General features: G+C 43.3%; 1 protein-coding gene and 1 non-coding gene across 8 annotated transcripts; one reads left to right on the top strand and one right to left on the bottom strand.

The window, feature by feature from the left end:
- Window positions 1-57,642: 57,642 nt before the first annotated feature.
- PRDM2 (PR/SET domain 2) lies at window positions 57,643-187,385 on the bottom strand. 7 transcript variants are annotated; one of them, XM_034955757.4, is made up of 9 exons: window positions 182,572-182,649; window positions 167,205-167,278; window positions 151,696-151,813; window positions 149,916-150,019; window positions 140,614-140,766; window positions 133,272-133,398; window positions 109,533-109,643; window positions 99,855-104,271; window positions 66,150-66,293 (listed from the first exon to the last, which is right to left on the bottom strand). In XM_034955757.4, exons 2-9 carry the CDS (start codon window positions 167,211-167,213, stop codon window positions 66,173-66,175), a joined length of 5,160 nt encoding a protein of 1,719 aa, XP_034811648.3. In that variant the 5' UTR covers window positions 167,214-167,278; window positions 182,572-182,649; the 3' UTR covers window positions 66,150-66,172. The 7 variants fall into 7 exon arrangements, with proteins under 7 accessions (XP_034811682.3, XP_034811648.3, XP_063450755.1 ...); XM_063594685.1 differs by lacking the exon at window positions 182,572-182,649 and adding an exon at window positions 182,363-182,379; XM_057299795.2 differs by lacking the exon at window positions 66,150-66,293 and adding an exon at window positions 94,616-96,177 and having other exon boundaries at window positions 182,572-182,650.
- Window positions 186,680-186,809, top strand: LOC112438489 (small Cajal body-specific RNA 11). The gene has a single exon (XR_003026908.1). It is a non-coding gene; the product is annotated as a small Cajal body-specific RNA 11 (non-coding RNA).
- Window positions 187,386-261,207: the final 73,822 nt, after the last annotated feature.

Below are 261,207 nucleotides of genomic sequence, written 5' to 3' on the forward strand. Positions count from 1 at the left end.
TAAAAATAATCAATCCAAAAGATATCAGGAAAGGAGAGAAAAAAGAATTGTAAAGAAAGCTAGTATACTATGTTGCTATCAGACAAAGTAGACTTAAAAATTTTTTTAAAAACCCAGTTCTAGCAACCAAAAACATCCTTCATAATAACAAAATGATCAATTTAACAAGCCTCCAAACATGAGCAAAAAATTGACAAACTGCAAAAAACTAAACCCAGAAGTGAAAAACTAAACTAAACAAAAAGCAAGCAATACAGAAAAATTGAACATAATTAACATATTGACCAACAGACATATATAATGGATCAGTTGTGCCTGACAAGTACAGCGTATACATTCTCTTCAGAAAAAAAAAAAAACACAGAGAACATTACAAAAATTGTCCCTTTGCCAAACCTTAATTCACATCTCAAAAAGTGTCATAAGAATAAAGATAATTTTTTTAATCTGATAAATAATTTGTATTAAAAAGCCTACAGAAAACATCCTTCACAACATTCATGAAATATTGAAAGCTTCCTCTTAAGATCAGGAATGAGACAAGAATGGCCACTATCATCATTTCTATACAACATTATACTGGAAGTAAAAGAGATAAGATTTGAGGTTTGAAATAGAAAAATAGAATTGTCACTATTTGCAGTTGGCATGATTGTGGTAGAAAATCCCAAAAGAAAAGTATACAGATAAATTATTAGAATAAACTTAGCAATGTTGCTACATAAGCATAAGGTACATGTTAAAATGTAAATTATATTTCTGTACGTGAAACAAAATAAACTTTAAGAAAATATAACATTAACATCAAAATATATCAAATAACAAGGAATAAGTCTAACAAAAAGCCCTTAAGACCACTCTACAGAAATCTATGAGACGGGCAGAAAGGAAAGGAACCTAAACAAATGAAGACATGCACCACTGAGTCATAGTTTGATGACTCAATGTTGTAAAAACTTCAATTCTCCCAAATTAATCTACACATTTAATCAGATCAAAATTTAAGCAGATTTTCTGTAAACATTGACAAGATGATTCTAGAATTTAACTGGAAAGGCAAAGGGCCGAAAGCTCTTGGTGAAGGCCACCAGAAATGAAGACTTGTTCCACCAGATGCTCCAGACAGATAATTAAGCTTCAGTAGTTAGGAGAGCATGGTATTGGGCTAAGAATACACAGAGAGATCAATAATGAGAATAAAGTGTCCAGAAGCTGACTCACTATTGCATTGGGACAACACCATCACTGCAGGGCAGCGGAGATGCTTAATGGCGGTCAATCAAGTGGAAATTCATATGGAGAAAAAAAAGTGAAAGTTGACCTCCACTTTACACCATAGATGAAAGTGAGTTACATGCAGATTGTAGATTTCAATGTGAAATCAAAACAAAACTTTTTTTTTTTTCTCCCAGACGGAGTCTTGCTCTGTCACCCAGGCTTGGAGTGCAGTGGTGCAATCTCGGCTCACTGCAAACTCCGCCTCCTGGGTTCAAGTGATTCTCCTGCCTCAGCCTCCCGAGTAGCTGGGATTACAGGCGCCCGCCACCACGCCCAGCTAATTTTGTATTTTTAGTAGAGATGGAGTTTCACTGTGTTGGCCAGGCTGGTCTTGAACTCCGGATCTCAAGTGATCCGCCCACCTCAGCCTCCCAAAGTGCTGGGATTACAGGTGTGAGCCACCACACCCAGCCAAAACAAAACTTCTTGACAGTGATAGAGAATACCTCTATGGCTCTGGTAACGGTGGGCGGGCAATACTTCTTAAACAAGACACAAAAAGCACCAACCATTAGGGAAAAGATTGATAAATTAGATATCAAAGTTAAGAACTTCTCCCATTTCTGTGACTAGTCTTTCTACTCTCTTATTATTGTGTCTTGATGAAAGAAAGAAATTTGTAACACCTATAACCAAGAAAAGATTCATATTCTCATTATAGAAAGAATTCCCCCAAATCAATAAGGCAAAAAACTCAGTTAAAACATAGACAGGACTGGATGCAGTGGCTCACACCTGTAATCCTAGCACTTTGGGAGGCCGAGGCAGGAGGATTGCTTGAGTCCAGGAGTTCGAGACCAGCCTACACAACATGGTGAAACCCTGTCTCTATAAAAAATACAAAAATTTGCCAGGCATATTGGTGCGCGCCTGTGGTCCCAGCTACTCAGGAGGCTGAAGTGGGCGGATGGCTTGAGCTCAGGAGGCTAAAGTTGCAGTGAGCCGAGATTGCACCACTGCACTCCATCCTAAGCAACAGAGCCAGACCCTGTCTTAAAAAACAAAAAACAAACAAACAAACAAAAAAACAAAAGTAGACAGGAAACTTGGACAAGCATTTCACAGATGAGGGTATTTAAATGGGCAATATGAAAAGATGTTCACCCCCCATTATTCATCGGGAAAAGCAAATGAAAACCGCAATGAAATTCAAACACATACCCAACATAATAGCCAATATTGGATGGACAATTCCAAGTGTTGAAAAAGCTGTGGAGCAATAGGAACTCTCAGACCCTATTGGTGTAAGCATCAAGTCCTGCAAACACTTTGGAAAACTGTCTGCTATTATATTTTAAAGTTGAGCATCCATCTGCTCTATGACCTAGCAGTTCTGCTCCCAGGTACGGACCTGGAAGAATGCATTCACAGGTGCACCAACATATTACCAGAATGCTCACAGATGCATTCATTATTCACAGTGGCCCCCAAATGCAAATAATCCAAGTTTTCATCAACAGCAGAACAAAATGAAAGGGTATATTCATACAATGGAACCCACCCAGGAATAAAAGTGAGCAAAATACATATAACATGGATGATTCTCAAGGTTGGAGGAAAAAGCCAAACATTAAATACATGTATAACTACATTTAGTTTAGTGTTTTTTTTTGTTTTTGTTTTTGTTTTTTGAGACGGAGTCTCGCTCTGTCGCCCAGGCTGGAGCGCGGTGGCGCGATCTCGGCTCACTGCAAGCTCCGCCTCCCAGGTTCACGCCATTCTCCTGCCTCAGCCTCCCGAGTAGCTGGGACTACAGGCGCCTGCCACCACACCCAGCTAATTTTTTGTATTTTTCAGTAGAGACAGGGTTTCACCATGTTAGCCAGGATGGTCTCGATCTCCTGACCTCGTGATCCGCCCACCTCGGCCTCCAAAAATGCTGGGATTACAGGCGTGAGCCACCGCGCCCGGCCTATATTTAGTTTTATCTTTTTGGACTTCATAGACTCTTTAGCCTGAGGGCTCAGGGTGGTAGTCCCCTTTAAGGATGGTGGCTGGTAATCGGGAGGACCCCCCAGTGAGTCTCCTGGGGCTTGCAATGTTCTCTGGACACAGCAGCTCCATCTTACCATCTGTGTTCTTGCTGTTGTTACGCTTCAATAAAATTTACTTTTAAAAGTCTGGGTGGATTCAAATCAAACTTAATAACTCTCACCCTAAAGCAGTAGGACAACTGAGAGCGTTGCCATTATTCCTTTGAATTGTCCAAAACAAACTTGTACGGTTGTAATTTTTTAAACAATTAAACACTGAATTGGAGCAATATATTCGCTTTCACCGGAAGGTTTTCTATTCCCCAACCACTGTCACTGGAAAAGCCTTCACATTTAAGGAGTGACCTATTAAATAAAAGTGAGTGCTACTTTATCTTACTGATGTCTTTGTTTCCCCTTGTTCTACTTAAGCATTTTCCTGAGTACAATGAAAAGTCTGATATCAGATCCTAGGAAGTCTTTTTTGCCTGGATTTTAGAGCGATACCTAGCACGGACATGGCCTCAAACATTAATGGGTGAAGGGGCACAGTCTGAGATTTGGTGAATTCTTTTTTTGCTAGGGATGGATTTCTCTAAGGAGCTGGTGGGGAGCTGCTCCATCAAGCATGGACTTAGCGTTCTCAGTTTTGTGTCACTAAGGCGATCGTGTCATTTATTGCCCAAACTGGGACACTAGAAGGTGAAAGGGGGTGCTATTAATAAATATGAGGTATAAACCAGGAGTGTTTTAGGCAAACTGGCATATAAGGCTACACGCTAGCTTGGTACTAAGAACTCGCTTGCTACAGAAACCTCAAAATGTAAACCCAGAATCCCCCAGGATTAGAGTTGTGCTGTCAACCATGTTATTAAAACAGAGTAATTGTGCTTTCTTACTTTCTACAAAACAGCTAATGCCATTAGCTCTGAAATAGAAACCTGTGCTAAATGCATCTTTTATGAGATGCAGGGCCTTTTGTACTTTCCCCGGCTGATTTGCTAGGTGCCAAACACCATTTCTGGGCGGAAGAGTACCTGGGGCATCCTTTGCCAACGTGACCGAGGCACGCCGAGACCTAACCTTTGTTCCGATTGCCTCTCTTAGGCTCTTCCAAGTCAATGTGTGGGGGGAATTCTGGGTTGTTAAAGGCCAGAAGACCCCAGGGCTCACAATAGGAGCTCAATAAATATTTGTTAAAGGAATCACACACACAGTGTTCTTCCCAGGCCCTCTCTTTGCTGCATTCCCTCCAAACATCCAGCTTTTGCCTCTACGTCTCTCTCTGCCTGGGATGCCCCTACTTTTTTTTCACCAGGTTAATTCCTTCCAGCCTTCAGTTCTCAGTCCTGACGTCATGTCCACGTAGAAGGCATCTGTGATTGCCCGAGTAGGTCAAGGTCTGTGTCACACACGACACGGACCTCCTGGGGGAACCCAGGTTTTGATCGGAGATTCAGTGACCTTTGTTTTCTAGAGTAAGGCAATCAAGGCATTCCCCCAGGTGCAAAAGGGAAGGAGAAACCAAAAAATCTCAATAGTCAAGACAAGTAGTATCTTAATTCCAAATATTTCAAATTGAATGCAAAAATCAAAATTTTAAATAAAAGCAGGATCATGAGGCAGGGCTTCAAGTACAGATGGCTAAGCCACATCCCCAGGGTTTCTGATTCTGAGGTCTGGGGCGGGCGGAGCTGGAGGACCTGCATGCCTAACAGGCTCCCAGGAGACACTGGTGCTGCTGGTACTACTGGTACAGGGCCACACTTTGAGAAGCACTGCCTTAGAGTTTATTCACTGCACCTCCCACCCTCTGACCCTGCATCAAGGTATAGGAAAGTAATTACTTCAACACCAGGAGCAGAAATGGGCAGGAAAGCATCCACTTCCAAGCAGCCATTGCACTACGAGATAAATCAATACATGTGACAGTCTAATTCCCTGTAGTAGGTTAAATAACGCCCCCTTCAAAGATGTTCATGTCCTAATACCCAGAACCTGGGAATATGTTACCTTATGTGGCAAAAGGGACTTTGCAGATGGGACTGTGTGAAGGAGCTCGAGGTGGGGAGATGATCCTGTGTACCCAGGCAGGCCTGGTTCTTCACCACAGTCTTTGTAAGAGGAAAGGTGATGTGACGATGGAAGCAGAAATCAGAGTAATATGCTTGGAAGACAGAAGACAGGGCCACCAGCCAGGCAGTGCAGGTGGCTACCAGAAGAGGCAAGGACATCAGCGCCATTTCATTTCTGTGGTTTCTTCAAACACCCTGAGCTCTTTCCTCCCTCAGGGCCTTTGCATGTGCTGATCTCTAGCTGGAATGTCTGTGCAGGGCTTTGGTTCATGGACCTGCCCATGAACATCTCCAACAGCAAGAAAATGAGATAGTACAATTCCTAGTAGGGGGCTGGGCATGGAGGCTCATGCTTGTAATCCCAGAACTCTGGGAGGCCGAGGTGGGCGGATCACTTGAGCCTAGGAGTTCAAGATCAGCCTGGGCAACTGGACCAAACCCTGTCTCTACAAAAACAACATAAAACTGGCTGGGCGTGGTGGCTCACACCTGTAATCCCAGCACTTTGGGAGGCTGAGGCAGGTGGATCACCTGAGGTCAGGAGTTCAAGTCCAGCCTGGCCAATATGATGAAACCCCATCTCTACTAGAAATACAAAAAATTAGCTGGGCATGGTGACAGGCGCCTACAATTCCAGCTACTCAAGAGGCTGTGGCAGGAGAATCACTTGAACCAGGAGGTGGAGGTTGCAGTGAGCCAAGATCGTGCCATTGCACTTCAGCCTGGGCAACAAGAGTAAAACTCCATCTCAAAAACAAACAAACAAAAAAACCCATAAAACTTAGCCAGGTGTGCTGGCATGTGCCTGTAAGTCCCAGCTATTTGGGAGGCTGAGGTGGGAGGATTGCATGAGCCTAGGAGGCCAAGGCTGCGGTGAGCCAAGATCACGCCACTGCACGCCAGCCTGGGCGACAGAGTAAGACCCCGTCTCAAAAACAAAAACAAAAACAGTTCCTAGTAGGGCCTGAGGATGAGAAGGGAAACCCATGATGCCAGAGGCTAGAGCAGAGCAGCCCTACTGAGATCTCTTTCAGCAATTCGGGCGTCAGGCAGATGACAGGTAACAAAAACCCAACTCAAAAGGCTTGAGCAATAACTCGTCTAAAAACATTAGCCAGGCATGGTGGAGCACACCTGTAGTCCCAGCTACTCAGAAGGCTGAAGCAAGAGGATCGCTTGAGCCCAGGAGTTGGAGGCTGCAGCGAGCTATGATCACACCACTGCACTCCAGCCTGAGAGACAGAGAGAGACCTTGTCTCTAAAAAAATAAAAATAAAAATCAAAAATAAGGGGATTTGTCACCCCAAAACCAGTCTCCAGGTAGGTGTTATGGACTGCACTGTGTCCCCAAAAGTTTCTATGTAGAAGTCCTACCCCCAAGAACCTCATAATGCAGCCTTGGAGATGAGGTCCCCACAGAGATCATCAAGTTAAAATGAGGGCATTAGAGTGGCCCTGAGCCAATATGACTGATGTCCTTATTTAAAAAGGGAGATTTGGATACAGGCACACACAGAGGGAAAAAGCCATGTAGAGATGAAGACCGAGATAGGGGGATGCTTTTGTTTTTGTTTTTTGTTTTTTGTTTTTTTGTTTTTGAGGCGGAGTCTCGCTCTGTCGCGCAGGCTGGAGTGCAGTGGCGCTATCTCATCTCACTGCAAGCTCCGCCTCCCGGGTTCACGCCATTCTCCTGCCTCAGCCTCCTGAGTAGCTGGGACTACAGGTGCCCGCCACCACACCTGGCTAATTTTTTGTATTTTTAGTAGAGACGGGTTTTCACCATGTTAGCCAGGATGGTCTCCATCTCCTGACCTCGTAATCCGCCCGCCTTGGCCTCCCAAAATGCTGGGATTACAGGCGTGAGCCACCATGCCCGGCCGGGGGGATGCTTTTACAGGTAAAGTGAGGCTAATGATTGCCAGAAAAACCCCCAGAAGTTAGAGAGGCATGGAACAGATTCTTCCTCACAGCCTTCAGAAAGAACCCACCCTGCCGGCACCTTGATCTCAGACATCCAGCCTCCAGAATTGAGATTCAGTAAATGTCTGTAGTTTAAGCTATCTCTTTTGTGGTACTTCGTTACCATCACAGCAGCCCTAGCAGAGACCAAGACAGTCCCATGACGGTTAATGCCATGGCTCCACAGCATCATCTGGGACTGAGGTACCCTCCACCCTTTGTGTGCTGCCCCCGCCACCCCCCGTGAGTTAGCATTGCCTCATCATCTCCAAATAGCTGCCACACACAGGCATGAGAGGGCCCAGGAAAAGAAGGGCTATTTCTCCCTCATGCATCTCATTAAGGGAAAAGAAACCCTTTTTAGGAGTTCTCTGGGAAACTGTCCCTCCCATCTCACTGGCCAGATAGCATTCCCTGGCTAGGCCCAGGTCAGCAGCTGCGGGAATGGTTTTCCCCACTCTCAATATCCCCATGTGGCTGGTGGAAGGTCATCCTTCCCTACAGAAGGCGGGGAAGGGTGGACCCCAGTTTGACTTACCCGTGGAGCAGAGTAGGCACCAGGGCCTAGAGCCAACGACACCTTTAGGAGTCCACAGAAATGGTTTACTTCTCACAATAAGTGAGGTGTCTACTTCAAACATCACTTATATAATTTTTAAATGTTTTTTGTAGAGGAATGGAGCCCCCAAGGGCAAAAGTACCCAGGACCCATAAAAGTCATCATGGGGACCCTTTAGCTAACAAAGGAGAGGGGGTAAATGGCTTTTGGGTGGGCAACCAGTGGAGTTTGCTACAACTCAACACAGGGATGGGAAAACACAGCCACCAGTGATAGCAGCTCATCATGGCATCAGTGAGACTAGCTCAGCATGGCAGGGGTTTCTCAAGTAGGAATGGGGTGAGGGATGATTGTATAGCTGGAAAAAGTCCTCTCCAATCACCCAACAATTGATTCTTCGTATGGAAATGTCAACAACTTCCCTTACTTTTTTGGAGAGCAAGTTTTCTCATTGTTATGGACTGAATTGTTTTTTTCATGTTGAAGCCCTAAACCCCAATGTGACTGTGTTTGGAGAAGGGATCTACAAGAAGGTAATGAGGGTTACATGAGATCATAAGGGTGGGGCCCTAACCCAATAGGACTGGTGTCCTCCTGAGACGTGGGAGAGGCATGGGGTTGAGCAAGCACAGAGAGAGGCTGAGGGAGGGCACGGAGGCAACCACCTGCCCACCAGGAAAAGAGGCCTCGCCAGAAGGCAACCCTGCCTGCACCTCAGTCTTGGACTTCAGCCTCTAGACCTGTGAGAAAATAAATTTCTGTCGTTTAAGCCCCCTCCCTGTCTGTGGCATTCTGTTATGGCAGCCTGGGCAGACTAACACATGTAACTAGTTCAATCCCCTCATTTTACAGGGGGCAGCTATATCACAGAGAGCCAGTGAGTTGTCCCAGTTAAAGCAGAGCTTGGCCAGAATCTGATCAAACCTGGCCAGCTCCAGTCAAGCCATCTGGGGGAAGTGGTGGAGGGGGTCTGCCTCCCTCCCACGTGGCACTGAAGAGCACACCCACTGTTGGTCAAGGCGCCATTCAACTCTTCAACTGCAGGCACTAACTTGGCTTCTTTCCATTCAAGGGTTGGCGCTACTGTGGGTTTTGTTTTTTCACCTCTGGGCTCACTCCATCGGAAGAATCTTGGACTATAATTGCTTGACCAAGCGCTCTCTGAATGGAAAGGAGGCCCAGACTCCTCCCCACAGCTCCCACCGTCATTAGCATGGAAGGAACAACCTCCTAATGACCGAGGGGAAGGAGGAAGCAAACTCATCGGCTTAATCAGAGAAATATAGTTTTCAGGAGAGGCGCCAAGTCATCAAAGCACAGCCAGCACAGTGACAGTGTCTCCACTTTCATTAGCCCCATGAACACAGAACAGAAGCAACTGAGCCCAGCCCGCAAAGAACAATGAATCCTTCCAAGGAGCCCCCCGGGTGATTGTGGATTTTTCACATGAATAAAGAGGAACTGATTAATCAAAGACGGTGAATAAAAGCCACTGGCTATCTCCCGAGACACAAACAAGATCTAAACTGGGGATAGAGCTTTCTCTCCCTTTCCCAGTTTGAGCCCCCTCTTCCGTAAGGTGAAATGTGACAAGAGGAGATGTTTAAGGAGGCAGCTGCTCGGCCATCTCTTCATTTCTTTTTCTAAATAATCGATACACGTGGATTGTGGCTGCTATAAATGTCAAGCCACAATTTGTGACTGAGGCCAGTGCGAATCAGTTCAGGCAGCTCACAACTGGAGGCGTCCCCCACTGAAGCCAGACAGGAGCAATAAAAATGCTCAAGGCTGCAGCAGCATTTTTTTTTTTTCCTATCAAATCTCAGTGCTGGAGGTTCAAGATTTCATTGAAGCCTGCAGACTCGCTGGGAGGGAGGGGGTCACAGCCTGAGGTTTTTCATGACCTTGGGAAGCTCAAGGACTCTAGGGGGATGGAGAGAGCATGGACTCTGATCTTTAAAAGTACAAGTCTTTGGGCAAAGTGACCCATCACTCCTACAGACCACAGGGAAGAGCTTTTATTCTGCAGACAACGGTAACGCCCTTGGCCTCCAGGCCTTTGCACCTGTAATTCTCTTGGCCTGTAATGTTTCATTTCCTTCTTGCCCCTTGCCTTGGTTAACTTGACTTTTCATTCTGGTTTCAGCTTGGTTGTTTCCTACTCCAGGAAGTCTTCCCTGACCTACCAGGCTGGGTTGGGCATCTTCCTCTATGCTTCCATAGTGCGGAACCTGGTTTTCCTTGCCCAACAGCACTTACTCCTTTTTCCAACAACAGAACCTCATGTCCTTTGGGAAGTCCCCTGCACCCCTGCAACAGCCTTGGCACACTGTCAATCATGAGTCTTGTTCTCTTCTAGGCAAAGAAGTGGACACAGAACTGAAGTCAAGCCAGATTCTCATGCTGAGGCAACCTGATGTTGATAAAGTTGAGAAAAATGGTGAGAACAAATTTGTCCCAATGGCATAGACTCCAGAAGAGACTGACTGTATTTCCTCTCTTTAGGTCCCCAGAGCTATGTATCCCTGTCCTTTGTGAGCCTGGCTGCTCAGCTTCTCCTGTGAATTATTCCATAGCCTCCCTATGCACAGTCTTTGGCTGAGATTAGCCAGAATCTTCTTCTGTTGCTTACAACCAAAGAATCCTAAGATCCTCTGACATCTCACCCATCACTCTATGTAGTGACGGCCTAAGAACAGTGGCTGTCACTCACCTTCATGCCCTCAGCACCTAGTGCAGGGCTTGGTACATGGCAGCTTTTCACTGGTTTATTGAGTAGAAACTCCTCGTGCTAATCACTAAGTAATGCTTCTTTGATCTGCTGTGGCAAGAGCTGTCAAATTGACAAGCATCCTGTACTGACAAAGCTGCTCAGGGGTGCCAGCACTTGGAGAAGAACATGACATAATAGAAACACATCAGGCTTCAAGGCAAGAGCTTGCAGGAAAAGCACTAATTCATCAGAGCACAGCCACCACAGAGACATTCGCTCAAGATCTATTGAAAAACAAGTCCCTGGTTACTGCAAAGAATGTTCCAGAACAATGCATATAAACATATATATAATTCAATTAATCCGACTTTGTATCCAGCTGCCCTTTGGATCTGCCCCCTGAAAAGTGTCCCATCTCCTCCCACCTCCCAGAAGAGCTTAGAAAGTCATTCTTATCTGAGAGATCAAACATCATTCTTCATCTTAGATCAGGAGTCAACAAAATTTTTGTGCAAAGGGCCAGATAGCAAATATTTTGCAAGCCATCCAGTCTCTGTTGCAAGTACTCCATTTTGCTGTCATAGCACAAAAGCAGCCATGGATGGCATGTAAACAAATCAGCATGGGTGTGTACCAATAAAACTTTATTTATGGACACTGAAAGTTCAATGTCATGTAATTTTCATGTGTTACAAAGTAGTCTTCTTTTGATTTTTTTCTCAGCCATTTAAAAATGTAAAAACCCAGGAGCTGAATGATAAGAACTTAGGAACACAAAGAAGGGAAGAACAGACACTGAAGTCTACTTGATGGGGGAGCGTGGGAGGAGGGAAAGGAACAGAAAAGATAACTATTAGGTACTGGGCTTAATACCTGGGTGATGAAATAATATGTACAATATGTAATATGTACAACCCGTGTTTGCCTATGTAACAAACCTTCACATGTACCCCAAATCTAAAATAAAAGTTAAAAATAAATAAATTAATCAAAATATAAAAACCATTTGAGAGCCATGGACCATATTTGGCCAATGTGTGCTGGTTCTAGTCTAGTTGGTGGCTTACTTGCTCACCCATGAGACACAATGACCACAATGCTCACTCGCTTTCCCAGCCAACTCCCCCACAGGAAGGAAACTGTACATGGTCAGGAGCATGCAGAGGAAGCACAGACAGGAATCCTGCTCTAACAGGAGGTATAGGGAGCAAGGTTAACAGCTGTAGAATCAGACCCAGGACAGAATTCTATTATTTCCTGCTCTCTATTTGTGTAGCTCCCAGCAATCTGGTGAACTTTTCTAAACCTTGGTTTTTATCTTATGAAAAATGGGTGCATCCTGTCTCATGGGGTTGTGAGGATTCCATCAAATACCCTGTGCACTGTAAGAAACTTAAACAAATTTACAAGAAAAAAACAACTATAAAAAAGTGGGCAAAGGACATGAACAGATATTTTTCAGAACAACACATACATGTGTCCAAACAAGCATATGAAAAAAAGCTCAACATCACTGATCATCAGAGAAATGCAAATCAAAACCACACTATGATACCATCTAACACCAGTCAAAATGGTGATTATTAAAAAGTCAAAAAATAACAGACGCTGGCAAGGTTGTGGAGAAAAAGGAACACTTATACACTGTTGGTGGGAGTGTAAATTAGTTCAGCCATTGTGGAAGACAGTGTGGTGATTCGTCAAAGACCTAAAGACAGAAATACCATTTGACCCAGCAATCCCATTACTGAGTATATACCCAAAGGAATATAAATAGTTCTGTTATAAAGACACATGCACATGTATGTTCATTGCAGCACTATTCACAATAGCAAAGACGTGGAATCAACCTAAATGCCCATCAGTGATAGACTGGATAAGGAAACTGTGGTACATATACACCATGAAATACTATACAGCCACAAAAAAGAACAAGATCATGTCCTTTGCAGGACACAGGAGGCCATTATTCTTAGTAAACTAACACAGGAACAGAAAACCAAATACCGCATGTTCTCGCTTACAAGTGGGAGCTAAACGATTAGAACCCATGGACACATAGAGGGGAACGACACACACTGAGGCCTTTTTGAAGGGTAGAGGGTAGGAGGCGGAGAGAATCAGGAAAAGTAACTAATGGATACTAGGCTTAATACCTGGGTGAAGAAATAATCTGTACAACAAATCCCCATGACACAAGTTTACCTATGTAACAAACCTGTACTTGTACTCCTAAACTTAAAAGTTAAAAAGAAAGAAAGAGAGAAAGAAAGAAAGAAAGAAAGAAAGAAAGAAAGAAAGAAAGAAAGAAAGAAAGAAAAAGACGCTATTCAAAGCACTTATTCAGAGCCTGGCACATAGCAATAGCTTAATGGTGCTGGCTGGTCACACAGAGAAGGAACAGGACAGTTTCATTTTTTTAATGTCAATTTAGATATAACTGTGAAGAATATACGTATGTTCTATAAATGTACATTTACAGAATGTACATACAGAACAATATACGTACAAAACAAGTTTGCCGTTCCCTGATATAGATGAAGAATTACGTTTGATTTCCCAGATAAGAATGACTTCTCAGCTCTTCCAGGAGGTGGGAGAAGACAGGACAAGTTTCCTGTGGCAGATCACCAGGTCAGCTAGAATGCATGGGGTGGCCCCCTGCTGACTTTTTACTTAGCAGAAACTCAGCTGGGTTTTTCTCTTCATGCTCCTTTTCCATTCATTCTGCTTAACTACTAATTTAGCTCTGCGTTCAGACTAAGGGGCTCCTACATTGCAAACAATCTCCTTTAAGTTACTCCTTATCAAGAGTCTTGGTTTGCCACCATTCCACAGCCCTCTCTGACACACTGAGCAGATGGCCCTTGGCTTTGACAGATAAAAAAGTCTAAAAGCTTTGGGATGATACAGTTGGTTGGGCCAGATTATCCTTGAAATGACCACTAGCAATTTTTAAAGGATATTTCACTTTCAAGAACTGCAACAATTATTTAAGGTGAGAAAAACTCCACTTACAGATAAGTGGTGGAAAGTTCTAGAATTATCCACAAAAAGTGAGTAGGAGGAAAGAGTGTAGCAGATGAGATCCTAGATCCCTCCTTCCAGAAAGGGCTGGCTGCTGGGCTGCTATTGGTGCTAAAGTTCCTGCAGGATGGCCTCAGCTGCAGAGAGGCCCAAGGGCACATCCCTCCTGCTCCCACCCTCCTCCCCCTGCCCCCACGAACCCTCCACTCCTCATATCTAAAGATGGCCTGGCCATTCTGGCTCTACGTGGGGCACTCCAACAAGTCATTTCAGCTTCCAGGAAACCTGTGGGGTCAGCCAGGCTGTGGGTCCTTCATGGTAATGAACTTCTCCCTCTGTCCAGTCCTGACTCTACCTCCTCCCTAAGGTAGGCCCCAAGAGCACTTCCCTAAAACCTCCCTTAGTATTAATTCTGGCCTGAAGTCTACATCCCGGAGAACCCAGATGGTGACAGTGGGGCAGCTAAGAGCGTCATCTCCAGAGTCAAACTCCCTGGCCAGGAGGGGCTGGGCCACACAGTGTGAAACTCCGACCTTTTGCAGGCCTCAATCCCTCACCTAGAAAATTATCAGCACCTTTTAATGGTAGGGCATAAATAAAATCCAGGTGCTAGGTCTCTAGGATAGTGCCCACCCTGAGAAGAGTAACTCAGTCATGCCAGGATTCCAGAAGGAGATTCCTGGGGCCACAGCCCGCTCCTCCTGGATTAGTCCCTGAGAGCTGAGAAGTCTCATAGGCACACTAGGGGCCAAGGAGGAAGGAACCTAAAACAGCACAGAAAAGTAGGCCACAGGGGCCTGTAGCTGCAAGACGCATGTCCAATGCATGTGTTTTTGTGCAGCGTGAGGCCTGCTCCAACCAGCCACAGGACACTGTGTAAAAAAGGAAGAGTCCCAGTACAACACAGAAAGGAGATTGAGTGCCACACATCTATCTTCCCTAGTGCTGCACAAGGTCAAGCATGGAATGGGCACTTGAATATCTAATGAGCGAAGAAATAACTGGGGAGACGGGGAAGTGATGGCTAAGATTAATTCCTGCAAATATCTGTGCCAGATGTTCTTCCAGGTACAAGGGATACAGCTGTGAACAAGATGACCCATGCCTTCATGGAGCTAATAGTGTAACAGGGTGGACATAGATTAAACAGGCAATCACAGAAGCATAATTGCAAGGGACAAGTGCGTCGTCCCCACAAAGGGCATAATGAGATTGATGGGGGTACCCCTGTAGACTCAGGGGTCAGAGAAGTGTTTAAATCAAGAAAGTGGCATTGAAGCGAATACCTGCATGATTGGTTAATTAGCTGGTAAAGGGGTAGGCTTTGGGGGTTGCAGGAGGACAGGCAGGACACGTGCTAAGGAAAGGACATGCAAATATGTTCTGGGAACCGAAAGGTGTCACTGTGGCTGGAGCATAGCCAGAGGTAGAGTGGCCGGAAGTGATGCTGGGACAGGAGGCAGCAGCTGGACCACATAGAGCCTCACAAGCCATAAGTCTTTCGGGTTTTCTGTAATGCACAATGGGCAGGCTTTGGAAGGGTCAATCCAAGTAGCATCCTGATTTAAGTTTCAAACAGATATCCCCGGCTGCAGAAGAGAGGATGGGCGATAGTAAGGCAACAGGAGGAGCAAAGAAAGTCATTCTGATGATCGTAGCCCCAGCCAGGGTGGTCAGGAAGAAATGGAAAGACAGACAAAGGTGATCAATGTGGGATCTGTTTCAGAGACAGAATAAAGAGGGGGAAGAAAGAATATTACGAGTGACTTCCAGGCTTTTAAAGCTGGCAAATGAGAGGATGCATGAACTATTTAGTGAAGGGGAAACATATGAAGGAGGAACTTATAAACTGGGTTGAACGGTAACCCACCAAAAAATCCATGTCTGCCCGGAAACTGTGAATGTGACCTTATTTGGAAATGAGGTCTTTGCAGATGTAATCAGGTTAAGATGAGGTCATACTGGATTACGGTGGGCCACATCCCCCCTACATCAAATTAGGATGTGATGCTAACTCAGTAGCTAGTGCCTTTATAAGAGGAAGGCAATCTGGACACAGCGACACACAGGAGAAAGGCCACGTGCAGATGGAGGCAGAGATTGGAGTTACATAAGGGAAGGAGCACCAAGGATTGCTGGCCATCACCAGCAGCTGGAAGGGTCAAAGGATGACCCCCCTTTAGAGCTTTTGGAGGGAGCATGGCCCTGCTGATACCTTGACTTAGGACTTTTGACCTCCAGAAATGTGAGAGAATAAGTTTCTGCTGTTTTAAGCTCCCCAGTTTATGAAAATTTGTCGTGGCAGCCCTAGGAAACTAACATAGCCCTTGAATTCCAGAATATGGAGCCAGCTGTTCTCTAGAGGACAAGTCTCAGTGGGGCCTCCTCTACCCCATCTCCAGGCAGACTTGGCTCTCACTGACCTCTTCAATGAGGGTAGCTACAAGAGTAGCTACTGCCCAGGGAGAGAGCAGTTGCAGGATTTTTGTGTATAAGTAACTTAGGGCACTACAGCTTCAAAAAGCCTCCTGCCCACACAAGCGCACATGGGTGTAAGGAAGTGGCATTACAAATGGCACAGGGTGGTAAAGGAAGTGATGGTAAGAAGCTGGGAGTAGGATACCTAAGCACTCTGCAGGGCCATGGAGGACTCTTGGAAGAGACAATAGCAGGCAAACTTTTACAGAGTGGAAAAGAAGAGGAGCTGGCTAGGAGGAAGGGAGTGATCCTAAGGAGCATAAACAAAGCTTCAAAGACGAAAAAAGAGCATGGTGGGCTAGGAGGGGCATGTGGCATGGAGCAGGTGGAACAGAGCAATGGGCCAAGGTGACAGGGCCACCCAGGCCATGGTCACATGCTCAGACTCTGTGCAGCTGTGATGGAAGCCACCCAAGAATTAGCCATGAACAGGATATGGGCACGCTTGCATTTTTATGGCTACACACAAGATAGATTCGACTTATTTTTACTTAATGCTCGCTATGTTGACCCCCTAATTGCCTGATGTGTTCTGCAGGATCCCAGGAGGGTCCAACATTAATTTTTCCTGATTTTTGTTTCAGTTTGAGTGCAATAGTCCCCAATATCACTACATAGCAGTTCCCCCCAAATAATACAAAATATCTTGAGTCCTGATCACTTAACAGGGTGACAAGTACCAGCTGGAGGGAACTGAGGCTCATTAAAGTGAAGGATTTTGGCTAAACTTTCAGTGCACTCATATCTTCACCCATTACCAGAACTACAACCATTTTTAGGGCAGCAAATGAAATAAGCTTTTGCTTCTACTCATCATGGGATTAGATATGGTCCTCGGTCCAGGACTGAAAGCCAATAACTCACTTAGAAGCACCACCAAATGACTGTATTTGGGTATCAGGCAATGACATACCAAGAAGCTCAATAATACCCAAATTCACTGAGGACCAAAGATGAGCCCATCGTTCAGGCAATCCCCAGCTCAAAAATAGGTTAGTACTAAAGGGTTACTTTTTACTTTTTATTTCTATTTATTTATTTTTTTTGAGACGGAGTCTCGCTCTGTTGCCAGGCTGGAGTGCAGTGGTGCAATCTTGGCTCACTGAAACCTCCGCCTCCCAAGTTCAAGCGATTCTCCTGCCTCAGCCTCCTGAGTAGCTGGGACTATAGGCATGCACCACCACGCCCAGCTAATTTTTGTATTTTTAATAGAGACGGGGTTTCACCATGTTGGCCAGGTTGCTCTCTAACTCTTGACCTTGTGATCTGCCGGCCTTGGCCTCCCAAAGTGCTGGGATTACAGGCATGAGCCACCGCACCCAGCCCAAGTGTTAGTTTTTAAAAGCTTTCTTGAGCTATCATTCACATATGTGCAAGTTACCCATTTAAACATACAATTCAATAGTTTTTAGTAAATTCAGAGTTTTGTGGCTATCACCACTTCTTCATTTTTAAGAAGCTCAGAATTCACAACACAATTCAATGGGTATTTTTGGATATTGTAGACCCCTATTGGTTCCTAAAAACCAGGGACCCTCTCCTCCAAAAAGTTAGCATGCGTGCCTACACACAAGCACATTTTACACACAGATTCCCAGGGAGTTCTGGTTCCCCAGAACTAGTTAAATCTCCTTAACCAAATTCTAGTAGCGGGCAAAGTGGTTTCTCGTTCATGTTTACATGAAACTGCCTGAAACTGCCTCCCTACCCCCACAGTAATGAGCTCCTCAGAGAAAAGTACTCAAGCTTGAATGTGCCCAGTGAGAATGGATTGACCACACTGACTCATTTTACAGTCCCATCTCCAAGTGCTGGTGACTTTGCTCACTGCTGACACTTCAATGCGAACTGCCAGCTCCAGGGCCAAGAAAGTAGAAAATGCTCTTCGTGGCCAGTCCTCGATAAACTGCTATAAGCAAAAGACATACAAATTGTTTTCTCCCCTAAACATTATAATCAAGCTGATGGGTCAAGAACAAATACGCAGTCTAGAATTCAAGATTTCCAAAGTTCTAAGATGCACCAATAAACAGAGTTCAGTGGGAAGAATGATACCTACCTGATTGTAGAGGGATCTTTATATATAAGACACAGGCTTCTGGCTAGTGAACAAAGAGAAGTTATTGGAAGGAAACTGGGAATTTGCAGAACCCACATGAAGTTAGGGAAACCTGGAGTGGAAATCAGCAGTTTGGTGGGCCTGCCCACTTCTGGCTGCGTGGAATCCAAAATCAGTGGGCGGGTACGTGACCCAGTCTTGGCACACCCTCCATCCCACTTGACACTTTGAATCTGCAGAGAGTGGTAGAGACAAAAGGACAATTAAGAATAATCCCACCCCGTCTCTACTAAAAATACAAAAAATTAGCCCGTCATGGTGGTGGGTGCTTGTAGTCCCAGCTACTTGGGAGGCTGAGGCAAGAGAATGGCATGAACCCAGGAGGCAGAGCTTGCAGTGAGCTGAGATCGCACCACTGCACTCCAGCCTGGGCAACAGAGCAAGACTCCATCTCAAAAAAAAAAAAAAGAATAATCCCAAAGTAGCTATGGGGGTGGCTTAATGACATAGCAGCATGTGTCAGCAGCTGCAAATTTGTTCTGGTGGACCGTTTCTATTAAAATCTGATTTTCATGCTTCCTACTTCTTAACACTCTAGAGCATGTTTGGTTCATGCCCAGGTTCTAAGTCTGGTCCTTCAGCCTCCCACCAATTTCTAGTTTCCATGTCCTTCCAATACATTCCTTGCTCTTACTTGAGAAAGCCACAGTCAGTACTGTAGCTTGCAGCCAGAACCCTAATTGGTACAAGAACATCTAAGATATCTCTAGGGACTTGGAAGCAGAGACTGCAGAAGCCAACTATACTTATAAGGCATAAGTATCTGATCAGTGAACAGCAGCTGAGATGCATGACTGCCAACCATTTTTTCTGGTGTTGCATCACTCTCAGAATTCAAAGTCTCAGACAAGGGCATCTGACTGACAGAGTTTGGGTCTCCTGCCTACTCCCAGGCTGTATTAGGATGGCATGAGGAAGGAAATGCCCTCTCAGCAACTAAACAGGATGGGAAGAACTGACCTGACTTGTCCTAGCTAAAGCACCCACACAGGGAAAGAAGTAATCCCTGAAAATATCAAGAAATTGTTAGGAAGAGAATATGAGTGCTGTGCTAGCACCATTTCCAGAGTCTATTACACATAATGAAAGTTCATCGTTTGAAAGACTATGAAGCAATTATTCTCCCTATAGTATCCAAGCAAAGACAGGTGCTATATCCTCCAGGTAACTCTGGGCTGAAAACGTATTTCAATAGCTGCAACACATAAAGACTGACCTCACATGCAGAGAGGACTCCAGACATTGATTATATCCTATGCCAGAAACAGGTTCCCAGGGGGCTAGGCTGGAAAATGGAAAAGCTACAAGAAGTAGAATTCCCTAATCCAAGCTTGTCTTATTTTTTATTTCTCCCAGATCAGAGTCATTTCTTATCTTTCTTTTACCCTTTTCTAATGTGAAGTGACACCTTCTTCATATAGATGACAAATGACTTGCTATCACATAACGGGTACTGCACAAAGCCATCATTCCCAAATGCCTTGCCCTTCTATTGTGCCTTCTTTCTCAAGAGGTCTTCACCTACAGGCTCAGGTCTGGATCATTGTAAGGATAAAGTGCTTCCCTCTTTTAAAAGTAGTTTTTCAGGCTGGGCATGGTGGCTCATGCCTGTAATCCCAGTACTTTGAGAGGCTGAGGTGGGAGGATTGCTTGAGCATAGGAGTTTGAGACCAGCCTGGGCAACACAGTGAGACCTCATCTCTGCAAAAAAAAATTTTTTAATTAGCCGGGCACGTTGGCACACACCTGTAGCTACTTGGGAGGCTGAGGTGGGAGGATCGCTTGAGCCTGGGAGGTCGAGGCTGCAGTGAGCCATGATTGCTCCATTGCACTCCAGCCTAGATGACAGAGCAAGACCCTGTCTCAAAAATAAATAAATAAATAGTTTAAATGTGATAGATTAAACATGCATTTATAATAATCTCTTCCCATAACTCCAATAGAATATTTTTTTTCTTTGAGACAGAGTCTCACTTTGTCACCCAGGCTGGAGTGCAATGGCGTGATCTCGGTTCATTGCGACCTCCGCCTCCTGGGTTCAAGCGATTCTCCTGTCTCATCCTCCCAAGTAGCTGGGATTAGAGGCACCCGCCATCATGCCTAGCTAATTTTTGTATTTTTGCAGAGACAGGGTTTTACCATGTTGGCCAGGCTGATCTTGAACTCCTGACCTCAGGTGATCCACCTGCCTCGGCCTCCCAAAGTGCTGGGATTACAGGCATGAGCCACCACGCCTGGGCAGAATGATAATTTTTTTAATAAAAAAGTAGAAACCCACTAAGGCAACAAGAAGAAGGGAGATGGGAGAAGATAAATTGTCAACAAACATTGAGAGCTGGAAGGGAGATGTCTGAAGGATGATCATCGTAAGGCAGAGAAAGCTGAAAGTGGAGTGGCAAGGAGTGGAGGGCAGTCAACAGAAAGCTGCAACACACATCGTAGAAATCCAGAAAGGCTCAGAACTAGAGGCAGAGGGCATTTCTGAAGGTAGGTATTGGAAGAGGGCTGAAAAATAGGAAAATGAATTGAAAATTTGTAAGGAACACTTAGATTGCCCATCCCCCTTCCTGCAATGTGATTTTTTAAAATGGTAAGGACACTGCAGAGAGTAGCTGAGCCAGAAAGTCCCAGGACTCATGAATGCCAAGCACAGCTAAAGGCAAGAGCAAGGCTGTAATAAAAACAGGGAAATTAAGAAAAAGCCTATATATTGTATTTCTCCATGCAGCAATCAGAATGCTAAAGCCAGTTCTTTATCACCCCGATACATCTCCTTTCAGGATACCCCTGAGATACTGACACTTAGGAGTCCCTGCTGAATGTCTAGGTCTTTATCCAAACACCCTGTGAGAGACTCACCAGTAGACAAGCATCACCCATGCATACAAGGCTTCCTGCCAGCATTTGTGTCTCTCGAAGTATGACAAAACAGCCCACTCTGACATGACTGACCCCTGAGGGAAGCATGTAGCTCCTAGTTATTGTAGCTAAGAGCATGGGCTCTAGAGCCAAACGCCTGGGTTCAAATCCCTGCTCTGCCATTTGCAATCTGTGGGACTTTAACAAATGACTTTGGATCACTTCATGATACCGTCCTCATAAGTGGTAGATTATCAAATAATACTTGTAAAACCACCTAGAATAGTTACTGGAATACAAAAGAACTATATAATTTAAATAAAAGCTAAAAAAAATAAGCTCTCTAGAAATAGTCAATGTATTATATATCAGATGACTGCAAAAAGAAGATGAGTTAGAGATGATTTTGTACCCATGAAATTGTGAGATGTTAATACAGAGAAATAACAAAATAGACATCTTAAAAAATAAAAATGAGGCTAGGCATGGTGGCTCATGCCTGTAATCTCAGCACTTTGGGAGGCCGAGGTGAGTGAATCACTTGAGGTCAGGAGTTCGAGGCCAGCCCAGCCAACATGGTGAAACCCCATCTCTACTAAAAATACAAAAATTAGCCAGGCATGGTGGCAGGTGCCTGTAATTCCAGCTTACTGGGGAGGCTGAGGCAGGAAAATCGCTTGAACCCGGAAGGTAGAGGTTGCAGTGAGCCGAGATTGTGCCACTGAGCTCCAGCCTGGGCGACAAGAGTGAAACTCTGTCTCAAAAAAAAAAAGATTTAATTTCTAAGAGATGACTTGAAGTCTAATACTGAGAAAGTCTCGCCAAAAAAAAATATATATATAGAACAAATGAATCAAGAGCAAAACAGATAGATCATTCCAGGAGCTAAATATCTAAATAATAAATGTTCCAGAAAGAGAAAAGAAACACTTCTTTCTTAATATTCAAAAATTATAACAACATTTCAGAGTCCCAGCAGTGTACCCAGCAAGTACTACAAATGTAAAGGGACTCATACCTAGCCACATTGTGAAGTTTCTGTCTGAACATCAGAGATCAGGAGAAGATCCTAAAAGCTTCTAAAGAAAAACAGGTATGGCATCCAGCATACTGGATTTCTCGACAGCAAGAACATTGGAGGCTGAAAAAGGATGAAACAAAGCCCTTAGAAATGTAATTTTCAACCTAGAATTCTGCTGGGTTAAGTTATAAAAGAAGCTTGAAAGTACAAAAAAAAAACATTTTTAGATTAGTAGAGACTCAAATTTCATTCCCATGCACGATTTTCAGGAAGCTACTAAAAGGTAGAATCCAATAAAGAAAGGGAATAAACCAAGAAAGGTGGTCCCATGGAACTCCTGCTTCTGAGATCCTAACACAAGAGGATATGACATGAATCCTTGAAATGATAGTAAAAGGAAGACCAAGGAGAGTGGCAGCTGTTGAGTCACCTAGGGAGCGCCCAGTCTAGTTGATAACAAAAGGATTAGGACTTTAGGGGAATATCTCAGAGTGAGAGAGAGAGAGAGCAAGAACAAGAAAGCAAGAGAACCAGTTTGACCATACGGAGGTGTTTTACAGCTCTGGCAAAGACTCTGGGGATGGGCACAGAAAATAAGGCAAATAAATAACTAAGCAAATAAAACAAAATGCAGGGGTGGAGAAGTTAAAAAAAAAAGCAATCACAATTTATTACTGGCTCAGCACAGAACATGTTTGCATCATCACGACAGAGACTGACTACTGACTATTAATTCAATGCAAAATTGTTAATTTATGGGTCATAGTGGGAGAGGTTGGTATGGAAGCCTAATCCTCATTTTCTCTTATAGATGTGTATAGTCAGCCCTCTGTATCCACGATGGATTGGTTCCAGGATTCTCTGTGGATACCAAATTCTGGGGATGCTCCAGTCCCTTATATAAAATGGTGTAGTATAGTCAACCTTCATATCTGCAGGTTTTTATCTACGGTTGGTTAAATCTACAGATATAAAACCCATGTATATGCACGGCCAACTATAATGGATAATATTCATTGATTTTTTTCAATTTTAGGTGACATTAGCATACCATATATAAATGGGTAATACCAGAAGCAACTAAAAATATTAAAAGTAGTTTCTTCTGGAAATGAAAATTTGGGGTAAAAAGGTTGGCAAGAGTTCTGCTATTTTGTTATCAGACATGATAATTTAACTTTTAAACTATGAATGCATATTACTTTATTTTTAAAAAATGAAGTTTCACAATGGCAGGTTATGTAATAAGAAACAAAGTTTTTTTTAAGTTTCAAAAAACATAGGTAGAAATTTCTGCCAAGAGGAAATAGTAGAGTTACTAAGCATTGAGCATTACTATGTTCTAGAAAATAGGCTAGAAGCTTTACATGCATTCTCCATTATTCCTTAAAATAATCCCACAAAATAATATGCAATCATCATCTCCAGTTCAAATACGGAAAGAGACAATATATAACTCATTCAGGGAAACAGAACTAGGTAGCAGAGGAATCAAGATTCAAACATAGATCTGACTTCAAACATTGTGTTTGTCCCTACCACTTTCAGTTCTGATTCAATACATTTTCTAAACACTAATTTGATGTCTAATTGATTAGACCAGGCTGCAAATGGGGTTCTCATACTGTGAGGTACATTACTACCATTCAAATATTTTCCATTTTTGCTTCCAAGATTCATGATAGGAGTGCATTTCTTGGGCCCCTTATGATTGGATAAGGCCAGGCAACTAGTCCTGGCCAATGAGTTAGGAATGGAAGTAACATGCATCACTCTATGACAGAGCATTTAGTTGCAGATGTAAAACCCTCCAGAGTTCCCTTTTTCTCTGCATTGGTGATTAGCAAAATTCAAGATTGTAGCTACATGCCCCATTGAAAACACTGGTTATATTCTGTTTAACATAGTATTAGAAGTCCTAGCCAGAGTAATCAGGCAATCAGAGAAAGAAATAAAGAAAGTGCAAATAGGAAGAGAGGAAGTCAAACTATCTCTGTTTTGCAGACGACATGATTCTGTATCTAGAAAACCTCACAGTCTTAGCCCAAAAGCCCCTTCAGCTGATAAACAACTTCAGCAAAATTGCAGGATACAAAATCAATGTACAAAAATCATTACCATTCCTATACAGTCAAACCAAGAGCCAAATCAGAAAGGCAATCTCATTTATAATTGCCACACACAAAAAATACCTAGAAATATAGCTAACCAGGGAAGTAAAAGATCTCTACAATAAGAATTACAAAACACTGCTCAAAAAAATCAGAGATGACACAAATAAAAAAAATTCCAGGCTCATGGATAGGAAAAATCAGTATCATTAAAATGGCTATACTGCCCAAAGTGATTTACAGGTTCAATGCTAGTCCTGTCAAACTACCAATAACATTCTTCACAGAACTAGAAAAAATATTTTTAAATGTATATGGAACCAAAAAAAGAGCATGAATAGCCAAGGCAATCCTAAGCAAAAAGAACAAAGCTGTAGGCATCACGTTACCTGACTTCAAACTATACCACAAGGATACAGTAACCAAAACAGCATGGCAATGGTACAAAAACAGGCACATAGACCAATGGAAAAGAATAGAGAGCCCAGAAATAAGGTTGCACATCTATGACCATTTGATCTTTGACAAAGCTGACAAAAACAAACAATGGGAAAAAGACGCTCTATTCAATAAATGGTGCTGGGATAACTGGTTAACCATATGCAGAAAATTGAAGCTAGACCCTTTCCTTACACCATATACAAAAGTCAACTCACAATGGATTAAATACTTAAATGTAAAACCCAAAACTATAAAAACCTTGGAAGGCAACCTAGACAATACCATCCTGGACATAGGATTTGGCAAAGATTTCATGACAAGAACACCAAAAGCAATTGTAACAGAAGCAAAAATTGACAAGTAGAATCTAAACAAACTTAATCACTTCTGCACAGCAAAAGAAACTATCAACAGAGTAAATAGAAAACCTACAGAATGGGAGAAAATATTTGCAAACTATGTATCTGACAAAGGTCTAATATCCAACATCTATAAGGAACTTAAACAAATTTACAAGAGAAAAAGTCTCAGTCTCATCTGAGACAAGGCAAGTCCCCATTAAAATGTGGCAAAGGCATGAACAGACATTTCTCAAAAGAAGACATACATGCAGTAAACAAGCATATGAAAAAAATCTCAATATCACTGATCATTAGAGAAATGCAAATCAAAACCACAGTGAAATATCATCTCACACCAATCAGAATGGCTGTTACTGAAATGTCAAAAAATAACAGATGTTGATGAAGTTGTGGAGAAAAGGGAACACTTATACACTGTTAGTGGGAATGTAAATTAGTTCAACCATTGGGGAAAGCGGTATGGCAAGTCCTCAAAGAGCTAAAAGCAGAACTACCATTTAACCCAGCCAATTCCATTACTGGATATTTACCGAGAGGAGTATAAAGCATTCTAGCATAAAGACACATGCAAACGAATGTTCATTGCAGCACTATTTACAGTAGCAAAGACATGGAATAACCTAAATGCCCATCAATGACAGACTGGATAAAGAAAATGTGGTATATATACACCATGGAATATCATGCAGCCATAAAAAAGAATGAGATTGTGTCTTTTGTGGGAACATTGATGAAGCAGGAGGCTATCATCTTTAGCAAAGTAACTGTATTAGTCCATACACTGCTATAATGATACTGTCTGAGACTGGGTAAAGAGGCTTAATAGGCTCACAGTTCTGCATAGCTGGGAAGACCTCAGGAAACTTACAATTATGGCAGGAGGCAAAAGAGAAGCAAGCACCTTCTTGCATGGTGGCAGAAGAGAGAGAGAGAGTAGAGGGAAAACTGCCACTTTTAAACAATCAGATCTCATAAGAACACCTCACTATCACAAGAACAGCATGGGGAAAACCACCCCCATGATCAAATCACCTCCCAGCAGGTCCCTCCCTCAACATGTGGACATCACAATTTGAGATGAGATTTGAGTGGAAACACAAAGCCAAACCATATCATTCCACCACAGCCCCTCCCAAATCTTATGTCCTTTTCACATTTCAAAACCAATCTTTCCTTCCTAACAGTTCCCCAAAGTCTTAACTCATTCCAGCATTAACTCAAAAGTCCAAGTCCCAAGTCTCATCTGAGACAAGGAATGTCCCTTCTGCCTATAAGCCTATTAAATCACAAACAAGTTAGTTACTTCCAAGATACAATGGGAGTACACGTGTTGGGCAAATGTTCCCATTGCAAATGGGAGAAATTGGCCAAAACAAAGGGCCCCAGGCCCCATGCAAGTCCAAAACCCAGCAGGACATTCACTAAATCTTAGAGCTACAAAATAATCTCATTTGACTCCATGTCTCACATCCAGGGCACACCGATGCAAGGGGTGGGCTCCCAAGGCCTAGGACAGCTCTGCCTCTGTGGCTCTGCATGGCATAGCTCCTGAGGCTGTTTTCATGGGCTGGCGTTGAGTGCCTGCAGCTTTTTCAGGTGCACAGTGCAAGATATCAGTGGATCTACCATTCTGCAGACTGAAGAACGGTGGCCCTCTTCTCACAGCTCCACTAGGCCGTCCCCCAGTGGAGACCCTGTGTGGGAGCTCCAACTCCACATTTCCCCTCTGCATTATCCTAGTAGAGGTTCTCCATGAGGACTCTACCCCTGCAGCAGACTTCTGCCTTGACATCCAGGCATTTCCATAAATCCTCTGAAATCTAGGCAGAGGTTCTCAAACCTCACCTCTTGTCTTCTGCACACTCACAGGCCCAACACCACATGGAAGCCACCTAGCTTGGGGCTTGCACCATCTGAAGCAATGGCCTGAGCTGTACGTTGGCCCCTTTTAGCTGTGGCTGGAGCCAGAGTGGCTGGGACACAGGGCACCAAGTTCCCAGGATGCACAGAGAAGCAGGGCCCTGGGACCAGCCCACAAAACCAGTTTCTCCTCCTAGGCCTTTGGGCCTGTGATGGGAGGGGCTGCCATGAAGATCTTGGAAATGCCCTGGAGACATTTTCCCCACTGTCTTGGGGATTAACATTCTGTTCCTCTTACTTTTGTAAATTTCTGCAGGTGGCTTGAATTTCCCCCCAGAAAATGGGTTTTTCTTTTCTATTTCACGGACAGGCTGCAAATTTTCCAAACTTTTATGCTCTGCTTCTCTTTTAAATAAAAGTTCCAGTTTCAGATAATCTCTTTGTGAGCACATATGACTGAAAGTTTTCAGAATTAGCCAGGTTACCTCTTGAATGCTTCTCTGCTTAGAAATTTCTTCCACCAGATACCCTAAATCATCTCTCTTATGTTCAAAGTTCCACAGATCTCTAGGGCAGGGGCAAAATGCCACCAGCTAAAGCATAGCAAGAGTGACATTTGCTCCAGTTCCTAAAAAGTTCCTCATCTCCATCTGAGACCACCTAAGCCTGGCACTGTCCATATTACTATCAGCATTTTGATCAAAACCATTCAACAAGTTTCTAGGAACTTTCAAACTTTCACACATCTTTCTGTCTTCTTCTGAGCCCTCCAAATTGTTCCAACCTCTGCCCATTACTCAGTTCCACAGTCAATTCCATATTTTCAGGTTATCTTTAGAGCGTACCCCTCTCCTGGTACCAATTTTCTGCATTAGTCTGTTTTCATACTGCTATAAAGATACTACTTGAGACTGTATAATTTATAAAGAAAAGTGGCTTAACTGACTCACAGTTCCACATGGCTGTGGAGGCCACAGGAAACTTACAATCATGATGGAAGGCTAAGGAGAAGCAAGCACCTTCATACATGGCAGTGGGAGAAAAAGAGCAGGCAGGGGAAATTGACACTTTTAAAATATGAGATCTCACGAGAACTCCCTCACTATCACAAGAACAGCACGGGAGAAACCTCCCCCGTGATCCAGTCACCTCCCACCAAGTCCCTCAATACATGGGGTTACAATTAAAGATGAGATTTCAGTGGAGAAACAAAGCCAAACCATCTCACTCATGCAGGAGCAGAAAACCAAATACTGCATGTTCTCACTTATAAGTGGGAGCTAAATGATAAGGACCTGTAAACACAAAGTAAAAAACAACAGATACTGGGGTTTACTTGAAGGGGAAGGGTGGGAGGAAGAAGAGGAACAAAAAAGACAACTATTGGGTACTGGGCTTAATACCTGGGTAATGAAATAATATGTATAACAAACCTGTGACATGTGTTTACCTATGTAAAAAACCTTCACGTGTACCCCAAAACCTAAAATAAATTTTTTTTAAAAAATGAACAAAAAAAGAGAGAAAATGTTGGTTGTATTCCAGGCCCAGTGGCAAGGAGCATTCCCTAGCACCCAATTGTCACTGTGAAGCAACATTCCTCATTAGAAGAAACCAGGGTTTCTTGGAGAAATAGCTGATTCCAGGTGTGTCTGGGGCAGGAAATGTACAAAAAGTGCCTGGGCACATAAGATAGTAAGGAAACTATACCCTATGGCGGAAAAGCAACTTCTATGACAGAGAGTTTTTCATTCAGAAACCATGGATGCCAGAAAGGAGTGACAAAGTTTTCAACCACTGAAAGAAAAGAACTGTCAACTTAGAATCCTACAGCCAGTGAAAATATCCTTGAGGAATAAAGGGCAAACCAAGACATTCTCAGATGAAGGAAAAGTAGGAGAATTTGTCACCCTAGAAAGAGTAATCTACCCTTTCTCTGCTAAAAGTTCTCTAAACAGAAAGGCAATGAAAAAAAGATTACACTTGGAATATCATTGTGGTAAAAAGAATAATGGCCTCCCAAAGATGTCTGCATCCTAATCCTAGGAACCTGTGAACATGTTACTTTACATAATGAAAAGAACTTTTCAGATGTAATTGAATTAAGGATATTGAGATGAGATTATCCTGGATTGCCCAGATGGGCTTAATATAATTATAGAGGTCCCTTTAGGAGGGAGGCAGGAGACAGAGAATAGAAAAAACTGTGACAATGGAAGCAGAAAGAAAGAGGAGGATTTAAAGATGCTACACTGATGGCTTTCAGGTGGAAGAAGGGATCATAGGCTGTGGAATACAGGTGGCCTCTAAAAGCTAGAAAAGGCAAGAGAACAGATTCGCCCCATTACAACAATCAGCAAAGGAGCAGGTACTCTGTTAAATTCTTCAAAAGAAATGTAGCCCTGTCAACCCATTCTAGACTTCTGACCTCCAGAACTATAAGATAATAAAAAATTGCTTTGTCTTAAGCCATCAAGTTTGGGGTAATCTGTTACAGCAGCAACTAATACAACCAGAAATAAAGAAAAAAAGGGGTAAACAAAATTATAGGTAAATGTAATAGGCTTTCCTTCTTTTGAGTTTTCTAAACTATATTTGATCGATAAAGCAAACATTACACTGTTGGATCTGGTTCTGAATGTGTATAAAGGAAATATTTAATGTAATTATGTTATAAATAGGGGAAGGTAAAAGAGCATAAGGTAGGTAAAATTTTGACACTTCACTTGAAGTGGTAAAATGATACCAGTAGACTCTGATAGTCGTGTATGTATAATATAATGCCTAGAGCAACCACTCAAAAACCTGTGAAAAGATACAAAGAGATACACTCAAAAACACTACTAATAGATTAAAATTGAATTTTTAATGGTCAATTAACTGAAAGGTAAATACAACAAATGAAAGATAGAAAGAAAAAACAAAATTTATAGACTTAACCTCCAACATATCAACAATTGCATTAAATGTAAATAATCTAATTATATGAATTAAAAGGCATAAATTGGCAAAGTATTTTTTACATGGCCCATAGAAATCCTAAGCATGTATATACCAAACAACAGAACTCCAAATATGTGAAATACTACTGATACAACTGGATAGAATAACAGACAAATCCATAAGAATAGTTGGAAACTTTAACACCCTTCTTTCAACAATTGATAAAATAACCAGAAAGAAATCAGCTAAGATATGAAACATCAAAACACTACTGTATTAGTCCGTTCTCATATTGCTATAAAGAACTGCCTGAGACTGGGTAATTTATAAAGAAAAGAGGTTTAATTGACTCACAGTTCCACATTGCTGGGGAGGCTTCAGGAAACTTACAATCATGGTGGAAGGCAAAGGAGAAGCAGGAACCTTCTTCACAGGGTGTCAGGACAGGGTGAGTGCAAGCAGGGGAAATGCCAGACACTTATAAAACCATCAGATCTCATGAGACTCACTCATTATCATGAGAACAGCATGAGGGAAACTGCCCCCATGATTCAATTACCTCCACCTGGTCCTGCCCTTAACAAGTAGAAATTAGGGGAATGTATTAGTCCCCTTTCAGGCTGCTGATAAAGACATACCCGAGATTGGACAATTTACAAAAGAAAGAGGTTTAATTGGACTCACAGTTCCACATGGCTGGGGAGGCCTCACAATCACAGCAAAAGGCAAGGAGGAGCAAGTCACATCTTATGTGGATGGTGGCAGGCAAAGAGAGAGCTTGTGCAGAGAAACTTCCATTTTTAAAACCACCAGATCTCATGAGAGTCATTCACTATCATGAGAACAGTGCAGGAAATACCCGCCCTCATAATTCAATCACCTCCCACCAGGTTCCTCCCACATTGTGGAAGTTACAATGAAGAAGAGATTTGGGTGGGGACAGAGCCAAACCATATCATTCCACCCCGGCCCCAACCAAATCTCATATCTTCACATTTCGAAACTAATCATGCCTTCCCAACAGTCCCCCAAAGTCTCAACTCATTTCAGCATTAACTCAAAAGTCCACAGTCCAAAGTCTCATCCAAGACAAGGCAACTCCCTTCTACCTATGAGCCTGTAAAATCAAAAGCAAATTAGCTACTTCTTAGATACAATGGGGGTACAGGCATTGAATGAATGCTCCTCTTACAAATGGGAGAAACTGGCCAAAACAAAGAGGCTACAGGCCCCATGCAAGTCCCAAATCCAAAGGGACAGTCAAATCTTTTTTTTTTTAACAGATGTTTCATTTTATTTTATGTTGGAGTAATTTAAAGTTAATTTAGTAATAATAAACCCTTTTACTTTTATGAAAAACATTGTAAGTATTCATATGTTTAAACATAGCAATATTATTGAATGTGCTTCATTATATTTGAAATGTTGGTTTAGTACTTTGTGACACAGTGATTCATAGTCTTAATTTTAAGGGCATGATATACAAGTACTTGGATTTAATGGCTATGACAGCAAAAAAAGATCCCTCCTAAAATTCACAGATCCAGATGGAAAAAAAGTACATCTTTGGCTGTGCTTAATACATTTTATACTTATTGTTTTAGTTTAGTCCAAAAGTCATACAAACATATTTGTAGCAGTCAGCTATTTATATGTCTCTTTTGATGACCATCATTTGCTTTTGATAATTTATTAAATATTCTTTACCATTTTGATAACACATTCAAAACCTGCTGTACAATAAGTTCTCAGTTAATGTTGTCGATAGGTTCGTGGAAACTGAGGCTTTTAAGTGAAACAACACACTATCTGCCATAAGAACTTAACTCTTGTTTATATCAACTAACCTATGGTAAATTGATTTCTTTATAGGGTATACAATTTCACTTAAAGCTGCAGCCTCCAAGAACCTAGGGACAGTCAAATCTTAAAGCTCCAAAATGATCTCCTTTGACTCCACGTCTCACATCCAGGTCTTACTGATGTAAGAGGTGGGTTCCCATGGTCTTGGGCAGCTCTGCCCCTGTGGCTTTGCAGGCAGGCAGCCTCCCTCCTGACTGTCTTCATGGACTGGCATTGAATGTCTGTGGTTTTTTCCAGAAGCATGGTGCAAGCTGTCAGTGGATCTACCATTCTGGGGTCTGGAGGATAGTGGCCCTCTTCTCACAGCTCCATTAGGTGGTGCCCCAGTACAGACCCTGTGTGGGGGCTCCCATCCCACATTTCCTTTCTGCACTGCTCTAGCAGAGGTTCTCCATGAGAACCCCACCCCTATAGCAAACTTCTGCCTGAGCATCCAGGTATTTCCATACATCTTCTGAAATCTATGCAGAGGTTTCCAAACCTCAATTCTTGACTTCCGTGCACTCGCAGGCTCAACACCACATGGAAGCTACCAAGGCTTGAGAGTTGCACCCTCTGAAGCCACAGTCCAAGCTCCACATTGGCCCCTTTCAGCCATGGCTGCAGTGGCAGGGACACAGGGCACCAAATCTCTAGGCTGCACACAGCATGGAGATCCTGGGCCTGGCCCACAAAACCAGCTTTTCCTCCTAGGCCTCCAGGCCTGTAACTGGGCAGGGCTGCTGCAAAGGTCTCTGACATGCTCTGCAGACATTTTCCCCATTGTCTTGGGGATTAACATTTGGCTCCTCGTTACTTATGCAAATTTCTGCAGCTAGCTTGAATTTCTCCTCAGAGAATAGAATTTTCCTTTCTATTGCATTGTCAGGCCATGCATTTTCCAAATTCTTATGCTCTGTTTCCCTTTTGAAACTGAATGCCTTTAACAGCACCCAAGTCACATCTTGAATGCTTTGCTGCTTAGAAATTTCTTCTGCTAGATACCCTAAATCATCTCCCTCAAGTACCTAGTTTCATAAATCTCTAGGGTGGGGCAAAATGCCACCAGTCTCTTCACTAAAATATAACAAGAGTCATCTTAGCTCCAGTTCTCAACAAGTTCCTCATTTCCATCTGATACCACCTCAGCCTGGGCTTTATCGTCCATATCACTATCAGCATTTTGGGCAAAGCCATTCAACAGGTCTCTATGAAGTTCCAAACTTTCCACATTTTCCTGTCTTCTTCTGAGCCCTCCAAACTGTTTCAACCTCTGCCTGTTACCCAGCTTCAAAATCACTTCCACATTTTCAGGCATCTTTTCACCAACATCTTACTCTACTGGCCAATTTACTGTACTAGTCCGTTTTCACACTGCTGATAATGACATACCCAAGATTGGGCAATTTATAAAAGAAAGAGGTTTATTGGACTTACAGTTCCACGTGGCTGGGGAGGCCTAACGATCATGGTGGAAGGTGAAAGTCATGTCTCACATGGTGGCAGACAAGAGAGAGCTTATGCAGAGAAACTCCTGTTTTTAAAACCATCAGATCTCATGAGACTCATTTGCTATCATAAGAACACCACAGGAAAGACCTGCCCCCATAATTCAATCACCTCCCACCAGGTTCCTCCCATGACATTTGAGAATTGTGGGAGTTACAATTCAAGATGAGATTTGGGTAGGGACACAGCCAAACCATATCAGGAGATTACAATTCAAGGTGATATTTGGGTGGGGATACAGAGCCAAACCATGTCATTCCCCTCCTGGCCCTTCCCAAATCTCATGTCTTTTCACATTTCAAAACCAACTATGCCTTCCCAACAGTTACCCAAAGTCTTAACTCATTTCAGCATTAACTCAAAAGTCCACAGTCCAAAGTCTCATCTGAGACAAGGCATGTCCCTTCGGCCTATGGGCTTGTAAAATTAACCAAGCTAATTACTTCCTAGATACAATGGAGGTATAGGCATTGGATAAATGTTCCTGTTCCAAATGGGAGAAATTGGCCAAAACAAAGGGGCTACAGGCCCCATGCAAGTCCAAAATTCAATAGGGCAGTCATTAAAGCTTAAAGTTCCAAAATGATCTCCTTTGACTCCATGTCTCACATCCATGTCAAGCTGATGCAAGGGGTGGGCTCCCATGGTCTTGGGCCAGCTCTGCCCCTGTGGCTTTACAGGATACAGCCCCCATCCCAGGTACTTTCATGAGCTTGTGTTGAGTGTCTGTGGCTTTTTCAGGAGTACAGTGCAAACTGTCGGTGGATCTGCCATTCTGGGGTCTGGAGGATGGTGGCCCTCTTCCCACAGCTCCACTAGGCAGGGCCCTTGTGGGGTCTCTGTGTGAGGGCCCTGACCCCATATTTCCCTTCTGCACTGCCCTAACAGATGTTCTCCCTGAGAGCTCTGCCCCTGGAGCAAACTTTTGCCTGGACATCCAGGCATTTCCATATACACTCTGAAATATAGGCAGAGGTTCCCAAACCTGAATTCTTGACTTCTGTGTACCTGGAGGACCAACAACACACATAGGCTGCCAAGACTTAGGGCTTGCACCCTCTAAGGCAATGGCCTGAGCTGTACGTCAGCCCTTTTTAGCCACAGCTGGAATGCAGGGCATCAAGTCCCCAAATGCACAAAGCATCAAGGCCCTGGGCCTGGCCCACGAAATGATTTTTCTCTTCTAGACCTCTGGGTCTGTGATGGAAGGGGCTCCCTGAAGACCTCTGACATGCCCTGGAGACATTTTCCCCATTGTCTTGATGACTAACATTTGGCTTCTCATTACTTATGCAAATTTCTGCAGCTGGCTGGAATTTCTCCCCAGAAAACAGGTTTTTATTTTCTACATCACGGCCAGGCTGCAAATTTTCCAAACTTTTATGCTTTGCTCCCTCTTGAACGCTTTGCTTCTTAGAAATTTCATCCACCAGATACCCTAAATCATCTCTGTCAGGTTCAAAGTTCCACAGATCTCTAGGGCAGGGGCTAAATGTCACCAGTCTCTTTGTTAAAGCATAGAAAGAGTCACCTTTATCCCAGTTCCCAACAAGTTTCTCCTCTCCATCTGAGACCACCTCCGCCTGGACCTCATTGTCCATATCACTATCAGCATTTTGGTCAAAGCCATTCAACAATTCTCTAGGATGTTCCAAACTTTCCTGCATATTTCTGTCTTTTATTGAGCCCTCCAAACTGTTCCAACCTCTGCCTATTACCCAGTTACAAGGTCACTTCCACATTTTCAGATATCTTTGTAGCAGCACCCAACTCTCTGAAGTACCAATTTACTGTATTAGTCTGTTTTCACACTTCTATAAAGAACTGCCCATGACTGGATAATTTATAAAGGAAAGAGGTTTAATTGACTCACAGTTCCACATTGCTGGGGAGGCCTGAGGAAACTTACAATCATGGTGGAAGGCAAAGGAGAAACTGGCACCTTCTTCACAGATGGCAGGACACAGTGAATGCAAGCAGGGAAAATGCCAGATGCTTATAAAACCATCAGATCTCATGAGACTCACTCATTATCACGAGAACAGCATGGGCAAAACCACCCCCGTGATTTAATTACCTTTATCTGGTCATGCCCTTGACAAGTGGGGATTATGGGCATTACAATTGAAGGTGAGATTTGGGTGGGGACACAGAGCCAAATCATATCAACTACAAACAAATAAGTTCTAACTGACATTTTTAGAACACTCACCCCAACAACAGAATACACATTCTCTGTAAGTGCCCACCAAACATACACCAAGATATGCTATGTCCTATGCCATAAAACAAACCTCAACAGTTTTTAAAAAATAAAATCATACAGAATATGTATGTGGTCAGAGAACCAAAAGCAGAAGATGAGAGGAAAACTTCCAAATACTTAGAAACTAAGCAATATACATCTAAATAATCCATAAATCAAAAAAGGAAGTCTCAAGAAAAATTAAAAATACATTAAACTGAATGAAAGTGAAAATCCAACATAACAAAATGTCTGGGACACAGCTAAAACTGAAAAGGAAACTTACAGCACTAAATGCATACATCTGAAGAAAGAAAAACTCTCGAATAAATAATCTAACATTTTACCTCAAGAACCTAGAAAAGGAAGAAGAAACCCAGAGCAAAAGAAGGAGTGAAATAATAAAGATAAGATTTTAAAAATCGGTGAAATTTAAAACAGAAAATAATATACACAGAAAATAATAAACTCTTTTTAATGAAAAAAGAGTTGGTTTTTGACAAGATCAGAAAATAGATAAACACAACTAGACTAGCAGAACTAGAAACATCAGGAATAATATAGGGGATTGAAAGGAGAATAACAGAATACTGTGAATATACGCATACATTTGATGACTTTGAGGAAGTGATCTATTTCATCTAAAAACATATATTACCACAACTCATCCAATATGAAATAGATTACTTCAATAGCCCTATAACTATTAAATAAATGAAATTCATAATGTTAAAAAAAACTCCCAAAAAGGATATCTCCTGGCCCAAATAAATTTACTTGAGGATTCTACCAAACATTTAAAGAAGAATTAACACTAATTCCACACAATCTCTTCCAAAAAACAGAAAAGGAGAGCATACTCCCAATTGAATGTATAAAGCTAGTTCTACCTTGATACCAAAGCCAAACAGATAGTACAAAAAAAGACAACTATAGGTCAATATTCCTTTGGAATATAGACAAAAAAATTTAACAATCAAAATGTTCGAAAATATATTAAAAGAATTATACAACATAACCAAGTGGGGTTTATCCCAAGAATGCAAGGCAGATTTCTGATTCAAAAATTATTAAAAGTGATATGCCATATTAACAGGCTAAAAAGTAAGTCACATGATGATATCAATTGATGTAGGAAAAGACATTTGACAAAAGTCAACATCTACTTATGACAAAAAACTCTCAGAAAGTAGGAAGAACAGGAACTTCCTCAACTTGATAAAGAACATTTACAAAAGACCTACAGCTAACATTATACTTAATAGCAAAAGACCGAATGCTTTTCCCCTAAGGTGGGAAACAAGGCAAGAATAAATGCTCTCACAGCTCTTATTCAGCATAGTTCTGGAAGTTCTAGACAGTGCAATAAAGCCAAAAAAAAAAAGAAAAAGAAAAGAAAAGTGTATATGTAAGAAGAAAAAGAAAGAAAGAAGGAAGGAAGGAAGGTAGGAAGGAAGGAAGGAAGGAAGGAAGGAAGGGAGTTTCTATTTGCAGATAACACGATTTCCTATAATATATAGAAAATCCCAAAAAATCTACCAAAAACTCTTAGAACTACAAAGTGAGTTTATCAAAGTCACAACATGCAAGATCTGGCCAGGCGTGGTGGCTCATGCCTGTAATCCCAACACTTTGGGAGGCCAAGGCGGGCAAATCACAAGGTCAGGAGTTCGAGACCAGCCTGGCCAACATGGTGAAACTCCGTCTCTACTAAAAAAATACAAAAAATTAGCTGGGCGTGGTGGCAGATGACTGTAATCCCAGCTACTAGGGAGGCTGAGGCAGGAGAATCGCTTGAACCTGGGAGGCAGAGGTTGCAGTGAGCTGAGATTGTGCCACTGCACTCTAGCCCAGTCAACAGTGTGAGACTCTGTCTCAAAAAAATTTAAAAAAGATACAAGATCTACACCCAAAAAATCAATTGCATTTTCTATACTCACTAGGAATGCATGGATATCCACATTTAAAATATAATACCATTTACAATCATTCAGAAAACGTAATACTCAGATGTAAGTCTAACTAAGTCTATATTGGACTTTTATTCTGAAAACTACATAAAACTCATGAAAGAAATAAAAGAATAACTAGATAAATGAAGAGATACCATGTTCACAGATTGGAAAACTCGACATAGTAAAAATGACAATTCTTCCTAAACTGATAGGAACTTCCTAAACTGTGTATAGGTTTTACACAATTCGTATCCAAATCCCAGCAAGAGTTTTTATAGATATAAACAAGACTATTCCAAAGTTTTATAGTAATACAAAGGAACTGTAGTAGTTAAAATAATCCTCGGAAAAAAAGAATAAAGCCTGAGGAATTAAGACTTAATGTAGGGCAGGGCCAAGATGGTGGGCTAGAAGCAGCTCTTGTGTATTGCTGTCATGGAGTGTAAAGAAAAGAACTAATGAACACTGACCCTACAGGCAGATCATCTGAGAAACCATGGTGGGTTCCATCCTGGCAGCAAGGGAACACAGAGAGCAGAGAAGAGCAAAGCTGGGCACCAGCCTCTCTGGGCTCAGCACAGAGCCAGGAGAACCTATCCATACAGGAAAGGGTGAGTGAGTGAGACACCCCCCTCGAGAGTCCATGTAGGGGATCAATCAGTGTGGTTGGAAAAAATTATAGATATAGTTATAGGGAATAGACACAAACTTTCTTGGAAGGCCAGGGGGTTTGCATGGCTTCAGTAACAGATTTGGCTGAAGGCAGCCTAATCCTCTTTACCTTTAGTTGATAGCAAAAAAAGCAAATAACAAGGGAATGTGGGGCGTTTATCTAAATAGCTTATTCCTGTGGTCCTAAGACCAATCTTTGATCAACCATGGGTGCATAATTGCTCTCTACTTGGTGGGGGGGGTCGGCAATGTTAATTACCCTCTAATGGTGTTTACTTGAGACTTTTGTCATTTAGTCTGTGCTAAATAAATGTGAACTTCACCAGCTTATTGAGGCAATGCTCCAGACTCAGAGCAGAGCCTCTTAGCCAGACTGAGAGGGAAAATATCTGTGTCAGTGTACGTCTTTCATCCATCACTGGGTCAGGGTCTGTGGGTTGGACCCCCACAGGTCCAAATGAAAGAAAAAATGTTAAAGGCACCTAGAGAGAAGGGGCAGGTCACTTACAAAGGGATCCCCATCAAGCTAACAGTGGACCTTTCAGCAGAAATCCTATAAGCCAACAGAATATACATTCTTTTCATTGCCACGTGGCACATACTCCAAAATCAACCACACAATTGGACATAAAACAGTACTTAGCAAATTCAAAAAAATGAAGTCAGACCAACCACACTATCGGACCACAGCACAATAAAAGTAGAAATCAATACTAAGAAAATCACTCAAAACGATACAGTTAAGTGAAAATTAAACAACTTGCTCCTGAGTGACTTTGGGGTAAGCAATGAAATCAAGGAAGAAATCAAGAAATTCTTTGAAACTAATGAGCAAAAGATACAACATACTAATATCTCTGGGACACAACTAAGGCAGTATTAAGTGGGAGTTTATAGATCTAAATCCCTATTTCAAAAAGTTAGAAAGATCTCAAATTAACAACCTAACATCACAACTAGAAGAACTAGAGAAGCAAGAGCAAACTAACTCCAAAGCTAGCAGAAGACAAGAAATAACCAAAATCAGAGCTGAGCCAAAGGAAATTGAGACATAAAAAACCATACAAAAGATCAATGAATACAGAAGGTGGTTCTTTGAAAAAGATTAATTAGATAGACTGCTAGCTAGACTAATAAAGAAAAAAGAGAGAGAATATCCAAATAAACACAATTAGAAGTGACAAAGAGGGCATTACCACTGATCCCACAGGAAAAAATATCAGAGACTATTATGAACACCTCTATGCACACAAACTAAAAAATCTAGAAGAAATGGATAATTTCCTAGACACATACAACCTCCCAAGACTGAACCAGGAGGAAACTGAATCCCTGAACAAACCAATAACGAGTTCCAAAATTGAATCAGTAATAAAAAGCTTACCAACCAAAACAAAGTCTGGGACCAGACGAATTCATAGCTGAATTCTACCAGATGTACAAAGAAAAGCTGATACCATTCCTACTGAAACTGTTCTAAAAAATTGAGAAGGAGTGATATGGTTTATCTCTGTGACCTCAACCAAATCTCATCTCAAACTGTAATCCCCATAATCCCCACAAGATGCTAGCCTTATAGAATGAGGTGGGAGGAGTCCCTTCTTGTATTAGTCCATTGTCACACTGCTATAGACATGCACGAAGCTAGGTAATTTATAAAGGAAGGGGTTTAATTTACTCACAGTTCTGCATGGCTTGGGAGGCTCAGGAAACTTACAGTCATGGCAGGAGGGGAAGCAGTCACCTTCTTCACAAGGCTGCAGGAGAGAGAGAAAGTGTGTGAAGGAGGAATTGTCAAACACTTCTACAACCCTCAGATCTCGTGAGAACTCACTCACTATCATGAGAACAGTATGCAGAAACTGCCCGCATGATCCAATCATCTCCCATCAGGAGTGAGTTCCTTTATAAATTACCTAGCATCATCCCAATACCAATCCCTGGCAGAGACACAACAAAAAAAGAAACCTTTAGGCCAATGTCCTTGAGGAACATAGATGCAAAAGTCCTCAACAAAACACTGGAAACTGAATCCAGCAGCACATGAAAAAGCTTATCCACCACAGTCAAGTAGGCTTTATCTTTGAGATACAAAGTTGGCTTAACATGTGCAAATCAGTAAATGTAATTCATTTACATTTAGAGAAGTAAAAACAAAAACCACACAATTATCTCAACAGATGCAGAAAAGGCTTTTGATAAAACTCAACATCCCTTTGTGCTAAAAACCCTCAATAAACTAGGCACTGAAGGAACATACTTTAAAATATTAAGAACCACCTATGACAAACCGACAGCCAGCATCACACTAAATGGGCAAAAGCCAGAAGTACAAGCACCCCTTGAAAACCAACACAAGACAAGGATGCCCTCTCTCACCACTCCAATTCGAAACAGTATTAGAAGTCCTGGCCAGAGAAATTAAGAGAAAGAAATAAAAGGTATCCAAATAGGAATAGAGGAAGTTAAACTATCTCTGTTTGTAAATAAATGATTCCATATCTAGGGAACCCCATAGTCTCTACCCAAAAGCTCCTGGAGCTGAAAACAACTTCAGCAAGTTTCAGGATACAAAATCAGTGTATAAAAATCAGTAGCCTTCCTATACACCAACAACATCCCTGCTAAGAGCCAAATCAAGAACGTAATCCCATTCATAATTGTCACAAAAAGAATAAAATACATAGGAATATAGCTAACCAGGGAGATGAAAACTCTCCAAAACAATTACAAAACACTTGTCAAATAAATCAGAGATGACACAAACAAATGAAAAAGCATTCCGTGCTCATAGATAGGAAGAATCAATATAATAAAAATGGCCATACTCCCCAAAGCAATTTACAGGTTCAATGCTATTCCTATCAAAGTACCAATGACATTCTTCACAGAATTAGAAAAAAAAAAACATTTAAAAATTCATATGGAATCAAAAAAGAGCCTGAATAACCAATGCAATTCTAAGCAAAAAGAACAAAGCTAGAGGCATCATGTTACCTGACTTCAAATTATACTACAGGGCTACAGTAACCAAAACAGTATGGTACTGGTACAAAAACAGACACATAGACCATTGGAAGAGAATATAAAGCCCAGAAATAATGTTGTACACCTACAACCATCTGTTCTTCAACAAAGCTGACAGAAACAGGACTCCCCCATCAATAAATGGTGCAGGGATAACTGGCTAGCCATATGCAGAATATTGAAGGTGGACACCTACCTAACACCACATACAAAAATCCACTCAAGATGGGTTAAAAACTTAAATATAAAACTTAAAACTATAAGAACCTTGGCAGATAATCTAGGAAATACTATTCTGGACACAGGACTTGGCAAAGATTTCACAATAAAAATGCCAAAAGCAATTGCAAGAAAAACAAAAGTTGACAAATGGAATCTAATTAAGCTGAAGACCTTCTACACAGCAAAAGAAACTGTCAACAGAGTAAACAGACATCCTACAGAATGGGAGAAAATATTTGCAAACTATGCATCTGACAAAGATCTAATATCCAGAATCTATAAGGAACTTAAACAAATTTACAACAACCCCATTAAAAAGTGGGAAAAGGACATGAACAGACATTTTTCAAAAGAAGATGTACATGTAGCCAATAAGCATATTAAAAAAATGCTTGACATCACTAATCATTAGAGAAATGCAAATCAAAACCACAATGAGATACCATCTCACACAAGCCAGAATGGCTATTACTAAAACATCAAAAAATAACAGATGCTGGCGAAATTGTGAAGAAAAGGGAACACTTTTTTTTTTCTTTTTTTAATATATATTATTACTATTATTATTATTATACTTTAAGTTTTAGGGTACATGTGCACAATGTGCAGGTTAGTTACATATGTATACATGTGCCATGCTGGTGTGCTGCACCCATTAACTCGTCATTTAGCATTAGGTATATCTCCTAATGCTATCCCTGCCCCCTACCCCCACCCCGCAACAGGCCCTGGTGTGTGATGTTCCCCTTCCTGTGTCCATGTGTTCTCATTGTTCAGTTCCCATCTATGAGTGAGAATATATGGTGTTTGGTTTTCTGTTCTTGCGATAGTTTACTGAGAATGATGATTTCCAATTTCATCCATGTCCCTACAAAGGACATGAACTCATCATTTTTTATGGCTGCATAGTATTCCATGGTGTATATGTGCCACATTTTCTTAATCCAGTCTATCATTGTTGGACATTTGGGTTGGTTCCAAGTCAAAAAAAAGGAACAAGTATTCTGCGGCTGCCCACTGAGCCTGGGGTTCCTAGTTACACATAAGCCCTTGCGAATATGGGCCACCCCATGAGTGAGGGAGTGAGGAAATGCTACCCGCTGTCACCTCCCCTTATGCAGGCAAGGGTGATTGCCTATGGAGGAGTCTCTCAATCTCCTTGAAGAAAGAAGCTCTTTCTTTCATAATACTTAGTAGAAAGGTCAGATGGCATATAGATTCCCTGTGCCATGTATTTGCTGAGTCTATTGCACAAAGTACTAAACCATATTGAAACTGTTTCCTCATCTCTAAAATGGGAATAGACTTACATATGTCATATGGTCTTTGTAAAGATTCACAAGAATAAGGTTCATTAGGAGCACTGCAAGGTCTTCAATATATTTTAGCCAATAAAAATGATAGTTATTATAAATGTTTCTTGGACTAAATTGTTAAAAGTATCTTTTAAAGTGTTAACTAGCTTCAAAAGTTCTATTTTTACCTGGATTGATAGAGTCACAAGATAATGTGTGTGTAAATAAATGTGACAATTTTCTCATCAAAAAAAGAAAAAGAAAAGGGAACACTTATACATGGCTGATAAGAGTGTAAATTAGTTCAGCTATTGTGAAAAAGCAGTGTGGCAATTCCTCAAAAAACTTAAAACAGAATTACCATTTAAGCCAGCAATCCCATCATTGGGTATATACCCAAAGAAATATAAATCATTCTACCATAAAGATTCATGCACCTGTGTGTTCATTGCAGTACTATTCACAATATCAAAGACATGAAATTAACCTAGATGCCCATTAACAGTAGACTGGATAAAGAAAATGTGGTACATATACACCATGGAATTCTATGCAGCCATAGAAAAGAACAACATCATGTTCTTTGCAGCAACATAGACAGAGCTGGAGGCCATTGTCCTTAGTGAACTAACACAGGAACAGAAAATCAATACTGCATTTTCTCACTTATAAGTGGGAGCTAAACAATGAGACCACATGGATACTAGGAGGGGAACAACAGATGCTGGGGCCTAGTTGAGGGTAGAAGGTGGTAGGAGGGAGAGGATCAGAAAAAATACCCGTCCAGTGCTATGCTTATTACCCAGATGATGAAACTATCTGTTTCACCAGACCCTTGTGATAAACAGTTTACCTGTATAACAAACTTGCACATGTACCCCTGAACCTAAAAGAAAAGTTTTTTTGTTTGTTTGTTTGTTTTTTGAGACAGGGTCTCGCTCTGTCACCCAGGCTGGAGTGCAGTGGCGCGATCTCGGCTCACTGCAAGCTCTGCCTCCCGGGTTCACGCCATTCTCCTGCCTCAGCCTCCCGAGTAGCTGGGACTACAGCCACCAGCCACCGCGCCCGGCTAATTTTTTGTATTTTTAGTAGAGACGGGGTTTCACCCTGTTAGCCAGGATGATCTCGATCTCCTGACCTCATGATCCACCCACCTCGGCCTCCCAAAGTACTGGGATTACAGGCGTGAGCCACCGTGCCCGGCCCCAAAATAAAAGTTCCTTTAAGAAAGATTTATTGTAAGGCTGGCCGCAGTGGCTCACACCTGTAATCCTAGCACTTTGGGAGGCCAAGGTGGGTGGATCTCCTGAGGTCAGGAGTTCAAGACCAGCCTCACCAACATGATGAAACCCCATCTCTACTAAAAATACAAAAAATTAGCCAGATATGGTGGCAGACACCTAATCCCAGTTATTCAGGAGGCTGAGGCAGGAGAATCGCTTGAACCCGGGAGGCAGAGGTTGCAGTGAGCTAAGATCATGCCACTTCACTCCAGCCTAGACAATAGAGTGAGATTTCAGAAAGAAAAGAAAGAAGGAAGGAAGGAAGGAAAAAGGAAAGGAAAGGAAAGGAAAGGACAAGACTTATTTTATAGCCACGGTAATTAAGACTGCATGATATTGGCATACAGTCAATTTCCAAGTGCCATAAGAAGGCAAAAGAAAAGACAATCTATGAAACAGGATAGGGAATACAGAAATAGACCCACCCACATATATATGCCCAACTGATTTTTGACAAGATGCAAAAGCATTTCAATGAAGGAAACATAGCCTTTTTGACAAATGATGCTGGAGTAAGTGGATATTTATAGGTTTAAAAAAAAAAACAACCTTGACCTAAGTCTTACACATTGCACAAAATTAATTCAACATGGATCATAGGCTTAAATGTAAAACTATAAATCATGTAGAAAAAAATAGGAAAACCCTAGGGCTGGGGGAATTGATAGGCAACACCAAACACATGATCCATAAAAGCATAAATTGATAAATCAGATTTCATCAAAATTCAAAATGTTTGTTTTATGAAAAACCCTGCTAAAAAGATAAAAAGACAGGCTGTAGACTAGAAACCTATATATATACAAACCACATAGCCAACAAACAACTGATATGCAGACTATATAAAGAATTCTCAAAACTCAATAGTGAGAAAACAATTCAATCAAAACGTGGGCAAAAACATGAGCAGACATTTTACTGAGAAGGAGATACAGATGACAAATAATCACATGAAAAGATGTGTACCCTTAGCCATGAAGGAACTGCAAATTAAAACCACAATGGCAAAAAAAAAAAAAAAAAAAATTACTGCCAACACCAAGTACTGTCAAGAGTGCAGAGAAACTGAATCACTTGCACGATGCTGACGGGAGCATTAAATGGTACAACCACTCTGGAACAGTTTGGCAATTTCTATAAAGGAAGGAAGGAAGGAAGGGAGGAAGGGAGGAAGGGAGGGAGGGAGAGAAAAAAGAGAAAGGAGAGAAAGGAGGGAGGGAGGGGGCGTTATCCAGTCTACCGTTGATGGGCATCTAGGTTAATTTCATGTCTTTACTATTGTGAATAGTGCTGCAATACTGATCATAGCCAAAAACTGGAAATAAATGCCTTTCAACAGGTAAATGGCTAAACAAACTGTGCAACATCTGTAACATGAAACACTACTCAGCAATAAAAAGGAACAAACCATTGATACACACCACAACCTGGAAGAATCCTCAGAGAATGATGCTGAGTTAAAAAGCCACCCCCAGCTGGGCGCAGTGGCTTATACCTATAATCTCAACACTTTGGGAGGCTGAGGTGGGAGGATCACTTGAACCCAGGAGTTCAAGACCAGCCTGAGCAACATAGGGAGACACCACCTCTACAAAAAAAAAAAAATTTTTTTTTAAGTAACCAACTGTGGTGGCAGGCACCTGTAGCCCCAGCTACTCAGGAGGCTGAGGTAAGGGGATCAGTTGAGCCCAGGAGGGTGAGGCTGCAGTGAGCCATGATCCTGCCACTGCACTCCAGCCTGGGTGACAGAGTAAGACCCTGTCTCAAAAAAAAAAAAAAAACCCAAACCCCAAAAGGATACATACTGTATGATTCCACTTATATGACATTCTTGAAGTGACAAAATTATAGAAATGAGGAATTGATTAGTGGTTGTCAGGGGTTCAGGGGAAGGTGGGGTGGGAGGGAAGTTAGTGTGGCCATAAAGGGGCAATATGAGGGATCCTTGTGGTGATGGGAATGTCATGTATCTTGACTTACCACTGTCAATATCCTGGTTGTAATGTTGGATTATGGCTACCACTGGGGGAAGCTGGACAAAGGTACACAGAATCTCTGTATTATTTCTTAAATTAGATGTGAACAATCCAATTAGCATATGGGCAAAGAAATGTAAGACACTTCCTACAACTACATGCAAATCTACAATTATCCTAAAATAAAAAAAGTTTAATTAAACAAATACAACGAAGTGATCCCCATGAAAGTTAGGACAGCAATTACTTCTGGAGGGAAAGTGGGAGCTGTGATTGGGAATGAGTAGCTGGTAACATTCCCTTCCTGATCTGGAGGTAGTTATAAGAGAGTTTCTATAATTTACCAAACTAGACATTTGTTTTGTGTGGTTTTCTGTACCTGTGTTTGTTTTTACAATACGTTAAAAAAAAAAAAAAAAAACAGCTACTTTGTCTGTCTAGATCCTGGAGTTAGCAAGTAGGAAAAAGTATTCCTAGTCAGTCCACAATTGACATGTATTATGAGCAAGAACTAAGCGTTTATCATCAGCAACTAAGATTCTGTTGTTTGTTACAGCAGCGTAATCAGCACATCCTGACTGATACTTATGCAGTAGGACAGTTTATAGATAAGTCGCCTGAATTCCAGGGCCCATTGGTTCACTTAGAACCAGTGAACCTAGCAAGGAATGGCAGTGTGCCCTTGGCAGTGGGGGTAGAGAGGACTGTTTGATGATGTTAAGTAAGCAACGACTAAGACAAATTCCCTGCCTAGGTTTCAGACTAAATCGTGCCCCACTCCTCCAAATTTATCTGTTGAAATCCCAACTCCCAAATACACCTCAGAATATGATCATATTTGGAGATAGGGCCTCTAAAGAAGTAACTAAGGTTAAATGAGATTATATAGATGGGTCTTAATCCAATAGGATGGGTTCCCCACACAAGAAGAGGGAGAGACACCAGGATGTGTCTTCACACAGAAGAAAAACCATGTCAGGACGCAGTGAGAAGGCAACCATCTGCAAGCCAAAGAGAGAGGACTCAGGAGAGACCATGCCTTCTGACACTTTCATTTTAGGCTTCCAGAACTCCAAGGTATTTCACTATGGTGATCAGAGCAGACTAGTACACCCCAGGACACAAGTTGTCCACTAAAACATCAGATGATCTTCTTGTACCAATAGAACAGATGTTTCATTCAGCTGCGCCGACCATCCATTGCAGGTCGCTGCCTACCTATGCCCAGCACATTACAGAATGCAGCAGGAGACAAACAGGAAGCCTGGAACCAGCACTGAGCATAAGCACTGTTTCAGTAGGGGCAGGACTGGGGATTACGGTGTGGCGGCAGCTCCATCAGCAGAGAACACACCTCTGCCATCACTGTCTAATCTCCCTGAACATCTACCCTCACCTGCAAGGGATACAGCTGCTTCCAACAGGGGTGATGAGCAGGTGCAAGCACAAATCAGTCACTTTGGTCCACATGGGCAGTGTCAGAGGGTGGCTGGCTTCGTGTGTCTCTTGTCCAACAGCCTATGTGGTGTTACCACCTTCCAAACAGATGAGATTGCAGGAGAGCGCTCTTCTAGAGTGGGGGTCACCCAGCTTGCTCTGGCAAGTTTCAAGGGTTCTTAAATCTACAGGGGACTCTTCAGGTCTACCAAGGTCTGGGGAGGATGGTCCAGGACACAGTCTCCTGCTGTGAACATGGGAAGAACAGTTTTCCCAGTCCGCAAGTGTCCTCCTGGATTCAGAAGGGACTCTCTCACGTCCCTGTCCTAACCCCCAAAGCAATCATCCAGCTCTTGTCATTTGTCTGTATGGAGAATGCAAGCACACCTTTACAAAGAGGTCCTTTCACTTTTCATAGGGTTGAATGCACCCCAGATATAAAATATTTGCAACAAACTGCAAAAGAAAAATAAATCTTGGGGCCCCCAAATCACCAATGTAAAGGGAAAAGTCAAGCTGGGAATTGCTTAGGGCAAACCTGCCTCTCATTCTGTTCAAAGTCATCTCTCTGCTAGCTGAGATAAATGCATATCTGATTGCCTCCTTTGGAACCGCTAATCAGAAACTTAAAAGAATACAACCATTTTTCTCTTATCTACCTATGACCTGGAAGCCCACTCCCCACTTCAAGTTGTCCTGCTTTTGCTTCCAGTTGTCTCGCCTTTCTGGACAAAACCAATTTCATCTTACATATATTGATTGATGTCTCATGTCTCCCTAAAATGTACAAAACCAAGCTGTGCCCAGACTACCTTGGGCGTGTGTCATCAGGACCTCCTGAGATTGTGTCACAGGTGCACGTCCTTAACTTTGGCGAAATAAACTTCCTAAATTGACTGAGACCTGTTACAGACTTTTGAAGTTCACAAAACATTATGCTAAATGAGCCCAATTTAGGAAAAATTGGCAAAACATGAAAGGCTGAAAAGAAATGCAAAGCTGCTGTTTGAGCCCTCCTCACTGCTGCAGACAGACCCAAGGACCCTGCATTCAGCCCCCACTTCCACCCAGCATCCTGCAGCCAGCAAGGGACTGGCTCTGAACCTTTGTCCTCCCACGTCACAGGTGGGCCGTACAATAGTGCTGACCTCAGTGTGACACGGAAAGGATGGAAAAGCTCAATGGGGCCATCATAAAGACTCTATCCCTGAAATGTTCTTAAATTGAGAAGCAATCAAAAGCTGGGTGTGGTGGCTCACGCCTATAATCCTAGCACTTTGGGAGGCCGAGGCGGGCGGATCACCTGAGGTCAGGAGTTTGACACCAGCCTGGCCAACATGGTGAAACCCCATCTCTACAAAAAAAGATACAAAAATTAGCCGGGCATGGTGGTGGGTACCTGTCATCCCAGCTACTGGGGCGGTTGAGACAAGAGAATCGCTTGAGCCTGGGAGGTGGAGGTTGCAGTGAGCAGAGATCGTGCCATTGCCCTCCAGCCTGGGCAATAGAGCAAGAATCTGTCTCAAAAAAAAAAAAAAAGTAAAAAGTAATCAAGCCTTCACTTAGGCTAATCTGTTCCCTTGTATCTTCTATGCCACAGGTCATAGCTCTGTCCCGAGGCCACACATTGGGTCCTGTATTGGGGGAAAACATGGTAAGCATTTGGGGACAATGACACCCTCATATTGCCCTTCCCATCCCCTCTCTTCCTGTTCGCACAACCTCACACTCTCCAGGTTAAAAAGATCTTCCTCCTTTTAAGGAAAAGGGCTGCGCACTGGGGCCACTCCTGCATGGACCAACAGCATCCACTGGGGACCCAGGGAGGGATGGTGTTCAGAAGAGACAGAGACATACCAGAGAATAGGCCTCATGTCAAGAAGAGGGGATGGAGCCCCCAAGGAGCTGTACCCAGCCCAGGCCCCATCTAGTTGGCAGGAAATATCAAACTAGAGTCCCCTCCCAACCACTGGCTCAGCAGGTGCAGCATGGAGCACATACCTGTTCCCAACTTGCACACGCACAGAAAAGATCCCACCAGAAGCAGTGAGTAGGTGTATGATTTTGGAAAGGGCAGGGTAGGGGGAAGCTGGAATAAGCAAACAAGACTGACCCTGGCCATCGAAGGTACAGCTTTTCAGCAGCACTGATGGCACCTTCTGCTACTCCCTCTCTTCTTCACATCCCTCCTGCCTGAGGATCCTGCTCCCTGCAGGTGCCTTCACAGGGATGCTGTGCCGCAAGATTTAGGTTTGACCTTCAGGAGCAGCAGGGTCTCTGCAGAACAGATGTACACGGAGCTGGTGCCAGATAAGCCCACCTAGAATGCCTGGCTCGGGAGGCCCATGTTAAGAAATGATTGGCCCTTTCCCAGCACAATGAATGGGGAATGGTGGGCACAGCCCCCAGTTGAGTCACCCAGCATCATCTCTACCTCTGTTCTGCTTGGACAACAGCCTCTCCCTCAAGTCCACGGCTTCAGGATGGCACAGTGGGCAGCACTTTGTCATAGAAATCAGGCTCTTTGGTTTCATATTAGGTGTGCACCGTTAAAGATCTAAATACAACACAAACAAACAACCCAGAAGGGAAAAGATTGCCCATGCTTGCTCTCTGCATACAAATCCTCCCCATGCCTCTCTTCCACGTGGCTGTACCCAGAAGATAAAGGGCACGTTGGTAAAAACGTAATTTCCGCAAGACAGTGGAACCCAGCCGAGCAGGCCTCAGGGTAGCTGGTTTGCACCTGGATCCCTACCTGTGCCAGGAGGGCCTTGCTCTTGGACACTCTCCAAGTTTCTCCTACCCTCCTCTCCCAGCAGGAGCCTTGCAGTGTCCCCTAATTTAGAGGAGATGAAACTGGAGTGTTATCAGGCAAACCACAGAGCCTTAGGCGGCCCGGGAAGAGCCTTGGATCACAGACAGCTGCAGCCATTGGCGGATGCTCCACTGGGATTTGAGCATGGGGCATCTTCCACCTTCAAGAACCAGACCAGTGGCTCGCTCCACCATTTGTGACCTCAGGGGAGGTCAACCCCTTTAAGCCTGTTTCCTCCTCCATAAATATAGGAGCACCAATGGAGCCCACCTCCAAGAGGGTTCCCTAAGGTAAACACTTCCAGTGCAAGGCACATGGTGTGTATCCAATAAGACTGATCTATCATTGCCTCTCGACACGGTCATGCCACTCCCTCAGCAAATAATCATAGTGTGAGCAAATATGTACCAAACTGTCAGTGTCTGTGTGAAAACAGAAGTAACCTAAATTCTGCCTATATTATGAACCCCCACAAACATCATCATTAAAGGTAATGTAGAAGTAATAATCATCTTGAAGTTTAAAAGCCCAGCGTGATTAACATCATAACTAACACTTACAGTTCACATCCAAAGCCAGGCACTAAGTGTTTTGATGTAACGAACAATTTTCTTGATAACCCTGTGAGGAAGGAACTGTGATCATGCCCACTTTATAGATGAGAAAACTGAGGCACGAGGAGGTTCAACAACTTCTTGAGGTCACACAGCAGGTTGATGTCACAGCCAGTTGCTAATATTTATATCATAAAAACCTAAGGGATTAGGCACTAAAGGACCCATCAGCCTGGGCCTGGTGGCTTATGCCTATAATCCCAGCCCTTTGGGAGGCCAAGGTGGGTGGATCACCTGAGGTCAGGAGTTCGAGACCAGCCTCGCCAACATGGTGACACCTCGTCTCTACTAAAAATACAAAATTAGCTGGTCGTGGTAGCACATGCCTGTAATCCCAGCTACTTGGGAAGCTGAGGCAGGAGAATTGCTTGAACCTGGGAGGAGGAGGCTGCAGTGAGCCGAGATTGCACCATTGCACTCCAGCCTGGGCAACAAGAGGGAAACTCCGTCCCAAAAAAAAAAAAAAAAAAAGGCCATCAGTGGGAGGATTTCTTTGGATTTTCTCTATTTTTATGGGGTTAATAACCATGTATATTTTCTAATTAGAAAATAGAAAGTTTTGTGTTTAAGCAATCACATGCAAGAATTTCCCCCATGCCTCAGTGCTAAGGTAGGACACACATGCTATGAGCTCCTTAGGGCACACCCCAGGCCTAAGAGGTCACGGAGGGAGAGATGGCTCATAGTGGAGGCCTCCTTGTCTTGGGCTTCAAGGTGGGCATTGGTGTGTGCCAGGCCCCTGCCTTCCCTCCACTCTCAGCCTCAGCCTTCTGCTGGTAGAACCTAATAGCACTTGGGTAAGACAGACATATATGGACCACACCAGTGCCCAAATTTCCACAACATCTGGTTTGGAAGTGCTCACCCAGCATGGCCCTGGGAAGGGGCAGGGGACCTACAGCTGCAGATGCCCAAGAATGATGTTAGTTTGAAAATCCTACCAGTCGATGCCAAAATCAGTCTACTTGTTTGCCTTTCTGTCATGCAATCTTTCACATCTGATGGCAAGAAAGGGAGTTTGCTTATTTAAACATTTTTTTTTATTTTATGCATCAAATAAAGATCAGAGCCACAATCCCAAGATGTAGGCAGGAGTCGAGAGCCACTTGAACACTCTTTAGAGTCCTCAGGACCCCACTTGACATTTGGCGACCTTCGCATCCAAGGCATGAGCTGCTGTTAAGAGCAGAGGAAGCCGCTTCCTGGCTGCCGGGCGGAGGGCCAGAGCTGGCTGAGAGCTTTCAGAGTGACCAGCTGGAACCCCTCAAGATGACCAAGAAGAGAAGGGCATCTTAGAGAGGCCTGGCCTTCTGAATAGGGTTGCCATATTTAGCAAATAACAGAATAGAATTCTCAGTTCCATTTGAATTTCAAATAAACAACTTTTTTTTTTAGCATACATATGTACCATACAATATTGGGGACATATTTGTACTTTAAAATCTGTTTGTTATCTGAAATTCAAATGGAAATGGGCATCCCGTACCCTACCTGTGAAGTAGTGATGTTTAAAACAAAATTTTCCTCATTTTTCCCCCTGGTCCTGAAGGTGGACAAGAGAGACCCACACAGAGAAGCAGGCCATGCTTGAGAATTGAGCAAAGTGCTCTGCCCAGCCTGGAAGCTGCAAATCAGCTACTTTCACGTAACTGCACTGGATCCCTGAGTCAGCAAGGTCTCCTCCGAGGTCGATTTCTCTGACGGAAGACTCCCAATGTGCCCCATAATGAATCCCGAGGACCTACTGACAGGTAGGTCCCCACTGACAGGTGCTGGGTGCTGTCATTGGCACCGGATACAGCATTGAACAAGACAGATGTGGTCCCTCTGCTCTCATAGGAATGACATTCAGGAGAAGCTGGGAGACTAGAAATTCTCAGGTAATGATAAGTGAGAAGAATAAACCAACAGGCCCAAATGAGAGATGATGAGCTACTTTGGACTGAGTGTTCAGGGAAGGACGCTGAGAAGAGAGCCACGTGACTAAGCAGAGAAAGTCATTGCAGGCAGAGGAATTAGTTTGTGTAAAGGCCCTGTGGCAGAAGAGAGCTTATGTAGCCCAGGAGCAGAAAGACGACTACTGTGGCTGCAATGAAGAGGGCAATGGGCTTGTGGGGAAGGGTGCAGGGTGAGGCTAGGGGGGCATCTAAACCAGAAAGGGGAGTTGAATTCTATTCTAAGTGCATGGGAAGACTTCGGAGCATTTTTAGAATGACTTGATTGGATTCAGAGATGTGCACACAGTCCAAAGACACACACAGCATCCTAAGCTGCCAGGACCAGAACTAGGGGCAGACAAGTAAGGTGGTCAGGGTGTGAAACGCAAGGAGATCCTCAATCTCAGATCTGTCTACATGCTGACTCTTACTGGCCCTCAGTCCCCTCTCCCAAACCCTGCATAGAAGCCACCTGATGACTGAGTCACATGACCAGCCTCACCCTCTCAGCAAACCCACCCTCCCTGTCTGACCTGCTCTGGACTAGGAAGAAGGATAGGAGGGCATGGGAGAGCTTTACTCTGCACTCTGCCCATCGGGGACCAGCTGAAGGTTTCGTTTGCTATGGGTTGGCCCCCTGCCCCCTCCCCACCAGCCTATTGTAATGAGGGGGAAACTCCAGGCCAGGCTCTCGTCTTGGGCACGGGCTTCCTAGAGCTGGGGGTCGGCAGTTCTGTCTTCTCAGCTGAGCCATGGCCAGCAAAACTGTCAGGACGGTTTGAGTTTCTGGTCCTCCAGCCCAGCGGACTCTTACCCTCAGCTGGACACCCCACCTCACATCACTGCATCTCTCCCCTTACCTCACGCCAGAGTGGGACCTCAAGCCTGCCTCTTTGGAGTAGGGAGCTCAGGCACTGCTTTCCAACCCCTCAGCTGAGCAGCTCTGTGGCTCCCAGGGCTCCTTGTAACTTCAGCCTTAACCAGGAGCACTCGGCTCACCTACTTGACCTACCCCGGCCTGGGCAAAAGCCGGATGTCCTGGAGCCTGGACTTGAGGGAGGACCCCATCTGCTGGCGGGAGGTGGCATCACAGCCCCAGGTGAGCTGCCGGGTCCCTCCTCTGCCCCGCTCCTACCTGCGGTACCCAAGAAGACTCTGTCCCAGCCACGGCTGATGTGTTTGGTGAGCTGTATGTGTGGCCTCCTCACGTTCCCTTGGTGGACACACGTACAGTCCTGGTCACTCAGCAGGTTGCTAAATCCCAGACCTTACTGAAGTGCTGGATCCTCCATTGCAGTCCCCACTGGGTTCCCTCTAACCTGCCCCAAGGAAGTCGAGACTGTCCACATTCTGCGTGCTGCAGCCACAGAGGTCTATGGGGGCTCCCTGTTTCCCGATCCCTGCCTCAGTACCGCTGTCCTGTTTCTCCACTGAAGACAGGTGATCAGGTTCAGCAGGCTCTGTGAGGCACCTGGAAGGTGGGCGTTGCCGGAGCCAGTCTCCCCTTTCCTAGGAGCGGCCCAGTGCAATGTTCTAAAGAGTCACCAGAGACGCTGCTGAATGCAAACTCCAGAGCCTCTGGCAACCTCGATTTGTTGTTCTGGTGGAGTCTGGAATGCTATTTTCAATCATTGCCATGGCCAGAATCCTCAAACAGCGGGCATTCAACTTGGTGGGACATGCCGAGCTTGTTGACAATACAACAACCTGAACCCCATTCTGATTCAACACCTGCTGCAGTGGAAACCAAGAATCTCTCTTTTAACAATAGGACCAGGTGATCCCAGAAACAGGTAAGTTTACTTACCCTAAAGAAACCCAGTAGTAGGTAATTTTTATCCTCACTGAAACATAGGAAGGTGGAAGTGACTACCATCCCCTTGTACAAACAAGGAACCAAGCTGAGGCCAGTGACCAGCCCAAGGTCACAGCCAGTATGGAGCAGAGCTGAGATTAACCTGGGGCTGGTGCTCCAACACCTTTTAAACTTGTGTGTCTTGTATGGGTACAAATCTGGGCAAAGCAAAAGCTCAGGAGCTGACTGCTGTACCCTGGGAGTCAGGGACTGACCTCTGTTATAACGTTTCCACCTGCAAGGTGGCCTGAGATCATCAGGAATTGCTAAAACAGTGGTAAAGGGTGCAGCGAGGGGCAAGGATGGGTGAGTAGGACATCTTGGCCTTGGGCCCCTGAAAGTCTTGCGTCCAATACCTGGCCCACATCTACCAGCTATGTGACCCTGGCCAAATCATCGAATGTCTCTGAGCCTCACATTTTTCATCTATGAAACAGCTATTGAGATACTCATACTGCTGGGTTGTGAGATGAGAGGGGATGTGGAGAAAATACCTGGCACATCACAATGCTCAGTAAAGGGTGCCTGTATGGTCTTGGAGGCAAGGGCTGGCTTGGGTCCAGGTTGATGCTGAGTAGGTGTGACCTGGAAGAGTCACCCAGTTCACTGAGCTACATCAGTGCAGAACAGACATTAGACCCGCCCTGCCCACCTTAAAGCCCGTTGGAAGAATGGGATGGAATTTTGTGTGGGAATATCTGATGAAGCTGAAAAGTAGTCCGTTGATGGATGTCGTCATTTTCATTTTAATTCCAGGCTACTTACAATACTAAGAAAACCTCTCTTCCCTTCATGAATCTTTCTAAAGCCTAATGTGGAGGTTAGGTGGGGAGACCTCATTGGGATCTGCAAGAGTCCCCTGTGTCCCCTCCTCCTCCAGGAAGCTTTCCCGGATGCCCCAGGCTGGATTTGAGGTCCCACTGCTATGCTGTCAATGCACCCAGGATTGGCCTCCACACTCTTCATTCCCTGAAATTGTTCACTTTCTCCTCCATCTACTCTCCCCACCTCCCCCAGCCATCACCACCCCCTGTGAGTCCCCCATTAGCAAGGCCTGTGTGAAATTCATCTCTGTCTGCCCAGACTAGGGGACCAGCCAATGTTGATGAGTTGAATGCATGGATTTCACCTCACTGGGAGTCTACTTTGTTTACTTTCTAGATAACTGTCCTCCAAAGAGCGGATGGTTAATTGTATGTGTCAACTTGAGTTGAACCCAGGATACCCAGATTAAATGTTATTTCTGGGTGTATCTGTGAGGGTGTTTCCAGATGAGATTCACATTTGAGTCTGCGGACTCAGTAGATGGCCCTCCTCACTATGGGTGGCATCGTCCAATCCATTAAGGACCTGGATAGAGCAAAAGGTGGAAGGAGTAATTTGCCCCTTTTCCCGTCCCTGACTGTTGAGCTGGGACGTCTCATATCTTCTCCTGCTCTCAGACTGGGATTTATGTCAACACCCCTGGCTCTCAGACCTTTGGACTTGGACTCAATCAAACCACTGGCTTTCCTGGGTCTCCAGCTTACAGACAGCAGATCTTGGGATTTCTCAGCCTTCACAATCATGTGAGCCAATTCATCATAATAAATCATATATCTACATATATATGTATATATATATATCCTTCTGGTTCTGTTTCTCTGGAGAACTCTAACACATCACTGCTTCTCCTTTTTAGAGGAAGTGTTTAAGTGAAAAGCTAGAACTTTGGGTTCTTCCTCCTACTTTTCTGCAATATTTGGATGTGGACAAAGACCGTTTTGGGGTCTCCTTCCACCCAAACCCAAGAATACACGTCTTTCACTTCCCATCAGAATCCCCCTGTGCCCATCCCCATCCTCTTGGGACTCTGACACCTAACTCTGCCAGGATTTGTGATCAGAGGAATGGTTGTTCCTTCAAAGAATTCATTTACATTCACACCCAGTAGAGTGGCTAAAATTTAAAAAGACAGTGCCAAGTGCCGACAAGGATGTGGGGAAACTGGAATCCTTATGTGTGGCTGGTGGGGATGTGAAATCATGCAGCTACTTTGGAAAATAGTTTGGCAGTTCCTAAAAATGTGAACTCTTGAGTTATCATATGACCCAGTTCCCTCCTAGCTATATATCCAAGAAGATCTATGTCCACAGAAAAACTGTCACATGAATGTTCACTGCAGCAACATTCTTAATAGCCAAAAAGCAGAACCAACCCCAAAGTAAATCACCTGAAGAATGAGTGAGTGAAATATGGTCTATTCCTACAATGGAACATTTGGCCATAAAAAGGAATGAAGTACTAACACGTGCTGCAACCTTGGCGAACCTTGAAAACATTATGCTAAGTAAAAGAAGTCAGTCACAGAAGACCATATATTATCTGGTTAGACTTCTATGAAATGTCCAGAATAGATAAATCCATAGGAACAGAAAGTAGATCTGTGGTTGCCTAAGGGTAGGGGCTTTGGGAGAAATGGGGAGTAACTGCTAATGGGCATGCGGTTTCTTTTTAGGGGTGATTAAAATGTTCTAAAATTGATTGTGGAGGCCGGGTGCGGTGGCTCACGCCTGTAATCTCAGCACTTTGGGAGGCCGAGGCGAGAGGATCACGAGGTAAGGAGATCGAGACCATCCTGGCTAACACGGTGAAACCCCATCTCTACTAAAAATACAAAAAATTAGCCGGGCGTGGTGGCGGGTGCCTGTAGTCCCAGCTACTCAGGAGACTGAGGCAGGAGAATGGCGTGAATCCGGGAGGCGGAGTTTGCAGTGAGCCGAGATCATGCCACTGCACTCCAGCCTGGGCGACAGAGCGAGACTCCTTCTCAAAAAAAAAAAGATTGATTGTGGAGGTGGCTGCATGACACTGAATATACTAAAAGCCACTAATGTGTAGGCTTAAGTGGGTAAGTGGTATGATCTGTGGATTAGCTCTTAATAAGTCTGTTTAAAGACGAGAATATATTTGCAATCAAAAGAGGTCTTTGTGGTCTTTGTGATGTGGTTCAACTCACTGGCTGGCAGGTGGCAGAGTAGCCTTACTTACCAGGTGGGACGTTTCCAGAGTGAGCTTCCTTGAGCCCTTGGTTCCTCCCGTTGCTGGGAGGGAGCATTCAGGGACCCCCACCCCACTCCCACCGAAACCACCAACACAGAAGACAGAGCACAGAAACCAGAATGATCACTCCCAGGCTTGTTCCTCACAATCGCTCTTCACACTTTTATTGTTAATTCTCTTCACATGGCAGATACAGAGCTGTCGTCTTGAAGATCACCACTGACCAGGAAACGCCACTTTTACAAAATCATCCCCCCTTTTCACGATTGGAACAGTTTTCCTGACCGTCTGGGAGCGTTGAAGGGTGACCAGCACATTTGCACATGCAAAAAAGGAGTGACCCCAAGGCCTCAACCACACTTCCCAGAGCTCACCGTGGGCTGCAGGTGACTTGCCAGGTTTGGGGTTCGTGAGCTTTCCTTGCTGCTGCAGGGGGAGGCTCTCAAGAACTGAGAGGCTGGGGTATGCTTCATGAGTGTTAACATTTACGGGACAAAAGCGCATCATTAGGATAAGGAACAGCCACAGCACTTCATGCTTGTGAGGGTTAGCTGTAGGAGCGGGTGAAAGGATTCCAGTTTATGAAAATTTAAAACAAACAACGGTTTTTAGCTGGGTGGGAAACAGGAAAACTGCGATGTCGGCCAATGACCACCATTTATCTGCCCATGTGAGGGTCCGCATGAGACCCTTCTCCTAGATCCTTATCAGATCCCATACTGCAGCCGATTGACTGACTCATTAAATAACACAAGTTATAAAACTTTAAAAATGGAGCATTTACAGTCAGGGACATAAATACGTGCTTTTAAAAGTGTCTACATACATATTTACAGAGTTGCAAGATCAACCGTAGTAGCCCTGAAAAAAAAATCCCTTTATCGTGTGACAAATCGTGCTCATCAGAGCTCCCTCCTTCCGCTCTGGGTTTGATAGCTCACTATTGAAATTGGAGCTGAGAAAACAGCGCCCAAGTGGTCTCAGACATCCTTGTCTGGGGTCTGCCCCAAAGGCACAAAACCCAAGAACCTCACTGAACTGGGTCCAAACGCCAAGCTCAGCTCACCCGTTTCTCCGAGACATGGACTGACCGTCCTCCAGAGAGCAGGAGTCAGCCCCGTCCGCCCCTGGCAGGATGGCCTCCAAAATCTCTTCTTCCCCCTGTGCTTTTTAATCTTCCCATTTTTTTTTCATTTCCCAATTTGTTTTTTTCCTATTGCAGCTAATTTGAGAAGCTCAGACACTAAAGATGTTCGTGGTCCCACCAAGTGCGGCAATGAAGGGCGCAGGAGATCCCTCCCCTCCATACACCGTCCCCATTCCCTGCCCTTCCCAGGGGAGGAGACAGATCTGTAAGTGGGGACAAAGTCTTTCTCCCAGGTGCACCTGATCTGAGGTTCTCTGCAAAGACTCAAGAGCAATGGACTGATGAGAATTTCAAGTCTGGAAATGACTCAAGAGCCAGAAACTCAGACACCTTAGGCAAGGAAGGGGGTTTTCCATGTGCTGGGGCCGAGGGGCATGTTCAGGCTCGGTTCCAACGTGTCAATATGCTGTTGATTCCCAGAGATGTTTCCGGGAGAGGGAAGGTGGGGAGAGAGGGGTGGTACTGAAGGGGAACTCGGCCTCCTCCTGAAGGCCTTCCTAAGGCTGACCCCTGTGTCAAACCAAAGTCCCCGTAATGGCAAAAGACAACTCAAGAAGCAAAAAGCAGGGTCAAGGAGCTCTTGAAAAATTGCATAGTAGGAGAGGCCCCACCCCAACAGGAAGGCTGGGCTGCAGAACACGGTCCCAAGAGCTGCATCCAAGTATCATCCCAAAGGACAGCGTGGAGTCGGCCCCCTTCCTGCCGCCCCGGGGTTCGGGACCCTCGTTTGAAGACCACTCACGCGCCCGCACGAGAACACGTGAACACACACGCACGCACACATGCACGCGCGCACATGCACTCCCTTTCTCTCGCAGCCTCACACAACTGGGATAGGTCAGTACTCCCTGCAGGGCAGACTGCCAGTCCCTTTGGCTTCACTGATTCCAGGTCACTTCAGGTGCTGAGGAGAAAAAGAAAATAAAAATAATAACGGTAAGCACACATTCAGTGCCGACCATGGTGGTCCATGCGTTATTGCACTTAATTTTGTAACTAAACTGTTTATTGAAACATACCATACATAGAGCAAAAAGCACAGCTTGATGAATTTTCACAGTGAATACACCTGCAGAGCTGGCACCCAGATGAAGAATCAGAATGTGACAGCCACCCATCAGCCCCCGACCCATGACCCCTTTAAGGATACATGAACCCTCCTGCCCTCGGGAAGAACCGCTGTCCTCACCTCTAACAGCATAGACTGATTTCACCCATTTTTTAAGTTAAATAAATAGGGTCAACCAGTAATCTCCTCCTGCGTCTGGCTTTTTCCACCGAGTGTTTGTGAGAGCCACCCATTCTGTACGTGTGGTTGATGTTTTCAACCTTGTTGTTATGTAGTGTGCTATTATAGAAACACACCACCTCGGCCAGGCGCGGTGGCTCACGCCTGTAATCCCAGCACTTTGGGAGGCCGAGGCGAGCAGATCACCAGGTCAGGAGATTGAGACCATCCTGGCTAGGGTGAAACCCCGTCTCTACTAAAAATACAAAAAATTAGCCAGGCATGGTGGCAGGTGCCTGTAGTCCCAGCTACTCAGGAGGCTGAGGCAGGAGAATGGCGTGAACCCGGGAGGCGGAGCTTGCAGTGATCCCAGATCATGCCACTGCACTCCAGCCTGGGAGACAGAGCGAGACTCCGTCTCAAAAAAAAAAAAAGAAAGAAAGAAAAAGAAATACACCACCTCTATCCATCTATTCCTCTGCTGATCCACAACTGGGAACTTCCAGTTTGGTGCCAAGTGAGTCATGCTGCTGGAACATTCTCGTATGTGTCTAGAGGACACGTATGGTGCATATAGGTATGCATTTGTGCTGAGCGGAAATGCTGGGTCGCAGGATGTCCATAGAATACACATCAGCATTCTCATAGGTGTTTCCTGGTGCACGTGGGTACATATCTGCTGAGTGTGTCCCCTGCAGTGGGACTGCTGGGTCCTGAGGTACCCACATGTTCAGCATCAGTCGACACTGCCAAACAGTTTTCCAAAGTGATTGTACTCCTACTTAATTTCCTTTGGATGTTCACAACAACCCTCATGGCAGGCAGCACAGATCCCCATTCTATATGAAAGAAATGGAGGCTCAGAGAGGAGAAATTTTTACAAGTCTGCCGATGATGAGCAGCAGAGGTGAGACTTGAACCCAGTTCAGGCTCACTCACTCCAGCATCTGTGCGCTCTTCCAGTCGGGATGGGATGGCTGTTCCCGCATGCTTCCTCCGCAGAAACCACATTCACAGTGCTTAGTCCAGAGCTGAGCACATGGGTGAATCCTTAATAATGTTCACTGCAGGCTGGGCATGGTGGCTGACGCCTGTAATCACAGCATTTTGGGAGGCTGAGGTGGGCAGATCACTTGAGGTCAGGAGTTCGAGACCAGCCTGGCCAACATGATGAAACCCAGTCTCTACTAAAAATACAAAAATTAGCCAGGTGTGATGGTGGGTGCCTGTAATCCCAGCTACTCAGGAGGCTAAGGAGGAGAATCCCTTGAACCTGGGAGACAGAGGTTGCAGCGAGCTGAGATTGCGCCACTGCACTCCAGCCTGGGCGACAGAGTGAAACCCTGTCTCAAAATAAATAAATAAATAAATAAATAAATAAATAAATAAATAAATAAATGTTCACTGCATTGGGTTGAATTGGGCTGGGCCAAGTTCAGGGATACAGTTCTCTTGCCCAGTGGACCTGGTCACCATTACTATTACTAAAAATAACTACTGCTATTATTATTACTACCACTAATAATGTAATATTTCAATAATAATAATAATAATACCAGTTGTTTATGGAAGGCTAATTGCACACCAGGCACTTTGCTAAGGGTTTTTCATTCACTAACCTATGCAATCTTCTCAACAAACCCATGAGAGAGGTATTATTATTATTATTATTAACCCATTTCGCAGATGCGTGAATTGAAACACAGAGGCGTGAAGTAGCCGCTGAAGGGATAGCTCCAGACACTGTGCACCTAACCACTACGCATGTTCATTTCAATTCCCTGAAATGTCTCGATGGGGCTGGAAAGGGCTGTTTGCGGGGGAGTGGGATGTCTTCAGGAGAGGAGGCGTCCCTTCCCAGAGGACACCTGCTTATGCAGCAGACTGGCCTGTGTGCCCGTGCCCATGAGCCAGGGCAGGGGGAAGAAAAGGAAGCAGAGGCGGGGCCGGCTATGGAGTGGCTGTATTCCCTTGGCCTGGCGTGGCCAGCAAGTGTGGGTCTCCCCTGGGTCACGTGGGATCCATTAAAGGAGCCATCTTGCCAGTCCCCCACCGAGAGGGCAGCCCTCTGGGGAGGCCACAGCAGCAGGAGCTGGGGGCTGGACCTGAGGTGGAGGGGAGCTCTCATACAAGGGAGACGGGCCGGGATGGGCGACCTCTACACCCCCCACTCCCAGGACCCCAGGAGGGAGCGCATGTCAGAAATCCTGCCCACAGAGGGCCCTGAGGCCGCTGGTCTTAGCCAAAGGAGCAGCAACAGCTGAGAGAAGGATCACAATGGTGGCCAAACAGGTGAGAGGCTGTCCCTTCCCTGGGCCTCCCGCTGAACCCCCGGGGTAGGAAAGACACGGGGTGAAGACAGGATGTGCAAAGGAAGCCTCCCTATAGACTAGGCAGTGTGGCACTTTACTGCACTTAAAAGTGAACAGAAACCTCTGGGCTTTGTGTGAGTCACAGTAAAGAGGGTGCCACAGAGGCTGGTGAAAGGCAGGGCTTGCCAGAAACCAAGCTCCTCTGTGTTCATTCTCGCTGCACTCAAACTGTCCGGGAGACGGGTGAGGAAGCCTTGAATCCGGAATGGGCAAGAGCAGGCTAAGCAGCCAAAGCCATGGGTCCTTCGAGAAGGCCATCCTTTTTTCTGAACAAAACCCACATGCACACACAGTTTTGCAAGGAGGCACGGCCCAATTAGAAGTCAAAGATCCGTCCCAGGAATCAGAAGACCAGAGTGTTGATGTCAGTTCTGCCACACGCCCCTCCGTGTCAGTTTCCGTCTCTGTAAAATGAGGGCTTTGACCTGCACACACCTTCCTGAACTAAAATACTTTGCTGTGGCATTTTCATAAATCTGGAGCTATGTTAAACAGTGCTATGGACTGAACTGTGTCTCCCTAAAACCCTATGCTGAAGCCCTAACCCCTCCCTGTGATGGTATTTGGAGGTGGGGCCTTTGGGAGGTGATTAGGCTTAGATGAGATCACGAAGCAGGGCTCACGATGAGATGAGTGGACTTCTAAGAAGAGACACCAGAGAGCTTGCTCTCCCCCAGGCCCCCGCCACGTGAGGACACAGCAATAAGGTGGCCGTCTGCAAGCCAGGAAGTGGGCCCTCACCAGAACCTGGCTATGGTGGCACCCTGATCTGGTACTTGCAGCCTCAAGAACCATCAGGAAATAAATTTCTGTTCAATATTTAAGCCACACAGTCAGTGGTATTTTGTGATAGCAGCCTGAGCTAACTAAGGCAAACAGTATAAAGAGATTTTTTTTTTAATTATTTTAAAAATAATATAAGTAGCACATGCTTGGTGTAAGTACCAATTTAAAAAATGGAAAAAAAGCTACAGAAGATTTTAAGGAGCAAGTTACACGAAACTGCTGAGTTTGGAGCCTTCGTTGTTGGTGAGCAAACAGAGACCACAAGATGCAGAGGCAAACGACGTTAGGCCTCTCTTCATTTGATCGCTTCGCTTGGGAAACTGTATGTTTTTAAAGAAGGAAAAAGAAGGCCACCACCTAGGACAGTGCTTGGTGCTGGGGCAGAGCCTAAATTCATAAGGCTTGGCAAATGCTACATACATTTCATCTTCGTCATGGCCAAGCCTGCAGTGGCCAACAGAAACGGCCCAGTCTGTTTAGGAAGCCAGCCCAGCTGCACCTGGCTCTCCCTCCGGCTGCAGAGAACACCTGCTCTGGGGTGGAAGCAAGTCCCGGGTGCCCATCAACACAGAAGGTTCACGTAGCAGCCTTGGCCGCAAGGAGGATGCTGGACACAAATGGTTCCCAGAGTCGGAATTGTTCATCCTGGCATGGCCTCTCATTTTCCAGAAGACTCTAGCCACGTCCTATGTCTCTTCTCTTGGGGCCTCAATTTTTCCATCTGTAAAATGGGAGGTACCTCTCCCAGGGCCTCCCAGCTCTGTACTAACTTACAGTCCATTTCAACATTGTTCCATGAGACTCCAGCTCAGGGTCAAGTCTCCAGGTTCCCCTCTCAGGGAGCAGCTGGCCCCAGAGAGCCAGGTTCAGTTCCAGCAGCAGACCACAGACTCTCTGGGCAAGAGTGGATTTTATTTTTGCTCCCCTCCCCAAACCCCAAAGGAATAAAGCCAAGCCAGAAACTCCAACTGCTTAAGAAAGAGAGAAGTAAACAACCGGGAGCGGTGGCTCGTGCCTGTAATCCCAGCACTTTGGGAGGCAGAGGCAGGCAGATCATGAGGTCAGGAGATCAAGACCATCCTGGCCAACATGGTGAAACCCCGTCTCTACTAAAATACAAAAAAAAAAAAAAAAATTAGCCAGGAGTAGTGGCGGGTGCCTGTAGTCCCAGCTACTCAGGAGGCTGAGGCAGGGGAATCGCTTGAACCTGGGAGGTGGAGGATGCAGTGAGCCAAGATCGTGCCACTGCACTCCAGCCTGGCGACAGAGCGAGACTGTCTCAAAAAAAAAAAAAAAAAAAAGGAAAGAGAGAAGTGAGGTCTTGGGGTTGGAGGGCAGGCAGAAGGAAGAAAGGGTCTTCTCTTCCTGGCATAATACAAAAGACCTCAGAGTTTCAGAATTCAGCCCATTCTTGCCTTGAACTATACTCTCATTCCAAATGACCCTGGCTTGTGTTTTAACCACTGCCTCATGTTAAGCACACATTCCCAAACCTACATGTGTCCCAGAACCAGGGGGCCAGCTGCTAATGCAGGTTCCCTGGTCACACCCACCAGGATGGGCCTGTGCCATCAATACCCACCCACCAATACAAGCAGGGCTGTGGGGGGTGGTGGCCAGTCCCCTCCCTCCCATTAACCCCGTATTCAACATCTGTCCTGTGCCAACCACTTCCATGCTGGGTATCTCATAGGGGTGATGTGACTTCCCACAGAGATGTAAACTCAGGATTTGCTCACTGCAAGCTCCACCTCCTGGATTCACGCCATTCTCCTGCCTCAGCCTCCTGAGTAGCTGGGACTACAGGCGCCCACCACCATGCCCGGCTAATTTTTTTGTATTTTTAGTAGAGACAGGGCTTCACTGTGTTGGCCAGGATGGTCTTGATCTCCTGATCTCGTGATCCGCCCGCCTCAGCCTCCCAAAGTGCTGGGATTACAGGTGTGAGCGACCGCGCCCGGCTGAACTCGGGATTTTTTAATGGGGTTTGGCCCTATTCGTACTATAGTCCAGTAAATGGGATTTGAGCCTTTTTGGCCATTTTGTACATTTGGAACTGGACTCTGAGGTCTGTATTTATAAAAGCATCCTAGATCTTCTGATGTATGAGGTCCTCTGATCACTTTGAGATGCCGGCCTTGGGGACACAATGAATGCAGTTGTGTGGTGTCACCAACAGGGAGGGCCAAGCCTGCTTGTGGGTCACCAGCAGAACCCAGGTACTCCAAAAATGAAAAGTCTGCTTTCCATGTTTTTATCCAACAGAAATCTTAGAGTAATTCCAGGTTTTTACCATCAGAAAACCTAGGAAGAGGCTGTTTTAGTCCAAAATAAATCTGAGTTTTATATTTTATGGATTAGGACAGATTACATATCCCTTATCTGAAATGCTTGAGACCCGAAATGTTTTGATTTTGGATTTTTTTGGATTTTGGAATATTTGCACTACATACTTGCTGGGTCAGCATCCCTAATCCAAAAATCTGAAATCTGAAACGCTCCAATGAGCATTTCCTTCGAGTGTATTTCCTTTGAATGTCCTCACTCAAGTTCAGATGTTGGGGCATTTCAGATTTTGGATTTTTGGATTAGGGTTACTCCACCTGTATTATTTTTACTTTCAAATACATTGTGAGAATAGGAACTCGGTCGTCTTTTCTGGGCTTAACGCCTCCGAGGCAATTAAGAACTGAGTATAATTACTAGTTTTATCATTATTACTCCAATAATGACTTACCTAGTGCTTACTATGTGACAGACACTCTTCTAGGTGCTTCGCACATTTGACACTCGTAATTGTCACAATCACCCTATAAAGTAGGTCCTATTGTAGTGCCCACTGTACAAATGTGGAAACTGAGGCTCAGAAAGACTAAGTAACTTGCTTGAAGTTCGTAGCCAGCAAGTGGCAGAGCTGGGATGTGAAACAGGTGGTCCGGAGTCTGCACTCAGCTAAGTGCCCTCCTGGAGGGAGGCCCTGCACCGTGCCTGGTACACACAAGCAATCACACCCACTGCTTTCTCTCCTTCCCTCCCCACCCAAGACCCAAGCCCACACCCCCTTGACCCACCCAAACAGTGCCAGAAGCTGTTCCATCCTGCCTCGTACCTGTCAGGGAGCAGCCAGAGTGTCTACTCTTTGAAGAATGGTCCCTGGAACTGGGCTGCAGCCGGAGCTTTGACCTTCCTATACTGCCTGGTGATGTACGGGGCCGCTGGTGGACAGCATCGGGACGCCAAGCGGAGGCTGTAGCTGTGCAGGAAGAGGAACAACACACATTGTCACAGGAGCCCAGCCCGGTGCCCTAGACATTGCTGGGGGGGCTTCCTTAGTGCTGGTCACCACTTCCCAGGCCAGGACAGGATTGCACTTCCTGGACACCTTGAGGCCAGGTGCCTGGCGTCAGCTAATAGGACATGAGCTTTAACCACCAATGTGCACTTCTCCGTGTCCCATCCACCAATTCTCTCCCCTCGGAGGCAATCACAGAAGCACGGGCAAGAGGAGCGTCCATTGGGCTGGTTCTGAGACACCATGATGGGCAGTGCCATCTGGTGACCCCCAGTGGACACGCAGGTGAGCCAGAATGACTCCGATTGCATCAAAACAGCGGCTGTGCCCTTCTCTGATTCCATTTCCCCACCTGCCTCCCTGCTCTCCCCTCCTGCCAGGCCCCGACACCCATAAGGAAAAAAGCATCTGGGGAGGTTACTATTATCAAAGTACAAACACACCTGCACATGGGCTGGGTTGTGGGGAATGGAGGCAGCTCCATTGCCCTTAACCCCACACTCCACATCTATCCTGTGCCAAGCACTTCCATGCTGAGTATCTCACAGGGGTGACGTGGCTTCCCAAAGAGGTGAATCTAGGAATTTCGGGGGCATGGTTTTGTACTATTTGTACAGAAAAGCACCCCCAACCACCGCCCCCAGTAAATGGGATTTGATTTTTTCAGAAGGGCTTTTAAAAATTTTATTTAAAAGATAGATAACTCACACCATTAGTCCTCTCCTTTCGTCACTCAGCTAACTCGTACTTCTCTTTCATAGCCCAGCTGGGATGCTACCTCCTCCAGGAAGCTTTCCTTCTTTAACTCCTGGGTGGGGTGTTCCTCCAACAGGCCCCTTAGGTGTCCCCATCCCACCTGAATTAAAAGCCCAGAATAAGGTGTCTGCCTTTCTCATGAGCTCTGAGATCCCAAGGTCAGGATCTTTGTCCTGTTCATTGTTGCATCCCCAGCTTGGCACAATAAAAATAAACATCCGGCCAGGTGCGGTGGCTCACGCCTGTAATCCCAGCACTTTGGGAGGCTGAGGCGGGTGGATCACCTGAGGTCAGGAGTTCAAGACCAGCCTGGCGAACATGGTGAAACCCTGTCTCTACTAAAAATACAAAAAAAAATTGTCCAGGCGTGGTGGTGGATGCCTGTAATCACAGCTACTCAGGAGGCTGAGGCAGGAGAATCGCTTGAACCCGGGAGGCAGAGGTTGCAGTGAGCCGAGATTGTTCCATTGTACTCCAGCCTGGGCAACAGAGCAAGACTCCATCTCAAATAAATAAATAAACAAACAAACAAACATCCACTGAGTAAGAGTGATACATACAGGCTCACTGCATGTCCAGAACTTTGCTAGGTATTTTCCATAGACAAACAATCTAACTCTTCACAAAACCTACCCAGGTGGATACTGTTATTATCCCTAATTTACAGATGAGGAAACTGAGGCACAAAGAGCCTGTCACCTGTCTACCTCTCTAGATGGAAGAATGGAAAGTGAGGGGGGCCTCTGGACAAGGCGGCCCAGGTCAGAGGAGGTGGGAGGCCAGGCAGGTAGGAAAGCAGGAGGGACAAACACACCGGGAACCCTACCTGCTCCAGGTGTTTGCAGAGCCAGCTCTGCCTGCGGGAACAGGAGGCGGGAATGGAGTCCAGCTCAAAGCTGGCACACGGTAGAGCTCACATCAGTGGTTCTCAATCAGGGTACACACTTGGTAATGTGTGGAGACATCGTTGGCTTTCATACCTGAGGGAAGGGTGCTGCTACCGGCATCTGGAGGGTAAAGCCAGGGGTGCTGCTAAACCTACAGTGCCCAGGACAGGCCCCCACAACAAAGATTTAACCAGCCCCAAATGCTGACAGTGTCAATGTTGGCAAGGGAGCCCTCAATCAATATTAAAATAAGCAAATGCATCAACAGACGAGCAAATGTAGAAGGTGCTGGAGAAAAGCCTTAGACAAGACTAAGAGACCTGCTGTTGTCACGAGTGAGCCTCCCCCAAGGGCCTGGCTCTCTGTCAAGGTCAGGGCTGCCCCTGTTTGAATTCCTCCCCCGTGCTGTGCAGCCAAGGCCCACGGTCAGCTCAGTCTACTCGCCTGTGCAAGAGTTAAGGAGGAAACGGAGGACCCATGCTTCATACAACTGTGCTCCTGACGGGCCACCAAAGCAGCTAGTGGCCACCCCCGCCAACCCCATTCTAGCTGGCTGGTGCCCCAGGAGACCCAACCTGGGAGGAGACAGCCAGCTGGGAGGCTGCTGGAGACATGGACTCCTGTGTCCTGTTGGGCAATAAGAAACAGAGCTGGCAAAGAGCAGGTCCCCTCCCTACGATGTCCCCCTTCCCAGGGAAATGTCTACAGTGGTGTAGCAAGACCAGCAGAAGCTTTGGAGACAGACAAGCCCTGCATCATCAGTATCCAGCTTCTCCCTCTCTCTGCTATTAAATATCCAAAAGCCAGATCGATCACACAAAAATAACACCTCGACCTCCCAGGCCTCTCTAGCCAGCCAGTGTGTCTCCGCTCCCTTTAGCATCTGTTCCGCCTGGGCTCCTGCGGATGCAGCAACCATAGCGTCTCCACCAGGGGGCGCGCCTCCTCCCCGGCTCAGGGCGTCCATCTGGGTGGAACGAGTAGGTCCGGGGCAAAACCCCTGAAGGCAGAGGCCCCTCTGCTACCCCTCATCCACTGCCTGGCCTAATGGAGGACCACAGCAGCCAACATGAACATGGCCTCCATGACTCCCAAGGACTTTCTCAGTTTTCTCTCTGAACCCTCCCAGCAGCCCAGGAGGTAGGAAGAACAAGTGCTTTTATACCCCTTTCACGGATGAGAAAACTGAGGCTCAGATGGATATGGAGACTTTCCCAGGCGAGCAGAGCCCTGGGCTTTCAGCTCCTTAGGCCACCATTTTGAAGAAACACCAGGTCACTAATTGGGTGTTTCCTGTTAGGACGGGGACAGGATGTCGTGGGGGACTGTCCTTCCTGATCAAGAAGTGCTTCACTGTCAAAGAACTCATGAGAGCACAGTGCCCCCAGCCCCGAGATGTTAAATACCGAGGACCAAGGCTCCGGAATTGGGTGCTTCTCCAGGGCACAGTAGCAGTTAGCGCAGAGCCTCATGATTCTTGGTTCCCACCCACTAGCTGTGTGACCTCAGTGAGTCATGGACCTGTCTGAGTTCCAGGTTGATCTTCTGCAAAGCGGGAAGACCAGTTTGGGGTTACAGTAATGATTAACTTTGGAGAAAGGTCTCTGTGCAGGGCATCCTGGCACTCCAGTAGGTATCAGCACAGTGTCGTGACTGCAGCAGTTGCGGTTGGTGGACTCATATGGAGAAGTCATCACCCCAGGAGGATGCAGTATGGCTGCTGGAGACCTGGGGGTGGCCTCTAATAATCCTCATTCTCATTGACTGTATGGCCCAGGGTAAGCCACTCCCTGTCGCTCGGCCTCGGAGCCTCGGTTTCCTCCTCTGTAAAATGGAGACAGTCCCTGCCAGCCTGCCAACAGAGAGCAGGGCTGGAAGCATTTTGGTGACCAGGATTGAGAGCACTTTGCTTTCTGGGAAGAATCCAGCACATGTGAGATGCTCCTAGTGGGTGTGACCCCAGGAAGCATCGGAGCAGGAGGTGAGCCAGGGTCCTGACTGGTCCTTAAAGATTGAATGTCAAGTAAGACTTCTGTGTCAACACTTCGGTCAGACTTTTGGCTCAAACTCCTGGGCAGGGCTCCAGACCCGCACACCCACTGTCTGCCGGGCCCCTCCACTTGGATGTCTAATGAGCATCTCACTTTAACACGGCAAAGTGGGACATGCTAGGGTCCCACCTTGCTCCCGCCCCTACCAGGCTCCAGCCACACTGGACTCTCGTCACTCTTCTCAGGAAATGGCACTGCCAAACGTGTTGTTGTTACAACTAAAGCCCAATAGCCCTTTTCTTCCTCTTCTATTCATTTTGCTGCTTCGGATTGGCCATAGACCTAGAAACCACACACATTTGAAGCAGGCACACCATTGAGCAGTGTGCTGTGATCATGGGGCCTGTGAGACCCCCGCTGTGCTTACCCTCAAGCTGATCCATCTCCGGGTCTCTTAATTCTGCCTCCAGGTCCACACACCTCTCTCCACTCCCATTGCCACCACCCAGCACAACCTGTGGCATCAACACCTTCCACGGGGACTGTGGCAATTGCCACTGCACTGTCCCCACTTCGATGCTGCACCCTCCCCCCCACCACCAATCCATTCTCCACTAAGCAAAAAGAGAGGCCTTTATAAGGACCACCGGACATGACCACGACACTGGACCACATCACTGCCCAGTGCAAAAGTGGCCCAAGCCTTCCCACACAGAGTGCTGTGCGCCTGCTTGCGACCCTCCCAGTCCCCTCACGCACTCTGTGTTCACCCTGTGCACTTGTCTCTCAGCCAGGCCAAGCTCTTCCTACCTGGTTGCTCCCCGCCTGGCTTTCCCCTGCCCTGCCCTCCTCTGCCCACAGCTCTCTCCCTCCCACCTTGTGGGTCTCAGCTTAAGTGTCTCCTGAAAGAGGCCTTCTCTGACCTCCCCACCTTAGTGGCAACCCCAGCCCTGTTCCCATAGCCTTTGGAGTTCCCTTCTGTCTTCCTTCTGTCCTTCTGTGACTTTCTGGGCCTTTTGCTCACAGCTTTTCCCACAGCAATCACCTTGCCTGTCGAGTTGCTTACTCCTTCAACACTGGAAGAGGATGTCTTTGAGGGCAGGGACTGGGTCTTGCTGACAGTGGAATCCCCTGTGTCCCCAGGCACAGGACCTGGCACAGGAAATGTTGGGTGGGTGGGTGGAGGCAGCCATGAGGGATGCCCCTGGTTTGCAGGTGGAGGAAACATGGTCTCAGGACCACACACCCTCCCCAGGCCCGGCCCCTGTCCAGGGACGGCAGAGCCCAGAGTCTCTGGCACAAGGACAGCCTGCACGCTCCCAGCACTGCCTCCAGTTACAAGGGGATGCCCCATCAGTCAGCAGGGGGCGAGCACAGTGTCACAGGATGCTTCCTGTGGGTTATGGTGATGGCATGGTCACTGTGCAAGTAAGCATTAACGAGCCAGTGCCTCACTTACCCAGAGGCCCCTTAACCTTCACAATCCAGAGAACAGCCTAGAACGTTGTGGAAAGTCTGAGCCATCCACAACCAGTGCCCACTGATCTGTAAACTCTTTTTTTTTTCTTTTGAGACAGAATCTCACTCTGTCGCTCAGGCTGGAGTGCAGTCGTGCTTTCTTGGCTCACTGCAATCTCCACCTCCCAGGTTCAAGCGATTCTCCCGCCTCAGCCTCCTGAGTACCTGGGACTACAGGCACCTGCCATCATGCCCGGCTAATTTTTGTATTTTTAGTAGAGACGGGGTTTCACCATGTTGGCCAGGCTGGTCTCAACTCCTCACCTCAGGTGATCCACCCACCTCGGCCTCCCAAAGTGCTGGGATTATAAGCATGAGCCACCACGCCTGGCCCAGATCTGTAAACTCTGACAGAAGCTCACTGCATGCAGGCACTAAAATTCATGCCTGGGCCTGCAGCCTGTCCCTAAGGAGCACAAAGTCACACAGAACTCAAGCTTTCAGCCAGGTGCGGTGGCTCACGCCTGTAATCCCAGCGCTTTGGGAGGCCGAGGCGGGTGGATCACGAGGTCAAGAGATCGAGACCATCCTTGCTAACACGGTGAAACCCCGTCTCTACTAAAAATACAAAAAATTAGCCAGGTGTGGTGGCAGGCGCCTGTAGTCCTAGCTGCTTGGGAGGCTGAGGCAGGAGAATGGTGTGAACTCCAGAGGCAGAGCTTTCAGTGAGCCGAGATCGTGCCACTGCACTCCAGCCTGGGTGACAGAGTGAGACTCCATCTCAAAACAAAAAAAAAAGAAAATAAAAAAGAACTCAAGCTTTCACGTTCAGTGCACGCTGTTCTTACTGTACACACAATTCAAACGAATACGGCCGATGGCTTACAAGTCCACAGCCAATCAGAAGCAGCAAAATGAATAGAAGGGGAAGAAAAGAGCTGTTAGATTGAGGCAAATACAGAGTCTGTAGCAGACAGCAGACACTTCCCTGGAAGCGGGAAAGGAGGGCAAGTTCAAGGGTAGGGAAATACTATTTCCCGGCCATGTATGTGCCGTGATGTCCCGGGTTCCATGCATGCTTAATTTTGTCCTTGGGGAACCTGAGAGGTCGACAAACTTGAGAGAGGTTAACTAATGTTATAGATGGAACCTTTGTGTCCCCTGCACCCCATTCATATGCTGAAGCCCTAACCCCCAACGTGATCGTATTTAGAAGTGGGACCTTCAGGAAGTGACTGGGTTTAATGAGGTCATGAGGATGGGACATTCATGACGGGATTAGTGCTTGTGCCTTGTAAGAAGATGTGTGTGCTCGAAAAAGGTCATGTGAGGACACAGACAGAAGGTGGCAGTCTGTGAACCAGGAAGAGAGCCTCGACCAGAACCAAACCATGCTGGTACCCTAATCTTGAACTTTCAGTCTCCAGAACTGTGAAAAAAAAATTTCTGTCATTTAAGCCACCTAGTCCATGGTATTCTGTTATGGCAGCCCAAATTTTGTTAAGACAACTTGCCCAGAGTCATGCTTGGTGAGATTAGGATCTGAACACGGGGTCTGGACCACAGCCTGTCATCTCTGCACGTGACTCCCTCCCTAGGCGATGCATCCGTGGCTTTGGCGTCCACGGCCAGCCTCACACAGATGACTCACCGGCGCCAACGCCCAGCCCACATCTGGCCTTTGAACTCCATTCACGCACTGACATGACATCTCTTGGACATCTAGAAGGCCCCTTAAATCAGTTCCTGAACTTAAATTATGACCCCACCTCACGCCTGCCACTCCACCCTGCTCCTGTTCTTGGTGAACAGCACTGCATTTGTGCCCTGAAAGCCAGAGACCTGAAAGTCAACATGGTCCCTCCGTCACCCTCTCCTGCTACACGTCACCTGCCACTGGCTCCATTGAGTCCGCCTTCCTTCCTCTTCTACCACTGTCGGGGACCACCTCTCACCTGGAGTCCTGCAAGGCGCCTTCCTCCCTGGACTTCTCACTTCCACACTGGCTCCCCTCCCATCTGTTCCACAGAAGTGTGACGGTCTTCCCAAAAGGCAAAACGGACCACGACATGCCCCTGCTGCAACCTATCAAAACCCCATGGCTCCCAGGACGCAGTCCAAGTTCCTTGATACATCAAGTCCAGCCTGCACTGCCCTCCCAGCCCATCTCTCCCCTTCCGTTCTTGTTTACTCCAGCTAATCTGGGTAGACCCCATTTCCCAGTGGCCTGTAGCCTCGGCTCCTCACTAGATTCACCTAGAGAGGCCTGGGCTGCACGCCAGGACATGACATCAGGATCTCTGGGGCAGGATTGGGCAATGGTATTTTTAAGCTCTTCAGTGATTCCGACATGCAGCTGGGTTGAGAACCACTGCTCTGGAGATGCTTCTGTGGTCGCCCTCTTGAGGCAACATGGCCCTGGTCAGGTTCCCACACCGGCCCCCACACGGGCAGTTTCTCATGCATCTGTGACTGTCTGATAAAGGCAGGTCTCCCCAGGGGGCCGTAAGGTCTCTGATGGCAGAGCGTGGTTGAGTTTTGTTCATCATTGTATTCTTAGTACCTAATTGTGCGTGAGTGAATAATAGACCCTCAACATGTAAGGAAGGAAGAAATGAGCAATTCAGGACTCTGTGGTATTCCCACTGCACAGCTGTTCTCAGACACCAAGAAATCTGTTCAGTGCAGGGGAGGGAAAATGGACTTTCTAAGCTCCCAAAGATGTTCCTCCATAAAATCCCGGCAAAATGAATGAGATACGTAGTCCTAAATCCTAGACATCAAGAAAGGGTTGGACAAGTTCAGCATCAACTGTTCTTTTTTTTTTTTTTTTTGAGACAGAGTCTCACTCTGTCGCCCAGGCTGGAGTGCAGTGGTGCGATCTCCACTCACTGCAAGCTCCGCCTCCCGGGTTCACGCCATTCTCCTGCCTCAGCCCGCCACCACGCCCGGCTAATTTTTTGTATTTTTAGTAGAGATGGGGTTTCACCATGTTAGCCAGGATGGTCTCGATCTCCTGACCTCGTGATCCGCCCGCCTCGGCCTCCCAAAGTGTGGGGATTACAGGCGTAAGCCACCGCGCCCGGCCCAGCATCAACTGTTTTTAGAAAGCAGGGGAGTGTAGCATTACCTTGGTAAGATTTTCATACACAGTGGTTGAACATTTTAAACATAGTAGCAGGGTTGGGAGGAACCTGCTGTGTGCCCCACACAGACTTTGCCCAGAAGTGTCTGGCCTCTGGCAAAGTGTGCTCTACTGCCTACTCTAGGAGGGAAATTTCTGGACATTTTACTTAGAACAAAAACTAATGGACTTTGAAAGCACAGGGGGATGTCATACACCATCCAATCTGTACGGACGGGGAAGGATTGGGCAGAGGGCAAACCTCAAACACCTGGTCCACTCCCGGCTCATAGGAAAGCTCAGAAATGGTGCCTCAGAGCATCGTCTCCTGGGGATCCTAATTTCTTACTTGTCAGAATTCCTTGCTAGTCTGAAGACAATGCAAGGGCATTATCTATACAATAGAACGTCTAATAGAACATGTCTAGAAATAGAACATCTGCTCTATTCCTGGCCTCAAGGATGCATTCATTCTTTCATTCAGTCATTCAGATTTCCAGTGGCCCATTCTTGCATCAGGGACTCGGCACAGGCTGTTCCTGGAACGCTTTTCCCCCAGGTGGTCTTGTGGCTCACTCCCAGGCCCCCTTTCAAGTTTCTGTTCAAATGTCTCATTCCCAGTGAGCCTCGCTTAACCACTTTATTTGAAATCACAAATCCCCCTGACACTCCCCATCTCGACTCCCTTTTACTTTCTGAGTTGTGCTTATCCCCATCAATGAGCTGCGTTTACTGGTTATTGTTTACTGTCTGTCTAGCAGGCTCCATGAGGGGGCGCATTGGAGGCTGGTTTGTCACGGAGGCACCTCCAGCACCCCAGCCGCTGACTGGCATACAGTAGGCAGTCATCTACTATTTGTCAGGTGAACGGTGTGTCTATTCTGTGCCAGATGCTTTGCCAACAGGAGTTTTGGTGAATAAAACAAGTCAAGTTCTCTACATATAGCATAGTTTTACATGTCACTTAGTGTAGCCTAGAGAGGAAAGATACTCATTTCAGAAGGAGTTTGATGCCCGTACGAGGCCAAGACTCAGGCCTCCTGGCTCCCAAATGACCACATTCTTATTCAGCCCCCAGTGGTTTTGGATAAGGGAGAAATCCAGACACACTGAAATATACAAGAGAAAATGAAACTGAAGAAACAGGAGTGAAGGTCAGAGTGGAGGATAAGACAGGGAAAGGTGACATGGGAAACAGCAGTGCGTGGGCTACGACCTGGGGTGGGGGGATCAATCGGTCCGGATACTAGGCCTTGTGCGTTCCAGGAAGTGGGGACAGGAAGTGCAAAGGCCCTGAGGTGAGACCCACCAGGAATGTCTGAGGTGATGTGGGCAGAGGGGAGGGTCTCATAGGCCTTCAAGTGAGGTGGCAGTCAGTTGTCCTTCTGGGCAGAGGAACATCATGACCCAAAGTGGCTGCTGTGCTGGGCACAGACCGTGGGTTGACAGGGAAGGAACTGGGGACACCAGCAAGGAGGTGACTGCCACCATCCAGGGAGATGATGGTGGCCTGGACCTCAGGGCAGCTGAGGAGGCTGAGCTGAGAGAAGCTGTGGATTCCGGGTGCGTTTGGGGATCTGCTGATGAGCTGGATGTGGGGATGGAGGAAGAGGTTGGAGTCTAGCTGGTAGCTGGACTCCAAGCAGGACCGTTTCCATTCATCCCACATAGGGAGGACAGCAGGAGAGGGAGGCTTCATGGAGAGACAGTTTCATTTTGGAAAGATTAAATTTGAATCTAGACACCCAAGGGAGATGTCAGGTGGGCGGCTGAATGGAGATTCTGATGAGGGTGGAAACCCGGGATTGGTCAGCATCCAGGTGGTATTTAACGCATGTGACTGGATGAGATCACCAAGGGGGAGCGGAGACGGAGCGAGGGGACAGAGCCCAGGGATGGAGGCGGGATGCGGGGGAGCAGCTGCTAATGTGCGGAGACTGGGAGAGGGCGGTGTCCAGGTGGAGAGTATTTCAAGAAAGAGAAGGATTAACAGCGTCCACTGCCGCAGATGGGCCAAGGGAGATGGGACTGGAAACCAACCACTGCACTGAGCATCCTGGGGGCTGCTGATAACCTTGGTTTGATGGCTCCTGAAGAAGAGCCAAAACCCTGAAAGTGAGTTCAAGAGAGAAGGGGAGAAGAGACACTGGAGGCAGGAACCCAGAGGACGCTTCAAGAAGGGTGGAGGGAAAGGAGTTTGGGAGGGAAGGAGCTGCCGGCTTTCAGAGGACATGGGCTCTCCAGGGCTCCAGGGTCCCCACCTGGCCACGGTGCTCTTCCAAGCTCCCTGCCAGACCGTCATGGGCATCCTGGGCTGGGATCTCTGCCTGCCCTGGTCCCTCCTTGCACCTTTTTCTCACAGTCTTCAGGAGGGATCTCCTGGGACAGCCATACAGAAAGCTGGTTAGGCCACATCGCTGGCCGCAGAAGTCTTACACAACTCTCTAAATTCTCAGAGTGCAATTCATTTGAAGTCAGTGTCTGATATTCTGCACTTTTGCTGAAGGTAGGGGAAAGGCAGAGGGTGGGGAGATGGTGCAAAGGTAAGACAAGCCTGTGATGATGCTGATATTCCCTGGGGGCTGGGTGAGGGCCCACAGGTGGGAGCTGTAGGAGCCATCGGCCCTCAGCCACCTCCAGGAACAGTCGACATCCACTGCAGGACCCACCTTCCCCAAGTGGGAAGGCCCACGTGCTTCAGGAAGCCCCTGCCCATTCAAATGAAGTCCCCAGCCTGGGGGAAGGGCTGAGAAGACAGAGAAGAAAGAAGCAGGGCAGGAACCCAAAGGAGGATGGGGTGGGGATTCCAGAGCCCAGAGCTGGAATCCTAGCTCCATTACGGACTTGCTGTGTGGCCGCTGGAAAATGCCTCTACCTCGCTGAGCCATAGAAGTCTTGCCTGTAAAATGAGGATGTCAGGCAAGGGGGAAAAAAAACATCATCGCATCATCCACTGAGCACTTTCTATACACCAGGAGCCACTTTGGGTAGTTTTCGGAGCTCCTCAAATTCCCAGCGGTCCTGTAAGGCCGGGCCTGTGATGGTCCTGGTTTTACAGAGGAGGGTTCTGAGGCTCAGAGAAATAAAGAAGCTGGACACTCAAGTTCCCTCGGCCAAGTAGAGAAGCAGCCAAGATTTGAATCCAGAACCATTTGACACCAAAGCCCATGCCCCACTCCCTGACACAGTCCCCACAGTAGTGAGGATTGAAGAGTTGTTTCCAATATCCCAAAGCCAGGTGGGGGTGAGCCTTTGCCCATAGAGCAGCTGCACTGACCACTCAAGACTCTGGCAGTCTGTTTTGGGCTGGACCCACCTTTGCTCAGAGGCCACTGGAACAGAGAATCTCAAACTCGGGCGTTCACTGCAATCCCCTGGGGATACTAAACCGATCCTGATGCCTGCTTTCTATCCCAACAAGTTCTGATTTCGTTGGTTTCAGGTACAGCCCAGGCATTGGGAATTTTAAAAGGTGTCTTTGCAGGCCACTGGTCTAGATCCTTGTACTCAAAATGTGGTCCCCAGACCAGCGGCATCATTTCCACCCCCGCCGGAGCTTGTTGGTAATGCAGACTCTCAGCTCCCACCCACTCCAAGTCAGAATTTGCAGTTTAAGAAGATCCCTGGGAGAGGCATCTGCATGCGGACGCCGCAAGAGCACGGGGCTGGGGGACACCTTTAGCGGCGTCTCAAGTGTGGGCAGCATGCTAGGCTGCAGTGGCCAGCAGGGGCCCGTTCTGAAGCCTGGAGAGGAGCTGCTGCTTGATGAAGTTCTGTAGACAGTCTCCAAATGAGGGGGCCGAAGGGGAGAGAATGAACGTGGGCCTTGGGGGGCAGGGGTAAAGGTTTGACACCACCGGCCCAAGGAGTCGCTGCGGTGCCTTCAGGTGAGACAGAGCCCTTGAGTACAGCCGGTGGGGACAGTGGGGACAACACAGTTGACCATGAGGAATTAGTACACGCTGGCCCATGTGCTGTCTTCATGTCCTCCTCCCTTTAGCCCCAGGAGATGGGCTGTTATACCCTTTTTATGGCAGAGGGGACAGCAACACAGAGAGGTTAAGTAACTGGTGTACTTAAGAGGTGTGAATAGAAGGACAAAGGGAGGGAAGATTCACACCCAGATCTGATTTCAGGGCTGAAGTCGGCCTCAGCAGACACATTTTTCTTCCTTCTCATCAGCCCTGAGGGAGGCCATGGGCCCACTGCTGAGCCCCCAATGTGGCCTCCATGCTCCCAAAAGATCAATCACGCTCCTGCTTTGTGGAGCTTCTAAGCCAGGTTCTGAGGTCCTCAGAGGCCATGAATTCCCCAAACCTGTTTGGGTTGAACTGTAAATACCCAGCATGTGAGAAGCTCGTAACACCTGACCCAGTTGATAGGGAGGCTGGCCCGGCCTGGCCTGCGGTGACCTCGGCCCGGAGAACCTGCCCGTAGGGAAAGCCCCCGGCTGTGGCTGCCTCTTTTGCTGCCAAGACCCGAGAAGTGCAGGGGACCCCAGAGGCCACAGGGATCAGCCCTTCCCTTACAGACGAGGAAACCGAGGAGAGCGAGCAAGGCACTCGCTCACAGTCATACTCCAGGTTGTTCTTGGGAGCAGTGAGGAGACAGGACTAGGCTCACTGCTTATTTGAGGACATTGATGATGGGAAGAAGGGTAGTTGAAGCCCCCGAGGACTCGCTGAGGGCACTCAGATCTCTGTAACTGGCTCTATCCGCCTGGCTCCCCCACTGGACTGGGAGCACCAGGAGAGCACAGTTGGAGTCTATTCACTTCTCACCCATCGAACCTGCCACGGGGCCTAGCAAAGGCTGGTGCTCAGAGAACGTTTCCTGAACAAATGGATGGCAAAGCCAGGCTCCTGGTGCGGTTCAACCCTGAAATGTGCGGGTCCATGCTGCTCAAGAACCAAATCTTCCCAGCATGGCTTCCCATAAGGTTTCTCTCATTGCCAAGGTCCCGCCCAAACCAGGGGACAAGGTCCCCATTTTTACGACAGTTCTGGGAACCTAACCCTACAGCCCTCAGGCCTCCCCAGCCCACCTTCCCCACTCCATTCAGCACAGGGGCTCAAGTCTGGAGAATGTCACCTCGGCTGGAAACACCGTCACTGCCCATGACACGACCAGCCTGGGTGAGAGAAGCCCAGCAGGGTGGAGGAGCGGTTCCTCCAGCTTCACAGCTTCCTCCCTCCTCTGCCTTCACACCTCCCATCACACGCTCCCCTGCAGCCACCTGGTTCTAGGCTGCCCCAAATCCTGTCCCTTCTTTCCTCTCCTGTGGAGCTGAAACAGATTGCTTTCTTCAAAAGGCAACTTCTAAGAGTAGGAGGGAAGCCAAAAAGAAAACACGAACACAAAGTGTGTGAAGACTGATGAACATATAAAAAGCAGATTCCCAACTTGGGAAGCAAGAGATGATGGTCCCTTATGAGATCCAGCAGAAGAGCCCTTTTTAGATGGTAAGATTCTGTAAGGACACTAAAGCTTCATTACTGCCACTGTTCCATCTTTTAAAGATGATCTAGGTCAAAGAAGTCAAAGGGATTACATAAACCCCAAGGACCAAGAAAAGAAGAGTTCACCCCGTGTGTGGTTTGGAGTTGCTGGGACTGGGAGTCTCAGAAGCCTCATGTGGCATCTGCCCTGGACCCAGAATTTCTAGAACATGATGCCTGATGCCCACACTGGACGACCCGGAACCGGTCCAGGGATGCTAACAATGAGAGGCAGCTGCTCCCTGTGGCGCCCTCTGCTCCTGCCTCGATGCTCAAGAAGCCTGTGGGAGCTTGGGGTTCTTTGCTACCCAAGAGGTCAAAACCAGCTTGTCTCGGGAGGCCTGGGTGTGCCTGGCTGACAGGGCGTCCCAGACGCAGGGCTGGCACTGTCATGGGAAAGGCACGCTCACTTGGTGCCTGAACGTGTGTTGTTCAACACGGGGATGACGCTGCCCAAAGGCCAAGGGCACCACGGCCTGTGGGGCTGGAGGTCTCATCCTCAGAATGTGCCCAGGGTCCGGGGTTGAATAGTAAAGTCTGCTCTCGTGCCTTCTACCTTTCTGCTCGTGATCCCCAAAGTCCTCAAACAGGCTGTGAGGTGGCCAGGACGGGACAGCTCAATCTACCTTACACACGAGGAGCCTACGGAGGCCTGCAGGTGTCAGATGACTCTGATCCTGGCCGTCTGGCCCCACCCTGGGCTGCTCAGACCTTCCCAGGATCCTGCACTCCATTTAGTGTGAGAACTGCTCAAACAGACACCCAGCCCAGCCAGGCACTATTTGGGGAGACCCCAGAATGACGGCCAGGTGGCGCATGTGGAATGAAAACTCTCCCAGTGTTTCTTCCATGTTACCAGCATTTCCCGAAACCAGGTTCAGTGGAACTGGTTCCCGCAGACGCTGTATTTGTCCTCATAATCATTTGCATAATTGCAGCTAACATTTCCTGCTTACTGTGTTCCAAGCACTGTGCCAAGTGTTTCTTACGGAATAATGAATTTAATCTTCCCAAGAACTTTAGGAGACGGGCACTACTGCATTTTACAGATGAGGAACTAAGGCACAGAGAAGTTAGGCAACTTGCCCAAGAACACACAGCTGGCAGGCGGCAGAACTGGGATGGAAGCCCGAGCCATTTACCTCCAGTGCACAGGCTTGTGAAACCAAACGGGCGTGTCTCTGCACAATTTCTGGGCCTTTCATGTGCTGACAGGCAGTGTAAATTCCTAAGAAGAGGAGACAGGTTGTCATCTACCCCAAACATATTTCCCTTAGTTATCTGATAGCCACTGACCGCTCACTCTGCCAGTTACTGTGGGTTACAGTGCTGAGCCAAGCAAACATACGCTGTGAACGCACAAGGGGAATTCTGCAAGGGATGGCTTTGTCAAAGCCTATCCCTACTTAGTTCCAGGAGAGTGGCCTCCCGCACAGAAGGGCCCTGGCCTGAACCCTCCCCTCCATAGGATGTCACTTCAGTCCTCGCTCACGTCGATGCCCCTGCCTGCAGTGCCCTCCCCACCACGGCCTCCTCTCCAGCCCCAGGGGGCACTACTGGAACACTAGGTACGTGGAGGCTTTTGACCCATCTGGTTTGACCTGGTGCTCCTGGAGAGGCAGAGAGCATGAGGTCTAGAGTCTGACAGTCTTATCTCCACCAGCAGCAGCCTGAGCGGGTCACCTGCCCCCTTAGTACAGTTTCCTTTATGAAACGGGCCTAACGCCAACTTTGTATAGCTGGGGAAGCATTCCCAACTCTGCCTGCATGGTGCCTGGAATAGAGCAGGAGCTCAATGGAGTTCAATCCAGAGAGGCTCTTATGAGAGGAGACCCCCGCCAACCCTCCTTCAGTGAGAGCCGGCCCAGCAGCTGGTCACTCAAAGCAGAAAATCAGTATGGGTACATTTAAGCATTTCTTAATTAGAAATAGAGGGATGTGTGTGTGTTCATCAACCTTTTTGATGGAGAAAAACACACAAACATGCTGCCTGACCGCATTTTAAATTCATGACCCCAAAACTCCGGTGGGCTCCCAGCGCATATGCCTCCTGGCAGCCCTTCTCTGTTCCCTGGTGCCGTTCCCTTGATTACCCACATGGCTGCTGCTCACCGTCTCCCCTCTTCCTCCACATCTCCCCATCCTCACCCACCTCCAATGATTTCGCTCCCTATGGCACACAATGATGGTGGAACAAGACTTCCACAGCTTGCGCCCTGCCTCCCTTCCCAGCTGTCTTCTTCTTTGTAAGGCGGGATGCCCCCTCCTGAGCCCCACTCCTCCCATGGGTGCCAGGCCCCATCTTCTTTCATGTAATCAAGGCACTCCCCATTTCCACTCCAGAAGTCTCTATTCCCGCATCTGTGTTTTATTTCTCTCCCTAGCATTTATCATCTGACGTGCCATCTATTTACTTACTTTCCTGTCTCCACCAACTAGAACATAAATTCCGTGGAGTAGGACATTGTGATAGTTTTGTTCACTGCTATATCCCCTGGCACCTAGAACAGTGCCAGGCATGTAACAGCAGGCGTAGGCCCCGCATTTATGAATGAATGAATGAATGAATGAATGGCCAAGATCTGCACTGCCTTTCTGGACTAAATCACACCCACATTACATCATCTGTTAACTTCCAGTTTTTGTTAAAAGTGCAGAGAGAAACTAAGACACTTATAAAGGGAATCTGAGTACAAAATCCTCCTATGCCTTTACCATCTCTGCCCTGGTCCCTGCAAATTTTTAATTTTCTCACCCACACCTTGTTGGACTGCAATTTTTAAGCGAATTACTATGTGCCTTTCTAAGTATTCAACTTGTTTTTCATAAATAGCTCTATGCTATTCATTGGCTTGTATAATATTTAATTAGATTGTGCAAGTGTGATAATAAATACAAGTGGCATAAACAGGTTTGGGAACAAATGCAACTGACCTTTGGCATGCATTTAACTTGGTTGCTGGGAATGGAAGCACACGGACTCTCCCTATGAGCAGTGGTCAGGATTTCCAGAGGCAATGAAGAACATGCATTAATATTGGTGGGTTGCTCAAACTAAAGTCAGTTGGGTTTCAACTGTATGTTTTATCCACAGTTGGCGTTCCAGCAAAAAAGTTCAGAAGGATTTCTGGTCCTATTCCACTTTCCAAGGCCTTGTGCTTTGCAAAATGTTCTCACTTTTTTTTTTTTTTTTTTTTTTTTTTGAGATGGAGTTTCGCTCTTGTTGCCCAGGTTGGAGTGCAATGGCGTGATCTCAGCTCATGGCAGCCTCCGCCTCCCGGGTTCAAGCGATTCTCCTGTCTCAGTCTCCTGAGTAGCTGGGATTACAGACGCCCGTCACTATGCCCAGCTAATTTTTGGTATTTTTAGTAAAGAAGGAGTTTCACCATGTTGGCCAGGCTGGTCTCGAACTCCTGACCTCAGGTGATCCACCTGCCTTGGCCTCCCAAAGTGCTAGGATTACAGGCGTGAGCCACCACGCCCGGCCTCACAATTCTTAATTCTCTGTTCTTCCTTAGGCAATGGTGAACATGCCGGACTTAGCGACGAAGTAAGTGGCGGAGACCTCTGTGTTTGCCTGGAGTGCTTGGGTTTGTTACCCTTTGATCCAGCTGACTAAGTCACATTACCCAGCAGCTCTGACTCACGACGGTGAAGGAGAAATCTCCAAGGCAAGCGATGCTGTGTTGCAGATCCGGTTTTTGGAAGAGCTTTGTTAACACAGCCCATTCAAGTGCACATGGCACCAGGAAACCCATCAGTGTTTAAACCCTAAGAAGATGATTCATTATTTTGAGCAAAAGTCAGAAAATGTGCAAGGAAAGTCATCCATTGCTATGTATTTTGGGAGGCTCTACTAGGGAAGGATCGATCCCCCCATTCCCACCCCTTAAGAGATGTCAGGTGTCAGGAGATGGAATTCAAGCTTGGTACCACAGAAAGGGTGACCCTATTTTCAGGTCCAAAAATAGGGAAAAAAGAACCTAGAAATCTGAAGGAATAGTTGAATAGTTCTACCCCCATGATGTTCAGTTATAGTCAAAGACAGCCTGTAAGGACTCGAATCTTTGGTGTGTGTACCAGTGTAGACTGGGAGGGGAGACTATAATTCCACCAGTACCTTTGAATTAATACACTGTGCTGTAGTGGGTTTCTAGCACAGTTTTGTACTGGTCTCTATGGGTTACTGATTGGCTTTCATTATGCATTCTTAACCTTAAGGACGATGCCCAGAGGCAGTAACACTAATTTTAATTAGCTATCACCAGCCTTTTCTTTCGGCTTGATTTTAATGGATCATTTACCTATGAACGGACATTCTCTGTTCAATCACCAGCAGTTAATTGCCCCAACATTCACATTTTAAACCAAGAGGTCATGAGTTAGGGTCACATAAGTAGGTCACTGAGGCGGAGCGGTAGCTTTGGCTCTATTATCCTTGAGGATTTCTTTTTCTTTTTCTTCCACAAATACTGAGTTCCTACCACATGCTCAGGCCTACGGTGAGTGCAGGTGAACACACACATGCAGGGCGCTGTGTTGGCAAATCCCCAATTCCCTCTTACCTATGACACTCAGAAATGTCCCCAGCTCCTGAGCTGCCCCTGACTCATCTATCACCGGGTTGTTACAAGAATTAAGGAAAAACATAATTGAAAGTGCTCTGAGAGTTGAAATCTTGCTTTAAGTATATCAAAGAGATGGTAAACAAGCAAAGGAAAAGAATTTAAAGTCAAAATCAGAAGAAATTAAGTGATGAGATGAGTGATACCATGTCATTAAAAAAAATAATAATACTTTAAAACCCCTCTGAAGTGTGGGTAAGACTCATGTGACAAGCTGATAAAAATGAAGATTTCAAAGTCCCACCCCAGAGATTATGGTTTAGTAGGTCTGAAACTTTTAATCACCCAGGTGATTTTTTAATGTAGGTGGTCCACTGAGCAAACATCCTGGGGAGATGATCCAAACTAGGGCCCCATCACACACCCAGGAACACAGACAGGAAATGGCATTTAAAGCTGTAATTAACAATGCAAACGAAACCGCAAAATGCTCTTACCTCGCCATGTGCCACACACAACTCGGAACAACACTTTAATAAAACACCTGCTGTTAGCTGGCACTCACGAGCTGTGTCTGTAATTTTTAAAAATGCTTTCAAAGGATATAAACCTATCATTAATTACAATGTTGAAATAATCTGGCACGGCGTATATTTCAACTACAATATCTGATACCAGTTCATTGAGGCCTATCAAACGGTTGGCTCCTACGTGAAGGTAAAGTTAACACAGATTTGTTTTCACTAAACTCACTCGTAAAATTAAATCACAGGAGCCTAACATAAGAATGAAGACAGTAAGAGTATAAAACTCACACCTGTAAACATAAACATTGGCTATTAGAGAAATTCCAAAACAATTCCAGAGTAACATCCTGAATCCATAAGAGAAATCCATTTCATGGGCAGGTCATCAATCTCTGCTAAAGGTAGTGAACTACCAGTACTTCCATGGGTTTGTAAGGACCAGCTCTCTAAAAGTATCAAGATTAAACCACTTGGCACCAAATAGATGATTTATTCTAAACATAAATTAAAGGACATAGGATGGTAAAGAGAAGGAAACTCTTGTTTCAGAACTAAGGAACTTCACCTGGCAACAAATATTTGCTGAGAAAGGAATTGATTGCACTTTTACCCAAACTTTTGTTCCCTCCACAAATCATTTCTTTAACTCATGTGTTTTGGGAGCTTAAAAGAAAACAAGCAGTCCATTATATGGTGTGTTATACTTAATACTCTCCTATCTAGGTCACTTGTCCCAGCAACATCACTTACCAGCACAGAACCAAGAGCCAAAGTCTATTGTGTTTTGGTTTTTGGCTTTCTTGGAGACAGGGTCTCACTCTGCTGCCCAGGTGGGAACACAGTGGTGCAATCATAGCTCACTGCAGCCTTGGCTTCCTGGGCTTAAACAATCCTCCCACCTCAGCCTCCTGAGTAGCTGGGACTACAGGTTGTGTGCCACTGTACCTGGCTTTTTTATTTCTTGTAGAGATGGGTCTCACTATGTTGCCCAGGCTGGTCTTGAACTCCTGAGTTCAAATGATCCTCCCGCCTCAGCCTCCCAAAGTGCTGGGATTACAGGTGTGAGCCACCGCATCTGGTCAAGACCTATTGTTAATGAGTGAGCAAACCATGTCTACAAATCCATGTCCTGGAATTAATGCACTTTGCTTATAAGGGAGGTCCTTGGGAGATCTCTCAGGGCCAACCATCTCTTTGTTTACATATGATATTAACAGGACCACAATCTAGCTTCCCAGCCCACAATTAACAGAAGCATATCTGAAGGATGCCAGGAAGTACAGACAATATCCATGAGTGACAGATGGAAAAGGAGATCTTGAGGAGTACGCTCTTCTCAAAAGTCACATCTCAAGCTTCTGGATCCTCTAGTGTGGGGTCAGGATCTCCTATATGCCAGAATCATCTTTTCTACAACAAAGTATTAATTGATGGTTACCTTGAACCCTCAAAGAAGGGTGAAATTGAGTCCAGTGTAGTTTTAAAAAGCAGAAAAGTAGCAGACACAATGACATCACAGGCAGCAAGTACCTGGCACTCCAGAACCACTCGCCTTCCTGCATACAAGGCAGACATGGGTCACTTAGCCAGCCCTCTTTCCCTGAGTGTGAACCCAGCTTCAGAATCCAGTTCTATGCGGCACCCTGGGCAACTGCTCCCCCTACACAAATGGAAACCTGCTTGTCAACCCTGGCTTGGAAAGACTTCTGTGAAAATAGAAGGGGGAGAAGTTGACCCTAGAGAGTAGGTTCATCCATCCTCTGGGCTGTTCTCTAGATCTGCTCCTTCTCTAACAAAGCTGGAGGGATGAGGCTCCAACCTTGGTAAAAACGAGGCCTGGCCGAAACCTCAGACATGCTGGTTTCCCAAGAAGATACAAAATGGGTTCATCCCGGGAAGAACTAAGACATCCATTCACCCGCAACACAGTTTTCAGCTCCTTCAAATCTGCTGGTGCTTCTTGTCCAGCAAACAAGGTGCTTACAAGTCACATTCTTTGCTGCTTAAAGGCCATGCCACTAGAAGAAGGCACAGGGGCGTGACCAGGGGCTCCCTTCTACCTCCTCACGCCTAGATCCACAGACGAGAGGTAGAACAAACTCATGATTAAGAGATGAGACAGACTGCCTGGACTTGACTCCTGGCTCCACCTCCTACCATCTGTGACTTCAGGCAAATTGCTTGACTTCCCTGTGCCTCGGTTTCCCCACTTGTAAAATGGGAGAACATGAAATTATTCATAGGGCTCTTTTGAAGATTAAATGAGGTAATACATGGAAAGCCCTTTACATCGTGGCCAGCAAGCATTATCGGTGATCATCCTTACATTATTATTGTTTCAGCAAAGCGAGGTTATTTGGTTTTCATGGTTTTACAGAGCTAATGAAATGCTTTCTTCTTAACTTACCTTTTAAAAATTGACATTGAAATTCAAAACCAAAAGAAATAGAAAGTTACAGGGAGGGGGTGATAGAATAAGAATGAATCATCTTTTTTCTCACTTTGAATTGGAAAATGATTTCCTGTCTTACAGCTCACTTCTCTTTAGTTCTGATGGGTGGGAGTATCTGCTATAAAAAGGAGGCAGCTCTGGTCCACAGAGGAACAGCTCTGGCCTGGCAAAGACACAGCAAAGGTCCTCGGTGTCACTGGTGGCCAAACCAGGAGTTACAGGCCACTTGAGAGCTTTCTCTCTGGGCAGAGGCAGGAGATAATGAGGGAATGTTGTGGCTACTACAACTCACGCTGTCATGAAATCTTATACATGGCATGCCAGGCTCAACTTTTCATCAGATTCAAACTGAGACTAGAGAGGACATCATTCAGTCATAATAGTGATGCTGACAGCAGCTGACGGTGACAGCACTCACTGGGGTGAACAGCATCTGTGGTCTTTCCAGGCTGCTCTAAAGTTGTCTTCGTGGCAATTCTTTGTGGTCAGATTGATTACTGCCCTTCCACAGAAAGGAAAACTGGGGCTCGGAGAGGCTGAGTAACTTGCATAGATTACGCTTACAGAACTACACATGATAAAGCCAGAATTCAAATATTTTATTCAACAAATATTTATTGAGCAGCTACTACATGCCAGGCTCCGTTCTATCAATAGATGCTGGGAACGCAGCAGTGAAGAAATCAAAGTTCCTGCCTGGGTAGAACTCTCATCTAAGAAGGGGGAGACATAGAGTAAACAAACATAATGAGTCCATAACAGAATGTACAGAAGGCTTAAGGGTCTTGAACAGTAAAGCACAGCAAGTAGAGGGATGAGGGACCAGGCAGTGTGACAGATCGATGGTCAGGAAAGGCTTCTTGGAGGAGGTGCCAGCTGATCAGCCTTCCAGGTCCAGAGCCAATGCCCGTACCTACATTCTGCTGCCTGTCATGAAAACAGTAGAACCTCAACCCCGGCTAGTGCTGGCCTGCAACTCACCATCTCTTCTGTGGAATGCAAGTGGCCTTCAGGAAATTCTGAACTTGGAATTTCCATTTCTATGTAATCATGGCAGACCAGGCTGAACTGAAGCTCTGTCTCAACTTGCATTGCTCCCATGAGGGGCCCTGGTCTCAGACTGAGAAAGGCTCCAGGGATCCCAGGAGAATTGAATGTCGAGAGCTCCCCAGGTACCAAGCTTGTCCGACCTGCAGCCCACAAGCCGCATGCAGCCCAACACAAATTCATAGACTTTCTTAAAACACTAACTTTTTTTTGCGATGTTTTTCTTTTGTTTTAGCTCATCAGCTTTCATGTTACTATATTTTATGTGTGACCTAAGACAATTCTTCCAACGTGGGCCAGGGAAGCCAAAAGATTGGACATCCCTGCTCTATGCTCTCCATGAGCCGGGACTCAATTGCTCTGCACTTACCTAGATAGAAAAGAATACATCATTCTAGAAGCCTTTAGGAGTGTTTTAAAAATTCTGACAAAGCTCTAGCCTCACCAAAGGATAGAACCACCCACTCATGAAATTAATAGAAACTTATGTTTCTCAGTTCCCACAAAGGGCTTTTTTCTCTTTCAGGGCTTTTGAAAAGTGAGTCGTTTCTGTAACAGCCTCTTCCCCAAGTTCTTTAGTGATCACCATCATCCAAGTTCCCCACATGCTGCCCCTTTCCACCCGGGGCCGGCTACTAAGACCTGGCAATTTCCTTAGCGGTGCCTCCCTAGGTCTGTTTTTGTGAGGACTTGAGCACCTGACGCGGATTAAGCGTCCACTGTCATCACCAGCGCCACCACAGCCATCAGCCATTGGATCCTCACTGGGAACACATGCTGCCTCTGTAACGCGCACGGCATGTGGCAGGTGGGGGGCACAGAGCTCCCCTGCAGGCCAGGAAGCTGGTCACTCTGCGGGCAGCATGCCCTGCCTCTCAGTAACTAACAGCACCCAGGTAAGGAACACCTAGATGGGAAGGCATTCAATGCCCATGTTCTTCCCATGATCCTACACACACTCTCTGCAGTAAAACTGCTCTCTGGCCATCAGCATCTCATTTGGGGGACACAACAGTTATGTACATGCAAGTCTCTCTAAAACCCAAGGGCACAGTGATTAGGTGGTTTCAAATTGTAGTTGAACTTGGCTCTGGAACCAGATGGCTGGGTTTGGGGTCTCCACTTGTAGCCATGGGACATAATTCAAGTGATGTTGCCTCTCTCAGACTCGGTTAATCTGTCTGTAAATAAGAATACCATCTCCGTCAGATGTGGGAGAGCTCAAAATGTAAAGCACTCAGAAAAGTGCCCCACGCGTTGGAAAGGCCAGTGACACTCCAGGCGCATCCTCAACTCCCTCCATGGTGGTTAGCTACACCCCGAGAGTCCTCTAAGAGTCCCAGGACAAAGTCCTTCAGATCTACAGCCTGACACTTTGATGATTCAGATTGGCTGTTGAAAGATGTTTTCTGAATGGCTGGCTGACTGAATCACAACAGGAGAATGTGCCTGAATTCACAAGTCCAATAATAGCCTGGAAATAGAAGCCATCTGAAAATGTTCTAAACTCTAGCTGGGTTGGCAAGGATTGGATGCTATTATAAAAAGCAAGTGAGAAGAGAATGTTACTGCAAGGAAAATTGAATCCATGAGTTTTAAATAACTTCATTCCAATAAAAAAATATTAAAATATATTTTGGGCCAATGATTAAATGCTACGACAAATTCAACTGCTGTACACTGAAATTGTTTTTAAGTTAAAAAATTAAAATACCCATAACTGTCTCCTAAGGCCTAAATGCCCTTTTGTTAACTTACCTGTGCAACAAATTCCAGGTTTTTTAAAGTGAGTCCTATTTTAAATGTACATTTAGATTTAATGCTAAGACTCAGTAGATGCAGGATTCCAGATTGTATCATAGGCTCCTGTTTAAACATGAATAAGGAAATATTCTTAGCTTAAGTATGTTCTGAATCAGAACACAAACCTGGGCTTTAAAATTCACCTGTAGCTTTCTGTGGTTGCTGAAATGACACTCCAGTTCTTTCTCCCCTCACTGAGTAACTCAGGTGGCACCTATGAAAGGGTGTTCAGAAACATGGCTTGTTCTGTTGACTTCCTGCCATGGTTTATTAGCTGGACATGGGAAGGCACATTTAGGCACCAGTCTTCCGTAAAATGTTTATGGTCTCCAGAATGTCCACCTGAATTTCTATTTTAAAAAAGAGTTGAAAAGAAATCCAGCTGACATAAGGCAGGCAGAAATGCAGGCATGTGCAAATCCTATTACCCGCAACAGGTCGACAAGTTTATTCTAATACAAGTATTTCTGGGTACCTTTTAATGACTCACAATTGAATGCAATTTTTGCAACTGCAAGTAATTTAATGTAGAGTGATGACGGTTTTCTCACTTCTTCATCTAGAAAACTAAATGAAACCTACACACCCCCTCCAGGTTCTAATCCTATACTTTAAAAATAACGTATCGGCAGAACGTAAATACCTGTTTGTTTTGCATGTAACAAACACACTATTTGCTGAAGTCGGGAGGCAGCCTAGACCAACTTTCTTTTTGGGTTAATGCCCAGCAGCTCAAGGTTCTCCGCCGGTATCTGAGGAGATGCTTGAGGATCCCAGGGCCTTTAGAATCATCTCCAAAATCAAAGGGTATTACTATAATGAGCTTGGCTTCTGTTAAACAGTCACGTTGCCGTTGATGAACCAGATGGCTCTATAAAAGCCAGCTTGATTGACCTGAACTAATTGGTCTGTGATGGGGGTAGAAGTTTATTCCACAGTGAGAGGGAAACTAAAAGCAAACGGGTCCAGGAGCAACTCCTGACTAATAAAGGCTCGCTGCACCAGGAAGATTTCCTTACCCACAAATGACTGTTCCACTTGTTCACTAATGCTTGGAAAAGCTTTTATGGAGAAGGTACTGCGTCCTGTTTTCTACATTTAGAAGAAATAAAATTCCTTAAAAAAAAAAAAAACCCTACCTATAAAAATGATGGACTGCACAGTGTAGCTTGGAGTTCAAATCCCAACTTGCCACCTTAGAGTTGTGTGCCCTTGGAACAAAATCACTTTCCCCAAATCTGTTTCTCCATCGGTAAATGACACCAACCTCAGGCTGTCATTGCCAAGACTTGTAGATGCTCAGCAGAGTACCCAGCACACAGCAGGCGTTGGAAAGCCAGACTGAATCCACCCTAAAGCTTCTCAGATCATTTCCACCACCACTCAGAGGAAGCGGCACAAGGGCAGAAGGGGGGGAGGGAGGAAGTGACATGACCCTGTGTAGGTGGCAGCAAGGATCGGGCCTAGGGGCCTGGGGCTGCAGCACAGACATCCATGGCACCACCAAGGAACAGTTTTGCACTTTTTTCCCTACATGCCACCCACTCAAACCTCAAACCGTACTCAACTTCTATTTTGACATTAGATGTTTTGTCTAAAATCTTAACGGTCACATGTCATCATTCCCACCAATCTGGACCTTTATTTTTCTTATCCCATAATACTGTGTATTCAAGGTTCTGCTTGTGAGGCAAACCCTTCAGGAAAGGTCAAGCCACCAGAAGGGCAAGGCCCAAGGGGGCTTGGGCCTTGGAATCAACATAAGCCAGAGAGAAACTACACATTAGGCCCGTGGTTCCTTCACCCTCAAGGCCCACCACCTCCTCTTTCCACCAAGTGGACACGGCTCAGGATTGGCTTCAGAATAACCCTGATGCCCCAACGCCAGATGCACGGCCCCGCCAGCCTTAGAAAGAATGGGAAAACAATAGTGCCCACTTTGCAGGATGATTATAAGGATGCCATGCGGCACTGCAAGGCCTAAAGCACACACAATCCTCTAGCAATTGAGAGCTACACTCATCTGTTATTTTTCCCATATTAAATTCAGAAATTCTCCTGTGTCCTGAATTTACCTGGGGTCTTTAAAGTACATATTACCCAGGCAGGTCCCAGCCCTAAATGGACTCATTGTAGGGCCTTGGAACTAGTGGTTTTGACAAGCTCCCCAGGTGAAGTGTGGAACCCACGGTGTTGAAGGGCAGGGCTTGTGGCTCCCCGTTTTGTTAAGTCTAGCAGAATGGCCCATCCACACCTCCAAGGCCCTCGAACATAAGCTCAACAGCAGTGCTTCACCAGAACCTTCGCTGAGGCTGCCTGAAGCGGCAGCTGCAGGAGTGGTGCCATCAGGCAGGAAAGAGGCCACGACAGCTGGGCCTGTAAAGGCTGATGGGGAATGACAAACCATTTTCTGTAACTATCAGCCTGGTCTTTCAAACACTTTAAATGTGGCCTTTATATCCGAGTCAACCCTTTTCTCATCCGCCTGTGCTCTAATCCACTTTCAAGGTAAATTGCCCTTTATGATTTTTTTTATGGATTCAAGTCAATATATTCAAAGCGAGGTTCAATATCAAATCAAAACCCACATGAATAAAATATCAAATGCATTAAGTGAGCTATAATTTTAGTAGAGTCATTTTAACCTAAGTATTAAAAGCCGGCAGTCATCTAGATTATTGGCATTCAGATATTAAGCTAGAAGCATCTCCTTGACCACCTAGCCTTTGGGGAATTGTGACAGCGAGGAGGTTTGGAATATGAAGTATAAAGTGGGGAAAAAAGCCACTAGGAAAATACAAGCCCCACGGAGGTCAGGATTTTTGTCCATTTTTGTTCAGAGATGTATCCTAAGCACCTACAACACAGCCAGGCATACATTAAGTACTCAATACATTAAGTTGGTTTTGTAAAATATCTTGCTGGAAAGTACTTGTAACAACGAGGACAAGACAGCCAGCCTAGCAAGGCATTTACCAGAAACACTGTGAAATGTTTCAATGGTAACAGGGACGGAAGGCTCTAATTAGCTTTTGATTTTTTAAAAACGTTTAACTATATCAAAGAAGAGCCAAAGCAACCCAAACAGGGCAGCTTCTCCCTTGGTGAGATGGATGTGATGTGGTTCCTTGGTGGCTCCTCCAGTAAACATCTGAGTCCCTGTCATGCTCCAGGCAGAGCCAGGGACACTGTGGAGACCGAGCCATCATCCCACTCTTTCAGTCCAGTGCTTGTGTCTGACAGCGTCTTGATCCAGGAGAAAAGATCTCCTCCTAGAAGGCACACTCAGAAACCAGCCAGTCTACTCCCCACTTTTTGCAGACTGGGAACTATGATCCAGAATGTAAAGGAACTTGCCCAAGGCTAAAACACAGAAGACGCAGCCATGGAGGGCGCTTGTTGGAGGCCCGTTTACTGAAGGCACAGGGAAGGGATGAACGGCCAGCAGATGGGTTAGGACGGAAATCCAGTTCTCATCCAAGACCGTGCTCTTTCTCACAACATTCAACTCCTCACAGGGCACTGCTGTGTGTTCAAGCCTCATTTGTTTAAAACTACTAATATCGAAGACCAATTCCAGATTCCCACCAACCTCTCTCCTCCGTGTTTTTCTAAGGGAGGAATATCGTATGCCAGAACATCTGGCCAAGGGAAGCTGGCTATCCCTTCACCACCTTTCCCTGAGGAGTGACAGACAGATGTGGTTAGCAAAGTGCTATGATGATGAACTATAGGAAACCGCTTATAGTCAGCCATTTTTAATCTTAAAAAACCCCGGCAATTTCACATAAACTGAGTATGTCACAACTTTTTGGTTTCATTCTTTGGAAGCCCATAGAAATAAACATCAATCCACAAACTAGAGTAAACTTTTAGGAAGCACAGAGACCCCACAGATGAAATTATTTTGTATTTTACTCTTACCCGAGTGAGTTCACAAGGTACTTCTCGGCACCGCTGTCTGACTACACGTCCACCCTCTACATAGAATTCCAACTGGAATGAGCACATATTCAGTTACTGTCAAATAGAAACAAGTGAACAGACGCCAGGTGGGCTGAGTAGATGCCGCACTTTTAAATTAGAGTGCGGGCTCTGAACAATCCTTCACACACACCTTGTTTTACCCCCTAACTGCTCCCAATTATGTACAAAATGCAGTCCTTTCACAGATGTTTAGAAAGTTTTTTATTGGTTACAATAATATAAAATGCATTGTTTAAATTCTCCTCTAGTTATTAAGTGTTTGCAGCAATAGCACAAAAAATCTTTTTTTGATACATCTGACAAGCCCCAATGATTTCAATGCTGGGAGGGGAAAAACAACAAACACCACTCTTGTCTATCTATAATTAACCTCTCTCTCTCTCTCTCAGTGCTACATTGGTTAAAATCAATGGACAACCCCTTTTTGTATGTCAAATTGTAAATTTTAATGTTTTCATTAGAATAGTCATTTTATAGCACTCTCCAAAAAGAAGCAATAAAATAACTAACAGCAAAGTTCAATACAGGAGCACTCTCCAGGTTAACAACGCCAACAAAAAAAGTGAAATGTAAATCACATATAATACAATTGAAGCGTCCAAAACAATTTAAATAATTTTAAATATTTTATTTTTAAATTGCTACAAATGCTTTATACAATATTTCAACATAAAGTCCCCATAACAGAAATGTAACAAAATGGGAATGATAGTGGAAGGATTAAAGTGGCACAAATTCACCAAACAAATATTAAACTACAAATTTTTAAGAGGTAGATTACTTTTGAAGTTGAGAACAAAAAACAGTATGAATAAAACCTAGCCGCTTTCCACCAACTCAGTCATTAATTTAGGGGGAGGCATAAAATGTAAGGATAAATGATATTAATATACTTAGGAAGAGGCCAATTTGTTGTTTTTAATCTCTATTAGAGATGCAAGTGTAAAACCTGGTATGCAAATTCATTTATACTTACGTGTAGACATACATCTGTACAGGCCTGGGATGCGCCTGTGCATTGATATATTGCTACATAGTCTCTGATAATATAATAGTTATAAATTAGTGCCAGATAAGAATCTGAGAGGATAATGTCCATTTGGATATACAAACGCAACACCAGAAAGGCATAAAAAAGAGTCCATATCCAATCTGGTTTCCTCTCCATTACGCTGGCAATCTACTTGTGATTTAAAAAAACGAAAACAAAAAAAGAAATACCAGGGTAAGAGATCAGCTAAATGCCTCTCTCTGTCTATAATTAATTTAAAAGAAAGGCATCAAGAGCTGATATGTGACCAAAACGTTTTAAATGAGTGCATCCAAATCTGTCATCCCTGAAACCTACAACAAACTACTGCTAAAACAGAGAACTTGCTTTGCAAGGTTAAGTTCAAATCAATCCTTTCTCTGCTACGTGCCAAAAACAAGGGCCATGCTCAGATCTGAGGTACCAGTCCCATGACGAGGAGCCAGTTCATCTGGCCTGTCTTACAGTGCCCTTCTCTTTGGATCTCAATCACCCGGGCGCCCAGCATGCGCGTCGGGCCCCCACCGAAGCAGCAGATGCCTGACTCTAAGCCTGCCGGCAATCAGCTGAATGTTAGGATTTTTGAGTCAGCTTCAACTGGTCTTGCAAGCTTGGTAGATTTCGTATCCTTTGCCGTAGTGCTTATCCTAAGTTGAGCATGCAATACCTTTTAGTCAATTAAGGTTTGTTTTGTTTTGGGGGCTTTTCTACAGGAAGTTCCTAGAAAATAAGAAAACTGAAGATAAATGACAACAGAACATAACCTTACATGATTGACCATGTTAAAGAAAAAGGTGAATAGACCGTAAGACAAATGTTATTAAGACGACAACACATACATGACTGAAGGCATTTAGGAACGAGTGTCCTACCCAGAAGATACACCCTGCAAGGAACTACACGCATTTATTTCCAAGGGATGTAGCAGAGATGGAGGCATGAGAAATTAGCACTTTATTTTTTTAATCAATTCCTGGTAAATGGAAAAACTTGGTCTAGAATTTCATTTTGCTGCTCTACCTTTAAGTTTTCTTGACTGCAATGGGAACTCGGTTTGAAAAGAAAAATGTGGCTCTAAAAGAAGCATTAAAGAACCCAAAAACACCAGGCACGGTGGCTCACACCTGTAATCCCAGCACTTCAGGAGGCCGAGACGGGCAGATCATAAGGTCAGGAGATCGAGACCAACCTGGCTCGGTGAAACCCCGTCTCTACTAAAAATACAAAAAATTAGCCGGGCGTGGTGGCGGGCGCCTGTAGTCCCAGCCACTCGGCAGGCTGAGACAGGAGAATGGCGTGAACCCGGGAGGCAGAGCTTGCAGTGAGCCGAGATCGTGCCACTGCACTCCAGCCTGGGCAACAGAGCGAGACTCCGTCTCATTTAAAAAAAAGAACCCAAAAACACCGTGGGGTTTACAAAGGTGAAAGATGAGTAGGAGGTGGGTAGAGAATACACCTCTTTCCTTCCCTTTCTGCTTTATTGGAGCCCATGGAAATGAACCCTTAGCAACAGATTTAAACTCAGCACTCCAGAAAGCCATGGCGAGGGGTAGGGGGTGGGTCACTGTAGTAAGAGCTGCAGCAGGAGAACCTGAATGACTGTGGCATGCCTGCTTTCCTGTGTTTTCTCCTAAGAAAAATATTTGGAGCACATGGCTTTTTGACACCTTGTCTGGCACCATGGCTTGTGTTCCAGGAAATGACCCTCAGTGTTAAGTAGAAAACTCATGGAAAAATCACATGGCTGATTGCAAGCATGTACTTGAAAAACTGTGGAATCCGAAAGTGGCATTCACATGTAAAATATCTGAGTATCGAAAACTAGCTCTTAATCACAGCTTGTTGTAAAGAAATAACACAGGACAAGGATGTGCTGCCTGTTCTGTAAGAAATCCCTGTGTACCCAACAGGGTAAGTAAAGCAAGCTGCAAACAGAGTGAAAGTGAGTATTCCTCGACATGTAATAGATGTGATGATTCCTTGTGTCAGGAATCATCCCTACACAAAATTTACAAGTAGAACTATACTTAAACAGAAAGACGACTGTAGTTCAAACAACTCCTTATTAGTGTAATGCAACAAATATGCACTGAGGCTGAGGCCTCCTCTCTACGAGCCCTGGGCGACACGTTAATGACAATCATATTACCCAGGTCTAAGTTTAGGAATCCCAGTTTTGTGCTAAACTCACTACAAAGTACTAAGACCAAAACAAACACTTTAAAAAGAAATGCCCACTTTTGTGTCCAGATAGTCAAAATCTATCTTGATCAACATCTGTTTTCTAATTCCCAAGAACACATCACAGGTTTATGGTGACTTGGTAAGTGGACCCCTGGATCACATTCCTGACCTACAGATGTGTCCACAGCACAGTTCCAGCACCTCACACAGAGGAGGAAGAGCTGCCACCAATGCCTGTCATTACCGTCTACGGTTAAGACAATACCAATGTTTTCTTATCTGATTCTTCTGTGCTTCCTTTTAGGCCAAATTTCACTCCAGCAAGGTAACCCTCTGTTAACTATCAAACAAAGCAAAATAATGAAAATTAACTGGAGCAAAGAAGAGACATGATTTTTAAGGCCCTTTAGTCCTTTGTAGCCTTAAAGGTTACTCAAAAGACACTGGGTAGAGGCTATTTGAATAGGCCTCATAAATTTATAGTCACTCTGACAGCTTTTCTTTGCAGAACTTAATTTTTCCAAATCAACTTTAACCTTGAACTGTGTAAGTAGGGCCCAGTACAAAACAAGCATTTCTTTTAGATAATACTGAAGACAAAAGGGATAGAAACAGTACATTCTAAAGCATCAACCACCTGGGAGGTGTTTTATAGTACAATCTGTGAAAATGAAGGCACACTCTGCTTGTTGAAGACACAAGCAACTTGAAAAGGACTCAATTTGATCATGTCCTGTTGGTGTGGCACCACCAGAACACAGACTGAGCACAAACAGGTGCACAATTCAATTACTAAAGGCAAGCAGCTTTGACAGCTGATAACACAGGTGCTTATTTTCAGCAGAGCTAACCTCCAAGATGCTACCTATGTATGTGCCGCGGCCAGAGACCGAGCATTGGTCAGACCTATGGCAACTAAATATTTAACACATTTATGAAGTAGCTTTTTAAAAATCTGATCCATTAATCCTACAGTAAATCATTCAAATCAGCCTTAGCTAATGATTCTTCTCTATCTTTAGCTGTGATTTAAGGCACACCAGCATTAAAAATTCTACCTGATCAATTATGCAGGGCTAATGGCACCTCTGTGTCCTCGTGACCTCTACAAAATGGCAGTCGCGTCCACACTTAGGATCCCTAATTCTGCTTGCTTAAAACACCAAAGAATTTTCAGACACCAAAAGCTATAGCATGAAAGCCTAGAGTCAGGTGGCATACTGTGAAAAGACAAGACTTAAAAGTATTTTGCAGAAATGCTATCTGATGAGTAATTTTCACGAGACTGAACTATTCAGAAACAGCAGGAATTCCAATACACATCCACTTCGGACAAAGGACTTAGAAAGTTTGAGAATCCAATGTAACAAATTTAACCACTGCCCTCTCTCTTCATCTATCACTGAGAACAGTTCTTAATATAGGAAGCACAGGGAATAACGCAGTAAAGTCACTTCAAATCTAAGACAAATCCTTCTATCATTACTGGGGAAACAAAGGCACTGACAAATGAGGCTGACATGCCCTGGGTATCACACAGGCCTGAAAGAGCCGCAAGGGTCCTGCCTGGAGTTCCAAGCATGTCTCTCCTGCTCTGCTTCCCATCCAGATCCTGACTTGTTTACCGTCCTACGGCTGAGTTCAGGAGGTGGGGGACAGTGCATTAAGACCTTTTTAAAGGACTATGTTTTGTTTTGACCAATGCAATCAATTATTAAAATTTAAGCATTGGCAATTCTGAAAGAAAGTCTCAGGTACTAGATCTATGCTGAAGTCACAGAAATATTAAACAAGATTGTAACATGGTTTACTAATGAACTTAGTGACCCGTCTTAACCTAAGAAATGTTGTATGATCGGAAAATAAGACACGTGACACTGAGCTATTACCCAAGACATAAAGGAAGTTTGAGAGGATTTCATCTTTTTTTAGAGTACTTCTGAGAGCTTTTCTATAGTTTTAAACTCAATTTACATCTGGCCACATTAAAGAAGTGGCACTGCTTTGTGAGTCCTAAGTCTGAAATTAGAACTATTTATTGATCTCTAAAAGCAGCCAAAGCAATGACCCTTCATGCCTTTAACTTATGCAACAGCTATTTCCTTTAAGTGGGGGAAAAAAAAAAAAAAAAGCAACAAGAAACCAAAAAACACCCGTAGGCAAGGATACTGTCGCCTTCCCGGTCTTTCCCTCCCACCAGCTCCTGAGCTTACCTGAAGTCCTTCAGCTCCTGCTTGGCGCTGCCGTCCTCTCTCTTGTTCTCACTCAAGTCAGCAGCAGCTGCCAGCTGAAGGCTTCGGGTGACTGGCCCCCCGCTCCGCTCTCTAGATTTTATATTGAACCGGTCTGTTCTTTTCTTACTCGCCAAGGTGGATTTGCTTTGTAAAACAGCTTTGCTTTTCTGTACCCTCACGTGCAGGCTCCGCGATGTTTTGCTGGAAAGCTGAGCAGAATGATTCTTGGCCACAGCTTTAGGTTTTTTCCCCTCAACATGAGTTATTTTGGCCATTCTTATCGGGCTGGAGTTCCTTAAAGAGGAGGAGCTTGGTTTTTTGGATTTCACCGAAGCTGCAAACTTGACGTTCTGCTTGGACCTGAAGGATGAGGAGGGAAGTGGGACTTGGGTGGGGCCTGAGCTGCGGGCTCTGGTCTTGCCCAACGGAGTCTGCATGCTTTGCATTTTAATCTCCGCATCCGCTGTCCGTCTGCGGTGGTTGCTGTTACTGTTTTTGTCACTACTTGCAGGTGATGAGTGTCCACCTTTCTTAGATGAATGAGAAACTTTTTTTTTGGGAGGAGAAAGGGGTTTTTTGGGACAGCTGAAGGCGGCGTGTTTATTCAGGCTTCCAATGTAAGTGAACTCTCGATTACAGTAAGGGCAGATGTGAGAGGATGACTCACAAGCATTTTTCAAGTCGGCCTTCTGCTTTGCAGATTTGTTTTTCTGAAGAATTGCTTTCTGTACTAGCTGATTTTTTTTCTTCAATGCATTTAATTTGAGCTTATTCGACGACATTTTGCTGAGCTCAACACTAAAGTTAAGCCTTTTGGGCTGTCCCATTCGTCGGAAGGCATTTTTCCCAGAGTTATCTAAAACCACCACGCCATTTTTGGGTTGCACAGTTTGTTTTAACGGTACTGGGTTTTTCTTAGGCGTGTACCTCTTCTTGTCACTTGCAGAAGCACAAGCCAGGATATGTTTGTGCAACTCCGGCATGTTGTCGACACCTTTTCCACACTTTGTGCAGCGAATGGCGGTAGTGAAAGTCTGTGGAATATTGTGTGTAGTGAAATTTGTGGCTGTCACACCAATCCCCATGGGGTTACGGTGATGGTACTGAAATGGAGGTGGTTTAAAGCTTGGGTAATGCTGATTGAGGCCCAATCGAACATCTGGATCTTTTGTCTTTATTCCAGAAGCCATTATTTTTATAGTCGTGTAAAGCTCTTCAGAGGAATCGTTTAACTCCTCTTCTTCTTTAGAAGTTTCTAAAGGATCTTCTGGCAAGCTCTGCATATGCTCTACATGGGCCTTGCTGGGATCTGTAAAGTTCTGGGGCCTCAGAGTCCCGCTTTCAAACTCGTGATGTGTGCACACCTTATCTGGGTGGAGATCTCGCTGGTGCTGCTGCAAATTGCACAAAAAAGCAAATTCTTTTTTACAAACAGAACACACAAAGATATTCCCAACTCCATGAAGCAAAAAGCGATGTTCTGACAAGTCCGTTTTATCCTTAAAAAGCTGCACACAAAATTCACATTTGAAGGGCCATTCTTCAGCATGAATAGATAAATGTTTGGTTAGATCTTTAATGGAAAGAAAAGGTGATTCACAGACGTTGCAAACAAAGTTTTTGTTGAATGTTTCCTGAACAACAACATCCTGTTCAGCAGCAGACTGGGGCTCTTCCCTGGGTTTCAGACCTTCATTCTCTAATTCCTCCTGTTTGAAAGATATCATGGGGAGAGAAGCCTCCAGATTATCACCAGAGGAAACAACAGATGATATTGCGGAGAGAGGAGGTGGAGAAGGAGAAGAGGAGGAAGATGAAGAAGAAAACGAAGAGGAGGAGGAAGATGAAGAGGAGGAGGAGGAAAGCGTTGGAGGCCCGGGTGAGGCGGCAGACATCAGGGGCTCCACGGGAGGAATGGGAGAGGGAGAGGGGGACACTGTTGGGGACAGAATTGGAAGTGGGGACTGTGCGGTGGCATTTGAGAGTGGAGAGGGGCATGGGTGTGGAGATGCACTGGAAGAGGGGGCTGGAAGAGGTACGGTAGGAAGGAGGGGAGGGGGCGGAGTGGCAACAGTTAATACCGGGGGACAGGGTGGAGGGGAAGAGGGATCTGTGGGGATCAAGAGAGGAGGCAGCTGACCGGATGAAAGGGAGGGTGTCTGCAGGGCAGGTGATGAAGGACAAACATCAGGTGTGGACTCAACAGTAGGGGCAGGGAAACCAGAGCCCGGACCGAGGTCAGGATCTGGCTGAGCTTCTAGGGATTTACAAGGACTTGGGCTCCTGGTCCCATCTGCAGGGTTTTCTACAGGTAAATCGATGCCATTATATTCATTGAGAAGAACCTTCTGCAGCATGCAGGTGGTTGGTTTCCTTTTCTTTACAGCACTACACGTAGGCTGCACTGAATGACTTTCTTTGAATTCCTTGCCTTCAGAGTCACTACAATGCTTTTTATGCACACTGAGATCTAAGACAGATTCCCACTGGACCGGAGTCTTGCCTGTACCCTCAGCCTTCTGTTTGACACCGCTGGATAAATCCAGTGGCTGCTGGTTGCACACACTGCTAAAAGCAGAACTGGCTGTCCACTCTTTAGACATTTTATATTCATCAAAGCATGGAGGGCTCACAGTTTCTCTCTCATCTCTCCCAGACAAACTCCATGCTGGTGAGTCGCTGTGACTTTCTAATTTGGATTTTTTGGAAGTCAGCCCAGCATCGGTCCATGCTGCTTTCCCATCACTTGGCTTTCCAAAGTCTCGAAGGGCAGGACTGTGCTGTGGAGAACTGGGAGGAGAGCTGGTCCGCCTCTTAAACCTACTTGAGGTCACAGGCAACATTGATGCAGGAGCAGACACACAAACAGGACCTAATTTAGCTATTTCAGCTGCTGAAATCCCCGCAGGAGGAGTTAGTTTATCTTGGGTTTGAAGAAGTTGTTTGAGCTTTGATGACAAATAAACACTTTTCTCTTTATGGAAAGACACTGCCTCTGTTGTTGATATGCTAAGAGGAAGACTTAAAGAGCAAGAGGGGACCATGGGGTCAGAGTCTGTTTCGGCCTTAATTTTGGGCAGTGCAGGTGGGCTCGCAGTTCTCCGCTTCTTGGCCTCACTATTTGTGCTGCCCGAAGGCTCTTTAGGAAGATCTTCTGTTACAGGGACCTGTGTGGTCTTTATATTTTGAGTAATTTCCACTGTAACTGGAGTGAGCAGACAATTTATACCATACAAATCTGCCGAAGCAGACTCCATCTCAATCACATCACAGTTACTAGTGTTGTTATTAGTTTGAATTTTACCATCAATATAGTAATTTAAGTTTTCAGAGATATTGCTAGAAATGTCCATGATGTACACGTCATCTGCTTCCCCTTCCTCCTCCGGCTCTGTGCTTGGTACATATACGTTCTGGGTGGCCTGGGCCTGTTCTGCTGGAGGCTGGGGCTCTTCAAGGCCTCCTTTTCGCCGTACACCTTTGGGAATCAGATGACGTTCGTGAACTCTACGCTGATGCCGTCTCATATTAGTATGAGTTCCAAAAACCTTTTTACAATATTTGCACGGATGAAGTTCTTTAACTTCCCCATTCTCTTCTACGACAGAAGAATTTATTGTGTCTTGGGAAGCCTTCTCTGAATTCATGATCAGACAGTCTGGCCCAAGATTGGGAGGACTCGAATCATCTTTTGAAGCAACGTTTTCTCCAGATGCTTTGCCATCAGCCAGATCCTCTGACGGCTGTAGTGTTTGGCTGGGTTTCCGCTTTAACCCTGCTTCATGGCGCCGCTCATGTCGCCGCCGGTTAATCTGTGTGCCAAAGGCTTTCCCACAGTACTTGCATTTGAAAGCATGATTGACGGTGGATATATGGATATGCATGTGACGCTCAAGCCCCTGTTTGGTTGTAAACTTCCTTTCACAATGTTGACACGGAAACATAAACGTTTCAAATACATCACCATTGGCCTCTTCTTTAGCTCTGGGGATCTGCATGGCAGGTGTTACCTCTGAGGAGTCTTCAAGAGTTTCTTCTGAAGTTGTTTTTGGTTCCTCTAATAAATCTTCTGGCTTCTCATCACACCGTATTTCTGGCTCTTTCACAGAATTTTCATTTGGCATGCTGGCTGCTTCTTCCCCCTCATCTTCCAACTCATCATCATCTTCTTCTTCTTCTTCTTCTTCATCCTCCTCCTCTTCCTCCTCCTCCTCTTCCCCCAAATCATTCACCTCACAAGCTGCCGCTTCTAATCGCTCGTCTGGTTCTGGCTGTGGCTCCCAGGCAGGGGCAGGGGTTGCTAGTTCTGGAGGCACCTCCTGACTGGCCACCTCCTGGAGGGTGGCCGGCTGCTCAAGTGCTGAGGCTGAAGGCTTCTCTTCGTCTTCTTTAGGACCTAGAAAGCACATGGAAGCAGAAGCATGGAAGTGAAGCATGGGAAACCAGCTACTTGGTGAACAATCTGAATGATTCAAGTTATTTCTCTTACCACCTAAAACATAAGGGAGATGATGATGAACAATAAATTACTTCTACTTTATATACTTAACTGACAAAGTTGTATTGGATATGAATCCATTTCATTCATCCATTCATTCAACAAGTATTTCGAGTTCCAGCTACGTACCAGGCAATATTCCCGGCAGTGAGGACACACACGAGCGCAACAGACAAGGATGTCCGTGTGGAGCTGGGGTTGTGTGTTTAGTTGCACATAGATACAACTCTGTTGACAGAAACTGTAGTGTTTAAAATCGTGTTGGAGTAGTCACTACTACATTTTAGGAGTAGTTGTAAATTCTAATTTCTCATGATTCCAAACTGGAAACAGTTCTTTACCAGATATATCACCAGGTTAGATCCTTGGAAGTCTGTCTGGAGTAAATGATCCTCTCTCCCTCTTAATTAAAACATTATACTCAGAAGCTAGAACATTTTCCAGAATCATGTAATCACAAGTTTTTCAAGCTAGACAATCTTTGCAGATCATCTCTTCTAAGCCTAGCCAAGTTATTAAGAACTCAGGAGCATCTCACTGAAGGGAACAGAAATCTGCAGTCACTTCGGAGTCCCTAGGCCTAGCCCACCTGAGGTGGGTGGTAGAAGGTGGTCAGGGAAGGACTTGCTTAGAAGGTGACAGTGGAGGAGAGACCTAAGGAAAATGAGGCATGCAAATATTGGGGGGGGGGGAGGTGGTGGGAGGAGGAGCCCTACTGGATAGAGGAACCCTCAAAATGCATAAGCGCTGAGTCAAGAACATACTAGATGCGTTCAAAGAACAGCAAAGACGTCAGTGAGGTGAGGTGGGGAAGCTGGGCAAAGTGAGGGCAGGAGGTAAGACTAGAGATGCAAACAGGAGCCTACTTACACAAGCCCCTGCAGGCTGCTGGCTTTTACTCTTGAGTGGAAACAGGGAGCTACCAGAAAGATCTAACGGAAATATATAATCTGACTTGTATTCAAGAGAATCACTCTGGTTACTACAAGGAAGATAGTGAACCCTAGGTGACAAGGGTGGAGGCAGATGGAAAGATGGGGCCCAATGCATCCTCCAGGAGAGGCCGGATGGTGGCACAGGGGTGGCAGCAGGGCGGGACTACAAGTGCTCTGGATATATTTTGGCGATGAAGTTGACAACATGCCTGCTGACTGGCTGTGGTGAGAGAGAAGAGGAGATTCCACGCAACTGCAATAATCCTGGCTAATAAAATGTTGGAAGACCACAAGAGAAGCAACTGTGGTCTGTGTGCATGTGCGTGTTGTGGGGGAAATCAAGAGCTTACTTCAGACGTGCTAAAGTTTAAGGTACCTGATTATAGACATCCAAGTAAATATATTAAGTAGACAGCTTTATATGAATCTGGAATTCAACAAAGAGGCTGGCCTAGAAATTTCAAAGTCCTAGAGAAGGCCAGAGAAGGTATTTAGAGCACTGGACTGGATGAGGTCACCTGGCAAGTGAACGCAGGCAGAAGAGGGATGAGAGGATTGTGTCCCAGATGACTCCACGACTGAGGCTGGGGGAAAGGCCAGTGAGGTATCCAGAGAACCAAGAGAGTGGTGGTCCTTCGGCAAAGTAAAGAAACTGCTTCAAGGAGGGCATGATCAGCTGTGTCCAGAACTCCTGATGGGTTGGATAAAATGAGGACTGAGAATGGAACATTCCATCTGCCAAGGCAGAGGTCTTATGATTGTGACAGCAAGTGGAGTAGTGGGGACAAATGTCTAACAGAGTTCCTAAGAGAATGGAAGGAGATGGAGAGACAGGGAGACTATTAGCAACTCTTTCAAGTTTACCTGTAAAGAAAAAGAAATGGAGAAGAGACTGGAAGAAAACACAGGGACAACAGGGGATTCTTAAAGACGGAAGCTGTAATCGCGGTTTCGTGCTAGTAGGAATGGTCCCCAATGCTGCTGTCGCGACAGTCCCACTTGCTGCACTGCAGAAGCGGACCCCTCTACTGCAGGCACTAGGAGAGTTAAGAAAGGTTCCACGGAGGAGGCAGAGCTATTCTGACTTCTTCTCCAGGCTACATTACCTGGCTGTTCCCCCAATCACTTGCAAATACTGACTTAGCACCCACTATCTGCCAGTACTAGGTAAACAAGACTGTCAAGATCCTTACCCATAGAGAGCTTCACTTTAATACAAGCCACACACAAGCAGGAAGGCAATGAAACTGTAGAACATTAATGGCTGTGTTTATGGAAGTGAGTGTGGTACGGAAGCATCTCATATGGGCTTGATTAATCAGGAAAGGCTTCTTAGAGACAGGACTAAGCAGACCGAACCTGAAGAATACAAGAATTAAGGACAGAAGAGGAAAAGCAAGCAGAAAAGAGTCAAAACATAGAGAACACTGTAAATTAATGTGGACTTATCTGGGGACAGTGGGGAGCCACTGAAGGTATTTGAAAGCAGGAGACTGCCATCTGGGAGATTCGGCTGCAGGGTGGGTGAAGGGATGGGGGAAGGTCATCACTGGAGGCCGAGGAGCAAGCCTGGCAGAGCAGAATGAGAATGGAGATGCTGGCTGCTGTGCTAAGAAGGAAAGGGGAAGAGGCAGTGGAGGCAGAAAAGAGCAGCCAGACCCTCACGATCTGAGAGCTGCTACTGGACATGGGGACTGCGTGGATACAGTGGGGAAGAGGTCAATGCCAAGTATTACTCATACGAGCTCACTTATTCAGTCCTAGCCCCCTTGCTGTTTCCCAGGAATATCGGGAATTACTGTTTCCCATCTGCTACTACATTTACTAGCAATGAGGTTTCTGTTTCCAAAGAGAAACAGCCTTCTCTCCCCCTAGACTAATTTCATAAATTCCATGAGCTTTCCACAAAGTGGGAAACCAGTCATTCGACGGTAGTAACGTATTTCAAATTAGGAGCTACCTCTCTTTTCAAAGACATTTTCAATAGAGACCCCGAATACTGCCAAAAGAGTTGAAATGAGACAACAGAAAACGCCAACTCTAAGGCTCAGAAATTTCCTAACAGACTTTATTTTCAGTCAAAATCTGTGGCTTCTTTTGATGGGGAAAAAATGTCTTTCCCCATGACTGGTAAACAATCCCAGATATAAAACTGTCCAAAGTAACATAAACCGAAGTCTGCACAGCTCCATTAACAAGCATGGCCCATGCCAGAGTGGGTCCACGCACTTTATGTGGTCTCTGGAGTTTTGAACATAAAGGGAGGTTTGGGAGCACAAAGAAGAGTCTGAACTGTTTGCTCATGGTATAGACCATTTGCTGAGGACAATGCAGAACATTCAGGGGAAGCCTACGACACCACTTTGACCAGCTGTGCCACATACTGGGGGGTAAAGAGCAAGTGTCATTTTTCCTTTTTTTTTTTTTTGAGACGGAGTCTCACTCTGTCGCCCAGGCTGGAGTGCAGTGGCACGATCTCGGCTCACTGCAAGCTCCGCCTCCTGGGTTCACACCATTTTCCTGCCTCAGCTTCCCAGACTACAGGCGCCCACCACCATGCCTGGCTAATTTTTTTGTATTTTTAGTAGAGATAGGGTTTCACCGTGTTAGCCAGGATGGTCTCAATCTCCTGACCTTGTGATCTACCCGCCTCGGCCTCCCAAAGTGCTGGGATTACAGGCGTGAGCCACCGCGCCAGGCCAGCAAGTGTCATTTTTCATGGGACCTGATGTTGTGTCAGGAGAAAAATAATTGTCTTGAATTACTGAAGGGGAGTAGGTGACTGCTGAATCTGTTTTCTAATTCTACCACCAAAGGTAGTGAGGTTCCTTAGTAATTTTTGTTGTTCAAAAAAACTCTCGGCACACCTGCAATGAGGAGGCAGAACTTAGTCTTAAGACTCTGGGAAATGAACTTGACTATTCTTGTTTCATAAAACGGCACAGAAAATTATAATCTTTTATGAATGTTATCATCACAAACAGTGCTTAAAAATGGTTATGAAAGGCATCCAAAATATTTTGGTTATTTTCCTCTACAAATATTTCTTAAAAGAGTCACAAACCTGTCTTCTGAAATTTGCCTACTTGGCTCACTATAAACAACTCAAGTAAGCTGCAATCTGCAAAAATTTGCCCATGGCAAATTAAGACACACCTCCTTCCCTTCTGTATCAATAGTCTCAATATGGTGGCCCAACTGCAATGAGCACAGGGCAAGCTGTCTTTCTGATTAACTTTCAATCCATGCCTCTTGGTTGGATTCTTATGTCGTGGCAGGCCTAGAATATTATCACCAGAGGGACTATAAAGGATAAAATTTTAAGGGGAGAAACACGAAGAGAGAAAACAAGAATTTAAATTCCAACAAAAAACAGAAACACACTTCATTCTGTACACTTTTTGTTCTGTTATACAAAAATCAAAGTCTCTGACATTGTGAGTAGATGCTTAATTTGAAGTATAAAACATACATGTATTAAAGTGTACAAATAGTTGAGTATATAGCAAGATAAAATTTTCACTAAATATATATACCCATGTGACCATTCCACAGATGAATAATAGAAAACAGCGAGCACCCCAGGTGCCTCCTCATGTCCTTGCTATCACTATTTTTTGATGGTTTTGAACTTTGTGCTATTTTTAAATGCAATCATATGTTTCATTTTATTATCATTATTTTTATTTTTTTAGAGACAGAGTCTCGCCCTGTCACCCAGGCTGGAGTACAGTGGGGGGATCACAGCTCAATGTAGCCTCTAACTCCTGGGCACCAGTGATCCTCCCACCTCAGCCTGTCAAGTAGCTAGGACTACAGGCACATGCCATCATCTTAGTGAATTTTCTTATTTTATTTTCTTTTGTAGAAACAGGGTCTCACTATGTTGCCCGGGCTGGCCTCAAACTCCTGGCCTCGAGAGATCCTTCTGGCTCAGCCTCCCAAAGTGCTGGGATTACAGGTGTGAGCCACCACACCTGGTCTCATTTTATTTTAACAAGGGAACAAGTTCATTTTAAAGAAAAAAAGTCTTTCACAATTGTTTGAAGGGAAGGTAGCATATAGAAGGCTCAGCTTACCACATTAAATTTAGGCAGCTTTTTTGCTGTTTAACCTCGTAAAGATCCTAAATGATTCTCAGAAGGACAATATAAAGAGATACAAAGTTAAATTCACTGGGTACATACACACCCAATTCACACCAAGCCAGTATCACAAGCTTACCTTCTGCAGAATCTCTCATATTTGCAGAGGTGAAATCTGGCTCACTTATCTTCAGTTGTATGTCTTGGATTTTGTTTCCTTTGTTTTTATTTTCCTGGGATTTTTTCTTCCCTGAAACACAATTTTTTTTAAATTTATTCATTCATTTTTTTTTATTTATTCATTCATTCTTTCATTCCCTCATGTGTTATTCTGAATTACTGAAGAAGACAATTATTAATCCAATCAAGAACACTGTATATTCCTGGGCAATTACCACTTTGGATTCCTAAAGAAAGGAATGAATGATGACTGTAAATACTCTGTTATATAGGTAAATTATGATAGAGGGGAAAAGAAAGAAACCCATCAATCTTGCATTTTTGAGAATCTTGGGCATTAGTTCCCTTCATAGCTATAATGACTATCAAATTATGAGGTAACATTACTATTGATGTCAAAGGAAAATTAGTAATAGCATTGAATTTCAATGCCACACAGCTAATAGGGATTGGCTATTTGTAAGAAGCATATTAGAGAAAAACAGTATGTTATAACTTGGGGCCCTTTTAGCTAAGACATGATTATCCATAATTGTTGGAAGCAAAACAAGAGAAGCAGAGATTCTGCGGAATTTCAAAAGATACACATTCACAATGGCTCAAATACCAAATGCAGAGTAATTATGAATAATTCACTGTCCACCAGCATGGCACTCTGAGAGCCCTAAGGGATCTGACTGTAGGTCCAGTCCAGGTCAATATTTCATTAACAATTCAGAGGATGGAATTCAGAAACACTGACTGCATTCCAAGTGATACCATACGTTTACAAGGTAAGATTAAATTGCAACATCGTTCTCATAAGCTGGAACAACGGAACTAAAGTCATGAAAATAAGAAACAATTATCTATAGGAGTAATAATACTGAAGAAGTCAGAAGCCCAGTTTCTTTAGGATTTAACCAGAATTTGCAACCTTTCTTTTACATTTTTTAATTACCAGATTTCCATTTTTCTGGAAGCTGGTGTTTCAGTCTTCAGATCCAGACAGATCCCCATTCTTCCATAACAATCCTTCTTTTTCTCCGCTGCTCTCCCCCAGACAAACCTCCACCAGCTTCCAGAACTACAAGCCTCTGACACCTTTTATCTCTGCATTAGTAAAATCAAACTAAAAACGACTTAAAGCTGCTATACACACGTAAAGTTATATACTCCATAACAGAGAATCACTACCGGGAAGCATAATTAGCTAAAAATGTAAACAGACAAAAATGAGGTCAGAGACATAAAATAGCATCATTGAAAACATCTAGATTAAAAGTAGAAACATCAAGTACAATACAAAGCAAAAACAAATCCTAAAAAACACCACCAGATTTTGACAAAAATTTGAGACATAACCTTAACAGTCATTTTGCTTGTTAGTCTTAAAACGCAAATTCTAAAATATCATTTTAAACACTTTTTTTTCTTTTTTTTTTGAGATGGAGTCTCACTCTGTCGCCCAGGCTGGAGCGCAGTGGCACAATCTCGGCTCACTGCCAGCTCCGCCTCCCGGGTTCATGCCATTCTCCTGCCTCAGCCTCCCGAGTAGCTGGGACCACAGGTGCCCGCCAACACGCCCGGCTAATTTTTCGTATTTTAGTAGAGACGGGGTTTCACCGTCTTAGCCAGGATGGTCTCGATCTCCTGACCTCGTGATCCGCCTGCCTCGGCCTCCCAAAGTGCTGGGATTACAGGCATGAGCCACCGTGCCCGGCCTACATACCTAATTCTTCAGCCCACAGGAAATCCGATGTTTTTGCCACTACGTTTATCAGGGTTTGAGCAAATAAATTCCTGATAGCCTGTCTATCCATTCATTTCCAAAGGCACTTAAAATGGAACTCAAGAAACGAGCACACACTTCACTGGGACCACACTCTGGTGATAACAAGAGTGAAGGATCTGCATGGAGATGACCAACACACGTCTCCAGGTGAAGAATTATAAGCCAATCCCCTCCATAAGGGGCACAAACATCTAAGCACCTTTCCACAGGCATAACGTCCTCTTGTGACTCTTTCTCCCTTTGTCAACTTAACAGCATTTTGTCTAAATCAGATAATGACAAAGGTTCTTCAGGGATCCAGTTTTGTTTAAGGGAATTTGGATTCTACCTCCTTTCCATCAGTTTTCTTATGCTTATGACATAAGCTAGTTCTGCCTGTGTGTGATGCTCAGCCCGTATTAGATTACTGAGAGCAAACAAAATACTTATCGCCCACCCACATCCATAATGCAAATATAAATGACTACTGACATAACTTCTCTGTGCTGCAACTGATGTGTGAGGAAATTCACGGCTTCTTTTATTACCATGTGAAGAGAGAGTTCCCAGTGTAGCCCACAGATTCAAAAATCATATTCAGAAACTTTTTCTCTGAACCCAAACAATGACATTTTTATAAGACATACCCCTCAGGTACCCCCAAACAGGCCAAGGAATGTGGCCTTTTTTTTACTGATCATTTACTTAGTACTTACTTAGTATGAGCTTTTAAAATAAATTAAAATGGAGAGGTGTAATCTAAACCTTCACTCCTTGCATAAACCTCACACACATTTAAAGAAGGGCCACAGTGTAAAATTTAACAGAAAAACCGATGTCAATTTCTTGTAATACGGTCAATTGCAAAAAAAATGCAAAGATTTTTCTACAACCTCCCAAGTGTTGTACAAACCCAGTCTGTAGGTCATATAAAAAGCGAAGCACACTGTTCTACATGTAAATAGAGTATTAAATAAGTAAAATGTCTAGATTTATATCTTAACAAAAGGAAGTACAATCTTAATACCATTAAGATGCACTCAAAATGAAATCACATAACTGTCTAAAACGTAAAGTGCTATTTGAAGTTTTATTCCCTACCTAAAAGAATGTTAGAGCACCTAGCTGATACTAAATGTCAAATGTCCTTTATTGGACAAACAAAACCTAATCAGCGAGAACTCCCTTTTCTCTCTCCAGGTGTCCTCTTTAAAAGCCATGACCCTGGAAACCCAATCCACTGTGAGGAGAAGCCATTTGCAGTAGGTACATCTCCAGTATCTTATCGGAGGACTAAGGAGGGGATCCCACCACAGACCACTACAGGGTACCAAGGCGCCTCAACCGCAGCATGAACGACATCTGGGCCAGATCATCCTTGGCTGTGGGGTGGGCTGTCTGATGCACTGGAAGATGTTTTACTGCGCCTGTAGCCTCTATTTACTAGATGCTAGTGGCACCCCCCCCCTCTTCTAATTGTGACAATCCAAAGTCTCTAGACATGGCCAGATGTCCCCTGGGGAGATTTCCCCAGGTTAAGAACCACTGGACTAGATCAATGCATTTCTGGATCACTAAAGACATATGAAACTCGACAGTCTATACATGTATTAAAAACTACAAAAAGTACTTGAATAACACTAATAAGCCAATTTTAAAAATGGAGCGATGAAGAACTAAATTTACCACCAAACTAAATTTGGTGAATACCAACACACTTAGTTTATCAAGGAAATGAGTCTATCACAAGTCTATATCATTCATCCATGGAATTGAGATTATCTGACAACTGGAACAATGTTCTCAATCTTCATGAGAACCATCTGTTGAGTTACGTCTCATCGTGAGGGCCTTGGACTAGAGATGAAGGGGCTATTGAAATCACCTGTCCTGCCTTCAATTTTGTGGGAGAAAGTGAAGGCCAGCGCCAGAGGGGAACTAATTAGCCTATGGCAGAACAGAAAGCAGAACCAGGGGTCCTGCCCACACATACGCAGGCTTGGTGTCCCTTACAACTGCCAAATATTGCAGCAACAGGCGGTGGAACCTGCTACATTTCCTTAAACCAGTACTGATTTCTTCTGACACCTGATTTCTGTCCTATATGTCATCAAATTAAAAGAAAAAACCAAACCCATAAGGACATTTACAGAGGGGAGATGGCATTTGTGAGCTTCTCTCTGTGAGGCAGAGGAGCAGGAGCCGCTGGGAGGCCTGGCAAGCACACAAGTGCACTTACCATCGGGTCCTGGGGGTCCTACAGGGCGCTACTGCCAGCTGGCTGCTCCGCTTGGTCTAGACAAGAAAGAGGAATGAAACACAAGGAAAGTGAAATGGAAATGATGACAAGGAACAGCAGAGGGACAGGACAACACTATGTGCATGAGGAAAAGAAATGAATACATCAAGATGAGAAATTGAATACAACAGAAGGAAAACAGCAGTTATCTACTGCATCAAGGTGCTCACATGCCAAAAATAATGTTTAACTGTGTACTTAGTTGCTGAGAATAAGACCAATGTAGTATATTCATTCTTGGGCCTGTACTGTGCCCTTATTGTAAAACTGATGCCCCTGCCACTTAATGGATCAATTTTGCTAGAAGCCCCCAAAGTCCCAACGCATAAATCACTTTACAAGGGAGACACCCAAAGGGCAGAGATGTGAAATAACTTGCCCAATGCCACACGACTACAGTAGCTGTAAAGCCAGAATGAAAACTCAAGGGCCAGGAGCAGTGGGTCACACCTGTAATCCCAGCACTTTGGGAGGCCAAGGCAGGTGGATCACCTGAGGTTAGGAGTTCGAGACCAGCCTGGCCAACATGGTGGGTGAAACCCCATCTCTACTAAAAATAAAAAAATTAGCCAGCCATGGTGGAGGGCACCTGTAATCCCAGCTACTTGGGAGGCTGAGGCAGGAGAATCACTTGAACCCGGGAGGTGGAGACTGCAGTGAGACGAGATCGTGCCACTGCATTCCAGCCTGAATGACAAGGGCAAAACTCCATCTTAAAAAAAAAAAAGAAGGCTGGGCGCGGTGGCTCACGCCTGTAATCCCAGCACTTTGGGAGGCTAAGGTGGGCAGATCACGAGGTCAGGAGATCAAGACCATCCTGGCTAGTGCGGTGAAACCCCGTCTCTGCTAAAAACATAAAAACATTAGCCGGGCGTGGTGGTGGGCGCCTGTAGTATAGTCCCAGCTACTTGGGAGGCTGAGGCAGGAGAATGGCGTGAACCCGGGAGGCGGAGCTTGCAGTGAACCGAGATCGCGCCACTGGACTCCAGCCTGGGCAACAGAGCGAGACTCCGTCTCAAAAAAAAAAAAAAAAAAAAAAACTCAAGGACAAAATGTTAAAAATGTTCTTTCTCTTAATAGTTATTTCTTAATATCAATAATGACTTAATATGCATACTTTTTCTTTTGAGACAGGGTCTTACTCTGTCTCTCACTCTGTCATTCAGGCTAGAGTGCGATGGCATGATCTCGATTCACTGCAGCCTCGACCTCCTGGGCTCAGGTGATCCCTCCTGCCTCAGCCTCCTACGTAGCTGAAACTACAGGCATGTGATACCATGCCTGACTAAATTTTGTTTCTTTTTTGTAGAGACAAGATCTTGCTGTTGTCCAGGCTGGTCTCGAACTCCTGGGCTCAGCAATCCTCTTGCCTTGGCCTCTCAAAAGTGCTGGGATTACACATGTAGTCACGGCATCCAGCAGCATATCTTACTTTACAAAGCACTCTACATCCATTATTTCACTGGTTTCAAGTGCAAGTGAAAAAAGTTGCATAAAGACTTGCATCGGCCAGGCACAGTGGCTCATGCCTGTAATTCTAGCACTTTGGGAGGCCAAGGTAGGCAGATTGCTTAAGCTTAGGGGCTCAAGACCAGCCTTGGCAACATAGTGAGACCCCTGTATCTACCAAAAAAAAAAAAATAATAATAATAATAGAAAAAATTAGCTGTGCGTGGTGGCGTATGCCTGTGGTGCCAGCTACTTGGGAGGCTGAGGTGGGAGGATCACTCGACCTCAGAAGGTCATGGCTGCAGTGAGCCATGATCATGCCACTGCACTCCAGCCTGGGCGACAGACTGTCTCAAAAACAAAACAAAGACTTAAACTGCATTTATAGTTAAAAAAAAAAAAAAAAGCAACAATCAAATTGGAATGCTTTTTTTTATTTCTATTTTATCCTGTGCCAGAAACAAGTCAACAGCACAGAACCCTGATCTGAACAAGTATGATTCACCACTGAGTAATATCAATAAAACTGGATTTTGTAGTGAAATAGTTACCATACAAAGACATTCAACAGCCATAATGACTATTTTCTAAGACTATGTATAGCATTATACCACTGATGCCTGGGATATGAGTTACAAAATTAAAATTGCCTAAAGCATCACATGAAAAATTTAACCTAGGTCTGGACTATGTTCTACCAGCCTAATAAACTGGACAGACACAGTAGGAAATTCTAGAGAATAATGTTTCACCTTAAAATGTTCAGGCAGTAGAGAGAATGCAAAATTCTGGGAGCCTTGCTCAAGTTACATTAAAAATTCATCACAAAAGTGAAGGCTCATGCATTTGGTGATTTAAATGAATTAAATTTAAAACTATATGTAACTCTAGATGTGCTGCCTCCTCACTGGGGAGCTATCCAACTCTGAAGGATAAAATCAGAATTAAATATCTGTGCACAGAAGTTAGGTCCATCCGATCTTCACTTGGGGAGCTTCACAGTTGGTTCCAAATCAGACAAGACTCCAACTGGGAGATTTCCACAGCTGTACCATGAACGGTCATCGAGGACACGGGCTTCCCAACAGGGCTGATACCAACTCACCAAGGTGGGTTGTGCCTGCTGCCTCCAGTTCCTCTGCTCTCCATCAGTCCTTCATCCTTGCAACTGAATTTCCACCCTCTCTACTCTACAGGCATCCAATTCCCATGGCTATCACTAATACCATAATTACAAAACCCAACAGTTCTTCAGGCTTTATTTGCCCCAAGTTTCTCCTTCACATTTGACAACTTGGTATTTCTTTCATTCTTAGAATTCCTCGTCCCAGCCTTAAGACACTACTATCTAGAATCTCACCCTTTTGCAGAGTCTTCCTCTTCTTCCTGCCCCTACATAAGAGGGCCCTTCCTAGGAAACTGAAGACTGGAACCATGCTTTCACACTAGGTTGAAGAAAGGCTTTGACAAAAGCATATGACTAAGCTGAGGGCACAGACCCTAGGGAACAGGGTAGATGCTGAACTCACTATGCTCAAGGCTGAGAGAAGAACCAGAACACTCTGGAGCAAAAAGAGCCTTGAAGGTCATCTCCGTCACCTGCACTTCAGGTAAGAATGAGCAATGCATTATAATATACAGCCTTTCAAATTTTTCAAAGTCAAAGGTGTCTTTTGTGACAGCAGGCCAGCTGTGGCACTAGTATCACTCAGGATACATCTGGTTTGGAGTAAAGTTAGAGTTCTCAAAGCAAGATGAAAAGGCTTAACTGGGAGGAGAAAAGTATAAAGTACATGTTAAATGACTCCTATAAAATTTTTAAAAATTACAACCTGTAATAGATCGTGTTGGTAAGGAAGAAGAATCGATGGATAATGGCAAAGTTGTTATCTTAAGAATGGCCAAGTGTAGGCCAGGTGCGGTGGCTCACGCCTGTAATCCCAACACTTTGGGAGGCCGAGGCAGGCAGAACACGAGGTCAGGAGCGCGAGACCAGACTGACCAACACGGTGAAATCCCATCTCTACTAAAAATACAAAAATTAGCCAGGCGCGGTACCACCACGCCTGTAATTCCAGCTACTCAGGAGGCTGAGACAGGATAATCGCTTGAACCCAGGAGGCGGAGGCTGCAGTGAGCCTAGATCCCGCCACTGCACTCCAGCCTGGGTGACAGAGCGAGACTCCATCTCAAAAAAAAAAACAAAAGAATAGCCAAGTGATGCTATGTGTGAGATGGTGAAGGTCGACTGGAATTAGACCTCAGCTCTGCTGCATATGTGCCTAGTAGTTCAACATTCTGCAGTTGGGTTGATGATAGAGAGGAAGAGAGAAGCTGGAAATGGATACCTAAAATTAAGTTTTCCATAAGGAATTAACAGTTCATTTCAATATTCTTAATGTATGCTTTAATGTAAGAGAATGACTTGGTACTCTGGAAGTCATCAAATGTCATTAACAAAAGAACTGGGAGACTTGGGCAGAAGGACTGATGGGGGCACCAGTGTGCCTCAACCAGAAATGCTTTCAGAAAGGTTCGCAGCGGGGTGGGTGTGGTTATCAGAGGATCACAAGTGGCTGTTACAACTGGTCAAGGCGCAATCAGTGGCAAAGCAAGCCCCATAGATCTGAAGTAGTAAGACACTGCAACAGTTAGTTTTTATAAAAGTTAACATGCCATGCATTTTCTATAGTTTCCTTTTTCACTTAAAATAACTTTGAAACTTATCTGACAGTAAAAAATTCTGTTAAGCTCGTTTGGCATAATTTCAAATCTTTTTCTGCAGTTAAAGTCACCAAGAACTATCTGTAATCATGGAGGCAAATTATAAAAATAAAACCTCTCTGCTTTTAGGTAGCTCATGGTATTAAAACACAACTCTAGGTTTTGCTTCCAACAGAAACAATGGAAAAGTTTTAGATTTTGCAGTTCTGCAGATTGCAGTATAAATTCCTGAAATGCTTGCTTCCCACCAGGGGGGCTGTTGCACAGCCTCTGCAGCTGTGGAGGCTGCAGGCTCCCCTAACTCTTCCAAATGTCAGGCTGATAGGAGAACAGCAAAGATCCATCGGAAGGGAGTCCGAGCTTTTATGCTGTCAGAAAAAGGCTTTCAGTGGTTTTGACTGGATAATTCCACATCTTAAGAAAGGGCTTCCCAAACAAACTTCACCAAATTCAAGATAAGAAAGCATTAAGTTTCCTTACCTTCTTTGGAGCCTCAAAAAGTGTTGTGGCATGAACAAAATGATTTGGGAGAATAATTAAATATAAACAAGATGCTGACCTGTTCTACTTCATAATCAATTTCTAGGTTTCTTTCTCACGTTTTTTTAGTAGCCTGAAAAATGTACCTAAAATCTGAAAACCTTACATATAAATAGTGAAGAGGCAACTACAAAATAAAGAACCTAATTCAACTTATGGACTCAGCCCCCCGTGGCCGAAAAAACCAAAGTGGGAGGTGTTGTAGAGGAGGTGCATTTCCAGTACCTGGCAACCCTGAAAACAGAAGAGACAGCCACGCCCTCGAGAATTGCTTACTCTCAGCTAAGAAGAAAATCATGTTTCCCCCTTTAAAGCCCATGACAAATTTTACAATACTGCATCCTGATGAATTAACTACAACATCGTTTTAAAATATTTTCAAGGAGTAAAAATTTGACATAAATATGAAACAAGATACAATGAAAACACTCAAAATTCATTATTCACATTTGGTTACAGAAATGCCCATATGAACAATGGTCAAGCCACATGACTAATTAATCAAATCAGGCTACGATATATCCACAGAGATAAATTTAAGGAAAATCAAGAGGATATACATTCAGATTTTGGCAGGTGGCTCCCAGTGAGAGAGTATTGATAACGGTATGATATTTCTATCTGATTGTATTTTCTCAGATGAGCACTTGGTTATATTACACACAAAAAAATGAATACATGATTTTTCATAAAGAAGACGCCAACAAAAGTAAAAATAATGAGATAATTGAAAATGTTTTTATTGGTTGAGACAAAATATAACACTTTAAAATTTTGTAAAATACGCAGTTTTACAAGTGCTATTTGGAAAAAGCCTCTACTTTGTACTTGGCCTGGATGGCAAAAAGTACTGCTCAAGTGTTCCTCTCTTGTCTACTGCCTACCCATACAACTCAGGAAAACCGTTCAGGAAAAAACCACAATCCCCAGTAACATCAAACCCACAATGGACACACAGTTATAAAGACTTTAAAGGGATTAAAAATACAAGAGATACCATTAAATAGCCAAAAATGCTTAGCATTCAAATTACCCTGTTAACCTTTTGGTAGACATCTTTCAATTCTATGCTACACATCATCACTTCAAACAAAAAAATCATCTGTTTCCTCTTTCCAAACAGCCACATACCCCATATTCTTTTTCCTGTTCACCGCACTTGGTTATTATACCCATCATTATTTAAATCAAATATCTAATTTAAACAATCATGTTGAATGCCTGCCAGTATTAACCTAAGGGTCGATGTCTTGGCAGTTGGCTGTGATCATCATTCTTTACCTCAGCCTTTATTTTGCTTCTCTTAAAAATGCAAAGACTAAGCAACGGCATTTGAATATGCCACGTTTTAGCAGAGGTTTATAAAAACAAGAGCATTTACAGAGATACTAAGCTACCTAATCACTCGGCCCACCATGAAATGAGGCACTTTTATTCCAGCACAGGTTTTCAGACTCAGCTCCACTGCTGCTGATCAACCAGATCCCACTGCTGTGGAGGATCTCAACTGTGCCCCGGCCACCTCCTGCCTGCAGCTGTGCCTCTATGAGCACTCACGGACCGACACATCATCCACATAATCGCAGGGGAGGATGTAAAGTTCCATCCACCAAGGGAGCCAGGTAAAGCCGGGAAGCCTGAGGAGCGCGCGCTGCGGACCTGGCCTTGCTAACAGGCTCTGGCACTGAGAATGGAGACTTTCAGAAGCACACAATCTTCCTTGGTGCTGGTCTCCAAGGATTATCCCACATTGTCCTTGAGCTGAGGCTTTTCTATTTTTTGCCAATATAGGGGTAAAGTAATGCCCACAGGGAACAAACTGAGCCTGGGAGGAAGGCTCACAGAGGACTAGGGCTTGAAACAGGAGTCCTTCCTAGGCCAGCGTCCAATGGCTGGTGGAAAGGGTCTCTCAACCTATGCACTCATTTCACCTGCTCCCAGCAGGTTCCTGTGTCTCCAAGGTTACTCGTGCTCCCTGCAAACAGCTGACGCTAACTGAGGTGAGACAGTGGGCTAGGCTCTTGTCCCCTTCCCCAGTGTGGTGGTGGCACTCACAATAGTAGGTCCTCAAGGTAAGTTTGGTCCTCAAAAACAGATACCCATAAAAGTGAAATAGCATGAAACACTGCTGCGCAGCCCTTGGGCCATGATTTGATTAACAAGAAATAATCCTATTCGAGGCAGATGGGAACCAGCTCTGATATATACTGGTAATACTGATCGGATACTGTTGTCAAAGAGAAGTAAATGAGGTAATGCACAAAACGAATGCCACACAGTGCCTGGCACAGACTCAATAAATGGAATCGATTGTAAGGAGTATCCACAGATGCTACTAAACAAATTACAGAAAGTGCACGCCTACAAATCTAAATTGTCGGCATATGTTCCTTCATATGAAGACAATGGCGTTCTGCTTCCACTAACAATTCCTAATTCATCCATTTGTTTTGTTCATTTGTTCTCCGCTGATTCACAGGATCCCACCCAGATATTATTATAAAAATGTACAAGTCCAATGAAGACAGAAGTTTGAGAGAATTCTGTCACTCACTCACTCACGTCCACATCAGTATATAACTAATGCTCTAACAGTGTAAGCTGTGAGTGTATTTCATTTTTAAAGTCTGTAACCTACTGATTTTATTGCTTCTAACTGTCTCTGCTTGAGTTTGAAAACTGAACATACTGGTTCACTGTGGTGGTTCTTAATCTTTCGGAGAGGAGACTTCTGAGTATCAGGTAACACCTAAAGCCCTTCTCCCCAGTCACAAACGGACGTAAACACAACATTTGGTAGACAACATTGGGGGTCAGGGACTCCTGTGTTATTACAAAGTTAAGCTGTGAGTTTGTACAAGCATTGTGTATCAACAGAAGGAATGTACCTGTGCGACTGCTGAAAAAGAACTCCAACTCCTCAGAAAGCCCAGTCAAGATGCTGCACAGATCATCGGGACATTTCTTCCCGGAAAACTGGTATCGTCAAATTAATTAGCACCTTCTAAGAAAATTGTCCTTTCGTCCATTTGTTTTTTTTCCTGATTTCACACCCAGAAAGACTGTAAAAAAAAAATCTGTCATATACAGCCCTGAAACTGCTCCCACACAATTACTTTCAGGGCTGTCTGATAATTTAATACCTAAGAAAATGTTAAGAAAAATTCATTCACATAAAATCCTGTTATAACTGTCATGAGTGCTTTGGACCACATAAAGGTAAGACGAGCAAACTGTGAGACGTGTTTGCTTCTGCCCAGGCAAATGGAACAAATCAAATTCCAAGAGTTACCTAATGTACCAACCTATGTCACCACAGGTGTCCTCGTTTGGTTAACAGTGAAACAAGACAGCTTTTAAGAGAGAAGCAGGTTTCTTGCACATGAAGAATTCCTTAGTGCCACGATGTAGCTATTTAGGTGCAGATCCAAAGAGGCCCTTTACTCTTAAATAATTTGAAACTAACTTAATTCACTCCACGATGCAAAAGGAAAATATATGGATTTTAAGAGAACTTGTTACACAAGATGGTGAAACTGTTCTTTTTTTTTTTTTTTTTTTTTAGAAGTGTGCCAACCGGCCAGAGAACGGCAGTTACCACAGAATGTATTTTGCTGGTGCCCACCATTACAATGGGATGAACCAAAGGTTGGTGTGCCAGGAATGTTCCTATAATGTTCTCAATGCTCACAGCAACCCTGTAGGGTAGGTAGCTCATATTCCCATTTTATAGACAGACAAATTAAGGACCAAAACATGGAGAGTAACCCATCCGAAGTCACAATGCAATTAACTGGTGCAGCTGGTATGTGAATCTGGTCTCTTAATTCCAAGGCTATGTTCTGGTGTATCACAATAAATTCTGCATACTGCACATCTCCTAACACTCAAGGTATAGCTGGGTCAGCAACTTTCCCCCTCTCCCCTCCAGCCAACATACACGCACACTCCAGGCTCATTTTAAACAAGCTATCCATTTTCAAAGTACTGATCAATCTGCATCTAATGCAAAAGCAACACTGAAGCCCAAGCAGTATATTCCCACCCACTAAAAAAAATTTTTAGGCAGGTTTTTTTTTTTAATGTGCTTAGCATAGAAACTGAAGGTAGGGGGAAGCACAAGAATCATTTGCTATGAAAACAAAGTTCACCAATTCCATGTACTTTCTGACAATCACCCATGAGATTTATAGGATCCTGTCTTTAAAACTTAAAAGGGTCAGACAGAAATTGAGTAAGTATCACTTTTTCTTGATTTAATATTTTCTGCACTCTACTACAACCCCAAATTTTATCTTGGCATACAAACAGTAATTTACATTATCTTCTATCCTGAATTCCTGGATTTATAATAACTAAAAATAGGTATTAAGCTTACCACTCAAATTTGATCTTATCAAACATGCCCATGACCCACCTAACAAGGGAAGGACACTGTGGATCACACCTTTAGCAATTAACAAAATTCCTAAAATCAAGTAGATTTGGAATCTTAAACCCCTGGTCCAAAAATCCAAGATTGAGACCACTGACAACATATGATATTTATTATTATTATTGATACTTTTTCCTTATTTTCTTGGATATCAGAGGGAAATTATAATTTCAACATTAGTGCTAATCCTACAAAAATTACAGTCCATCGTGTGTAAACAGTCAAGGAGATTGTTCCACATATAAAAGATCAAAACTACAACTATTATCATCATGGTGCTGCCCACAGCGTAAACCTGCTACAGAAGGTTAGAAGACTTGGGACCCAGCTATGACCAACATTAACATCGTCATGGCAAAAGCACCAAGACAAGAGGTGGACAGTAGGAACTCTCATTTCTCACAGGCCCTTAGACATTCTGCTTATGGCCAGTAATCTCTTTATTCCAGAGAAGCAGGCTCTGATAATCCCATACATGAAAGACAAAAATGTAGCCAACAGAACCAGAAAGGCATATCCTACATCTCAAACTGGCACAGAATGAAAACTGAACCTGAGAGGCCAAATGGTAAAAAGAATAACAAAAGGCTCAGAAACTGCATTGTTGCCCATTCTAAACGGCATTGCTGCCCATTCTAAACGACATTGCAACTTCAAACATTGCACATAATTCCATTTTGGGGTTCTAAACATGGGTGAACAAACCAGTTTGCCTTCATTTTTGTGGCATGTGGTGTTTCAGGAAATCTACAAAAGACTGCCCCAAGAGGTAGGATTATAAATACAAGAAAAAAGATTGTTTATCGCTGTAGTTTTCATTTAAAAAAAAAAAAAAAAAGGGTAGGGGAATTTTAGCCTAAGCAATGCTGTATTAGTTTTCTTTTTAACCGGTCAATCCATTGCTACTGTCCATAACTGGTAACAGACAGCTAATTCACTAAGAGTGAAATTAGTTTTTCATCATTCAGACACTGATTAAACTAACAAGAACATATAAAATTGAAAGTCATGAAAAGTATCAAATTAGCAGTATTTTAGATGTTATATTCTTATCTTATAAACTGTTATTTTTATATACCACACACACACAGTATCATTATCTTATTCATTAGAATAAATCTCTTGCCTCTGAAACTATTCAAATAGTCTATTAAAAATAAAAAATGGTATGTACTTTTAATATATAAGCATCTAAAATAACTACACATTGACTAGATTATTAAAACTTTCATCAAAATATTTTTAAATTTCAGGATCATGGCCACAGAAGCAGGAATAGCAAGCAGCTACAATAAATGCTCCAGAACACTGAGAATTTTCTAGTCTCTTACCCAGAATCCCTTAGGATATTTTCTTAATACACGCACCAAGTTTTAACCTTTTAAACAAAGTTACCTTCTCCTGTTTTTCAGAGAACAGGTTAGAACAGAAAGAAAAATGCTAAAGACCTTTGAAAATTGAAAGCATAGATTACAAACTGTAGTTCTGCCTTGCCTACAGTACGTTTGGGTGGTTGGGGCGGGTGTTAACTACTTACTTTTTTTATTTTTATTTTTATTTTTTGAGACAAAGTCTCACTCTGCTGCCCAGGCTGGAGTGCAGTGGTGCGATCTCGGCTCACTGCAACCTCCGCCTCCCGAGTTCAAGCGATTCTTGTGCCTCAGCCTCCCAAGTAGCTAGTATTACAGGCTCCAGCCACCACCACGCCCAGTTAATTTTTGTATTTTTAGTAGAGACGGGGTTTTACCATGTTGTCCAGGCTGTTCTCAAACTCCTGACCTCAGGCAATCCACCCACCTCTGCCTCTCAAAGTGCTGGGATTACAGGTGTGAGCCACCGCGCCTGGCTACAACTTACTAAGTCTTAACAATCAAATAAAGTACTCTGAGTAAAAGTTCCAAGTAGAAAAAGCCACATTACATTTGGCTACAAACTCAAGCAGTTTTAAAAATTTTATATAGACATACATATTCTAAGAATCTATCGTGGGATAAAGACAATGAGGAAATCAACGCGTGCCCCTCCTTAGGAAAATTCAAGAGCACACATGGATAGGTTAGGGTGACTCTTTTCACCTTCTGGTCTTCTTTAATGCTTCTCCTCTGGAATGAGTCAAGCAGCTCTAGGAAAGCTTTATCAGCAAACAAAACCTCTTAGGAAGGTACTGCTTCAAATAGTTCATGTGCATTCCTCTTAAATGAAAGTTAAAAAAAAAAAAAAAAAAAGCTATCCACCTCTGCAAATAAACATTTTGGCAAAACAAATAAAAAACAAAATGTCACCACCTAAAGCTGAAAAGACTAACAAGCATGATGTAACTCAATTATATCCACAAACAAATCAGAATTGCACTTACAGTTTCTGTAATTAATCTTTAGACTACACATTAATTAAAAAGCATGTTCAGAGTCTATATAACATTCAGCTTAAGAAAACTTTAAAATGTGTATTTTTATTGGTGGAACAACCAGACTGTTAACCCAGTCTCAACGCAAGACCAGTGCTGCAGAGCTGACAGCTAAAGCTGCTCATCAATAAGACAAAATGAAAGAGCTCTATAATCCTAAACTCGATCCTCTGCACTGCAGAGGGAGTTAGGCAAAAGCAATGTCTTACTGTGCTCTTTTGGTTTCAAAACTAATGCCAAAATAATATAAAACCTAAGAGAAAGAAAATATTCATTAGAAACTTAAACCAACAAATATGTCATTTAAAAAACACTTGAAAGACAATAGCTAGAAAGGGGTAAAAATGCAATCTGTGTTTTTAGAAACTATTTGGGGTGTTTGAAGGAATACAATATACCTATGCAATCCATAAACCTCCAAAGCAAAAACAGCTGAAGGTGTCACCATGACTGGTCTCTCCTACACCAAACACTTCACTTAATCATAGTCTTGGTATTTAGGATTGAAGTGGGCACTTCTTACAGTGAGCAGTAAAAATTCACCTTGGCTAGTTAGTAAAGCAAATAAAACACTGCAATTTATACAGTATAACTGTCCTACTTAGAAACATTACGCATAAAAACTGGATTTAGACAGACAGAGCCTTTTATTTAGGACCTGTGTGAACTCGGCCAAAGCACATAACCCCTCGGAGCATCAGTTTCCTCTTCTACAAATGAGGATATGGATCTCAACTTTGCAGGATTATTGGGAGGATTAGCTATGGTATACACAGAGCAACCAACATAATGCTAGAAACGAGTGTAACTGCTGTCATTGTCACCATCAACAGAAGTGAGCGATTCATGGCATAATGACATGATGTGCAAATAAGTGTCAAGTCATGACATATGTCCACATCAAAATACATTGTAATAAATGAATTCAGCCAAGAACTCTTGTAATGTATGAAAACTGGTTTAATCTGAGTGGCAAAAAGAAAAACAGCTACTTGCAGTATTTCTCTTTTTCACTTAGAGAATAGCATTTTCAAGTAACTTTTGTTTCTCCATGTCATTCAGCTCCTCTAAACTATTTCAACCAAATTAGGAATACTAATAAAACACTCTGAGCCAGATGGATGGTCAAAATAAAACTTCAGGCCTGTACTTGGCAGCATGTGAAATATAAACAAGCCATCTGAATGCCAACAAAGTACCATGCCAGTCTACCTGAAACTTCAGCTTCAGTTCACCATACAACATTTAACTAAAAGAAAAGTCTAATTTCAACCTCCACAATGGTGTTCTTGGGATGTTTATCCAAGCCCTCAATTCTTTTTTTTTTTTTTTTTTTTGAGAAGGAGTCTCGCTCTGTCGCCCAGGCTGGAGTGCTGTGGCGCAATCTCGGCTCACTACAAGCTCTGCCTCCCGGGTTCACGCCATTCTCCTGCCTCAGCCTCCGGAGTAGCTGGGACTACAGGCGCCCGCCACCACGCCCAGCTAATTTTTTTGTATTTTTTTTTTTTTTTAGAAGAGACAGGGTTTCACCATGTTAGCCAGGATGGTCTCGATCTCCTGACCTTGTGATCCACCCGCCTCGGCCTCCCAAAGCGCTGGGATTACAGGTGTGAGCCATTGCGCCCGGCCTCCAATTCCTCAATTCTTTAGAGGCAACTTTAAATACAAAGCTACACCCTGTACATGCCTGTAATACCAGCTATTAGGGAGGCTAAGGCAGGGAGACAGCTTGAGCTCAGGAGTTCGAGTCCAACCTGGGCAACACAGAAAGACCCTGTCTCTACAAAATAAATAAACTTTAAAAGTTATTTTATTGAAAAATAAAATAACTACACCCTCCTCTCTATAATGCTCCCACGAACATTAGGTTTGAATGTCGTAACAGCTATCTGTAAACTGGAACATGAAATTGTCTAGGGAAAAAAAACACTGAACGAGTTTAAAAAAAAACAATAAAAATTCATCATTTAGAAAAATAACCTAGTGTTCATATTTAAGGAAAACACAGGAAATTAGGTTTTTTACTTTCAAATTATAAGTGGATTTGTAAAAATCAACTAAAGTATTTTGAACTAACTATAAGGATCTTGTTACCTCTTTTATATAGTTTAGAAAATTTAATCATAATCGAACTTTATTTCTGTATTAGGCAAGTCTTACCTTCCAATTCACATATGGACAAGAGAACCAAAATAACCACCTAAAAATAGGGCACAGCATGGTTCCCAATACACTCAATTATGATATTTAAAACTTTTTAATCATGGCATATGTTAGGATTTTTGCAAATCCACCCACTAAAATACAGCTAAAAATTTTGCAAAGTGCTTTGAAAAAGTTACGTTAATCCACATAATTTCCCTGTAAACAAGGATAGACATAAGAATCAAAGGCACAAAACGAAAATACTGACCAACATTTTCATCTAAATTTGGAGCAATTCAGTAGCAGCAGCAGAACTGCAAATTTTTTATAATTCCCGAACTCCTACTGTTGAAAAACTACTAATTAAAACCGTACTGAGCTTTTAAAAATGGACCACCACCATAACAGCAGCAGAGAGTTCATCCTGGCAGGCAACCACCAGAGACGGAACATTCAATGCTCAGCAAAGGCACCCTCAGCTAGGAGGCAGCCAGAAAGCTACAGCAGAGACAGGCCCCTCCAAGACTGACCAACCCAGAAACAGCTCATTTGTGTCTCATGCCACAAGCTTGCCAGCATAAAGCCAGACACAGGAATACTGCCATGTCCAAGCACTCCACATCCTGCTCCAGCACCTGCAAACAGGAACCACAGGCCAGTGCCCTATAAGTCAGTGGGCACAGGACCTGCCCACCAGGCACCCAGTAGGCACAGGGCCCATCTACCATCATCCTCAGACACCACAGCCAGGCCTCTGTCATTCAGCTTAGAGCCTGAAACAGAGCTGCTGGCTGCTACGAAAGGTTAGGAGATCAAACTCCATGGAAGCCCGTCCACTCTCTGCTTTTATTAAATGTATTCTCTAAGTTCAACTTTAAATGGAACCAATGCTGTCACTTCTGTTGTTGTCAACTGCATGTAGGAGTGGACAAAAAGCTCCACATTATGTAGAAGAAAAGGCATGGGAAAACTGGTTCAAATTCTGACTGTGACACTCATTGGTAGGGTGATCTTGGACAAGTTATCCAATTTTGGAAAGTGTCCTTTTCCTTCTCTCCCACATCAACCAGAACACCCACTAAGTCTGACCTGTGCGTGGCTGTCATGAAACGGACTGGAGACTCCGCACTGGAGGAGGATGCTGCCTGCTGTAGTCATCTCTCTCATCTCCCCCACCAACCAACCCAGCCACTTGGTGCAGCGCCTGGCAGAAAAAGGGCCAATATATGTCCATTTGCAGAACTGAGTTTCATAATCCAAAAATACTCATGTAGGTTTCTACATGAGTAGAACTGCTAATAGAACTAGGTCCCTCTTCCTGGAGCCCTCAGCCCCTAGAACTTCCTGTGTCACTTATGTCACAACCTCAGAATGGTCACCCCTGATCTCCCACCTACAGTCAGGCCATACCTCCTCCACCCACCCTGCAAAACACTACTGACATGACAAGGTTTACCTACTTCATCTGTTGGCCTGTACTCCCCACACTCCAGAATGTGATTCCATGTGAACAGGGACCCTTGTCATTTTAGTTCTTTGCTGAAACTCCAGCACCCAGAATAGTGCCTGACACAGATGCAAGGAATACTTAAGTAACAGAGGGGAAGACCATCCACACAGTCACAACTTCTCAGTCCCCAAGGTTCCTCTTGATGTCCTCCTCCTTCCTCTCTCTGTTCTGAAACGTCCCCATCCTGCCACTCTTTCTACATAAAGGCTCCCTGGCCAGCCCAGCCCAGCTCAGCATCCCTTTTTCCTTCTCTTAGGGAGGGTCAATAGTCCTTACTGCCTATACCATCCGTGTTGCACTTTTTTTAGACTACCTTAGACTGAGTTATCTTTGCATGTGGCTGTCTTACCTCCCTATATTTTAAGTTTCTAAAGGCTTGTTATTTAGCACCTTTAGAGAAGAATTTCAAATATGTACAATTTCAAAAAACTTGAGTGTCGTCACAGTACCAAGGTTTTTAATTTAAACAATTCTGATCGCAGAGACAGATAAAATATTACTTTGCTAAGCTGATTATAATTTAACTGTTCTGTGGTGACTAAAAGTCGCTGAGATAAATATTTATAAGCTAGTTGATATTCTCAGGCACTACTGACGGTTTTTAGGAAGGACTATCTGAACCTACTAACTGACCTTAAGGAACTTGTTCTTTATAATTCATTACCGATTTTGTAATAAACTTTCTGTCTTCTTCACTGTCCAGCTTTCAGGTATAAAAACTTCTTGCCGCTATAAACTCTTCTCTCTTAATTTGCTGTGAACAGCGAGGTCAATAGGTTAGAACCTAAAATAAGGGTGAATCAGCACAGAATGAGGCTGTGACGTAGGAGGGAAGAGGGAAAGAAGAGACCCAGTGCTTATTTTGGGCTTACACAGGTGCTCCATAAATCCCCATTGATTAAATGAGTCACCAACTCAGTAGTTCCTCCGCAAGTAGCAGAGAAGTAAACGCCAGCCATGTTCTAAGGAGTGGTACTTACAGTTCCCAAGAGCCCACAGCTTCACAGAGCATGTTTCTATTATCTCACTTGCTCTTGACAACTTTGTGAGGTTAGGTGGCACAAGCATCATCGATATGATGATATTCATTTTTAAGGCTAGGGAAACTTCATCTCAGAAAGGTGACATGAGCTGTCCAAGATCGCACACCTGGTAAACGCCCAGGCATCCCGTCTTTTTCATTCCTTCCACTAAGCCCATTTGTAGAAAGCCACTGTTGTTTCTCCAGGTAAAAGAACTTCAGGTAAGGCTCTTATGTAACTGAGAGAGCAGGGAAAACACTCTGCTATTATAATCTACACTCTGGAAGAGCATTTGCCAACAGTCATTGCTTACTGCTAACAAGCAAATTCAACTTCTCATTTCTCACCAAAACAAACAGGGGACAGAAATCAAGAAGATGAGAAATACTTCTAAATTTGACCGTTTCTATGCTATTTTATAATTATAATTTTTCTGTGGTTCACATTAAAATAGCCTGAAACACCTGACACTAAAAACCCTCCTTGCTCTCTACCTGAAAGATTAATCTATTCCATCTAAGGAACTTATTTTCCACTTTACAGAGGCTGCTCAGATATGTAAAAAGTGAAGCTCAATGACAAATCTGGGAATCCAAATTAAAGTCCAGTTTAAAATGCCTGATGTATATCCATCTTTGGCCCATGGCAAAAATGCACACTCCAAGGTCGCAGACAATATGAACTGTGTTCTCAAAGCACTGCATTCTTTTCCTTCCTAACACATTTGTGTGAGTCATTGCCAATCAATGAATATTTATTGAGGGCCTACTACATGCCAACCGTCTAGGCGCTGATCAGCTATTTACTGATTTAACGTTTGTCGGCGCCATAAGAAGAGTTACCGCTGCTTTTTTGCTCATCACTGTGTGCTACAACCCAGCAGAGTGCCTGGTACACAGCAGGGGCTCAATAAACATTAGATGAATGAATGAATATGGGGAGGGGAGGAGAGAAGAAAGGTGATGAGGGGAGAGAGGAGAAGGGGCACTACTTTGTATGTAAAGAAATCAGGGCTTTGCTCTACCCAAACACGCCTTATGATCCACCAGCGATCTGATGAATTCTGAAAGGCACCACATGCAATGCACAGCTGTAAGTATAGCAGCTGTCATGCAAAGGAGCTGAGGTCCAGAACTATGAAGAATTCAGCCCTTTGTTTTTCTCTCTGTCTCATAACGAAAATGAAGTCAAGCCCACTGTCAATCTACCTGTCGGCTCTATGTATTCAACATGCAGCTTTCAGCAATACTAACACTGCCTCTGAATGACATTTATGTTGATTCACTCTCTGACATCACTGCCTGAAAGATATTATTTAAATGTTTGAGGTCACACATAAGACCTAAACAGAACTGAGTGAATTAAAAAAAAAAAAGACTCCATTTCAGGTCTTTGCAAGCTATAAATTGGTTTTAACTATTTAATTTAAAAGTAAAAAAGGTTTGACTCATTATTTAAACTCTCCAAAGTTTAAGTCTTAGAGAGCAAATAGGTCTCTTTAACCAGTAAGCTGTTAAAAACAGACTGTAAGTTCCAACAGAGAGCTTTGCATAAACATAAGTCTTTTAATTAATTAAAACCTAGGATTCTGGGTTATAGGCTGCCCAGAGTAGTACAAAATAATAGGATAATAAGAAATATGAACTATTTAATACGAAACACCAACAGTCTACGCAGGTATAAAAATGCAGCTATTAAGTTCATATATCACTAATAAAACAAAAAGGATATGTTCAAGTTTTTCCCCAAATCCAACCAAGAGAAAAATAAACAGATAAACAAAAAAGCAAAAGAGTAATGACATATGTTCTAAACATGCACACCAAAGTATGCCAAACAGAGAAAAGCGTTAAAGTAAGGTTGCTATTAAACTACAAATCTATTTAAGTACAAGAGTTAGTTATGATTAGTGGCACAGTAAAGAGGGTCCTGTCCTCCCCATCTCCAGCCCCCTACAAATAACTTACCCGGAAGGCTGGTAACATTAGTTATAAACAAAATGAATACTAAATAAAAAAACAAGTTGAATTACATAAAAAGTTTTCACTGCAAACAGTTAAGCACTAAGCCTAATATCAATAAAATCCCAGAACTCAGTTAAAAGTTAAAAAAAAAAAAAAACTGGGAATTTTCTAGACTCTGATCGTCTGATTCAGGATCAAAAGCATTTAATGCTCTGAAGCAGTGACTACATCACATTCAATAAATAGACAATGCATATTCAGTAATAGGCCTACTAACTGTTTCACGGGGGAATTAATTCTATTTCCATTTTGTGGTGACATACAAAGAATACATACTTGAAAAACCAGAACAGACTTCTTGCCTACATTCCTTAATGCCGATTTTAACATTTTCCCAAATCGAGTTTACGATATGATTTTATTTACAGTATGACTTCCACAACTCACTTTGCAATGTTCTGGATAAAGGATGGACTCGTTCGTTCAGATGACTAAAAAGAAATCTACTTAAGACCTAAGGCGAGCAAAAAACAAAACAAAACAAAACAAAACAAAAAAACAAAAAACACAAACCTGTATTTGTATCAATAAGAAACTAACCATACTGTGCCTTGGCATATTTTCAAACTGGGATCTATGAACTATTCCCGAATTCACATTAAAATTCTTCATTAAAAAAAAAGGCCCCAACGTGTCAGTATGCCCGCTGGAAATATGATACAGCCAACCAAACTATTTTCCTACCCAGAAATTATCCCCTCCCTTTTTAAGTGTGACTACACTTTACCTTTTGTTCGAAATCATCAGAAGTCGTAAAACTATGAGAATTGAGTCAAAACGACAAAACAACACGCTAACTTCCACATCCCCCTGGGCATCCTTTCGGAAGCCCACCGCACCCGCAGTCTCCCTGCCCTCCCCGCCGCCTCCTGTCTCTGTCTCTCACTGTCTCTGCCTCCCCCACTCCCACACCCCGACTCCGCGACCGACGCGGCCCGCGTCCTGCGCGGCGGGCCCGAGTCTGCGGAGCCGGGGCTGTCAAGCCAGCCGCGAGAAAGCTCGGGCGCCCGCCGTGCGCGCGGCTGCGGAGCGCGGCTTGGGGTGCCAGCGGGGGAACGTCCGGACCCGGAACGCCGTCCGCGCACTTTCTGCCGCCCAGGAGCTAAGTCACAAGTTAAGAAACAGCCCGAGCGCGCGGCGGCCGTGATTCAGCAGCGGGGCCGGGCCGGCAGGGCGGGAGGGCAGCGATCGCAGGGCCCGAGCGGGACCGCGGGGCGGGAGCGGGGCCGGGGCCGGGCCGAGTCCGGAAAAGGTCACCGAGACGCCGCGGGCGCCGCCGCCCGAGCCCGCGACCCGCCTCGCGGTCGGGCCAGCAGCAGCGAGGGCGGCAGGGCGGCGTCCTGGGCGGGCGTGGCGCCGGGGCCGGGCGGGCGGGCCGGGGGGCTCCTACCTTTCCGGCTCTTGGGGGAGCTCCGCTTGCTCCGGGCGCTGGCTCGCTCTTCCTCAATCGCAGCTGCTATCTCAGGGTTGTCTTCCCCATTGTACCAGACCAGGAGCTCCTCGCCCGGCGCGATTGGCTGCGGGGAGAGAAGAGACAAGCGCCGGGCCAATCAGAGCGGCGGTTGTTGGCGGGGGCGGGGCGCGCACCGGGACGCGGGCGGGAGCGGCGCCGATGGCAAACAGCTGTCGGCGGCGCCGCGCGCACCCGGCCGGCAGGAAGGGCTCCCGGCCCCGTGCGGGCCGCGCCGGCGCCCGGAACCCTCTGCTGGAGGGAGGACCGCACCCGCGGCGTGGGGCGAGGGGCGCGGAAGGCCCGGTGACGGGTAGCGGAGCCCGGGTGCTGTCCCAGCTTCCTGTTTAAAGCCTCACGACGGCCCACGCACGAGAAAAAATAAAACATGGGACCATTTTGCTCACGAAATCTAAGTCGAGGAGAAATGTAAAGCATAACTGAAAAGCGTGCGGTGTGGAAAGCGGAGTGCTGAAAGACAACGACTAGCGCGCGTTCCAGACCAAGAGCAACTTCAACAGGACAACGAGGAGGAACCACGCGCAAGCACTTACAAATGCGCCGCGGTTTCTATCCCAGAGCAGCCAACGGGAGGCCGCCCGGGGCCACCAACCTGCTCTGGTCCAGGGAGGTCCGTGCCTCGCCCTTCGGACCGGACATCAAACTTCCACATTTTAACTTTTAAATACAGCAGGAAGTATCTTCCATGTATTATGCTCCTAAACCATCACATTCTTAAGCCACGTATGACTGGAAGTAGTGAGGGCCACCATCAAATTGATTCCACCCAGAACAAGATCCCGAAGAAAAGATCCACTGAGTGCAAAGTTCACACCCCTAGAATTTGGGGAAACAGCCTATTGGTTTCTCTCACAACGAATGATCTGTTAAAAAAGTTACAAGGGTATCAATACAAGTAAAATTCTATCTAAAACCCACTGAATAAAATGAGAATCCATGAGTCCAGCCTCATGTGAATGAATGAAGAAAGGAAGGAATGAACAAGTAAATAAAAAGGAAAGCTCTTCCTTAAAGGAGATCCCAACTAATCAGTAAAAAAGAAATGTTGGAATTAGAAAAGCGCCATTTGGCAATCATCACAGTAATGATTAATTCAGGCAAGAATCATAAATGGATGCTAAAAGTAGGTAAAAGTTTGAGGAGTAACAAAACACATAGCCTCAGAATATCTCCCCATAAAATATTTATTAATTACAAAAGAAAAAAAACAACACTTTTGTAATAAGACATACCAACATCATATGTCTCCTGATACGATGCACAGAAAACAGAGCATCACTTCTGGTAGATTTCTGCCCAAAATGCATACGTCGAATCTAAGCATGATGAAACCATAAGAGAAGCTCAAACTTTGGGACATTCTACAAAATAACCAACCAGTTCTCAAAACTGAAAGGTTATAAAAGACAAAGACTAAGGTACCAGCCAAACACATGAGACATAACAACTGAATGTGGAAACGTTTTCTTTTCCTACAAAGACATGATTGGAACAATTGACAGAACCTGAGTAAGGTGTACATATTAGCTAGTAAAATAATGTGTTGCTGTTAGCTTCCTGATTTGGATCATTGCACAATGGTTATCCAAGAGAGTGATCCTTTTTGTTTTTTGTTTCTTTTTTTTTTTTTTTTTTTTTTTTTTTTGCGGGGAGGGAGATTCCACCTACGGTTTAGAAACAAAATAGTTCCTCACTTCAACATACCTTCTAGTCTAGATAAAGCCCCTAAAAGTAAATATTACTTCGTTTAATTCTCTGCAGAACTCTCACTGTCTACACAGTCCAAATTTAAAAATATTCTAAATTCTTTAAATTAAAACAAGGCAGCCGTTTCCTTGGCTCTCACCCAGCCCTAAGAAGGCTAAAATCTGCCTTTTTCTTATTTTTGAACCAATACATGATTTCCCTTCTTGAACCAGTTAAATCTAACCAAAAAACTTACTTTAATATATATTAATGAGTTAAAACAGCCATCAAGAACGCCTTTTGGCATTCTGATGAACTAATCTGTTGAAAGAACAGGCTTATGTTAAAGTAAACTGTTTCTAGATTATGTAAATTCCAAATGTATAGTTTCTCTATTTTTTTGTTATAAGTCACATATTGAAGAAATGGTGGTATCAACTAATATTTGAAATGACTAGAGTTCTCAGAAATATGAAAAGTCTTCAAACCAATGCAAAAAAGAGCATGGGAAGGAGTGAAGACAAATGTATTCCCCATATATTCCCCCACTGAAATGGTATAACCAGAGAACTGGCTAGAAGATACCACCGGACATTTTCAAGATACCTCTAAGAATAAGAGCTTAAGTTTCCCTGCTCACTCCACTGCAGTTGTCAGTGAAGTGCTAACTGAACTAGCAACTTGGTGAAGTTAAATATCCACACAAACTCTACTTGGGAGGGCACTCATGTCCTAAGATATTCTTGTTGCTGCAAAACACACAAAGTAAAAACACAGCAGAATCTGTATCACAAATCAAATATAAAATTTCTAGCACTGGTGAAGTGTTAGATCAAGAGGAACACATTCGTTAGCTGCTAAACAGCCTTCAAAATTATTAGCGGGCATAGTGGCTCATGGCTGCAATCCCAGAACTTTGGGAGGCCAAGGCGGGCGAACTGCTTGAGCGCAGGAGTTTGAGACCAGCCTGGGCAACATGGCGAAACTCTGTCTCTACTGAAAATACAAAACTTATCAAGGCATGGTGGTGTGTGCCTGTAGTCACAGCTATTCAGGAGGCTCAAGTAGGAGAATCACTGGAGCTTGGGAGGTGGAGGCTGCAGTGAGCCAAGATTGTGTCACTGCACTCCAGCCCACAAGACAGAGTGAGACCCTATCTTAAAAAATAAATAAATAAATAAATAAAAACAAACAAGTAGAAAACAAAACAAAAATTATTAGCAACTTGAAATGGTTATATTATGGAGCGATATATGCTTCGCAACTTTATATTAAAACAGCTACACCAATAGACCCTATGAAGAGGAAAAATAATAGTATTTTTTTTAAACCAAGGCTTGTTTTCTTCCATATTATAATATATTGGGTTTTTTTTTTCTGTACTGGTTAGCATTTTTAAGTCAAGTTCAGAAGAAAAGAAAAACTACTCCCTTCAACAAAGGAAATATAAATCCACATTAAAAAAATAAAGTCAAAGGACCAAACAACCTCTTTTTAAATATATTTTAATATTAAAAAAAATTAACAACAACAAAGATTTTAAACTCTTCCCACTTTCTCTTTGGGTTCAAACAGGTATAAAACCAAGAATCTGCTCCATATTCTCTCCTTTAAACATCAGCATATATAAAATAAAACTTGAAATTTTACCAAACAAATCAGGAAGAAGCAAGAGTTCTAATATTCCTTATACTGGGTAAGGAATATTAGAAAAATGTGTCAGAAATATTAGAAAATTAGAGAAGTATTCCAGAATCACTCAAACACACACAGTACATCCACTCATACCCACCTACGATCCAGTCCCCAGCACGGTCTTTTAAAAAATCATAGGTCAGATCTCGGCCTCAACTCTCCAGTGGGTGAACAGCACTTAAGCCTAAAACTCATCCATCCCTGCAGACCTCAACAGCCTCATCTCCTAAGATTCCTTCCTCCTCCCTCCAGCCACATGGGCTTTTGTCCTATTCCTTTAAAATAAAAAACAAACAAAAGGCTGGGCACGGTGGCTCATGCCTGTAAATCCCAGCACTGTGGGAGGCCGAGGTGGGCAGATCACGAGGTCAGGAGTTCGAGACCACCTGACCAATATGGTGAAACCCCGTCTCTACTAAAAATACAAAATTTAGCTGGGCATGGTGGCATGCGCCCATAGTCCCAGCTACTCAAGAGGCTGGGGCAGAAGAATCGCTTGAACCTGGGAGGCGGAGGTTGCAATGAGCCAAGATCACGCCATTGCACTCCAGCCTGGGCGACAGAGCACAACTCCGTCTCAAAAAAAAAAAAAAAAAAACCATTAGCTTATTCCTACTCCAAGGTCTTTGCTCTTTGCTCCTACCACTCCTCTTCCTGGACTGTTCTTCCAGCAGACCTCTTGCATGGCCAGCTCCTTCCTATCCAAGGAGTGGGGTTCGAACGTCTGTCCTCAGGAAGGCCTTCCCTGACTCACTGGAGACAAAGCAGCCCTCTCCTACCTAGCTAGTCTCTATCACATTTCCCTGTCTTAACACACTGATCGCTACCAGAAATTACTTTCTTATTTACTTATTATCTGCCTCTTCCCCTATAACACGGAACATCCTCCAGACCAGAGACCTTGTCTGTCCTGTTCACTACTATAGGAGAGTACTTGGTACACAGTAGACTCTCAATAAATATTCACCAAACTAATGAACAGAGAAATGAATAGATAGCAGATTTAACAGCTAACTTTCAGGAATTTTAAATCATTTCTAATCATATTACAAACAAAACCAGTGTTGAGATTTCCCAATTATCTGGGTATAATAATAAGTTGAGAAGATACAGAGCCCACAGAGCAGCACATGTAATTTCTTCACAAAACCTAACCCACGGGACACTTAATCTAGAAGAATAGAGTTAGATAATCACTAGTAAAAAATCTGAAAGGCTTTGTACATACTTGAGCAGATATCAAAGATAAAGACTGGGGGAGGTCTGCAAAAATCAGAACTATGTTATTTCGGACAAAGGTAAAAATAATAGTACTAGTATAGCTAGTTAACACTTGAGGACTTACACTGAACTAAGAACTGTTCACAGAACCTTATATATATATACATTGGCTTGTTTAACCTTCACAACAAACTATGAAGCAGTTTTATTATTACCTCCACTTTATGGATGAGAAAACTAAGACACAGAGAGATCCTTTGCGTGGTCACATATCTAGAAGCCAAAATTTGCTCACAAGACAGTCTGCTCCAGAGTCCCCACTCCTGACCATGACACCATACCACCTTGTGAAAAATAACAACAATCATTTATAAGCACTTACTAGGTGCTGGAGCTCTATCCGTATTCACCCATGCAATCATCACAACAACCCTGTGAGGTCAATACCATAATTACCTGTATCTTACAATGTGGGAATTGAGGCACACAGAGGGACTTAGCTAAGGTTACAAAGCTAATAAGGTCACACCTACTTGCCTTGGGTCACAGCAAGTCAAGATCTAACCCAGGCAGTCTGGCTTCAGAGTTCACTCTCCCAACCACTATTCTATCTTGATTCTCAGTGTTTCTGTGAATTTGCATCAGAGATGAACACATATTAACTTGAAGTACAATGAAGGAATTACAGTGTCCTAATATCTACATGAGCTTGCATGCCTTCAAAACTTCCTTCCTATTACCTTGATTGTCTCATATTCATCCCCTAGCTAGTATTTCATCTCCACCAGGATTCTACCTCACTGATTCAACCATATGTATTTCTCCTTTAAATACTTCTGAGAAACAATGCATTCTTGAATCCAACTTCACACTCCAATATAAGAAAATTGTAGAGTAATACCTACTAGAAAAGCATGCTACTACGATCCAGCAGAATAAAAATGGAAAACGAGGTTTTTAAAGTCCTAAATAAGAAAGTGTAACAAAAAATCTGCAGGGATTGGATACAAGGACCTGGGTATAAATGTGATAAAAGGCAGTCTAGTTGGCTAACAATGTCAGGAAAGATGCAGCAAAATTAAACAGCTACAGGTTAACTAAACTTCAGAAGGCCTACTGCCACTACACTAACAAAACACAGCACACTGCAAAGCTGGCCACAATTTGAAATGTGTGCTCATCAAAAGTGTTCAACTCCATGGAGATCATTTTTTCCATAGACTATTCTCCAACCTATGACATTTTTAATGGAATAAAGAGAATCAATAAAATAAAGTGAATAAAGAGAAACTTGCCTTATAGCAATTTTGCTATCTATTGCAAAAAGCAACAACCATCCATCTTAACAGGCTGGAAATTCTGCCTTAGAATATCTCCATGTATAATGTGAGGATCTGTCTTTTTTTTTTTTTTTTTTGAGACAGAGTCTTGCTCTGTCACCCAGGCTGGAGTGCAGTGGTGTGATCTTGGCTCACTGCAAACCCTCCCTCCCAGGTTCATGCCCTTCTCCTGCCTCAGCCTCCCGAGTAGCTGGGACTACAGGTGCCCGCCACCATGCCTGGCTTATTTTTTGTATTTTTTAGTAGAGACGGGGTTTCACCATGTTAGCCAGGATGGTCTCAATCTCCTGACCTCGTGATCCACCCGCCTTGGCCTCCCAAAGTGCTGGGATTACAGGCGTGAGCCACTGCGCCCGTCCGGATCTGTCTTCTTAAAGAATGTGACCCATGAAAATGAGGGAGACATGGCCTTTGCTCAACAAGGAAATGCAGCAACACTCCACGCTTCCTCACACTCATGTCCCTGAATGTGCTCCATAACCTCATTACCAATCCTAAAACATGACTTTCTTCTTCTTTTCAACAATTAATATCTCCAAAGAAAAATTTGGCAGAAGGGAAGAAACATGTTCTGTTCAATTTGTATTCTGAGTAAAATTTAGGGAAAAGAAAAGCTAATCCAAGGCTGCATTAATATCAGAGACTAACAGTGTGTATTCAGTTAACACAGACCCACCATACCTACTGATAGTTTCTTACAGTAGGATAAATCTGCCAGACAGTTCCTAATGCCTCTGTGTCATAGGAGAAGGGAAGCAGCTGCCACATGCTTAACTCATCAGTATCTTTCAAGATGCAGTGTGTAATTACTTAACACGATCTTCATGCTTTAGCTCCATGACACACACAGGTAACCATATATTAAAACACAGAACCTGAAGAGTGTGGATAAAGCACTTCCCAATATAATCCCTCCCAGGTCTGCAAAGTCATTGTCAGTCACAACTAAGGACAGCATTAGAAAAATATAAGCAGGCCCAGGCATTGCGGCTTGTGCCGGTAATCCCAGCACTTTGGGAGGCTGAGGCGGGTAGATCGCTTGAGCCCAGCAGTTTGAGACCAGCCTGGGTAACATAGCAAAGCTCTGTCTCTACAAAAAATTCAAAACTCAGCCGGGTGTGGTGGCATGTGCCCATAGTCCTGGCTACTCGGGAGGTTGAGGTCCGAGGATCACCCAAGCCTGGGGAGGCTTAGGCTGCAGTGAGCCGTGATGGAGCCCCTGCACTCCAGCCTGAGAGACAGAATGAGACCGTCTCAAAAAAAGAAAAAGGAAAACATAAGCAGCGTAACTAACAGTAAATTAATTCTAACACTGTTACCTTTAAAGTTTTATAGTAAATGGCTCTGTTGATTTCCAGTGGGAATAAATTTTGCTCTTCTCCTGAGCAAGCCCAATTCACATATCGCAGCCAGTTTCCCTTCTCTGGATCAGTGGCATCAATGCACATCCATCCCAAATTTGGGTAATACACCTTGAAAATGGAGAAAAGTAAAAAACTTTTGTTAAAATAGGAGTATCTTTAAAATGCCTCCATTTTTAACTTTTAAGGATAATTCTTTTTCATTATATGCAAGTACTCTATATAAAGCATTTCATAAAAACAAAACAAGCGACAGAGAAAAGAAAAATACAAGGTGAAAACTGAAATTCGAAACTGTAATTCTCATTATTTTTCTATTTAGGCTTGTTTGCCCCGCGCCCCCCACCCCTACACACACACACACACACACACACACACACACACACACACACAAACTTAAAGAGCTATAGTCAGCATGCTTGGGATCTCCAAATGCTTTACAAATATGTACACAGAGACAAATGACAACTATGCTCTGTAAAGTGTGACTTAGAAAGGAAAACAGCTTGCAGTGGTATTCAGCAGCACCCAAATCCCAAGCTTTCTGGGTTGCTCTGCTAATCGAGTATGGCACCTGGCCCTGCAGGGCTATACAATTCAGCAGGTCCCTTTCTGGCAGGGTTGGCAGGGACTTCAGGAGTGAACACGCATTGTGAACCAGGCACATGGGTGACAGGATATGATGCTTCTGCAAACTCAACTGACCCTTAAAACATACTCCATCCAGAGCATCTGCAAGGATGAAGGGGCGATGGAACAGACTCTGGGAAATATCAGTGGCCTTCAAAAAGAAAAGGACCAAAACCTCAACCCCTTCCAGGAGTCAAATCAAATCTCCTCTTGCAAGAAGCCTTCCCTTCTCACCCACACCAATTCCTCCCACAGATGCTTCCAGCACTTATTTATCATCCTTCATTTTAAAAGAACATCTATTTGGCAACTATTTTTAACTTTAATTTTGTATATACATGCATACATATACACATTTTCCCAAAACCAGTCTACAAAACACTCGAGTAGGCACTGAAACAGAACTGCAGAATCAACTGGCTGACATACGTGCTGGGCAAAAGAAATGAGTCTTTTACTTTATTTTTAGGAAGAAAGGATATAATCTAGATGTTTCCATTTCTTTCTCATTATTCCCACCGCTCATGCCTTCTTCCCTCCCCTACCCACATTAATCACCTTTCTTTACTGCAACTTTCCTTCTGGAACAAAGCTCCCACTCCCCCCGCTGATGGTGAGGATGCTGCTCTTCTGGGCATGCCTGGGTGTCTAGGCCTGTGATTGCCAAGGGGCAGCATCCACCTTACCGGGCCCTAACACTGCCTTCTTCCTCTTGAAAGTCAAACATCAGGCATAATGCTACATGCCTGACATATTATCTCATTTAACCCTATGTAGCAGGCTTATTAGCTCTCCTTTCAACATGTGAAAATTGAGGCTCAAAAGTTAAATAACTTTCCCAAAGTCACCTGTTTAATTGTCATAAAGAAAGGCTTCGACTCAGATCTCCTTGTCTTCTGTGTATCACTGCCTTCCTTGACCATCCTAGTTAACTGAACTACCAACATCTAATGAGCACCTACTGCGTAATAGGTACCATGCTAGAAGGTGCACTGTAGTTACTTTAATCATCATAGGCACCGAGGAGAGTATCTGTACACAGTAACTTACATTATTACCCCATCTGCAACATAAACTGCCCCTGGGCTCAGGGATAATAAGTTTCATTTTAATTTACTGCAGTGATGGCAAAGTCCCACTCACTCCCCACCCAAATACTGGCACAGCTACCGAGACTGATGAGACTACGGAGACAAACACAGAGATAGTTGCCAAGAAAACCACACAGTTCACAAGGTAGCTGGAGTCTATCTACCTGCCTCGGGATAAAAATACAGGTTGTGCCACAACTTCCTGGCTCTCAGGTCAATACAGCCATTTGCAAAAAGCAAAGTGTTACAGTTGAGTACAATTTTTATTCATACACAACTCATTTTGTTTCAAAGGAGACTAAGGCATCTTCTAAGTCATATTGACTGATGTACAAAAAGAGAATACTTGCTTTTGTAGAAAAAGATGACACTTCAATTTTTAAAAATAGGCCAAGAAGTAATTCACAAACGAATACACGTAGCCAAAACCTCATAATACTAAACTTAGTTAATAAAAAATAACTTGAAAGCAAAACAATTTTAACCTTTTAAATGGGCACACAAAAAAAATTTCTTAAACATAGGAAAGGGTGTGAAAAAACAGATATTCCCCCAAACACCTCTGAACAGAAAACAAATTGATTTTGTGAAGAATTTAGCAGTACCTGACCAAAAAAAAAAAAAAATATATATATATATATATATATATATTTAAAATATACACACACTAACCAGCACATACACTTGTAGGAATTCATTCTAATGAGATCATTGGACAATTGTACCCAGATGTATATACAAAAATGTTCACAGAAGTGTGGTTTACTGTAAATTGCTTCCAATTCATGGCTAAATGGAAAACAATATGGAATTAACTCAGTAAATTATGGTCCATCCATATAGCTGAAACCTTAGACACTAAAAAGTACTGTGGTGCAAATGATTAATTAGATTATATGGCACGATTTATTTCCTGTTAGATATACCTATATACTTGAAAATTTTTTCCAATAAACATGCATTATTTCTGTAATTAGAAGACAGCAAAGATAACCAGATGTTGTGGAAATACATTGATCAGCATAAAGGCATTCACAATACGTTGATGATTGAATAAAGCATTTATAGGCCAGGCACGGTGGTTCACGCCTGTAATCCCAGCACTCTGGGAGGCCAAGACGGGAGGAATCACGAGGTCAGGAGATTGAGACCATCCTGGCTAACACGGTGAAACCCCATCTCTACTAAAAATACAAAAAAATTAGCCGGGCGTGGTGGCGGGTGCCAGAAGTCCCAGCTACTGGGGAGGCTGAGGCAGGAGAACGGCGTGAACACGGGAGGCAGAGCTTGCAGTGAGCCAAGATCGCGTCACTGCACTCCAGCCTGGGTGACAGAGCAAGACTCCGTCTCAGGAAAAAAAAAAAAAAAAAAAGGAATAAAGAAAAAAAAGATAATCTCACTTTGGTAAAAAAGTGTTTCAATGAAAGCCTTTTTTTTTTAAATGAAGGATTCTATTGACATTGCTACCTAGAAAATACTATACCTTCTTGGTATGTTCAAATTCCAGTTGTGTTTCAGTTACAGAATTAGATACCTGAAGGGTTTGCTGAAGATTATAAAACTGACATCCTACAGAATTAAATTTCTGGTGACTACAGACAAAAACGGGTCTTCAGTATCAACTACTTCACTCCTCAGATTACTTTAGGAGATCAGAGACTTCTTTTAAGAACTATTCTAATACATCACTGTATTCTAAAATGTTCTGAAAATTCTAGAATAAGGAAATAAAAGAGAATCTAACAGGTGATAGCACATTTTATTTCAATAAGCCCACTTGTCAGAGGACATTTCCCAAAACACAGGTTACTTTTATAGAGATACTAAAATACAAGTTTAAAAAATAAATAGCTTGGCCTCTCGAGCCCTTGAAGCCGCATTAACAGACCCTCTCTTAAAATTAGACTAACTAGATTTTATACTACAACTACACAAATGTTTCTGGAAAATCTCCCAGCAACAAATGCACAACAAATGTTGACTGGTTCACAGTAGACCCCCAGTGAACAGCCACTGGACAAATACTTTATTTTCACTCTTAAATCAGAAATTCTATCTACGAACCACAGATGTTTAAGAATCCCACATAACCGTATAAGTAACATGCAAAATTTTGTGCACATATGTGCATTTGTGTACTTTCGGGGGAGATTCTCAAAAGGGTCCACAACACAAAAAAAGTGTAAGAGTCTCTGGGCTTTGCTAACAGGAAGAAGACTGAATAAGCAACCAAGAAATGGGCTCCTGGCCTGATTCCAGGACTAATATTCTAACAATATTATTTTTAAAAAGGCCCTTATTTTAAAAAGGCTTTCACTGAAAACACTTTTTTACCAAAGTGAGATCATCTTTTTTTTTCTTTATTCCTACTTTTAAATGAGGGTAAGTTCCTAACAGATTTGTTAGGAACTTCATGAAGCCACATATAACTCAGATTTCTTGCCTGTGGAAAGATCTAGGTCACTTCTAGTATATCTTTATTCCACAAATAAAAATTTCCATGAGGTATTACCAGTAGTTTATAACACCACAAACATTTTATGCCAAGCATGGTGTTCAAGAACTTAAGACAGTGCCTGGTACGTGCTAAAAGCTTAATAGGGGTTAAATGAATGAATAAATAAACTCCCAAAGAGAGTTTTTTTTTTTTACACCAGACCAAGCTGCCAATCTGAGTACAAGTTAACCTGTTCAAAAAGATCACTTAATTCTCTGTACTTCAACGTCCTTGTCTGTCCTACAGTTCCTGAGAGAAGAGGAATGTAATTGGCTCATCTGTTTCTATGACAACCAATTCTACAGCCATCCCACACCTTTAATTACTTCATTCAAAACCTATGCACTGCTATTAACCACTCAGCTTCTCAGCAAACCTGAAACCAGACATCACCACATTCACTCCTACTGCTACTCTTCCCTACACATCAAGACCAGGGCTCAGCAAACTTTCTGTAAAGGGCCACACACAAATATTTGCAGCTTTGCAGGCCATATGGTCTCCATCACCACTGCTCAACTCTGTGATTATAGGGCAAAAGAAGCCATAGATAATATTTAAATGAATGACCAGAGCTGTGTTCCAGTAAAACTTTACTCATGAACTGAAATTCGCATTTCATATGCTTTGCATATGTCACAAAACATTTTTATTTTTCCAACCCTTTAAAAATGTAAAAACCATTCTTAGCTCCAGCGCTGTAATAAACAGGTGGCAGGTTGGATTTCCCTGGTGATCTAAACCTTTCCCTACTGCTAGAAAGCAGCACTGAGAGCTGAAAAGTACTTTCTGAGAAAAGGTTCTGCAGAATCAGCTGGTTGACTTCTCTTCTTGCCTGCAATTTTAACTTACAAATAATTTGAAATCAGAAGAACTGAGATAGCGAAGACTATAAAACTCACCTGTTAATATTTAATCATAGCAGCGCTGACTGATAAAAAAAGTTTATATATCTTTTAAAAATTACATTAAAGTCTTCTCATTATACAGAGACAATTTCTCTATCAATTTTAACTGACATGCAATTCTACTTCTTCCCTCTATTCTCCTGACCTCAAAATTTGTTGCCTGAATGAATAAAATGTAAATATTAATAGGAGCAGTGACCACTGGTTTTCCTCTACAAAAATAGATATTTTTAACAATTTAATATTAAAAAGATTAACAATACTGGATTTTAAAAGGCTGGCAAGAAACATATACTCTTGGTGGTTGTATAAATAATTAATAGTACAGTCCTTCTGGAGAGAAAATGTTTGGCAAAATTTATAAAAAGTTAAAATGTATATAACTTTTTGACAACATTTATACTTCTAGAAATTCATCTTAAGGAAATAATCAGACAAGTCAACACATATTTATATACAATGAGTTTTATACTTTGAAGAAGTATTTATAATCATAAAAACATTAAAACAATTTAAATGTCCAACATAAGGCTTAGTTAAATAAATCATGAATGGTATACAATGAAATTGTGGGTAGGCATAGGAATAATGATGTAAATAAGCCAGGTGCAGTGGCTCGCACCTGTAACCCCAGCACTTTGGAAGGCTGAGACGGGCAGATCGCTTGAGCCCATGAGCCCCTGAGTTCAAGACCAGCCTGGGCAACATGGTGAAACCCCATCTCTACCAAAAATACAAAAATTAGCTGGACATAGTGGCATAGTGGCACAGGCCTGTCCCAGCTACTCGGGAGGCTGAGGCAGGAAGATCACTTGGGCCCAGGAGGCAGAGGATGAGCTGTGAACATGCCACTGCATTTCAGCCTGGGTGACAGAGCAAGACCTTGTCTCAAAAAAAAAAAAGAAACAAACAAACAATAACGTAAATAAGTAGTAGACATAGATATGTCCACAAGATACTGAAAGAATAAAAAAGCATTAAAAACTGCATGTGCTGTTTGATCTCAATTGAATCAATTTCTACATATAGGTTGTAAATGTACCAGTGGATGTGTGAGGCTGAAAATAGAGAAGCCGCGAAGCAGGGAGTTAAAAGAATGTTCAGGAAGATGTTCACAGTGGTTGCGCCTGGATGGTAGGAGTTTCAATGATTTTTATGTTCTTGTATATATTTTTCTGTGTTGTTTCTATTATGTTGCAGTGAGCATGTATTAATTTTAAATTTTAAAAGATTTATTAGAACATATAACAGAAACAGTGACCGCTAATGTAAACTATGGACTTTGGGTAATAATGATATGTCAGTGCAGGTTCATGGGCTGACCAATGCCCCGCTCTGCTGTAGGATGTTGATAATGGGGAAGGCAGTGCATGTGTGGGGACAGCGAGTATTTGGGAACTATCTGTACTGTCTGCTCAATTTTGCCATGAACCTAAAACTGCTCCAAAAACAACTAAGTGTATTTGAAAGACAAAGAAGAAAAGAAAAAAAAAGCTTACTAAAATAATTCTTACCCAAGCAATTCTAAAGTTCTGTTAATTAGAAGCAATTTGAATCCCATAAAAGTACATCTAAAAGGCTTTTATCAGAGGTGGTTTTAAAATATGGCAGATTACTCAGTGCGGATGGGGAGAGTCAAGAGAACGAAAACACCAAGTCCCGAGCGCCAGCTAGCTAGCGGCTCCCTGCCAGAAACTCATCGAAGAATGCTCTCTTCTTGTGAGAACCTATTTTGTGCATTCACCCTGAGGATACTCTACTGTTTCTCTCCTGTTATTTCTGATTTAACAGAATGTTTTCAGTGAAAGCTTAGAGGACTTAAGACTGGGTTAGATAATCAAGGGCTCAAGGAGAGCAATTTAACACTTTGTCTTAGATTAGCTTTAAAATGGAATTCTGGCTGGGGTCTAAGACCCTGCTGCTAAAAGATAAGCTGGTCTTAGGGGCTTTGATGGAAGAACAAATGCCAAGATGAGATTCTGATGATAAGCCATTTCTGTTACATTAATACAAGGCATTCTGATGCAGGTCTGAGGGTAAGAGCAGAGTTGGAATAACTTAGTAGGAAACTACTAAGTCTTACCTCAATGTCGTTTTCTTCTAAGAAATATTTACATTATAATTGATACTTCCTTTGCCATATACATACTTATACATGTATGTCATAACTATTCACTTTTATTTTAACAGAGCAAAAGGCTTACAGGTTTCTATATCAAATGTATATTTTGTAGTCAGAACTACTTGAATGAGATTTTTTTTAATTGCAGGAAGACAAAAGCCACCCTTGATAAGAACTAGGATTCTTATCAAGGATTTGCAAACTCTAGTAGTACAGTATATAAGAAGTATCTTACATTAATAATGGGATGTTAACAGGTTTATAGAAGAAATTCTAATAAGTCATGGTTCCAAATTTTCAACAACTATCAAGTCATACTATGTATGAATCTCAATGCAAATGAAGCTTAATGTACAAAAAGCACTATTAATAAATTATACAATATGCCCAACAACATCAAGTTGTTACATGGGATAAAATAGGTACTACTAACTTAAGTTTAATATTGATGGCATTTGTTCAAGATTAGTGTTATAAACACAGCACTAGAGAAAGCAGTTTCTGGTTCCTTGACATTATTCTCACTAAACGTAGTGTTAAACCTGGTGAGCCAATTTGTTAGTTTCCCTTGGGAAACATCTAAAATTAAAAATGCAGTTTATTTGGGAGCATAATTTTGTGGTCAAGACATTTTTAATCATGCAGGCATTATCTTTAGTAATTCACATTTTTTGGCCGGGCAGTTTTTCTACAAATACAGAACTCTTACACCTCAAAAGTGGTGAAATAACAGAATGCAATGACTCTTGTGGTAAATCCTCATTTCCTAAGACACCCCCCCGTTAATAGTCAGAAGATACATTATAACAAATTCATAAGAAACAAATAACTCAAAATTATTGGGAGAAACTGTCAGATTTTTCAAGTTGGGAAACAGCTTAGAGCATAAAGAAAAATAGCAGCATACCTCAACCATACAAATGCCACAGAACTTCTTGATGAAAAGTGTCCACACACTTCCTAGCCATACTTTATTTTTAGGCTTTTATATGTTAATGTGTGAAAAAAGAGATGTGATTCAGTTTCAGACAATCTGACAGGAATGCTTTTTCTCATCATCCAAAAACTTAACTTGTTTTGAAAAGGAGTCACACCATGGAGCTCCTTTAAGAACTCAGGGGGGCTTCCAGGGGGCACTGACTTGAACTAAATTCATCACAAATGCTGAATTCCTACGCAATACCCCAGGGAACAACAAAAGCAACAATGACAAATTTTATCTTCACAACTATCCTAGGAGATATCTTCTATCTCTATTTTTTTAATTGAGGGTTTTCTAGCCCAGAGGTTATGTCCCCTGCTCCAAGTCATGAAGCTAGAGGTAGGATTTGAACTCAGGCAATGCAATGAAAACCTTAACTGCCTCCCAGTGAGGCAGGAGAGATGCATTCTAGTTCTGCATCTACAGGCCTCCCGGGTGGAGCCCCCCAGGGAAGGAGAGCTCAGCTCTGTCTCCTGACTGCTTCTCCTCTCAAAGGAGTGTGCAGATGCCCTGCTGTCTTCCAGAATTGCTGGGAAAACATGAAATTAATAGATGAAAAACTCCTGAAAAATTACAAGCTCTATATATGTGCCATATGCTAAATATATCCAACTGAATATCCTAGCAACATAGAAATTACTTTCTAAAATATAGAGAAGAACCTAACAGTGCTTTCTTTGCAGCCACCATAGAGTGTCTTTTATGGGGTTTATGTGGCGGCCTGTGAAGTGACAAACCATCAAACAGGAAGTCACGGTCTTAGTTGCAAAGCAAAACACCCTGGACACGGCAATGTAAAACATGGATTTGACATTTATTGTTGAGGACAGCCAAGCAGTTTCAAAATACAAAAGCATATATAAATAGCAGTCTGTATCCAGGGAAACACATTTTCTCTTTAATAAAAATATTCTTGACTTTAAAGAACACATTAAAATGATTGTTTTAAATTCAAAATGTCAAATTCTGAGAGAACAGAATAATTATTTCATAAAACTCTGAAAAACAAAGAATCAGAATTACTTCTTACCTCCCACATGTATACATTATTCTTAACCTGAGATCTTTTTTTCTTATCACCAACAAATGGCCCAAATTTTTTGCCTTTTAAAATTGGTTTAGTGGCCCAGACACCTAGAAAATAAAATCAGTATTTTTATAATGTATCATAGTTATTTTAAAGATTGAAACCATTAAAATCGATTAAGTTTCACAAAACAGTTAAAAGGCTAGACTGCCTAAATCAAGCTAATGTTAAAATAGCCTAAGACCAAGTTAAATTAAGTCAAGTCCTCAATGGGGATTTTTATTTTTCTTCTTTATACTCTTCTGTTCTATAAAGAACCTATATTGTTTTACAATTAGAAAAAAATGTTTTATATACTTTTAAAATGTTTTACATGTAACACTACCCGTACGGTAGGATCACAAATACTTGAATAACACAGTCACAACAACTGAAGAGAAAAAATATTGGAATGGAGTGAAACTACAACTGATTTTTAAACTCCTCTGTCTGCTTGTTTATAAAGTTCAAATTGTCTCTAATGAACCTGACTTGTTCTTATAAAGGGTTAGAAATATAGTTTTATGAATAAATAGTTTTGAAGTCCATTTGCTTAAAGTAGAAAACCCTTTCCTGCCTAACTAAGCTTCCTGAAAACTTAGCTACTGGAACGGCTCACTTTTCAGAGTTTCTAACAGCCAAAATAGCTGTTCATCCACAGTATTCTTAGGGTTGTTTCTATTTACTATGCACTGACCATAACGGAAAGCGATATAATGAGCAAGCAGACAGTAAAATGGCAGGAGTCTGGCCCAGCAGTCAAGGAACTGGCACACAGCATCACTTTAGATCGGTTCCCTCACCTTTTGGCTTCAGTTTCCTCATATACAGAATGGGGGGTAAAGGCTGGGCCAGTCCTATCCTGCTAGGATGTACAAATTCCACTTCTCTGTAAGTCCGCTATGTAAGTCAACATCAGTTGAGCTATAAAATCAACCACTTTCATTTGAACAATATGTTCAAACTGCTCAATGAATAAGTTTCCAATGAGAATTTTTAAAAGCATGTATTAAAATTTTTTCATACATATGTACATATAAATTGGAATATCGGAAGTACATCTAAAAAAAAGAAACAGGGATATAAATATGATATATTCCAAGACTGTATTTTGACTAAAGTTTTACAATTTACTTCCTTAGCTTCTGTCTAAAGATTAGGCCACATAAAAACCAAACACACACGCGCCTGGTTTGTATTCAAGGAGAAATCCCAGCCAGAAGAATTTAGATACACTCACAGCATGTCATTCATTCAAGTATCTACTGAGGGTCCACAAAGTATCTGGTACTGGAGGCACAAAGATACATAAGAAATAAAGGCACTCACAAGCAATAACAGGGCCAAGTGTAAAAATATTACAAAACAATGAAGTGAATATAATGGTACAATCATGCTCCTCATGGTGAAATCAGAGAGAAGGGAACAACACGTTCTGTGGGGTGAGGCTCAGCAGGAGACTCAGAGGAGGAGGACACTCGGGCAAGAGGGATGGGACCTACGTGTGTGTGTGTGTGTGTGTGTTTGTGTGTGTGTCTGTTTGTGTGTTCCTGGTTTTATTTTTACAACCCATGTCCAACCTGGATTCTTGACTAGAAAATGCATCAACACCATATAATCTTCTAAGTCAAGGGTAAACTGCTGCTTTTATGGTGCGCTCCCTACCTGACATGCCCCTGCAGGAAGCCTCACTGCCACCTGCTCTTTACTGCCTGACTTGCTCCGTGACAGGAGGAGCACTCACCAATCCGGGTCTTGTCAACAGCAGAAGGGAAAAGCCTCACTTCCTCCGGAAGTCCTCGCAGCACATGTTCGGGTACCTCAGCCAGGGTCTCGGTGGCCGCCACAGGCTCAGTAGTGTTCTGCAAGTCAAGAAATAGAAGGATCACAGCAAAAGAAAGAAAACTCAAATCATGGGGTTTTTTTTTTTTTTCTGGTTCAATAAGCAAGTATGCAAAAATGTAACCGAAACCTGAAGCTGGCAAGACAGACCAAAACGATGATGTCAAGCATTTGAGGAGCTGCTCTGATGCTTGTTTGTAACTGTCCAAAGGAAACCACTGCAACCTTCAAGCATGTCTGTGTTACTCTATTTTGTTCCAGCCACCTGTGGCCATTTCCAAAATATGATCATCTCTGCCACCACACTGCTTTAAACACAAATAGAATCTGGCAGCAAAATATAGCATAAGCTTACTTCTAAATCAAAGGCTACCATCAGTACCTTAGCACATTTAAAAAATAAAAACCAACACTGCCCACTTCAATGAATGCTTTCAGCACACACCACAAAGGCTACTGGGGCCCTCCAACCCTGCCCCACCCATGTTGCCCTCCAGCAACAACCCCTAACTGGATGGGGCTTGAATATTCCACCCCAAAACACGACAACTTATTGTGGTCCCTTACTGCAAGTGCCACCTTTCCAGGAAACAGTAATTTACCACTGTTTACCAAGTCACTAAACAGCAAAGTCACCAGGATATCACAGAGTTGCTAAGAAACAGAGAATTTTTTTTAATTATTTATCAAAGTTTAGGCTGGAATTCATCATAATCTTAAGAAAAGATTACTATTAGATATGTATGTAAGGAACGGAGAGATTTGAGCCAACTGGGAGAATATGACTGTTATTTTCTCATTAACTTTCAAATCAAAGGAACACCAAGGGTCTAGTAACCAGTACACCATATATCCTACGGAGCTGATGTGCATATCATGGCACTGCTAAGAATGATAGGCTTTGTAGTCTGAGTGTGTTTCATTTCACTGCACAGGGAAACACTTCTCCAGGACTTTTAAATGAACCAACACAGGCAAAAGTAAACCCCAAACAAAAAAGATTAATTTTTCCCACAACCAGGAAGCTCTTGTCGTCTTCAAGAATATATGTACCAAGAAAAGAATATCATCCAAACTGGCATACTCTCAGCATTTCAATTTTTGGCTTATTAATTATCAACAGTCTACTTCAAGAGAAATAAATCTCACAGTCATTATAAACATGGTCATCTACTCTCTGGCCTGCTTCAAGCTCGAGAGCCCAAGAGAGGGCATCTAGAGACAGGTTTGTCTCTCGTGCAGAGCCGAGCCAACTGAGCCTCCATTTCAGACACACAAATGCTTTGTTCCTGCTTGATTTACACCTTTGTCCCAACAATATCCCTGAAACATTTTCCAAAACATAAGATAGCCAATTAGCCCCAGAAAATGGTCTTATGGTACTTTTAATTAGCTAAAGTGTGAATAAATTAACCATAGACATTTTTCACTTCTAAATATAGTGTCCCCATTTTTAAATTCTTAATCTATAAGCTGGATTTTTGGAAATGTGAACAATTTATTTCCAAAGAGGGAAAAGGTATTACACTGATAGTTGGCATTGGCATCCTAAGCTACATAATGATTATTTCATAACACTGATAAAGTAAGTGACATTAACAAATATTAGCCAGAGTGATGTCCTATCAGCACTGGCCATTTAGTAAAGTAAAAGGGGATTTTCTTCTTCCGTCTCAGCTGGGACCCTAGGCAAACACTCAGCACCATTTATCCTCCCCAGGAGCACAGCCGCTTTGAAAAGTCACCGTGTCTGCTAACCTAAACGGATACTTCCAGGCACTTTCACAGTAATTCTAATGACAACTTCATATTTACTGAGAACTTCCTCGCTCAAGGCACTGTGCTGTCTTACATGCTGGGTAGAATGTACTCCAAATAGTCCAAGAGACAGGTATTATCAGCGTCTCCCCCTCTCCACACAGAGCAGGGAATTAGAGCTTAGAGACATTGCTTAAAGGGCTCAAAGCCTGGATCTGAATATCTGTCTGATTCAAGTGCCTACAGTCAGTCCTAATCATCAAGGAGTTTTCACTTAAGATTCTGCTTGGAATATCATCTAAGAACCTCTGACCTAAAACTTCCAGATTTCCATGGAAATGTCAGCAGGAGATGGTGCTTAAGGCAGGAATGGTCACTCCCACAAGAAATGTGTAACTTGAGTACAAGTTAGAGATCACATGTATTAAAATTTCTGAAGCGCCCGAGAACATGAAGGACCTCAGCAGAGATGCCATGGGAAAAAGAAATACCAAAAAATCCTATGCATTTGTTTATCTGTTTTAAGTCAACCCATTATTTTTTGTTTTTTTTTTTTCTTTTAAATTACTCCTTTATTCCACATCTTGTCCCACTAGACCCATTGGTTTTCCTTTTGGACTCATACACCCAGCAGAGGATAGCTTTTTCTGTTATTGTCGTATCCTTCACATTACAAAAAGACCGAACTACAACAGGAGCACCTCAGTTCACAGCAGCACAACCCAGACGCTGGGCAGCCCCAGGGCCCTCCCTCCCTTCTTCCCCATAGCCCCGCTGGACTCTCCATGGCCGTGGCTATGGCTGCAAACTGCCTAGAACATTTCTAGAAAATCAATGATTTGAGAAGTAGAAGGTAGACTCATGGGCTGGACTTCCGAAATAGAACCACCCTCTTTTCTTCCTTGGTTCTCCTTCACAGCTCTTACCACAATTTTAAATGCTTATTTGTATAGCTGTGTGTTTACTGTGTGCCTCCTCTGTGAGACTGCAGTGAAGACAGATGGTGTCTATCTTATTCAGTGTTGTGTTCCCCCAGCTTAGCAGTAGATTTCAAATGTTTGTTGTCACTTAAATACTTGAATGAGTACATGGCTCTTTGTCAGCTAACTTAAAGCTTTTTTTAAAAAGGAGGGATAGAAATAAATGAAAGAGCTGGGTCATGTATCAGGAAGTATCTCCTCCACATGTGCCTGAATTTCTTGAAATTGAGGTAGGTATTCTTCTGGATCAATATAAGAATCCTTTTTTAGAAAATGTGGTATGCCATTAATTCCAAGCAACCAATGTACAAGTGAACCTTAGGAACAAAGGAATGTTTTCAAAAAATTCTCTCCCCCACATACTCATAAACTGGGATCTCTTCTTGGTACATATCCTGACAGAATAAGATGTAATATCCTATCTAAACAGGTTCATCTTGATTCTTACACTAAAGAATCACAATTTGATCCTGGCACTATTTCCCAGATTGATCTTGTCTAAAATAAGTTGCACCATCTACTCTATTTATTTATTTCTATATTTCCAAATCCCTGCTACAGGCCAGGCAAAGTTCTAGGCAGCACGCTTGCCTCAACAAGGCATCACTCTGGTAAGAAATAGAGACAAAATTAAACACATACATACAATGGCTGATGCCCTGTAGAAAACTCAAGCACAAAAAAGGGGACACATGCCTTCTGATCAGTGGCGAATGAAAAAAAAGAGGGGAACGCCGGGCGTGGTGGCTCACGCCTGTAATCCCAGCACTTTGGAAGGTCAAGGCGGGCAGATTACCTGAGGTCAGGAGTTCGAGACCAGCCTGGCCAAGATGGTGAAACCCCGTCTCTACTAAAAATACAAAAATTAGCTGAGCGTGGTGGCTCATGCCTGTAATCCCAGCTACTCAGGAGGCTGAAGCAAGAGAATTGCTTGAGCCCGGAAGGTGGAGGTTGCAATGAGCCGAGATCGTGCCACTGCACTCCAGCCTGGCTGACAGACCGTCTCAAAAAAAAAAGGAACACAGTCATGGAGTAGGGATGGGGATGCCTCTTCAGACAGAATGCTGAGGCCTCTCTAGAAGTAGAAAGGGAATCTGTGACAATATTGGGGAAACATGTCAGGAAAAGAAAACAGCCAGGACCAAATCACAAATTAAGAGGAAACGCAGTATCCAGGCAAAAAGACCCATGTGTCCAGAGCAGAGAAGGTAGGAGAAGCAGCTAGAACTGAGGCCGGAGGGGCAGGCAGGGGTAAGGCTTCTGAGAAACACTCATCGCCATTCACTTGTCTACCCAGAATAAGCAGAGTAGAAGTCATCAAGCAGAGAGCAGAGAGCAGATCGCAAGCTCCGCAAGGCACCCCAGCTGCTGGCGTCTCCCAGTATGCCCCGTCCTTGCTGCCCCTGAATAGAAGTATGTTCCTGTCTCATGGGTTTTTAACACTGATCACTGTGATATGAAAGAAGCTAAAGAACTTCTCTGCTTCCCTATTAGCTGACCTCAATGAGGACTCATTATTTGACTGCTTAATGAAGTACAGTCTTTAAACATGTATCAATGAACAGATCTGGAACAGTATGTATTAAATTTAACGTGTTAAATTTAAGTCAATTTAATGTCATTTAGTTATTAACTATTAATTGATCTCATTAATCCGATGTTTCCAACTTCCTACCTCAAACTCAAAGAAAGTCACTACTCGCTTCTCTTCCCCCAATTAATCGCCAAAGCCTCTCTCCTTCATTCAGCCCATCCATCAGTCATTAACACATACTCCCTGAGTGTCTGCTCAGAGCTAGCACCATGCTAGGTGGTAAGGATCAAGGACCCCCTCCTCATGAAGCCCACTGGCTAGAGGAAGAACTTCTCTGTTCCTGCTCCCTGAGACAAGAAACCTTGGAGAGATTTTGATTCACGAGTTTTGACCTTGCTGGGGAGCCTCTGAAGGGCCCTTCTACTGCTTTCCTGATACATTTTCTCTGACCCAGGATGACCTTTCCATGCTGGACGGGGTGAGAAGCTTAGGGAATATAACATTTATTCCATCCTCTGGGCCAAGATCTGTGCTAAGCACTTTACATGCATTACCTCATTTAATCATCACAACAGTAACAATCACAACTAACACAGATGGAGCGTTCGAGATGTGTCAGATACAATTGTAAGCACTTATCACCTCATTTAATCTGCACACTACCAATTGCTATAGGCACTTCTATGATCTCCATGTTACAGATGAAACTAAACTTTGCCCATAGTCACAGCCAGCAGGTGGCAGAGCTAGGTAATTTCAATCCAGACAATCTCGCTTCAGGGTCTGGATTCTCAAATACTATGCCACAGAGCAGCCCTGCTGAGTAACTTTCCCAAGCTACACAGTTTTGAAGTAGTGGAGCCAAGATAAAATCCAGACAGATTCCAGAGTCTACATTCTAACCACCAACCCAGTGGGGTCTCAAACCTGACACCTGAGAATTCCCTTTCTGGGGCCCACAAGGTCAGAGCTATTGCTATAACAACACTAAGATGTTGTCTGCCTTTTTCACTCTCAGATGTGTAGAGTGGAGTTTTCTGGAGGCTATCATGTGTGAAAATGTCATCATTCTGGTGGCTTATGAAATGTGTGATTGTTTAATCTTATGTTTTAAATTTTTCTGATTTATGAATAAGGCCTGTAGTCTAACTAGCATTATTATACCAAATCAATTTCCTAGCTTTCATATTGTACTAAAGCTTTGTAAGATGTTACTGCTAGAAAAGGCTGGGTAAAGAGTACACAGGACTTGGGCCGGGCGCAGTGGCTCATGCCTGTAATCCCAGCACTTTGGGAGGCCGAGGCAGGCAGATCACTTGAGGTCAGGAGTTCAAGACCAACCTGGCCAACATGGTAAAAACCTATCTCTACTAAAAAAACAAAAACTAGCCGGGCGTGGTGGCGCACGCCTGTAATCCCAGCTACTCAGGAGGCTGAGGCAGGTGAATCACTTGAACCCGGGAGGCGGAAGTTGCAGTGAGCCGAGGTTATGCCACTGCACTCCAGCCCGGGGGATAGAGCAAGACTCCTTCTCAAAAATAAATAGAGTACATAGGACTCTCTACACTATTCTTATAACTTCACGTGGATCTATAACTATTTCAAAATACTTTGTTATAATTTCCAATATGGTAAACATCCATAGATACAACAAACATCATCAAAAAGCTCAAGCTGCTGCTGCACTAAGACCGCCTCCAGTCTTCCATCGTACCTCCCCTCTCAGGGCTAAGAAGACAGGACCGACTCCTAGAGACCAAACCTACAAGAGTGGAGGGAGGCAGGGGGGCTTAATCCAAACATTCATGTCCTACGTTCTCCCCTTCCTGGGCACCTCCCCCACTTCCTGAGTACAACTGTTAACATTAAAAACTACAAGCGTTACAACTATAAGCTTTCTCCCCTCTTCCTCCTCCTTCCTTTTTCTCCCTTTATGCCCTGCAATATCTTTTTCTTCCATACTTTGTTTTATACATTTTCCCTTAAAAATAAGCCATGAACTTTGGGAGGTTGAGATGGGTGGATCGCGAGGTCAGGAGATCGAGACCATCCTGGCCAACATGGTGAAACCCCGTCTCTACTAAAAATACAAAAATTAGCTGAGTATGGTGGTGCCTGCCTGTAGTCTCAGCTACTCGGGAGGCTGAGGCAGGAGAATCGCTTGAACCTGGGAGGCGGAGGTTGCAGTGAGCCGAGATCGTGCCACTGCACTCCAGCCTGGGGACAGAGTGAGCCTGTCTCAAAAAAAAAAAAAAAAAAAGCCATGAAAAGGAATTTCTATAACTTTCTACATCAATGTACATGTGAAAAGAGTGTGAGCAGTGTCAAGTATGCAAAGTTAGGGACAAAACATGGCTGTGACATTTGCTTTCCCCAAACAGGCACAAGAGTCTTTATCATTTGAAGGGTTTCACTGCTAATCTCTAAAGGAGAAAAAGCAAAATATACCAGAATAAACTGAGATAAGTTGCAATGGCTTCAGAGTATTAATAAACACAACAACTTACTGTCAATGCCCGTTTAGGCTCCTGCAGGAAATGGAGAAAAAAGCAGAAGAAAGTTCCCAATACTTTAAACCCCAGGGTGGTGAAGCTGAGACCCCAGCAAGGTGAGGTTACCAAAAGGGGCCAATTTGCATTTGTATTCCAGGCCTGGGCTCTACCCAGAGAACACTTTAGCCTCCTAGAAGCTAGTCCCCACTATCCTAACCTAGTAGGATTTCCCCTATGGCTCTGTTACAACACTCTCCACAACTTGCAACAGTGTGCCCTGTGTATTGTGAAAGCCCTTCCTGGTTGGCTTGGTTAATCACCTCTCCAGAGAGGCAAGTTTAGGGCTGTAGACAGGCAGGCTGTGCTTACTCGCCTCGATACAGCCTGGCACAGAGTGCCCAGCTCAGAGCAGTGGTCACTGCGAACGGGCAAACAAATGCCTGGCAATCAACTGCCCAGAGGTCTGGGCACAGAGAGATGGCTGTAAGAGCAGTACAGCCCCAGCTGGCCATGGAGTCCATGGAAGTGGATGAGAGTCCTCGATGGAAAGCAGAGGAGAGAACAGCCGAAAACAAAGCCCTCAGAATGCCCTTATCAAAGAATGAAACGGAAGAAGAAGCACAGCAAATGAGTCCCAGTCCTAGAAGTCATCGCAGAGCCAAAGAGGCACCAAGCACATGGCATCACCAAAGCTGGGGAAGACTCCAGGAAGTGAGGGTGGTCAACAGAGCCAAACCCTGCTGCTGATCCTTCAAAATCTGTCACGTCCAATTCCTTTCTCCAGTTCCCATTGCCACTGACATCTTCCAACCTGAAGTTATTCAGGAATCTCCAATCATCCTGCACATATTAGCAGCAAGTGTCCGTGTGCTGGAGCAGCGCTACCTGGGGAACGCAGCAACCAAGAGAAGGGGCAGGTCCTGCCCACCTGCACCCCAAGCTAATGTGGCAGACTAGGGGTGTTCAACGTCTCAGTGACCTAAAGAGTGATGTAGGAGAGATAAGGAGGGGACAGTGCAGTGCTTTAGTTAGGATGGCAGGGGGAGGCCTCTCAGAGAAGATGTCACACAGGGACTTGGACTTGAGAGATGAAAATGAGTCATGTATTAAGAACTGAGCAGTCCAGGCAAACATGTCAAGGAGAGAAGGGGCCTGGGCTGTTCAGGAATAAAAAGAGGCCACCACGGCTGCACCAGAATAGAGCCGGGAAGAAAGCAGAGGCAGCCACCACTGGAACATGCAAAACCAAGGCAGGGCAAAGAGCTGGACTCAATTCAGAGAGCGGTGGGATGACACAAGAGGGTTTGGGCAGGAGAGTGACGAGATGGGGTGAGGCTTTCTGGCATCTAGGCTACTCTACATTCAACTTCTCTGAACCTTTTGTCTTCTTGAATAAGCAGTCTACAAAGTATCTGATTCAAAACGCTTTTTAAACTTTCTAAATAAAATCTAGTCGTTGGTCTGCTGGCTTTAGAGACTGTCAACGTTCAAGAGAAGCAAAGAAAATAAGTCACCTGAGGGCTCATCCCCTCCTCTTGTCCAGAAGATTCTAATACAGAATGGGAACGGTTGAGGATGGGGACAGGGGGTTGGTAAGCAGGAGAAGGAGCTTTCTACTGCCTCCCACTGAGGCTGTTACTGGTGAGACTGAGTTTTAACTTCTCAAACTATCTTCATCCAAAGCAACAAACTGTGGGCTACAGCCTTTCATCTCAGATGGGGTTTGTTCGGTCTACCCATGGATTTAAAAAAAAAAAATTATATTGGAAGAAATCACAGAAAAATCCCCATTTTACTGTTACAGGTCATCCCTGGCCCCTACAGGCATCTGGGTTCCTGGCACACCCTCTGGCCCCTCCTACCCTCACCACATTAGGTCCCCTTGCTACTCTGGGCCTTTCTCAATTTAGGCTTTCACCTGGCCCTCAATTCTTCTGACGATCAATATCCTCCACATCCTTCCAGGTCAAGTTCAAATCCCAGCTCCTCCACGAAAACATTCCCAACAACTTGCAACGACCGCTGGCTTTTCTGATTTCCCAGATGGTGAGCTGCATGTTCTGTAAGGCCTATGGAGAATGGTCCCATAGGGAGGAAAACTGTTGGCGAGGAAATCAATCAGGAGCTTTCTGTAATAGCCCAGAGAAGGGATGTTTGGGTCTGAATTCAAGCAGTAATAGTAATTAAATTATTTTACAGGACAGAATCAGGACATGGTTACCGGCTGAAAAATAACAGTAATAAATAATAATTTACGGTGTTTCCTATGTCAGGCACTAGCCTAAGGGCTTTACATCTAGAAACTCATTTACTATTGACTGCAACCACACGGGGTGGGCACCATTACTGTCCCCATTTAACAGATAAGAAAGTGAACACGAATAAGCCGAGGACTTGCCCAAGGTCACACAGCTGGAATGACATTGCCAGAACTGACTAAGGAGAGTGAGTTAGAGGGCATCAAAGGAGAGGCAGAGAAAAACAGTCCCACAGCTTTTTTCTCTGCCGAAGTGTTACTATCCTAACATAAGAGGAAAGGCTTCTTGCCACAAGCTCATTCCAGTGACTTAAGGAAATGCTATTCAGGTTGTTAATTTTTTTTTGAATTTCACAAATAATATTTTCATTCAGAAAGACAAGGTCCCAGATTTTCTAAAATTTGCTAATTTATCTAGTAGAATACATGATTCAAAATGAGATTTCAAGTGCTACCACTATTCATTCAACATGCTAATTTCCTAAACTACACATTTATTAATTGAGGTTTAAGTCAAAACAGATAGCAACCACCTTACTTAGAAGTCTTTTTTTAAAGTGAAAAAATCAGATTCATATTTATAATTATCTATAAAAAATATACTTCTATATTAAGAATATGATAAAACAGTGAAAGTGGTTTCAACTTTTTATATCATATATATTTTTAGAATTAGAAAAAAGGGGGAGAGATAACTAAGATGAAAGATAGAAAGCCATCCCAGGGTTTCGCTAACTCTTTGGAGTTAAGATTATGAATAGACATATCTACATGGTCAGATGGTCTCCCATAAAACAGCTCCTGTAAAGAAATGAACTACTGATACATGCAACGATATGGCTGAATCTCAGAAACAGTATAAAGACCAAAATGAGACAAACACCAAAGGGCAAGGACTATATGTATTCCACTCCTATGAAACCCCAGAATAGGAAAAACCAATGTGTAGGAACAGAAAGCCGATCAGTAGTGACCTTGGGCAGGGAAAGACTAACTTCAGAGCAGTAGAAAAGAACTTTTTGGGGTGACAGACATGTCCTATGACTCGACAGCGGTGATAGTTACACGGGTGTGAAACCTGTACTATACAGTTAAAACAGTTACCTTTTACTGTATGCAGATTATACCTCAAAGTTGAGTTTTAAAGTCAAATAACAGGTCAATAAATCCTAAATTCTCATCTTTAAATCATGTTAAAATGAAACTTTAATGCACAAGAAAATATTTCCGATTGTATTCACTTTCTTATCTGTTAAATAGGGATAGTAATGGTGCCCAGCCCATGTGGTTGCAGTCAATAGTAAAAGACTTACTGAACGGAAAGCACTTAGGCTAGTGCCTGACATATACGAAACACGGTAAGTTACTATTTTTTATTATTATTATTTTCAACCAGTAACCAAGTCCTGATTCTGCCCTGTAGAATAGTTTCATTATTTGTATTTATTAAGAATTTTTTAACTCAACTCTAACAGCCCTCTCCTCAAAACCCTCCAAAGGTTCCCCACCTCACTGGCAAAGTCTCCTCTGTCCTTCTGGCGACCCCAGAGCTGAGCCCACACTTCTTTGACCATTTACTCCACCCTCCTCAGGTCTGCTCCAGGTACGTGAACCACAGAACCAACCTCCTCCACTCTCCCTACCCAGCCCTTCTCTCCATACTCTTTAGACAAACGTTGACTGTAATCAGCAAGGTAACTCTGCTCTACAGCATAACATTGGCATTGGCTGCTGTTACATAAAGCTGCATGTACCATCTTACATGGTCAACACATACTCATGTTTTTATTTTTAAAAGTATATAAGAATAAGCAAATTTTATTAGTGTCTCATTTAAATTTATATAAGTAACTCCTTTTACATGCTTTGCCCAGAGAATTATCAGCAAGTATTATATCAGTTTAATCTATTTAATTAAAGCACCTAGTTTCAAATATTGACTTGATCAAAACTAACTGGAAAGTGGCAGCAATACATGACGGAATAGATTAGACCCATTTTCCTTAATATTAAGAACAATTTATAGTATATTCATACTAAAATATATATTATTGCTACAATAGACTAATAATAATCACCAAAGTAACTGTTACAAGCAAAAAACAGCTTAGAATCATACCATATTAAAATCGCTAAAATTCTACGAACCCATCTTTGTATAGATTTTTGCAAACAAGAATCTAAGCTACTACGCTGGAACAAACGATGGGAAAAAAAATCAAACAAGCTTCAGTTTACTGAAACGGCATTAAATTATACTTGGTTAAGAAATGAGCAGGACTGCTGTAACAATAAACAGATGAAAACACAAACCAAGAAATGCTTATACACCATTTTTAAAAAGAACAGGAGTCAAATTAGTTCTGAAATACAAAAAAGTACCCTCTTTCAAAAAGCTGTCAGGTCCACCAAGTCGTCCAACTGAAGAAACTGTCCTAAAGCATGGTGTTAATCTCAGTAGTGAGCACACGTTATCACCACACTCTTGCTCCCTTACAATCCAGTCTCCACAGCACAGTGGGGAGGACATCTTAAACATGAAAATCAGCCTGTGTCACTGTCCCGTAGCCCTAAAGGCCCTATAAACCTTGCCTCTCACACCAATGTCCTCTTATCCCAGAGCCCCTGATAGGGCCAAGCTCCAGACCATAGCTTGCTCTCCGTTTCATGAACTACCAAGCTCATTTCCACTCCCGGGTCTTTGGACTACTGTGTGTTCACTCTGCCTGGAATTTTCTTTTTCCAGATCTTCATGTGTCTATCTGGTTCCCGGTTATTACCTAAGTTTCAGTTCTACTAGCAATCACCTCCACAGAGTAGCCTTCTCTGACCATGTAATCCAAAGACCTTCTTTCACCTCTACCCAACATCCTTTATGACAAGATCTTGTTTAATTGTCTTCACAGCACTTTTCACTATCTGAAATTACCTTGCTTGTCTTCCTGCTTTTTAACAGTCTCCCTCTTGGAGTATGTTACTGGCAGAGCCCTTGCCCACCTAGTTCACTGCAGAACCCACAACATGCTGGGATACAGTCTGTGCACGATGAATGAGGGAAGGAATGAATGAATTTTAGGGACAACTGAGATAATGGAACCATTCCTGAGATAAAGCCATTCCTAGATAAGTCTAGGAAAATAAGAAGGAAAACAGTAGAACATCTCAAAAGTTAAGTATCAGGATGGGTGTGGAACGTTAATGAAGCAAGTAGGATACCTACGATCTGAGAATGGAGAGAAGGGAGCATGGAGAGCCAGGGGAGGAGGCACAATGACTACTGCTCTCGCTGCCACCCAGGCATGGGCTCAAGTGGAAGGATCGAAGACTCACATGCAAAGCAAGCTGGGCTCTAATTGAGAGGTTAAGAGATATTAAGAAAGGGGTGAGTTTTGAGTGAAGAACAGAAGGGAAGAGAAAGAAAGCAAAGAATATGTAGGTCGGGGAGCTTTGTGAGAGCTGGGCTCAGAGGGAGCTATCACACTAGGACCGACTTGGAACACACTGATACAACTGAGCGCAACAGTCCAGAATGCCGCCTCAATAGTCAGTGCTGAAAGTACTGGCAGGCTGTGGACTCTATTGCTTCTTCTAAAGGAATCAATAACAAACAATATGATATGCCCATGACGAGGATCCTGCAGTCCCTGAAACTCAACTGTCAGGCATATATCAACAAATTATTCTATGCTATTGTCTTTGAGACCATACCCATCATAAGAAACAGAACTGACAACTAAAACCCATCAAAGCAATGCTGATCCGTTCCCGGGGAGAATAACCTAACCCTAAAATAACCATCAGGATTTTATTTATAAGTCAATCTTCTTCAAGTTCAAACTTTTTTATATCTGAATTTTGTTGTGTGGTTATTTTTCAGTTTTTCAAGCATTTACTGCTCATTTTCACTGTCTGAAAATGACAGCAATAAATACGAGAAGGGAAAACTGTAAATTATCCTGAAATAAGTCTTAACCCTGAAGAATGACTGGGGTGATTGTTGAAAAACACTGATAGATTTTATGCCATAACAATTGGGCCTAAACAGCATATAACTAATATTCTTCTAGTAATGAAAATATAACAAAAGATGCTAAAAATTTTACTCATAAAAAGTGGGCAATTTTTATAATCCAAATAAAAGCTTCATTACTACCAGACCATTTAAATTACACCCAAATCAGAAATGTGTTAACCATTAGAAACATAAGAGGACACTCTTCCACTGATACTTGGCATTTGGGATCAAAGGCGGTCTTCTGCAGATCTGATATTAAAACTTGTCAAAAGCAAAATGAAATTGTAAAAGAGCCAAAAAAAAAAAAAAGTAGTAGTTATTGCTGCCACTTTTTGACTGGCAAGCAGACTTTTTTAAACACAAGTTTGATATAATTGAAATATAAAGCAAAAGTTTGAAGTGTCAAGTCTAATTCACTAGAAATATTACAAGTCTAATACTATACAAGAATTAAGGCATAATTAATCCTAAGGTTAAAGATGCAGACATATCAAATAAATGATTTCTGAACAGCGATGCAACAAGAACAATATTAACACTTAGATTCCACTTTGGAAGAACTCACAACCATTCTAACGCAGGATCAAGACTCCTCCAACAAAACAGTTCCTAGACTGCAGAGAACTGAGCTCCTTTGGGTGACCAGGTTCGTATTAAGAATCAATCTTAAAATAGGAAAATAAATGAAATCTATGAAATATATATGAGTATAACTTTGATGGACGATGACTGTGAAAATCCACTCTGTTCTCTTTTCCCTCCCCCATCTCACCATTTCAAAAATAATTTGCCTTCAAAAGCATGTCAATAAATCTGCAAGTTTTAAAATAATAGAAAGCATGTGCCCCATGTGTTCGCCAGATTCGTTTTTTATGATATATGTCCTCTGCATTAAAATAAACATTTCTGATAAAGAAAGTAATGAAATCAAAAGAATCCAAAAATTTCACATCTCTCAATGCAGCACAGGACTGAATGTATTAAACTTGGCCCAGCTAATTAAATTGAACTTGTGATCTCTAGGTAGAGTCACCTGTACATGAAAAAAAGGTGTCTAAAGTTTCAGTTGATGAGGGATACAAAATGTTTTCAAGTCTGAGAGTTTTAAACTAAGGACTAAAAAAAAAATTACATACTTCATATTTTGGGTTTTGTCCTTCATATTTTAAAAGTAAGTGCTTATGAACATTTTAAAAAGAAAACATTTCTGACACCCACGTATTTCTGTAACTACAAGAGAGATGATATTGAAACCAGAAAATAAGAATCCTACTCTAGAATATATTATTAGATCCACATAACTGGCTCTACTTATCAGAACACCCTTGAAGCTATGAAAATATCCATAGCAGAATAATTTAATCACCAGGTAATCCCACATCTCCTGTAAAGAGAAACACAACTTACATTTCAATATTTGCCCTCTTGTTTTTATTCTGAGAACAGGTTTTTCAAGGACAAATGCTTAAAGTTTCTTCTTTGATCATTTGCAGTCTCTATAAATAACTTTTAATCCTCTCTTTTTTTTATTTTTTTATTATTATACTTTAAGTTTTAGGGTACATGTGCACATTGTGCAGGTTAGTTACATACGTATACATGTGCCATGCTGGTGTGCTGCACCCACTAACTCGTCATCTAGCATTAGGTATATCTCCCAATGCTATCCCTCCCCCCTCCCTCCACCCCACAACAGTCCCCAGAGCGTGATGTTCCCCTTCCTGTGTCCATGTGATCTCATTGTTCAATTCCCACCTATGAGTGAGAATATGCGGTGTTTGGTTTTTTGTTCTTGCGATAGTTTACTGAGAATGATGATTTCCGATTTCATCCATGTCCCTACAAAGGACATGAACTCATCATTTTTTATGGCTGCACAGTATTCCATGGTGTATATGTGCCACATTTGCTTAATCCAGTCTATCATTGTTGGACATTTGGGTTGGTTCCAAGTCTTTGCTATTGTGAATAATGCCGCAATAAACATAGGTGTGCATGTGTCTTTTAACGAACAAATAATCACAAAATAAAAAACGCTAAAAATGAAAGCTTAATAAGCTTCAAAACAAACACACACAAAAAAACTCACACTAGAGTGTGGCAAGGGAGAGGTCAAAAAGAAAGTCTTAATGAAAATCCCTAAGAATGAGTCCTCTCCTCAGGGAACCACAGAAACGCCAACCCACGCCCAAACAATGCACATTCCACTGCACGAACAAATGCACGGTATGAACGCAATGAACTAATTAATGGTATTAAGAAACAAAAATGAGAATCCAGGAGAAATGAATGTGTGTGCTACTATCTTGTAAAAATCAAGAGCTGGTCTAACATCTAGGTCATGTATTTGTATAAATTCTGATTTTTAAACTCACCTGATTCATTTTCAATTCCTGTTGTGTTCTGTAAAGATACACACAACAAAGAAACTTCTTTGATTACATGAACCCTAAAAAGAAAAACAGACAATTGTAATATGTACCTGCCTACAAATTTACAGGGATTTAAAACCACATACAGAACTGTAGAGTTTGCTGAAAGGGCTATTTATAAAGCAACTCTATGCCAAATCAACTTCAATCTATGCTGAGAGCTTCCTTGTCAGATTTATTATCTCCAGTAAAATAGATTTCTTACTACTCTTTGCTAGGACTTCACTGTACTCTACAACTGAAAGCGGACTCATTAGGAGGACATCAAATCTTTGCTTTGGAACTGCATCATTCCTAAGAAGAAATAAATTAGCTTTCTTAATAGAAATACAAAGCATTATTGAGTACCTTATTATGCAATATAAGTGTCTTTTTCTTTTACCAATACTGTGTTGTACGTAAACACCATTAGACCCCATTACATTATTCTGTTTTTCAAGTTCCTGAATTAGAAAGTTGAATTTACTAACATTGGCCACCAGGAGTTCTCTCTGAGGAAAAGAACAAAAAACTGGCAGTAAAATACAAATGTTTTAATAAAAGATGTTGGGAAACAGCTACATTGTCCCTTTAAAAACCCATGTTCCATGTATTCATAGTATAGTAAAATAAAAAGACAAAATTATTTCTTGTAAATGCATATGACATACTTGTTTCTAAATAATAATCTCTGAAAATGGTCCTTTCTGCAACGTATGCCTTGAGTCATTTGATGTAATTCATAATATATTAAATCATGACACTTTAAGTAGAACTTCCACTGTAAGGTTCTAAACATTTCCCACGTTTACATACACACACCATTAGGCATAATTCTCCTATTTCTTTATGCACTTGCTTATAACTTATCTTTCCTTCCTTGACCCACAAGCCTCTGCTTACATTGTAACATTATGTTCTAATTGTTAATAACGCAAAGAATACATAATTTAGTGACATTCTTCCTACTGCCTACCCACTGTTTTGACATTTTACCCTTGTTTTTTAATAAGGTAGTTGGATTTTTCTTTCCTTTTCTTGATCTATTTAACCACTCACCTGATCACCCTTAACCACCAAAGGCACTATATTTAAGTTAGGGCCTGGCCGTCTGAACTACTTTTATTCATAATTGGCATAAGGATGTATTCCATGAGATTGCATCTTGTTAGACAGCTCACTGCTAGCCAAACCAATATAAACTCTTGGTAAGCAAGTACTCAGGGAAAAAAAAAAAAAAAAAGCCAGAGAATTGCAAGTTAAACCATGAAGTCCATTCCTTTACATTTTAATACTGAGCATCTTTCTCATCTATATTTACATGTCCTGCCTTAGTAAACATCACATATTGAACATAATCAACCCTCTTCTCTAAGACGTAAGATTGTTATCAAGTTAAAAATGTATATTTTGGGCTGGGCACAGTGGCTCACGCCTGTAATCCCAGCACTTTGGGAGGCCAAGGCAGGTGGATCACGAGGTCAGGAGATCGAGACCATCCTGGCTAACACAGTGAAACCCCGTCTCTACTAAAAAATACAAAAAATTAGCCGGGTGTGGTGGCGGGCGCCTGTAGTCCCAGCTACTCGGGAGGCTGAGGCAGGAGAATGGCATGAACCCGGGAGGCGGAGCTTGCAGTGAGCCGAGATCGTGCCACTGCACTCCAGCCTGGGTGACAGAGCGAGACTCCGTCTCAAAAAAAAAAAAAAAAATGTATATTTTGGTATTAAACAGTGATGAGGTTAGTGATCCCTCAGATGTGCACACCTGACCCTCGACCAGAAACGCCTACTGACTACTATCCAGTTCCACGTGGTGGCCCTGCATGACACCTTATTCCCCCAGGTGAATAAGATGTTAGGGGTTTCACGTGTCCTCTGACAAAGCTTTTATAGGTAGATTTATTAACACTGGCTCAGGGGAGTTCTCTTTGAGGAACAGAACAAAAAACATCTGCGGTAAAATGCAAATGTTGTAATAAAAGATGTTTGGAAAGAGCTATAATGCTTTACCATTTCCCTTTGTTTGCCTTTTCCCTCTCACAAGAATCGTCGGTATCATCATCACTATCATTTATGAAGCTTCTTCCAAGGACTTGCAGGCACTGTGCTGCCTTCAATGAACCAGCTCAGGTCCCCTTCACCAAAATAAGCACAGCACTGGCATCCTCAATTAACAAGAGCTTAAGATAATTCGGTCAAGGTCTCATAATTTTGGTTTCTGCTAATGCATCTTAACTACATTTCACCAATTTTTTACTCCTGCCTCCCCATGAGCACCCACTATGTGTCAAGCACTGCCCTTGAGCAGTGGAAAGGAGGAAGATCACTGCCCTTTTGGGGAAGACAGTCACAGTAAATACATAAGTGAAATATGTGGCATGCCAGAAAATGAAAGCGCTTTAGAAAAAAATAAAGAGTTATGGAGAGGGAGATAGTTACTACAATCTCTGTCTCTACCTCTATGCAAATTCAACAGTGTGGTCAGAGAAGGACTGAGAAGGAGCAGTCTACATAAAAGCCAGGAAAGGGACGAGCTTCAAACCAGGAAAGTATGGGGAGAAATGTTATATGGAGGTGGAGGTGGAGGTGGAAGCAAAAGCGAGAAGCCTCACAAGGCTGCAGCCTGGGGAAGCAGAGAGGGAGCCAGGATGCTGGTGTGGCTGGTGCAGAGTCGGTGAGGGGCACATGAAGAGGCGATGTCGGAGGCTGATGCCCAGTCTAACCAAGAGACAATGGGGGCATGGCTCAGACAGTAGAAGAGATGTGAAAAGTAACTGGATCCTGGACGGACAGACGGACGGATGGATGGATAGATTTTATTTCTTTTTTTTTTTTTTGAGACGGAGTCTCGCTCTGTCACCAGGCTAGAGTGCAGTGGTGTGATCTTGGCTCACTGCAGCCCCCACCTCCTTCCAGGGTTCAAGCAATTCTCCTGCCTCAGCCTCCTGAGTAGCTAGTACTACAGGCACGCGCCACCACGGCCAGCCAATATTTTTGTATTTTTAGTAGAGACGGAGTTTCACCATGTTGGCCATGATGGTCTCGAGCACCCAAAATGTGCTGCAGTTTTAGATCTTAGGCATGAAAGAAAGAAAGGAAGTCAGGGATGGCACTGAGGTTTTGGTCCTGAGGGCATGGGAGGATGGAGCTGCTGTTTTCTGAGATGCTGCCTTCTTCTTACCATCTGCTTTTCATGTTTTCCCTCTTTATTTAACACTTCTTTTCTTTTCCTCACCTTTTGTCATTGCTAGCTTGTAGGCACAATTCAGACAACTGAGATATCCTAACATCTGATATTGAATAATTACAATAGTACTTAAAACATTGCATTATTTGATTATCTCAAGGAATCTCATGTTTTTCTTTTTTTCTGGAGATGGTGTAGTACTCTCTCACCCAGGCTGGACTGCAATGGCACAATCATAGCTCACTGCAGCCTCGAACTCCTGGGCTCGAGTGATCCTCCCACCTCAGCCTCCTAAATAACTAAGACTACAGGCTCGCGCCACCATGCCTGGCTAATTTTTTTTTTTTTTTTTTTTTTTTGGGTAGAGATGGAGTCTCACCTTGTTACCCAGGCTATCATCTTTTTCTCAATAAAAAAAGGTTAGAATATAATTCAGACTGCTACATAATTAATAATCTTCTCTTTCTACACTACCTGTTTCCTCTCTGTCCAAATGAGAATGCACTTATTTCTTTCCAGAGAAAAGAAAGATCATAACATCTTTTTCTTAAAGATTCACTATATATCTGTGTGGGGAGAGCCTCCTCCCTATTACTTCCAAATCCTAATTGCTAAAAACCAGACTCTCATTTTTTCCTCTCTCCCTCTTGGACTCACAAAATTGTCAAGCTATATACATAAAATATTGTACAACAACAAAAACACTGTAAATCTGACAGTGAATTCTCAAATGTTATTTTAAAAACTTAATTCTTTATTCAACTATATCAAAAACAAGGGGTGTTAAAGGAAAAGAAGTAAGACCTGGGCGGAGTCTCTCAACAGAGGAACCCTGCATTTTGGACTGGCCAACTCCTTGAGCAAGACTGTCCCTTTCCTTATGGGCACTTAACATTGCTTTGAGCAATCAACACTGGCAGTGCCTCCAATCATTTTGACAATCGAAAATACGTACACACATTCTCAAATGCCCTTCCAACTGAGAACCTCTGAATGTGGTAACCATGTGACGAGCTGCAATAGGATAATAATGTATTCTAAAGCAACTACAGCATCTAAAAATGTTTGGAATAACTTCCTTAAGATTCCTCCAGCACTGCTCAAAACCCCTGTGGAAGTGCCATGGCAATCCTACATAACCTTCATATTCAGTGTTGACTTCAACAGTCCTGTCTTTACACACCCATTTAACTAATACATGGTATCTCCAGGCCAAGGTTTATCAAACGTGAGAAACGGAATGATCAATCCAGCAGTGCAGAGGCAGAGAAAAATCTTTCCAAGCGTATCACTGAAACCTTAGCAATTCTACCAAATGCTCTTTTTTTTTTTTTTTTGAGACGGAGTCTCACTCTGTCGCCCAGGCTGGAGTGCAGTGGCACGATCTCGGCTCACTGCAAGCTCCACCTCCCGGGTTCAGGCCATTCTCCTGCCTCAGCCTCCCGAGTAGCTGGGACTACAGGCGCTCGTCACCACGCCCGGCTATTTTTTGTATTTTTAATAGAGACGGAGTTTCATTGTGTTAGCCAGGAAGCTCTCGATCTCCTGACCTCGTGATCTGTCCGCCTCAGCCTCCCAAAGTGCTGGGATTACAGGTGTGAGCCACCGCGCCCGGCCAAATGCCCTTTTTTGAAGTGCTAAACAATTAAGTGCCTCTGCTTTGCTAACAGCAGATACTGAAAATCTTTAAATCCCTAGGACTTCTCTGACCTTGGCTTATGCCTTAGTTTCTTTTCTGCATTTCCACGCCTAATCAAACCTTCTTGACTATTTGTACAGCACCCCTTGAATAAGTCTAACATATCCCTTCTATCCCACCTTAATATTTATCAGTCCCAGAAGAGCATGCACTCTTAGAAAATAAGAGCTTGATCTCTATTTTACATATCTAACATTTTTAATAACATGAGTATATGCACTTAACTTTTCAAGATATTGCTTTCAAGTTCTAGACAAATCAGTCTTAGAAACATTTATTAATAGCATAAAGATGATTTGATGATTAATGATCAGTATCAATATAACCACAATAAAATAATTTGAGTCATTACTAAGACACTAGTCCCATAAAGTGTCAACACAACCTCAACAACTGTTAAGCTGCTGTCTTCTGACACGGAAGTCCAGAGACCAGAAAATCTAGAGACATGTGGGACAGCCCTTTCCCTGGGTCATACCAGCCCTGCAGCCCCAGCACCCTCTATTACCAATCCTCTGAAATAAAGCAGGTTTATCTAAACAAAGACACAAACTAGCATTAATGTAATACATGTAACACTTAAACTGTCTTCATATCTGCCCTTTACGGACTTGTAAAAATCTACAAATCTATATGAAAGGCAAAGTAGGAGAACAGATTTTTTTTAAGATTAGTTTACATCTGTGGGGGAAGGGACAGAATTGGGAAAATACATATTTGATTTGTACATTCACCTCTAAATCACTGATATTATTTTTTACAATTTTCTTTAGGATCACTTTAGATCTCTGGCAGGGAGGGAGGAGTAACTGGAAAATAATTAACTTTGCAATAGACACATAGAGGTCACTTATACTATTTTATAATTATTTTAAGTTACAAAAAATTCTACATTGTGACATCAAGAATCAGAAAAAACTTTAACTTTCATGATTCAGGAAGTTTATGGATAAAGAGTAAAACAGAAATAAGTAAGAGAATACGTTTTTATCAAATTTAAAAGACCAGAATGAAAACATGGACTAGACACAAGAAAAAAAGTTGCCATTTTGGGAAAGGAGTCTTAGAAAGTTCATGGCCAACACAAAAAAAATTCTAAAGCTAATCACCACAGAAAGCAGTTCTCAAGGCAAATAAATACTGTAGCAAATACAGAGATGATGCAGCTTTTAGCAGACTAGATTTGTAGTGTCGTCTAACACTGACCTTACTCTGACCAAAAGATTCTTGCAATCCTGAAACTTCTAGAAAAATAATAAAAATGTCTGAAATATGCCAACTTCTCAAAAACAGTTTTTATTGATTTTAAAATGCTATTAAGGTATTCATTGTCATAGAAAACTACCACGCACAATTCCTAAATTACAATCTGTGAACTTTTTTTTCTTCAGAAAGACTCCACGATTAGAATCTGTCGAAATTTGTTGTAGAAAATTCTTTAAACCAAACATTTAAATCTAGGACTTCAATTTAATTTGTTCCTTGAATCTATTTTTATGTGGCCCTTAAAAACATACCCAAAAAACCCATTGCTAATATAGCAATAAAAATACTTTGGGTAAAAAAAAAAAAATCTGTAAACTTCAGATGTCAATATGAAAACATGTAGTATCCACTTGTTAGATTAAACAAAAGCACAGATATTGAATCTGCCCAGGATTTGCTAAATGAAAATTCATCAGTTTTCCTTTTCTAAAATAATACGATTTCACAAGAGTAATCATCTAGCTTCGTACTAAAAAAATACAGCCCCAACCTTGGTATTAAAGTGCAGACTATATTACCAAATTAAATAAAGTGAAAAATCAAACCTGATACTTAAAGAATAAGGAGATTCTATGTGTGTGGAGAGAGACTGCGCAGACAGGAAAGGTGTGGCAAGCTGCTGAACCAGAGGCAATGAATTCCTTCTGCTTGAAACCACTCACGCCTCTCACCCACCGAAGGATTTCTCCCAATACCAAAAGACATTTGTTAACACAGAGTATATCACATACAGCAATTTCCCTACCTACAAATATATAAGAGATACAAGAATAGAATGTTCACAAATAAACCAGTAATTTCTCCCATTTCAATGATCAGTTTCCTCAGTGAGGCCTAGAACACGACAGACAACTATCGCAGGCCCTGACTCCCCGAATGCATAGAGCAGAGAAACCTAAATAGCGAAGTGGAGTGTATCGAGTTTACTCCAGGTGGGACGATCTGATACTAATAACACAGTTTCCATGTAACAGATTAGAAAAACCAAGGGTCTGCTGTTCTCAGTGGCTTTGGAGCTGCAGAGCTCCAGTGAGAAAATGAGACTGATTCAAGCTTTTGTTTGAAATATTTAAGTTTATAGAGCTCTGAGGTCAACAGCCCTCCGGCTCCAATGGGCCTCGAGCAATTAAATGACACCATATCAAAATGTCAAATAAGGGACCTGCTGATATGCCAGGAAAGGACTAGAAATCCGCATTTAGATTGTGGCATTCCAGGGTTCTTTCCCTGTCAGAATAACTCTTCCTTTACTTGGGAAGAAAAAAAAAAAAGATTAAAGGGGAAATTTTCAAAATCTACTGCTCCAAGCATCCATTAATAATGTGCCAGCTCAGAAGTAAACGTATGGCAGTTGCTGATTATTTATTCTTTATTATTGATTGCTGTTATTGACAGCTATTAATATATGCTCTCCCTCGTACTTTTGATTAAATGTATACACCTAAGTCATATTCCACTGAACATGTAATTTATTACATCACAAATCTCAAGCTTTGTTTAGGGTTCCTACAATAATTCCCTGTAACCCCCTTATTAAAACTACCCAGTTTCTCTAAAGAAATTAAAACATATTATCTTAGCTCTCACTATAGGATATTCCTTCCCTCCAATAGTACAAAAAAAAAAAAGAATTATTGTCAATTTTCCTGCATGAAGTAACTCCATCCAATCAAAGGACTCTTGAATTAAAATATTAATTTCCTTTCCTTATTTTTAAGACTAATTGCCAAGAAATACAAATGTAAAAATCTGGGGGCAGGTCAGAATACAAGAGTTTTCCAATCAGTCCTTGCTCTCTGATGAGAACTATGCTTCAGATTCAAGGCCATTATTACCTCCTGCAAAACAGTATTAAAGTAACAGAAGTTTCCATGAAAGATTCTTTTCTGACATTTTCCCTACATTAGATGTATAAAAACTTTAACTTATAAAAGGAAAATTAAATCAATTCTTGACTAAGGCTCAAATGCCAAGCTTCTAACTCAGACAAAATTTCTAAAGCAAGATGCCATATGATAGCTCATTTCACAATTCCCAAAACAAAATGAATCCTCAGTTGACCCCTGTGTACTATTTTTCCACTGGAGTTGCCAATGCAGATGTTACTTTTAAAATTAAGAGATGTCTAGGAATCCTGCAAAAGATTTGTGAATTTCCTGAAAAGCGGAAGAACACTACAGCAGCACGGACAGGGTAGTGGTCCTGGCACCAAAGTCTTCATGTCTCACATGAAGACTCTCTGAGCAACAGAGGCATCTTACAAGGAGCTGCTCGGAGCTCTTTTCATTTTCCATACAACCTGCACATAAATGATGGGGAGGCTTCCTGAATTCACAGGTGAACAACCTAAAGCAAAACTGGAAGTCATAATAGATAAAATGACAACTTAAACTCTTTTGCTACGGTGTCAGGCACACTTATATTACTACAAGATTCTATAGGTCTTCTCCGAAGATTTTATTAAGTTTTTTTTTTTTCAGTTTTGGTAGAAAGTGACTCTTCTATTTTAAATAATTTGAGATTTGGGATTTATTCTCTAAATATGTTACTACTTCTCACAAACATTTAAAAATAATGGCAATGCCTACTGTTTGCAAAGTGTGTACACTATTCTACAGTTTAAGAGGCCCTTAAAACTATATACATGCAAGCTTTTTTTGGAAAAAAAATGTATATTTCCTCAAAATAAATCATTAGTTCTTGTTTCAAGGTAAAGAGAAATGCCTAACCATTTATGATTTTAAAAAAAAAGATGAAAGACTGTCTTTTGATGTTTGTCTGCTTTAGTCTGCAAAACAGTGCAACTCAAGTGAGCCTCAGTGCAGAGCAAGGACAGAACAGATGGGCAGTTCTTAGGGGCTCTTAGTTCCAGGTTAAATCTAAACTTGACCTTGTGGTAGAGTTCTCAGATACTGTGTGAGGAGTTGCTATCCTATTTCACACCCTGTTCCAAAAGGTCTGTGGAGAAAGATGGAAGAAGAATGACTGAGAAGCAGAGCCTATGATCACCTGTAAGAGGAGCCGGGCTTCATAGCAGCCCATAAGGAAGGCAGCTTTAGCACCTGGGATGGACTAAGAAGGCAGTGTTGGCAAGAAAAATTGAATATTTTAGGAAGATTACGTTGACAGAAAAGAATAAGGAAGTAGGTGAGGAGAGGGCAGCCAGAAAGACTGGGGCTGGGCAAGTCAGTTCAGAATCCAAGAGAACAGGCAATTAGGGTTTGAACTGCAGTCAAGAGCTGAAACAAAAAATATGATTGACACTGCAGAGGGAAGGAATGGGCAGAATGTTAGCTAACTGAACAGGAGGTAAAAAAGAAATGGCAAAGATGAGTCCCAAAATTGGAATGTGAGTGACTGCAGGAATGGTGGTTTGAATATATTTTAAAGACAGAGCAGTCAGGAGTAGGGACAATACTTAAGTAAAAGGTGGTGAGCTCCATTTTTTTTTTTTTTTTTTTTTGAGACAGAGTCTCGCTCTGTCTCCCAGGCTGGAGTGCAGTGGCGCGATCTCGACTCACTGCAACCTCCGCCTCCCAGGTTCAAGTGATTCTTCTGCCTCAGCCTCCCAAGTAGCTGGGATTACAGGTGCCCACCATCATACCCGGCTAATTTTTGCATTTTTAGTAGAGATGGGGTTTCACCATGTTGGGCAGGCTGGTCTCGAACTCCTGACCTCGTGATCCACCAGCCTCGGCCTCCCAAAGTGCTGGGATTACAGGCATGAGCCACCACACCTGGCCAGTGAGCTCCATTTTACTGACTCTAAGGAGATGCCCGACCTTCCCGGGAAAAGTACATCAGTCTCAAGTGGAAGAACAGGTCCACGCACAAACAGGCCATCAACATGGAGATGGAGATTCAGATGTCCCAAGTGGGTGCCTCAGGAAAGGAAATTGCCAAGTGGAAAAATATCCACAGAGAAGGGTAGACGGTGCAGGATGTGGCTTTGTGAAAGGCACGGAAGGAGCTAGAAAACATAGTGGCCCCTTCCACCAAGTTCTGTAAGAGTGGAGGGAAGGTCAAGATGCCTAAGGACTCAATAGATAACTGGGAAGGCTTTTCTCTCAACAATAACTGCCATGTTATTTCACAACACTCATTGTATTAGGAGAAATATCTAAGAAAAAATGTTACTAATGTTCTTGAAAAGCCTAAAGTATCTCAAATTGCCTGCCTATTCTTTATTCATCTCAAACCATCCCGATGAAAAAGACTAATCATAGTCTTCACTTTACAAATAGTAAGAGACAACAGGGGACAAGTGACCTACCTACCCCCACCATAGCCGAAAATCACTCGTACTCCATTCTTGATCTGTGATACTGTCATTCTGTACATTGAGGTAGGGCTCCATTAAATTACTCGAGAGTGCATTCATATATTTACCTCCCCAAGCAGGTGAGCTGACCTGCCTTCTAACAAGCGGTAACAGAGCTTCACAATTAAGAATCTAAATTTATCCCAAGAGCCATCCTTCTGAAAACTCCTACTTTCAGATGTACTGTAAAACTAAGTCTTTCAGAATTATAGCAAAGTCCCTAAAAAATAAGCCTCACAGAGTGAGGAACATTTAGAATGTCACTTTTACACTGATACTCCAATTTATATTTAATTTACATTCTCTTAACAAGGTCTTGGGCAATGTACAGGATTCATACTGAAGTATATAAGGGTTTAGTGAATCTTACATGGCAGAATTTAAATTATGTGAAAGTGCCACGGAATTATCCCACCAGAGTTTAACATAGGTCTTAACAGAACTACATATAAGCACATATAAAATGTGTGGGTTTTACCAATTTCCAGACAGACTGCCCCCTATAATCAAACTAACACTTGCACTTAGCTTTACATATTTCAGACAAGCTGTGCCAAGAAGTAATTCAGCTCTTTCAAAGCAAAACCCAGAGTATGATTTATTGCAAGAGCTACAAAATATTCTTTTCACCAAAATGGCTGGAAAATAATAAGTATTCAGTAAAATCTCCTTTATTGCATGTTCCAAAGGACTAATAAATGAAAACACAGTATAGGCATGACATGAACCAAGACTCTAAGAATAAATACTATACAGTACTAAGAAAAATACTGTAAGCATATTTCATTCCAAATGAGCCAGATTTACTACATACAATAACTCTAATTCATGCCTCAGGAAGGTGGGGGTGGGGAATGAAAGGCATTCTCTTTAAGAAAGAATATTTAAACGACACATGCATTCATTCCAGTGAAATTATACAGATGTTCTGTAATTCAGAAAACCACCCCTACCAAATGTAGCTCCAAAAGCACATCTCTTTTCACGTTTTATTTATCAATACATTCCGACTAAAGATTACGTATGCCACAATAAAAATTCAATCAATACTATCTACACTTAGAAAGATTACAAATAAGGATTTGGCAACTTATACTTTTCCCCCTAGAGGAAAGCTGCATTAATGCTGCATGTTTTCCACAAAGATCAATTAACTATCTTTAAATTATAATGTATTAAGTTAAAGTTAGGTAAGCACTTCAAAAGTAAGCCTTATTGCCTCAGGGCAAACTCACCATTTCTGCGCATAACCTCAAATTGGTTGTTTTCAAAAAAACAGGTTTCGGAAAAACTACAGCATAGCCTCTACCATCAATCTTCAAGGGGTTACTGGACCAAGTTGCTTTTCTAGAAGACAGTTGTTTCTGCGCTGTTCAGCATAATGGTCTATATGCTTAAATTATTTACCACGCATCAACTCTATGCAAATTTATTCAAATTTCATAATTTAATCTGCATACTAAGAATGCTGATTCCACGTCATGAAAACTCCTTTATGATCTCCAGGATACCTCACATTGCTTTACTTCATGCCACAAAACTGATGCCGAAGCAAAAGTGCTGAAACTGACCATTCAATAAAGTCGCAAAACCAAAGGTGGAAAGGAACGTGGACAGACCTGAAGTCCACTTCTTGGCTTCAAGGTGTAAACCATCTAGTCTATCCTTACAGTTCTTAAAGAGATTCAATAATCTGTTTCAATAATTCAACCATACAGTTAGATGAGCCTTCCTTCACTGCAGCGGTTCAAGTGCTATTTGGAAATGTCTGGAGATTTTACTGGCTGTCACACTGGAAGGAGGTGCTACTGGCATCTCCCTGATAGAGGACAGGGATGCTGCTAAACATCCTACAGTGTACAGGATCGTCCTCCACAACGGAGAATTCTCTCACCCAAATGTCAATAAGTGCAGAGGTTGAGAAACCCTGCTTTAATGGAAGCTAAGTATTGTTTTCAGTAATGGAGTCCACAGCTTTCAGACACTCCATAAAGGTGGTTTTTATAGCTCTACCTAGAAACTTGTAGCTTCAAAAATAGAGAGATGGACCACCACCCCAGGCCTCTAACCAAATGTTGTAACCATAGGTGACAGCATAGCTGATGCTCAGCGCACAAAGCGTGAAGCCCTAGACACAGGGCGGCAGTTATCTGTGGTAAGGACAGTCAGGTGATGTCCCTCATCATCTGGAAACTCCCTTAGCTACCCATCGTCATGCAAGTTTGACGATTTTCCCCCAACCATCAACCTCCTCCTCTTCCACTCCCCATTATGGAGTTTTCTAGTAGAAGTCCGCTGTTTTGGGTTTTTTTCTGCATGAGTATTAAAAATAACATGAAAAGCTACTCAGAAGACATGAAAATAGTAAATAACCTAAGGTGCTTTCCATCCTGGAAAGTCTATGATTTAACAGGACTTAAAAAGGGTTTGTAAATCAGGTTTGGAACTTGAAAAGAAACAGGCTGCTTAAAGAAACAGTCCCATGAATAAATAAACATCTAACGTAAAATAATCATCAAAAGAATATGTGCAGATATATGTACATAACTGCACAGCCACAGCCAAGAATGGAAGAAAGGAAGCTGAAATTGAGTGTTACTTCTTATGACTGCACCCGCAAGAAAAATGCGTATTTAGATGCTAAAAAGCAGAATTTATATTTTTCACTGTAATCTCAAAAGATTACAGAACTTTAAAACCCACGATTTCAAAAAAACTTTCAAACAAATCTTAATGAAAAGAAAACTCAGGCTTGAGAAACCTTACAGATCAATATGGACTTGATTGATAACTTACGGCCCATCCACATATTAAATAGCCATTAAACGTAATATTGACTAGTTAGTGGCATGGATACATGCTCACCGTATCATAAGGCAAGACAGGTTGCAAACGATATACACACTATATTATCAATCCTGTATAAAATGTAAATAAATATATATATGTGAATGAACTGTAAAATAAGGAAATAAATACGCATATCCACACCAAGAGAGACAGGAAGATCTGCCAAACGTTAACAATGGTTATCTGAAGAGGGGAAGGTTATGCCCAATTTCTGTTTCTTCTTTGTGCTTTTCTCTACTTTCCAATTTTCTACAGTGAGAATCTTTTGTTATGTTTTGTACTTACAAAATTAATACATTCTTACAGATTTAAACTGTACTGTTTCAGGCCCTGTCCACAAAATAAGGAAAAAACAAACCTGAACATACCAACCTTTCAATTAAAGAAACCACCTTCAGAATCAACAAAAGCAAACATTTACTGAGCAGTATTATCATGTTCTGGCACTTTTCTAAGCACTTAAAATGTATTAACTTATTTCAATCAAACCAAAACAGATGTGTTGAGTAAAAAGAGCCCTGGAATCACAGAAAATGTAAATGAGTTTTAGTTCCACTGTGAATTTTGATTTGTTTCCATAGCTCGAAATGAGGGGGTTTAATAAAAATGATCTTTAAAGGTCATCTCAAGGCTAAACTAAGATTCTACATGTAAAAATTTGGCCAATAAGTGTTAGTCCGGAAGCCTCTAGACTGATGGGGCAGTTTGGACCATCTCAAAAACACAGAACCCTACTAAAAAAGAACGTATGACAGTGTGTCTCAGTTCCTCCTCCTTAATATATGTAAATTTCCTATCATGTTTTTTTTTAAAAGGCCTACATTTTTCTAATACTTGGACACAACTGATCAAACCGAGGCGAAGTGTGTACCATTGTAAAAGAAATCATTGAAGAGTTCCATTTGTTGTTAAAAGTTTCGGTCACTTTTAATAAACCTGGAGTAAACAAAAACTTAAACATTTTAGTCGAGTTCTGGGGTAAAAATGATTCTTCTAGTGTCTGGTTAAAGGGATCTAAGGACCTACTGGGATTCAGCAAAAGACGTTCCACGTCTCAAATACACCCAAAATCTCAATACAACACTAAAAGAAAAGTGAGGGGCCAGCACGAAATTTCTGTTAGGGGAAATTTCAGCTGCGTAGTTAAGGAAATCAGGACTTCCCGGTTAACTGTGGGGTCTTTGCCGCAGCTCACAGCCCGACACAAAGCTACAAGCCCGGAGGGTCGGTGGCTCACGCGTGGATCGAAAGAACCACGAAGGTTTGGGGAATGACACTGACCTGTTAGGTTTACTTCATGTCTCACTTACCACCATCAAAAGAGGTTCATTGATAGCTTTATTAGCAAAATTAGTAACATAGAGTTGCACGTCTGTAACACACACACACACACACACACACACACACACACACACACACACACACACACACACACACACACACACCCGTCCGTGGGTCTATGGGAACATTGAGGGAGACAATCTCCAGGTTAAAACCACACAAAAACTATTTGGGAAACACAAAGACGCAAGACACAAAACAAATTTGGAGTGCAAATGTGCAAGACACACTCAGTGGGAACACAAAAGAGAAAAGCACAGCGGCTTGACAATTGGGACGGCGCCCGGCCCCACGTGGGGTCCCAGGTGGCCCCACCGCCGCCTGCACCCGGCCAGTCTCTGCAGCCCGCACGCGTCCCCCGCGGGGCGCGCGGCTCTTCACGGCGACAAACCGAATCCCGAACTTCGCCGCAGGGACCCCACGGCCGACAAGGAGGAGCCCGGCGCCGCCACCCACCCGCGGGGCCACCGACCCGGAGGCCCGCGCCTCGTCCCGGGGCCCCCGGCACGCCCGGGACCTCTGAGGGGGCGCGTCCGCCGACCCGGCCATCCCTGCGGCGCCGGGTCCCCAGCGTGTCGCCGCCGCCGTCGCCGCCGCGCTCCTCGGGGGGAGGGACCAGCGTCCCGGCGCCAGCCCAGAGGCCGCCCACCCGCGCCGCTCCTTACCCGCGCCCGCCGCGCCAGCGCCTCAGAGCACCGAGGGCCGCCGCCGCCGCCGCTGTTCCGCCGGCCCCGGCGCCCGCGGCCGCGCCGCCGCCATCTTGACTCCAGTCGGAAGTGACGTCGGGCGACGAGGCAGTGGCCTGCGGGGCTGCGGGGCTCCGGGACCCCCGGTCTCCCCACGATCCCAGAGCCCGGCCCTTGACCCTGCGCCGTCGCCCAATGGCCACCACCCAGCCGCCCCTCGTAGGTCACCGCGGATCCCATGGCGGCGCCTCGGGAAGGAGCCCCGGCGGCTGGCGTCGCGGCAAGTCCGACCGCACCCTAGGGCTAGGATCCTGCGTGGTTCAAAGGTTCTCAAAGAATCAAAAAGACTGAAGGAGGTGTTGGGGGGGCATGTCTATCGTTGGAGGTCATTAAATATCTGACAAGTACATAAACGTAGACCTTATACTTCTACGTTTGGATCTATACCAAAAAGATCCAACTCCAGGCAGACAGACGCAGCTGCTGGGTTTATTTGCTGCCCTAGTACCCAGGAGCAGTGACCAACGCTGCCCTGTGCCCGCGATGTTCCAGTGCAGCGCCTCTGAGAGCGCGGTAGTAGTCCTGCCCTTAAGGAGCTTGCTGTTCCCAAGCGGGCAAACAAATGGACTGCAGAGACGACGACTCATAGATGTTCTGATGAAGATGAACTGGGTGGAACTGGAGATGGCTCTTCGACATCCAAGGGTGGAGGCCTAGCACGTGGTTGAAAATGAGTTGAGTCGGGGAGAAGCACAGGCTGGAGATGAGCTGGAAAGTTGGGAGTTGTCGTTATAGATGGTGCCTGGAGCCTTCAGCACTTCAAGATAAAGTAATCCTCTGAGAATGAAGTCAGGAAGAATCCGAATGTGATGGCTACGTTGGCCATCTGCAGAAAGCACCCAGTGGAAAAACAGGATACTAAGGGCAGGTGTGCTTCCAAAAATTATGAACGATCATTTATGTAACAGGTTTAATCTTAAGAAAACGTGTTGGCCGGGCGCAGTGGCTCACGCCTGTAATCCCAGCACTTTGGGAGGCCAAGGCAGGTGGATCACGAGGTCAGGAGATCGAGACCATCCTGGCTAACACGGTGAAACCCCGTCTCTACTAAAAATACAAAAATTTAGCCGGCCGAGGTGGCGGGTGCTTGTAGTCCCAGCTACTCGGGAGGCTGAGGCAGGAGAATGGCGTGAACCCAGGAGGCGGAGCTTGCAGTGAGCCAAGATCGCCCCACTGCTCGCCAGCCTGGGCGACAGAGACAGACTCCGTCTCAAAAAAAGAAAGAAAACGTGTTGTATCAACATATATCATGTTATCTTATTGTAAAAGAATGAGGCTAGGCCGGGCGCGGTGGCTCAGCCTGTAATCCCAGCACATTGGGAGGCCGAGGCGGGTGGATCACGAGGTCAGGAGATCGAGACCATCCTGGCTAACACAGTGAAACCCCGTCTCTACTAAAAATACAAAAAATTAGCCAGGCGTGGTGGCGGGCGCCTGTAGTCCCAGCTACTCCGGAGGCTGAGGCAGGAGAATAGCGTGAACCCGGGAGGCGGAGCTGGCAGTGAGCCAAGATGCCCCACTGCTCTCTAGCCTGGGTGACAGAGCGAGACTCAGTATCAAAAAAAAAAAAAAAAAAAAAAGAATGAGGCTATAGCTGATGATCTAGTCAGTTACAGTAAACAAATGAAGATCACCTCATCTGAGTAAATTTTATTAAGGCCTTGAGAAGTGACAGGGCTTAAGAAAATAAGGAAATAAAGGAAATCAAACCTCAAGGGTTTGCTTATTTCTTCCGCAATTCAAGGAAAAGAGACCCTAGATCTGGGAGATACCACGTGCCTGTCATCAAAGTAGTATTCTCTGTTGTGGAGCAAAGTCAAGAGACTTCTGCACCCCTTACCTAGATTAATACCTTCCAACTGGATCCATGCATCGAAATTATCTGGGGTATCTATGAAGAAAATAGGGAGACCCCACTGTTCCATCCACCATCAAAACACTGACATAGAAATCAGCATTTTAAGAGAAAAGCTATGGGCCACCTGGCATTCAATAGAATGCAAAAGGAAAATAAAGGACGTTAAATCAGAAGTGGCACGGTGAACCAGAATGGATACTAGATGGTTGGTTAACAGAGTAGCCAGTAGTTGTCTTTCCGGTTATTAATTCATTAATCCAAAGTGACTGGCTATATTAGTTTCCTGTGGCTGCTGTAACAAATTATCCCAACCCTGACAACAGAAGTTTATTCTGTCACAACTCTAGAGGCTAGAAGTCCAAAATCAGTATCACTAGGCCAAAATTAAGGTGGCAGCAGGGCCGGGCTTCCTCTGGAGTCTCTAGCAGAGAATTGCTCCTTCCCTTTTCCAGCTTCTGGGTGGCTGCCAGCATGCCTTGGCTTGTGACTGCATCACTCTATCTTCAAGGCCAGTATCTTCAAATCTCTGTCTCCATCTTCATGTCATCTTCTCCTGTGTATGTGGTCAAATTCCCTCTGCCTCCCTCTCATAATGATACATGTGATTTAGGACCCACCCGGATAATCTGGCCATCTCAAGATCCTTCACTTAATCACGTCTGCAAGACTACATATGAAGTAGCATTTGCAGATTCTGGACGTTAGGGATGTGGATTTAGGTATGGGGCCATTATTTAGCCTACCACACTGGGTGTCTCCTCAGCGTTTCTGAGGTCCCCCCACCCTTAATCAGCCATTGTGTGGTTTTTATCTGTGTATTTCTTGAACATATGTCTATTTTTCAACCTGTGCTATTTCTCAGGGTAAATAATTAAATATAATTTGTTTAATCCGAAAAAGATCAGAGCCATCAAGAACACAATAATTTAATGAGCACTTATTATCCATGTGATATGTTAAATTCATTCTTTTGCCTCTTTGAAAAGGTAAAATGTATTGTTTAGCCTACCACGCTGGGTGTCTCCCCTGAGGTATCCCCACCCTTAATCAGCCATTATGTGGTTTTCATCTGTGTATTTCTTGAACATATGTCTATTTTTCAACCTGTGCTATTTCTCAGGGTAAATAATTATATATAATTTATGTAATCCAAAAAAGATGTGAGCCATCAAGAATACAATTTAATGAGCACGTATTATCCATGTGATATGTTAAATATCACTCTTTTGCCCCTTTGAAAAGGTGAAATGTATTGCAGGTTGTTTCTGTATGGGGACGGAAGTATAAAAATATACTCTTTGTCCAAGTCGACAACATGAATCAAACTCCACTCTACCCCAGTACACCTGGTACCAGTTCTGGCCGGTTTTGTACCTTGCTGCGGCAGTACCGTGATGGAAGGCATGATCATCATTCACCACAACATCCCACTACCCAGAAGAGTGTCTGGCACATGATAAATGCTAAATAGATATTTTTAATTGGAAAAAAAGGCTTCTCCATGGCCCTCTCAATGTGGATGTATTACAGCAAGTATGTTGCAGACTGCACCTTGTGCAAATAAATGACAGTATATTGTTCATATTATTATAATAGGAACCACAGCACTCCTGCCCTGCATAGCAGCTGGAATGCCTGTAGCACTTCCAAAAAGATTGCAGATCTTACAGCTGAGATCCAAGAGTTTACAGTACATTGCCAATGAGAATAAGTGGACTTCAAATTCCCCGAATGATAACAATACTTATTCTCTGCTGGGCTCTGTTCTAGGTATTTTACATGCACTCCCTCACTCATCCTCATAACCTGTGTGATAAGCACTATCCTCATTTACGGCTGAGGATACTGAAGCTAGGAAGGGTTCAAGGACCTGCCTTGGCCGGGCGCAGTGGCTCATGCCTATAATCTCAGCACGTTGGGGGGCCAAGGTGGGTGGATCACTTGAGGTCAGGAGTTGGAGACTAGCCTGGCCAACATGGTGAAACCCCATCCCTACTAAAAATACAAAAAATTAGCCAGGAGTGGTGGCGCACACCTGTAATCCCAGCTACTCGGGGGCCTGAGATAGGCGAATTGCTGGAACTTGGGAGGTGGAGGTTGCAGTGAGCTGAGATTGTGCCATTGCACTCCAGCCTGGGTGACAGAGCGAGGCTTTTTCTCAAAAAAAAAGGGACTTGACTCATTAGTAATACAACCAAGCTGATAGGGTAGTTTGGCAGGACACACAGCCATTTCCCTCTCAGCTTAGGAAGGCTGTCATAAGACTAGGACTAGCTCTGCAAGGCAAGAGAAGGACAATTTAAGATGGAAAAAAAAATAATGGAACCAGGTTTTGAACCTAGACCATTTAGCTCTAGGTGGGGAGGTTAGTAAGCAACCTCCCCACACCCAGAGCACGCATGCACGCACACAGACATGCACACACACAAACATGAGAGCTAGACCAGGAACTGGTACACACAACCATGCTACTCCATGTGCCTAACTAGTCATTCCTCCATCGACATACTCAGGGTAGGGGCTGGGAAGGATTTTTTTTTACATTTTTTTTTATTCATTGCTAGGATTATTAGAAAACATTGGATGCATAAAGCCACCATTCTAAATCCTGTCCCTGGACTGTCAGGCAAGAACAGCTATTAAAAGATCATAGGCATGGGCAAAGGAAGAGAATCCAGTGCAGCTGAATCAAATGAACTCACCTTTTGTTCAGATAACACATCGCTTACCTTTAACAAAAAAAAAAAAAAAAAAGAGAGACCCTTTTCTTGTGACTGCAAATCATGTTCCATGAGATTCAGCGTCTCTTCTCTGTTACATCACCTCACTCTCCCCACCCGCCATCCCTCTGCCACGTCATTTACCTGAGCAAGGAATGGCATCCAAGCAAGCACGCCAGCCACTAAAAGATCTGAAGCTTGCGCTCTTCATGCATGAAGTCCAGACATAGCAACTCTGGGGGCTAAAGATACATCTTACCACGTCATAGGCACTTTTGGCTGCGTAGTTTCTGTGAGAAAAACCCCGCAGCCTCAAAATGTATAGGCAGATCTTGGCAGTGGTGAAATGTAGTTATGTGAGAAAGGGAAAGGGGGTGACCTTTACTGAGCCCCAAGTCTGGGCTGGCACTTTATACTACGTTGTCTTTTCATCATCTCGACAGCAACAACAGCTGCTAATTTTGCAGATGAAGAAACTGAAGCTCAGATTGTTGAGAGACACAGCTGGCTGGAATAAGGGGCAGGATTGAAGGACTTCTCTGATGTCAAAGTCCATGATGAGTCGCTGTTCATTCTGCTTCGGGTCATCAAGATGCTCTTAGGCACTAGGGGCAAAGACGCAACCCCTCTCCTCCAAGAACTTAGGATCCAGTGGAGGAGACAGGACTTACAAAGCAGGCTAGCCCTAGTGTGAAACCAGAACCGCATTCCTGTGCTCCCAGCGTGCTCCGTGATGGCTCGCTCCCCACACCTTTTTCCTTTTCATTATTACTCTTAAGAAAAAACAAAAAAGGCCGGGCGCGGTGGCTCACGCCTGTAATCCCAGCACTTTGGGAGGCCGAGGTAGGCAGATCATGAGGTCAGGAGATCGAGACCATCCTGGCTAACACGGTGAAACCCCGTCTCTACTAAAAATACAAAAAATTAGCTGGGTGTGGTGGCGGGCGCCTGTAGTCCCCGCTACTCGGGAGGGTGAGGCAGGAGAATGGCGTGAACCCAGGAGGCAGAGCTTGCGGTGAGCCAAGATCACGCCAATGCACTCCAGCCTGGGCGACAGAGCGAGACTCCGTCTCAAAAAGAAAAAAAAGAAAACTGACTTGAAGATGTTAAAATTTCTTTTTTTTTCTTTTTTGAGACAGAGTCTCACTCTGTCATTCTGTCACCCAGGCTAGAGTGCAGGAGTGCAGTAGTGCAATCACAGCTCACTGCAGCCTTGACCTCCTAGGCTCAAGCAGTCCTCCTGCCTACAGAGTAGCTGCGACCACAGGCACATGCCACCATGCCCGGGTAATTTTTGTATTTTTAGTAGAGATGAGTTTTTGCCATGTTGCCCAGGCTGGTCTCAAACTCCTGGGCTCAAGTGATCTGCCTGCCTCGGCCTCCCAAAGTTCTAGAATTACAGGCATGAGCCACCACACCCGGCCCAAGATGCTAAAATTTCTAACCAATTCAAATATGTGGCTCTAGAGATAACTTCACTCCATTCTACAAAAAAAAAAAAACTCCAGGGCACTGTTGCTAGGTTTTCCCATTGTATTTCTTATATCACATTTTCTAGAACCAAACATATTAATAAATTAGGTGAAAAGTTCAGAATTTCCCAAACAGATGTCACTCCTTTCAAAACTTTTAGTGTAACAAGCTCAAAGGCCCATGCAGTTTGTTCCAGAGAATACAAAGGGAAGTTTAAGCCTTCCTTGAAGGCAGAATGAATTCACTAATACGCCACCCTGAGAACATGAATAAAACATATACATTGACATCAAAGACATAAAGTGAAAATATTTTTCAGCTGGAAATAGCAAGCAGCATGAGAAGGAATAGAAAATAAATCAGGTCCAGAGATGAGCAGATTGCACTGAGATAGTAAAACCCTAAGCCTGGATTTGTTTCCCCAGATTCGAAGCTGTAGTGTGTTGCCTTACAGGGGCGTCTGTAGATGAGATGACCCGTCCTACCCACCCAGTCAGTGCTCACTCATCACCAAGGTGAACCATCTCTTACCCTGGATCTGTGCTTCTCACCATCCCCATCTGCATTCTAGAAATGCCGTGCTCTCCATTTTTCTTCACCCCGCTTTCTGTCTAAGATTCACTCCTCACCCCTTCTCTCCTGCGTCCAAATTTTGCCTTTCCTCAGAAGCCAGCTTTTTGATGAAATCTTCCCATAGTTGCATTAGTTTCCTAAGGCTACTGTAACCAAGTGCCACAAAACAAATTCAGTGGTTTAAAACAGGGGTCCTCAACCCCCAGGCCACAGACCGATACCCTGTTAGGAACTGGGCGACACAGCAGGATGTGGGCAGCGGGCGAGTCAGGGAAGCTTAATCTGTATTTATAAAGCCACTCGCCATCACTGGCATTACCGCCTGAGCTCCGCCTCCTGTCAGATCAGTGGCAGCATTAGATTCTCATAGGAGCAAGAACCCTATTGTGAACTGTGCGTGCAAGGGATCTAGGTTGTGAGCTCCTTATGAGAATCTAATGCCTGCTGATCTGTCACTGTCTCCCATCACCCCTTGATGGGACCATCTAGTTGCAGGAAAACAAGCTCAGGGCTCCCACTGATTGTTTTATGTTGGTGCAAAAGTAATTGTGGTTTTTGCTCTCTTTTTAATGGCAAAAACCACAATTACTTTTGCACCAGCCTAATACATTATGGTGAGTTGTATAATTATTTCATTATATATTATAATGTAATAATAATAGAAATAAAGTACACAATAAATATAATGTGCTTGAATCATCCCAAAACCATCCCTCTATCCCTGCCACCTCACCCCTCCCCAGCAGTCGGTGGAAAAATTGTCTTCCATGAATCCGGTCCCTGGTGCCCAAAAGGTTGAGGACCTCTGGTTTAAAACAACAGAAATGTGTTCTCTTACAGCCTCAGAGGTGTCTCAGGGTTGGTTCCTTCTGCAGAGTCTAAGGGAGAATCTGTTTCATGCCTCTCTCTTTGATTCTGGTGGTTGCCTTGACATTCTGTGGCTTGTAGATAAATTATTCCCATCTGTCCCTGTCTTCATCTGGCCATCTTCTCTCTGTGTCTCTCTGTCTTCACACGGCTTTCTGTATAAGAATACCAGTCATTAGATTTAAGGCCCACCCTAGTCTAGTATGACTTCATCTTTTTTTTTTTTTTTTTTTCAATAGAGACAGGGTTTTGCCATGTTGCCCCAGGCTGGTCTCAAACTCCTGGGCTCAGGAGATCTGCCCGCCTCGGCCTCCCAAAGTGCTGGGATTATAGGCGTGAGCCACTGCGACCACAGCTCATTCTCATCTTAACTAATTACATCTCAAAGACAGTATTTCCAAATAAGTTCACATTCTGAGACTCCAGGAGGACATGGATTTTGGGAGGACAGTGTTCAACCCAGTACAGGAGTGGAGCCCACATTCATTCTTTCCTCATTTTATGAATCCAATGATAACCTCCATCAGCAATTGTCCATATACTGTGTTGCCTCGGGGTCTAATTGCTGTATGTGTGTATCTTTTTTTATTTTTCTTCTGTTTTTATTTTTTATTTTTGGACAGGATCTCACTCTGTGGCCCAGGCTGGAGTGCAGTGGTGCAATCTTGGCTCAACCTTCCAGACACAAGTCATTCTCCCACCTCAGCCTCCCAAGTAGCTAGGATTACAAACATGTGCCACCATGCCCACCTAATTTTTGTATTTTTTGTAGAGACGAGGTTTCGCCATGTTGCCCAGGCTGGTCTCGAACTCCTGAGCTCAAGCGATCCACCCACATCAACCTCCCAAAGTGTGGGATTACAGGCGTGAGCCACCAAGCCCTGCCTGTGTGTGTGTATCTTAAGTCCCAACCATATTTTAAGCCCCTGAGAGTGTGAACAGAGTGGTACACATCTCCGTCATCCAAACAGTGGTAAGTACAAGTCTTTCCTCCGTCAATAATGTTGATTGATAACAACCATTTTGTAATTTAAATATGATCTCTGAAATAGAAACACATTAGCCATAGCTAAGTAAGAACTCAGGGCCTGCACTTTGAATTCATTTTTCTTCCAATTTAACTTGACTATATGTTTCCCTCCTCCACCCCTCCCTAAGAATTCAAACTGTATTGTCATTATAAGATGTTTTGGCTAACAGTAGAATAATAATACCTTTCCAAAGCTGCACAAACAGGGTCAAAAACACATGGCATTCCTCTGTCACATTTAAGTCATCATTTAAACAATTTGAGGGAACCATACAGGTGTCACAGCCAAGACGAACACCTGCCAACACCTGCCAGGGCTGAGACACCTGAGCTAGGTTCATAAGCCTGCTAACCAACCTATATGAGCCTCTACATGAAACTCATTCATTGGCCAAGTTATAGTTAACTTTAACTAATTGGAGAGCAGTGGCCCCCAAGGGAACATTCTGAAATATCTAGAGAGAACTTGGCACGGTGGCTCACACGTGTAATCCCAGCACTTTGGGAGGCCAAGGTGGGTGGATCACAAGGTCAGGAGTTTGAGACCAGCCTGGCCAATATGGTGAAACCCAGTATCTACTAAAAATACAAAAATTAGCTGGGCGTGGTGGCAGGCGCCTGTAGTCCCAGCTACTCGGGAGGCTGAGGCTAGAGAATCACTTGAACCCAGGAGGAAGATATCGCAGTTGAGCCGAGATCACACCATTGCACTCCAGCCTGAGTGACAGAGCAAGACTTCGTCTCAAAAAAAAAAAAAAAAAAAAAAAATCTGGAGAGAGTCTGGGTTGTCCTAATTGGGAGGGGGCTGCTACTGGCCTCTGGCAGGTAGAGACCAGAAATGCCACTGAGTATTCTAGAATACACAGGACAGTCCCCTTCCACAACACAGAATTATTCAGCCCCAGATATCGAAAATGTCTTTTTTTTTTTTTTTTTTTTGAGAGAGAATCTCGATCTGTCACCCAGGCTGGAGTACAGTGGCGCGATCTCGGCTCACTGCAAGCTCCGCCTCCCAGGTTCACGCCATTCTCCTGCCTCAGCCTCCTAAGCAGCTGGGACTACAGGCGCCTGCCACCACGCCCAGCTAATTTTTTGTATTTTTAGTAGAGACAGGGTCTCACCGTGTTAGCCAGTATGGTCTCGATCTCCTGACCTCGTGATCCACCTGCCTTGGCCTCCCAAAGTGCTGGGATTACAGGCATGAGTGACCGTGCCAGGCCAAAAATGTCTTTTTTAAAACCCTTCTATAGATTATTCAGTATGTGACTTTCAAGTCTCACCTTTAGACATCTGTGTACTCAGTTGGAGTATGGACTGCAGACTTATCAAGGAAAGGAAGTATATATCCCTTCTTCCCTTACCTTCCCTCCCCAGTGACTTCTTTAGACAGTTTTTCCCTAATTGCTCCTCCTGCTGCCGTGAAATTTGAGTATCATAGATGTACTGTATATCTGTTTATGTACTGTATAAATATCTGATATGATTTGGCTGTGTCCCACCCAAATCTCATCTTGAATTTTAGCTCCCACGATTCCCACATCTTATGGGAGGGAACCTGTGGAAGGTAATTGAATCATGGGGGCGGGTCTTTCCCATGCTATTCTTGTGATAGTGAATAATTCTCATGAGATCTGATGGTTTTATAAAGGGGAGTTTCCCTGCACAAGTTCTCTTCTCTTGTCTGCCACCATGTGAAACGTGCCTTTCACCTTCTGCCACGATTGTGAGGTCTCCCCAGCCACGTAGAACTGTGACCCCATTAAACCTCTTTCTTTTGTAAATTGCCCAGTCTCAGGTATGTCTTTATCAGCAGCATGATAAATGGACTAATAGAATATCTGTGCTTTAGACACTTTGGTGAGGTATAATGGCTACAGTTACTGGAGAGAAAACATATTGTAGCAGGCAATAAGCTAATCTTTTATGTAAGATTATAAAGAGCTTTTTAAAAAAAATTGTGGCACAAATACATGCCAAGTAAAGTTTACAATCTAAGCCATTTTTAAGTGTACAGTTTAGTGGCACTTAAGTACAGCCACATTGTTGGACAACCATCCCACCATCCATCTCTAGAATTCTTTTCATCTTACAAAACCGAACTTTTTTTTGAGACACAGTCTTGCTCTGTCGCCCAAGTTGGAGTGCAGTGGATGATCTCGGCCCACTGCAGCCTCGACCTCCCAGGATCAAGTGATCCTCCCACTTTAGCCTCCCAAGTATCTGGGACTACAGGAGCATCCCACCATGCCCAGCTAATTTTTGTTTATTTTTTATAGAGACAGGGTCTCACTATGTTGCCCAGGCTGGTCTCAAACTCCTGGACTCAAGCAATCCTACTGTGTTGGCCTCCTAAAATGCTGGGATTACAGGCGTGAGCCCCTGTACCCAGCCCAAAACTGAAAATATATACCAATTAAACAATAGTTTCCCATTCCCCCTTCCTTCAATCCCTGCCAACCATCATTCTACTTTCTATTTCCATGAATTTGATGAGTTACCTCATGTAAGTGGAATTATATAGTAGTTGTCTTTTTGGGACTGGCTTATTTCACCTAGCATAGTGTCTTCAAGGTTCATCTATGTTGTAGCATGCGTGAGAATTTTCTTCCTTTTAAAGACTAAATAGTATTACATTGCATGTATATATCATTATTTTATTTATTCATTCATTGGCCCATGGACACTTGGGTTGCTTCCACCTTTTGACTATTGTAAATCATGCTGCTATGCACATGAGTGTACAACTATATCTTCAAGACCCTGCTTTCAATGTTTTGGGGTGTATACCCAGGTGTGGAATTGATTAATCATTTGATAATTATATTTTTAATTTTTTGAGAAACTGCCATACTGTTTTCTGTAGTGACTGCAACTTATTTATTTATTTATTTATTTTAGAGATGGGGGTCTCACTCTGTTTCCTGGGCTGGACTCAAACTACTAGACTGAAGTGATCCCCACACTTCAGCCTTCCAGTAGCTGGGACTATAGGTATGTGCCACCATGCCTGGGTTTGCACCATTTTTACATTCTTACCAGAAGTGCACAAAGGTTCCAGTTTCTCCATATGCTCAATAATGCTTATTTTCTGTTTTTGATAGTGGCCATCCTAATAGGTGTGGGATGCAATTGCATTGTGGTTTTGATTTTCATTTCCCTAATGGTTTGTAATGTTGAGTATCTTTTTATGTGCTTACTGGTCATTTGTATATATTCTTTGAAAAAGGTCTATTCAAATCTGTTGCTCATTTTTTAATTGGGTTGTTTTTGTTATTGTTGGATGGTAGGATTCTTTATTAATCCTTTATCAGATATATGATTTGCAAATATTTTCTCCTGTTCTGTGGGCTGCCTTTTTACTCTGGTGATTGTGTCATTTGATGCACAGAAGATTTTAATTTTGACCAGTGTATCTATAATTTATTTTGTTGCCTGTGATTTTATTCTTATATCCAAGAGATTATTGCCAAATCTAATGTCACGAAGTTTTTAAGAGTTTTGTACTTTTAGCTCTTAATGCTTAGATCTTTGATCCATTTTGAGTTAACTTTGGTTTATCGTGTAAGGTAAGAGTCCAGCTTCATTCCTTTACACGTGGATATCCAGTTTTCCCAACTCCATCCGTTGAAAAAACAGTTTTTCCCCATTGAATGATCCTGATACCCTTGTTGTATATCATTTGACCATATATGGGTGGGTTTACTTCTGGACTTATAAACAGTTTTAAAATGTAAGTTTAGCTCCCGTGCTTCTGGTAAAAATATCTGTTTCAGCCTTTGAGAACTTTTTGGTGTTTGGTTTTTATTATGACAATTTATGGCCAGGAATTTTTTACTGTTTTATGGTTAAGATTTTGTGACCCTCAAGAACCAGTTTTTGCCCCTGTTGAAAGTGCACGAACTCTAATCAATAACATTCTGATTAAGGGAGGAAACAGTTGATTAGTGCAAAGGTTAAGTACATTGGTCAAAATAGGGATGTTGTAGTTTATTTTTCTGTATTATACCATTTTCTCATTATTGTTAATAATGAATGTTCTTCATGCCACCTGGCTCCTCATTATAAAATCCGTGAAGACTGTGCTTAGTAGAGGCAAAGAGGCAGCATGCCCGACAACCAACTAAAACCCCCTTACAATGAGAAAACCAGAGCTTCATTTCCACTTACTGCGGGTACCTGATCTAAAAATATCAACAAACTCATGCTCCATGCAGACTGGAGGGGGACCTTGTCTCCTAGATTGATTTCATGATGCAATGCATAATGATGGCACTATGGAAAGCTAAATATTAATAATATTCTTTTTATGCATGCTACTCTGAGAGCAAATGTCAAAAAAATTTACTAGCAAGACTGAAGCCTCATTAATATTCTCTTATGCCAGTCAGGATTATGTCTACTTTCAGAGAGAGAAACCAATGCCAGAGGAAGCCGCACTCCCTGGACAATGTTGTTAAATTTTCCTTCTTCTGACATGATTAAAATTAGCAATAGGCCTTCTTATGAATTGTTTCTTATATCCCACATGGCTTGACAAATCACAATACCTCAACTGCTTTTTCTAGTTGACCATGGTGAAATGTTACGGCTATAGTTAGATGAGAGCAAACAAATATTTTAGCAGGGAATAAACCCATCTTTGATGTAACCTTATAAATGACTCTTACCTATAAAATTGACTCCTGTGTTTCTTTTTAAAACATTTTTTTCAGCCGCTAAAAACTTTTTTAGTGTTTTTTGTTTCTAAGAATTCGTGGTTTAAGAATTTGTATGATTTTAATTATGATACCTAACATCTCTGGGCCTGATTTTTATATATGTAAAATTAAGAAGCTAGACTAAACCCCTATGATCCCTTCCAGTTCTAAAATCTATTATTCTGGTTGTATTTATATAAATTACCCCAGGACTGTTTTATAATTGAAAACTAAACCAGCAATATTTGACAATGAGAGATATTTTGAGTTAGAAATAGAGTAGTAGTTAGGCTGTCTCTTACATTGTGAGAAACACCCTAAAATACACATTTTATACACATTTTCTAAAAACTTTTGGTATTTTTCAACAAAACTAGTGAAGTAAAAATCACATGCAATTCAGCTTTATCACAGGTGACATATGGGGAACAATGCAAAACAAAGAAAACCACAATTATATAACTTGAGACTTCATGTTGAATCCTCTTAAGATGTCTCTACGAAATTTTAACTACATTTGCAGTTAAATGAGAATGTTCTTTCAATGACAAAAAAAAACTCATTACTTTATATGTATAGGGATATGTAAAAATATACATATAAATATGTATGTAAAATACAAAATAAAAACGTAAATATAATATGAAAGAGGCAAATATATTTATATAACGTAAAATATATATGTTATATATAAAATCACTATTTTGAATCAGAGAACAAAAGTACTGTCACTTATAACATCCTTTTTGATTCAAAAAATTCATATTCTCTCCCGGAGTTGGAAGATTACTAAATAATAGAACAAAAGTTGACTTGAAAACAGAAAAAAAAAAATCTTCTCTAGGTCTGTAATGTATATTTAACAAGCAGTTACAATACAAAAAGCCTGAATATAATTATAAGAGTGGTATGTATGAGGCTAGTCAATATCGTAATGGTGATTCAATTTTGCTAGTTTCGCTGAAAATTTTCTGCTAAGATTTCTGAGCTAAATGTATAAGGAAAAGTCATTAATACATTCATTTGGGTTTTTTTTCCTATTCCATCTAATTCCTAAAATAATCTGGCTGGCTGACACACATACATACAGCATGATAGGGTGAAAATAGGTAAAGAAAGCAAAACAGAAGAAAAAAAGAAGTGAATACAACAGATGTTTCTATACCATTATCTCAGCAGCATCCTTATAGTCTGAATATACTGTGTGTCCTACACCTGATTTTTGTAACCTCCCCAAGCGGGAGCATAACAACAGAGTTAAGATCAGAGAACGCAGTTCTGCCAAGGGCTACCACTAAAATCACATCAACATTGCTACTCAATGATATTGTGGGATGGAGAAGAGCCATTCCTGGTTCTTCCCCATCCCACAGTGTGGAGAAACTACCCCCATCTCTAAACTCTCTGTTCTTCTTAGAGCTCATCAGTCCTCTTTGATCACATTTAGAACTTTCTGCCTTATAATTTCATTACCAATGCTCCCCGACTTATCATGAGGTTACATCCTGCTAAACCCATTTTAAGTTGAAAATATCCTAAATAGAAAATGCATTTAATGCACCTAGCCTACTGAACATTAGAGCTTAGCCTAGCCTACCTTAAACATGTTCAAATAAATAAATAAAAATAAAAAAGATTGTATTAGTCAGGACTTTCCAGAGAGACAGAATCAACGGGATAATATATATGTATATATGCTAATTGCATATAGGCTCATGTGATTGTGGAGGCTGCCAAGTCCAAAATCTGCAGTATGGGCTGGCAGGCTTGAAATCCAGGAAAGCCAACAGTCCAGTTCCAGTCCAAAGGCTGGCAGGCTTGAGACCCAGGAGAGCTGAGGGTGCAGATGAAATCTGAAAACAGTGTGCTGGAGAATTGTCTCTTGCTCGTGGAGGCCATTTTTTGTTTGTTTGTTTGTTCTATTCAGGCCTTCAACTGACTGGATGAGTCCCACACACATTATGGAAGACGATCTGCTTTACCCTAAATTTGTCAATTTAAATGTTGATTTCATGCAGAAACACCCTCCAAGTTGATACATAAAATAAACCCACACAGGCCAGGCACAGTGCCTCACACCTATAATCCCAGCAATTTGAGAGGCTAAGGTGGGCGGATCACCTGAGGTCAGAAGTTTGAGACCAGCCTGGCCAACGTGGTAAACCCCGTCTCTATTAAAAATGCAAAAATTAGCTGGGCGTGGTGGTGCACGCCTGTCATCCCAGCTACTTGGGAGGCTGAGGCAGGAGAATTGCTTGAACCCAGGAGGCGAGGTTGCAGTGAGCCGAGATCACGCCACTGCCCTCCAGCCTGGGCAACAGAAAAAGACTCCGTCTCTAAATAAATAAATAAATAAACCAAAACAATGATACAATGATACACTAATACTATTTCTGTATTGGAGGCCAAGCTTGTAGCTAAAGTTGGTTTTATTGGTTTTTCACATCTACAATATTTCATCTGAAAGGGTAGCACTAAATACCTGCTGCCAAATCTGCATTTGGTTATACTTTGTTCTTTTCCTGTGCATGTAAAATTTCCAGTAAAGATTCTTACTATGAAAGAAAATACATTACAGTAAAGACAAGTGTGATCACGTTTATAGATATTTTAGTATTTTCATGTCTTTAGCTGCAGATTACTGTGTGGCATTCAGATGAGTCATTTTATTTTATTTATTTATTTTTTTTGAGATGGAGTTTTGCTGTTGTTGCCCCAGCTGGTGTGCAATGGCACGATCTCAGCTCGCTGGGATTACAGGCACCCCCCACCATGCCCGGCTAATTTTTGTACTTTTAGTAGAGACGGGGTTTCACCATGTTGACCAGGCTGGTCTCAAACTCTTGATGACAGGTGATTCACCCGCCTCAACCTCCCAAAGTGCTGGAATTACAGGTGTGAACCACCGTGCCCGGCCTCAGATGAGTCTTGACATGAGGTCTAGTGAAATTTTTGTTTCTGCTTCAGTACTATTATATAACATAAAGTATTTATTTTTAATATAAACACCTTTTAAAACATTATCAACCAATAGACAGAAATGTATTTGTATATACAAATACATTTACAAATGTAAATGTAATTACATATATTAATGTAAATATATTTATATATACAAATATGCACATACATTTCTTATTGGTTGATAATGTTTTTAAAGGATATACATATTTGTGTTAGAAATATGTATAAGTATATTTCTCACACAAAATATGCTTATGTTCTAGTGCACACACACGTACGCATGCATGGCATTTATTGGAAAAAATTTATAATGATGTTACTAAGAGCAAAAAGAAGAATGCAAATGTAACATCATCAAGTGTCAAAATTATTATTTCTCTTAAATAACCTTTTTCTCTTGAGGGTTCTGGAAGAACAGAATCTGCTGCTTTCCTTCCACCTTGCATCCTTTACCTATTTTTACCCCACTGTTCAGGTTTAGATGGATTGAGCCAGAGCTGTGAAAAAAATTGTTATGGGTATCACTAAATTAACTAGGTGTCAAAGTGAGATTCAATTATTCCAGCTTCATTCATTCATTCAGTGTAGATTTATTGAGCACCGTGCAAGGTTTGGGAGATTTAGTGTGAGCAAGACAGACCTTGGCCCTGCCTTTATGGGACTGGGATTTACAATCTGCTGATTAAGGCGGTGTATTCCGCCTGGAAGTCAAGGCCTCGCATGCCATCACATTAACTTACCTTCCAGCTTCATCTGCCTTTATTCCCTTCACTCATTCCCGCCCCTGGCATATGGCTTCTCTTCCTAACTCCCCATTTCCAGGGAAGCCCTTCTCCCTGTCTACGAGTTCACATTCCCTTCACTCTTCAAGACCCTGCCCACCTGCCACTTTGTGAGCCATTCCTGGTTCTTCCTCACCCAACAGTGTGGAGAAATGCCCCCCCTCCATTTCTAAACTGTCTATTCTTCCTAGAGCTCATCAGTCCTCTTTGATCCCATTTAGAACTTTCTGTCTTATAATTTCATTATGAATGCTCCTTATCATGGGGTTACAACCTGATAAGCCCATTTTAAGCTGAAAATATGATAAATAGAAAATGCATTTAATGCACCTAACCTACAGAACATCAGAGCTTGGCCTGGCCTAGCTTAAACATGTTCAGAACACACTTTAGTCTGCAGCTGGGCAAAATCATCTAACACAAAGTTTATTTTATAATGAAGTGAATAAAGGGAAACATAGTGATAGCCTGGGAAAAGATCAAAATTCAAAATTTGAAATATGGTTTCTACTAAATGCTTATTGCTTTTGCACCATTGTAAAGTCAAAAATCATAAATCGAACCACTGTAAGTGGGGGACCAGCTGTATTTGCACGCATGACTTACCTCCACCACTAGACTGTTAATTCCCTTAAGACAGGATCCAAGGCTATTTATTCCTGTTACTGTACCTGTCACAGCACCCTGCGTGTGACAGATGCTTGTGGGACAAATACATTAATGAATGGGTATGGGCAAATCACTTAAACTCATTTAGTCTGATGTGAAAAGTGAGTTGGGGTGCAAACATCAACATTCCAGTTCTAGAAATGTTTGCAATGACAACTTTCCATCCTACTTCCCCTTAAATATTGAAGGATATGATTAATATCTCAATCTTATGTAGAAATCTGGATCCATAACCTTGATTTTAAAGGGTGTAGAGAAACCTTTTCTGGCCCTCAGTCCCTGCCTTCTTCAGACCCAACCAATCTTCAGTCAGACAATATCAATCTTGACAGTCATCTTCCTCGGGAGCAGAAATCTATTCCTCCCATTTCCCTTCCCACACATCTCAAATCACCCCTTCTCTGATGCTTTCCTAATCCTTTTGTGATCTTTCCACAGATCTATTTCACCTCCCTGTCCAGACTTGACACCTTACACATCCAGATGCATCAAATTCCAGTTCACACTTTTCCTCTAACCCATCACAGACTTGCATAACTTTGCTCAGAATATGACTGCTCCTCAGAATTCTTTTCCTCTATTTCTGCTTCCTAAATATGTTCTTAGCCTTCACAATTCAATTTACTGCCTTTTTCTTTGAGAAACCTTTCGTGACCTCCCAGGTGGAAGCCCTCCTTCTTGGGTCTCCTGCAATAGACATCTGTTTAAAGCACTTTTTAATTAGTACCTGAGATAGTTTGGCTGTGTCCCCACCCAAATCTCATCCTGAACTGTAGTTCATGTGTCATAGGAGGGACCCGGTGGGCAGTCATTGGATCATGGGGGCAGTTTCCCCCATGCTGGTCTCATGATAGTGAATTAGTTCCCATGAAAGCTGATGGTTTTATAAGGGGCTTTTCCCCCTTTGCTTGGCACTCCTCTCTCCTGCCGCCTTGTGAAGCAGGATGTGTTTGCTTCCCCTTCCACCATGATTGTAAATTTCCTGAGGCCTCCCCAGCCATGCAGAACTGTGAGTCAATTAAACCTCTTTCCTTTATAAATTACCCAGTCTTGGGTATTTCTTCATAGCAGTGTGAAAGTCAGCTTTACGCTCTGCACTTAGTAGTCTTGGGTTTAAATTCTGCCTCCACCACTTACTAGCTGTGTGACCTTGGACAAGTCACTAAACCTTACAAGCTCTCCATGAATAACAATGATAATGCCAAAGGTTTAATAATAATAATACTTGCCTCAGTGGGAGGTTATGAAGTTAGAGACAATGCACATAAAAATAAGCCATTTATGATGGAATCTCTCACATAGTAGGACATGGTGGCATGGTGTTCATCAAAGAGGGATATCTCCTCTACCTCTGCCACAGTGCCTTACCCATAGCGGGTACTCAACATGTTTGTGGATTGAATACGGGAGGGGTGGGATTATGAGTTCAGTGTGCTGTAAAAATTGTATCTCCTTGGCGGGGCATGGTGGCTCATGCCTGTAATCCCAGCACTTTGGGAGGCCGAGGTCGGCGGATCATGAGGTCAGGAGATTGAGACCATCCTAGCTAACACAGTGAAACCCCCGTCTCTACTAAAAATACAAAAAATTAGCCGGGCGTGGTGGCAGGCGCCTATAATCCCAGCTACTCAAGAGGCTGAGGCAGGGGAATCACTTGAACCCAGAAGGTGGAGATTGCAGTGAGCCGAGATTGCACCATTGCACTCCAGCCTGGCAACGAAGTGAGACTCCGTCTCAAAAAAAAAAAAAAAATCAAAATCAAATTGCCAATTATTGTTCCCAATACCATGACTCTCTTTTCCATTTAGAGATCAGGCAGGAAAATTCCATGCAACACTGGCAATTTATGAATGATACTGAAAGTCAGACTAGAAAGTGGAGTTTTGTTTTTCCGAGGATCAAGTTATTTCCAAGAGCTCTGAGGTACTGATGCTGGAAGAGACTGAGATGAGAGGTTAAGCCATCTGTAATTCAAACAAACCCATGGAAAGTATGCAGGAAAATGAAACTGACGCCAACCTTGGCAGAGAAAATGATTTCCGAAGAAACTGTTTTTCCAATTAGAAGAAAATGAGTTTGGTGGCAATAAAGTTGGGAAGAAAGCAGTCAAGTAATATGGCTATGGGGTAGAGAGGAGCCACCCTGTGGGAAGGTATGGTGTCACATGACAGCAGAATGAACTAGAGATGGAGAAGTTGGTTATCAAAGCTAAACTCTGTGCCTAACCTCAGTAAGATCTAGAAAGCAAGCTGTACCTGCCATCAGCTTTTTACTATGGAACCAGGGTCTGTATGAACTTACAGATTAATGTCTTAACTTTAAATCACAGATCCAGTTAGAAACACCAAAAAAAGATACAATGTGAAGACACTTTAGCTCTGGCCCCTTGATTCTATTTTCTTGTCTGCATTAGAAGTTAAATTCCAAATAAACACTGCAGGAAACCTGAGAAAGAAGCTAGGATCTTCAGTTATATGAGATCTGCTTGCTGTCCATGGGAACCCCAAAACTCATCAATGAAGCTTTGTTACCACCAGAGTCAGATGACCTCCACCATCATGAGTTCCATGTTAGCTGCTGGGGATATAAAGATGAATAGAATGAATAACCCTGCTTCTTTAAGTAGAGAAACACCAACAGAAAGAAGTTTGAAATTAGATGGAGCAGACTCTGCTGTTTGTCTGCCCAGGTTGTCTTCACCTTTTTTGCTTACATAACAGAAGCCATATTTTGTTCAGTTGTCCTCCCCAAGAGGATATCGTCTTGGAGGTGGAGCTGGAATAGGCTAATCTAATCATGATAATCCCACTCCTTTCTCTATAATAGGTGGGAAAATCAGAATGCAGCCAATCAGTGTGTGCCTCATATGGCTTTGCTGTGTCCCCACCCAAATCTCATCTTGAATTGTAGCTCCCATAATTCCCACGTGTTGTGGGAGGGACCTGGTGGGATGTAATTGAATCATGGGGTGGGTCTTTCCTGTGCTGTTCTCATGACAGTGAATAAGGCTCAAGAGATCTGATGGTTTTATAAAGGGCAGTTCCCCTACACATGCTCTCTCTTGCCTGCCACCATGTAAGACGTGACTTTGCTCCTCCTTTGCCTTCCACCATGATTGTGAGGCCTCCCCAGTCATTTGGAACTATGAGTCCATTAAACCTTTTCCTTTATAAATTAGCCAGTCTCAGGTAAGTCTTTATTAGCAGCATGAGAACGGACTAATACAGTGCCATTCTCCTGGAAGCTGTTATTGTACTGGGACTGGACATATGATTATTTCTGGAGACAATTCAAGTGAAGGGAAGAGCTAAAATCCCACAGTTGATAGTCTGTTTTTCTCTTTTCCTCTTTCCTGTTAGACATGAACAAAAAAGAATGTCACCCCAATTTTACCTGCAGTCACTTGTGACGTTACATGAAACAGCTTGAGCATAACACTTACACAGAAAAGAGAGAAGGGCCGAGAGAATCACAAAAGATCCCAGCCCAGAACATCCAATCCCAGGAACCTGCCCTACCTCAGATCAGTGCTGTCCAATCAAAATAGAATGTGAGCCATATACATAATCTTAAATTTTCTAGTGGCAATTACTGAAAGAGTAAAAAGAAACAGATGTCATTGTAATCCATGCTGTCTGCATGAAATATTCAAATATCAAATACTGATGTAACAACCTCAAAAAAGAAGAACAAAGGTAGAGGATTCATACTTGGTTACTTGGTTTCAAAAGTTACTACAAAGCTACAGCAATCAAGAGTGCAGTACTGGAAACAACCTAAGTGTCATTTGATGGATGACTGGATGATGATTTGTGGCATATATAGGCAACAGAATATTATTCAGCCATAAAAAGGAGATCCTGCTGTTTGCAAGAACATGGATGAAACTGGAAGACATTATGTTAAGTGAAATAAGCCAGATACAGAAAGAAAAATATTGTATCGTCTCTCACATATGTGGAATCTTTTTTAAAAAAGTCAAATACATAGAAACAGAGAGTAACACAGTGGTTACCAGAGGCAGGATTTGAGGGAAAGAATGAGGAGACACAAGTCAAAGGGCGCACAGTTGCAGTTATGAATATAAGTCTAGGGATCTAATGCACACCATGAGTACTACAGTTAATAATTTTGTATTATATGTACTGAGAATTTGCTAAGAGAGACAATTTTAGGTGCTCTTACCATAAAAAAGAAAGTTAACTATGTGAGATGATGGATATGTTAATTGGCTTGATTGTAGTAATCCTTTCTTGACTATAGTAATCATTTTACTCTGTATATGTATATCAAAACATCATACTGTACACCTTAAATATATACAATTTGAAAATAAAAGCTTGGCACAGTGGTGCACACTTGTAGTCTCAACCACTTAGGAGGCTGAGGTGGGAGAGTTGCTTGAATCCAGGAGTTTGATTCCAGCCTGGGCAATATAGTAAGACCCAATCTCAAAAAAAAAGTGTGATGGTGGCATAGGAACAGACATGCATCAGTGGAATAGAATCCAGAGACTGGAAATAAACCCATACGGTTATGGTCAATTGATTTTTGACATTGCCAAGAAAATTCAATGGGGAAAGAATAATCTTTTCAACAAATGGTGCTGGAACAACTGCATAGCCACATGCAAAAAGTGAGGTTGGACCCCCAACTGATATGGTTTGGATGCTTGTCCCCTCCAAATCTCATGTTGAAATGTAATCCCCAGTGTCGGAGGTGGAGCTGGTGGGAGGTGTTGGATCTTGGGGGTGGATCCCTCATGAATGGCTTGGTGCCATCCTCATGGTAATGAGTGAGTTCTTGCTCTGAGTTCACAGGAGATCTGGCTGTTTAAGAGTATGGTACTATCCTCCAACAAACTCCTTCTCTTACCCTGTGACACACCTGCTCCCTCTTCACCTTCCACCATGAGTGGAAGCTTTCTGAGCTCCTCACCAGAAGCAGATGCTGGTGCCGTGTTTCCTATACAGCCTGCAGAACCATGAGCCAAATAAACCTCTTTTCTTGATAAATTACCCAGCCTCAGGTATTCCTTTATAGTAATGCAAAATGGAACAACACACCTACTTCTCACACTGTACATAAAATTTAACTCAATTGGGACCAGCCTGACAAACACAGAGAAACCTCGTCTCTACTAAAAATACAAAATTAGCCGGGCATGGCGGCGCATGCCTGTAATCCCAGCTGCTCGGGAGGCTGAGGCAGGAGAATTGCTTGAACCCAGGAGGCAGAGGCTGCAGTGAGCCAAGATCACGCCATTGTACTCCACACTCCAGCCTGGGCAACAAAAGCAAAACTTCATCTCAAAAAAAAAAAAAAAATTTAACTCAAAATACTTAAATGTAAGAGATAAAACCATAGAACTTGTAGAAGAAAACAGAGGAGTAAATCTCTATAGCATTTGGTAGGCAATGGTGTCTTAGATGTGATAACAAAAGCAAAAACAACTAAAGAAAAAAACAAATAACTCGAACTTCATCAAAATTAAAAACTCTTGGCTGGGAGCAGTGGCTCATGCCTGTAATCCCAGCAGTTTTGAAGGCTGAGGCAGGTGGATTGCTTGAGCTCAGGAGTTCAAGCCTGGGCAACATGGCGAAACCCAATCTTCACAAAAAATACAAAAATTAGCCGGGCATGGTGGTGGGTGCCTGTAGTCCCAGCTACTCGGGAGGCTGAGATGGGAGGATCACTTGAGCCTGGGAGGCAGAAGTTGAAGTGGGCCGAGATTGCACCACTGCACTTCAGCCTGGGCAACAGAGCAAGACCCTAGTCCAAAAAAAAAAAAAATTAAAACTCCTGTGCATCAAAGGACATTATTAAGAAAGTACAAAGCAACCCAGACAATGGGAGAAAATATTTATAAATCATATATCTGATAAGGGTCCGATCTCCAGAATATATAAAGAACTGTTACAAATCAACAATAAAAAGAATAGCCCCATTTTTAAAGGGGCCAAGGATTTGTATAGACATTTCTCCAAAGAAGATATACAAATGACTAATAAACCCATGAAAAGATGTTCAATTTCATTTGTCTTTAGGGATATGCAAATCAAAACCACTATAAGATACTACTTCACACCACTGACATGGCTATCACCAAAAAGGCAGACAATAGCAAATGTTGACAACGATGTGGGAAATTGGAACCTTCATTCATTGCTGATGGGAATGTAAAATAATGCAGCTGCTTTGGAAAATAGTCTGGCAGGTCCTCAAAAAGTTAAACATAAGAGTTCCTGTGTGACCCAGCAATTCTACTTCTAGATAAATATCCAAGAAAATCGAAAACATATGTTCACACAAAAATTTGCACACAGAGATTCAATACAGCATCATTTCTAATAGCCCAAAAATGCAAATTATTTAGTTGTAAAACAGAATGAAGCACCAATAGTCAGTAAGAATGAACCTTGAAAACATTATACTAGTGAAAGAAACCAGACACAAAAGCCACATATTGTATGATTGCACGTATACAAATTAGCCAAAATACCAAATCAAATCCACAGAGACAGAAAATAGATGTGTGGTTGCCAGGGCTGAGGACAGAAAGAAATGACTGCAAATGGGGTGATGCACGTTTTCTGCAATTCTTTTGGGGTGATGAAAATTTTCTGCAATTTGGTGATTGCTGTCCAACTTCCTGCATATGCTAAAAATCACTGGATTGTGTAGTTTAATGGAGTGATTTTATGGTATGCCAACTCTACCTTCATTTTTAAAATTGCAAAGATAATCAAATCTCTATCACTGAATTACATCCTTTGAGCATGTGGTGCAATAAACTAAGCTGTAAGTACACTTTGAATACATAGGCTGAGAAGGAAAGTACCACAGATGACTGAAGAGAAAACTAAGTGAACACTTTTTTTTTTGGATGCAGGGGTAATTTTTCTGATCTGTGTCAAAATGGCAAACCAGTGCAGGTTGCAGTTTCCTTGCCCCCAAAATCAACCTTGGAGAAATGATTTCTATTTTATTTTATTTTATTTTGTGAGATGGAGTTTCACTCTTGTTGCCCAGGCTGGAGTGCAATGGCATGATCTGAGCTCACCGCAACCTCCTCCTCCCAAGTTCAAGCGATTCTCCTGCCTCAGCCTCCTGTGAGAAACGATTTCTTAAAAAACAGAGAGTATGGTTTCCACAAACAAACAAAAACAGGAACTGAAGTTAGATATCCTAACTGAAGCTGCCCAGGAGGGGCTGTGGGATGTTGGTGATTCCAGCCGGGGCAGAAGCAGCTGGCGGTGGCATGAAGAGCTCAGACTGGGGGAAAGATCTTAAGTCCTGCTCTTGCTTCTTCCCCCAAGTGACCCTGGCACCATTATTAGCTGCCTCTTGACTGCAGAAATCCCAGGTCACTGGTGTCTGAGGGCAGCACGAACCTCCACTGGGCTGAGGACTTGATGAAATAGATGTGGGCCAACTGGCTGCTTTCTGGTCATCTCAACAATACCCTCTGCCTCCAGATTCCCAGGGTTCGTGGATCTCAGCCCAGAGACACTGCCTCCTCTTCATCCTGCTTCTCACTGAGAGTGTACAGTTGTAAGCATACATGCTGCTAACTCTACGGCTCCAACATTTATCAAGCAATGAGTAATGAGTTTTAAAACATAGATGAAACAAGAGGTATCATTAGAGATGTCAACAAACCTTCATAGAAACTCATAGGACAAGGAGATCAAAAATACAGATAAAAGCTGGGCATGGTGGTGCCCACCTCTAGTCCCAGCTACTCTAGAGACTGAGGCAGGAGGATCATTTGAGTCCAGGAGCTTGAGTCCAGCCTGGGCAACACAGCAAGACCCATAGTCTCTTAAAAAGAAAAACAAAAACTTCTCTTTGGGAAAAAAACACAGATAGCAAAGATCTAAAAAATATAATTAATAAATTCAAGCTATATAAATATACATATATAAACATATGTACACATGCATATGTTTATATAGAATACATACTACTTATATTAATATATGTTTGTATAATATGTATGTATACAGTTGTGAGAGGGAGAAGAAACTCTGTATATTAAAGAATAGAATATACCTTTTTTTTTTTTTTTTTTTTTCTGAGACAGAGTCTCACACTGTTGCCCAGGCTGAAGTGCAGTGGTGTGATTTCAGCTCATTGCAACCTCCGCCTCCTAGGCTCAAGCCATCCTCCCACCTCAGCCTTCTGAGTAGCTGGGACCACAGGCACGTGCCACCAAGCCTGGCTAATTTTTTTATAAATACTTTTTGTAGAGATGGGATTTTGCTGTTACCCAGGCTGGTCCCAAACTCCCGAGCTCAAGCCATCCTCCTGCCTTGGCCTCCTGAAGTGCTGGGATTACAGGCATGAGCCACTGTGCCTGGCCAGAATATATCATCTTTTTCTGCACATTTTTGAGTACATATGGAAAAAATATTAATAAAAATAGACCATAAATTAGGCCATAAAAGAAACCTCAATAAATTCCAAGGGAACAGGATCATACATAACATATTGACCAGGTTTTTCAGCTATAATGCAATAACATTAGGATTTAATAACAAAAGATGACCACAGCAATACCATATGTCTGGAAAACTAGATAACTTTAAGAAACAACTTGGCCGGGCGCAATGGCTCATTCCTGTAATCTCAGCACTTTGGGAGGCCGAGGGGGGTGGATCACCTGAGGTCGGGAGTTCGAGACCAGCCTGACCAACATGGAGAAACTCCGTCTCTACTAAAAATACAAAAGGAGCCGGGCATGGTGGCACATGCCTGTAATCCCAGCTACTTGGGAGTCTGAGGCAGGAGAATCACTTGAACCCAGGAGGCGGAGGTTGCAGTGAGCCAAGATCGTGCCATTGCACTCCAGCCTGGGTGACAGAGCGAGACTCCATCTCAAAAAAGAAAAAAAAAAAAGAAGAAAGAAACAACTCATAGATTGTAGAGGAAACAAAAGGGAAACTAAAACATTCTCAACACTGAATGATAATAAAAATATTTCTGCCTTGCTCTGATAATACAATCAGAACGACTTCTATCAAGACTGGTGCTGTGTGTGTTGAGTTTCACAGCCATCCTGAGCCTCCTACTCAAGGGATGACACTGCATGATTTTAGCACTGAAGCTATAAGAGGTTCAGATTTTTAAGATCAAATTGTGATGCACCTGGTCGAATCATAAAGAGTTTGATTTCTTCTTCCTTACAAATCAGTAATTTTCAGGCTGGGTGCAGTGGCTCACACCTGTAATCCCAGCACTTTGGGAGGCTAAGGCAGGCGGATCACCTGAGGTCAGGAGTTTGAGACCAGCCTGGCCAACAGGATGAAACCCTGTCTCTACTAAAAATACAAAAATTAGCCGGGTGTGGTGGTGGGCACCTGTAGTCCCAGCTACCTGGGAGGCTGAGGCAGGAGAATCGCTTGAACCCGGGAGGCGGAGGTTGCAGTGAGCTGAGGTCGCACCACTGCACTCCAGCCTGGGTGACAAAGCGAGACACTGTCTCACAAAAAAAAAAAGAAAGAAAGAAAGAAAGAAAAAAGGCCGGGCGTGGTGGCTCATGCCTGTAATCCCAGCACTTTGGGAGGCTGAGGCGGGCAGATCAGAAGATCGAGACCATCCTGGCTAACACAGTGAAACCCCATCTCCACTAAAAACTACAAAAAAAAATCAGGAATTTTCTGTACACCATGAAGAAGTAACTCAATGAAGTATTATTGGAAATAACCTTAGTAACACATTCAAATGCAACACAGCAAAAAGGAATGCTTACCTGACAATAGCAGCCAAAATGGAGAGAGGAATTCACAGTTGACTACCTCCCAAATGGACACAGAATCTTCCAGCTTCAAATGGACTTGCTGGTTGGGTGAGCCTGGGAAGCAGCCTGGGAAGGAGACTTCCCTGAGAGATCGTTCTGTGATTTCTAGTCCTTGTTCTAGCTGCATCATCAGAGCTGCCTGGGAAAGCCACCAAATGCTTGCTGCCATTCTCAATGTCACAAATTATGAATTAGGAACTTTTAAGTTAGTATATGAAGTGGACAAGTGTTGTTTTTACCTATGAGGCATTATGTCCCACTTTTTTTTTTTTTTTTTTTCAGACGGAGTCTTGCTCGTTGCCCAGGCTGGAGCACAGTGGCACGATCTCGGCTCACTGCAACCTCCACCTCCTGAGTTCAAGTCATTCTCCTGCCTCAACCTCCCGAGTAGCTGGGATTACAGGCGCACATCACCACACCTGGCTAATTTTTGTATTTTTAGTAGAGACAGGGTTTCACCATGTTGGCCAGGCTGGTCTCAAACTCCTGACCTCAGGTGATCCGCCCGCCTCGGCCTCCCAAAGTGAGAGGATTACAGGCGTGAGCCACCACACCCAGACAGGCCCCACTTTTTTTGACAGCAGCATCCTACATTTTTCTTGGGAAATTACCCCTCCCTGCTTCCAGGCTGTGTGGTCCATGTAGACGCCCTCCCGTGCTTGAGGGATGGCTACCTGTCCAATGAGCTCAGCATTTCTAGGGCATGGCGATGGCTTTACATCTGGGAAGACGGATCAGTGATTCATCTGCCCTGTGGGAGATTTTTGCAGGGTTGTTTTTTGTTGTTGTTGTTCTTGTTTTGAGACGGAGTTTCGCTCTTGTTGCACAGGCTGGAGGGCAATGGTGTGACCTCGGCTCACTGCAACCTCCGCCTCCTGGTTCAAGCGATTCTCCTGCCTCAGCCTCCCAAGTAGCTGGGATTACAGGCATGTGCCACCACGCCCGGCTAATTATTTTTTGTATTTTTAGTAGAGACAGGGTTTCTCCATATTGATCGGGCTGGTCTTGAACTCCCTACCTCAGGTGATCTGCCCACCTTGGCCTCCCAAAGTGCTGGGATTACAGGCGTGAGCCACCACACCCGGCCACAGGGTTTTTTGTGAAAGGAGCACTCTCTGTCGTTTTCAAAGCATAGGCAGTAAGGCACGTGAGTCTGGAGCAGCTTGGGGTCATCTTTGCCATCACTGGAACAGAGGCCTAGAATAAAGGCAACACAGAAAACAAAAACAAAAACAGGCAGTCAAGAGATGAAGAGGGACCGTTTCTTGATGACGTCGTGCCTGAAGTTAGATGTATCCCTGAACTTTTTTATTACACAAGTCAATGAATTCCTTTTTTAAAAATTAAGCTAATTTGAGGTTTATCACTTGCAACAGAAAGCAGACTGACCAATATATCAACTAGTAAGAAATACAAGACAAAACCAACTGGATTTGGAACCAGATTTTGGTTCAACCTGTCCATCATCAACGAAAAATGTAGGCCTTCTTGATTATTAAAAAGTCAAGAAACAACAGATGCTGCCGAGGCTGTGGAGAAATAGGAACGCTTTTACACTGTTGGTGGGAGTGTAAATTAGTTCAACCATTGTGGAAGACAGTGTGGCGATTCCTCAAGGATCTACAAACAGAAATACCATTTGACTCAGCAATCCCATTACTGGGTATATACCCAAAGGATTATAAATCATTCTACTATAAAGACACATGCACACATATCTTTATTGCAGCACTATTCACAATAGCAAAGACTTGGAACCAACCCAAATGCCCATCAATGATAGACAGGATAAAGAAAATGTGGCACATATACACCATGGAATACTACACAGTCATAAAAAAGAATGAGTTCATGTCCTTTGCAGGGACATGGATGAAGCTGGAAGCCATCATTCTCAGCAAACTTACCCAGGAACAGAAAACCAAACACCACATGTTCTCACTCATAAGTGGGAGTTGAACAATGAGAACACATGGACACAGAGAGGGGAACATCACACACCAGGACCTGTTGGGTGGTGGGGGGCAAGGGGAGGGAGATCATTAGGACAAATACCTAATGCATGTGGGGCTTAAAACCTAGATGACGGGTTGATGGGTGCAGCAAACCACCATGGCACATGTATACCTATGTAACAAACCTGCATGTTCTGCACATGTATCCCAGAACTTAAAGTAAAATTTATAAATAAATAAAAAAATAAACTTTATGTGTTAACTAGAAAGCAAAAGACAAAAAGATGGACGCCTTCTTAAAAGAGACGAGACAGTATTATCCTGCTCACTAATATAAACGATTATTATTCTTAATTTTAAAATGCCTCTTTGTGCTTAAATATCAAAGTGCTTTTATATATCAAATAGTAAATCAAATATGAAATCAAATATATATTTATATATCAAATATTAAATATCAAAGCACTATTAAATATCAATAGTGCTTAAGTATCAAAGAACTATAATGAAGTTTAAAATATGTTGACCTAAATGCAGATAGCTGCCTGTACAGCAAAGCTCCACTAAATACCCTACAGATGCAGCTAGTCTGAGAAACACTGATTGAGGTTTTCGTATTGCCACCCTTCCGTCCATGGTGGCTCCACAACATTCCCTCCCGCTCTATATGGAAGTGTGTGTTTTGGACATCGGTATATTCAACTCCTTTTTTCACAAGTCTGGTGAAAAAAACTTTAACCAGATAGAAAAACAATGAGATCGTCACTTATATAATCATATTGGCTCTTTCACTGATTTATGGGCAAGTTTTTGGGGTGCTCTTTAGAGTTGCCTTCTTGAAATTAGCCACAATGCACACTCTCTGCCTTCCCAGAAGGGCATTATAAAGAAAACAGGCCAGGAACAGTGGCACGTGCCTGTAATCCCAGTTAATGTGGGAGGTTGAGGCAGGAGGATCACTTGAGCTTGGAAGTTTGAGACCAGCCTGGGCCACAAAGTGAGACCCCATCTCAAAACAGAAAGAAAAGAATACAGGGTCTACCGAGGAAAGGAACTGGAGCATATGTATAAAAACCTGAGCATGAGGCCGGGCGCGGTGGCTCATGCCTGTAATCCCAGCACTTTGGGAGGCTGAGGCAGGCGGATCACGAGGTCAGGAGATCGAGACCATCCTGGCTAACACGGTGAAACCGTGTCTCTACTAAATATACAAAAAATTAGCCGGTGGTGGCACGCGCCTGTAGTCCCAGCTACTTGGGAGGCTGAGGCAGGATGATGGCGTGAACCCTGGAGGCAGAGCTTGCAGTGAGCCGAGATCACGCCACTGCACTCCAGCCTGGGTGACAGAGCAAAACTCTGTCTCAAAAACACAAAACAAAACAAAAAAAACCTGAGCATGTTTGTATGCATGAATGCTTTCTGACAGGGCAAACCCAGATTACATATCAATATTTACATTAAAAAAGCAGAAGTATCCTCCAACCCAATGAGAATTTTAAACCTCTTCTTGCTGTCACTCTCATTTGCACTTGAAAAGAGCTGTCAGTCAAAGAACTTTTTTTTTTTTTCTTACTGGAGAGATGGTTCTCTTGGAAGACTACGTTTTTCTTTTTAGGCTACAACATGCTTCACGACTTAAAAGTGCTCATTTTCTTGAAATCACGTGGGCTTTATTTTTCAAGTCTTGAATTAGACAGATGTTACTCTGGATAAAAATATATCCATGGGGAAAGAATTATTTGCAACTCAGAAATGATAACCTAGTTCGTTTGGTGGCAAGCTAGGGCTGATACAGTAATCTAATGTATAGGGGGTTTTTTGTTGGGTTTTTTTGTTTTTTTTTTGAGACGGAGTCTCACTCTGTTGCTCAGGCTGGAGTGCAGTGGCACGATCTCGGCTCACTGCAACCTCTGCCTCCTGGGTTCAAGCGATTCTCCTGCCTCAGGCTCCCAAGTAGGTGGGACTACAGGCATGCGCCACCACATTCAGCTAATTCTTGTAATTTTAGTAGAGACGGGGTTTCACCATGTTGGCCAGGCTGGTCACCAACTGCTGACCTCAAGCGATCCACCCCCCTTGGCCTCCCAAAGTGCTGGGATTACAGGTGTGAGCCACCACGCTCGGCTGGCCTAATGTATAGTTTTAAAAACCATAGTTGTTTTGGTTAAAGTAATGCAGAAAGGAGTCCTTTTCCTGACAGCTCAGCTGGTCTTCCAAGTGTGATTGTCAAAATGGTAGGGACTGACTAAAAAACAAACAAACAAACAAAAAGAAAAAAACAAAACAAAACTATTCTATGCCATAGTGAAACCTAATGCTGAATTTTTCTCCAAAAAAGAAGAAAGTGAGAACAAGCAAACCCCAGGGCTGCTGGGCCTGGCTGTAAAGGGTGAAAGCAGCAGAGGAGTCTAAATCGAACTGAATTGCAAGATTTCAGTTCTAAGCATGGCACATGTATACATATGTAACTAACCTGCACATTGTGCACATGTACCCTAAAACTTAAAGTATAATAATAATAAATTAAAAAAAAAAAAAAGATTTCGGTTCTAAGAGAAGTTCCCCACGCAACTACCCCAACCCTTTCTAGAATGTTGTGTGTTCTCTGCACTGACTCCAGGGTTAACACATATCATGGCTCATTTGTAGACTTGCCATGTTCTTCCTTTTTCTTTGTTTTAACAACAACTGGTAGATACCCTTTCTTTTTATGGGTACTCTTGGCACTTTTGTTCTTAATTTGGTTTGGTGTGACTCTGTCAGTTTCTTTTGGCAGATGGCAGTCACAGGTGGCCTGGAGCCTGGGGCACACGCAGTCCCACCTGGTTCCCTTAAGGACTCCCTGGTTAGTGCTGAGGCCTAATAGCCTTGAACTCTCTGCCTGCATCCCATCTGCTGCGTGCTCTGAGCTCCCTGAGATGGGGCAGCCATGGTAGCTGCTGCTGTCAGCTGTCTTAGAGTTGGGAATTTACAAGGGCTGGTTGTCCCTGCCTCCCCATTACTCTCTTGCTCCTGTTGGTGTCCACACGGTGAAGCGATGCCCTTGCACGCCCACCCCCATTCCTGCTCTTCATTATGGCTGTTGACCAAATTCCCCTTCAGGCACTGGGTCCACATCCAGCCTCCCTTGTCCACACCCACAGCCCTAAGCCCAGGGCTTGTAACGCTCTCATTTCACTGTTCTTTGAAATAACAAGGTAACTTGGTACAGTGGAAAGACTGCGGTCTTTGAAGTTTGATGGTTTTGTGACCTTAGGCCATTCACCAGCGGTTCCCATTTTGCAAGGTTCCGGTGAGGACCTGGAATAAAGGCTATTCCTGGAACACGAATGGAGAACCCATTTCATAAGCAGTGCTTTCTGTTTGTTCACAGAGGCAGAAATGACATTGACGTAGCCCTCTTCTTTTACTTCTGCTGTGAGGCAGTGACTGTCAGAGCCGTCTTAACTTGATTGCTCCTAGTCCGGAAGGTTCTGTTCCTTTGGGCACAGCAGGGCTGTTTATGTGGAAGAAGGAGCCCTCTGGTGGGCATCAGGAAGAGTTGCAGTTAATTTGCAATTTGCTTGTCTCATTCAAGTGGTTTGCTCTGTTTTTTTAAGACGCACAATCACTGGTTGACCTGGATGCTGCGAGGTTACAAGAGATGAAATATGGAGGAGGCCTTCAGGGAGTTAAGCTCTCCAACCCTTTCGTTTTGCTGGGGACCAAAAGATTGCCCGGGACCTCCTTCAGTGCTAAAATCCACCAAGTCTTGGACCAATCTAGACAAATTGGTCCCTTTAGGACTATCCCATTCACTCTGATGCTGGGCAGAAACCAGCCCTCTAAGGGTTGAAGCTCGGGGCTGACGGTTTAAATGGGAGCAAGGGGCTGGGCATGATGGCTCACGCCTGTAATCCCAGCACTTTGGGAGGCCGAGGCGGGTGGATCACCTGAGATCAGGGAGTTCGAGACCAGCCTGGCCAACATGGCGTAACCCCAACCCTACTAAAAATACAGAAATTATCAGGGTGTGGTGGCAGCTGCCTGTAATCCCAGCTCTCAGGAGGCTGAGGCAGGAGAATCACTTGAACCCGGGAGGTGGAGGTTGCAGTGAGCCAAGATCATACCACTGCACTTCAGCCTGGGTGACAGAGCATGACTCCGTCTCAAAGTAAATAAATAAATTAAATAAATAAATGGGAGCAAGGATTGAGCAAAGGCTGGAAAGAGAATCAATTTCCTGCAAGGATGGGGTGTAAGGGGCCCATCAGATTAGAGACATGTGTGGGAGGGGAAATGGGGAGCACTGGGTTCTTCAACTGTGTCTAAACTCTGTGATCAAGCTTCCTCTCCATTCCTCTAGGAAGTGGCCTTCATCAAAAGAAAGCCCTATGCTTACAAATTTATGAACTATTGGCTAATCCGTTTTTCTCTTTTGGCAAGATAATTTCAAGGAGGTTTCTCTCTCCACCAAGGATTTGACGGGTGCACTGTTACATCCCTTGGGGATGAAAAGGGAAACCCAAGTTGTCCTTTTCTTCCCCTAGTGCTTTGCTGATTTAAAATTAATATTTCCTAACTAATCACTAGAAGAGACTAATGATGGCTTAGTCATCAGGTATGAAATAGGAAGTAAAGAAAAGCACCATGCCCTACAGAAATTGGAGGGAAGACTAAGAACAGCAGACTGCAGTCACCTGGGCTGGAAATTGGCCAGGAACACACAGCTAACTCTTACCACTTAGGTGCAGATGTTTTCATGAGTGGAACACAGCAGCCTTCCAACTTGCTTAGTATCACTTTCCAAATTACTCAAGTGCCACCTTTGTTGCTCCTTGGAAGTTGCCCTTGCAAAGACTTGCCCAGTTCAGTCCCTGCCCAGTGATTCAAAGCTGATCATATTCCATGGTAAAAAGGTCCTACTATTTACTCCAAGACTTTTGACTCTCCTTTCTGTGGTAATGCTGTGCAGAGGAAATTTCTCAGGTTATTATTATAGAACGGTGGTTTTTCAACTGGGGGTGATTTTACTCCCCCTTGCTGCTTCCAGGGATATGTGGCAATGTCTGGAGACATTTTGGTTTTCACAACTTGGTGAGTGCTACTGGCATCACTACCCATAATGGGTAGAGGCCAGGGAGGCTGCTCACCGTCTTACATTGACAGGACAGCCCCACAACAAGGAAGTATCCAGCCCCAAACGTCAATCGTGCCGAGGTTGAGAAATCCCGCAGGAAGCCGTGGATCTTTTGATAGGGTTGTGCAATCATCACTACAGTCTAATTTACAATATTTTTATCCCCCTTAGAGAAACTTTTTACTCATTAGTAGTCAGTCCCTATTTCCATATTCTCATCTCCCCCCAGCGCCATCCCTTGGCCCTAAAAAACCACTAATCCACTTTCCATACATTAAAGGATGATACAGTTTCTTACTTCACAGAGTAGTATCATCCCTATTTACAGATAGGGCAACTGAGACCCAGAGAGGTGAAGGTGAATGTCTTACCGCTATTAAAGAGAGGACTCTATTACTCAATCCAAGGCAAGAACAGAGGTCACAACAAACTTTTTCCGTAAAGAGTCAGATAGCGAATATTTTAAGCTTTATGGGCCGTATAGTCTCCATTGCAACTACTCATTTCTGCTGTTGTAGAGTGAGTGCCGGCATAGACAATATGTAAACAAATTGGTGTGTCTGTGTTCAGATAAAACTTTATCGCCTGTAATCCCAGCACTTTGGGAGGCTGAGGCGGGCAGATCACAAGGTTAGGAGTTCGAGACCAGCCTGACCAAAGAGACCAGCCTGGCCAACATGGTGAAACCCTGTCCCTACTATAAATGCAAAAATTAGCCAGGCATGGTGGTGGGTGCCTGTAACCCCAGCTACTCAGGAGGCTGAGGCAGAATTGCTTGAACCCGGGAGGTGGAAGTTGCAGTGAGGTGAGATTGCACCACTGCACTCCAGCCTGGGCAACAGAGCGAGAATCCAACTCAAACAAAACAAAACAAAAAAACCCACTTTATTTACAAAAACAGTTGAAGGGCCAGATTTGGCCTGCAGGCTCTAGCTTGTCAATCCTGGAATTAAACCATTACAAAAGGCCTCACATTTACTTGGACAACCCCCACCCCGAATTCCTTCTTCTGCTTCCCTAGATCCATCCTCCCAGATGATCGTTACCCTAAAGTTTGTCTTTATCACTCTCTGACTTAAAAAAAAAATCTGCTTACCTAAGCTGTGTGTTGTCAAAACAATGTGTTATCTTCTTTTACTGGGTTTGAGCTTTCAAAATGTCATCATATGGTGTGTGGTCTTTGGCTTTTAAAAATTCAGTCTTATGTTTCTAACATTTATGGCCATCGTGGATTCATTTTCATCACTGTGTGTAAAATACTTCATGGGGTGAGCATACTACAAGTCTTGTAAATACGCTCTCCTTGATGGACATGTAGGACAGTTTATTTGCCATTATAAACAATTATAAAACAATTCCTCTAGAAGCAGAATTGCTAGGTTAGAGGATTAAAAAGCTATTTATTTATTTATCTTGAGACGGGGTTGCCTAGGCTGGTCTCGAACTCCTGGGCTCAAGCAATCCTCCCACTGAGGCCTCCCAAAATGCTGGGATTATAGGCATGAGACACTGTGCCTGTTTTTTTTTTTTTCTTTTAAAGATGCCTGAGACATGTAAATTACACAGAGTCTGGAGTCAGCGTGACTTCCTGGCTAATTTCCACCATTTCTAGCTTTGTCATCTTGGGCAAATTGCTATGCCTGTTGCTGAATCCTCTTTTCTTTGGGGGGGGTGGGGTGCCTATGTGAAATGAAGATAATAATGGTATCCACCTCCTCATGTTGTTGTGAGGATTAAATGAAATAATCCCCGTAAATCTGTTATTAGCACGTTGGTAGCACAGTTTAGGAATTTAAGGAGTTTTTTCCTCACTTTGTATTTGTCACATGACTTCTCCCCACTAGGCTGCGAAGTTAGTAAGGGCAGTGTTAAAAGAAAAACTTCAGCTGAATTAATTTTAAATGAGTTTAATTGAACAATGCATGATTCACCAATCAGGCAGCCCCCAGAATCACAGCAGATTTAGAGAAACTCCAGGGATGCCCCTTTGTCAGAACAAATTTATAGACAAAGAAAGGGAAGTGCCATACAGAAATCGGCAGTGAGGTACAGAAACAGCTGGATTGGTTACAGGTTGGTGTTTGTCTTATTTGAACACAGTTTGAACACTTAGCAGTCTCTGAGTGGTTGAAGTATGGCTGCTGGGATTGGCCAAGACTCAACTATTGTAATTGTTACAGGTGTATACTCCTAAATTAGGTTTTCAACCTTGTCTGCCTATTAAGCTAGGTTACAGTTCGTCCACAGGGACTCGAATATAGAAGTATGGAGTCCTTCTCAGGCCTATTTAGTTTGCATTAACAGCAAACTGGGTACTTTATCTCAGAAACATCAGTATCCACCATATGTCAGTTTTCAAATAAGGGTGTGTGAATGAATGAAATGATGAATGAAGGAATGTGTGAATGTCATCAGAACTGTGGCCCTGCCAGCTGCAGACACAGGTGTCAATGACCTGGGTGTCACGGTTTTGAGCATGGGGGTGAGGAAGGTGGGGAGGCAGCAGCCAGCGTAGGACTCCCTCCGATTGGGTGGAGTGACTGCTTTGGGTCTGACTGCATTAGTCATAAGTAATTCCCTGGACTTCTGCCTTGGAGGAAGCTGTGCAGGTTTGCTGAGGGAGGCCCTGAAAGTCTGACTCTTGGAGATGAAGAGTCTGTGAGCTGCTTCTTTCCGGTTGTGAGTAGCAGGTGAGCTGCAGAAGAACTAACCTGTATTAGTCCGTTCTTACACTTCTATGAAGAAATACCCGAGACTGGTAATTTATACAGGAAAGAGGTTTATACTTATAATCATGGCAGAAGGCAAAGGAGAAGCAGGCACCTTTTTCACAGGGTGACAGGATGGAGTGAGTACCAGATGATTATATAACCATCAGATCTCATGAAAAATCATTATCACGAGAACAGCATGGGGGAACCACCCCCATGATCCAATTACCTCCACCTGGTCCCCTTGACGCATGGTGATTATGAGGATTATGTGGATTACAATTCAAGATGATATTTTGGGTGGGGATACAACCAAACTATATCACTCACTATCACAAAGGAACTCAGCAAGACATGGGACTTTAACATTTGCAGGTCACATAAGCCACTATCATTAAAGTACATTGTCACTAAAGGCCAATTACCATTGAGTCAATTACTTTTCAGAGGCCAGAGCACACCAATAGGAAGTTCATTGTGTGTTGGGATTTTATAAATATATCCATATAGACACACATATATAATTTCTCTTTTTTTTTTTTGAGACGGAGTCTCGCTCTGTCGCCCAGGCTGGAGTGCAGGGGCACGATCTGCAAGTTCACTGCAAGTTCCCCCTTGCAGGTTCACACCATTCTCCTGCCTCAGCCTCCCCAGTAGCTGGGACTACAGGCGCCCACCACCATGCCCAGCTAATTTTTTTTTTAATTTTTTAGTAGAGACGGGGTTTCACTGTGTTAGCCAGAATGGTTTCGATCTCCTGACCTCGTGATCCACCCGCCTCGGCCTCCCAAAGTGCTGGGATTACAGGCATGAGCCACCATGCCCAGCCGACACACATATATAATTTCTTAATACAAACACATTACTCTGTGGGTTTGTATGTCTCTTTTTAAAATATATGCCAGATCTTAGAAACACTATAGAACAAAATGCTCTACCAGTAAAGTTTTAATTTTTTGATAATGACCTTTTAAAATGCAAGTTTTAACTTTAACAAGATAATTCTGTTTCCTGGGATTTTAGTTTTAAAAGTGCAACCAGCGTAGGCGGAAACTGTACACCACAGTCTTCCAGACGGGTGACTGATGGCTTTGTGTAACTGATGCATGCTTTAATATTTGCCTATAGCCCAGCAGCAAGGAAGTCGGGGTGGGGGGACTTTTTTTACCCTGCCACTTACAGCATTATGATTCTTTCTGGGCACTGGCATTTTGTGAAACCCTCAAGGGAAGGTGATGCAGGGGAGAAAATGTGAATTAAATTACATAGACGAGTCTTTTTATGTATTCTACCCCTTTCCTAGAACTAGTACTACTCTTAACTGTGCCAGGCCCCAGTTCACCAGCTTTTGTATCCAGTTGTCATCTCATTCAAGTATGGCTTTACTTGGTGACACTGGCCATAGCTAAGTTACTTGGCATGTTTGACTTTTGACAATAACAAAAATGGTTTTGGATTTTATTTCCAAAAAATGGATACCATGTCAAAACTTCACATTTTATAGACTAGTATCTGGCTATTAGTATTTTACAGGGACCATAGTTCTTGGTGACTATATGTGTGTGTGTGTATATACATACATATATATATATATATATATATATATATAACTTTTTTTGTAAACTAAATGCTGTTTCAATGTTGCAGTTATTTTTAGAGTTATTGTAATCAATGTGAATATCATGTTTTTTCAAATCTGTTATGAGCCTACAGTATTTGCCTTCTGAAACTTAAGTGTATTGTATATATTCTGTATAGTTATATTGTATTAGCTTGTTTGATATAAGGAAAATATGTATTGAGTATCTTTTTGCTAGCCTGATTGTTTAGTTTTTTTAAAAAAAGGTTTAAACTTTTTTATTTTTTAATCTTTAAACTGCCCTTTATTACATGGTCACAAATGAAGTTGCAGCTAGGAAAGGGATGGGCAGAAAAAAAACTAGTTTTGAGTGTCTTTAGATAGAAACACGAGACTAAGGTTTGGTTTTGTTGGGGTGATCAGACCCAACACCAGGTCGTGGGGGCAATGAAATCCTAGGGGGGTCAAAGGAATGAGAAAAAGACAGTTTGAGAGAGAAAGTGGGACCAGGGGGCTATCGCGAGTGTGGATGCTGTGCCAAGGCCCGGAGCTCTGGGAGCCCACGCCATTTATTGATGATCAAACAAAGAAACAGGTGGTGAGGATGTGGGGGTTGAAAGGAAACAGTGTATCAAGTGAATGAGAAACATATGGCTGCTTGAGATAATGGGAGTGCTAGAAGCAAGGAGCCAGCAAGTCTAGCAGACATGCAAGCCCTGCATCAGCTTCTCTCCCAACACTCAGCTTTTCTCATTAAAATATCTTAAACTTTTTGTTTTCTCATTAAAATATCTTAAGCTTTATGGAGTAAAACTTGCTGCTGTTGTTAAAAAATAAAAGAACCTTTTTTGGATAGCAAATGCATTTTCCAATCCTTTTCTTTATAGCCACAAAAAATAGCTATTGATATTGCATCCAGTTTAATCCTACCTCATAATCATCATGAACTAATGCTGGGTGTACTTGTATCAACTCATTAGATATCCTGGGTGTGTAAACAGTAATAATGGCAAAGCAGGTTAGCTGCCAACATAGCCACCAATGTCAAGTGCACCATAGAAGTCCTTAATTTTCTGTCTGTATAGACCCAGCAAGATGTTGTCAGAGCTGGCTCATAGACTGTGATTGGTGAGTCTGTTTGAAATCCCAGCTTTTCCATCATAGTATTAGATGTGATAAATGGGCTGGGGTCTGATGGTTAATAGCAGCCATCAAGGACAGCTAGAGTATCCTTCAGGCTAAATTAGGGTGAAATACCGAGAAGCTGCAATGTGCTAACAAGATGTGTGAAAGCTACACAGATTAAAGGGCAGTTTTTTGTTTGTTTGTTTCCAAACACGAGGACCTTTTATTTCCTTCGTTACCCACCCCATCCTCAACTGTCCTCCCAGGATTCTGACAACCGTGTCACTCTAGTTGCTCATTGGTTTTTCAGGTGAACAGCATCCTTCACCATTTTAAATGAAGATGTCTGTATTATTTAGTCAAGAGGGTAAAAATTATGTACTGTGGAAGGCACCTAAAAAGAGGTTAAGGCATTGAGATACAAGATTTCCCTATGACAAATGTTCTCTTTATTTTTCGTGGCAAATAATGTCTTCATTGATTCTTGCTACTAGCTGGTGCTAGGCTACCATTTAGTAAGCATGCAGTGACATTGAACTGGCCACGATTTGTCAACCTGTGTGGGTCGTTCCTCTTTGTTTGGCATAATGCCCTTAAATCATGTCCACAGTCTGGCTTATCAATAGAGAGGAAGCAGTTCTCACATTCCTGCCCAGGTGTTTGCAGCCTGTAGCTTCACTTACAAACACCGAAGAGAAGTCCTTTTGAATGCGATGCTCTTTAAACTCTCTTTCGACACTAGAATTTTCTGTTTTTCGTATCGTTTCCACTTCGAACACATAAACTTACTTTTTATTAGTCTTGAATTTTATAATATAAATGGTACCTATTTTTGGCTAGAGAGCTTAAAGACAAAGGTATCTGAATAAAAATATCCTCCCCAACAAAACAAAATAAATAAATAAATAAATAACAAAAATACTAATCCCCAAATTTGTGCTGTTAAAAGTCCTCCCTAAGAAAAGTAACAGAACTGGCCTGGCACGGTGGCTCACACCTGTAATCCCAGCACTTTGGGAGGCCAAGGTGGGCCGATCACGAGGTCAGGATATCGAGACCATCCTGGCCAACATGGTGAAATCCTGTCTCTACTAAAAATACAAAACTTAGCTGGGCGTGGCGGCGCATGCCTGTAATCCCAGCTACTCGGGAGGCTGAGGCAGGAGAATCGCTTGAACCCAAGAGGCGGAGTTTGCAGTGAGCCAAGATCGCACCATTGCACTCCAGCCTGGCAACAGAGAGACTCCGTAAAAAAAAAAAAAAAAAAAAGCCAACAGAACTAGCTAGCCAGAGCTCTCTTTTACTACTTACTATTTACCACTATTTATTATTTTGCATTGTGATATTTACATGATACATTTTCTGATAAATGTATTATTATACCCTCAAGTAGACACACAAGCTCTTCTCTTCCTCTGTTGCCTATTTATATTTTCCTGAAAAATAAAACTGTGTTTTATTTTTCTTATACTGTATTTTCTTGGCCACCTTTACAATGATGAGTAGTGATGGTGATAGATAGCAGCAATCTTTGTCCTGCTCCTGATAGCAAAGAAAGAGCTTTTGCCACTAATGTATTTGGGGTAGGTTTTTATTTTGCTAAGCTTTCTCATAAATGTGGGTGAAATTTTATCAAATACTTCTTTTGCATCTATTGAAGCAAGCATATGATATCTTTCCTTTAATTTCTGAATATTGTGAATAACATTAACGAAGTTTTTAAATGAGAAAACAACCTGGCATTCCTGGTATAAACCCAACACATAGCTTATCCATTTTATCTAATGCTGGATCTGATTGGTTAACTTTTCTATCAGGATTTTTGATGCCAAGTTCACAAGTGAGATTGTCTGCTTATTTTTTCTTTCTCAGCTATCTTGTTTTGGTGTAGAATTGAGGTTATGCTAACCTCACAAAAACAGTTGGGAAATCTCTTTTCTGTGAAAGAGTATATGTGAAACTAGAATAATGTCTCGTACGAACGTTTGGTGAAAACCACTGGTAAAATCATCTAAGTCTGGATTTCTTTCTTTCTCTCTCTCTTTTTCTCTCTTTCTTTCCTTCTCTTTCTTTCTTTTTTCTTTTGAGGCAGGATTTCGCTTGGTTACCCATGTGAGATTGCAGTGGTGCTCACTGCTCATTGCAGCCTCAACTTCCCATGCTCAAGCTATCCTCCCGCTTCATTTAAAAAAAATTGGGCCAGGCCCGGTGGCTCACGCCTGTAGTCCCAGCACTTTGGGAGGCCGAGGCGGGCTGATCACAAGGTCAGGAGATGAAAACCATCCTGGCTAACACGGTGAAACCCCATCTCTACTAAAAATACAAAAAAAATTACCTGGGCATGGTGGCGGACGCCCATAATCCCAGCTACTCGGGAGGCTGAGGCAGGAGAATTGCTTGAACCCAGGAGGCAGAAGTTGCAGTGAGCTGAGATCACGCCACTGCACTCCAGCCTGGGCTACAGAGCAAGACTCCGTCTCAAAAAAAAAAAAAAAAAAAAAAAAAAAAAAATTGGCCGGGCGTGGGGGCTCATGCCTGTAATCCCAGCACTTTGGGAGGCTGAGGCGGGTGGATCACCTGAGGTCGGGAGTTAGAGACCAGCCTGACCAACATGGAGAAACCCTGTCTCTACTAAAAATACAAAATTAGCCAGGCGCGGTGGTGCCTGCCTGAAATCCCAGCTACTCAGGAGGCTGATGCAGAAGAATCACTTGAACCCAGGAGGCGGAGGTTGCGGTGAGCTGAGATCGCGCCATTGCACTCCAGCCTAGGCAACAAGAGCAAAATTCCGTCTCAAAAAAAAAAAAAATTATAGAGATGAGGTCTCACTATATTGCCCAGGCTGGTCTTGAACTACTAGGCTCAAGTGATCCTCCTGCCTCGGCCTCCCAAAGTGCTGGGATCACAGGTGTGAGCCACCATGTGGAGGCTGGCTGGAATTTTAATGGAAATCTTTTGAAATTACCAATTCAGTTTCTTCAGTAGGGTTAGACTTACCCTACTGAGGAAACTTTAGAACTTTTTAGGTGTTTTATTTCTTCTGAAATCAGTTTTGCTAAGTCATTTCTCATGAGAATTTCTCCATTAGGTTTAAATTTTCAAATTTATTGTCATATAGTTTTTGATAATGTTTTATTTTCTTTTGAATGACTGTGGCACCTATAATGATACCCCTTTTTTCATTCCTGGCATTAATGACTTGTGAATTCTGTCTCTGATTTGAATCACAGCAGTTTGTCAATGTTATAATGTCAAAGAAGTAACTTTTTGGCTTTATTGATTCTCTCTAATGTATAGTTATTACCTCTTATTTCTGTTCTTTATTATTATTTTCTTCTTCATGATTTTTTTTGTGTGGTTATCTTTCTACCCCACCACTAATGCCTACTTATGATTTGATTGACATTTAAATAGTGATCAGTTTCCTGGTAATAGATAATAGTTGCTTAACTGTAATTCCAGTTAGAATATAGCTGGTTTGGTTGACCAGAGTATACCACTAATTAGGCTAAAGTCAAAATTTTGATTCTTTCTTGGTCTGGTGTAGTTCCTTTGAGCCCATGGCTACAGTCAGCCGCTTTACAGAGGTCAATGAAAATACTGCTATAGCTTTGGAGCATTGTAAGTATTTCACCATTACTGAAGAGAAAAAAATACAGAAGTTTACATTCTACTACCTTTTGGCCACTTCTGTTATCTTCAACAAGTGAAAGATAGAAGATTTTATAATCAAAAATCACAGAAGAAATGGTTTATCTGTTGGTAAAAATATCCTGATAATTCCATTTCTGTTTGAGCTGCATGTATATTATTACCCTTCAAAACACTTAAGACATTTTCACAAATTGAGTTTTGTTTTATTATACTATTGTCATTATACATTCTGCTTTAAAAATTATTAAAATAGGTCAGAGATATCATTATTCGCAATGTGCATAATTAGTTGACCTAAAGTGTCAGCTATGGCATTTCTAAGAGTTACTTAGAGTGGTTCTCTCTGGTGGCGATCAGAGACAGAGGGTGTTCCAATGGGCAGTGTTTTGTGATGCATGTGAGTTATTGTTTTTGTCAACAGCATGTGTTAGATTCTCCTATCCCTCACAATATCTGGTGTATAATATGCATCAGAAATGGAGAGGGCGGTTGGGCGTGGTGGCTCACGCCTGTAATCCCAGCACTTTGGGAGGCTGAGGCAGGCGGATCACAAGGTCAGGAGTTCAAGACCAGCCTGGCCAATATGGTGAAACTCTGTTTCTACTAAAAACACAAAAATTAGCTGGGCGGGGTGATGGGCGCCTGTTATCCCAGGTACTCGGGAGGCTGAGGCAGGAGAATTGCTTGAACCTGGGAGGCAGAGGTTGCGGTGAGCTGAGATTGCGCCATTGCACTCCAGGCTGGGTGACAGAGTGAGACTCCTACTCAAAAAATAAAATAAAATAAAAAAAGAAATGGAGAGGAAGCACAGAGTCTCGTCAGCTTGACTCACTATTTAAATGTCAATCATATAAGTAGGCATTAGTGGTGGGGTAGAAAGATAACCACACAAAAAAATCATGAATATACTCTTCCTGGTTTCCTGTATAACATTACATACCACACTGATATGGAGAGAGGAATGTGAGTGGTGTAGTTAGCGAACTCCAAAACAACAGGGCTGAAAGAAAGTAGCAACAATTTCCTATGATGTTGACTTGTGACCTTTAGAAAATTCTTCAGTGTTAGCCTGTCAATCATAGTGTGCTGAAAATTTGAAAAAGATAATATTTTACTCTCACTAAAGATATTAATGATCTGAATATCAATCCTTTTAATTAACTGAACCAAAAGCACAATCAATCATAGATTTTTAGAAAAAAGGAAAAAAATTATCAATCACACAGCAAGTCAAGATGATTTTCGGACCAAAGACCTAAATGTTATCAATTAAATTCCATAATAGCAGGAAAAAAGGTCATTTGTAGTCTAGGAGTGGAAAAAAATCTTACAATGACTTGAAATCTAGAAGGAATTTTTTAAAAGATTGTAAATTGAACTACCCAACAATAACAACAGCAAAGTCTTCTGAATAGTCAAAATACTATAGGCAAAGCCAAAAGACAAATCATAAACCGGGAAAATATTTGCCACTTATGTTAAAGAATTTATAGAGAGGGTTCCTAAAAGTTGAGAAAAGACTGATTTTTTTAAAGGGATGGAACTTGTAATTCACAGAAAATGGAAAGCAAATTATCTTTAAAGATATGAAAAGGTACTCAGCCTCACTCATAGGAGAAATGAGAAAATTAAATTAAGACACTCTTTCAGACTCTAACAGACTGACGAATATTCAAAACTTTGACATCAGATGCCTGGAGTGAGGCTGTGGAGGAAACAGGAACCCTCATACATTGTTAGTGGTAATACAAAATAATATAAACTCTCTAGAGGAGAATTTGGCAATATCTGGCAAAATTCCATATGCATTTATCCTGTGATGTGGCAGTCCTATTTCTAGGACTTTAATCCGGTGATACATTTGCAAACAAACAAAAACCACAAGAAAGTGACATATTTGTATTATACATTCCAACATTATTTGTAATGACAAAAGATTAGAAACCACCCAAACATCCATCAGTAAGAAATGACTAAAGTATAAAATAATTTACATAATGGAGCACAATGAAGCTGTAAAAAATAAAGAAGAAATCTGTATAGACACTGATGTGGAGTGATATCCAGAATATGTCAGTAAGGCCAGGAGCGGTGACTCAAGTCTGTAATCCCAGCACTTTGGGAGGCCGAGGCCAGTGGATCACCTGAGGTCAGGAGTTCAAGACCAGCCTGGCCAACATGATGAAACCCGTCTCTACGAAAAACACAAAAATTAGCTAGGCATGGTGGCACGCACCTGTAGTCCCAGCTATTCAGGAGGCTGAGGCAGGAGAATCGCTTGAACCCAGGGGGCAGAGGTTGCAGTAAACAGAGACTGCGCCATTGCACTCTAGCCTGGGTAATAGAGCGAGACTCTGCCTCAAAAAATAAATAAATAAATAAAAGAATAAAAAGAGTATATCAGTAAAAGGAAATAAAATATCACCTGCAAAACAGTGCACCACCTTGTCAGTAAAAAAGAGGGGAAATACACACATACGTACACACACACACACAATTTGCTCATAGTTTCAAATGAAAACACAAGAAGGATAAACCAGTGGGAGAAATATTGGGAGAAGGCAGGAAAGAGTGAGGGGCAGAAACAGTAATGGAAATGAGACCTCTCTGAATGTATCTTGCTCTAAAGCTTTGACTTTGAAATCATTTAAATATTTTATATATTCAAAAATTAAATCAAAAGATAGGAAATAAAGCATTTCCTAAAATTTGAAAATGAACCAAAATAGGTACTAAATTATGTATCAGATTGACGGTGTACCACAAAGATAAAAGAGCTAGTTCAAGTTACTTTTGGATGCTGCATTTGGACTGTACATCATTAGTAGAATGTATTCTAAGGTCAAAAAAAAGAACTGCAAAAATATGTAAACTTCATTCAGTAGTCTTTCTGTTAGTAGCAATGTTGGTACTATAATTTTGGAATTATTATATATGTTTTGAAGATTAATTCATTATTACAGCAATAAAAACTATTGTTAGAAATCAAGATTTTTGTGTGTGTAACAGAAAAGACACATACATATAAAATTAAAGAAGTTCAATCAAACCGGGCATGGTGGCTCACGCCTGTAATCCCAGCACTTTGGGAGGCCAAGGCAGGCAAATCACCTGAGGTCAGGGGTTCAAGACCAGCCTGGCCAACATGATGAAACCCCGTCTCTACTAAAATTACAAAAATTAGTTGGGCGTGGTGGCAGGCACCGGTAATCCAGGAACTCGGAGGCTGAGGCAGGAGAATGGCTTGAACCCGGGAGGCAGAGGTTGCAGGGAGCCGAGGCCATGTCATTGCACTCCAGCCTGGGCAACAAGAGTGAAACTCCATCTCAAAAAAAAAAAAAAAAAAAACAAGTTCAGTCAAAACTTAATGATGTCAGATTTGAAATGGAGATATTATTATTAACTTTTGAGGCTTTAAAAATATTCATTTCCTAGGTTAGTCAACAGAAGCAATAACAACAGCGATGAATACACCATTCCCCACTAAAACAAGCCGGGGCTCCTTAGAGAAATGGCTAAGCACAAACTGGAGGCAGGCAAAGTATGAGTTGGTCCTGGGGCTTCTTGTACTAGAAAGCAAGGATGATATCAAAGATTAATGGGAGTCACATCAAAAAGCCAATTTGTGAGGCTCCCCTGGCCTAAGATAAAATAATTAGAGCATCAAAAAGAAGAATGACCATAATTGACTAAAACATAGCAAGTATATAAAAAATCAATATATTTATAATGCTAACTGAGGTGAGATTGAGAAAGAAATTGAAACAGAGACAGAAACAATAGCAGCTAAAAAAAAAAAAAAAATCACAGGGCTCTATTGAAGGAAGCTAGGGAACCAACTCCTTACTCTGAGAATTGGTAATTTAAGAAAAAGAATTTAACATTTATCCTGCCTGTTACATCTGAACTGTATTTCCAGGTTACTAAAAAGGTCTACTTGATCAGGGAAAGTTCTTCTTTACCGGAGAATTCCAGCTAATATACTTAGAAGGAATAATAGAACAAAAATGGTTAAAAATCATCTTTTTGGCCGGGCGCGGTGGCTCACGCCTGTAATCCCAGCACTTTGGGAGGCCGAGGTGGGCGGATGACGAGGTCGGGAAATCGAGACCATCCTGGCTAACACGGTGAAACCCCGTCTCTGCTAAAACTACAGAAAAATTAGCTGGGCATGATGGCGGCCGTCTGTAGTCCCAGCTACTGGGGAGGCTGAGGCAGGAGAATGGCGTGAACCCGGGAGGCGGAGCTTGCAGTGAGCCAAGATCGTGCCATCGCACTCCAGCCTGGGCGACAGAGCGAGACTCCGTCTCAAAAAAAAAAAAAAAAAAAAATCATCTTTTTCAAGCTCTTATTGAATAATAGGTCCAGAGATGAAATTAATGCAAAACCTAATGGAAAATAGTGGACAGGGAAATTTACAGTGGAAGGATCAGACTGTCACCACCTGAACCAAATGACTCATCTCACCTCACTACATGTATGCACCAGATTAGCACTGTTGGATGCATAAATAGGATTTTTTCATGACATGCGCTTGTCGAAGAGGTTGAACCAAATTGAATTCAGCCTTTAGACCTCACTTTCAGATTATGGGAGAAACAAGGGACAAACCAGCAAGTTAAAGTAATAAAACAAATGCAGAATGTGGGACATTCTATAGCAAAACGGATCCAATTTTCAAAACAAGTCAAGGACATAAGGAAAACGGGGCAAAAGAAGTGGGGGATGTTGTTGGTTATAAAAAGACTTAAGAGCCATAATAATCAAATGCAATGAGTGGAGGAATTTGAGTATAAACTGACTCATCATTCTTATTTAGGATTTTTTAATGTAAGACATGATAATGATATGAGAAATGGCCTTATATTTTAGAAAAATTTTGAGGTGAATGGAATACTATGCAGCCATAAAAAAGAATGAGATCATGTCTTTTGTGGGAACATGGCTGGAGCTGGAGGCTATTATCCCTAGCAAACTAATGCAGGAACAGAAAACCAAATACCACGTGTTCTCACAAGTGAGAGCTAAATGATGAGAACTCATGAACACAAAGAAGAGAACAACAGACACTGCGGTCTACCTGAAGGAAGAAAATAACTATTGGGTACTAGATTTAATACCTGAGTGATGAAATAATCTGTACGACGAACCCTCATGACATGAGTTTACCTATATAACAAACCTTCACATGTACCCCCAAACCTAAAATAAAAAATTTTAAAAGCAATTTAAACAAACAAAGGCATAAATATTTTGAGGTGAAGTGACATGGTGTCAAAGATATGCCTTAAATGACGAACAAAGAAAACAAAGAGAGAAAGGCACGGAAAGAGAAAGAGATAAAGAATGGTTAGATCCAGCAAGTGTGATGAAAATCAAAACAATGAAATTGTTCAATTTGAGGAATGGGTCTATAGGGGTTAATTATCCTACTTACTATATTTTTGTGATGAAAATGTTTATAATAAAATGTTTTGTTTTTTTTTTTTGAGACAGAGTCTCGCTCTGTCACCAGGCTGGAATGCAGTGGTGCGATCTCGGCTCATGGCAACCTCTGCCTCCCAGGTTCAAGCAATTCCCCTGCCTCAGCCTCCTGAGTAGCTGGGACTACAGGCACACACCTGGCTAATTTTTTTTTTTTTTTGTATTTTAGTAGAGACAGGGTTTCACCATGTTGGAAAGGATGGTCTCGATCTCCTCACCTTGTGATCCTCCCACCTCGGCCTCCCAAAGTGCTGGGATTACAGGCATGAGCCACCGCGCCTGGCCAATAAAATGTTTTTTAAAAGTCAATCATTGGCTGGTCACAGTGGCTCATGCCTGTAATCCCAGCACTTTGGGAGGTCAAGGTGGGCGGACCACTTGAGATCAGGAGTTCAAGACCAGCTTGACCAACATGTCTACTAAAAAAACCCATCTCTACTAAAAATACAAAAATTAGCCGGGCATGGTGGTGGGTGCCTGTAGTCCCAGCTACTCAGGAGGGTGAGGCAGGAGAATAGCTTGAACCCAGAAAGGCGGAGTTTGCAGTGAGCTGAGATGACATCACTGCACTCCAGCCTGGGTGACAGAATGAGACTGCATCTCAAAAAAAAGAAGAAGAAAAAGTCAATTGTTACGGCACTTTGCCAAAAATATTTCAGATGATCAATATATCACCTCCGGATGGACCATCTGGTCACATCTGTGCTGATAATGGCTTTTCCATACAGGCCAAAAAAGGCACACAGTAAGAGTCAGTGAGAGCGGCTCTTGTGGAACTGCTCTGTCTTCATTATGTACTAAAGAAACATTTTATTTCCAAACCCTCCTTTACTTCAATGGAACAAGATAATGCAATTCATTTAGCAAATGTGTCCCATAGTCCCCAGACTTGCCTTGGCTGCCTAAAATATATAAAGCAAAACCAAGCAATTTGGTTTGCTCATTCCCAGAAAGAAATATTTCTTTAGTGCAAGCACATAAAAAGACATGTTTTTATGATCTGGACTCAAAAAAAAAAAAAAAAAAGCGAACGTAAGAAAACCAGTGAACACATTGGGTTGGGAATAAGAAGAGCTGAGCTGTGCCAATCACAGACTGTGTGGCCTGCAGCAAGTTGCTTCATGGTGTGTGAGATGGCATTGAGGGGATTCCCAACTTCGTTGCTTCTTTGAACACACCACTCTCTCATGCAGCAGGGAGTTTCTCCTTCCAAGAGATTCATGAACAGAACATGAGCTACAAGGTCATTCGTAGGTTCCCGTTGACTCTGAGACCTTCTGATTATCTGACTCAGTTGCCAGTTTAATGCATGCATTGCCCATTGACATGTCAAATGTATGTGTCAGGCTAAAGTACATCACAGAGGCATGTTCACAAATAAAAAGCTCTGTAGGCCGACAGGTGTCCTGTCTGTGACTGGATCAGCCATCGTACCTTTTCTTTTCTGTTTGTTTTTTTTTTGAGACAGAGTCTCGCTCTGTCCCCAGGCTGGAGTGCAGTGGTGCAATCTCGGCTCACTGCAACCTCCGCCTCCTGGGTTCAAGCGATTCTTCTGCCTCAGCCCCCCAGTAGCTGGGACTACAGGTGCACGCCACCACGCCCAGCTAATTGTTGTATTTTTAGTAGAGACGGGGTTTCACCATGTTGGCCAGGATGGTCTCGATGTCTTGACCTCGTGATCCACCCGCCTCGGCCTCCCAAAGTGCTGGGATTACAGGTGTGAGCCACCGCGCCCGGCCCATCGTACCTCGTCTATCTGGAGTACTTACTTTCCATGAAAGACAGTAGCTTGTTTCTGGATTGACTGATCAATGTTTGGTTTTCTACAGCAATGATTCTAGAGCACACTAGAAAGCCTGGTCCAAGAATTTCTAAGGGTTCTGGGGCCAAGAAATGTTTGCATGTAAAGTAAATGTTTGCATGTAACATGAGATCATGTTACAGAAGCAAAGCACCTTCTTCTTATGCAGACACTTAATCCTTGCAACAGCTCTCTAGGGAAGACAGAGATTAAGAAACGGAGTCCCAGGAAGAGAACCTAGGACTTCCTTTCCCTTTTCCAACCTATCTGTGTGAGGCAAGATTTTCTTCATATACTTTAACCAAAAGCTGACTAATTGAATGCAGAAGCAGATATGAGAATCCTGCTATCCCCTACTATGCCAGACATGGAGGAGGTTTGCAAAAGTGTTAGACAATGCCACTCTTCTCACAAATTGTTGTTTTGGAAGATGTAGTTATTTTTCATAAAATGCATTATGTTAATATGCAATGGGTTTATTATTGTCATTTTAAAATGAATAGATAAATATATATTTTTAATTTTCGCAGTTTTAACTTCCAGTATGTTAACGATTGGCAAATATGCCACATAAACAAAAGCTCTCTCTGTGGGCCTTAATAATATTTGTGTATAAAGAGGTCCAGGCCGGGCGTGGTGGCTCACGCCTGTAATCCCAGCACTTTGGGAGGCTGAGGTAGGTGGATCACGAGGTCAGCAGATCGAGACCATCCTGGCTAACGAGGTGGAACCCCGTCTCTACTAAACACACAAAAAATTAGCCAGGCATGGTGGCATGTGCCTGTAGTCCCAGCCACTTGGGAGGCTGAGGCAGGAGAATGGCATGAACCCTGGAGGCGGAGGTTGCAGTGAGCCGAGATCACGCCACTGCACTCCATCCTGGGTGACAGAGGGAGACTCCGTCTCAAAAAAAAAAGAAGTCCTGAGGTCATGTCAAGCAAAACATCTTCGTAGGCATGACACTTAATCTTCGCAACAGCTCTTTCGGGAAGATGCAGATGAAGAAACGGACTCTCAGAGAACTAAAGCTCCATTTTCAGGGACACACAAAGAGTAAGTGGCAGAACCAGAGTTCAATTCAGACGAGCCTGATTGCATGGCTTCACCTATTAACCACCAGGCAATGCTTGCCACCAAAACGGCCAAAGCTCTTCTTCCCAAGGATGTGTTTTTGACTAGTGACTCGATCTGATTACATTAAAACACACTAAAGAACCCTGGCTGAAACCCAACCAAACTTAACCTGCGATCAGAACTGAAATCCTTGCTTGTTCTCCACATACCAAGTTGATTCAACGGATTCCCCATCATTTCAGTCATTTGCTAAAGCAGTAAGAAATTTGCATGATATATCAGTTACCATGTCTTCAGTTGCAAGGACCAGCGGTGCTATAGTTTAGATATTTGCCCCCAAATCTCGTGTTGAAATTTGATTCCCAGTGTTGGAGGTGGGGCCTCATGGGAGGAGTTTGGATCACGGGGGTTGATCTCTCATGAACAGGTTAATGCCCACCCTTCAGGGGTGGGGGTGAGAGTGAGTTCTCACTCTATTTGTTCCTGAGAGACCTGGTTGCTATTAGGTGAGTGCAAAAGCAATTGCAGTTTTCGCATTGTTGGAATTTGCCATTTGATATTGGAATACGTTCTTAAATAAATGTGGTTATGTTATACATCATTCTAATGGGCATTTCTCGCTTTATATATATATATATATATATATTTGCTGATGACTTATTGCTTGCTGTTTATTTTATGTTTATTTTAGACTGTGGAAATATTAGACAAAAAGCAAATTTGAGCAGTTTTCTTATTCGAGTTCAAAATGGGCCGTAAAGCAGCAGCGACAACTCACAACATCAACAATGCATTTGGCCCAGGAACTGCTAACGAATGTACAGTGCAGTGGTGGTTCAAGATTTGCAAAGGAGACGAGGGCCTTGAAGATAGAAGCGTAGTGGCTGGCCATAGAAAGTTGACAATGACCAACTGAGAGCCATCGTGGAAGCCGATCTTCTTACAACTATATGAGAAGTTGCCAAAGAACTCAACATCAACCATTCTATGATTGTTCGGCATTTGAGGCAAATTGGAAAGGTGAAAAAGCTTGATAAATGGGTGCCTCATGAGCTGACAAAAAATCAAGGAAATCATCGTTTTGAAGTGTCATCTTCTCTTATTCTACACAACAACAGCGAACCATTTCTCAACTGGATTGTTATGTGCAATGAAAAGTGGATTTTAAGGCCGGGCGCGGTGGCTCATGCCTGTAATCCCAGCACTTTGGGAGGCTGAGGTGGGCAGATCACGAGATCAGGAGATCGAGACCATCCTGGATAACACGGTGAAACCCCATCTCTACTAAAAATACAAAAAAAAAAAAAAAAATTAGCCGGGTGTGGTGGTGGGCACCTGTAGTCCCAGCTACTCAGGAGGCTGAGGCAGGAGAATGGCGTGAACCCGGGAGGCGGAGGTTGCAGTGAGCCGAGATCATGCCACTGCACTCCAGCCTGGGCGACAGAGCGAGACTCCATCTCAAAAAAAAAAAAAAAAGAAAAGAAAAGAAAAGTGGATTTTATACGACAACCAGTGATGACCAGCTCAGTGGTTGGACCGAGAAGAAGCTCCAAAGCACTTCCCAAAGCCAAACTTGCACCAAAAATGGTTGTGGTCACTGTGTGGTGGTCTCTGCTGCCAGTTTGATCCACTACAGCTTTCTGAATCCCGGTGAAACTATTACACTTGAGAAGTATGCTCAGCAAATCGGTGAGATGCACCAAAAACTGCAATGCCTGCAGCTAGCATTGGTCAACAGAAAGGGCCCAACTCTTCTCCACGACAATGCCTGACTGCACGTTGCACAATCAATGCTTCAACAGTTGAATGAATTGGGCTACAAAGTTTTACCTCATCTTCCATATTCACCTGACCTCTTGCCAACCAACTACCACTTCTTCAAACATCTCGACAACGTTTTGCAGGGAAAATGCTTCCACAACCGGCAGGATGCAGAAAACACTTTCCAAGAGTTTGTTGAATCCTGATGCATGAATTTTTATGCTACAGGAATGTACAAACTTATTTCTCATTGGCAAAAATGTGTTGATTGTAATGGTTTCTATTTTGATTAATAAAGATGTATTTGAGCCTAGTTATAATGATTTAAAATTCATGGTTTGAAACCGCAATTACGTTTGCACCAACCTATAAAAAAAGCCTGGCACCTCCCTTCTCTCTCACTTCCTCTCTTGCCATGTGATCTCTGCACATGCCTGCCCTGCTTCTTTGCCCTCTGCTGTGAACGAAAACAGCCTGAGGCTTTCACCAGATGCCCAGTCCTCCAGCCAGCAGAACTATGAGCCAAATAAACCTTTTTTCTTTATAAATTACCCAGCCTCAGGTATTCCTTTATAGCAACACAAATGGACTAAGACAAACATAAGGGAATGAATTCTCATACATAGCAATAAGTCCACAGGTAAGGCAGGCTGCAGGCTTAGTCTGTTGTGGCTCTGGCCTTGTTTATCTGTCTCTCTCATCTCTTCTGTTTTTGGCTGAGCCTCAGTCCCATGGGTGGATGCCAGATGGGAGCAGTAGTTCCAGGCAGCACACTCAGAAATAACCACTTCTAAAATGAAAAAAGCCATCTTTTTCATGGGCCTCTTTTTAGGAATAAGAAAACCTTTCCCAGAGGCTCCCACCCACAACAGAATTCTCTTCTCTTCTCCGTGGTCAGGATTAGTCCCCATGCCTCTTCTAAATCAATCACTGGCAAGGGAAATGAGATCCAGATTGAATTAGATTGACTGCTTGGGAATAATGGATGTTGGAGAGTTGACAACAGATTGTCACCTCTCTTTATGAATGACAAGTCTGTACAGCAATAGTGGCCAGAGACAGGTGCAGCATCTCACTGTGGATTAGACCATTCTCACTGAATAGCAAAATTCATTCCATGATTTCAGCTCTCAGTGGTTGGAGACTATCACCAGGTGAGCTGGGCACAGGTACGGCAGCCTCAGGGCCCTATAGAGCAGGCTCAATGTCCCTCTTCTTCCTTTGACAGCCAGGCTTGGTACTTTAATGACTGCTGGACATATCAAAGTCCTTTTAATACAACTCTGATAGATGTATTAATGGTGTTGCCCTGGCCTCCTAATCTATAGCTGTTGACTGTCCTCACAACAGCACAAAATGTAATTTTCCAGAGCAACAGTTCAGTTGAAGAAATGGTCATGTTTTCATTTCCTGAATGCATGTTCAGAGGTAAGAAAACTGTGTGTGCTTTGAAGAAAAATTAGCAGTAATCATAGGTTATGCGAAAAGTCATCTGACAAATTTAGGAAGGTCAGTACATGCAAATATTTGTTTGTGTTTTCAGGGCTGAATGCAAGGCTGGAGATGCTTAGCCTTTATTCTAAAGGAGCCTCTTTAAAATATGGATAAATGGACTGAATTTCATCCAAAGCTCAAGCTGGAGCAATGCTGCCAGACCACAAATTGACTCTTTGCAGTGTTATTTCTGGGGCAGCTGTGGTGTGGATAACTCAGAGCATGCACTGATCTATAACTGAAGGCAAATGGGCGTCCTTTGGGTACCAGCTGCCACCGTCATCAACTAACACTCTTCTCATTTTTAAGACTTGGCCAAAGGTCTGTGTGGATGTGTTACCTTGTTAGGAAAACACACAAAAACAAATTGGAGAGTCAATAAGAAGGCGTTTAAATTGATATTACAGAGGCCCAATGGCAGAATCGGGATCATCAGGCTTCCCATTGACACTAAGATCAAGACCCAAATCCTTCACATGCCTGTGAGGCTGGGCATGACCTGACTCCACTCACTGGCCCAGCCTCCTCTCCTGCTGCTCCCCTAGGTCTCTGCACTACAGCCACATTGGCCTTCCTTGGCTCCTTCCTGCCTGAGAGCCTGGCCACATGCTATTTCCTCTGCTGAGAATGCTCCTCCATCTGTCCTGTCTTGGCCTGACTCCTGCTAGCCCCTCAGACCCCATGTAAACATCACTTCCTCAGGGAGACCTCTATGAACCCCCAAACTAGCTTTCATGTCCTTGTGTACTATGCTTTGAGTGTATATGTTCCCCCAAAATTCATGTGGTGGAACTTAAACCCCTAGGTAATAATATTAAGAGGTAGGGACTTTTGTGATTAAAAGTCACAAGTGCTCCACTCTTATGAATGGGGTTAATGCTCTTTTAATTTTTTTATTTTAATTTTTTATTTTTTTGAGATGGAGTCTCACTGTGTTGCCCAGGCTGGAGTGCAGTGGCGCAATCTCTGCTCACTGCAAGCTCTGCCTCCTGGGTTCACACCATTCTTCTGCCTCAGCCTCCCAAGTAGCTGGGACTACAGGTGCCTACCACCACGCCCGGCTAATTTTTTGTATTTTTAGTAGAGGTGGGGCTTCACCGTGTTAGCCAGGATAGTCTCGATCTCCTGACCTCGTGATCCGCCTGCCTCGGCCTCCCAAAGTGTTGGGATTACAGGCGTGAGCCACTGCGCCCAGCCAGATTAATGCTCTTATAAAAGAGGCTTCAGAGAGCTGCCTGGCCGTTCTATTTCCTCTGCCATGTGAGCACACAACATTTGTCCCTTTTACCCTCCTGCTTTTGGCCACGTGAGGACACAGCAGCAAGGCACCATCTTAGAAGCAGAGAGCAAGCTCGCACTAGACACTGAATCTGCCTGTTCCTGGATCTTGGACTTTCCAGCTTCCAGAGCAGTGAGAAAATAAATTTCTGTTCTTTATAAATTACTCAGTCTTGGGCATTTTGTTATAGCAACACGAACAGACTAAGACACTGGCATGTTTTACCTCCTTCTCCTTCAATGTACTTACCCCACTGCACCAACTAGTTGTTAGTGTGATTATTTGATTGCTGTTAGTCTTCCTATCCCATGACAGAAATATTCATAAGAACATGAGCCAAAATGGTATTTCCTGCTTGATTTCCAATACTTATCACAGCACTTGGCACAGAGTTGGCTACCAATAAAAATTTCTTGAATGGATGAATGAAGTCATCTTCACAATTCTCCTGTCTTATTTCAGAAAAGCTGATTAGTCTCTTTTCAGAGATTGCTTATATTGGGAAATAGATCTTCACTGAGCTGTCCCAAGTATTTTGTGTGATAGCCAAAGTATGCATTCTCCTCCACCTTCCCTAATGAACATTTCATCCTGCTTTGTAGGACTCTCACTGACAAGGGGTTGAGTTTAGTGCGCTTTTCTAAACACTCACTATTCATCTTTACCTTCATGTACCGGAAAACTTTCCTTTTAGGATCTCCTATCCTCCAAGCTGCATTGGTAAACTAGTCTCCAAGATTTAAAACTGTTCCCCATACTAAGTTATCTGTTGCTGCATAACAAGTTACTATGAAATTATATTTCATATTTGTTATTTTTATAATTTGTCTCCACCACAACAAAGAGGATAAGGACTATCTCTGAAGTGTTCCCTGCTCTAGCCTCAACTGCTGTTTGCTGAATAACACGTTACTCCAAAGTTTAGCATCTTAAAAGAACAATCAGTTCTTATTTTCTTATAGTTTCTGTGAATTAGGAATTCTGGAGCAACTTAGCTGGGTGTTTCTGGCTCAAGGTCCCTCATGAGGTTGCAGTCAAGATGTCAGCCTAGGCTGTGGTCAGCTGAAGGCTTGACTGGGGTCAGACAATCCACTTCAAGGTGGCATCACTCACATGACTGGCTAGTCAGTGCTGGTTGTTGTTAGGAGGCCTCAGTTCTTTATCATGTGCATGTCTCCATATGGCTGCTTGAGCATCCTCACAACATGGCAGCTGACTTCCCCTAGGCCAAATTATCTAAAAGTGAAAGCAAAAAGGAAACCATAATGTCTTTTATGAACTAGGTTTCAAAGTCACACTCCTTCATTTCTGCAATATTCTGTTGGTTACAGAGATTGGACCTATTTAATGTTGAAGAAGTCTCCATGAGGGTGTGACCATCACAAGGTGAGAATCACTGGGGTCATTCCCATAAACTTGCTTAACATGAACTGGATCCAGCCTTTTTTTTTTCTTTTTTTGCAAATCAAAAATTCACTTTCCTGCCTACAAATCCCCATTAGCCTTCCCATAACACATAGAAAATCTAAAGTCCTTGCCAAACTTCTTGCCTCAATGCCTGATGTGATCCAGCCCTTCCTTACTAAACTATCCTCATCTCTTAACTCCCCTCTCTCGCACTCACTCCACTGCAGCCACATTGGTTTTATTCTCCTTCTCAAAGACACCAAACTCATTCCTCTCCCAGGGACTTTGAATTTGCTGCTTTCTCAATCTGGATCTTTCTTCTCCCAGGCACCTGCATTACTCTCTCCCACCTTTCACTTTGTGGCTCAGCTTAGATGTTCACCTCTTCTACCTCCTTAGAGAGTCCTTCCATCCCCACCGTGTTTCAGCCTAGCACTCAATTCCACCCCTTCACTCTCTATTACTTTGCTCAGCTTGGTGTTTCTGAATAGCAATTGTCACAACCTAAAATTATATTGCATATTTGTTGTTTCTATAATTTGTCTCCACCACAAGAAAGAGGGTAGGTACCATCTCTGAAGTGTTCCCTGCTCTAGCCCCAGTGTTTAGAACAATACCTGGTAGATGCTTGATATGGTTTGTCTCTGTGTCCCCACCCAAATCTCTTGTTGAATTGTAATCTTCACTGTTGGAGGAGGGGCCTGGTGGGAGGTGATTCAATTACGGGGGCAGATTCCCCGCTTGCTGTTCTTGTGATAGAATTCTCACAAGATTTGGTTGTTTGAAAGTGTGTAGTGCTTCCCCTTCTCTCTCTCTCCTGCCAGCCAGGGGAAGTGTACCTGCTTCTCCTTCTCTCTCTCTCCTGCCAGCCAGGTGAAGTGTACCTGCTTCCCCTTTGCCTTCCACAATGATTGTAAGTTTCCAGAGGCCTCCCCAGAAGCAGAAGCCTATACAGCCTGCAGAATCATGAGTCAATTAAGCCTCTTTTCTTTACAAATTACCAAGTCTCAGGTATGTCTTTATAGCAGTGTGAGAATGGACTAATACAATCTGGATTCTTAACTGCTATTTGCTGAATAAATGAATGATTAAATAAATAAATCTGCAAAAAAGGAGAGGTTGGACTAGATCAGTTTGTAGACTAGTGCTGTCCTAAGAACTGTTTGTTACTCATTCAAGACCAAAAAGTACAGAAATCAGGGCTGAATGTGGTGGCTCACGCCTGTAATTCCAGTGCTTTGAGAGGCCAAGGCAGGTGGATGACCTGAGGTCAGGAGTTTGAGACCAGCCTGGCCAACATGGTGAAACTCTATCTCTACTAAAAATACAAAAATTAGCCGGGCGTGGTGGTGGGCGGCTGTAATCCCAGCTACTTGGGAGGCTGAGGCAGGAGGATCTCTTGAACCTGGGAGATGGAAGTTGCAGTGAGCTGAGACCACACCATTGCACTTCAGCCTGGGCAACAAGAGCAAAACTCCTTCCCAAAAAAAAAAAAACAGAAGTTGAGAGTAAACATTGAGAAATTTTTATAGCACTTTGACATCACTGTGACATCCAAGCTTATGACCAGTGACTGATCTTACTGAAGCCAATAAAAAGTCTCCATTATAGACCAGTTTGGGTGTGTTGAACTTGTATGGTGAACCACGTGCAGCACATCCCACAAACTAATCATCCGTAATTTTTCAGTGGCAGAAATGGAATCTAGATATAATTTTGGATCAAAGCTGACAAGCTAACTTTAAAATATCACCCATTTTAAAGTTAGCTTGTCAGCTTTGATCCAAAAGTGTATCAAATCCAGATCCCATTTCTGCCACTGAAACAATTATTTAAATGCAATTACAGTTCTTCAGGATAAATGATGACTGATGAAGGATTAAAGATAAATTCTGAAATTACAGCATTACTTGCTTCATCTTAGATAAAATGAGTATCCCAAGTTTGTATCCTGTGTCCTCTGCAATACATACACTGACTCTGAAGGTTTAGGTCAAGACTTTATCTTTCTTTTCAGATAATGAGGTGGAATGACTCTTATGTAAGAGAGTCATGGGGCTGGGCGCAGTGGCTCACCCCTATAATCCCAGGACTTTGGGAGGTTGAGACAGGCAGATCAACTGAGGTCAGGAGTTCGAGATCAGCCTGGCAAACATGGCGAAACCTCATCTCTACCAAAAATATAAAAATCAGCCAGGTGTGGTGGCATATGCCTGTAATCCCAGCTACTCTGGAGGCTGAGGCAGGAAAATCACTTGAACCCGGGATGCGGAGGTTGCAGTGAGCTGAGGTCATGCCACTGCACTCTAGCCTGGGCGACAGAGTGAGACTCTGACTAAAAAAAAAAAAAAAAAAGCCAGAGAGCCCAGAATCCAAAGCTCAAATTTCAGTGTTGTGCCAGAATAAATTATGTGTCATCAAAAGAGATTTTGAGGTCTTCTCTGGACTATAGTATTTCAATGTAAAATTGTATTTTCTCAAGCTGCTATCTAAAACGAGATTCCACTGGATGTATATAATGTTTTAAATAGAATTTTAAGTATTTTTGAAGCCACCAAAGAGTGCACTCTTTATACTGTAATTGTTCATTTGTATTGAATTTCTACCATAGAAATTCAAGAAGTCATCATTAATGTGAAACAAGCTATTTATGGTGGCTCCTGCCTGAAGTTCACAAAGCAGTGAACAGATTCTTCATTCACATTCTCCGCTGCTGCCTTCTTTCCTTATGGGTGCAGAATGCTCTGCTTCTTGCTTCTCTATTCCTGACTATTCAGAGCCTCAAATAACCTGAGTGCTGTCTCCACTAGGGTCGTAGCCCAGCTCAGATCCCCAGGCCCAGCTCAGATCCCCAGGCCCAGCTCAGATCCCGGGGCCCAGCTCATGATCCCGGGGTCCAGCTCAGATCCCGGGGTCCAGCTCAGATCCCGGGGCTTTAATTTCCAAAAGTCTTCACAGTGAATTTTCTAGCAAACAAAACCTCACTAAAGCTTTGAAGAAGAAAGTGAATTAGCTTGGAGAGTTCTGTTGAAGGAAGCTGGGATTGAGGAAGAGAAGAGAGTCCTGTGTGGAAGATGGAAACCATTTGGAGGGCAAGTGGTGGGGGATACAAACACATGTCTCTGAAGGAATTCGGTATACCTGATCAGGCACAGGGTTCAGATCACTCACACTACACATGAATTCTGGCTTCCCTCCAGTCACGACAAAGTGATCCTGGAAGTCTTAAAGGACACGGGGCTTTCTCTCCAGCAGATCTTTGCTTTCCATATCAAGGTGTCTGAAAGATGCATTCAATGTGATAAGATGTTTTCATTTCAACGACCTCAGGGGATTGGTGTTTTAAACATATTACCTCTTTACTGAATACAGAGAACCTTCCTGATTCAATTTAAAAAACACCAGCTCCTCTTCCCTCATGCTCATTCCCACTCCATGCCCAGGATGCTCCGTTCCCATGAGGGACAGCCTCCAGGCAGAAGCGATGGGAACGACTCCCTTGGATATTGGAAACATATGCCAGCAAAGGTATGAAACAGAAATGCCCTCAAATGTGATTTGCACAGGGGTTTAACTCTCTCCTCAGCATCGAGAGCTTAACAAGCAAGGAGGTTGTACTTTCACCCAACTGTTTGTTATCGAGAGGGGTCTGTAAGATTGGTTCCATGCCTAAATCCACAGATGCAAAGAGACACATAGCTGGTGTAATGTGGGGTTAATTTACTGAGTGGGCTCTGCTGTAGCTGGAGGGCAGCCAAGGCTGTGATTTAGATCCTTGCTGCTACCAGCACCCACCCTGATGGTTTCCCATCCCCCAGCTGAGTGTCCCCTCTTCATCTTGTTGCCCACCATGGAAGTCCTTCATGAACCACGGATTGATTCCCAAGGTGGGCTGGGATTAGCCGGAGCTGATTTCAGAGCTCAGATTACTGAGCATGGTCTGACCCCAAGTGGGCTGCCTGGCAGCAAAGTTTTTCCCCAATGAACAGTGATGCTCTGGTGCAAAGCACTGGGGAACAGGAAGAGCAGGCTCCATCAGAGGCTTGAATGTGATGCTAAGATGGTTGCATTTGGAGGGTCTTCTGTGGGCTGGATTGGAGCTGTTCAAAGATCTCCTCTCTCCCCCACCCAGTTTTGCATTAATGTAGCAAAGGTAGATGATCTTTGCACAGGGGGTTGAAGGGCATTTGCCTACTGTACTGGTTTCCTGAGGCGCCATAACAAGGTACCACAAGTCCAGTGGCCTGACACAACAGAAATCTAATCTCTTGTCTGGGCGCGGTGGCTCACGCTTGTAATCCCAGCACTTTGGGAGGCCCAGGCAGGCAGATCACAAGGTCAGGAGATCGAGACCATCCTGGATAACACGGTGAAACCCCGTCTCTATTAAAAATACAAAAAAATTAGCCGGGCATGGTGGCGGGCACCTGTAGTCCCAGCTACTTGGGAGGCTGAGGCAGGAGAATGGCATGAACCCGGGAGGCGGAGCTTGCAGTGAGCCGAGATCACGCCACTGCACTCCAGCCTGGGCGACAGAGCAAGACTCTGTCAAAAAAAAAAAAAAAAAGGAAATCTAATCTCTCATGGCTCTGGAGACCATAAGTCTGAAATCAAGGTGTGCACTGCCTCTGGAGACTCCAGCAAAGAATCGCTCCTGCCTCTCCCAGCTTCTGGTGGCCGCTGGTCATTCCTTGGCTTGTGGCTGCATCACTTTAGTCTCTGCCTCCATGGTCACACGGCCTCCTCCTCTTCTGCTTGTGTCTTGTCCTTAGAAGGACGCTTGTCTTTAGGTTTATGGCCCACCTGGGTAATCCAGGATGATCTCCCCACCTCAATATCCTTGACTTAATTACATTCACAAAGACCCTTTTTCCAAATAAAGTCACATTTAAGGGGTCTAGGGACTTGGACATGGACATAGTTTTTGGGGTGGCCACCATGGAACCCATTATAGCCAGACACATTCTCTTCTGTGCTCTTAGTCCAAGAATGTTAGAGAGCAGAATGTGGGGAAAACAAATCCAATTGCTATCTATCCTGCCAAATAGGGTTTTCCAGAAAGGGGCTCTGTCCAGGCTGTGTTTATGTTGGTGAGTGGTTGGCTGGCCCTAAGGATATTGACACGCAATTGCCATCACCCCTCAGCCTACCGCCCTTTCACGCCTCTGTGATTAGGTTCTGCTGTTTTCAGGAAGTCCCTCCACTGGACAAAGGCAATTCCACCCGTTCTGAAGGCTCAGCTCAAATATCCCTCCTTCATGTCATAGCGTCCATGGCACTCCTACCTCTGCAGCAGTGGTCTCCAGTGTGGAGTGCACACACCATGGTTCTTTGGAATACAAGATGTGAGAATTCTGTTTTTTTTTTTTTTTTTTTTGAGACAGGGTCTTACTCTATCACCCAGGCTGGAGTGCAGTGTCACAATCATAGCTCACTGCAGCCTCGGCCTCCCTGGCTCAAGCAATCCTCCCACCTCAGCCTCTCTAGTAGCTGGGACTACAGGTGTGTGCCAACATGCCTGGCTAATAGTTTTTAATTTTTTGTAGAGATGGGGTTTCACTATATTGCTCAGGTTGGTCTCAAACTCCTGGCCTCAAGCGATCTTCCTGCCTTGGCCTCCCAAAGTGTTGAGATTACAGGTGTGAGCCACCATGCCCAGCCAAGAATTCTTTATATTTAGTTTGTATCTTTAAGAAAGAAAGAAATTAAGCCTTTCTAATATTCAACAGGAAAATTAGCAGTGGTCCATGTATTTACTGTATTTACAATTTAGAAACATATATTGGTGTTGTGGGAAGTTAGGGACCCCGAATGGAGGGACCGGCTGAAGCCATGGCAGAAGAACATGGATGTGAAGATTTCATGGACATTTATTAGTTCCCCAAATTAATACTTTTATAATTTCTTATGCCTGTCTTTACTGCAATCTCTGAACATAAATTGTGAAGATTTCATGGACACTTATCACTTCCCCAATCAATACCCTTGTGATTTCCTATGCCTGTCTTTACTTTAACCGCTTAATCCTGTCATCTCGTAAACTGAGGAGGATGTATGTCGCCTCAGGACCCTGTGATGATTGTGTTAACTGCACAAATTGTTTGTAGAGCATGTGTGTTTGAACAATATGAAATCTGGGCACCTTGAAAAAGAACAGGATAACAGCAATGTTCAGGGAACAAGAGAGATAACCTTAAACTCTGACCACCAGTGAGCCAGGTGGAACAGAGCCATATTTCTCTTCTTTCAAAAGCAAATGGGAGAAATATCGCTGAATTCTTTTTCTCATCAAGGAACATCCCTGAGAAAGAGAATGTGTCCCTGAGGGTAGGCCTCTAAAATGGCCACTTCAGGAGGTGGCCGTCTTTTACGGTCAAGCTGTAGGGATGAAATAAGCCCCAGTCTCCCATAGCGCTCCCAGGCTTATTAGGACGAGGAAATTCCCACCTAATAAATTTTTGGTCAGACCGGTTGTCTGCTCTCAAACCCTGTCTCCTGATAAGATGTTATCAATGACAATGTGTGCCCAAAACTTCATTAGCAATTTTAATTTCGCCCCGGTCCTGTGATCTCACCCTGCCTCCATTTGCTATTCCACAATAGTGAGGTAATAGAAAAGATATTCTATTACCTTGTGAAGCATGTGATCTCTGTGACCCACACCCTATTCGTACACTCCCTCCCATTTTGAAAATCCCTAATAAAAACTTGCTGGTTTTGCGGCTTGTGGGGCATCACGGAACCTGCCGACATGTGATGTCTCCCGCGGATGCCCAGCTTTAAAATTTCTCTCTTTTATACTCTGTCCCTTTATTTCTCAGACCGGCCGACACTTAGGGAAAATAGAAAAGAACCTATGTGAAATATTGGGGGTGAATTTCACCCGATATCTGGCTGAATTTCCCCCGATATATTGGATTGGACAGTATGGAATCGTCATTGTTGGACTTTTCTTTTTGACCCTACAAAAATGGCAATTTCATATGGTTCGACCTAACAGCATATTAGGAGTGAGTGCTCACAGATCTTTTACTCCTAGGGACATGTGCTCAAAAGTTTTTTTTATCAGAGCCTGGGCAACATGGAAAAACTCCATCTCTACAAAAAAATAGAAATATTAGCCACGCATGGTGGTGCATGCCTGCAGTAGCTACTCAGGAGACTGAGGTTAGAGGGTCATCTAAGCCCGGGATGCAGTGGTTGCAGTGAGCTAAGATTACGCCACTGCACTCCAGCCTGGGCCATAAAGTGAGACCCTGTCTCAATTTTTTAAACAAGTTTTTGATTAGTATAATGAAATTTAAATTTTTTTTAGAGATAGGGTCTTGCTCTGTTGCCCAGGCTGGGGTGCGGTGGCACCATCATAGCTCACTGTAGCCTTGAACTCCTGGGCTCAAGCGATCTTCCCAGCTCTGCCTCCCGAGTAGCTGGGATTACAGGCTCGAGCCACCATGCTTGGCTAATCAAACTTGACACTCTTACCTAGTTTAGCCCAGGGCACATGCAGAAGCTCAATAAGTTTGTGTTTTGATTCTTGCAAGTCTCTTGGAGACTTGGAAAATATGGATTATCATGATTTGGGGCACTGAGCTGGGAATGGATGATCCTGGGAATAGAATCTGAGCCCAAACCTAGCAAAGTGAGCCCTCCTCCCCAGAATTTCTCTTGTCCCCTCCTTACCACCTGCCATGCCCTTTGTCAGGCCCTTCCCTGGAGGAACCATGCCATACCCACTAAATAAGAAAAATAGGAATATTTTGAAGGCACCCTAAAAGCTCCACCTGACTTTAAGAGACCAAGTGTGCATGGCATGCTACAGATATATGCTCTGGGTAGCTGCTGTGTGCTGGGGTGTGAGTGATGAGTAGGGACACTCCTCTGTGTGCCCTGCTGTGGTGCCCGCCTGAGGCTTTATGGCTGCACAATACACATTCACTATAGCAATGACTTGACTTTCATAAACAGGAGAGGTGGCAGCGGTGGACTGGGCTGCAACAAAGAGTAAGACTGCATTAAACCACATCCCAGGTCTGACATAGACATCAAGTGTATACAGAGGGCAGGTGGCCACTTCCATGCCATAAAATCGGTAACTCTGGCAGGGCCTCTTTTTTTTTTTTTTTTGAGACAGAGTCTTGCTCTGTCACCCAGGCTGGAGTGCAGTGGCGTGATCTCAGCTCACTGCAACCTCCGCCTCCTGGGTTCAAGCAGTTCTCCTGCCTCAGCCTCCTAAGTAGCTGGGATTACAAGCATGCTCCACCACGCCTGGCTAATTTTTGTATTTTTAGTAGAGAAGGGGTTTCACCATGTTGGTCAGGCTGGTCTTGAACTCCTGACCTTGGCCGCCCAAAGTGTTGGGATTACAGCAGTGGGCCACCACGTCCCGCAGGGCCTCTTTTTTTTTTTTTCTGAGACGGAGTCTCACTCTGTCGCCCAGGCTGGAGTGCAGTGGTGCGATCTTGGCTCACTGCAAGCTCTGCCTCCCAGGTTCACGCCATTCTCCTGCCTCACGCCAGTCCCTCCCAAGTGGCTGGGACTAAAGGCGTCCACCACCACACCCGGCTAATTTTTTGTATTTTTAGTAGAGACAGGGTTTCACCATGTTAGCCAGGATGGTCTTGATCTCCTGACCTCGTGATCCGCCTGCCTCGGCCTCTCAAAGTGCTGAGATTACAGACGTGAGCCGCCGCGTCTGGCAGGGCCTCTTTTAAAAAGATATTTTACTACCGGTCCCAGTGCCTGAAATTCCACCATTGGTGATATTCCTTTGATACTTGGATTTTTAAAACAATTTATTTCTCTAGACTAGACACAGTATTTCATCTGAGTGAGCCTCTGCAGATATAATACCTTATACTGGGGACACAGTGGCATAGTTGAAGGCCCAGCCCCTCTACCTACTATTGGGTGGCCTTGGTAATTCAACCATTCCAGTTCTTGGTTTCCTCACCTGAAGAAGGACAAAAATGATACCCACATTTCAGGGTTGCTGTAAGAATCAGATGCAATGTGTGTAGAGAATGCGTGGTGCCTGGACGTGATGGTTGCCAAACAGTAGCTTGTATTGCTGCTGTGTGTTGCTTTATAATATACAAAACATTTACAAGCACTATCTGTTTGCTCCAGATGAAGTCTTCTGAGGTAGACCGGACTGTATTATTATTTCTGTTTTACAGATAAAGAAACAGACAGGTAATATTCTGCACGTGAACTGCAAATCAGGTCTTCTCACACTTGACTGCTGCTACCGCATGGTTTTCTCTTCTTAGGAGATCAGTTGGCAGCCTGTTGAGGGTAGACCCCATGGGAATAGGGCAGAGACTAGGAGCCAGGGGTGAGTGGGAAAAAACAGGAGGTGGGCAGGTGGCAAAGAAGCCCTCGATTTTGAAACTGTGCTGCTGCGTGGTTGGCTGCCTGACTGTAATCTGCAAACAGCATCAATAATGTAAGTTAGTCCCACTGGTGCTCCATAAATGAACAATACTCCCAGACCAAACAAATAATTTCTTCTTTAGCAACAGACCCAAAGGAATATTTTTACTGGCATGCTTTACGGATTATTACAGTACTTTCTTTTTTGTTTTTTGTTTTTTTTTGAGATGCAGTCTCACCGTGTCACCCAGGCTAGAGTGCAGGGGCACGATCTCGGCTCACTGCAACCTCTGCCTCCTGGGTTCAAGTGCTTCTCCTGCCTCAGCCTCCCGAGCAGCTGGGATTACAGGTGCCCACCACCTTGCCCGGCTGATTTACCATGTTGGCCAGGCTGGTCTCGAACTCCTGACCTCAGGTGATCCGCTCACCTCGGCCTCCCAAAGTGTTGGGATTACAGGCGTGAGCCACCGTGCCCTGCCTAGAGTACTTTCATCTCAATGTTAGCATCTATGGCATAGTGTCTAACTTAGAGGAGACACTTAGTGAATATTTGTTCAATGCTCACTAAATAACTAGACATTGGGATTTCATTCATCAAAGTGTTTCTGACCACTAAAGGTGAATGTTGGGTAAGGAAGTTATTCAGGGTTAGTCATCAAGGGGTGGAGGAATTAACGCAGTGAGGTCTGCCTGTGTGTTCCGCTCGTCCTGCAAGGGTGGGCTCTGCCTATTGTTCTCGGCCACATTTCTTTCACCATGGATTCCTCCAGCATGAGTGACAAATTGGAATGACAGTATGGAAGGATCTGGTAACATCTGTCTGTCACAAAGGAAGCATGCTGGCTGCCAATCCATTGTTTGGAAGGATCAAGGGAATGGTGTGGGGTCAGAATGCAAAGGTCAGTGCTGCTTTCCATCTGGGATGGGCTGGATGGGTAGCGGGAAGCTGCCCTCACAGATGGTTGTTTGGAAGGCACATTCATTTCCTAGGGCAGCCGTGACAAATGACCACAAATTGGGTGGCTTAAAACAACAGCAATGTATTCTTGCATCGAGTTTGAAATCTAGGTGTCAGCAGAGCCATCTCTTTGTGAAGGTTCTAGGGGGGCCTTCTGGCCTCCTGCAGCTTCTAGGGATGCCAGGTGTTCCTTGGCTTGTGGCAGCATCACTCCAGTCTCTGCCTCTTAGTGTGGCCTTCTCCCTGTGTTTCTCCTCTCCTGTTTGTGTCTCCTCTTCTTATGAGAATGTTTGTTATTGGACTTGAGCCCAGCCGGTTAAGCCAGGATGATCTCATCTCAAAATTCTTAACTTAATTGCATTTGCAAAGGCCCTTTTTTCAAACAAGGTCAACTTCCCAGGGACCAGGGGTAAGGACTTGGACCTGTCTTTCTGGGCGCCACGATTCAACCCATTACAAGTGGAGTTGGCTCCAGTTACTTTCTGAAAGTGACGATGATCAAATGATACATGTCAAGGGGATGGATATCCTAGTTACCTTGATTTGATCTTTACACATTATATGAATGTATTCAATGATGTATTCAAAGATCAATGTATTCAATGTACTGCAAAACTATGTACATCTACCATTCACCAATAAAAAGTAAAGAAAATAAAATGAATAAAATGTTATGTGGAGAAATTCCCAATCAACATCAAGAATATTCCTTTCCTATTTGAAACAAGAAAAGGCTGGGCATAGTGGCTCACGCCTGTAATCCAGCACTTTGGGAGGCCAAAGCAGGCGGATCCCTTGAGGTCACGAGTTTGAGACCAGCCTGGTCAACATGGCAAAACCCCTTCTCTACTAAAAATACAAAAATTAGCCGGGCATGGTGGAGCATGCCTGTAATCCCAGCTACTAGGGAGGCTGAGGCATGAGAATCGCTTGAACCCATGAGGCAGAGGTTGCAGTGAGCTGAGATCTCACCACTGCACTCCAGCCTGGACAACAGAGAAAGACTCTGTCAAAAAAAAAAAAGAAAGAAAGAAAGAGAGAGAGAGAGAAAGGAGAAAGAAGGAAAGAGAGAGAGAGAGAAAGAAAGAAAGAAAGAAAGAAAGAAAGAAAGAAAAATGTTGAATTAATTTTGTGTGCCTAGCAATTCTTTTTTATTTCAGAGAAGGTGCCTATTATGAAATTCTCCATTTTTGACATATTTCTTATAAATCTTTTTGGACTCTGGTGACCAGAAGGATTTCTCTTGGGGCCAATTTCACATCTTCAAGTTCTTTTTCTTTTACATATTAAGCAAATCTCTTCCAACATCTGATAAATCACCTTGTACTTAACAAAAAAAAATCACCTTATATTATAAAAACTGCTGACTTTGCACTAAGTCATGTTTTCATTAGAAATAATTAATTAGCTCCACAAATGTTTTCATGGAATGTAGATGAGACATTTCTATCATTTTGAAAAGAAATAATAAACATTTTATTCATATGCTTTCATATAGAAAAAAGTCAGATCAGGTGGTCATCTGAGGGAAAATAAATGGATAGAGACAAAGGATCATTGTGAAGTTAATGGCCACTTAAATCCAATTAATTAAACCACCTTTCTATGAGCATCACTTTTTTTTTTTTTTTCGAGACAGAGTTTTGCTTTGTTGCCCAGGCTGAAGTGCAGTGGCGCGATCTTGGCTCACTGCAACCTCCGCCTCCTGGATTCAATAGATTCTTATGCCTCAGCCTCCCAAGCAGCTGGAATTACAGCCATGAGCCACCACACCTGGTTAACTCTTTGTAGAGACAGGGTTTCACTATGTTGCCCAGGCTGGTCTCAAACTTCTAGGCTCAAACAATTTGCCTGCCTCAGCCTGAGCATCACTCTTCTAAGAAAAATGCCAGGTAATTCCTAGTCATGTCTGAATATTTACTATTCATTTCTTTATTTATTAGAGATGGGGCCTCACTCTGTCCCTCAGGCTGGAGTGCAGTGGTGCAATCACAGCTCACTGTAACCTCCATTTCTGAGCCTCAGGCGATCGATCTTCCTGCCTCAGCCTCCCAAAGTGCTGAGATTACAGGCACGAGTCATTGTACCTGAACCGGATATTTAAATATCCAAAAAATTAAATCATTTTTATTTTTATTTTTCCTAGAGGGCAAAATCCTGCTCTCTAGGGAAATAAAAGTTCTTTCATTATGACCCCCTTTGTCAAAACATTGTTTGTAATTCAAAAATCTAGAAACATTATAAATATCCACTGACAGGAAAAAACATAAGTAAATGGTGACTTAAAAACGACACCAGCTATGTAGTTGCGTCAGAGTTCTTTGCATCCACAAGGATAAATCTAAAACAATATTGTGAATAGAGAAAGCAAGCTGCAGAGAATAATTTTGTGAATATAAAAGTTGAAAACGTGCACATTCATGCTACATCTTGATTATCAATAGATACAAACAAAATAAGAATAGTAGAAAATGTGCATGTTCCATATGAAACGCACCCAGTTCAGGAGAATGGTCCCTCTGGGAAGGAGGGAAGAGAGTAACTGATGTCAGGAGGGTTCCTGAGGGATAACATGAATAAGTTTTTATTTCTAAAAAAAAAATTATATGGAAAATACAAGAAAATGTTAAGATTTGCTAGTGCCAGACGGTGGGGTATAGGAGGCTTTTTCATTACTCTCTGTAGTTTTCTATATGTTTAAAATATTTTATAATTTAAAAAATAACTTCCCTGGCCAGGCGCAGTGGCTCACGCCTGTAATCCTAGCACTTTGGGAGGCCGAGACGGGCGGATCACGAGGTCAGGAGATCGAGACCATCTTGGCTAACACGGTGAAACCCCGTTTCTACTAAAAATACAAAAAATTAGCCGGGCGTGTTGGCGGGCGCCTGTAGTCCCAGCTACTCGGGAGGCTGAGGCAGAAGAATGGCATGAACCCGGGAGGCGGAACTTGCAGCAAGCTGAGATCATGCCACTGCACTCCAGCCTGGGCGACAGAGCGAGACTCCATCTCAATAAATAAAGAAAGAACTTCCCTATCCCCCACTGGCTGCAGAAATGATGTCTTTGAAATGCACAACTGTTGAGCTAATGGGGAGACAACTGATTTTAAAGAGAACAAGTGGGGCCGGGCGCAATGGTTCGCGCTTGTAATCCCAGCACTTTGGGAGGCTGAGGCGGGTGGATCACCTGAGGTCAGGAGTTCAAGACCAGCCTGGCCAACATGGTGAAACCCCATCTCTACTAAAAACACAAAATTAGCCGGGCCTGGTGGCGTATACCTGTAATCCCAGCTACTCAGGAGACTGAGGCATGAGAATTGCTTGAACCCGGGAGGCGGAGGTTGCAATGAGCCGAGATTGCTCCACTGCACTCCAGCCTGGGCAAAAAGAGTGAAACTCTGTCTCAAAAAAAGAAAGAAAAAAGAAAAAAGAAAAGAAAAGAAAAGGACAAGTAGACTAAACAAAAGAGGGATGGAGAACAAATCAAGACACCTGCATCCTGGTTGTACTTCGGGCATTGGGTAACTCTAGTTTTACGTAACTCTTTGAATCTCAATTTCTTCACCTGTAAATTGGAAATAATTTCTGCCCTGCCTGCTTCACAGGGATGATATAAGAGTAACTGACTATAATAACAGAAATAAGAAGTGGTTGTTGGAATAATTGTGTTAATTACAGAATAGTCTCTGTGTTTTCATACAGGCATTAAGCATTCATTATTTACTTTAAAGCTGATAAAAACTTTGTGATATGAGTATTATTTTTCGCACCTTTTTGGGCGTTCATCTTTCCATAGCTACCCCTGTCAACAAGGAACGGACAATGACTTGCGGGGGCAGAGTGGGTATCTGCGGTAAGCAGTGACCTGGGGCCTGGCACAGGAAGCTCTGGCCAACAGAGGCCATGGTGACCAGCCAGGCCAACCCGATTTCCTTAGACATCAGAAGTCCCGGAAATGTAGAGTGAATCAGTCTGCTGGTAGCCAAGGCTAAAGCTGAGAGAATACACAAAGAGAGGCCATGGAGGCAGGGTGGGGCCTTAACAGTCCATGTGCGATTTAAGGGGTGAATCAGTGGACATTACCAATAAGCAGAAACCAGGAAGTAGAGAATAGATGCTCAGAGCAGAAAATAAATCATTGGTTGGTAGTGGTAGGAATCACAAAGGGAAGAAACGTGAAGAGCTAGATCACCCTAATATTGGCCACCAACACATGCCCTTGTGGTTTTATCAGTCAGGGTGCCGGCAGGAAACACATGGCACCCTCAAAAGAGTGATGGCAGAGAGTTGGATGAAGGAACTGTTTGCCAGTGGCAACACAGGGTTAAGGAAACCAAAAAGGGACAGTGAAGCACCTGAAGGTTAGTGACTGTAAGAAGCCCTTAGCATCCATAGGTGTAAAGACACAAAAAGAGGAGTTTGTTCCTGGAACCTGGTGAGACTTATGGTAAAAGCAAAGGGCCACCCAACAGGAGCTGGGGTTTTTGGTAGAAAAACACAATGACTGGACCAGGCGCGGTGGCTCAGGCCTATAATCCCAGCACTTTGGGAGGCCGAGGCGGGTGGATCACTTGAGGCCAGGAGTTTGAGACCAGCCTGGCCAACATGGCGAAACCCTGTCTCTACTAAAATTACAAAAAATTAGCCAGGCATAGTGGTGCGCGCCTGTAATCCCAGCTACTTGGGAGGCTGAGGCAGGAGAATTGCTTGAACCCAGGAAGTGGAGGCTGCAGTGAGCCGAGATCGTGCCACTGTACTCCAGCCTGGGTGACAGAGTGAGACTGTCTCAAAAAAGAAAAACACAATGACTGGCAGCATGTGGCCTTGCAGAGAAGAAGCCGGAAGAATAAATACTTCAGCCTGTCTCTTCTGTTGCCCTTGGATCACCTCTCAGTGCCTTCCATTGGCCAAACCCAACCAGAACCTTGAGAGCAAGAGAGCTTGGTTGATGTAGTCTATTCAAGTCAACCTCTCAGGTCACAGAGTCAGGGGAGGAAAAGTGGAGAATAGACTCACCAGGGCACAGGAAAACTGTCCAGAACAGTGGTAGAGGTGTCAAGATAATCCAGAGTCCAGTGCTGTGTAGAAAACTCTCAGTTCCTGTAGGCTGAGCTATGTGGCTGCTTGGGGGTTCCCGTAGGATTTATTTCCCATGTTTTCACATGTATACATGTAACACATAGCATTGCATAAGGATGCTTTCTTTCTGAGTCTTGGTTCCTTTAAATCAAGAGTGCGATGACGTAAAAACGTTAAGCAATTTCCTCCACACTGGAAGTAGGACAGCCTGGAACCAAAGCTGCAATAGCCAGGGTCTAGAGCCATGCTCTTTTCACTTGAATACAGTGGAGGTACAAATGTGATATCAGCCCCATGATAAAGTATAGAAGCTGCCGGCGCCTACGGCCGTACCACTCTGGATGTGTCTCAGAAGCTAAGCAGGGTCGGACCTGGCTGGTACTTGGATGGGAGTATATCAGCCACTGGGTGCTGTGGTGCATGCTTGTGGTCACAGCTGCTCAGGACGCCGAGGTGGGAGGATTGCTTGAGTCCAGGAGTTTGATCAAATCCAACCTGGGCAACATAGCAAGACCCTATCTCTTAAGGGAAAAAAAAAGTGTAGAAGCCCTTGACCATCAAGTTATTTTGTAGGAAATCACTGGATCACTTTTAGAATGTGGTGATATGTGCAAACAAAAAAAGTACATTTTAGGAAGATCCCATTGGTAGAATGCAGATCAGATTGGAGGAGGGGATGTGGGCATGTAAGTTTGCAATTGTGATGAGATTTTGCTTGAGGATCTGAATTAGGAGGCTGATGGCGCACATGTAAAGGCGGAGGCACTGTTCACTTGTTATGTGCCAGTTACTGCTGCAGGGACTAAGGATGTAGCCGAGAACCAAACAGATGCCTGCTCTTCTGGAGCTTATGCCATTTGAAGCTCTAAGAATAGATGAGTTCTCCAAGGGAAAGACCATAGAGAAGCAAAAAGTAAGCCTGAAGCATGCCTGTGAGCAAAGAGGGGGAAGTGAAGAAAAGAGCCAGTGGAACAGCTTGCAGAGAACCAGGAAGGGCAACCAATAAGGGAGCATGTCATGCAGACCAAGCGAGAGAAGACCGCTTCAACAAGGGGACCAAAAACAGGGCTGATGGCTGCAGAGGATGAATGAAGACAAGACCAAGAAGAGGGCCTGGAATTGACATACAGGAGGTCATTTGGAAGCTTGATCAGAGCAACTCAGTGCAGCGGATGGATGCTAAACTGAGAGGTCAGTAGGAACCATTATAGTTGGGACTTACAATAGAAGTGCTGTCTAGGGAAGAGAGTTGGACGCCCAGCATGCAGGAGGATTTTGATGTGGTCATCATTCTGGCCTGAAGATTTATAGTTTTAAAATCCTAGTTGCATAACAGTAACCGGGGTTGAGCAGGTCCTAGGACCTAACTCACGCCAATCAACTCATAAGAAACTGATTATAACCCCAAATGTCAAGTTAGTAATTTTCAACTAATATTATTTTCCAGTGGTGGGAATATTTGTGTCCATTATCCAGGACACCCTCATTCCAGTATTAAGCTACTTGGGGAGCTGGATTCTTTAATTAATTTATTATTATTATTATTATTTTTGAGATGGAATCTCGCTCTGTCGCCCAGGCTGGAGTGCAGTGGCGCGATCTCAGCTCACTGCAACCTCTGCCTCCTGGGTTCAAGTGCTTCTCCTGCCTCAGCCTCCCGAGTAGCTGGGACTACAGGCGCCTGCCACCACGCCCGGCTAATTTTTTTTGTATTTTTAGAAGAGACGAGGTTTCACCGTGTTAGCCAGGATGGTCTCGATCTCCTGACCTTGTGATCTGCCCGCCTTGGCCTCCCAAAGTGCTGGGATTACAGGCGTGAGCCACCGTGCCCGGCCGGAAGCTGGATTTTTAATCAGAAGACTGTTAGATGGTACGGAAGAGAACAACAGGAATGGCTAATCCTGAAATGTATTTCATCCAATCCATGGTGGGAGACTCCTTTGGTGATCTCTCTGCATATCCCTGACTCTTAACCTTGAGGTACACCAAACCTCAGTTCTTGGACTTGCCTTTCTCTATTTATACTCTGCCCATAGTGAGCTCATCAGCATCATGGTTGTTAGGTTCTAGCAAGTCCCAAATTATGTCTCCAGTCAACTCTCATTTAAACTCTAGACTCATGTGCCCAACTGCCTGCTTCATACCCCCAGCTGGATATCTGTACTCAGCTCAAATTCTGCATGTTCAACACAGAACTCCAACTCTGCCCTATCAAGCCTGCAGCATCCACAGCCTTGCCCTATTAACTGATAGCAACTCCATTATCCCAGTTGCCCAAGTCAAAATCCTTAGTGTCATCTTGACCCTCCCATTTTTCTCATATCCCACATCCAATCTATCAGATAATTCTGTTGACTTCATTCAAATTATCACTAGAACCAGACCACCTTAAACCACGTCCACTGCTATCATCCTGGTCTGAACTGCCATCATCTCTTGCTTGGATTCTCACACTGGCCAGTTCCCAACCAGAAGTGAGGATTTTTTTTTTAATGTAAGTCAGATCATGTCACTCCTCTGCTCAAAAGCTTCCCATGGCTCCCCATTTCCAAGGGCACTCCACCTCTCTGACGTCATCTCCTACCATGGTCCCCTGCGCTGACTGCTCCAGCCTTCTGAGCTTCCCTGCATTCCCTAAAACATGCCAAGGGTGCTCCTGCCTCCGACCTTTGCTATGCCCTTTGCCCAGAATACTTTTCCCTCAGGTACCCATCAGGATCACTCCTCGCCGTGCCACTTCAGGAACATGGCTTGACTCTCAGAGAGGCCTTCTCCCACCCCAGACTCCATGCTGCAGCTCCTCCAAACTTGAACTTCCTCTCCTTGCTGTGTTTTTCTCCATTGTCTCTCATTTTCACACTCTTATGATTTACTTATTTTTTTTTTGCAGTCTCCAGCATTAGAATGTAAGCTCTATGTCAGCAGGAATTTTTGTTGCTTTCATGCACTATGGATTCCCAGCACCTGGGACGGGCCTGAACATAAATGTTTGAATGAATAAATAAATGAAGGAACAGATTACTCCTGTCCCATGAGAATTCTTCAGCAGTTATACCCAAGGGAGTGTCTTTTGTTTCTGGATCTTGCTGGACAAGCATCCTACTCCCTTTCCAGTGAGCCCCGGGCCATCCACAGATCCAGCCTCACCTACAGATGCTCTGTGGAAGGGTGGGAACAGGAGCAAGAGGAAGGGGTCCACCTCCTGCTTCGGTCAGGACACCTGCACACCTTCCTGAGGTTACATGCGGAGGACCGTAAGCTCATTTATTCAAACACATATTTCAGACGACCTCTTTGACTACTTCAGCAGCATCCAGAGGGAAGCCGTCACTTCAGAAACATTTGCTGATCGCCCCGGTATGTGACCAGCACGTGATGGTTTTCTCAAAAATTTGCATCAGTGGAAAGGCAGAGGCAGCAGTAGAGAAGGAGGTAGGAAAGAAAAAATGGGAGGAGGAGCAAGGTCTCAGAACCACGCATAGGACTGTCTGTACTATGGCCTGGAGCCCTTGGATGCAGAAATAGAACACGCTGTGCTTTGAGTCAGCATCTGATAAAATAATCTCAGAGTAAGAAACAGTGCTGAGGAATAGTGTTTAGTGCTTTCAAGCTGGCTTTGCCTGTACCAGGTACGTACCTGCATGCTGGGCCCCTGGGCCAAAAAAACTCCCATTCACACCAGTGAGTGTGATTTTAGACTCATTCTGCATTGTTGACCAATAACCACACTTACATCATTTATATTTACTGAGTTGAAAAATCCAGGATCTATTATATGTTCTAACCCGATTTTAAGCTTCAGGAAGAGCAAAGAAAAAGGCAATGTTTGAGGGAACAAGTCCTCCAGTGCACACAAGGGGATGACTCTATTTTTAGTGTATGTGTTAATATGCAGCTATATTTTGGGAAGAATTCTTTTTCCACTTTCAATGGACTTTTAATTGGCAAAAGTTTTAATATCAAAACGTGCACCATTCCCCAATGGAAGCATGTCACAAACTGCCCCATGCCCTGAATACTAAATAAATCTGAATTAAAATAAAAATAGAGACAGCAAAGGGATTAACAGTTCCTTGCTCTTTCCTGTTCATGAAAGCCAAGCCTTGAAGGTGGCCCATGAAGCAGAACTAAGCCCTGGTTTTTCAACTGGTTTTCCCAGGTTGAGGGGAAAAAGTAGAGGTTAAAAACAAGGCCTTTATATCATGCAAAGAGCTAACCTCAGCACCCCCCTGCTCCCAGATGTCTCTGATAGAGCTGTTTCCCTAAACTTCCAGAACCCTGGCAGCTCCCCCAGTTCCCAGTCATCTCCTGGGGGTGGCATGTAATGAATGTAAATTTACGTGTAACATAGTTGAGGGTCCGTTCTCTTTCAATCTGTTGGACTAGGTAGACGTGGTTAGTTTTCTGTTAGAAAAGGGATGCTTTCTGACAATCTCATGAAAGTTCTTAGAAGAAACTGCAGCCCAAAGAATTTAAATGACTTCCCTGAAGGGTTACAGGTGTGGAGGAGCAGAACAGGACTAGAACCCTGGTCCATTTTTTAAGAGATGGGGCTCTCACCTTGTTGCCCAGGCTGGCCTTGAACTCCTGGCTTAAACGATCCAACCACCTCAGCCTCCCAAACAGCTGGAACTACAGGCATACAATATGGTTCCTTGTTTGGAACTCAAATGGACACCCAGGATTACTGACAACGAACAAATTCAACAGTCCTAATTTAACAACATTGAATATTTATTTCGAGGAAGTCATGGGGCTAACTGCTCTCCCGCTCCTAGCACCTGACCCTTACAAGTGGGGATAGAGCTGGCAGGGAAGGGACCCGCATCAGGAGGATAAATCCACATGGAGCAATGAGGTGGGGTCGGGAGGAGGAGATCTGCAGCACCCACCCAGGAGCTGGCCAGGGCAATCTCCAGACAGAGTCGGGGTGAGCAAGGAACCGTGGGGCTTCCCCCAGCAAGAGGTATTCACCTTTCCTGAGGTGAGGTTTCTAGGCAGGACTAGCAGGGGCAAGATGAAATTGCCCCCTCACCTGGTTTTACCCTCCAGTGCTGAGAAATTTATCAGGTGGCCGGGCACAGTGGCTCACACCTGTAATCCCAGCACTTTCGGAGGCCGAGGCAGGGAGAGATCACGAGGTCAGGAGATCAAGACCATCCTGGCCAATGTGGTGAAACCCCGTCTCTACTAAAAATACAAAAATTAGGTTGGCGTGGTGGTGCATGCCTATAGTCCCAGCTACTTGGGAGGCTGACAGAATTGC

This window comes from Pan paniscus, chromosome 1 (assembly GCF_029289425.2).
Source record: "Pan paniscus chromosome 1, NHGRI_mPanPan1-v2.0_pri, whole genome shotgun sequence".
In the NCBI taxonomy this organism is placed as follows: domain Eukaryota; kingdom Metazoa; phylum Chordata; class Mammalia; order Primates; family Hominidae; genus Pan; species Pan paniscus.

Bases quoted from the DNA above. Each gene is read 5' to 3' on its own strand.
- PRDM2 (XM_034955733.3), bottom strand. From the start codon at position 182,832: ATGGGATCCGCGGTGACCTACGAGGGGCGGCTGGGTGGTGGCCATTGG. The intron at 140,767-149,915 runs GTAAGAAGTAAT...TCCATTTTCAAG, and splicing joins ATAATGTATACATGTGGGAG to GTGTATTACCCAAATTTGGG. The intron at 109,644-133,271 runs GTAGGAGCCCCC...ATTGTGTTTCAG, and splicing joins CTCCCCCAAGAGCCGGAAAG to GGAAGAAAAAATCCCAGGAA.